The sequence below is a fragment of the Adiantum capillus-veneris genome, chromosome 16 (assembly GCF_014529385.1).
Source record: "Adiantum capillus-veneris isolate H3 chromosome 16, ASM1452938v2, whole genome shotgun sequence".
NCBI lineage: Eukaryota > Viridiplantae > Streptophyta > Polypodiopsida > Polypodiales > Pteridaceae > Adiantum > Adiantum capillus-veneris.
The window spans coordinates 48,423,378-48,711,735 of record NC_140946.1 but is presented as its reverse complement, the minus strand read 5'-3'; the positions used below and the strand labels follow the sequence as shown (position 1 = coordinate 48,711,735).

The following is a 288,358-nucleotide window of genomic DNA, read 5'->3' as shown; positions in this document are numbered from 1 at the left end:
TGTGTGACCATAAAATGATACTTATTCAGGTTGAGTTTCAAATTTACCTCTCTACAGCGAGAAAAAATGAGCATCTTGGAGGAAGTTCCTCTAGAGGCAAGTCATCTCTAGTTTTCTTTGAGCTGGTCTATGGACTCTTGGGTGGGGTGGGGCCAGTTGAACCTTGGCCAATGGGCAGGGAAGAATCACATGTGTCAACTTCATGTTGTAGCTTTGATTCTTCTCCTTTGTTGCCCTTGTAGGGGAGTCTTCTTACCACGCCTGTGGTGAATGATGGGCTCTCCAAGACTAAGAGACTCAACTTCTTGAATACATGTGTCTTCCTCAATTCCAGTGAAGACTACAAAACAATGAGGGTTGGGTGTTGCTTCTAACCATTCTAGGAGCTCATTTTCTTCACTGGGAATGTTAGGTAAGACCTCTTCCTCCTCGGGCGCTTTAGCTTCTACCTTTGGTTATCATGTTGTGCAATGTTGAGGGAAGACTTTCTATTGGATGGGTCAACTCCACTTTCTAGTTGGATCTGTCTATGCCATATACTTGGTGTAGTGATCGACATTGTATCATTGCCCCAATCATGAAGTGCACGAATATGTCATAGCTAAGGCCTACCAATCAACAAAAGAAAACCCCCATCCACTTTTGGTAGTTGGACTACCACAAAGTCAAGCCAAAAAGTGAAGTCTTCTACTACCAGTGGAACTTGTTCCACCACCCTGACCGGGCGGACTATGCGTTGGTCGGCTAAGGTGACAGTGAAAGTGGCGCTCTTCGTGGGCACCAAGCCAAGTTGTCGCATTGTGAACTCCGGCATGAGACTGATCCCTGATCCATCATCCACTATGACATCTGTAAATGGATGGCCATAATTGGACACTGTGAGACGAGGGCTGTTATAGTCAGTGAGGGGTGTTGGTGGGTAGGAAATCGTGTATGACTCTTCAGAGGAAATTGTGGGCAAGTGACCGCCATTGTTTGGGCATGAGGGGTAGAGATCTTGGATTTCCTTCAGAAGGTCACCCCTAAAAGTAGAGTCTATTTGGAGAAGTTCATACAATGAGACACTTTTGTAGGCGGTCTTCAGAATCTCCTCAGCTAGCAATGATGTTAACCTGTGAAGCCTTCCTTGTGGCAGAGCTTGGGCCTCCATGTCATGTAGGGCTTCTTTGTATGCCTGTTCCAATGCCGATGGCATGATTGTATTCTATGGCGTTGTTTCTTCTTCTTCCACTATTGGACACAACTTAGTTGACTCCTTAGGTTGTCTTGTAAGCAGAGTCTTTTCTATGGGCAAGGATAGGTTTTGGGCTATTCTTTGAGCTCTTGTGAGTACTCCATTAGTGCCTAAGATTTCTTGAGCCAATGAGCAGGTGAAGGTGAAGGGAGTGAGGACATGAGTGGATGGTGAGGGCAAAGTGTACATGGTGGGATCTTGTGAAGTAAGCAGAGAACTTACAAAGATCATGTTTAGATAAGAAGATGGGTGTTGCCTGGGGTAGTCTCTCACGGACAATATTTGCATGGTGCAGCTCCTTCTCGTAGAGAACATCTAGTTTGGTAGTGACCATAGTCGTCACACCTGTAGCACATCACTGGGCGGTTGGCCGCCCTAGGGTAGGTAGGACATGGAGGGCGCGGTGTTGTTGGGGTGGAGACTTGGTATGGGCTAGGGGCAGTATAGAAGCTCTGGATTACAGGGCTACCATAAGGGGTCATACTAGGTACAATGGGAGATGGTAGCAACGTTAGGGATGTACTAGGGCCGAAGTGAGTAGCCCAAGATGAGCTAGTAGGAGGGCCCATGGGGGTTGCGCTCATGTGCATGGCCAAGGCCAAGTTTTGGTGCAGATGATGGACACCCTTTAGATGGTAGCAATCCTTAGCTTCATGACTGCCTTTATCATAGAACTGAAAATGGACCATCATGGGACATTCCTGAGGCGGGTGGTCGGGGTTGTTGCAATTTCTGCACCATACTTGGGCCATGGCCTCTTGTTGTGCTTTCAATTCCTCTAGATCCCTTTTGAGTTGTGCCACCACATCTGGCAATTGAGACGACCGAGTTCAATTCTGGTGGTAGCCACAACAAAATTATCCATGGTAGCTTCAGCCCGCAAGGTTTTGTGAAGCTTCTGTTGAGTTGAAGCGGGCAAGGCCTTCTCCACCCACTTCTTGATCATGAAATCTCCTGGTTGTTGAGGTAAGCTGGCTACCAAGGATCTACGTCGAGTCAACAATTCTACAAAAGTTTCCCCAAGACCCAACTCCAAGCTTTCCAGTTGGTCCAAGGCCTTCTCCCTATAGTCGCCCGGTTGAAACTCAGCAGTGAAAGCCGCCTTGAGGGCATTCTAGGTGGTGAAGTGGCCCTCTGCAAACTCACTATACCACTTTTCGGCCAATCCCTCTAGGGTGGAAGGAAAAAGCACCACGTAAGCATCCTCTTGGTTTAGACCACAATTGTGACAAAGTGACAAGAACCACCTCACATGGTCGACAACATCCTCAGGAGATAGTCCCTTAAAAGTAGGAAACTTGGTGTTGACCCTCGAGAGAAGGTTTGTCAATTCCTCCACCATGGCAGGCTTGATGAGAGGGGTGGAAGGTGATTCGGAGAAGAAGTTGAAGAGGGTGATGATGGTGGAGACTTTGAAGGTGACCTCGGTCGCTCCGGACAAGGTTGGGACGAAGGTAGAGGCAATGGTGCAGGCGAGTTGGCGAAAGGCGAGTATAAGTGACGATGAGGCTGAATCTTCACAAGACTTCTTAGACGTGCTCCACTTGACTTAGAGTGAGTAATAGGCATGCATAGATGCAAAAACCGAGTTTCCTAAATTTTAGGCTAAAATATAGGGTAGGTGGTCAGAGCGACTACAAATGCCTATGACACCCTAGAATGTGGCCACACTATTGGCTTGCCTCAATCTTCCCAGGTGACTGGCTAGCTTGCAAGGTGATATAGCGGTTCCATCGGGCGTGCCAAAAATGAGAGCAGCTAGAGACAAAAATGGTACACATGGTGCTCTCTAGTGGTGGGGTGCTCTGGATGCAATATGCATGTGGACTCACAAGCTAGCTCAAATCTACATACAATAGTGCAAGAACACGAAAATATAACTAAATTGGACAATGAACAAAAACTGACAATAGCCACAAGCCCTCCAAGGCAGCACCATGTACATAACCAAAAAGACCATACAAAGACTAGTCTGGTTGCAGCCAACTCTGCCCAGTCCACGACTACCAACAAGGTACAATGGGGATGTAGAGGCTGAGGTGCAATGGAGAGTGTTGTGGTGCAAGTGCAACTAAAAACCACAATGTAACTAGGCAACCCACAATATGACAACAAGAACCGCAATATGACTAGACAACAAGACTACAAGGCTCATAGGCATGACTACAGACCACCAACGTGAAGTGCTCCAAGACCAATACCCAAGAGTGTACAAGACTAGGTCTAAAATCTAGAACTCTGGCTAGAATCTCTCAAGATTTTCTCTCTATGTTGTCCACATGCTCTGTATATATCCACAAGCTAGGGGTGTCATTTAGACCACCGCACATATCTGATCCCACTGGAAATATCTAGCCAAGGTGACCCTGACAACTACAAGTATCCACTAGTGGTGGCCTAGTAAAGCCACTGGTGCGTCGGGCCACTGGACAACCTAGCCCAACCCTAGTCCACTATTGCCGCGGCTACTAAAGAAGTATTTTCTGGTAGCTCATGTATGCTCTGAAAGAAGTGATCACAGACTGGCCACACTCTGGATGATCAACGTTACCTCTCTGGCCAAGGTGGTCTCAGCCCCACCCAAACCGACTGGTGCGTCCTCATTGGGCGCCTGCTGTCGATCAACGGTCCAAAAGTTCTCGGGCGCTCAGACTAAGGAAGGTCCCGAAGATTTCCTCTAGGGCACGTCCACCAAGGTGGCCATGCAAGCTGAGTTATGTGTAGCCCTGCTACAATGTAGACTTAGTTTGGTACAATAAGAGGAGGCTATTAAAAGAAGCCAAGAACTTCTCATAAAAAGGGAAGGCAAGGGCGTTTTTGCATTCAGAGGCTCTATGGATCAAAGAAATAGGTTTTTGTGGATAAAAGATAGCCCTTCACAAAAAACAATCATAACTTGAGCTCTATTTGTCAAAATTGTGCAACCCCCTAGGACTCAAAGAAAGCTCTTTTTGATATCTACATATCTATGGCATTAGCTTCATGTTTTAATAATGTGAACTCTTTTTTAAACAACATATTTTCTTGCCAATTATTTTCACCAATCTCAAAGAAGACAACGAAGAAGGTATGTGCCATGTGTGAGTTGTCATCTCGCCTATGCACTACATATAGAACTAGACACCTTGTAGATAACCACAACTCCCAAGATGAGTTCTCAAATCAAATCATTAAAACCCTTGTACATTTATACAAAGACCAGAGATCCCATGATAAAATAACACACACATAACTCACCATACCTTGCATAAAAACACTCAAACTTTATGCATAGGAAGGATTCCCAATGCGCTCACATCTTTGCATCAACAAGAACCCAACTAAAATGAAATCAGAATCCCACTTCACTTCAAGAACAAGAAAATGAGAAGAAATGAACTTTAAAACCCTAGCTTCTTCATACACACAAAACAAGGTTTCTATGCACAAACCTTACATTCCATTAGGAATGCTATACATAGCACTACACACCATAGCTTCTAACAAACCAACCCTTGCATGAAGAGAGGTTCATTTTTATAACCACTTACCCATCAGCTCATAGGGGATAGACATGCCCTCAAAAAACTCTATAAGGATTATATTATGGTTGCTCTGCCTTTGAATTATTCACCATTCACTGTACCCTTCTTCTTAAAACCCACAACAATGACAACCAAAGAATAATAAAATACTCACTTTCACTCAGTTTTCTAAATGGTCCTATTTACTATTTTGAACCCACTTACTCATTTGTACAAAAATAGCACAAAAATAGAAACTAACACAATTGCCACCCATGCATAATGACACATGTATATAATCACATATGTACACTTTGGACAAGCATGGTTTATGTACATCTTTGGAACTCAAAATCTCATGTATGCATCTTAAACTTCTTTTGGAGTGGCTTATGTCATCATCAAATAACGCCACCTTGGTGTAGCTCATGAGCGTAAATTGTAGCATACAAGGGCTGATTTAATAAGTATCTCCTCACCAAGTTAGAAAAGCCTACATTCCTAGTGGAAATTTGCACATGAAGAGAGCACTATTTAGGGACGGGTCTTGCAAGAGGTTGCCTATCCTTACAAATTTGTAATTGGTTGATTGGAACGACTTCGGGGAAATGCCCTGTATAGATCTTTCTTGTTTTGCATATATTTGCTAGTATTATAATTTTGCATCATGATTGGGACAAACGATTCTAGGTCAATCGGAATCTGGCCTATACCACATATTCTAGGGCTATGGGATATTAATATATGTAGTATGTGGGCAAATCAAGGCATAAAATTATATTTTTAATTATTAGTTTTTGTAATTCTTACATTATCTCTTTAATGAAATTCTTACCATGGCCTTCGCAAGGCTTTGATTTACATATTGCTAACTCTACACTTTGTAATAAGGACAATTGATTTCTCAACTAGGGAGTATATTATGGTATCTAAAAAATATTTACTATACATGAGTATTTGTATGTCACTGATGGCAAAGGATGTGTATCATTGAGCCATCGGACAAATTGAACCACCTATGTTTGATAAAGAATCCAAGAGCTGTTTGTTTTGAAAATCAAAAGCATCCCTACTTATAACCAAGCTCTCTCTATTTTTGTAGCCACTTTGAAACTGATAAATAGGACCCACATGGGTGAATTAAGGTGAAGGGAATCAAAAGGATGGAGTCAGATACACATGGGTGAATTAAGGTGAAGGGAATCGAAAGGATGGAGTCAGATACATGCAAGCTACACACACACACAACACAAGACACACAAATATGGTGAGGGAGATCTAGTCCTCTTCTTTTCAGTAGCACATGATAGTGCATGAATTTGTGTGTGGCTCATAAATTGTATATCTATACAATTAAAGGTCAATGTACATAAGTTAGTGATGGACGATGAGCACTCGGCCTACATGGTCAGCAATCCAACATTTGTCCACCTGATGGACAATGTGGGAGGCCATAAAACTATACAACCACTACATTTAGTGAAGAATATTGCTCGATGCCCAACTGACAATAGTGTTGTAATTGATTACTAGCAAGATTCTTAGTGAGTGCATCCATTGCATTCTTTGATATATGTATCTTCACCAAAGTCAAGCCTCTTGTTTGCGAAGCAATCACCATTGAAGTGATAACACACATCAATGTGTTTTTTCCTTGCATGAAACCCCTAATTCTTAGCCAAGACTCTGACTATATCACAATGAAAAACTGGTATTTTTTTCTCTAGTCAAAGATCTCCCTCTAGACAAGTAAGCCATGCTTCACTCAAAGCAACATACTTTGCCTTTGTAGTGGACATTGGTGTATAGTCTTGAAGGACAAATTGCAGACCTAGCAAAAGTGTAAATCCAACTAGTTGTTTACGATTGTCAACACAACTCGCATAATCACTTTCAACATATCCCTTGATGTATAACTCTCCACAACCATAGCATAATTGTCTGTCCGTTGTGCCACTCAAGTATTTGAGAATTTTTTGTCAATATCTCAATGCTTCTTTCTAAAATTAAGCATATACCTTCTCAACTCCGTTGTGCCACTCAAGTATTTGAGAATTGTTTTGAAAGTATCTCAATGCTTCTTTCTAGGATTGGACATATAACTTCTCAACTCCCACTGCATACGCAATGTCAAGTCTCATAGTCACCATGGCATACATGAGACGCCCACAAGTTGAAGCATACGGAACCTTAGACATTGCGGATTTTTCCTCAACAAATTTGGGAAAATCATTCTTGTTGAGTTTCAATTTCTGCATATTGACACGCTCAAGCATTTTCTAGGCATACTGTTTTTGAGACATGCATACCCAAAATATTGTTGGCATTACCCAAATCTTTCTTGTCAAATTGACTATGTAGATTTTGCTTTATATCAAAAATTTCCTTTTAAGAATGACTACCAATGAGTTTCTCATCCACATAAAGAATAAGCACAATAGCTTGTCCATTCCGTGATCTTTTCACATAAAGACATGGATACTCAGTACAACATGTAATTCCTTGGGACTTCATGAAAGTATCAAAATTATGATACAATTGCCTGAGTGCTTGCTTTAGAACATAAAGACTCTTCTTTAATCTACACAACAAATGTTCCTTTCCTTTCTGCACAAGCCCTTTAGGCTGCTGCATATAAATATCCTCATCAAGATCATTGTTAAAGAAATCTGTTATTACATCCATTTGAATTAGCTCCAGGTCCTTTGAATGAACTAATCCAAGCAATAATATCAGTTTCTCCATCTTGACCATTGAAGAAAAGATTTTCTCAAAATCTATGTCATACTCTTGCTTGAATCCCTTAGCTATTAGTCAAGCTTTATATGTCCCAACATTGGATGCAAACTTCTATTTGTAGAATCGGTTACAAGGCAATGCTTTCTTACCTTTTGGAAATGGATTCAAATCCAAGTTTTGTTCTTTTTTATGCTAGATGACTCATTTCTCATCGGAAGTTCCCATTGAGTCTTATCCTTGGCTAGCATAGCCTCCTTGTAATAAGAAGGCTCACCAGTATCTGCTAGCAACACAAAATCCATGCTAGGAACGAACCGCTTTGGTGGATGCAAGGCTCTCTAAGATCTCCTCAGCTAACTAGTACTAGACTGCTCAATAGCTCTATCATCTAGAGCATTCACTTGTGGAACAATAAGCTCCTGAGCGGTCTTCACAAAAGGTGATATATCAGAGGATGCGACCTTCTAGAATTTAATCTCTTTTATTGGCCATCTATGCAACTTAGTCTCATTGAAGACCATCACTACTACGGATAACATATCAACACTCTAGATCCCACAAACGATAACCAAACTAACCATCCAATCCATACCCAATAGAGATACATTTCCAAGATTTTGGATCTAGCTTAGCACAAAGCTCCTTATGTAAACGTGCATAAGATTCATAGCCAAATGTCCCGAGTTTTTCATATGGCAACTTATGTCCTAACCATAACTCCTCAGGCACACAAAACGCAATGATGCATGTGGTGATTATTGACCAAATAAAGCACTGTGTAAAGCACTTCTACCCAAAAACCTTGTGTTAGGCTTGCCTGTGTGATAACATGGACATGATCGCCTTACACAATGGTATAATAAGCAATGAGCTCATTCTTAATTCCCCTTCTTACATAGGGGTCGAGAAACTCTTTGAAGATGTATTCTCCAATGTTGGGGTAAAGGCGACCTGCCTTTGCCTAGGGCCGGACATGCGGTGTCACTGGCCACTACCTTCCTTATTCATGTACATATATACTAGATAAGGAGCTCCTCATTTTGAGGGTTGCTTCACCCACACAACAGTTCTCCTTCTCCCCTTCCCTCTCCCACATTGCATCGTGCACACACGCATCCACACACCACACACTCTTTCAACTGGTATCAGAGTCGTGGTGGCGATCGGCGATGGTGCATCCCCCTTCTTCAGCAATCTCTCGACAACGATCAAGCTTCATGCTTTGTGGTGGTATCTCTGGTAAGGAGAAGGCGTATTGGGAGGAGGTACAACGGATCTCGGTTCTCGAAGCATCCCCGCATATGCAGCCTCCATTTGAAGCTCAAGCTTGAATTTGGGATCTCTTCAGGGAATCTAGCAAAGCCTGTGAGTTTGAGGAAAGCTTGAGGGAGGCAAAATTGGGCATGTATGAGAAACGAGAAGAGTTTTGCATGTGAAATTGGGAAACCAATTGCAAATCTGCAAGCAAATTGTGCAAAGCTCTACAAGCTAAGTCGAGTAGGCTTTGTAGATCTTGGGAGTGTGTGTATGATCACACACACACACACACACACACACACACACACACACACACACACATACACACACACACACACACACACACACACACAAATAGAGCAGTGACAATTACTTTGTAGGAAATTGCAGGCACCGAGCAGGTGAGAGCGAGCAAGCAAGCAATTCAGTAGCGCAACTTGCAGTAAAATAATGGGTCCAACATCATGCAATTGAAAGTCTGCAAATCAAGAGCGTTGGAGAGCACCAAGCTCATAGCATAATTGAATAGGCCAAGCAAGTCTTGTAGTAGGAATCTCAAATAGTTTGCATCTCAGAATCAAAGACCTACAAAAAAATCAAATTTTAGCAGAGCATCGAGCATCAGGGGATGTTGAGAAAGTTCGAGCAAAGTTTGGGTATCTGCAAAAAATCAAGAACGAATTGAGCTTGAGAGAGCAAGCATCAAAAGTTTTTGGAGCTCATGAGCAGCATTTTGTGTGGTGGTGTGTGCATACATATGCACATGCATGCACAAGCACACACGCATCGTGTTGAAATCAGCTTGCTACAAAGAAGAGCAAAAAAAATAATTCTTCTCTAAAGGTGTGTTCACACACACACACACACACACACACACACACACACACACACACACAATTCTTGGATGTAAAGTAGAGAAGCCAAAAAGCGGAGAGGACGCTACAGAGAGAAAAAGAGAGAGAGCTTGGGAGCTCCTCACTCTCGCAGAGAAAAGACATAGGGTGCGTGCGCTCTCAAAGAATTTTGCTCACAATTGCATACTTTTTAGTGCAGACTATGTGGCATAGATAGTGCTCATGGATAACTGTGTGGGTCATTCCATAGAGTATTTTTAGCATTGTCTTGTGAAGTTTTATGCTATGTATGCATATGCGGATACAATGTGAGCTAGGTGTAGCTTGCAAGTGGTAGATTTGCAGGTTTACAGGGTTTTTGGATAGGTATGTCATCCATAGAGCCACTTGTCCAAGCGCAAGCTTCATTGCCAGGGTTTTGGAAGTTCATGTATATGATATGTGGATTTGTTTATCGAGACACTGAGTGTTTGTTCATGTTTTCTGCGGCTTTGGTGAGACTTTTGAGATTTTGCTCGAATTTCAGGGAAAACTCTACCATATTTTTTCCATATTCTTGCCATGCTTTGTGTGTATCTGCAGTTTACACTACGTAGACTCTATCAACAAATTAATTTCCTTCTCATCATCATAATCAATGACCAGATTAATCTCTTGGAACTTTATTGAACTTTTATTCTTTTTCTCTCTCTTTCACACCATTGTCACTGCTTTTGCTTTTGCATTTTTCATGTTTCCATGCATGACAATCTTTCTTCATATGGCCATACTTCTCACAAAAATGACGTTGAATGCCCTTTTTACCACGATACTTTTATCTATCAAGAGATGCATCTCTCTTGCCATCTTTGTCAGATTCATGTTGCCAAGAGCGACTTTTCCTTTGTTCGATTTCTTCTTGTACATAGTGATCTTCGCTTTGCCATGATGCAATCTACCCATAGTCTTACGACACACTCTTATAAAAGAAGAGAACTAGTGATATCAATGTACACTAAAGTACCATTTGGTGTAGAACTACTAACAATAGTACAAAATGTATCCCACGACTGTGGCAATGAGTAAAGCAAGTGAATAGCTTTCATCTCATCATCTATCTTCATTTGTTGAGCATGAATCTGGGCAAACAAAGAGTCAAAATCATTGATATGGCTAGCAACACTAGATGATCTCTTTTATACAAAGATTGTACAACTTTTGCATCAAGAACACCTTGTTGCTAGTAGCAGAGTTTCTCTCATACGTATTTCATAACTTCAATCATACTTGATGCGTCGTAGCACACTCCAAAACAATGAAATAAATTGGCACAACAAGATGCAATCTAATTGTAGGTTTGCAAAGTGCATCTAATTCTTCCCATTGAAACCGAGTCATGTTCATCTCTTCAGACCTTATAGCATACATAATGGGAAGTTTGCACTAAGACATCCTGCATCTGCTCTTTCCAAAGCTCAAAGTTTGTCCCATCAAACTTCTTGATGTCATAAACATCCCTGTCCTTAGAATACGCCATAAGAGTAAAAATTATAGCACATAATTTTGGGCATTTTGGTAAATTCCTGTTTGAATTTGGGAGAAAATCTCAACCAAAATGTCTGTCAAAGTGCAATATGCATATACCAAAAACGCATAGAAATGCTCTCTGAGCAATAGGCATAAACTGGAAAGTAGCAATCTCTTTGTGCACACTGTCAAACTAACAAATGACTACCAACACGACGTCAAAGAACGAATCCTCTCTATACATGGCCTATGAGGAGGATATGATAGTGGGGATCTCCAACAACCTAATCCACCTTGCATTGGGTAACCCGACCCCGAGTGTTCGGCTTCAAAAAGCCTCATGCACAACCCTCACAAAAGGCTAAGCAATGACTCGACTATAGTCAAGCCTCATAAGTGACTATCTTTTGGACCAAGTCTTAGAAATGGCCGTGACTATCGTACTAACCAAGATGGCTTGACAAATGCATAGAAAGGGAGTATCCCCATCAAGCATACATATGATAATCTCTACAATAATCAGGATGTGTGCTCAAACAAGCGCCAATCAGAGTGCAAGCAATAATTGTAACTCCCATTAGAAATGCAATCCGGGAGTAGACCAAAAGCTGGTCAACAACTACTACTTGCTCTCAATGATAGAGCTAATCACACTGTAAACATAGATACCAAACGTATATGGCATATCACAAAAAGATCTCAAGGAAAATTCTCTCTAGAACTTGTACATGTATCCAACTACTTGCAATGGTATCCAACTACTTGTAGTGGGCAAGTAACACTTATATCTGTAACCTGTTGTGTTGTAGTCAAAAACCAGACCACTCTCACATAGAGCATGTATAACCCACATTACATACATTGAGCCATTGTTCAAAAACACTTGTGTTGTGTCACGACCTGTGTGCACAAAACTCACAAAATCTGTGTTTGTGTGTGAGGATGCTGATGCCATCCACATTGTTGCAAATTTTGTAATCAAAATTAGGTAAAATGGAGACCACCAGAACATTCCAAAACCCTAAAAAAGACTCGGGTTGTGTAGATTTGAGTCCATATGAGGAAGATATGGCCAAAAATGTGTTTTTCAAGCCAAAAAATGCACGTAAGGAAACTTGTTTATGCTAATATGCCACACATTGGGCTGAATAACCATAGTAAAATAATCCCAAATCTCAACAAAATTAACTCCTAAAAAAGCTAAATAGAAACCGAAGGTCTCAGCTCCACACTCCCATATATGGCTGCTGCAAAGTTCTTGCTCCAAATCCTATTGTAAGCACACTTGAATGCACTTCGATGTGTGTGCAACCAAAGGATAACACTCCAACTGAATACTCTCCTTCATAAGCACTCAAGGGCGGCTGCAAATCAGCTCCAAACAATGTATGAAGCACTCATGATGATGAAGCTCTCTCACTAGCCACCAATTGACTTTAATGCTAGACTCAAGGGAAGAGAAAGGGTGGAGTTAGATACGTGCAAGCCAGAGAGAGAGAGAGAGAGAGAGAGAGAGAGAGAGAGAGAGAGAGAGAGAGAGAGAGAGAGAGAGAGAGAGAGAGAGAGAGAGAGAGAGATCATATGACACATAGGGAGAGCAACCCTCTTCTTCTTAGTAGCACACGATAGTGCATTAGTTTGTATGTGGATCATAAATTGTATATATATACAATTAAAGGTCAGCGGAGATAAGTTAGTGATGTGCGACAGGCGTCTGTCCTACATGGTCAACAACCTAACATGATGCACCATGTGGGGGGAGTAGAGTTTGCATTAGTACTGGATTGTCTCTCATCTCTTGCTTCACCTCTCTTCTTGTCTCTTGCTTGCATGTATAGCACTCTAGTCTATGACGTGTGCATGTCTCTCTCTCTCTCTCTCTCTCTCTCTCTCTCTCTCTCTCTCTCTCTCTCTCTCTGTGCCTCCGCTCATGTCCTCGAGTGTTAGCTTATAGCACATGACTATCAAGGTATATGAATTTGATTGCTTATTTGTATGTAACTGCAAATGCTTTGTAGGTTTTCCTTGCTCTTGGTTGTTGCATAGACTCTGATATTAGTTTAACTTCCAACGTACCGACTTTCTATATTATTGAGCACTAAAAAGGAAGTAATACTAGAAATCAAGGAGGTTTATTATCAAGAAAGTAGAAATCTAACATATTTACTTAGTATTGGGGGCCAAATCTCATGAGGCACACCCCCCCTCAAATTGCTCATAGAAAGCTTAAAAGCATACAACATGTAGAGCTCCCATGAGAAATGTGGCTAAGAACTGCATGGTCAATTTTGAAGCTCAAAATATGTTGCTTCAAAGCACTATAAAGTGCCTCCTCAAAAGGACTCAAGGCTATGAAATTTTGGAGCCGTGCAAGGAGTGGAAATGGGAGATAGATAAAAGATAGAGAATTCTTTATTCTATCTGGGGCAATGCAAAAAGTTACTTGTTAGCTTCCATTAAGCCTGGTTGCCATCATAACTAGAGTAGAATGCAATTGTTGTGCATAAAAGGTAGCCGTAGGCGAAAAGAGCTTTGAGAGAGAAGACCAGCCGCGTAGGCACCCGTGTACATGAGAAGGGAAGAGAGATGGCCCATTTTTATGTCCATAAGCAAATCCCATCCCCTTCTCTAGTTTGAAATAAGGCAGCATTTGTGTCTATTTGCTTCCTTTCACCACTTTCCATGACCAAGAAAAAGATTATTTCTAGGCGCTTTTGGTATGGAGAAAGTAAGTTGAAATCTAAAGATATATCCTAGCAATTATTGAATGCTTTGAAACTCTTTTGGCATTTTCAAAGCTCCGCATTGCCATTCCCCCCAATATCATAGCTTAAGCTTCGAAAGGGAGAATTACATCTCAACCCTCAAACTTGCATTTTCACCACATAACTTTGTTTGGGGATAGGTTTGATAACAATTTTTGGCTCATCGACATTTCTTTTTTATGATATCATCCTTCTAGATAAACAACTAAATTACTAAATATAAGCATAAAGACATATATGTGCATGGATTCATGGAAGCAAAAATTTAAAGATTCGATACTTGTTTGGTCCAAATTATCATGTTTGGTGTTCTCTCCATATATGTGCAACACTTGACTTATTTTTATCTCTCCCACACATACATACACACTCTCTCTCTTTCTCCCACACATATACACACACAACACACATGAAATAGTGAGCATTATTTTACAAGTATCAATACGATAAGTCAAATTGGATGCAATAGGAAAGGTGAAACGTGAAATCCAAATAGATGAAAAGTCCATTCACTCAACCAATCAGTAGGTGTGAACGGACCTTGACTTGGAAGTGCTATCAACCGGACCGGGATCGGACCCGCCGAGCGGGAAGGTGTGAAAGCCCAACAAAATTTTTGGTTTGAAGGTTTGGAGATCAAAATGGAGAGTGAGCAGCATTTTTGACTGTGAGCGCAAGCCTCCTCGTCCCTCGTTGCAGCTCGATCTCTGCGATTTCGTCAAATGGTGCCTCTCTGCCCGCTCGGAAACTCGCGGAATTAACGCTTCCTCTTCTTCTTATCTCATGTTCTCTTGCTCAAATACCTCTGCTTTGCAGAGCCTTGGCGTTTTCTGCCGAAGTCATAATGGTGCTCCTCCATTGTCGCCAGTCCCTTAACGGTCTCCACGGTACATTACCTGATGCCTGGCTATGAAAGCTTCAGTCTGATGTAGTGGATTCTAGTTTTCTGTTCTTCCCCCTCGCTTTGTCCCGTCGGATGTCCGACATCTCTCTATTTTTGCGGAAAGCCTCCACAGTGTCCACACCTGCAAATTTTTTGCAATGGAAGCTTGGTTTTGAATTGCGTTAGCCTTTCTTCAGCGGGACCTTACTCGATGGTTCTTGGATGTCGGCCTAATCGAACCAGCATTTTTGCATAGAAGGTATGGCGCTCTATATCATTTCACAGAGTTGTCGATCCCATTGCAAACCAACACTTTATGCACCACATTGTCTGTTTTTTACTTGTCATCTGTCGGATACCATTTTGTATCTGAAATGGTGAAACTTTATGTAAGTCTTTCCCTTTCTTGTTTGCAGAAGAGAATTCAAGGACAGTCGTGGAAGCTGCTTGGTGTGTTGATCTAAAAGAAATATCAGTTAATCTAAGCTTCGTGGGAAGGAATGATTTCACTCAGGAGGAGTTTGTCACCGTCAGTTCATGATCCGTCTCTGCCGAATGGAAGTGCTCTTCCCATCTCCAATCATGTACCTACAGTGGCTGTTCCAGTCACGAATACAGCCTTCCCAGCTACAACCTCACCCGTTGCCACGACAGATCTGTCCACTACAAATGACAAGAACTGCTCGCCTTGGTCGTGGTTAAAGCTATTGCACAAAAGGGAAGCATATGACAGATCAAAGCTCAAGGGCAGTATATGGAAAAAGCCCTTTCTTCCGGTCATGCTATGCTTCTTTTTGGGGTTCCTGGTTGGTTTAATGCCTTTCTCTTCACCAAGCTCATCACGATATAAATCAGAGATGGGAGAGCAAGAGTTTTCTCTTGAACTGAGCAACATACCAGACAGAGAAAGTCAAGTGGGAGCTATAAAGGCAGATGTTGTTACAGTGAATGGTACTGAACATGCAAAGTTTGCTTCTACATTGCCCTCACAGGTTGTAGCTGGCAGCCAATTGTCGGATCCTACTTTTGGCAAGCTTTTGATAGTGGTTACTCCAACGTACAACAGACCTCTTCAGGCCTTATATTTGACCAGGCTATCCCACACCTTGAAGCTCGTTCCACCTCCACTGTTGTGGCTTGTAGTAGAGATGTCAACTCAGTCTATTGAAACTGCCACTCTTCTTCGAAAAACTGGAGTAATGTATCGGCATCTCGTGTGCAAGAAGAATATGACGGATGTCAAAGATCGTGGAGTTCATCAAAGAAATACTGCTCTAGAACACATTGAACAGCATCAACTTGATGGTATTGTCTATTTTGCTGATGATGACAATGTATACACATTGGAACTGTTCGAGCAAATGAGGCTGATCAAGTACGTTAATAGGAAGCATTATCCTCTTCAAATAAGAATGCTTTCATTTTTTTAAATCTTGAATATTATTCTACCTCACCTTAAGATTGATCCTTAGATTTAATGCCTCACAAATGCCTCCTGTTAATGTTAGTGCCTGCTTGCATCATTGAGTTATTTGGCTGCCAAGTTTGTAGAGTTTTAGGAATGATCTTTGATTTGGAGGGCATGAATTCATTAGCAGACCTAGCATTTTGAATCTGAGGATATCGTTTGCCTTGAGTCTTGACCAGCCTTTAGCTTTAATTGCAAAGTGTTCTTGCACCAGAGACATAAGGAAGAAGGTTTTCAGGAGAAGAGTGTGGGAATATGGCATTACATCTTCTCTGCATTCTGGCACGGAAATGTGCTCTTGAAAAGGGGCACAGTAATCTTGTCATTTAGATAGCATTCAGTAGACTGTCCTGACGATTATAAGAGATTATAACACTCAGGTTTTTTTGATCAGTTTCTCTAGCCTATTTCGAGTAAGAAAAGATTTAGTTAAGAGGTGTATGTATGAGAGAATAGGGTAGGTAACATGATTTTCAAGACTTGGTTGCTTTAAGTCTCACGTATGCAGCTGGGATTGATTGAGGAACTTGTAACTTGGCAGTCATTTAGGAATTTTCCTACATAATATAATATTGTTTCAAAGAACAAGTCATATGCTTTGCTGATAACTTTTCTGATTTGATTAGTTTGTGTCTAACCTAGAACATATTTGAAGAAGGCTAGCTAATTGCGTATGGTTGCCTAATCATTGTAGGCGATTTGGGACTTGGCCAGTAGCTATGCTAACAGCTGGCAAATCAAAAACAATATTGGAAGGCCCCGTTTGTGATGGGCATACTGTTATTGGTTGGCACACAAATGAAAAGAGCAAAAGGTTGAGGAGATTTCATGTTGACATGTCTGGTTTTGCATTCAACAGCACAATTACTTGGGATCCAGCACGTTGGCGGAGGCCAACAGTAGAGCCTATCCGGCAACTTGACACTATCAAGGAAGGGTTTCAGGTTTGTAGTATTTTGTTCTATGATTTTCTATTACCAACCTCTTTTATACCAAATGCTTTTTCGTTTACCGAATGTGTAGTTTGTTGTCTGTATAGAAGAGTATGAACAATTATTCGGAAGTCTGTTTAATATCCTTTATTGGGATCTCAAGAAGGCAAATGAGTTTTGGCATTGTTTTGGGCTATGGATTCCACCTTCAACACTATGCTTTGAAAAGATTTTCAAACACACACTATGTCAAGAAATGGGTGCTGTTTTTTGCCAATTTTCTCAAACTTGCAATTTGTATCACCTTAGAAGTCGTGTGTTGTGCTTCATAGCGCTAAATATTCGGGTCTACTGGTTTTAGAGACGTGCTTACGCTTTTAAGCAATAGTAAATGTCAATATGCAGGTCATGGAGTTTTTTAAGAAGTCTGATTGGATAGTCTTTAGGGTTTTGTACATTTTGGTCTTGCAGATTATTAGACACACTAGGTTCAATGACACATGTGATAAAAAGAATTGAGTACCACTATCCCGCGTTCTAGAAAGTACCAATAGATAGATGCATGCACATTTTCTGAAGCTCACGGATATAGCTCTCTTTTCTCTACCTTCATGTTTTGTTCTATTCTAGGCTTTGATGTTTTTCAAGTCTCTTGGGGAATTTTAGATTAGGGGTTTTTCTTCACATTAGGAGCGTAATTCAGCCCTAGGTCTACCCCTTGGCGGCCATCTGCAATCCCACATCGAGCAGGATTAAAAGGTGCATCAAATTTGTCCTGAGGTGCCTCGTCTTGAGGAGTTGCTGCGGCAACATTTTCCATTCGAATCAGTAAAGTCTGCACTTGAGGTATTGCATGCTCACTACTATGATGGATAGAAATGACATGCAGTTGTCAGTATATCAGCCAGCACTTTAAGTTTTCAGCCTTTTTGTCGCCGGAAGTGCACGGTATCGCCCATTGCTAGCATCTTCTTTGCGGTCCGGTACTTCGGCAGCCCATCGAGCCTCACCTTTGCCATTTTCTCGCCGTCATCAAGTGATCCCATTGCTGTCCGCCATCAGCATCGTCGAGATCTGCGTTTTCAGCCCTGCTTTACGTGATAAATCTGCTGCGTTTTGCTTGCCAGATCTGCGTTTTTGCAGCCAGCTTCAGCCCTTCATTCCTCTCACATTGGGAGCGCAATTCAGCCCCAAATCTACCCCTTGGTGGCCATCCACAATCCCACATTGAGAAATATCCAAAGGTGCGCGACATTCCCCATTCGAGTCAGTGGAGTTTGCACTTGAGGTATTGCATGTGTGTACATTCCATTCCCCATCGGCAACGGTGTGGGGGGGCCTTGAGAGGGTTGGTTTGGATCCATTGGGTATCATTATCCTCTCTCTCTCTCTCTCTCTCTCTCTACACATCTGTACCGTACTCTCTCATTCCCTCTCTTGAGGGAAACGTAAAGAATCACCATTCAAGTTAAAAGGAATCATTAACGTAAGGAAAAAAAGCAAAGGATTTGTGGAAGTGTGAAATTTAAATCTTCACCATTTCAATTCGGCTGCACCTGACACTAGATTACCTTTGAAGTTGCTTAGAGGTTTTGTGTGGTGTGCCTCCAAATGCCAAAATACATAGATCTACTAGTTTTGGATATTTTCTCACAATGTAAACAGATAGAGAAAGTCCAGTATACAAGTTATGGATGTTCAAAGAAGTTTGTTTTGGTAGACTTGGGGTTTTGTACATTTTAGTCCTGCAAATTATGAGACACAGTAGGTCAAAAGACACATGTGATGAAAGGAATGTGTACTGCCATCACACATTTGATGAAGTGCAGAATCGCAAGTAGATAGGTGTACATCCGAAGCGCATGGATTTAGTTCTCTTTTTTCTACATCTATGCTTTTCTCGTTCTTTAGGCTTTGGCATTTTTCAAGTCCCTTGGGAGCTTTCAAATTAGGGTTTTTTCCTCTACCTGCCTTAGGTTATTGTAGTTTTGTTTTTGTGTCTCATGGAGATTATGGCAGCCCTACTCATATAACACGGACATCCGTATTGTCCTTTTTGAAATGAAACAAAGCGGAAAACACTTGAAACGTCTCTAAATAAAGACGAAACAAGATGAAGAAACAACTATTTAGGGTTTTATTGAAAAAACCGTCCCCCTAGATCAAGTTAGAAAACTAAGGAGATGGATTTTAAAACTTTAACACGTTCTCTCAAATCTTGAGTACTGAACAAGTCCAGGGGATTTGGGAGCTTCAAAGAATGACGAAGGGATCTACCAAGTTTAGTCACCAATAACAAAGTCTATTGGAGAGATGCCAAGCATTCTAGGTTGCATCTCATGGTTGTAGGCCAAATTTGCCTTGCATATGCATTTAAGCCTTAATTTAGTCAACTGGTCCGTTTATTGGTCCAGTTGCCCCATTTTTAGATGAGTGACACGTTTATTAGCTTTTATGCCACTTCTTATTATTTTGATTATGTGGTAGCTTTATTATGACCTCCCTATTTGTAGAGCTCTAGGTCACTTTATTAGTATAATGATGACTCCCTTCCCCCTCACAAAAAAAAAGACTTGCATGCTGCTCTCCACACTATGCACTTTTGATTAGTCTCTCTCTCTCTCTCTCTCTCTCTCTCTCTCTCTCTCTCTCTCTCTCTCTCATGGTGGACAACAAAGGAGGCTGATTTCTATTACTTGAAAAGATGCCAGAACGCCCAAATGGTGCCAATTCTGAGGGCAAGTACATCACTGATTACAAAACAGGTCCGAAGGCAATAACATGGAAATTGTAAAAAATGGAAATAACTAGCCACATGGAATCTGTAAATATTGAAAGCCATGGTAAAAACCTCTCCTAATGAGGGTAAAAGGTGCCCTGGCAAGCTAAGTGGAGAGAGGATGACAGTAGCCTCTGAAAGATAGGTACTTCCACCTAGAGCGAACTCCTCTAATGCAAATAAAAAACCTACTGTGAAAAGGACAAGGAACATTTGCAATGGCAAGGGCTAGCCCGTCGGGCGTTACTAGGGCCTTGTGCTTGCAGAGTTCGCTACAGGCGTGGCTGATGCAGGACCGGGGAGCCCCTCCAAGTGGTTTCCTACATTGCGCGGGGTAGGCCGAGGATGCAACCTAATGCTCACATGTTTGGGCAGCAAATAGGAGCATGTGTTGAGGGGTAAAGGTTTTCAATCAAGACTGAAGACATCTGGAGAAGCAGGCCAAGTAAAACTCTGTAAACGTTAAGCGGCCACCGCAGCCGGAAGTGCGGTGGTTGCTTAAGGTGGGGACCTTTTCATCACAGTGAAAATCAATCCATTTGTGTTGAGGGCCCACCACGTGGAGGTCGCTCCCCCTAGGACCCTACTCTCTCTCTCTCCCCCCCCCCCTCGTCGGCTAGATCTTTAAGGTCTCTTGGGATAGTTTTCTACGACGTTAAAACTCTCTTCTTCTTCTTCTTCTTCTTCTTCTCTCTCTCTCTCTCTCTCTCTCTCAATGTTTTGTCTTTGCTCTCCCCTCTTCATTCCTAATGGTATTGGAGCAAGGATGTCGACAACCACTTAGAGATCTTACGATGATCATATGGAAGATGCCATTGATGAGGATTAGAGGCTCATATATGCATGATTTTTTTATACATCAAATTCTTGAAGAATATTTATTTTAAGCAAATAGATATTCTAATATTGGTAACCCAATAGACTTCAAGTAGCTCAATCAGTAGCCCAATAAGCTTGGAATGTCTCAAAAGGGTGCACAACTTTTAATAGCAAGTTGCAACTGAGGGCATTGTCTTCTTTATTGTTGCTTGAAGATAGAGGGGTTGTTTTTGCCGTCCGGGTCTTTAGAGAGGCTTGGGGTAGCTCAAGGAGCATACAAAAGAAACTATCATGTTTAAACATGAAACCTGGTAGAAAAAGGGATTGCACTTTGGGAGGCTACGGTGAGAGAGTTTATCCTGGTAACTTGTTCCAATTTGCTACATTTTTGCATTTACCCTCAGTTTTGAGGGCTGTTGTCGCGAAAAAACTGTGTTTTTTGCACCTGTCTACGTGTGATCTCACTTCTACTTGCAGCTTTTTTATCGGAGCCACGAGAAATGGCACCAAATCTGCTGTTTAATAAAAACAGCGTCAAATATGCGGTTTTGCATAGCCATTGTGCAGTTGGGTGTTTCAGCCCATCAGCAACTTTCGCTTGCGTTTTTTTGCAAGGCTATACTTGTTTGCTCTGCCCTAGCTGGATTTGCAATATGTCATCATCAAGGCCACCCCTACAGGTGCTGGCTTGCTGCATTTTGTTGCAGATCCTCACTGTGGTTGTATTGCTGACTGCCAATGGTGATATTCAGCGTCTCCTCATCTTCCTGCAGCGGTGGTTGCTATCTGACTACAACCGATCTCGTTGGATCTCTTACCGGGGGCGCTCATCGAGGTGTACTCAGATTTTTAGCCAATATACAATTTGTGTTTTTGTCAACCCTTTGTTGCACTTCCACTCACAGAAAGCCCTTTTGGCCTCATGGTCAAGCCATGTTTCCCATTCTTGGGGGGTGGTCTTGAGCTCAAAGCCCAAACTAGTTTCTGTGTGGATAGTCGGTCCCTTGGCCACTTGGGCAACTCGGGTGGACTTGGGTTCCTTGGGTTTGCTGGCCAACTGGAATTGAGGACGATTTCGGTTCTGCTCTTGGTCGGAGCTCACGCTGGCTCAAGGCATTGGTCAAATTTTGGGGGTGGAAAATTTTTCAATTTGCTTCATTGTCAGAGGCGTGTCCAGAGGAGCTGATTCTTGCGGGCCTTTTTCTTCTCTCTCAATTGGGCAGGAGTGCTGAAGCACCAAAGGAGCCTTTCCACCAGCTGCTTGAGGGATTCCAATTTCTAAGAGGAGGGATAGACAGAGACAACAGTGCCTTGCTTTGCAGAGAGGATGTTTCCACCCAGAGATAGCAGAATCACTTGCATCTCAAGGAGCTTTCTTCTTGCAGAAAAAAAACTATTCAAAGGGAATTCTTCACTCTTTCCCGCTCCCATAAGAACAAAAGATTGCAACCAAGCACAACACCTTATTGCTATGTATTTCATACTTGTCATATATGCAGATGACCTTGTGATTGTGCATTTGCGATCTGGCATTGGAGATCTCCAATTGCTAAGACCTCTCCAAAGCACAAAATGGGGGACATTGTGAGGTTTTCGTCCAAATTACGACCAATTATATCGTGTTATTCTTTCTATCTTTTGTGGTGCACATGCCCGCATCAACTAACTTATGTTTGTGCTAATTTTTTCTAATTAATGCTTCTTTTAGTGCTGGACTTTATTATGGCCGAGTGTGCCCCTTATCTTTAGAGTTATGATAGAAACTCGGTAGACAGATCTTTGTATTGATGTATGCTCGTGTTTTTGCGTGGTATGAATGTGTGGGAGCATATTATAGTACCTAGTTCTACACCCCCTATTGGGCGCTGACGATGTTAGTGGGGATGTCTTAGTATATAGTCAATACTGTGCATAATGGACCGATGGTTATATTGACTTGTGGATGACTCCCACAAGTTGATACCTTGCACTTTCTTTGAAGGAGAATTGGGGCTTATCCTGGATTCATCTAGGTATAGATGAATAGTGTATAGTGTTTAGTTGTATAGCGGACTTGTAGACTTCACATTGTGAATTTTCGTCTACAACCAATTGGTATTGTGTGAGTTCTTTCTATCTTCTGTGTTGCCCTATCAACTAATTTTATGCGATTTTTTCCTGTTTAAGGCTTCTTTAAGCGGTAGGCTTCTGAGTCCACGGTGCATCCCTAGGGGAATGACAAAAATCCCATGAATTAGGAAAAATGCTGTGGGAAAGGAGCAACGACTTTTTGAAATCCTTTACTGTGTTTTGCCTAAATGAAACTTGATGTTCTGGTGTCCTAAACTGTGGTGCGTACGCTTGCCTAAGTATTCCATGGATGCTTTTGGTTGTTATGCGTTTAGTTATGCGGATGCTTTCTAATCCTTATATCATTGTATTAATCATTTCTATCTGATATTTAGTGCTAGCTTCATAATGTCTTAGTCTGCCCCTCATTTCAATATTAACGACAGAAACCGAGTACGCAGGTCTTTGTGTCGATGAGAGAGAGAGAGAGAAAGAAAGAAAGAAAGAAAGAAAGAAAGAAAGAAAGATTTTTAACGTCTATGTCAGGCCGAAATCGGCCTATGAGACAAATCAAATGTACATGGTGTGTATGTCATCCGTCTATCGGAAAGACAAATGAAACAAAACTGAACTGAATGTAGGAAGTGGAGTATCTGAGGAGGGATGGAGCTCTATCTCTAGGGGTATATGCATGTCTATATGCTCAAGGTAGTACAATCATGAGAATGCATCAAGCTATCTAGCTCCATCCTGTACAAATGGGGGGATGTAAGATGTGGTACATGGGCGGGGCTGGTGCCAAGGCTACCCGGATGAAAGCTGTCGGGTCGGCCCTCATCTGAGCTACTCGCTCCTCAGTGGCACGGCGCTCCCGGGCTCGGATCTCCTCGATCTGTCGGTGGTGGGAGCTCGCGCCCCTGTAGCCTGTGACCGGGCGTCGTGTATGTGGGGCCAAAGTGATCCGAATCCTCTGATGCAGCCTCCGTCAATGCCGTGTAGTCCTCCGTAGTGGTGGGCGTCTAGATCTCCCTAGCTCGGTCGGTCGATCGATCAACGTGCCTTTGGTGTGAGGAGAATGTGAGCTCTGCTGTGGTAGCTGCTCCTCTGGCTGCCCAGTGTCCACTCTAAAGAAGTTTGAGAGAGAGAGAGAGAGAGAGAGAGAGAGAGAGAGAGAGAGAAGAGGAGAATTTTTAACGTTGTGGGAAACTATCCCAAGAGACCTCAAAGATCTATCCGCGACGAGAGTTGAACTCAAGACTTGTTAGTCAAGAGGGAAATGGCATAACCAATCTACCACACTTGAGAGAGAGAGAGAGAGAGAGAGAGAGAGAGAGAGAGAGAGAGTGTTCTTCTACATCCACTATTGGGGCACTGATGTTGTTAAGAGGGGAGGCCATAGTAGTCGGTATATAACATTATTTTCTGGATGATTACTGTGAGTATATAAGGTGCACTTCCCTTTATCAATGAATTTGGGCTTTTTGTGGATTCGTCCAGGTATGTATACTACACTTATCTATGACTGTGCTTTTTGTGGATTTATCTAGATATGTATGCTACACTTTCTAGTAATGGAAATCACCTTGATAGTTTTCAAGATCCACAACCCTAATTCTATAAAAAGAAATCACAAACATGGTCAGACGAATAACAAGTACGATTCTGTGAGGCGTGTATATAATTTGATATCATATAAATAATAGTCTGTCTGGGCAGTTTCAGCACGCCTCTGGTTTTCTGTTTCAAATGTTGTGCAGCTTCAAAATGCAATCCTCAATTATCAATTTATGTGTGACTTTTGGCCATGTACATTTTTGGTTTGTGATTGCTGATAAACTGGATGCGACTCTGCAGGAAACGACCTTTATTGAGCAAGTGGTTGAGGATGAGAGTCAAATGGAAGGACTCCCTAGCGGTTGCTCAAAGGTCATGGTATGGCATCTTCATTTCGAGGCACCGGAAGTGGTGTACCCTCCAGGATGGAGGCTGGAACAAGATTTGAATGCCACAATCCTTTTGTAGATAATTATCTGCATTTGACACACTGCTTGTTAGCAGCGACAAGAAGAGCAGGACAGGATTCTCGAGAACGACGTGAGGTGCATACATCAATGAGAAGCTGCTGTGGTTCTTGTATCATCTCACACACACATTCACAAATTGATCCTCCTGTATGGTGTCTGAATGACTGCCACAATCCCTTCCATTGTAGTCAGCCTTAAAGGGAGCATTTTATGTAAATTTATTCAAAGAGAATTTTTTTTCCACGGAGAAAAAAAACATTTGCTTGAGGTCGTGACGTTCAAGTGGTTTTATTCCCATACTTATAATAGAGTTAATCGATGAGGGGCCTTGATGTTGTAACCAAAAAAGTTCAATTGGTTAAAGTACACTTTTGAATTTTTCGAACCATTAATGGCCTCAAGATCTTGGCTGATGTACAAATTTTGAAGGAGTCACTAATTCAATAGCAGATGATCTCTAGAGCTGTGTATGATCGCATTTCATGATCAATAATTCTCCCTGGTATGGAAGCTCAATGCATCAAAATTTCTAGAGTCTCTAATGAGAACCTGTCAAGTTGTGTGTGAATGAAAATTTAAAATCATAAAAAATGCAGGTGGTTATTTTTGTGCAAAAACTTACTATTTGGGCAGCTCCCTTAGAAGGCCGTTTTGGTTTTGAACTTGATGATGAGTATGGACTCTCAAGGTGTTTGGGAAAGGACACTGGGTTCCTCCCTCCATCAAGGTCGCAGGTTGGGGCACTACAGATCTCAACCCTCTGTTTACTATCAATTCTGTGCTGGAATGGCCCCCTCTCCCCACGGCCTTGAAACTAGTTCCACCATGGCCCCCGGCCTCTGCCATCTAGCCAATTTTATGGGGTAGGGAATGGTCCGTCAGTGACCATTCCCCGCAATCACTGTGACCGCATGGCGACCGGCGGGGAGCTGGGAGCCATGGCGGGAGCAGTGATTACGAGGGAATGGTCACTGACAGACCATTCCCGGCCGTCAAGTGTCGGGGGGAAGGGGGCCAGCAATGAAAAACCGAGTGCACTGATCAGAGCAGACTTTCACGGGGAGGTCTCTGAAGCGATGACAAGGACATCAAGGTAGGTAGTCAGGGGGCCACTTCATCATTCGTTGACTTGGCTGTAGATGAACCTGCCTGCTTGCAGGGAACCAGAGAGGCTCGTCGCAAGATGGATCCTTCACAAGATAGTTTGTCACCAGCTCTTCCGCGAAGCTTCTCAAGCACCTTATCTAAACAACATAAGAACTTACAAGGAATTTGTCTGCACAAAATGATGACGTCACACCTACCACAACTCAGTGGCCTGCAGAGCACACGGATTCCGAATGCTGAGTTGGCTGAGTTTCATTGCAGGACACTGGAGAAATTCTGTGCATTGATATTCTGATCGTTGATGTGTCAAAAGCAGCTGACATTCCGTGTGCTGATTGGGGAGGCCTTGATTGGTCAATATCATGCAGATTATTACGCATGCTGATTTGGCAAGCATCTAATGATTGCACAATACATTATGGTTGATAAAGTCAACTAGATAGACGGCCAGGATCAGCAGCCCCTTGACTGCTGACCTTGACGGTGTAGGGAATGGCTGTTTAACGACCATTCCCTGTGTTAATCAAGGCGACCGGCGGAGGCCGGGAGCCTCATTTAAACTGGGAATGGTCACTGAACGACCATTCCTGGCCATCACAGTCCAAGGGAGGGGGCCCAGCGACAGCAACCTGTGTGAGCATTACGGGCAGAGAAAGCGACCCCAGGCAGATTACGCGATGTTGACAGCGACTGCAGGCAGATTTCGGAAGTTGACAGTGACCTTCCACGTAACGCGGTGTTGATGTGTGCGCCAATGATTGGCCTTTGAAAAGAACGTGTTCCATCTGTTGATGTGTCAGTCATCGAGCTGCTTTAGGTAGGAAGTTACGGATTTTAATCGCCTGTAGATGGAGGGCCACGATCTGCAGCCCCCCTCCCCTGGACTGTGACGGACAGGGGATGGAAGGCTGCGATCAGTTGCCCCCCTCCCCACGACCTTGACGAGTGACCATTCCTTGTAATATGGGTGACCATGTGGAGACCAGCAGCCATGGTGGGAGCAGCTTCTGCAGGAATGGTCCACTATACAACCATTCTTGGTCGTCACAATTGGAGGAGGGGGCCTAGGACAATAAACGTGGCAGAAGTTGACACATCAGCAACTTGAATAGCAAGATTGTGAGATTCCTTACGTGCAACGAGTAGCAAATAGAGTAGGAGGTGGCATAGAACAAGTAGTTGGAGTGGGCACATTTTGGCACAGAAAACCAACTAAATGAAGGGTGTAGATTACTTAGCCCTAACTCTCGACCTTGACGGTAAAGTTCAAGCTAAGTAGAAGACAAGTACGTATGGCGATTCACAACCATTCTATTTTGGATCCACCAAGCTCATGGAGGCACCTCCCCCTTGGACCGGTGTTGGTCCACGTCCTTTAGAGGGAAGTGCAAGAGGACTTGCACAGTAGGCAAGGAAAGTGATCGTTGCATGCCATTGGTGGATATGCTTGTTGTTTAATTTCGAGTTTCTTACACTTTCGGAAAGGGAAGGAGGTAGCAGTGATGCAAACTCGCTTGGCATACAGTCTTAATGCAACCTAAGTTTGAAATTGGAGAGAGAGAGAGAAAGAAGAAATCTTTTTAACGTCTATGTGAGGCTGAAGTTAGCCTATGAGACAAATCAAGTATACACGTGTATGTCCTCTGTCTATCGAAAAAGGCAAAATAGTTCAGATTGGTACAAAATATAAGAGAGAAGGATGTCTAGTGGGTGATGAGATCTATGGGGATGACTCGAGCTCTAGTATTAGGGATATGTGCATGTCTATATGCTAAGGGTAGTACAACCATGCAAATGCATCAGTCTAACTAGCTAGAGAGAGAGAGAGAGAGAGAGAGAGAGAGAGAGAGAGAGAGGGAGGTGCAAACACCTTATTTGCCATCTGCTTTCCCATCAATTGCTCTTTCGTTGAAAATGAATAAACATAGGGTAAGTCTAAGAAATGAGAGAGAGAGAGAGAGAGAGAGAGAGAGAGAGAGAGAGAGAGAGAGATGCAAACACCTTATTTGCCATTTGCTGTTTCCCATCAGTTGCTCTTTTGTTGAAAATGAATAAACATAGGGTAAGGCTAAAAAAATTAAAAGGTATTCCTAATTCAAAGATTCCCTCAACAACAAAAACGATGCGCTAGTCTATAGCACGTAGCAGCATGCAATGACGACGCACGTAGATTTGCAACAATATTAGTTGGAAATGATGGATACAACATTGAGAGAGAGAGAGAGAGAGAGAGAGAGAGAGAGAGAGAGAGAGAGGGGGAGGGAGGATACTTTAAAGAGGAGAAAACATTAAAGGAAAAATAAAGCAGAAGAGAAACACCTCTTTATATGGACACAAAAGGCCTTTTGACTTTCCACCTTCATCTGTCTTTTCATTTCCTAAACTCACCTTTAACTTATGCACAGAGTTTTAATTTTTCTGAGATTGGGGAGACATAATGGGATGTTTTCAAAAAGGGTAGTGCGAGTCCTTAGGATCTATGTATTGTAAATGTAGAGGTTGGTGGAATAAAGAATTTTGTGCGGGTTATTGTGTTCAAAATGTTTTTGTCTATATGAAATTTGTGGGAAGTTCTATGAATTGGAATCCATCGATGTAAAATATTGTTATTGTAGTTGTCGTGCTACTCGTATCTAGTGCACTTCTCAATTTTTGTGTTGTTAAGTTGTATTCATAAAATTGTTTGATCATTATTTTTTGTATGTTTCATAAATTTTGTCCATACCATACAAAAGACCATTTATAATGTTCAAGTGTTTGACGCATGGTTTTACAATCATGTTGTTTTAGAAATGTAGCATCTAAAATGAGTAGTCTTTACGATTTTTGCTGCAAGTTTTAAATTTAGTGTGTATGGAATTGTAAGTTTGTGGAGCTCTGTTTGTTTCTAATATCATAGTATTGTAATCGTTTTTTCTTTCGTTCTCGTAAAAAAAAGAAACAAGTAGATGTGCAGTTAGGGACGGGTTTGTGATATGTTTCGTGTAAATAATTTATATCGTCCATTGAATGTTTGCTCTAATGGATCCCATTTGAAATGTTGATGTAAGTTACGTTTTGTTGGTGCATTGTTAGCATCAATTCAAAGCATCTCGTATATGTTTTTGAGTATGTGGATTGTAATGATTTCAAAAGTTTTATTTCTTACTGAAAAATCTAATTGTCACATACTAAGTTTGTTTGACATAAGTCACCACAAAATATTACATCTATGTCATTATAATATTTTATTATATATACGTCACATAGGTAAGAATTAACCAAGCAAAATGTATTTGTCCAACTAATGATATCTAGTCAATGATGATTTGAAGGTTTTTATCAAGCAATGATAGTTTGTCAAGTTTCTCAAGATGTAAAGAAGTAGGAGTGGTTGCGATTAAAGATAAGTATAGTGCGGGGTGTAAAATTATACCACTTATGTTGAATGCAACTTTTTGTATGTAGCTTGTCAATAAGATTTTGCGTTACTAATATCATTTGTATTACGATTGTAGTGCAACAACAAGCCTTGTGCTATTCAAAGTAGTAGGTACTAATATGTGACCCGCGCGTTCCTGCGGCCAAAGAAACATCACCTCTATTCTCATGGGGCTATCTTCTCTTCCAAGTGGAACACTATTAATATTGCCTTCCTATGTGTATAGTCTATTGCACTTTTAAAAGTCATGCATGACACAACCTCTTGCAGAGAGATTCTAACAAAGATGAATATATGTAAGCAAAGCATGCTTTGATAACAAGCTTGGGAGCTTCTCATAGAAATTATTTTTCATGAGGTGCTAGTCCTTGTTGGGGGTTTCCAATCAACGAGCAAAGAAAACCAAGCAAAGCTAATTTTCGAGCAAATATGAGAAACACCCTTGAAAAATTGATGCAAGTGCAAGCTATATTGCAGAAAATAATCATGGCTTGTTGGATTCCACCACGCAACACATCAACTCAAAAGGCAATTACCCAACATCTATTAAAGCGTACCACACCTTTAAATAAGTCACTACTGCAAGTCACATATTTTGTCCAAGAGTTCCCATCAAATTGTTGTTCCTTACCATACATGCTTGAGTTGTCACATTGTGGTGGCATCTCAAAAGCAATACATTCATCATATTGTAATGAAAGCTCACGAACATGCTTTATTTCTTCAGCTTGACTAAGCACGATGGTAATGTTGGTATGCAATGGTAGGCATCTAATGATATTAACTAGACTTATCTAGTAGATCCTCTTTGATAAATACTGGTGAGATGTTGGAACAAACATTGCTCTATATTGGAGAAGTAGATAGAACAACCTTGTAGAACTAAGAAACCTAATGATAAATAGCATAAACATGCCCCCCCTTATTATTTTCTATGTGCCAAAGCTTTACATGCTCTCCCGACAAAGTGAGAGGACCTCGCAAAAATGTGTCTCTAGTCTTTGGCCCAAAGGATAGTGATACCATAGATAGCTAAGGTCTCCCGCCCTCTCATTTCAAATTCCTTTCCTCATCAACCAAAGCTTGACTACTCTTGAAATTCTTTCCTTGCATGTGACATGTAGGATTCTATAATCTCTCATGCTTTCTCGTTGAATTTTTCTATGATGGCATAGATAAGTCATCCCAACAGTCATGTTACCTTTCTACTAACAAGCTACCAAAGAAAGGAGACTCTGAAGCCCAACTAATTGCATTATTTACTCTAGTATCCAATCTTCCACATCCTTTTCAATATTTTGACTTTCCTGAACCACCACTTTTTTTTTTGGACAAAATTGTCAATATGAACTGGTACACCGTTGAATGGATGGCCGAGGCCTCTTTGAGAAATTTCGACTATATTCCTACAATGGGAATCAAGAGAGATAGGTTTTTCTCTATTTTCCTAGATTTGCTTTGGAGTTGAGCCAACATAGCGACAAAGATGAGCACAATGAACACTCCAATGCAGATTTCAATCATTACCCAAAGCTTGACCTGATAGCTATGTGTCCATTAGAAAAGCTTTGCTCATGCAATCGATCATTGGGCGAAGAATACAATGCTAGTGATGAGGGTGGAAGCAGAATGCATTGGGTAGTTGGGGACATGCAGCTCAAGCTTGAGCTATGCATGACAGGAATGATGCATTGTGAAGGAGAGCTACTTCCATGGAGCAAGGGTGACCAGCGTCATCATCACGCCAAACCCAAAATTTGGGACACAAAAGGCGCATATACCACATGCCTTTTGGAGCAGATGGTCAAAGAAAGTGAGCAACTAGATGGGGCCGAAATGGAGTAACAATATTAGTGATCAATACTTGAATGTGGAGTAACGAGACATCACGTGCTACTTGACTGCAAAGTAATGAGAGACACGCGATATTATTGCTTCCAAGTTATCCTCTACTATGTAGCATGGGATATGGCCACCCCCTTCCCGTGTCTCCACCATTGTGAAACGTGCCAAAACTCGTCCCGCCTGCCCGGATCACTGGTTCCAGCATGCATCCTCCCATCCTAATCATGGGCTACGCCCATTAAGTAAAAGGCTAATGGCATATCGTGGGTATAGATTCTCTCTCTCTCTCTAGATTCTCTCTCTCTCTCTCTCTCTCTCTCTCTCTCTCTCTCTCTGTGTGATTCTGCAAGTTCGGGAAAAATGTGTCTCAGGTTAATATCGTGCCATTTTCAATTTCAAAAATTCCAGTTGAGGGCACGAGAAAAAGGAGAAATGCCACCCCAGAATAGACAAAACAAATTTAACAAATTTATTGAAATTTCCTCTTGAAATTAACAAGGAATGAATTTTGTATGTTTGAAAAAATGTTTTTTCTCAAACACTGCGAGTCTCTCATGACCTTGTGGTCCTTGCAAGGGGAAGCCGCTAGCGGTAACAATTGTAGGCCACTGCTTACATTTGTATAATGCGTTGTGGCTCACTTTCTCAATAGTGTCCGCCCTTGCGAAACATTTAGAACCAGTATGTGCCGGCGTGGATTGGTTTTAGCATGCACCCTCTTGATAATGGGCTGCGCCTCTACCTACCATGTCGACGCTCATCACGTCTCTCTCTCTCTCTCTCTCTCTCTCTCTCTCTCTCTCTCTCTCTCTCTCTCTCTCTCTCAATCGAAAACTTTAAAAAAAAAAAAAACTGTTGAAACCAGTTCGCGAGGCCAATGCGGATTGGTTTCAACAGCTTTTTTAAAAAGTTTTCGATAGAGGCCAATGCGGACTGGTTTCAACAGTTTTTTTTTAATAAAAGTTTTCGATTGAGACTCTATTGAAAACTTTTAAAAAAAGCTGTTGAAACCAATCCGCATTGGCCTCGCGGACCGGTTTCAACAGTTCTTTTTTTTTAAGTTTTCGATTGAGAGAGAGAGAGAGAGAGAGAGAGAGAGAGAGAGAGAGAGAGAGAGAGAGAGAGAGAGAGAGAGAGAGAGGTGAAGAGAGAGGAAAGCAAAGTAAGTTAGAGAGAGAGTGAGTTTGGTAGTGCTGTCAGCCAGATAGTGCGTGTGTGTCCACGAGGGCAAAGTAAGACAAGCGTTATCATGGAAGGCAACAGAAGCATCAGTTCCAGGGTGGTGGCCCCACTAGTGGTGGTGATCATGGTGGCAGACAGTCTTGCCAAGAAGGGGGAGGCGGCAATCTCGTGCGGGACAATGCGAGGGTTGAAGTCACTGTACTCCGTCACCAAGGGGGTGAGGGCGGACCGCGTCACTGCTAATGCTGCATCAAGCAGTTGTTCGCATCTTTGGGGTCTGCACTCAAGAGCTCCAGTGTGTCCACCCTTCCTGGCCTATGTGGCGTCAATCTCGGCTATGCGATCAGCACCTCCACCAATTGTGCACGGTTCCTTGAATGAATAGCCCTTGCGACTAATAACGTCGTCCTATAACGCCCACGGGGCCCATCATTATCTTATAATGCCTACTTACGCCAATCCCCGCCCTCCATGATGAGTACATTAGCCCCCCAGATGTCGTGATATTGACCCCCTACCAACCAAGCTGCAAGCAGGGTGTCAGCAACTAGCTTTCCTCCCCTCTGTGGTTGTAGTTTTTCCCCTACTCTTACACTCCTGTACTTGCTTTTTGGTGAATAAAATCCACCCACTCATTACAAGTTCAAAGAAAAAAAAAAGAAGAGAGAGAGAGAGAGAGAGAGAGAGAGAGAGAGAGAGAGAGAGAGAGAGAGAGAGAGAGAGAGAGAGAGAGAGAGAGAGAGAGAGACGCTTCTCAACTCACCGAGTCACCTGTAGAGTCTAGACAAAAGTGAGAGAGAGAAAAAAAAACCTACTAAAAACAGTCCGTGTAGGCGCATACTTTTTTCAATAGTTTTTGTTTTTGGTTGAGAGAGAGAGAGAGAGAGAGAGAGAGAGAGAGAGAGAGAGAGAGAGAGAGAGAGAGAGACTTGTGGAGCTTGCAATGGCTGCCGATATTTCAAAGAACATGGTAGATCTCAAAGTTCTGCTTGACCAAGCTACATGATGTCGTCTCACGACCTCATGTGCAGAGTCTTATCTCCTGGGATATAGACATTGGAAATGGCAGCAGCCTTGTCTGCGCAATATCAAGGGAAGGCCACATTACTTCATACCTCAAAAGTCAAAGATTAACAACTCATTATAAAGCTTGTCTAGTTTTAGCTGGGATCAGGATGTTGAAAAGTAAAAGATCTAGATATCTCTCTTCAAGGGGCCTCCAAGGAGAAAATTGACGTTGATGTGGATTTTAAGGCAAGATCCTTGGAGTTGAAGGTCCATGATATTGATGGCAAGAACTATCGTCTGGGTGATTATTGTCTGGGTGTGTTGTGTCTGTGTAAAGCTATTGTACCTGAGAAATGTAGTGTCATTGTTAGGCCTACTTGGATTAACATTATTTTGAAGAAGCGGGAGAAGGGCACCTGGCAATATCTTCATGGGAATGAAAACAAGCCAGAGCTGTGGAGTGATGATAAAGAACCCATGTTTGGGCTCATGCAAATAATGAGGAATTTTTTACTTTGTTGCGACTTTGTACTATAGAAAGCCAAGAGCTTCATGGTAGGATAGGTAGTTTGGGGTCATTATGAGAGTCCATGGTAGTTCTAACTTCTTTTGGAGATGTCGCTAATGGTATAAGGTTTTATATTCTGGTATGGAAGTAGATCCATCCACTTGATTGTTGATATAGCGGTAATGATTGGTCCAAAGAACTATTTTGGTATGGAAGTAGATCCATCCACTTGATTGGTCTAGAGAGTTAGCATCAATATTCCAAGGGAAAATCATACAAATTCCCCTTTATGGTAGATTAAAACCAAGGAAAGTTTTTCCACTAATCGGCATTTTTTACAATTTAACTCTATTTTATGTTTCTCCAAGCGGATTTTCTCCCTCTCCATCTATTCTGTTTTTTCAACATCCAGTGCTCAACCAAAACATTTGTGAGAGAAAATAATGAAAAAATCCGCTCAAGGCTAAGCTAGTCTACCAAGCTACCAAAGAAAGTAGCTCGGTTTTTTCTTTGCTCGAGAATGTTTACTTGCCGTCTGGTAACACTCGTCCTTGTTCAACAAACTTTGGAGTGCTCTATTTGTATTGAGAGAGAGAGAGTGAGCGAGAGAGAGAGACTGAGAGAGAGTGAGAGTTCTCCTTTTGGTCTACCTCGATTTAGCAATGCTACCAAGCTTGTTATACAGATAAAATATGTAACATGGTGTGAAGAGATGAAAGATAAGAGAACTCAATGTAATCATAAAATATTGTTTGAAAATGGAGTGGGTTCCACACACACACACACACACACACACACACACACACACACACACACACACACACACACACACACACACACACACACACACACACACAGTGGTACTTACCTATATTAAGATTCTTTAGCATAATTGACATCCTGGATTCTGCTAAGCACGCTTCCTAGTTTCACTATATAGGGTATCCACCGTGGGATAGTGCCCTTATAAATCGTAAGTGGTACTAAAAATTCAATAAAGTGGTATACCACCTTTTGTAAACCTAGCCGTGAAGGCGCTATGGTGGTTTTCGCCCTAGCAAACCGCGTCACAGGCGGCCTAGCATTCGCGGATCCCCATGAGGGGCTTGTTCCACTCAACACTCTCTGCACGCTACACAGTGATGACGGCCTTCCTCCTTCTTCTCTTTAAGAGGTGAAGGCGCACTCTATCCCTCACTTAGCCTTGAGTTTCTGCTTGCATTAATTACTGTGTGTCTATTCTCTACTGCACCAAAATATGGAGCTTGCAACACAAACAACACAGGTTGGCTACTTTGCTTGTTATCATGAGTTTCACTGCAATCTTATTTTTTTAGGGCAATGTAACTGTTATGGTGTTGCTCTATCAGTTAAATGGTATGGACCATTGTGTGGGTTGACTCAACATAGTAGAACTTGTTAAAAGATGGATGGTTGGTAAGTACCACGGTGTGGGGTAGCATTGCATTAACAGATGGGCCTTCCTCACTGCCTATAATTGGTTGAGCCAAGTATGTTGTCTATGCGTGACATTGCATGGTTAATAATATTGAGGTGTAAACATGCTTTGGGCATGGCTTGTATCGTACTACTGGGTTTTTTTTTTGCTACGATGTGTAGACTATTCATTAACTTAAAAAATAGGGCTACTGTGCAATGGTTTTTGTCGGCAAAGCTTTGACCCCACTATTGGGTTTTGGTTATGCTTTGCGTAATACAGTTAAGGAAGGGTTTGGGCGAGCTGGCTTGACTCTGCATACGGTGTCCTCTTAGCTTGATGATGCGATGGCCCCCTGACGGCATCTACCATACAACACATCTCTTGTTGTGTGTGTGTGTGTGTAAGAGGTGGCGTTGATGCTTTTCCCCCCTCTTGAAGAAGGACCCGCCTTGCTGCTATGACTAGAATGTAGCTACTAGCTCCAAAGCCTATAAAAGGTGAGCTTCCATGCTCACTTAGCATTGGTACTGGTGTACGTCTGTGGTATGTGTGTGTACTAGTGAAAGGTGTCTATACCTTGAGATTGTGAGGATTTAGCCCGGATGGGGGTGTGTTTTGTTGGCTCTATGGCAAAAGGCAAAGACAAGCAAGCTATTGTGGAGCTAGCTGCTCCCACTCAACCTCACGTGACTTTGAAATCAATATGGATTGACGGCTACAGAAACAATGCGAGGGAAGGGTTCGGACAATACCATTGCAAGTTGTGCCATAACTCCATACACAAATCTTTCAACTTTCTTATAAGATGATGGTTGCAACAAAATGAAATACTTTGCAAGATTTTTGGTACAAAAGTAATTCGACTTTGATGCATTCAGAAAATACATTTGGATTGCTTCTATTCATCGGGAAAAGTTACAAAATAATCTAGCTTCTTGCCCTTGCCCAAAAAGCCCTCCTCCTCGTGCCTTGGTCTTTTTGAGCAACATGTTTCTTCATCATCATCTGTCGCATGCACGTTGAGGTCCGGAAATCTAGTCTCCTCATTTGCCTCAGGTTGCATGGCCTCTTCTATAAGTTGAAGGACTAACTGCTTATTTTTTAGCAAATCATGTTTTTTGTATTGCCAACTGGCGTGGGTCTTTGATTCCACAATCTAAACCATATGTAGCATGTGTCAAAAAGTAGCGGCTGCGCATGCCATAGATGATAGGCCCAACACCAAACATTGAAACCACTACTTGCTTCTTTAGGAGCATGACCCTGTCTGCATTCCATCTAATAGCCACGCCTCCTAGATTTCTTGAGAGTGTCTTCAATACAAAAGACAAAATTCTACCTTGTCCTTAGAGAAGCTGGAATGAAAGCAAAGGAAACTTGGAGCGCTCAAATTCTCCAAGTACTCTCCAAGGGAGGAATTATTTCGCAAATCTCCCTTGCCTCATCCACGAGTACGAGGAATGAACTCATCATCATGGACCACGAGCTATGACCAATAAATCCAAGTGTTGGTACATACACATGAAACTCTTCATCTATGAAAATCACTTACATAAAATTATAACTTCTGATTTTCACCTTCTTTGATTAATGCACAGTTCCATAAGTCCTGAAGTGCTCTCAGTTGCAGAGGATGATGATGGCATAGGTGTCGTTGATGGAGTAGCTCTCCCCATCCTGTGATTCCAAGCCTTTTCAATATTTCCTTGAACTCTGACTCCAATGGGAACGGCGGCACATGTAGCTACATGCATGTAGACCATTGGTAGTGTCTCTGCTTGTTTGACAAACCAACTGATGTTACATGAGCATCCATAACCGTGTACTTGTCATAGTTGGGTCAATTATACTAGCATCCTCCAGTAGATTCTAAGAAATTAGTGCAAGGCAATAGTCCACTCTCAAGTCAAAATAGTTCCATGATGTCATCAAGCATTACATAGTGATGATCACCTATGGGGACAGTAGGGAGGCCATTTGTTGGCAAAGCTCCCTCTGGCAGTTGAGCACCTTATGATACACAAAAAGTAGCACTTGCTGTTTGTACCAACTTGTTGCCAGTGACCCCACACTAACTACTCTCTGCCTCCTCCGCTATGTCCCAATGGTCATCTAGAGTCACATTCAAAAACAATAAGAACCCAACATAATATTCTGCCACACGATGCATGATTGGTAAATCATAAAATTATGAGCCTTTGTACACTTTCCTAGGTTTGGTTCAATTTGCTGGCTACAACTATAACTTCTATTTTAGCTATTGTAGACCCTCTGAAACTGTTTTGTGCTAGAAATAGATGCTACTAATTGTTCTTCATGGCCTCAAAATATCCTTCTTGATTGTAGCCATAAATGTACTCCACTTGTCAAAAATTGAATGTTTTGGGCTTTCAAGAGCTAACTACTGCATCATCTCTTGCTTCTAGCTTCTCATCAAACTCCCCTTTTCCCTTTGCTAACTCTGATAATTTAAATTTTTTTGTTGCATCCTACTCTTCAAATTCACCTAATTAATGTATTGTAAATTGATTCGCTTCTCAATTCTTGATTTGCAAACTTGCATCACAATTTTGATTCACTAATTTCACGTGATTTGCATGCTATAATTGCAAATAGTAACATTATTGCCATAATTTGCTACATTTTGCTCTCTTTTGGCTTGTGGAGATGGCTAATTTCATCCACCCGATCACATTTAGGTCGCGTTCACCAAAAATGTCAGACTGCGCTAAGTTCCAGGGGAAACTGGGAAGGTACCATGCTTTTGGCTGGAGACAAAAATTAGTGTTTGCTAGAACCAAGTGAAACTAGTGTAGACAATCTAGTGCTAATAGCAGTAAGAAATGAGAAAGTGACAAATTTTATGATGGCAACCAACAGAAGCTTCCAATTTTGATAAGTGATATCCTTGTTAGAATTCAATTACACATGCCGCTATGGTACACATCTCAATTTGTAAACCCCTGACTCAAAAATCCCCAACCCGTTCGAAGAAACTTGTTTGCCAAGCACAAATCCCACCCTGTACAGTTGCCTTTCTCTTAAGTCCCCAAGATATTGATGAACACCATGAAATTCCACACAGTGGTGCACCCTTGCTAATCAATACCACCTACTCCCTTGCTCTTGGATCACACAATGAGGAAGAGAAAGGAAACTTCTCCCACCCTCTTCTTGGATTGAAAAACCTCCCAAGCTCTTCCTTTCTCTCCTTTTGTAAAAACTAATCTCGAAAGAGAGAAACATGTGGGAGGTGAAATCCTCCTCTTCATCCTTCTCCTTCTTGTTCTTCTCAACTCCAAACAATTCCTTCTCTCTAATTGATCCATGAAACCCAAAAACAAAGGCCAACCCCCCCCCCCCTTCACCTTCCTCAAATGCTTCTCCCTCTTCACCAAGCACAAGAGAGAGGGAGTCAAGGTTTCTCCATGCTTCCCTCCCTTGCTTTCTTTTTAACCTCCTTCCTTCCTCATTGCCTTTCAATAATCTCCCTCCTTATTTTTTCTTCTCCTCAACATGCAAATTCCATTTCCACTCTTCACCATTAAGGTTGAGAGCAAGAGAGAGTCGATGAGTTCCCACCAAAAATCCCTACTCCATGAAATAAAAAAGCCCCTCCACACAGTTATGCAACCGTGATTGACATGGCGTGCGAAAGTTCTCGATGATGTGGTGGGTCAATTTTTCACCTGCACCAAAATTGTCCCATGGGATCCCAAAAAGATTTGCCTAGGCCTGCTCTCTTTTTCTCAACTTTTTGCCAGCTCCAAATCGACGCTCCACACCCCTTCTCATACACCCCAAAACTCTAGCTGTGAGTACTACTATTTTTTTTTTAAAAGCTCAAGGGGAAAGGTTGTCTACCTCCCACTTTCGATCTTGGGAAAAGAAAAAGAAAAGGTAAAGCTTGGAGGGATTCCTCTATAGAAATCTCTCTAGCTCTCGCTGTCTACATTGGGTGAGTGCAAGCTATTGAAGATGTTTGGAGGAGCAAGGGAAGGTGAAGAAGAAGGGTAAGTGCAGAAGCAAAGGGGAAGAGCAAGGCAAGAACAAGAAGAGTACGCCCTCTGTCTTGCTCTCGTTTTTCAAAGGCATCACTTCTCTCTCTTAGGCTCTCGGTTATGAAGAAGAAAGCAAAGCCCAGTGTCGTGTTTGCAATTAATTTTTTTACTCACTTTCATAATTCATTAGCGATATAAATTTTAGGTCCACAACATCAATCTGCATAGTTTCTTGATTTGTGCATTGTTGCTCTTTCTTTTCCTGCAGAGCCAAAGGCCGTGTTCCTTCTTGGCTCATTTCTCGAACCCTTATCGTCCAACAATGGCCACTTAGGCCATCGGCACCTTTGAACCTAATCATGGCCAGCCAGTATAATATTAAGGGTATTGAAAATGTGAATAGGGAAAGAGAAATAAATGCATGGCGAGTAGGAGATAATGAGCAGAGTTGTAGATATATTAGATAGCAAACAAAAAAAACAAGGATAGCCATGCCCAACAAGAGCCATGACATCAAAGAGACCTGACCAACCAACCATCACATCCAAACCATAACCAACGAACAAAATAGCATCCCGGTTGCGTGCACATGTGTGTGTTAACCTACTACACAACGAATCAGGGCCGGCATGTATGTATTAAATCATAATGAGTGGGTGAACAAATTAATCCCACATGAGATTCAAGCATACGAGCTGAAAATAGAGCATGTGGATTGTAACCACTTGCCATAGGGTTTAATCCAGTCAATAGTAGTTAACAATGTGTGTGTGTGTGTGTGTGTGTGGTGTGCAAAATACTCCATTTGTAAAGATGCCGTGAGCCAGAGCGAGCGAGGGGGAAGTCTCCAAGGATGCTGTGAGCCATCCTCTTCAAGTATCTCTATGAGTATATATGGTGGGGGGTAGGGAAATGTTATTATCTGCCATATGGATAATGTGTGTGTGTGTGTGTGTGTGTGTATGAAACCTACCCTATGTTTAGGGCATTCTCTTGCAAGGTTCCTCCCTCTCTTCACTTATGCTAAGCAATGTGTAGAAATTGTGTCACCATCTTCTTCTCTTACAGGCTATCATCATTATATCTATTTCTTGTGTGTGTGTGTGTGTGTGTGTGTGTGTGTGTGTGGTGTCCTTGTCTATTTGTGTGTACTTGGCTAAGGGGACAGATGGGTGAGAGGATTGATGGGTGGTATCAGAAGTGAAGGTTTGCAACATTCAAAAACTTGATTTTTGACTTTTTGAAGGAGAATTTTAAATTGAAAACAACAGATTTTCAATGTGAGGTTCAATTCGACATATAATCCACAAATTTTTCATCACATCGTGCTTACCAATAGTCGTGAATGGGTATGTCAAGCTTGCACTCAATTCAAAAAAGTTGCTAAATTTTGTGGATTTGTGAAGACGGACGTGCAAGGAAACAAGAAGAAGGATCTTATGAAGAAATTGTGCTAAACGGAGATCTTAATTTGGAAATTGGAATGCCTCTTGAAATAATTTTTCAAGGTTGATCTCAGCTATGGTAGAGAAAAGAAGGGGAAAAACATTCAAAATTGGCTGAGAAAGGCAATCGGCAAACTCTTAGAAGGGGTCACAAGGTTTAAAGAAAGCAAGGGGCAATGTTTAACTATTCAAGACTTCAAAGACTCACTTGAACAAGTTGATTCAAATCCGAAATAATTGAACCACTTATTCAAGTGGTCTTTATTTCAAATTTGAGCCTTGGATTTGAACTCCCAAGAGGGAGAAACTAGAGACATGAATTGAATTCACCGCCACGACATCCGCCTTCCATGTAAAGGAAGTGAATTAAACTCAATACTCTAACTTTGAGCTCGGCAACATTGTGGGAAATGCTGCTTGCACATAAGTATGCTTTCTCCATCAGGCAATTGTTCTCTGCATCAGGCAATTGTTCTCTGCATGTCAGCTCGTTACCACCAACTCCTTACACACTTTTAGTTAAAAAGTGTGGCTTTATTTTATTCAAGCTCTGGCCACCCACCCACCATTGCCCCATGGCCAGCGAAATAAAATAAAGATAGCAAATTATTAATCATTACACGCTATCTATCCCAATTATAATGCTAACCGCATGCAATAGAAGGGTACCCAATATCGTAACATGTGAATATCCATACAACTTAAAATATAATGAGTGGTGTTTTTATATAAAAATTGCAAAATATGTAGGTAATTATACCATTTCTATGTTTCAAAGAAACAAAAGATGCACCTTCAATGTTATAGATGAGGCCTTCAATTCTCCTACAACATTATCTTTACCTTAGTGAATGGTAAACCGAAAACTTTAAATCAAAGCAGCTCACTTAGCGTGTTTATCATTGATAAGAGCTTTGTTGATTAACTTTTATGATCAAATAGATGCCCATCAAATCATATTGGTCATTACGTACTGTATTTAGATTTGAATATTTTTGCCTTCAAATACCATTCGTTGATGGTTATCTTATAGAAGAGCTGCTTCGATACCCTTGCCACTTGCATTGGTGATAATGACAAAGAATAGCTTATTAAAGTGAAGTAATCTAGAGAGGGGTACATTGATCAAAGCTTTTTTTTAGTACATTGAATGAGTTTTCATGCAAATTGTCCCAAAAACATATCGTAAATTTTTCTATAATCGTAGTCAAATAATGGGCTTTATACACATAAATGTGAACAAATTTTGGTAGTAACTATAAGGACCTAGAAAGGAATGCATTTGACACCAATCTTGAGGTCTTATTTAGGATTGAATTGCTTCTATTTTCTTTGGGTCAATATGATTTTTTTTTTTTTTTGAAACAATGTCCTAAGTACCCAATTTCAAATTGAGGAAAATCATTTTTAATGATTTAAGTACAATTGATTTTGTTTAAAAAAATTCATTTTAAATGTTTTTTACATTCTTGTTTGGACTTACTAAGCACCGGTATCACATCAAAAAAGACAATAACAAAATCCTCGTGATCAATGAAAATCCTATTTATTATACGTGTAAAAGTGGTAGGTGTATTGGTATGACCAAACGATATAATAAAAAATTCATAGTGCATTGTTTGTGTCCTAAATATCGATTTGTAAACATCCAATTATAGCATTTAGACTTGAATGTATCCCAATTTAAGGTCAATTTTATTGAAATTATAGCTCCTTTCAATCTCAACATATGCACTTTCTAAAGTTAATGTTGTATCTGCAACATGGAATATCTATTTTTGTGTCATATCTATTAACATTGAAGGATGGATTTCTTGTTTATCGTAACAGATGATGTGTGACACAAGTTTTATATGAGGAAGAAATGCAAGAGCCACATGCTCCTCCTTATGCTGAGTACCATGGAATTGAAGTAATCACTCATGCTATAGAGACATATTTTTAATGAGCCGTCAATGAAAAAAGACATTCAAGAATATGTTACACAATGCATAATGTGGCGCCAAAAAGTAAAGTACGATTGAGACAAGCAACAAGGTTAATTGCTACCGCTACCAATATTTGAGACTCCATATGGCCATCAATTTTATCTTTGGTCTATCCAAGTCTCTCGACAATAAACATGTATTTAGATAGTAATACATAAGTTTAGCAAGCAAGCACATCAAGAAGACTAGCAAGACTCATTATATGGCTAATCTTTGTGTCTCTTGGATACTCAAGTAGCATGGCTTGCCAAAGTCAAAAGTCTCTGATAGAGGCCCATGCATGCCAAGTCTCTTTTAGATAGAATTGTTTGAAACTTTAGGTACAAAGCTAAACTTTTCCTCTATTTATCACCCATAGACGTTAGTGGGAGAAGTACCTACCCTAGTAGAATATGTGTATAATAACATAGTGCATACTTCTACCGGGAAGTCTCCAATTGAGATTAGTGAAGGATGATCTAAGGTTCCCCCTATCTTGAGACCACAAAATAAAATCTTCCTTGCTCATGAGTATGTGCATGGCTTGAAGACTGCATTTTAAAAGATTAAAGATCCCATAAGTTACTCTCAGCATAAAGAAAGGTTAGCTACACATAAGCACTACCCTGATCTCACATTCAATTGATGATGATAGGGTTTTGCTCAAATTTTCAAAGGCTCAATTGTAACACATACTAGGAAAGAATTGGCAAGGTGAGGAAATTGGACTTTAAAAATTCTATACAAATCTAGGTCTTCATCTTTAATCGTATGGTATATAAGGTTAAGCATCCATACCAATAAATGATACATAACTCTTTTCATGCTAGCTTATAAAAGGCTTAGAAAGGGTCTCCTCTTACATAGCCAATTTTGAAAGATCCTCCAGAATTTGATGAGGTAGATGAAACACTCCAAACAAAAGTCCTTTTGTGACACGAATGCTAGCTTATAAAAGCCTTAGAAAGTGTCTCCTCTTACATAGCCAAGTTTGGAAGATCCTCCAAAATTTGATGAGGTAGATGAAACACTCCAAACAAAAGTCCTTTTGTGACACGAGGATAACAACCTCTGATGCAGTAAGGTCTTGCATAAGTATTTAATCAAATTTGATAATGGAAAATGGATGATGAGACCTCAACTTAAAGACGCTCTCCCTTTAGTTGAAGATTATACTATGGATTGGGTAATGAACAAGACATTGATTATGAAAATGTGTAATGAACTCAAATTTTTGTCTCTTTTTTTGTTGTTGTATTTTTTTTGTGTAAAATGAAAATCTTCCGCATACAACGCTTACACGATTATGGCAAGTCCTTACTTTGCAAGCACTGGGGATAGTGTAACATAATATTGTAGAATGGTGTATGATCTTTTGTCTTTATAACATGCTTGCAACAAATATGTTCTCTAAGCAATAATTAGTTTGGGTAACTACTTTGGAATAGCATTAAGTGTAGTAAGTGTTTTTAATGCAATATGTAGTGTTTCTCCCTTCATATAGCTTCATAGCCGAGGACGACTATGACGTAAAGGTAGGGTAATGTCACAAAATTTAATTTTTGGTAATTCTAAAACTACTTTAAAAGTAATAAAAATTCATTTTGATCACTTAAAGATGTTTTAGAGTGACCAAAATGAAAAGCTAAGGCTGCATGAAGAATTTTCTCTCTAGCCTAGAGAGAGAAAAATGTTTGTATCTAACATAAAATGGGCTACGATGTGAGCAAGAATGGAAAGACTAAGGTTAGTGCATTAAATCTCTCTCTTTTCTCTTCTTATGATCACTTAGTAGTTAATCTATCATGACATAGCAAAGAAGAGGGAGTTTCTTAATCCCGATAGTTCTTGCTTAAGTCACATAATAGTGATTATGTACTCATCTTCCAAATTTGACCTCTCTCTCTCTCTCTCTCTCTCTTTACAGAGCTATTTGATTTTCATAATCACATGCCTTTGAGAGGGGGCCAGTATTATAGGTGCTAAGTGGGTAAAATAGAGCTATTAATTACTTGATTTGTAAGGTTCATAGAGTGTGGTAATTAAAGGGCTCAATAGATTTGCATTTCTTGTTGTATGTACTTGTAATTCTCATCATAATGGAAAAGTGTTTTTGAAGGGGCGTTAGTTTCAAAAATTTGATCTTCTGCTGTGTTAATGTCTAATTTGCTTGTCTTGAATGTTTATATCGAATAATTATCATAATTGTTTAGTGCAATAGTAATGAGATTTATTATTTGCAACTTAGAGTTTAGTTCCAAGAATAGTGCCTAAACCATCTACATTTGGAAACCATAGACATGATGATCAACTCCCTTTTTTCCTAGCTCCTCTCTCCTCTATGCCCGTTGTATTTAACACAATTGGAATAATTTCCTTCTTGTAGGCTCATAACACCTGTTGTACCTTCCCCATCAATTGACATTAAATCCCTTAATGCAATTAGGACCTTGCATTGATTATAAAAAGTTCCTTCGCTATTGAAACCCCTCTCCACATTAGCTTATCCGCTTTAAGGATCTATGTTTTTTTGCTCAATGTACAATATTTAAAATTTGACATGATACGAAGAAGAAAATTGTCACATACTTAATTTATGAACGAAAGTGGCCATTTGTGTCCTTAACGACAAGAAGAAGCACCAAAAATTTTACTAGTTTTAGATTCAATTGGCTTAAAAGCATCCATTTCAAAGATATGTGGGTCAATTCAAGTGGCCTCCATTTTAAAGAAACCTCTTTCCTAGCACTATCACACAAGACTTGTCAAAAAGACCTTCAACAATTCTATCAAGAAAGGCACAAAACACTTTTGTCACCATAGGGATAAAATGAGAGCTAAAGTATCCTAAAAATTCATCACTTCTGCAGCGCCATTTATTCCTTGTTCATTTGAGAGAGAGAGAGAGAGAGAGAGAGAGAGAGAGAGAGAGAGATTATAAAATATTTTTCCTTGAAAGATATGTGTAGGTGCTCTCCTTGACTTCTCTAATTTCTTTATGAGAAATGTTAATCCTCTTACTTAATAGATATACATCTCTCTTTGTGATCATACACTTCACTAAGCACATGACTAAGCACATGCTTTGTTGTAAACACCTTTGCTTTGTTTTTTTAGATTTGAGATAGAACGAGAATATATTTATCCATGAACCCATTTTACAGGGGTTGAAATATTTGCTATACTATGTCGTTCTCAGACATACCCAAACATAATAGTAGAATCCACTTCATGTTAAGTGTGGGTATGATTTATGCCAAGCAAACTTTATGTATGTGAAGCTTATGTATTGCTTCAATTTAGATGATTGTCTTCTCTTGTGTACGATTCCTTGTAATCAAACCTTAAGTATCAAATACTTATGTATCATTGAAACATGTTGCTTAAATTTGTTTTGCTTATGTACATATAAATGATTGTACTAAGGCTCGATGTCCAATTATGTCTATTATTATTTACTTTTATGTACAACACCTCTCTTCTCTGAGTGGCCGATGTGTGTGTGTGTGTGTGTGTGTGTGTGTGTGTGTGTGTGAGAGAGAGAGAGAGAGAGAGAGAGAGAGAGAGAGAGGTATGATTGTATTTATTTATGATACATTGATATGTATTTTTTTTTCGTTTGGTTCATAGGTAAGGATTAATCTCTATCATTTGATTCTCTCAAGATCCAACATTGGATATCAGATGCCCATGGATAAGGCTCTGTTATTATTAACACATATCTCTCTATTTTATAATCTCTCTCTCTCTCTCTCTCTCTCTCTCTCTCTCTCTCAATTTTGTAACCTATTATGTAATTTAGAAATAAGATTACATGGGTACATTTAGGGACCCATGTGGGGGGAGTAGATTTTGCCCCTTTCCATTCTCTCTCTCTCTCTCTCTCTCTCTCTCTCTCTCTCTTACACACACACACACACACACACACACACACACACACACACATCATGTGTAGCACTCCACTCTAGGATGTGCTCATGCATAGGCTCTGTGTTCTTGTCAAAGGTATTCATGCTTAGATCCATTGATTATATCATTCAATTTTTAACGTATGTAGCACATTCCCTATACTTTTGGTTATCTCAGTGTCATAAATATTAATTTCTAACCTTCTACAAGTTTTTTCCAACTTAAATTGGCCACTTAAGTCTTGGGAAACTAAAAAGAGAACAAGTGAAATTGATTAAGTGCTAATGGACCAACCGGTCAAAGCTTGGGACCAAAAGCGCAAAGTCCATAAAAGAGCAAGGGTAATTGTTAATTAATTATCATAGTCATAGATTTAGGTCAAGGGAGGATAAATGCATCTCGGGCGGCCTTGGTAAAAGGTATAGGACAAAGGAGATGATCGAGAGCAATCATCGTAGTCTAAAAATAGAAAGTGACTGGGCTAGCTCAAGTCATTAGAATAACTCTTTAAACTCTACGTATGAAGTTTAAAAAGCCTTGGGGTGAAATTCTAACTTGCCACAAAATGTTTAAATTTAGCAGGTTTTAGGAGCAACTTGGTGGCACCGCCAAAGCACTCTGTAAGGTATTGCATATGAGGTGAAAGTTTATAAGCCCAAAGGGCGAGTTATATTTTTGCCAAAGATTATCCTTATTTAGCAAGCCCTAAATTAGCAGGTAGGCTATAGCACTGGGTCAGCTTCATAAGCCTCCAAGGTTTGTGCAAAGGTCGTGGACCCGACTTAATTAAGTAAAGGTAAGCTTATGGTTTTTATTAAATGAAAGGGAAAAGCTAAATACTAAGGTTAGATTAGTCCTTTTCTATTTAGTAAGTTGAATCTAGTGTTTGTTTATTAAGCTGAACTAAGCCACATGTCCAAAGTAGCCTACACTTGCTTTGAGTGAACTTAACAAGTATGTGTGAGTGTGTCTGGTGTTTCCACTTTCCAAGATGAGTCTCAAGAAGGGTGGGGCGCGTTCTAGCATGCAAGGCAAGAGGAGACAAGTATTGTTCATGCTTGAGTTAGATTAGGAGGTGTTCTCACCTCATTGGTCAAGTGTGAAGCATTCTAATTCAAGTTTAGTTGCACACTTGCATAGCTATATAAGGGAGGGCTCATTGAAGCTCTTGCTCCTCTCACACTCTCTCTCAAGTGCCAAAGATTGGAAAATAACTCTCTCTCTCTCTCTCTCTCTCTCTCTCTCTCTCTCTCTCTCTCTCTCGCTAATGGGAGATCTAGAGATGGACTCTATGCTCAAGCTCTTGGCTATGGATGCAAATCCAAGCCAATGAAAGTTTCTTCTTCTCCATCTCTATTAATGCATTAATAAGCTATGCTAAGAGCTTTCCCATGAGCAAGTGTACATGGAAGATCAGTTCTCTTGCTTGAAAAATACTTCTCTCTACGTTCATATTCCTCTTTCCCCGCAGTTCCTATACCCCACCTTTCTCCCTGTTCGGGTGTTCAGGGTTTGGGAAGTAGGTTTATACCATGGAATCTTGAAGATACCATATTCTTGATTCAAGCAAGGCTCTGCAAGATCACAAATATGTATGCAACAAAGCTTTCTCTTGAGAGGATTATATGACAAGTCCTTTTGAGGGGGACTGGCTCTAAGAAAATCCCATCCTCATCTAGTTGTCAATCTTTAATGGGTTATTCTCTTTGAATTAAGTGCATGGTTGAAGTGTTTTTAATGTGTGTTTGTTTAAAGAATTCAGCCCGACACAACCTATGTTCTCCTTGCTATCTCTCTCTTAAAGGAAAACTCTCTCCTTTCTTGGTTAAATTCCGTTGAATCTTAAATTAATTGTTAGATTCTTTGACATTGCTATGAGAGCTGAGGTTTCTCTTTTCTTGCCTAAGAAGAGAGGTCCTTGAGTAATCTATGAAAGGTTGGAGTTGGTCATTGTAATAGGGTAAGTGAACTGGGATTTATTAACTTGGTTGGTATGCTTATTTACATGGTACGGGGGACACCATTGGAAACTATGGTCTTAATAATGGAGTCTTTTGGGACTTGCACTGCTCTTTGCACTTAAGAATATTCTAAACCACTCGAGTGCTGATTTTCAAGGGATGAGAGGAGTGGTAGCTAAAGTTTTGGAAGTGCCAAGGAAAGAGTTAGCATACACATATAAGAAAATTTAACCATGGACCAACATAATCAAGAGAATTTAATTATTATTTACAACTTAGATTTCATGCATGGTATAGCTTCTGATGATGGTTGCAGAGTTGTCAATTAACTTGTTGAAAAGTTATAAGAAGCAATGGGAAACCCTATTTTGTAAGAAAAGGTTAAAGTCAAATTCAAGCTCTTCAAGCCCAAGTTCCCTCAAATGCCGAAGAAGACAGAATTCTTGCAAGGCCTCTCTGTGAGACCTCCAAAATCAGAATTTATTTGGGTAGCGAGGAGGAGATATCGAAGGAACCTCCAAGGCAAACAATTCGAGAAGAATAACTTCACCGTGAACTTTCAAGGAAGAGGTATAAAAGTGACACTCCACCTACCTCTGAAAGTGATGCTGTCCCAAGTAGACGGCGGGCACGATTGTCACCTACTCCTCCTAAAAAGAAGATGAAGTCTTCAAGAATTCCCTCCCATGCTAATTCCAAGAAGGGAGAAATAAATCCAAGCAAGAGGAAGCGAAGAAAGCGGTCACCATCTTTGCCTTCATCCTCCTCTTCCTCTTCAATATCATCACCATCTTTAGACACAAAGAACAACACCTTGCCACCCACGAGAGAGAAGAGAAGGGATAAATGGAGTAGCTATGCAACATGGAAGAGGTCACAAAAGCTGAAGAAATTTAAAGAGGAAGGAAAGAACATCAACTTTGTTACCTATGATGGAACCTTCGGAGCAACTGACAAAGTACTGGCCTCTATCAAACAATTTGACGTAGATTTTGGAGATTAATATTTCTCGAAATCTTCAAAGCTCTCAAATGTTTCTATGCATTTCCAAAAGTCAATCCATAAATGGTGGGCAAGCCTATGTAGTCAAGGTGAAGCTCCAACTTTGAGGATTGCTATTACAAAGCAATTCCTTCCAAGTGATGCCAAAGACAAAGTTCTCATGGAATGGAAAAGCTTGAAGATGGCCCCAAATGAGTCTGTCCAAAAGTATGTGGATAAGTTTTGGGAGCTACATATCAAATCCACAATCTACAAAAAGATAGACTCTAAGGAACAAAAGCAACAATTTTGTGTTGGCCTATCAGAGACGATGAGTATATATGTCAACTCACAAAGACCTAAAACCATGACGGAGGTCATACATCATACTATGGTTGCTTTGAGGATTTATTTCCAACAAGGGACCAAGAAGGGCTCCAAGCCAACAAAATCCAAGGAATCAATTGAGCCAAACGGGAGGAATAATGCGACGCAAAACTCTCTCAAGGCTAAGAACAAAGGAAAGGCAAAATAAAAGGGCTACAAAGGTAAACATAAACTTTCTTCTGAAGAGGTTGAACGTTGTTGTAAAGATAACAAGTGTTTCAAGTGTGGAGAGCAAGGTAATATTTCCCATGCATGTCCCAAGGGAAGTGTATGTAATGAACCTCCTAGAGCCACCATGGTGGAAGCTCTAAAAGTGGAAGGCCATTGCAAAGGAGCAGCACTCTCTAATGCTTGGGGAATAGTAAGAGAGCATGATGCTTTCATATTGTTTGACCCTAGCTCTACCCACAAATTCATTTCTGTTGAGCTAGCTACTAAGCTAGGAATTCATGACTTTGAGATGGGAGATATGGTACAAGCAGATGGAGCCTTCAAAGGGCAAGAGGTCCGAGTCACTCTGCTGATTGGGAATCTAAAGGCTCCATGTGAAAATCTATGTCGACAAGGAAGGCACCATGGTTTGATTGCATGGATGTCACTCTGAAGCTTCTAGTAGAGAGAAAAGACTTCTTTTCCTATTGAGGCAAGGATGTTGCACTGGATGTTAATAGTGCGGGCACCACTATACCTCTTGTATGAAGGCCATGTAGCCCGTGCGCGTGCGTGCAAGGAAGGGGGAAGGAGAAGAGGAGGAGAGTCAAGATTGGGGGAAACACACAGTTACAACCCTTGCTTGTGTGTGTCTCTTTATTTCTTTTGTACAAAGGAACAATGAGGGGTTAGTGTATATGAGATTTAATAGGTTAGGTTCACATGGGCAATACCCAAATGGCCTTACCCCAACAATCTCTCACTTAAAGGCCAATGTGGTTGTAAGTGGCGACTATATCTAGTATGTACAACCGTGAAGCATGATAGCTTAACCCTTCTACAAAAAAATTCTCAACCTAAAGCCATTCAATCAATGCAATGTGCAAACCGCTTTGTAGCTAGGTGATTTGTAAGAGCATCTCCTAGGTTGTCATTAGTCTGGACCTTGACAAGCTCCAAGTGCGTATCCGTCAACGCATCCTGAATGAGATGATACCTCATCTCAATATGTTTAGACTTGGAATGAAACACGAGATTCCTTTCCAAAACAATGGCACTTTGACTATCACAATGCAAAGTTGAACGTGCTGAATGTCTAGATCTCCCACTAAATGTGCCAACCATATAGATTCTTTTTTGGCATTTGAAGCTGCAACATACTTAGCCTTTGTAGTGGAAGAAGAGGTATAACCTTGGAGCGACGTCTCCAAGAAATGGCTCCTCCTGCAAATATGAAAATGTAGCCAAATGTAGATCTCCTACTATCTCTGCAACCCGCATAATCTGCATCCGTGTAACCAACAATAGATGCATCATATTATCGAAGTGTAAACACCTGCTTGTTGTACCCTTCAAATATATGAGGATGTGTTTCACCGCTATCCAATGCTCCTTGCCAGGATTAGCCATATATCAACTAACCACTCCTACTACAAATGCAATGCCTGGCCTCGTAGCTACCATAGCATACATAAGACTGCTTATATGGCACACTTGCCATTTCTGCTCTCTCAGCATCTGACTTGGGAGAATCTTCCTTGCTAAGTTTCAAATATGACGGTAGTGGGGTACTCATTGCTTTCCCCCCCTGCATATTGAAACGCTGTAAGGCTTTATGGATATAGGATTCCTAAGATAACTCAAGAATGCCTCTTTTCCGGTCTCTCTTAATACACATACTAAGAAAATGACTTGCTTAAAACAAATCTTTCATAGCAAAGTTTTTACTCAACATTTTCTTCAATTGAGCAATCTCCTCAGTGGACTTTCCTACAATGAGCATGCCATCTACATATAGAATGAGAATGAACAAAGAACCATCATTGAGCAGTGATCCTCTTGACTCCTTCTAAAACCCTGGGACCGCATAAAAGTGTAAAAATTTTGGTACCATTGCCTTGAATTGTGTTTCAAGCCATAAAGTGCTATTTTGAGTTTGAATACAAGCTCCTCCCTGCTAGGCTGCTCAAACCTTTAGGTTGCTTCATGTAGACATCCTCTTCTAGATCCCCATGAAGAAAAGTTGTCTTCACATACATTTGACAAGCTCCATGTCCTTTATGACTACTAAGCCAAGCACTGTATGCAATGTAGTCATCTTGACCACTGGCGAGAAGATTTCGTCAAAATTAGCTCCCTTTTGTTTCTTGAATCCCTTAGCAACCAATTTAGCCTTGTATTTAGGTTTAGGATCATCAAATGTAAACTTCTTCTTGTAAACCCATTTGCAAGGTAAAGCGTGTTTGCCTTCTAGCAATTCAACCAAGTCCCATGTCTCATTGTTCACATTTGAGTTGTACTCAGATTGCATGGCCTTCTCACACTTGACTTTGTCATCCATTTGGATGGATTCTTGATAACAAGATGGCTCCCCGTAGTCAGTCAACATAGCATTGTCCAACCTGGGTTGAACTAGCTCAGGTGGAGGTGAGGATCGAGTAGATCGTCTCAAAGCCTGACTACTGCTCTCTGGCTTGTCAATTGGAGCAATGATAGTGGAAGTTACATCACTAGGCTTCTGAGTTGTCACAAATTTTGAGGCAATGTCCTCAAATGTGACCTTTATGTATTCAACCTCTTAAATAGGTTTCTGTCCTCAAATGTGACCTTTTTGTATTCAACCACTTTAATAGGTTTCTTATGCATTTTTGATTCATTAAAGATAACATGTGAACTACAAATTACTTTGCATGATTTCAGGTGCCATAGACGATAGCCCATCTCTCCATTTGCACCATAATCAAGGAAAATGCACTTATGTGACTTTGGGTCTAGCCTTTTCTGAAGCTCTTTGGACACATGTGCATATGCCTCACACCCAAAGACACGCAAGTGATCATAATGTGGCTTCTAGCCAGACCACAACTCTTCAAGAATCTTGTAATCCAATGGTGTGTTAGGTGACCTATTAATAATGTGTATCACTGTGAGTACTGCTTTTGCCCAAAAACCTTGAGTCAGATTTGCCATAGAAAACATGGTTGTGACTCACTCCTAAATCATTAGATTCATCCTTTTTGAAATTCCATTTTGATTAGGTGTGTAAGTTGTAGTAATCTGCCACTTAATACCTCTCTTATTGCAAAAATTCTCAAACTCCTTGGAGATGTATTCTCCACCATTATCAGTCCTCAGGCATTTGATCTTCTTGCTATACTGATTCTCTACCAATGCTAAGAATCTGGAAAGTAGAGAAGACCTACTCCTTATGCCGCAAAGGATAAGCCCACACCTTCCTAGTGGAATTGTCTATAAAAGTCATGAAATAGCTAGCTCCTGTTAGAGACTTGGTCGGCATAGGACCACACATGTCACTATGGACAAGCTCTACTTGTTGCAAACACTTCCTATTTAGTGGCAATGAGGTTGTCCTAGTTAGCTTACGATAGATGAAATGTTTACACATAGAAAAATCAGAATAATTCAACACATGCAAGTACCCAAAACGGGCCAGTTTACTCTATCACATTGAGCTCCTCAATCTTAGCTTTGCCCTTGCTATCATTGTCAGACTTCTTGTGATCTTGAGACTTTTTCTTCTCTCTCTGCCATGTGCGACAATCTTTCTTTACACGTCCTTTCTTATGGCAATGGTAGCACTCGACATTGCACAGAGAACCTCTAGATTTCTTCAAGAATTCCCACGTTCTTTACGTTTGGCACGGTTGTGAGTGCGACCTCTCTGACCTTTGCTACTAGCAATATACGCATCACCTAGCTTTGCAGGCTCCATTGACTTCGTGCATGTTTCTTCACTAAGTAAACTAGAAATTACCAACTTGCCTCAAGTGCAGAGTTGTTAATTGTTGTGCAAAATATGTCCCATGAGGAAGGTAGAGAGCATAATAAGAATTTGAACGTGTAGAGTTACATTAAAAGCATTCAAGTGCTCGGACATTGTTTCACCTTCTTTTATACGAAGCTCAAATAGCTTCTTCATCAAGTACACTTTGTTACTTGCGCTCTTGCTCTCATACGTGTTACACAGCTTTTTCCACAAGGATTTTTTGGTAGGTTCATCGACTATGGTAAAATAGACCGACTCGGCTAACTGCAAGCAGATAGCGGACCTTGCTTTTGCATCCAACATTTTCCACTATACTTTAGTATAGCCATCTCCATCTGCATATTCAAAGATGGGCTCTAATTGACCTTTTTGGATTAGCACATCTTGGATTTTTTGTTTCCATATAGAAAAATTATTGCCCTCGAATTTTTTGATATTATAAATATATTTCTCAGCATAAGAGGCCATGTTTGCAAGACTTTGAGCGCTATGGTTAGGATGCCAAAATTTATGGCGAGAAAGCCTGGCAAAATTTTGACAAAGTCTCCTTCTTACAACCTGGATAAAATATCAAGCTAAAAGAGTGCTCAAAGATGCATGAAAGCATAAACGGCCTTGCAGAAATTTTTCGGCAGAGTCTTTTGAGGGTACTGTAATGGGGAACTGTAGCAACTTGTATCACCAAAGGTATCTCAACATTCGAGAATCCCGCAGCTCAATAAAACCTCACACACGGACCTCCAAAGGCTAAAGCAGACACAAAAGGACTCCACAATCTCAGAAAGGGCTCTGTCAGTTCGAGTCTGAAAAACAGTCGAGAAAATTGCCAAAAATGCCAAAAAATGGCTCCACACAGTATACAATGGACGGTAACTGAGGCTCAACGTACATAAGATATCGTGCACAAACAGGTGCCAAAAAACTACTGCATGTAGTAAACAAATCCTTGCAAGGATATCTGATCTCAAAAGAGCTCAATAGCATTGTGTGTGCTCAAGAAGGTATGCATATGTCAACGCATAGCCGTCTGCTGAAAAACTGCCGCCAAAAAATCTGCCAAGAATGCGTGAAAGGCGATGTACCTGTGTGCATATATGAAAACCTGTAAACTGGGTGTATGTGGACTCTAACGGCCCCCTCTAAACCTATGTCGATGTAGACCAGAAAGTTGATGTCGATTTCCACCGCCAGATGGAAATATGCTAGTCGAGTAGCCGCCAAATTGGTTGAAACCAAAACTATGCCGAAAAGTGCAATCGTTGTGCTCGCTGTCGATGTCGGGTGTCACTCCTCTATGATAGAGATACCTCACCGTGCTGTCATGAGTGCTCTCATCCGTGCGAAATTTCTCCTGAGTAGGAATGCTAGTGTAAAAAAAAAATGCTTGAGAAAATCGCCGATGTCGAGGCTAGATGTTGAAATCCATCGCGTAAATGTGAGATGTCAGGAAGAAACGCCAATGGCGAAGCTGATGCAAATGCCGATGCGTCGAGAAGAAGGTGTCGCCGAATCCATAGCCATTGGTGCTATGTCGTGGCCACCGATGGAGAGCCTAAAGTGCTCTCTCTCGCTGCTCTCATGTCGATGATGAGCCGCCAAAGGTAATCTTTGAAAAACAATTCTTTGCTCTCTCGCTCGCTACCAAGTATGTAAATACACTCTCACAAAAATTCAAAAAAAAAACAATGGTTTTTTTCTGTGCTTGTCCGATTCCTCTGCAGTGGCTGAAAGCTTCGATAACCGTCTAGTCCTAGTGAACTTGTGCTCGCCCAAGTCGTGTGTGTAGCTCAATTTATTCTGCCTTTGCATTTCCAAGCATGCAACGCTACTACAATGCCTTTCCGAGTGGCTATTTTTTTAAAAAAGGCTTTAGATTTGCTTTGCCTATTTGATTCCTTTTATCGCTACTCTATTGCAATTGCCAAGCTTTGAATGCTTAGGGCTGCAATATCCCCCCCCCCGCCTTTGGTGAGTTGCTCACCTTCGAGATCTACAGCCAGTGCTTGAGTGGGTGTGTATAAGCGCACACACGGTGCCTTCTCAATTTGAGCTTCAAAACTCTGATGCCTAACCCCAATTTTGGAACCTTCTCGTTGCCCCTTGCTCATGAGCTGCTCAAACCTTGCTCATGAACCTGCTCGCTGCCCCTTGCTCATTAGCTGCTCGAATCTACAGAAATTTACCTACTTCAAGTGAAAAACTTGCTCACTTTGTAGCTGCTTGCTGTTGCTTGCTTCAACACCCAGGTACACACACCTTGCCTTGCTTCAAGATGGACACAGTGCAAAGCTTAATTGCTTGCTGGATTTTTTATGTTGCCGATTCGTATTGGCTCGACTTGCTCGATTGTCTGCACAAGCTTACACGCACGATACCTTGGAGAGATTCTCCAAGCCTCTCAAGATTCCCTCTCTCGCTTGGGAGGGCTGCACACGCGATGAGGGAAGTAGGGAGCGCCGATCCTCGCTCTGATACCAAATGAAGGACACATAGCCCATGTGCGTGCGTGCAAGGAAGGGGAAGGAGAAGAGTCAAGATTGGGGGAAACACACAGCTACAAGCCCTGCTTGTGTGTGTCTCTTTATTTCTTTTGTATAAAGGAACAATGAAGGGTTCATGTATATGAGAGTCAAAAAGGCTAGGTTCACATGGACATGCAGCCATATGGCCTTTACCCGACATTTTACAAACTTAAACTGACAAAGTAATGAAAATCTCTCTTTCTTGTTAAATGGTTTTTGTCAAGGAGTCTGAGAGCAAGCAAGCACATTTTGTACCAATCAAAACGATTATTAAAGCACACCATATGGCAACACTCTTTATCTCATAGGTCTTCAAGTACCATGGCTTACCAACGTCTATAGTGTTCGATAAAGATCCAAGAATGACCAACAATTTTTCGAAGTGTCTCTTTGAGAATTTGGGCTATGTGTAATTTCTCCTCCATCTATCACCCACAAACGGATGGCCAAAGTGAGATAGAAAATTCAAATATCATTGATCTACTTAAAGACTATGTTATGGAAGTAGATCAAAAGATCAATGGGAAAAGTATTTACCCTTAGTAGAGTACGTGTACAATAACAATGTCCATACTTCTACAGGAAAGGCACCCTTCGAGCTAATTGAAGGAAGACCCAAGCTCCCATTGATAGTCAAGACACTTGTGAACATATTTGCTATTGATGAGTATAGAAGAGATTTTAAAAAATCTTTTTGAAAGATCAAAGAAGCTATATCCATCACACAACAGAAGCAAAAGGGTACTACTGATGCTTAAGCATCAAAGGTAAGAATCAAGTATGAAAAAAGTATATTTTATAAAGAATTTTTTCTTTTTTTTAAACTTTAAGATTTCTTTTAAAAGTTCATAAGTTTTAAGTGTATGTATACCATGAATCAAGCTTGCAGCATCTCAGTGTCTCAAGCATCTAGTAGACCTTGTCAATCTACTATGAAAAATGATTAGGGGTGAAAAAAGACATGCTTGCAGCAGCTAAGCCTTCCTGTAAGAACATGGGTCCTATGGGCAAGGCCACCCGCACGGCCGGACAATGTGTACGCTAGGGGGAGGCTATAAGATAGCACGGTTGGGTGGAGACTAGCACACGCATTACCACCGCCCTTTCACTGGTATCAGAGCTATTTTTGGAAGGAGGCGAAAAGCGGGTTGCATGTGCGTGCGACACTCTACTTCTCTCCCACATTTCGCAAACAACGACGACTCCGTTGTGTAGCAAAAAAGAAGGCAGACACAATTTTCTGTGCGAGCAGTGCATGGACAGACAACGACAATGGCCGACCCATCTACGCACGACCAAGGCAAACTCGACCCTCAACTCAATGGCACCGAGGCTCCGAAAGCTTCCGTTGGCTACGCGCATAGGAAGGCCCGCTTAACCCTTGCATGAGGAAGGGTTGAACCCAACCCATGAGAGTGGCCCACACTTTACCATTAAGCTATAGGCCCTTGTTGAGTACGAGGAAAGATAGTCTATTTGTGTTGAAAGGAAAACTAGAAGAAAAGGGAAAGCTTCAAAATTCAAGGAAGTAGCTTTACCCTTCGTTTTCACTTCTTGGAGGAAGGCAAGTTTTCCTCCAAAAATTCTTTTTTCCTCAAGAAGGTAGCTTCAAAGTGAAGAAAAGCCTTCACAAAAACGACGAGTTTTTGTCAAGAATCATCAAAGGTGTTCTTACAACGAACGACAAGTGAAGCGCTTAGATTCCTGCAAGGCGAGGTTCGCATGCAACGCAAATCACGGAGCATATAAAACACAAAGACTTCAGTTTCTCAAGGTACAAGTTGTCGTTTTTTCCTCTCTTTGTATTAGTGTGTGTTTACCATGGCCAGTGAGGATATCCCACCTACACACACGTTTGATTTTGAGCACATAGATCAAAATCAGGGCACCATGAGTGCTGCTGACACTAATATGCATGATGATGATCATCTAGGAGATCATGGGCTTGTAGATATGGCTTCTTTCAACACTTTGGAACATCGCCAAAGCGTACTTGAAAGCAACCTCTCTGCAGTCAATGCAAATGTTACCAATCTTACGGAGTTACTTGTGAAATTTATGAATTCACATACGACTCAAGGAGCCACAAGTGGCACGGTTCAAGGGAACTAAGCTCGCACGACTCAAGGAGTCTAAGAGACAAGTGTTGCAGAAGATGCAGAAGCTAGCAATGAATTACTTAGGAATATCACCATTCTTGAGTTTCACGGCGAAGAGCGTGATCGCAACAAGGATGCGGTCAATACGTTCTTACACGCATGGAGTGATATTCATAGATTGAGACACACCCCGGATATAAAGATGGTTGTGGAAACAAGTCTATCTCTTGAAGGCAAGGCCTATAAGTGGTGGATGCCATTTCCAATAGATGCTCGTCCTCCATCTTGGGCTGCGTTTCAAGCTTCTTTCTCCAAAGAGTTTTTGGACTCCAATGAAGAAGATAAGAATTGGTTAGCATGGGATGCATGCCGCATGTCTGGCCTCTCTCTCACACAATACCTTTCGCGTATCGGGAAATCATAATAAAACAAGAAGGTCTAGATGAATTCCAAAAGATACGGGTTTTAATAGGGGTCTTGACAAAGACTATCGTCTTCATGTCAAGACCCAACATCCAAAAACTTTGGAAGAAGCCATCGGTCATGCACAAAGATATGATGATGACCAAGAGAGAAAAGGAAATGTTCCCTACTCTAAGAATACTTTTGCTAAGAGCAATGTGGCTAAGGGCCAATGGCGAGGTAGATCTCCCATACGTTCGAAGAGGAATAAGAGACAATCTACCTTTCCACGCCCACAAGAGGCTAAGAAGCCTAAGCAATCACGAGATACTCCGCATGGGTCTCTTAGCACTGTTGATTTTGAGCGTGCAAAGAAACACAATTTGTGTTTTAGATGCCTTTCGGACCAACATAACAAGAAAGATTGTCCTCTTTTGCAAGGCAAAGAAAAGGCCATGCACACAGTGCAACACCTCACATTAGATTCATCTCCTAAATATTGTGCTGTACAGGTTCTTTATATGGAAGAAAAGCACAAGTGTTGTGTGCCTGTTTCAATGTGGCAGCCCACATTTTGGCCCCATGATTTGATTTGCATGCATGGCACTATTAACAGACAACGTGTTCGTATTTTAGTGGATGATGGTGCAACTCATAACTTCTTGAACTATAAGCTAGTCAAGAGATTGAAGCTTACACAGACTCCTTGCTCTCACAAGTATGTGGTGGAGCAGATGTTTGGGAATGATAAAGAAATATGGGACACAGTAGTTCAAGGGGTTGAGCTTATTGTTCAAGATCATACGATGACCCTTGACTTCCAAGTTATGAACATGGACCGTGCTGATGTAGTTTGAGGACGGGAGTGGCTGCATGGTATAGGAAACACATTGCACACTAGTTATGAACAGAACTCGTTATCCTTTATGGCCAATGGTAAACATGTGCTTTTTCTTGGTGGAAAAAACATACCATCTGCACCTCTTATATGTACAACCGAGCTTTCTATTCTCCAGAAAGCAGATTTAATAGATGAAGTCTTTTTGTGTTGTTGCTTGTCTCCAAGTCTTGTGAATTCTCAAGAGCAAAGTGCAGTGAATTCTAGTAATGGTATGCAAAGTGCAATGAATTCTTATGGTATGCAAAGTGCAATGAATTCTATTGATAAACAAAGTGTTAACAAATCTAACGAGCAAAATGCTCTCAATTTTAATTCTATAGAGCAACATATAACTGTTGTAAAACAAACATTGCAAGAATTACAAGATTCTCCATCCTAGCATAACTCTAGTTTACTTTCTCCTTTTGCACGGCAAAAGCTGACTCACTTACTCACGGAGTATAGTGATGTGTTCTCAAGTGATTTACCACCGGGTTTACCCCCTACACGTGATGTGCAGCATGGCATAGATGTCTTAACACACAGATGTATACCGACAAACCTAGCTAGTATAATCTGGAGCTCTGATACCACTTGATGGGAATGGGATCGTGCTAGCTAGGGTGGATGAAAGAGAAACATCGTGCACACAAGTGAGTGGGTTGTTTAGATTATCACTCAAGCGAATTAGGTTCCAAGATCAATTAACTTGGACTCATAAACACTATCTTAGTATTTGCTAAGCCATCACAAGCTCACCATAAACAAGGGAGATGTAATGCAAAATAAACTTGTGTTTATTCATTCAGGAAATGAGCTTAAGGTAGCTCTATAGCTGCATGTGGGATAATTCCTTCTCTTCACTCCTTGACTTATATTCTAGGACAAAGCTCACAGCCTCCAAGGTTTGTGCAAAGGTCTTGCACCCGACTTAACTAACTAAAAGGTAAGCTTATGGTTTTTATTAAATGAAAGGGAAAAGCTAAATACATCTTCTTGATTCAAGCAAGGCTCCACAAGAGCATAAACATGTATTATAACAAAGATCTCTTTTGAGAGGATTATCTTACAAGTCCTTTTGGAGGGGACGACGAGCTCCAAGCAAATATGGTCTTCATCTAGTTGTCAATCTTAATGGGTTATTCTCTTTGAATTATGTGCATGGTTAAAGTGCTTTTAATGTGTGTCTTTGTAAAGAGTTCAACCCGACACAACCTATGTTCTCCTTGCTATGTCTCTCTTAAAGGAAAAATCTCTCTTTTCATAGTTAAAATCCATTGAATCTAAAAGTAATTGTAAATTTTTTACATGCAGAAGGTATTTGTGCGTGCAATTTCACATTAGCGAGCGAAGAGAATCTTCTTGGAATGTGCTCTTCAAGACTCCAAAAGGTACTCACCAAAAAATATAACCCCTGAACTAATCACACACATTTGTGTAAAAGCACTCGCCAAAAAATATAACCCCTTAACTAATCACACACATTTGTGCACCTCCATTGATATCATAGTCTCCCTTGCTGGGCTTCTTATGCCATCCATCAATAGCAAGACACCTATCAACAAGTAACCAAGCAGAGACAACACTCTCATAGATTCCCTTGTAGGCTCCTTGTTTGTTGAGTTGAGTACATGCTTGTTTTGTCTTCTTAGTTTGGGACAAAGCTCCATATGATTTTTGGGCCAATGGTAAAATCAACTTTTGTACTCACCACACAACACTCAAACTCTAATTTGGTTATCCATGTCAGAATGTTGACTCATTGTAGGGTCGCTTGGCTTCTGTTTCTTTTTATTTCTTCTTGCTAGAACATTAACCAAAATGATGACCATAAACACAAGTCAATAATAACCATAACTATAACAATAACGAGAATCATATACATGCATTGACAACATACCTAGCCTACTCTAACTCCAAGCTAGCCTTCTTACTCAACGATATTGAGGAAAGCATTTAGATTAGATGTGTATTGCTTAAACTAATCATACTAATTTCCTTAGTTTTATCCTTCTCTATAGTTCCTCAATGAGAACCATGTGTGAAGTTATCATATTGAGAGTTTCGATTTGAGTGATAGATCCCTCATTTTTATTTATATTGCACAACATAGAGTATGAACTTACATCTATCCTTAAGTGATTCTAGGAACCCACTCTTCAATGTTGTGATGAAGCTTTGACATATGATTGAGTACATCAACAACTTCATGATATCATCCTCAAGAATATCATAGTTGAGAATCATTCTCTTGAATAATCTCTACCCATTTGGCCTTTCAATCCCTCAACTCCATTTGAATCATACTGATCTCGTTGTCAAACACTATCTCAAACTGTTATTGTCACATAAACACTCCTTTTGGACTAGTGGTTCACGTGTACTTGCTTGTGATGGACCCACATGATGAACAAGTGTCCTTCAGTTTCCATAATCCCTAAGCCCTCACATACCATCTCTCCAAGTTCTAGCATTCATGTAAATGTTTCCTCAAAAGTGTCTGTACTTTGCAAGGTGGTGTATTTGAAAGAAGGGAAAATTACCAATATACCCCTGTAATTTTTGAAAATTCCCAAAATACCCTTGAAATTTATAAAATTCTCAATGTACCCCTCATATTTAGCCACACCAATTTTGCCAAAATTCCCAAAATACCCCTAATTAACCTCACAAACATCTCTAACAACAAATTTTTTGGCAACTTTTCATAAGAAGATTTGTTCTCCTCAATGGAAGATGATAGAACGAAGATTTTATATGGTATTGAGGGCTCTTCAGGTGAAATTGTTCATCATTTTTAAACACAAACGCCTCTATTTGTGAGCAAACTGGTGAATAATTTTGTCTGTGATGCTAAAAGATAGATCTCCATTGTCATAAACATTAGACTATGCAAAAATTGGGGCATATCCATCCCAAAATGATGCAAGGGTATGACATAATGGGAATTTTTGAAATTTGAGGGGGAAGGGGAATTTCCACGGTATTTTGAAACAATAAAGCATTGGGGCCACTGAAAGAGAAAGAAAGCGTAAGTGGGTCCAAATGCGCCACATGGCATAATGGCAAATATTGTCTATCTCACAGGGAGTGTCTAGTGATGGCCTTCTGCTCTCGCCTCAATGCATCAAACTCTTCCGCCATCGCCTTCCCCTCCTCTCCTGCTCGCCACCGTCATCCATTGGCTGCTGCAAGAGCTTCTAACAGCAGGTAACGGATTTGAGCTGCGGAATTCTTCAGCTCTTGTCGCAATAAAGGAGGTTTATCACTCATACAATTATTGGAATACTAAGTTCCACTTCTCTCAATCTGCAAAAAATTGGGTGCGCTTTCCTGTTGTCCAATCCATGCGATTTGCATGGTTGTTCAAGTACTGGAGAGATGTTGGGGTTTTCTTGTTCAAGTAATGCAGTTGTATTGAACACGATGAGCTCTTCATGTTTTTATGAAGGTCTTTGTTTAAATTTTCTTCTGGTTGTTGCAATACAGTTGTACTCGAGATGGTGGATTGTCCATATTTATATTAAATTTTTGAATAAATCTATACATTTTTGGAAACATAATTTTTTTTAACACATCTAAAGAATAAAAAATGAAGGGTGGCTAGAATTTCTACAGAAAATGCGGTCGAATGTGTGAAGTTACATGGAATTTGACCCCTATATAGTAAAGCTTCCTCACCTTTCTCGTTTGAAAACAATGTTTGTAATAATCTACTTTTGGTGTTCTATATCTCTTTTCCAAATTTCTGTCCTTGGTTTGATGTTTACAACCTAATAGGGCCCCTAAAATTTTTTGATATGCAAAAATCATTAAAAGTTGGAGAAAGTATGATTTGGCGGGTGAAAGAATTTCAGAAGATGGGATTGAAAGAGATACGAGAGAGTTGAAAGGTGGAAAGTCCTTTCCATTAGCTATATATAGCGTTTAAGTTTTCATTTTTCATTCCTTTCCTCTATAGGAATCTCTCCAAGTAATGATTGTTTCAAGAGTAGAGTGAGTAGGCTAATTGCTAATCTATATTTTCCATAGTCTTTTTAGTGGTTTCCTTACATTGTATTGAATTTACTTTTTGTGCAGCCAATAGGATATATAAGGGTTACATGACTTTGATGCCACCAAGGGTCATGACTCATTATCTAAAAGCCATACTGACTTCTTGAAGAAATCCTACACTTAGTAGTGGATGGAACTTTCTAAGCATACATACTTATGCTTACATGATGTATCAGGATCATTATGAGATAACCTAATGCACTAGGGTTGTGACGTGGTGTCATCTGATGCTTCCGTATGCACAAGCACTTCTCATACCTGTAGACAATCACATTTTTAGGCACCCGTTTCCACATGATTTCTTGTCCGTTCCACATTTTAAATTTGGAGACCTGAATGATAGGTTTAACCATCTTGCACATCACACCGAGACTTGAAAAGTGCATATATTATTTTTATGCTGAAATGACAATAGACTTTGTTCTTTGGATTCTCAGGGTCAATGGTGAAGGGAATATTGCAGATTCTTCTTCTTCATATTACCTTAAGTATTTTCTTTTCCCCTGCCAATATTTATTGAATCTCTATATGTATGTACACACACCCACACATCTAAAACACACACACACACTTCTATATGTATGTACACACACCCACACATCTAAAACACACACACACACACACACTTTTTTTGTAAATCTTTTTTGATTAATTTACAAGTGGGAAACCTCAAAGTGAGGAAAAACCGTCAGAAAGATCAGATACAAAATGAAGAACACAGGAGTGTTTTGTAATGTGAAGGCTCTAAAAGCATACATATGAGACTGAAGGATATCCGGGGATACGTCCCCAACATCAATGGAAAAATGTTAGGATTGCCTAAGTGGAAAGGGATCTGCATCATGCTGATGGAACGTGCGAAAATTGTGTTGGCGCCACAAAGACCGTAGAGACCAAAATCTGACTTATGTGTAAGACTGCAAATCGTTGGAGGGAAGTTGGGAGAATGCCAAAAGCCTAGAACTGTTTGTGGAAAACTGCCGAAGGAAAGCGGAGGCGGATAGAGGCTGATATGTGGTCAAGGAAGGCCCTGGTAAAGCGACAATCCCAATGCAAGTGTCTGACAGTCCCAAAGCAACAATCCCAAAGCAGTTGAGTGATATGGGGTCAAGGAAGGCCTTGGTAAAGCGACAATGCCAAAGTAGGTGTCTGACAGTCTCATCACAGGCTGAACATCGGACACAACGAGAAGAGCTGATGTGAGGCGCACTAAGGAGAGTTCCAATAGGGAGAACTCCCAACAAGTAGCACCATAGAAACGAACGTTTCTTAAGAGGCAAATGGATCTGCAGCCGTCTCCGAAGCACCTGTTGTAGCCCTCATCCACAATGTTGACTAAAGAGCAGGTAGTCGCAGCTCTGCGCTCGCGTGTGTGGGTGTGAGTGCGAGTGCGTGCGTGCGTGTATGTGTAAGAGGTCTTTCAACAGTGCGTCCGCGCTTCCTGTGCCTATGTCTGCGTCTATTTTCAGTAGTCTTTTTTCCACCTATAGAGTTCTAGTAGCTCGTTTTCAATGTGTGTGTGTACTGCGTGTACGTACATGTGTGCGTATAGCGGAGAGAGTGTGTGTGTGTGTGTGTTTCAACACCAGAACTTTGGAAATTTAACAGGCAAAATTCAGATTTCTGACAAAGGTGTGGAAGCACTTACTGCTTCGAATTCTAGAAAGAAGACCAAGAGCCGTTGTTACAACTGTGGAAAGCATGGCCATTTGTCTAAAGATTGCCGATCCAAAGGCAAAGACAGTTTCTACAAAGGACAAAGGCAAAAGCAAGCATCATGAGGAAAGCTTTGATAGTGACTCAGGGAAGGAAAGTAAGGAATCTGCTCGTGTAGTGGAGACAACATTGGCAAGGACCTCCGCCTTCTAGTCACGTGGAGACTGGAGCTGCCACTAGCTTTAGCCAGAGAGAGGCTTGTGAGTGGCAGAGAAGGGCAAGTAGTGCTCCCTATAATTAATTTGGACCCTTTTATTGGAGTTCAAGTTATCGGTGTTTAAACCCGTGGGTCGGACTTCAAGGCACATGCATCTGGCAACGAACCAATCAGACGTATCTAAAACACCATGGATGAGTGTACCAATCCATTGTTGTTGGCTGGATTACGGAGAGAATGTGTTCCAAAGTTCATTATTTTGAAGTATTTTGGACATGATGTGTTGACAATTCATGAATGGGGATTCTTGGACGTAGTGTGGTCTACACTTCAATTTTCTGAAAGGCAACCGATGCTCAAGCTGGAATTCTTTTAAGGTACAAAGTTGAGGGTAGCCAATCCGAGGTGTATCCAACATGACCGGCGTTGCTAGGGTGCATGGTAGTTCTTGATCGCCTTGGTCTCACCATTTATGTCCACTAAGCTGCAGAGAGGGTGTTAATGGCATCTCAAGTGAATTGCCCAATGCGATCCCATTATTTATTTTGGCTTCTAGGTATTTATTTTACTTATTTGTCAAAGTTTGGGTAGGGCAATTTACTTAGATGGGTATATATGCAACCCATTGCTCTCATTGTAATCGTAGTTATTCATTGCCAAGGTTGATTTGTCACAAACTGTTGACATGTCAAGTCGGTAAAGAGTAGAGCCAACCTTCAGATCACGGCCGAGGGGCTTAAACCCTAACAAGAACGAGCAACAGAAGAAGAAGTCCTACCAACTTATGGGATCCCGTCCGATGGGGCCCAAGTGACATAAAGGATTAAAATAAAGCAGGACCCACACACACATTGAAAGACTTGCGTAGCAGTTGATGACGTGGTAGTTGTACGGAAAAACCTTGAAATTGCGTTGGCACGATGACGTGGTAGAATATGGATTTTTGCGTTTTGCATTAACTGCTGACGTGGTAGTTGTACGGAATTTCGTGATTTACACCGACAGCTTTTTGGCATTGCTTTTGGACCAGAAGCTTTTGAGCTTGAAGGCTTTTCATGTAAACTGCTTTTGGGGCCTAGGGCCTTTAAATATGAGGCCATGGGCTCATTCTCTGGCATGCTTCCTAGAGAAGGTGCATAGTCTGGAGTACTGGCTTGTACTCTGTGTCGCATGTCGTCTCTCTCTCTCAGTTCAGTTGTTATTGAAGTGCTAAAAGTTTGTTCAGTTTGTTCTTTTCTATTGGCACATGGTGCTCGTCTTGTGACAGTGGTAATAGAGCATCAGGCGTGTGTTTTTATGAAAGCATACCGGTCCTACAAAAGAGCAGACAGAGCAAACCAGAGACTACTGGAAATTGTTAGTTGAAGTATCTTCGGGCACCGACCCCGGACTCACTAGTCACTCCCACCCTTACTTCATCGCGCATCGGGCGTGCTCCCATCGTTATCGCTCTGTCTTACAAGAAGGCATAAGCCGTAAAGAACCCAAGACATGGAATTCATGGATTCAACAGAATATTTGCAGTTTCTGCTCGACGAGCTTCACGACATCCTTTCGCGGCATCCTCAGCAGAATCTTCCGATGCTGCAAAGTTTTCAACAATTTTTGAACTACATGTTACCCCCTTTGATGCCCATGCAGGTGGTACCTCCTCCTTCGACACAGAAAGTACGAGAGCTTCCAATGGCCAACCTTCTCAGCCGTCTGTTCCGATCGGGGGAGTCTTCAAGAATATGGTGTAGCCATTTGACCCTGCTCCAGTGCAACCGCCTTTGCCACCGCCGCCACCACCACCATCACCACCACCACCACCAGGCTACAATGGTTGGAGCACGTATGGATACCCTTATTATCCATACCCGGGATATGCGCCTAACAAGATGGCGGCACGACAGTCAAATTTTTCAATTTTTCCGGGGTGAAATATAGCAAGAAACCATTGCAGTTCCTACAGCAATTCGACAACATCTATGCTTTGGGGAACTATACAAAAGAATCCAAGATTTCTCGAGCAGCGGGATTTCTTAACGATAATGCTATGCAATGGTGGAGTTCAATCGCGACACAGCCGCATGCTCCAAGGACCTGGCAAGCTTTCAAGACAGTTTCTGCATGTAGTTACATGACTTCGATGTTTGAAGTCCGGATTTTGGCAGAGTGGGCAACTTGAAAATGCTTGCCACCGAAACCATGGACGACTATAACCAAAGGTTTCTCGACGTGTACTTTCCGGTGTCCTTCTTTAAGTTCATTTCCTTGGAGGACCAGTGCGAGCGCTACACCATTGGACTACCATCACCATTGCAGGAATATTGTCTCTCGAGGCAAGTCTCTACCATGCAAGAGCTTATGGACCATGCTGCGGTCAACTACAAGCTCATGAAGGGAAAGTTGGAGTTTACCACAGAAGAATCTCCGGCCACTAACCAGAACTCCCGGCAACAACGAACAAATTCTCGAGAATCCCGTGAAAACCAACCTCAACGGCCTCATCCGACACACCGTCAATGAGACGCCTTGTTACAAGAGGGCCGATGCTTTGAATGTTTCCAAACAGGGCATACGTTCAATACATGTCTTGAGCGAGCCTTGACGTCCTCAGTGCAACCTTCTGCTCCCAGGTCAGACAGATCCGCGGGGCCACCTCCGGCCAAGAGGGCTAGACCTGCTATTGGACTAGTACCCGATATTTATGGTTTACACCTCGAGAGTTTTAATGAATTATGCAGAGAATGGAAACGTCAACGGCTTGAAAGCCCTTATTTTCTTTGACCCTGGAGCTATGGAGAACTTCATCCATCCAGAATTCTTGAAGCAGATGCACTTTGATTATGATGCAGAGGGTGGATAAATTGAAGCTAAGCCAGCCACGGGGCAAACTCAGAAAGTGGTACCGCTCATTGGTGCTCTTCCAGTGACAATACAAGATTATCATGGAAAAGCCGATTTCCACATTATGAAGTTGGGCAATTGCGACGTTCTCTTGGGCATGTCCTCACACGACAAGAATGATGCAACTCTCTAGGTTCGGAACCAAATCATCACCGTGATGCAGAAGGGAAAGCCACTTGTCTTCAAAGTTCGGTTGTCCGAACAAAGCCCTGAATGACCTCTCTAGTTGTTTTCTAGTTAGATACTTTTTAACATTGTTTGAGAAAGTATTGTTTGAAATTTGTTTGAAATGGATGCTATCTGTTTTAAACTTGTCTTCGTGCCGATTTGAATTGTTTGACTCTGGTCTTAAATACTGGTTTCAATGATTGGTGATTCTACTCCCGGGTGGAGAAGTGAGAAATACTGTTTTGGTATTGTTTGAACCTCGGAACGACGCATGCCGATGCCTGGGGAGCGTTTCGTTGTATGTTTGAAAACCTCGGAACAACGCAGGACGATGTCTAGGGAGCGTTCCGTTGTATGCTAGAAAACCGCCGAATGACGCATGCCGATGCCTGTGGAGTGTTTGGTTGTATGCTGGAATCTCGAAGTGATGCATACTGCGGTCTTGGGAGCGTTTGGTTGTACAGTCCTCTGAGCTCATGGCCCGGACCTTTTTAGGTTATTTGCTGGGGGAGTGACGAGGTAGTTGTTGAGTAGCTTCATACCGTGGATCGTTTGTCTCTGGGGAGTGCTTAGTGGCGCTGTTTGTTGTGTCTTGTAACATGCATATGTAAGCATTTGTGTTGCATTGTGATGTGCCAACTATTGAATATTCCTAACTGGATGAGATTGCCTGGGTATGTAATTTTAGTAAATCAAGACACGTGTGGAAGATCAGTGCGGTCTGGGTGTGATGGCTAATTTTACTACGCCAGCATATCAAGAGTTCCGAATTGGACGAAAGGAGAAGCCAACTCTTTGATCAAAAGAGCCGAAAGGAGAAGCCAACTCCTTAACAAAAAAAATAGCAAATTGATTGTCCCTCGGAATTTTTTTTAAAAGCTAACTCGAGTTGTTTTGCAGATTTGTTGTAATCGCGGACGACTACTCTCTTTCAAGAAGGGGGGATGTCACAAACTGCTGACGTGTCAGGTCAGTAAAGAGTAGAGCAAACCTTCAGATCACAGCCAAGGGGCCTAAACCCTCAGAAGAACAAGCAACAAAAGAAGAAGTCCTACCAACTTATGGGACCCAGTCCGATGGGGCCCAAGTGACAAAGGATTAAAAAAAAGCAGGACCCACACACACATTGAAAAGACTTGCGTAGTAGCTGATGACGTGGCAGTTGTACGGAAAAACCCAGAAATTGCACTAACATGATGACAGGAAGACTGTACGGATTTCCGCGTTTTGCGCTAACTGCTGACGTGGCAGTTGTACGGAATTCCGTGATTTATGTTGGCAGCTTTTTGGCATTGCTTTTGTACCAGAAGCTTTCGAGTTTGAAGGCTTTTCATGTAAATTGCTTTTGGGGCTTAGGGCCTTGAAATATGAGGCCATGGGCTCATTCTCTGGCATGCTTCCTGGAGAAGGTGCAGAGTCTGGAGTACCGACTTGTACTGTGTTGATGCAATATAAAGAAATACCGAAAAGGGCGCCAAGGTTTGGGGCCAATACTCTCTGGGTGGAATTCCGCCACTCCATGTCGCGTGTCGTCTCTCTCTCTCTCTCTCTCTCTCTCTCTCTCTCTCTCTCTCAGTTCAGTTGTTATTGAAGTGCTATAAGTGTGTTCAGTCTGTTCTTTTCTATTGGCACATGGTGGACGTCTTGTGACAGATTGGTTCAGGAAACTCTCTCTTTCTCTCTCGTGCTTACTCTCCTTGGTCTCTATGCTTCCACATCGTCGACTTTGACAGGCCCATTGCCGGCCAGGGTGCCTTGGAGTTGCTGTGGAGCTAGCAGTCGCAAAGTTTGTGGAACTTTTTTTAAATTTACGGATGGATGTCGCTTGTAGCTTGACGTGTTGGCTCATGTGGTTACAAGAGTGACCTAAAGGTTGTGCACGCTCAGGGATTGAGTTCAAATCTACTCCAAGACTTACCGCAAGGAGCGCCTAATTGAGGGGCCAATGCTTATAAGAGTGGAACTCCGCTCTATATCTCTTGTCTACTAAGTGGTTCTCCTTTTTCAAGTTCAAGTGTTTGCGGTTTCAGTTCAGTTTTGTATTTTTGCAACGTTTCTATTGCCTTATCAAGGTGACTCGCCTGGTTACATTGGTATCGGAGCTGAGGTGATTGTTCTTCACAAAGTAATCCGGTCCACAACTGTAGCAATGGATGGTGGAAGCAACATCTCATCTTCAAGAAGAGCATTGAAGAGGAGAAGGATGCGCAATATGAGGCTGGAGAGATTGTGGCAACAAAGAGTTAAAAGCTGTAGAAGGAGAGGGGGGGGGGGGGGGGGGGGGGGGGGGTTTCTAGACTTAGCAAGGTCTACTGTGAGAGTCAGAGTAAGGTAAAAAAGAAGTGGTTGATATGCTTTTGGGAGTTTGTAGAGTGTTTGACCAAGGGGGCGCACAAGAAGGAGAGGATAGAAAAGCAAGTAAAGCCAAGGCATGAATAGATTCGGTGTCTTGAAATACACGTTAAAGGGGTTGGCAGAATTTCCTGGTTTGTGCAAGTAGAAAAGTTGCAGTTGGTAAGAACTTTTGAAAAGGTAGAGATCAAAAATTCTACACAGAACATCTGTTGATGTGAGCAACGGATGTAAGTGAAAGATGAGTCTGGTAGTGAGCGACTTGATTTCATAGATTCAAAAAGGGACTCATAGAATCTCTTGAAAAGTTGCAGTGTTGCAAGAACTTTCGAAAAGATCAAAGAGGGATCTTATAGAGATCTATTTGGGACGAGCTGTCGAGTTCCAAGAAGTTTAGATTGGAGGAGGACGACTTGGCAGATAGTCCTCGGTGGGGGAAGATCTTGTCTTGCAATGTACAGATGTGAGGAGCTACTCTGTGTAGAGCTCTCAGGTATTCAGGAATTGATTTTGATGCAGTGCATGCTGCATAAGGGGAGTGAGTTCACTCCTTAAAACAGATCAACACAGATTGGAAAGGGTTTATGATGTCTTTTTAGAAGAAATATAGATAATGTGGCTGAAGCATTCTGCCTAGAAACTTCTATGTATGGTTGCAAACAAAGGGCGTTTACCCTTGCAGACGTGTGTTTGTTCAAGTATGTGAGGTAAAGTGTCTAGCATTTTGTCTCTATTCACCAGTAGAGTTGATACTAACCCCACCGTCAATTGACATGAGAAATTTAGTGCATCTCGACATCTGTTAGAGGTCCGTGAGGTTTGGATGTGATGGTTAAATGCTTCATTGGGATTACAGCTTGTGTCTCAGGTATTGACAGGGACAAAGAAGTGAATGTGATTTGTGACAGTGATCGTAGGGCTGTTTCTCCGAAGTATTCTCTTCATGAGTGGCGCGGAGGCACTTGCTACCTCTACATACATCTACCAACCCCAATTGCTGGTATATGTGATAATGCATGCTCACATGGTAGATGATCAACTTATATTCCATTGATCATCACACGGATCATCGCACATGCTATTGATCATGCACACAATCCTAAATTGTGCTTGAAAATGAAGCTCAGCAGCTGCTTACAGCTCAATCTGCCAGCATATTTGCACGATACTGAAAATTTTGATTCCTATGGATAGTTGAGGTGCTTTCATAGCTTCCACACACCATTCTAACACGCATGTCAAGAAGAGGAAGGTTTCCCACATACAGGTCCCTTCTGTAGAGGGTGGGCATGGGCAAGTTGTAGGCATGCAGGTCACTTCTGAACTGACTTGTTTGCGCAAGATGTCACTTCCATGGATTGGGGGGAAGGGGTGTAGATGGGTTCTTGAAAAGCTCTTTTTGACCTAAGTGTACTCCTTACATTTGGAACATCAACCTAAAATTTCCTCCCTAACGCTAGTACTTGTACCTTGGACTATCTCAAAAACTGACCACCTTTCCATGCTATCAGTCCAATGAACACCCCAACTCATACTTGATGGCATGGGCACATGGCCTTAGAAATTTCAAATGGTTCCATGTACTCTCATGCTTAGAGATATAAAGCTTAATATAAGTAAAGAAATTCGGTTCTCTGTATTGTAACATATTTTGGACTGAATCTTGGTCGATTTTGATGCAGTAACCAAGCAAATGGTGTTGATACTTTCAAATCACAAGAAGGGGCGGTAAGGTGGTTTTTTTCATTGTCCTTCTTTCTACATAGTGGTTATCTAATCCTGCAAATATTATTCTCAGGGGAGCAAATCAACAAGTTCGTGTGACGTGATGAAGCTTTTTAATGATGTTCAACAAAGCAAGTACCTTATTGGCTAAATATCTCATTTGATTAATAGAAAATGACTTGTATATGAATTTGGACCAGAAAAGGCATCCAACAACCTCTGTGGGCGAGGTTCATATAATGTTTATGCTTGAACAGAGGGAGTTTTTTTTCCTTCAACTTCAATACTGCCAGACACTGCTACTTTTTGTCTCCCCTTTTACAAATTCAGCCTTTTATTTATCTGTAGTAAGGTACTCTTAAATACAGACAAGAGAGGTGAGCTTCCAAATTTGAAGCGGCAGTTGTATTTTATTATCACTTTTCATGTCGAAGATGTGTTTTTTTTTCCCCAGAAAAAGATCCTCCCATTAGTTACTAAAACTGCCCATAGGGCTACAACCACCTGTACTCGAGAGGGCTACATCAAAGACAAGGGAGACTCTCCCAGTGAGAAAACAAAATATGTACAATGGGGTCTAAATCACAAGATGGGAGGGGGGAAAGCCACACAGGTGGACGGTAGTGCCTGTCACCAGCGTGTGACTACTATCTATCCTTTTGTTGATTTCTTTCTTATTATTTATTTACTTTCACTTTTTGGAAACACCCCTCGGGAAATCTAACTACCTTGAATTGCATAGCTAGTGTGGAACTGTCCAGAGGGAGTCCAGGCCTGAGAGCAAGAGAGCACTAAGGTTGGACAAGGACTATGGTTAGCCAAAGTGGGGTATTGACTAGCCAAAGTGGAATCCTTTGCTATAGAGGCTACATTTCAGTTCTGGGTGTGGCTGCAGTGTACAAAGGGGGTTAGATGACCTAGAAAGATACAATGGTAACATCTCCTAAAATTTAGGGAACTGCTATTTTGGGACCTGAAAATGTGTTTGCGTCATTACCTCCGGAATGACAAGGGGAACATTTTCTTACTCTGCTGTTAAGTCAACTGGGCAACCGGTTGGGAGATTTTTAGGTGGCAACCCCGAAACGGGAAAATGCTTGTAGATGTGCCAGGTGGCACCTTCTGGTGCACTTTCCTCATGCAACAAGAAGTGGCGCTGAATTTTAAGCTGGGAGAGGCTCATTTTCAGATTTTGTCAGAGGTTAAGAGCTATGGAGTGCTTGCTTTCCCTCCTATGTACAATGCGGTGCCAGGAGTGATGCCCTGCACGCTACGCATTGCCCTCTCTCTCTCCTATGGCAGTATGTTATGCCCCACTAGTGGGCTTTTCAATTGACCAATGTACAGTTGTGTGGGTTCATGCGCGATTACCGAGGCAAAAGCCTCTTGCACAGGTACTGGATTAGCTAGCGGCTAATCCCACGCAGGTACAGGTGAATTCGGAGAGGTTTCACACCAAAAATCTCGTCCGATTCAAAGGGCAAGTAGCCCTACAGGTGCGGGAGCTTGAGGACTTGCTACGGATGCGACCGGCACGCGAAACGGAGCCCGAAACAGTAAATTACAGCCTGCTGTGTATTTTTGCAGGTTTAGGGTTTTGGCCCTAAACGGTCCCTAATACCCCCAGGAGGTTCGGGGACGCGAGGGGACCGCTGTACAGGTGATCTGGCGCATTTTCGGGGCTGAAAACAGAGAATTCAGCGTGCTGCAGATTCTCGCCAGGTTTTGCAAAGTGCCCGTATGCGTCGGGAAAGTCATTCAATGCGTGGGAATACTGACTGTGAAGGGTCCTCGTACAGTTATGCTGCCGAAATCGGGCCGGAACAGTTGAAATTCAGCCAAGCTTGTGCGGGGCAGCTTGTAGGGAATCACAACGTTTATTCCCTCTGTTAAACAATAAAGAAATACCGAAAGGGGCGCCTAAGTTAGGGGCCAATCTGGTGTCGGTCTTCTCATACAGGTGCAATCTAGCAGCCTGTATCCCTTTCCCCTTTGTTGTGTCTTGAAAGTACAGGTAGAAAAGACGATTAATAATGGGTGAAAGCTAAATTAAGGTTTGAAGTAAAGTCTACCGCCCTTTTTGGATTCAACAGGCCGGTTACATGGTGCCATCGACGGGATTAAATCACTTTTTCCCATAGAAGTGAGCCTTGGTCAGTTTGGGCTTGAAGACACAGGGGATCATAGACCAAACACAGGGAATTGCAATTATGGCTGACAGACCAGATGATGTGACTGAAGAGGTTTCCTCTTCACAGGGTCAACAGACACATGAAGTGGGTGAGTCTTCAAGACCACCACAGACGGATGATGATATATTCAGGACCCAGTTGGCTACTGCTGTGGCTATGTTCACACAAGTAATGCAGAAACCGAGGTTTTTAGCCTTTCTGCATTCTTCTCTTTCGTCTGAGCAAGTTGGGTCACTGGATCATATTCAAAAGCCTATTAAGGGTCGAGCACAGGTGATTCATACTGCACAGTCAATGGAAACACCTGTACACTTGACGGAGAACATGCAGTCTCCACAACCTATGCCTAAGGTGCAAGAACAGGTGGCTGAGATGCCAGTCTTTCAAGCTGTACGGCCAGCCACTTTTCAACAGCCTATAGCTGGTTCTAATGGGCAGGGCAGCAACCTACAGGCTATGCAACAGGTCTTCCCACCACCTTCAGTACACCCTGGCTATTTTGGAGGTGGATCGGTGTTCCAGAGCATGGCTGGTCATGCACCTGGAAATCAGTTTTACATGCCAGGAACAGTGTTTGGGGGTGCTCAAACGATGATGCCTAACCCCATGTATGGTGTTACGGGCATGCTACCAAGGTTTCAAAGCACTCAGGGCCAATTTGGGATGCCACAAGCATATTTTGGTATGGCTGGAATTACAAATCAGCAGCCAAATATGGCATTTCCAGGTCAACTTAATTGCGGTCAGGGAACACAAATGAACCCTAACAGTGTTCCCATGTTTCAGTCACTTCCATATGACAACTTAACGCCGCTGGAGAGGCCAACTCCGTACAAAGAAGGTGGCAAAGGTGTGACTTTCACGACCTTTACAGGGTTTGATGACAGGAAGAAGGCTCTCTCATTCCTCCAGCAGTTTGACAAGGCCTATGTAGGGGGAAACTTTACAGAGGCTTCAAAGGTCCGCAAGGTAGCCACTTTCTTGACAGGGAATGCGGGACAATGGTGGACAACTTTATTGCTTCAAGGGCAAGCTCCGTCCACATGGATTTACTTCAAGCAGATTTTTGCAGCAGCATGGTTATCTGATGACTTTGAAGCAGATGTCATGACAGAATGGCACCAGCTTAATGCTGCCACTTGCAAGAATCTGGATGACTACAATCGGAAGTTTTGGAAAGCTCTACTTCCAGTAACTTCCTATAGGTTTGTGTCACTGACAGAACAGATTGAAAAATACTGTTGTGGCCTACCCAAAGGATTGAGAAAGTACTGTACGAAGACCAAAGTCACTACTTTGACGCAGCTCATCGAGGTAGCAAACACTGGCAATGGTTTGCTCAAGGGAGAAGATTGTGAATTCAATACTGGCGTCAAGGAAGGATTAGCCAAGAAAAATTCAGCGAAGAAGTATGTTCCCAAGGAGGCTCCGAAAGTGACTTAGGAGCCGGCCAACGAAGGGAAAGACAAAGCTACGGCTGAATCAGAAAAGGGACCAGCGAAGAAATGGAAAAGACTCGGGCAAAGCAAAAGAAAACAGCTGATCGTCACCGTCGTGAAGTAGTATATTCACTTGGTGATTGGGTGCTTTTACGCTTTGAAAAGGCAAGGTTAAAGAAGATGAAGGGCAAGGAAAGACTGTTTCCAAAGCTCAGGATGCCTTACTATGGGCCTTTTCAAGTGTGCGACATAATCAGTGATGTTGCATATAGGCTAAAATTGCCTGACAGTTGGAAGATTCACAATACGTTTCATGTGAGTCTTCTCAGACCCTATGTGGGTGATGTGCCAGAAGATATGCCAGCTGAAGATCAGCCGGAAGTCGAGGAACTTGACGAGATCTTGGTCCCGGAACAGATTTTGGCACATAAGGAAAGAGAAGTGAAAGGCAAGGTTGCTAGGCGTTACTTGGTAAAGTTCAGAAACTATCCACCAATGGATGCTAAGTGGATGGAAGAAGGTGAACTTGCAGAGTCACCAACTGTGTTATCACTTTACCTTGAAGCCTTCGATTTGCAACCTACATTGACCCCTTGAGTTTCAAAGCTACATGGATTGTCAGTGTGACAATGGCTTTTGAAACAAATAATGTACATGGTATTTAAAGTGAGCTCAAATGAAATACCTGTTACATGAATGTTAGAGCTGTACAGATTGTCAGTTTGGCAATTGCTCTTATGGAATGTCCAAAAGTATGGTTAGTGCTATAGAAGTGAGTATTTCTTGTCAGTTTGTCAAGGATATAGTAATGGCTTCTATTAAAGGGTACATGTGTAACTGCATTCTTAAACTGTCGGTTTGGGTATGCTCGAAAGTGTTACTGGGCCCAACGTGTACTATAAGACAGTGGCAAAATGTGTAGCTATCATTTTGTCATTGGAAAGTTAGTGACTCAAAGCAATGGCAGAGTGCGAAGCTACCACTATGTCATTGGGACAGGTTCACACGTAGGCAATACATGTGTCGACGAGGTGTTGAATACACCAGGGTTGACAATGAGCATGTATGTGCCGTACATGTGTTGACAGGTGTTGAATACATCAGTGTTGACTATGAGCATGTACGACATAGATGCAAACGAGAACGTTTGAGATTTCAAGAGGGGGGTATGTCACCAGCGTGTGACTACTATCTATCCTTTTTGTTGATTTCTTTCTTATTATTTATTTACTTTCACTTTTTGGAAACACCCCTCGGGAAATCTAACTGCCCTGCATTGCATAGCTAGTGTGGAACTGTCAAGAGGGAGTCCATGCCTGAGGGCAAGAGAGCACTAAGGTTGGACAAGGACTATGGTTAGCCAAAGTGGGGTATTGACTAGCCAAAGTGGAATCCTTTGCTACAGAGGCTACATTTCAGTTCTGGGTGTGGCTGCAGTGTACAAAGGGGGTCAGATGACCTAGGAAGATACAATGGCAACATCTCCTAAAATTTAGGGAATTGCTATTTTGGGACTTGAAAATGTGTTTGCGTCATTACCTCCGGAATGACAAGGGGAACATTTTCTTACTCTGCCGTGAAGTCAACTGTGCAACCGGTCGGGAGATTTTTAGGCGGCAACCCCGGAACGGGAAAATGCTTGTAGATGTGCCAAGTGGCACCTTCTGGTGCACTTTCCTCATGCAACAAGAAGTGGCGCTGAATTTTAAGCTGGGAGAGGCTCATTTTCAGATTTTGTCAGAGGTTAAGAGCTATGGAGTGCTTGCTTTCCCTCCTATGTACAGTGCGGTGCCAGGAGTGATGCCCTGCACGCTACGCACTACCCTCTCTCTCCCTATGGCAGTATGTTATGCCCCACTAGTGGGCTTTTCAATTGACCAATGTACAGTTGTGTGGGTTCATGCGCGATTGCCGAGGCAAGAGCCTCTTGCACAGGTACTTGATTAGCTAGCGGCTAATCCCCCGCAGGTACAAGTGAATTCAGAGAGGTTTCATGCCAGAAATCTCGTCCGATTCAAAGGGCAAGTAGCCCTACAGGTGCGGGAGCTCAAGGACTTGCTACGGATGTGACCGGCACGCGAAACGGAGCCCGAAACAGTAAATTACAGCCTGCTGTGTATTTTTGCAGGTTTAGGGTTTTGGCCCTAAACGGTCCCTAATACCCCCAGGAGGTTCGGGGACGCGAGGGGACCGCTGTACAGGTGATCTGGCGCATTTTCGGGGCTGAAAACAGAGAATTCAGCGTGCTGCAGATTCTCGCCAGGTTTTGCAAAGTGCCCGTATGCGTCGGGAAAGTCATTCAATGCGTGGGAATACTGACTGTGAAGGGTCCTAGTACAGTTATGCTGCCGAAATCGGGCCGGAACAATTGAAATTAAGCCAAGCTTGTGCGGGGCAGCTTGTAGAGAACCACAGCGTTTATTCCCTCTGTTAAACAATAAAGAAATACCGAAAGGGGTGCCTAAGTTAGGGGCCAATCTGGTGTCGGTCTTCTCATACAGGTGCAATCTAGTAGCCTGTATCCCTTTCCCCTTTGTTGTGTCTTGAAAGTACAGGTAGAAAAGACGACTAATAATGGGTGAAAGCTAAATCAAGGTTTGAAATAAAGTCTACCGCCCTTTTTGGATTGAACAGGCCAGTTTCAGTGCCTTCTGGGTGCACCCTGGACCATGGTGAAGAAAGGGCCAAGACGCCAGAGTCGTAGGAAAGCCTCCCTGCGCTCTTGCATGCGGTCGGAGCTGCCTTAAAGTCTCTCGAATGGGCCCCTGAGAGTATGGACCAACTCCAGCCAAAAGTCGCGCACAGTCTCCGCCGGTGGGACAGGCGAGCCTTGAAGATGCGGAAACAACGGGCCCGCCAGATGAACCAGTGTCAGGCCACAAACGAGCTCCCAACACACCTCTCTCTCACTGCTCCACTCCTGGGGGGCAAGCTCTGTAGCAGGCTGAAGTGTAGGTTGACCCCCTTGATCAGTATCATCCTACTGGTGGATGATAGCTCAAACTCTAGCGTCGAGCCCCTGAGGGTGGACTAGGCAACAACACCCCAAGTGTACTGTCGCATTGTGGAAAGAGCTGGCATCAGCCAAAGAACCCAAAGCCAAACCTGCTGTGCCATGGGGGTAGGCCCATAGATAGTGACGCTGACTCTCCAAAGGATGGTCACAAGCTGCCGAAAGCCACTATGTACTAGCCAGCTCCCCACTGCCGTAGCTCTGTGTGCAACTAGCCACTAAAACAAAGTGACTCGCCGCGGCTGTCTGGAGTCCCACAACCGCGCCCAAAAGCCTGACAAGAACTCAGCTGTGAGACCCTCCTCCTGCCAATGAAGTGCTGCAGCAGGACGAGCCTCTCTCCGTGCTCCTAGTATCTGACGCGCCAGTCGAACAATGTACTAAGAGATGGGGTCTCTCCAAAACCACTCTCCAAGGTCCCACTGCACTCGTGACACAGGGTAGCTCTCCCACGCCCAAAGCCTCCAGTGGCTTGTCTCAAGATCTGCTGGGTCAGAATCTGACACAAGTGCTCCCACAGATGCCCACTACTCGTATCCTCTGAAAACAGCACTCTGCAACCTGTGGAGCCTCTACCGAGACTCTGTGTAGTCGATCGTCGCCCTAGATCTCGAAGAACATGGGGATACGGACTGTGAGCAAGCACGAATTGTAGTGAGGACCTCCAGTCGCGTGAAGGCCTCCATCCATCTGGGAGTTGTAGTCATTAGAGGAGTGAGCCACTCAACTGGTAAAGCCTCTGTGATGTCCTGGCACATGCTCTGCACCCCTCTCATGCCCTGTAGTAGCTGGATGCTCTGTACCTCCTCTGGCAAACCTGAAAACTGAAGCCAGTCGCCTAGAGTGCGTCTTGGACCCTCTGCCATGGGACCCCAAGAAACATGAGGCCTACTACCAACCAAGTGGCCTCTTTGAGTGCTGACCATGGGGTTCCAAACAAGGGGCTGTCTCAAGCGCTCCTTCGGCAAGTGGGTTGGTGTCGCTTCAGGCCGCTTCGCAATTGCTCCCAAGAGCGAAGCAGGCTCGCAGCAAATCGATCCTCCAAGCTCCTGCTCAAGACCAACTCTGCGTATCTCTGCAAAGATCCACCTTGTGGAAGGGCTCCAAGGGCCTCCTGCATGAGGCACTCCAGCTCTAAGCGGCTGAAGCAACAACTCCTTCCAGGGCTCCTCCTCTGGAAGCAGTCCTTTGACAACAAACTTCCCAAGAAGGGCTCTGCTATGCTGTGCTGGGTCTATGATCCCCAAACCCCCCCGAGAACATGGTAGAGTGATGACCTGCCAGGCTTCTTTCGCCCGGGCTAACTGAGTGTCGTGCCTTCACCAAAGAAAATTCTTGATCAGCCTCTCTAATTGGCTGATACAGGAGCTCGAGAAGATCCAGCAAGATGTAATGTACCACATAGTAGCCAACAACACCTGGTTGGCCACTACAACTCTGCCTGCCAAAGAAAGCCGTGCCGAACTCCAATGTAGCAACTACCTCCTGATGGACAGGAGGAGGGGAGCAGTTTGCTGCTCAGGAGACAAGTTCAGGCCAACTTGACAACCCAAGTAGTGAATTGTAGTCTCTGGGGGAATCCATCTGAAACCCTCACTTGGCGACCAAGCAGGTGTAGGAGCAGTGCCAACCCAGAAAGCAACTGTCTCTCTCTAGGTGATCAGTGTGCCTGATGCACAACAAAACACCTCAAGGGCCTTCTCACACCTGTGCAGATTGGCATCTTGGCCCTCCAATACAAGGCTGAGTCGTTGGCAAATTCAGCATCAAGTGGCTCATCTGCCCTAATAGGGAGCTCAGGACCATGTAGGCCAACTTGCTGAGAAGTCAAGAATCTTCTCATCGCCTCAACATAGAACAGAAAGAGGAAGGGGGCAAGAGGGCAGCCCTGTCTGATTGAACGCGTGAGCAAGAAGCGCTCCCCACGTCCCCCTGCCAAGAGCACCTTACTGTGCGCACGCCTAAAGAGAGCTGACACACCTCTGATCCAAGCATCTGTGAAACCCATCCTACGTAGTGCTCTCTAGGAAATCCTAGCCTTGGGAAAAACAGAGAATTACAGCACGCTGAATTTTTGTGACAGCTCACCAGAAAGCTCCTAAATTGCGAGGGAATCCGTCCTGGACAGGTGTTTTTGACCTACAGGGGTTTTTGCGCCGTTGTGCTACCGAAATCAGGTCAGCAACCTGCGTTTTCAGCCCTTGCCAGGTTTGGACAGCTTTGTGAGAGTTTAGACTAAGTGTTCGGATCATCTACTTTCAATTGAATAAAGAAATACCAAAAGGGGCGCCAGTCTTTGGGGCCTACAGGGTCCGGCTCGTTTGCGCAGTGAGATTCTAGTCGCTGGACGCAACTGTGTTCTTCTGGACGCAATTGTGTTCTCCTTTCTTCAGAGTGCCCTGTGTAAAGTTAACAGGTAATTGAAATAGTACCGCCCTCTACGTTGTACATGCCGGTTACAGGTTCCATCGACGGGATAGTCACTTTTTCTTCAAAAAGTGCAGCGTGGATTGTTGTGGGTGAAAGCAACACAGAGCTTGTCGTTATGGCAGAGAAGAGAGACCAAGTACCTGAAGAGGGATTTTCCTCACATGGCACAAAGAAAGTTCCTTCAACTCTTCAAGAAGAGGACAGGTTGTTTACAGCTTAATTGCGTTGCTGCATGGACATGTTTCAGCAGTTGGCTAGCAACCCAAGGATGCAGGAGTTCTTACAGGCTCCTACACAAGAATTTCAAGCTCTGACACAGGGTTTACAGCCTCCTACACAGTGCATGATTGAGCTGCAGGAAAATGAGATTTCCAATGCACAGGACTCGTGATGCTCGAGGGAAAGCCCATGGGGTTGAGCAACCAACGGTGTCCAATGATCCAAAGCAACTTGCTTTAGCTGGACAAGAACCGTTGGTGAATGGTCAAGGGAGTTATGAACAGGCTATGTGTTAGACCCTTCCATTACCTATTACGTATTCTGGTTATTTTGGAGGTGGTTCAGTATTTCAAGCTATGGCAGGGCCTTTCACAGGTTTTATACCGGGGAACGTGTTCGGGACAATGCAAACAGGCATGGGTAACCCTATGTACGGGAACATGGGTGTCCAACCAGGTTTTCAGGGTGCCTATGGTCAGTTTCGAATGTCTGGAACACAATTTGGTATGGCTGGTTTTTCGCAGCCATATGCCCAAAATGGAGATATCACCAGTAAACCAGGTGATGCGTGTGCTAGAATGAACAACCATGGAGCACCACTTTTAGGGGCACCTGTTTATGATAATGTGACTCCTTTGAGTCAGCCTAAGGATTACAAGGAAGGTGGGCAGGAAGTGAAGTTTGAAACTTTCCGAGGAACTGAATATCAAGTGAAGGCTTTGATTTTCATATAGCAGTTTGATGTAGCTTATGCTAAGCTTATGCAGGAGGAAACTTCACAAGAGTCTTTGAAGATACGCAAGGCTGCCACTTTCTTGAAAGGGATTGCGCTTCAATGGTGGACCGCACTGTTGAATCAGGGTCAAGCCCCAACAACGTGGGTCCAATTCAAACAGCTTTCTGCGCCTATATGGCTGACAAACACTTTTGAAGTGGATGTGATGACAGAATGGCACGAGTTGAATGCTAAATAGTGTGCGAATCTAGAAGCTTACAATAAACAGTTTTGGGCCACACTGTTGCCAGTCACCTCTTACAGATTTGTGCCATTGTCAGAACAGATTGAGAAGTACTGTTGCGGATTGCCCAAGAAAATCAGGGACTACTGCACAAAGACTACTGTCATGAATATGTTCTAGTTGATTGAGAATGCAAGAGCGGCCAACAATCTGTCGAAGGGAGATTCCGATGGATTTAATAGCCACAAGAAAGGGTCCCAGGGCAAACAGTTTTCATCCAAGGGCAATGTTGTAGCAAAGCCTTCTGTGCCTCCCACAAAGAAGCCCTCCATTGAAGAAGCTGATACGTCCAAGAAGTAGTCTAAATCTTCTTCGGGACGAGGACAAGGACAAAAAAGACATTTTTTTGGCAAAACCTTTGAAGAAAGGAAAGTTCTTAGAGAGGCCAAGAAATGTTACATTTGTGAAGAGGAAGGACATTTTGCAAATGAATGCCCACAAAAGAAGTCACAGGTTAAGGATGACAAGTCGGAGCATAAAGGGAAGAAGCCAAAGCCAAGTGGAGGACTTGTCCCAGATTTGGTTGGTGACTAGCCAACCATAGATGCCACGGAACTGTGGAGAGCTTGGGACAAAGTTAGAGACCAGACAGTGTTGGTTTTCTTTGATCCAAAAGCTCGTCCAAATTTTATATCACGAGAATTTGCATCAAAGTTGGGTATTCGTGCAGAGGAGATGGGTATGACAGGTGAAGCAGGTTTTGCATGCCCATGTCATTCAGAGCCTGTTGCTCCCATTTTGGGGAAGCTTTGTCTGCACATTCAGAGCTATGTGGATGTGGAAGAATTTCATATTCTGCCACTTGAGGGCTGTGATGTGTTATTGGGTATCCCATGGTGTTACAAGTTGCTTGCTATGGTGGATACTTACAACAAAATTTTTTTTCTTGTATATAGAGGAAAGACTCATGTCCTTGATATAAAGCTTAAAGGCAAGTCTGTTCCAGTTGTTTCTGCTTCTGCTATTTCATCTGTGATAAAGTATCATCTTTCTACGTACTTGATCTTTGCAAAAGAAGTACCTGAATTTGTATCTAATTTGTCTACATTAGATAAAGACAGGTCAACTTTTTTGAGTGGTTTCAGTGATTGTTTTTCAGACTCTTTGCCAGGGGAGTTACCTCCTGAAGACCTGAGAATCATACCATAGATCTTGTGCCAGGCTCTAGTCCACCGAATAGACCACCATACAGGGTTAGTGCAGCCTAGCAGAAAGAGATTATGAGTCAAGTTAACGAGCTCTTAGAGAAGGGGCTGATTCAGCCCAGTTCATCTCCTTTTTGTTCGCCTGTACTCCTAGTGTAGAAGAAGGATGGTTCATGGCGCATGTGCATTGACTATCGCGCCTTGAATACAAATACCATCAAGAACAGGTTCCCCATACCGAGGATAGATGACATTCTTGATTGGCTTGAGGGAGCGTCATTGTTTACAAGGATAGACCTAAAGAGTGGGTACCATCAGATACGCATTAGGCCAGAAGATGTCCATAAGATTGTGTTCAGGACAACATTTGGTCTCTATGAGTTTCTTGTCATGCCATTTGGTCTCACGAATGCTCCTACCACGTTAAACAGAATGATGGTCAAAATTTTTAGACCACATAGAAACTTCGTGGGTACCTTCTTTGATGACATGATTGTCTAAAGTCCGAAGAGGAGCATAGGGATCACTTGACCGCAGTTAGGGTGGTCTTGTACGGTCACGTACGAAGACGTATGGTACTCATCGAACTAGAAAATTTTATGTTGTACGACATGGTTACGTACCTTGAAAAATAAAAACACGCAATCTTAGGCCTAGATTTTACACGTGAGACAATTAGACAATTGATTCTCACATTGGATAAGAAGCCAACTTGCAAGTGCCAAGTGCCGACACTCGAGAGTCGACTACGGGTCCAGTTTTGACTTTGCCAGATTTGCAGAAATCATTCGAAGTATATTGTGATGCTTGTGGTCGTAGTTTGGGTGCGGTCTTAATGCAAGAAGGCCATGTCATTGCCTATGAGAGCCGATTGTTTTCAAGGCCGGAATTGACAGCACAGATTTATGAGAAAGAGCTTTTGGTGGTTATCCATGCTCTTACTCAGTGGCGACATTACCTACTCGGAGCCGATTTTACGGTCTTCATAGATCATCAAAGTTTACGCTACTTCTTGTCACAGAAGTAGCTATCGGAAAAGCAGATGCGGTGGGCGAACATCTTGTCACAGTTTTCACTTCTAGATTGTCCATGTGCAAGGATAGAAGAACTTGGTGGCAAATGGTTTGTCCTCGAAGCCGTTGGTCTTGGCTATTTCCGCAATACATCATAGAAGTTTTGAGGACATGGTCGATTAGTACGCCATGGATCCAGATTTTGCAGATGTATTCGGTCGAATACAGAATGGGGAGGTAGTAGCGGGATATTCCATTTGGGATGGCTACTTGATGAAGAAAACGATGTTGTGCGTTACACAGCCGTTAAGGGAAAAGGTTCTAACCGAATGCCATTGTCCACCATTTACTGGTTACTGCGGCATTGATACCACCTTGAAAGGTGTGGAGAGATACTTCTTTTGGCCGAGACTTAAGAAGGACGTGGACGATTTTGTACACAGTTGCTTGGTATGCGAGAAGGTCAACTTTGACAGGCATAAAGCACAGGGATTGTTATAGCCTTTACCCGTTCCCACCCGCCCCTGGGAAAGTATTGCTATGGATTTCATTTTTGATCTTTCGAAGACACAGAGTGGGCACGATGGTATCTGGACTGTTATTGACAGATTTAGCAAGCAAGTTGATTTCATTCCAGTGAAAACAGTCAAGCTGGATCACTTAGCGAGAGTGTTCATTGCCCAGATATTCAGATTACATGGCATGCCTGTGACAATAGTCTCTGACAGAGATGCCCGATTCATGAGTTTGTTTTGGAAGGTTATTTGGGAGAACATTGGCACGCGGTTGCAGTTCTCGTCATCTTTCCACCCGCAGACAGATTGGCAATCTGAGATTGCAAATTCAGTCGTACTGGATTTATTGAAGTCTTACATTTCGGATCAGAAGACTCAATGGGAAATTTTTTTGCCTTTGGTGGAATTTGCCTACAATAAAGGATCCACTCTTCGACAGGGAAGGCGCCATTTGAGATTATTGAAGGTGCTCCGAAGGCTCCACCCTTCTTAAGCATGAAAGATAAGATTTTTGAAGCACGAGGGACTTGGACACTGCTTTTGCCACGGCCAGAGAGGCTTTAGAGAAATCTCAGGAAAGACACAAAAAGGCAGCAGATCGACATGGTCGCGATTTGAAATTAAAGGAGAACGATTGGGTGCTCTTACATTTTGAGAAGGCGCGTACGCTTGAGAGAAAAAGGGAAAGGAGCGGCTTTTTCCAAAACTTAGCATGAGATACTATGGACCTTTCCAAATAAAAGAAAAGATAAATGATGTCTCCTTTAGACTGAAGCTGCCTGATACTTGGAGAATTCACAATGCTTTTCATGTGAGTCTCTTGAATCCTTTTAAAGGCGATGCGCTCGATGATGGGGAGCCAAATGAGCAACCCAAAGTGGAGGAAAGCGAGGAGATACTCGTTCCAGAACAGATACTGACACATAAAGATAGAAAGATAAAAGGTAAAGTGATAAGGCGGTTCTTGGTTAAATTCAAGAACTATCTCGCATTGGATGCGAAGTGGATGGAGGAGGAGGACCTGGCAGATACTCCCCAGATTTGAAACTTTACCTTTTAGCATAGTCTACTCCGATAGAACGCCGATTTCAGCATGGGCGGAATTTGGTGCAACGGGCTTGCACAAGAGGGGAGTCACTCCGCTCCTTTGTCAACAGATTGCCCCGATTTTTGATAATAGAGTCATTGATGTCCCTATTGGGTTTCAGGGATACTGTGAGTTGATAGTATTCTGCTGTAATGACTCTAAGATTTTGAATTCCCGATAATATGATATTGATTTGTACTTGACTTGTTTAAGTGCAGAAACTGATAGACGAAATGACTGCAGCATTTCGGTCTGATAAATCCTATAGACATCGTTGCAATAAGGATTAGTTAATCGGGCATGTGAGAGGTCCCAATTGGATCTAGATGCGATTGCTAAATATGTTGCCGATTAATCATGGTTTGAGATTGGAATGATTTTGAATGTGATTTGTTATGTGATGTCCTGTGATGTGACTGTCGATTGGTACATGTGCTAAATTTGTTGTTTATAGTGCGTTGGTACTAAGAGTCAGTGTCTGCTAAGACAGTTTATGCCCTCTATCTGTTTTGTAGCGTAATCGAGGGCGATTACAATGCTTTCAAGAGGGGGTATGTCACAAATGGGTGCTGTGGCATGGAAGCAGACTCTGGGACACACACAGCCAAGCTGACGTGGCCATAGTACGGATCTCCGCATTTTACGGCCCAGAATGCGCTGACATGTTGACGTGGCAGGCCGTACGGGCAACTGTACGGATTTCCGCTTTTCAAGATGACTACTGTACGGATTTTCTGCTTTTGCGCTGGCTGATTTTAGCAAAGCTTTTGGAACTTGATACTTTATTTTAGAAGGCTTTTCACTTACTCCTTTTGGGGATCTGCTTTTGGGCGTCCCTTGTAACCTATAAATAAGTGGGCAAGGCCTTCACTTCTCAGAGCATCTGGACGCAAAGTTTGAGAGTGAGAACCCTCCCACTCTCTTGTACTTTGAACACAGATTAATACAAAAAGAAATACCAAAAGGGGCGCCAATCTTTGGGGCCAATATCTCTAGGCACGGAACTCCGCCGGGCCGTGTCGAATCAATTGTGAATTGTGAATTGTTTTGAAGTGAATCTCTGCTGTGTCGCGGTAGAATCTTGACTTCGAGTGTCCAAGTTTGTTACAATTTGGCCGCCCGAGTTTGGGGCAGGCCGCCCACTCTTTCTGGGCGTCCTCATATATTTCCATATATCATTTTTCTGTTGGGTCGTGGGGATTTTTATCAGGCCTTGCCCTACCTCCCCTTGGGCACCTATTTATAGGGCCAGGGGGGTACCCACTTCCACATCTCACAGAGATCACACATCTGATTGTATTGGGTCTCTTGCTCATTGGTAGTCATGGGGCGCTGATCGCCCCCTCTTCACCATCTCTGGCGTTTGTGTTTTCTGTCTCTCTTTCTCTCCTCTCTCACGCTTCCGTACACGCGCACTCTCACACGAGCATGGGAAGCTCTTGCACCTCTACCTCTTGTAGCCGAAGGCGTAGGGACTCCACGTACAATGACCCTCTTGCGTGATCATGTGCGAGAAACCCGTTGGTCAATCTCCTCTAGCTCCAAGTAGAGCTCACGGAAAATTTTCTCCTCCGTCATATCATGCTCTTTGTTGACACTTTTGAGAGTCTCAATTGAGAGCTTGCAATCATCAACATTGACCTATTTGACAAGTTATAGAAAAGAGTCAAGACAAAGTTAGCACATGTGAATTGGAATGCAAAGCCATAGCTCATATGAGTCAAGAAGCAAGTGTGTAGAAAGAGGGGTTACTTGTCTAGCCATAGGCATCTCATGCATGGAGCGCAACATTCGGAGATTGGAGCGATAATAGATGAGCCGCTCCAATTGCTTTGTTGATAGTTTGTTGCGAATTTTGGTGTGGATAAGCGAGTATGCGGACCAATTTCGCTCACATGCACCGGATGAGCAATCCTATATTATATTCAAGAGATAGTGAGTATCTAATATAGTTCATGAATTATGAGTAAGAGAGATTCGAGAAAAGAGAGAGAGAGAGAGAGAGAGAGAGAGAGAGAGAGAGAGCGCCAAGGCCCGAGGCTTAAGAGGGTTTACTTATCCAAGAATCCTTAATGCAACTCTTTGAAGGTTAGGCAATTGGTACCCGAAGCTCTTCCACCGAGAAAGAGGCTTCACCAAGGACTCCCTCTTTCAACATATGGTGGAAGTAAAAGCCGTGCCTCTTTGGTCTCCATAGTTGATTAGCTTTTGAAGGAATGCGCCATGATGATCTTTGGAGAGGGCCTTGGGAAGGAAGTTGCGGCTCTCTTCTTGTAGCATTTGGCTTGTGAAAAGATCCGGCTTCTTGTAAGCCGGATGCAAGAGAGCCGCAAAGTGATGAATGGGCCTCTTCATAAAATCCCTCCTCTTTTGGAAAAGAAAGAGGATGACTCTCTTGGGGGAATCTTCAAAGACATTACTACAGAGGTGAGGCATAGTGCAAATTAGCAAAAAACATATTGTCGACTTGAGAATGGAGAGCAAAGGAGATACAGCCCATCGGTGGACCATCAAGAATGGTTGATGCCCCTATTGCCTTGTATGCCTCGTCCATGAAGTGGTGAAGAAGGCCTATGGTAGATCCCTCCATGCCGATCATTCGGAGCACTTTGTAGATGGGCAAGATGGCTACCACAAGACCCTTCACCTCTTCCCAAAATTCTTCTTTGAGGGAAAGCCATTGGATGGCCATTGCCTCTTGTGAGGTTGCTTGGTTCTCTCCTTCACACCATTGCTTGAACTCATCGGACACCATGGTTTTTTGCACTTTGTTTTAGACTTTGTAGAGGCGCTCAAGAAGAAGCCACATAGAGGCAAATCGTGTTACCGAGGGTTTCTTCAACTCCTTGTCGGAGTACGTGCGAAAAATTGCAAGTAGTTTCACCTTGGCATTGATGAAGTTGACGATAGTGAGGACTTGGGTGAGAATGGCTTTCATCCATTCTAGTTCTCATATGTCTTCCATGAGAAGATCGAGGCAATGGGAGGCACAAGGGGTCCATACAATGTTCTTGTATTCGACCTCAAGTAGTTGGCTCATGCTAGTGTAATTGGATGCATCATCGGTGATCACTTGCACCACATTTTCGGGCCCCGACCTACATTAAAGATAGAAAAATTTAGAACACTTATCAAGAGGGCGAAAAGTAGTAAGTACATACTACACAATGCACATTGCACAAGAAGAGGGGACAACTTAAACTCTCACCTCTGCTATTGCCGCCTTGATGTGCTTGTAGATGAATTTTCCCGTGACCTTGCCTCTTGCTCCCGCATCAACCGCTCGCAAGAAGTAGGTGCCAAGAGGGCATGACACGAGTATGTTAATGATGCCCCTCTTCTTACGATCACTCCACCCATCAGAGAGAATGGAGCACCCATATTTTGCCCATCCGGCTCGCACGGGCTCAAGGGAATTGTCGATTCTTGTCCGCTCTTCGTCGAGCTTCTTGGTGTGCATGTCTGCATAGGATGGACCCGTCCACCCCTCACATGGACCGACGGCCGCAATAGTTTTCACCATCCTCTTCCACCGCTCTAGTTGAAGAATCTTGAAATCAAGATTCACTCAATGATGGTGTGTGCAATCTCAATGTCCGCAAGCCTTTGTCTCTCTTTGAGGAAAGACAATGGACCGGAGCTCAAACCCACCGATTGCGAGAGAGAGGCTTGCCTTGCTTGCTTTGGAGAACGGCCACTAGCACTTGCCGATGCCTTCTTCTTCGTGGTAGCCATTGAGCTTGCCGTCGTGTCACAGGTTGCAATGGAGGTAGAGGGAGAAGGGCCGCTCGTATCCTCCTCCGAGTCGGTAACATCAATGTCAGGTGCCACTATCTCCTCTTCGGCTCTCTTCATCCCCACTTTGCGCGTTTTCAAAGGGAGATACTTCTTCTTGCACTCTTCCAAAATGTCGTTGGGTATGTTGGGACATAGACCGGCTTCACCTCCCATCTTCGTCAAGTGGATGATGAGTCGAGTGGAGGAGGAGGTCATGATCTTGGGACAATACTTGCAAGTCCATCTACAAACGTTTCGTTTGTCCCTCACCCTCTCTGTAACTAAGTCAGACTTTGTAAATAATTAATTTATTTACGAGAAAAGAATTATCTAATTAGTTGTGTGCACACCAGAATAGACCTAGCAGTTCTAAGGCCTCAGGTGAGCCTAAATGCGGGCTGGAACACCTCAGAGGGACCTTAGCAGAAATTACCCTGAAGCCCTAGTGATTGGGAAATCGGGTCTTCAGAAAGGGGTAAGCAGTAGCCTCAGACTTTAGGCTCAGAAAAATACGCGCGTCAGTACAAGCACATGAATGAGATGGGGTCCTTAGAACAGTGACCCTAAGGCTAATAAAGCTAATAAAGCCTTAGGGTAAATTTCGTGAAATTAAATTTAACGGTCCGTGCCCGGGCGGGCGGGCGGACAAGTGTGAACAGGTAAAGGCGGTGCAGTGCCGGTGCGGCATTGCGCCGACAGACCTTTGGTGTTCTCATAAAAGAATCATTGGTAGCAGTTGTTAGTTAGTTGCACATTTTTAATTAATGAGCTAAAAGTTTTTAAAGTCAAAAGTTGAATGGTTTTTAAGTTTTTAAAGTAAGTGTGCCACACTTACCAATGCAAACTAACTCTCTCACTCTCACTCTCACCCTCTCTCTGTTCCTAGCGTCCCCTCTCCCTGATGGCTATTTAGGAGCCCCCCCTCCTCCATTTTCAGGGTTGGTAGTGCACCTACCCCCCCTAATGTGAGCGTGCTCTACGGGGTGGAGCCCTCCATTGAAGCTTGAGAGCAGCCCTTTGCGACATATGTGGTAGCCTTGTGCTCCCATTGTCAAGAACAAGGGATCTCACAGTCATAGACACCTTCTGGTGAAGTTTCATCGCGAGAAGCTGCCGTAGACGCTCTCTTAGCAGAGTGCGGCTGCTGTAATTCTCTGTTTTCAGCCCCTAATCACCTCGATTAGGGCTGTTTTCAGCAAATCAGCCATAGAAATTCTCTTCTCTTTCCTTATCCTAAGTCTACACCAAGTTTGGCGCGATTCCATCGCGAAGAAGACCTCTGTTTCGGCGTAGGGGTGTGTACAGGTAAGAATTTCAGGTTATGTACAGAAAATTACAGCAAGCATGTGCGTGAGCATTTTGCTTGTTTTCTCTTTTGTGTTCGATGCATGAATGAATGAGCATGTAGGCAATACATAACGGAAGATGGACTCTCCTCTGTGAGAGCTTCCGATGAGCTGTTTTGGAAGATAGACTCTCTTTTCGAGAGCTTCCAACCAGTCTCGCAGAAGATGGGAAATCCCCTAAGCAGAAAGAAAGTGGAAACACTTTCTCAGTCAGTAGTCAGAACAGAACAGAAGAAAGAATAGAGGACGGGCGTATGCCCCGTTCCTGTGCTTGTAAAGATTCTCCCTTAGTAATAAAGATATTCTCTTTATGGGGGGGGACCAGCCCATCTTCTGGTCCCCAATGAAGTGTCAAGTTTTCTCGCTCCCTCTAATTCTCTTGAGTATTTGAAGTGCAATTAAACGTCAGTTTACGCTTCCGTATTTCTGTGACAGTGGTATCAGAGCAAGGTCCTCTCTCTCTTCCTGAAGGGATTGACGACTCTTGGCAGACTGCAGAAATGGAAGGACGCGAGATAGAGTTCTCTCTCCTTCAACAGCAGGTGGAAGAGTTGCAGAAAGCTCTCTCCCATCCAGAAGTCCAAAAGATTCTCCATACTCTTGAAAAAGGGAAGGAGAAAATGTCGATGGGGTCGGGAGAAATCCCGCAGAACCCAAAGGCGCCACAACCAAGAAAAGATCTTTTGATTGGAACTTCCCGCATGCACGAGAGGCAGAAGAAATCTCCAGAACGTCATGTGCGGTTTAATCCAAAAGTTCAAGAGCAGGATCCCCCTGATTCCCCTCAGTTCTCTTTTATGAAGGATCTGGAAGACATAGTTTCTCCGGAAGACTTGTTTCTCGACGAAGTACATTCAAGGGAAAGGACTCCTGTCCCCAAGGAGGCTAAGCATAGAAAGAAGGAGTACCATAAGAAGAAGCACCACAGGCAGAAAACATTCAGAAAGGGAGATATCTCTCTCTTGCTGAGTTGCGAACCTACATTAGTGAAGGAAGATGCTTCAAGTGCGGACAAGTTGGTCATATGAAGGGTGACTGTCCTACCAAACCTCCACAACCACCCTCTTCCAATGCAGTCCCAGATGTACAAGGAAATACAACCAAGGATGGAAAAGAAAGAGCTCTTCTCAAAGCATGGGGTAGTATCAACAACCAGCGGGCTCTTATTTTGTTTGACCCTGGTAGCACAGACAACTTCATCTCTACCAAGCTAGCTGACGACCTGAACTTGCAGCCCAATCGTTTCGGAGTCTCTATTCAAGCGCAATCTGCTTTCAAAGGGCAAAACTCAAACTCTACTCCAATCATAGGGAAGTTGAATCTAAAGGTCGACGACTACAAGGATCAAGAGTCTTTCTTACTAGCTTCACTTGAAGGATGCGATGTTATCTTGGGAATGCCTTGGCACTACAAGATGCATCCCATTCCTGACTATGTTCAGAAAACCTTATCTTTTGCTCATAAAGGAAAGGAGTATCTTGTACTTGCAGATACAGGTGATTGGTGCATTCCTATCGCCAACCACATTGCCATCAAGAAAGAAATGAAAAAGTATGTTTCAGCGTACTTGATTTTTGCAAGAGAGAGAGATGTGTCTGTTTCACAACTTTCTTCCTCTTTAGAGCAAAAAAGACTTAAGTTAATAGAAAGATATAAAGATTGTTTTGCAGATGAACTTCCAAATGAACTCCCACCTTCGCGACCCGAGGATCATACCATTGATTTGATCCCAGGAAGTTCTCCTCCAAATCAGCCCCCTTATCGAGTTAGTCTAATGCAGCAAGAGGAAATTCTCAAGCAGGTTAACGAACTTTTGGAGAAGGGCTTAATAAGGCCTAGTACTTCTCCATATTGTTCACCTGTCTTGCTAGTACAGAAAAAGGATGGCACATTTCGCATGTGCATAGACTATAGATCTCTAAACAAGATCACAATCAAGAATCGATTTCCAATCCCTCGGATTGACGACATTCTTGATAAGTTACAAGGAGCCAGAGTCTTTAGTCGTATAGACTTGAAGAGCGGTTATCATCAAATCCGCATAGCTCCTCAGGATGTGCATAAGACTTCATTTAGAACAACCTTCGGGTTGTATGAATTCTTAGTGATGCCTTTTGGACTCACTAATGCACCAGCTACATTCAACAGAATGATGGATAGAATCTTCCACTCATACAAAAGCTTTACAGGCGTTTTCTTTGATGACGTCTTAATCTTCTCAGAGACGGAAGACGAACACTATAAGCATCTCGCCTTAGTGTTTGAAGAATTACGCAAACACAAATGAATGCTAAGAAGAGTGAGTTCTTTCTAAAAGAAATCCACTATTTGGGCCATATAGTATCTCACAACCAGGTGAGAGTGGACCCTGATAAGATTCAAGCAGTTGTAGAATGGCCTACGCCAACTACAGTACATGATGTACGAAGTTTCCTCGGCCTTCGTTCTTATTATCGGCGTTTCATTCGAGCTTTTGCCGCGATAGCAGGTCCCCTCCATGACCTGACAAAGAAGCGGATTCCATTCCATTGGGGGTCTGGACAAAAACAAGCTTTTGACAAGCTTAAGTATCTACTCAGTCACGGACCTGTTCTCACCGTCCCTGATCTTTGCAAACCTTTCGAGGTATACTGCGATGCATCTGGAGATTGTGTAGGAGCAGTTTTGAACCAAGAGGGTCACGCGATAGCCTATGAAAGTCGGCGCCTTAAAGATGCAGAGTTGCATGTCTCCATATACGAGAAAGAGCTAATGGCAGTAATTCAAGCTCTTTCCATTTGGAAACACTATCTATTAGGAGCTGATTTTATTATCAAGACAGATCATCAAAGTCTTCGCTACTTTCTCACACAGAGAAAGTTATCAGAAAAGCAGATGAGAGGGGCCAACTTTCTTTCAATGTTTCATTTTCAGATTTTACACACTTCTGGAACAAAGAATGCAGTTGCAGATGCTCTCTCCAGGTGTCCAAAGATCAATGCACTAACAACAATTTACCATGAGGAACTAGAATCTCTCAGCGAGATGTATCCTCAAGATCCAGACTTCGCCACAATTTGGGCAGATCTTCAAGCTGGTCATTCAAAGCCACCTTATTGTATCAGGGATAATACACTCTATCGTCAACAAGCAATATGCATAGCTCAGCCCTTACGACAAAAGGTGATGGATGAAGCACATAATTCTCCTTATGCCGGGCATCGGGGAATTGCTTCCACCACTAGTGCCCTCGAAAGGTATTTCTTTTGGCCAACACTCCGTGCAGACATTGAAAAACATGTATGTGAGTGTTTAGTATGCCAAAAAGTGAAATATGACAGACATAAAGTTTATGGCAAGCTTCAGCCGCTCCCTGTGCCTAACACGCCATGGGAAAGTATTGCCATGGATTTTATTACGGATCTTCCTCGATCCAAGAATGGAAATGATGCAATCTGGACTATCGTAGACAGATTCAGTAAGCAAGCCCATTTTCTTCCAGTAAAGAAGACGATCAAAGCTGATCACATGGCTAGAATATTTCTAGCTCAGATTTTTAAACACCATGGATTGCCAAAGACTATTGTCAGCGATAGAGATCCCCGCATGACTAGTCTATTTTGGTAGGCATTGTTTGAAAACTTGGGAACTAAGCTTGATTTTTCATCAGCTTATCATCCTCAAACAGATGGTCAAAGCGAAATCGCTAATGCCACTGTTTTAGATCTCCTCAAGTGCTATGTTTCGGAACGACAATCCGAATGGGAACAGTACTTACCAATAGTTGAGTTTGCGTATAATAATACCATACATTCCTCAACTGGTAAAGCCCCCTTCGAAATTATTTACGAGAAGCCACTCTTACTTCCTATTATGGTGACCAAAGAAAACATCTTCGCCGCAGATGAATTTGTGCGCAATATTGATATTGCCCATCAACAAGTAAAGCAAGCGATTCTTCGAACTCAAGAGCAACAGAAGAGAAAAGCAGACAAGCACAGAAGGAATCTCAATCTTGAAAAAGGACAATATGTCCTGCTTCGGTTTGAGAAAGCTAGATTGAAAAAGCGGGTCGGCAAAGGGAAAGTTGTCAAACTTTCCCATAGATTTTACGGCCCTTTCAAAATTACAGATAAAGTCAATGATGTGACTTTCAGATTGGATTTGCCTTCTAACTGGCGCATCCACAATGCTTTTCATGTCAGTCTCCTCCGACCATATGTTGGACCTCGTCCAGTGGCGCCCGTACAAGAAGATCCTCCAGAAGTCGAAGAGACTGAGGAAATTCTTCAACCTGAACAGATAATACACCACTCGGAGAGACAACTCAAGTCGGGGAGTCTACATCGAAAGTATTTAGTCAAGTTCAAGAATTACACTCCTTTAGATGCAAAGTGGATAACCGAGTCCGATCTTAAGGACTACCCTGACATCTTGCACAGTTATGTTGACACTCTACAGTTGAGGTCAATTGTTTAGAACCAAGAGGGATGTAACTAAGTCAGACTTTGTAAATAATTAATTTATTTACGAGAAAAGAATTATCTAATTAGTTGTGTGCACACCAGAATAGACCTAGCAGTTCTAAGGCCTCAGGTGAGCCTAAATGCGGGCTGGAACACCTCAGAGGGACCTTAGCAGAAATTACCCTGAAGCCCTAGTGATTGGGAAATCGGGTCTTCAGAAAGGGGTAAGCAGTAGCCTCAGACTTTAGGCTCAGAAAAATACGCGCGTCAGTACAAGCACATGAATGAGATGGGGTCCTTAGAACAGTGACCCTAAGGCTAATAAAGCTAATAAAGCCTTAGGGTAAATTTCGTGAAATTAAATTTAACGGTCCGTGCCTGGGCGGGCGGGCGGACAAGTGTGAACAGGTAAAGGCGGTGCAGTGCCGGGGCGGCATTGCGCCGACAGACCTTTGGTGTTCTCATAAAAGAATCATTGGTAGCAGTTGTTAGTTAGTTGCACATTTTTAATTAATGAGCTAAAAGTTTTTAAAGTCAAAAGTTGAATGGTTTTTAAGTTTTTAAAGTAAGTGTGCCACACTTACCAATGCAAACTAACTCTCTCACTCTCACTCTCACCCTCTCTCTGTTCCTAGCGTCCCCTCTCCCTGATGGCTATTTAGGAGCCCCCCCTCCTCCATTTTCAGGGTTGGTAGTGCACCTACCCCCCCTAATGTGAGCGTGCTCTACGGGGTGGAGCCCTCCATTGAAGCTTGAGAGCAGCCCTTTGCGACATATGTGGTAGCCTTGTGCTCCCATTGTCAAGAACAAGGGATCTCACAGTCATAGACACCTTCTGGTGAAGTTTCATCGCGAGAAGCTGCCGTAGACGCTCTCTTAGCAGAGTGCGGCTGCTGTAATTCTCTGTTTTCAGCCCCTAATCACCTCGATTAGGGCTGTTTTCAGCAAATCAGCCATAGAAATTCTCTTCTCTTTCCTTATCCTAAGTCTACACCAAGTTTGGCGCGATTCCATCGCGAAGAAGACCTCTGTTTCGGCGTAGGGGTGTGCACAGGTAAGAATTTCAGGTTATGTACAGAAAATTACAGCAAGCATGTGCGTGAGCATTTTGCTTGTTTTCTCTTTTGTGTTCGATGCATGAATGAATGAGCATGAAGGCAATACATAACGGAAGATGGACTCTCCTCTGTGAGAGGTTCCGATGAGCTGTTTTGGAAGATAGACTCTCTTTTCGAGAGCTTCCAACCAGTCTCGCAGAAGATGGGAAATCCCCTAAGCAGAAAGAAGGTGGAAACACTTTCTCAGTCAGTAGTCAGAACAGAACAGAAGAAAGAATAGAGGACGGGCGTATGCCCCGTTCTTGTGCTTGTAAAGATTCTCCCTTAGTAATAAAGATATTCTCTTTATGGGGGGGGACCAGCCCATCTACTGGTCCCCAATGAAGTGTCAAGTTTTCTCGCTCCCTCTAATTCTCTTGAGTATTTGAAGTGCAATTAAACGTCAGTTTACACTTCCGTATTTCTGTGACACTCTCATAGGAATGGCAATGCTTTTCAAAAGCTTCATGAAGAGGGTGAGGCATGATAGAACACTTGAAAGTTGAGAGACGTAGAGCTTGAAAGTTGAGAGGTTTACGCAATGGAGAGCTTGAGATTTTTTGGTAATGCAGAGAGGAGGTTGGAGAGAGGAAGACTCGGGAGGCAAGCTTCATGGAGGAATGGAGAGCTATGAGGGAGGAATGGAGAGCTTGAGAGGCTAGAGAAAATTGCAATCTCTCATGACTCATGAGAGAGCTTGAGAATGATTCATAAGCTTGAGCCTTGAGTTGGAACTTAATGGTGAGCTATGAGGGAGGAATGGAGAGCTTGAGAGGCTAGAGAAAATTGCAATCTCTCATGACTCATGAGAGAGCTTGAGTATGACTCATGAGCCTTGAGTTGGAACTTAATGGAGAAGAAGAGAACGAGGGCATCCTTATATAGATTTAGAGTGTAGACACTTGCCCTTGAACGAGAGAGAGAGAGAGAGAGAGAGAGAGAGAGAGAGAGAGAGAGATGAGGCTCAAGGCATGTGGGAGGTGAGGGGGGGGGATCTTAGGCTAGGTGGAAGGGATCCTATGCCAAAAGGCAACCCAAAAACCTCCCAAAAAAAAAGGCACAGTCAAACTGACTGTTGATTGGTCAAACGGGCAAAAAAAACCATCGGACGAATCGGACGCCATCACCAGACGAGACGGAAACGGACGCCACTGGACGGGACGATACGTTGGTCGGACGAGAATAACCCTGCTCGCAGTTTTCAATATGCTACGCAAGAACAAGCTACTCATTAATGCGAAAAAGAGTGAATTCTTTCTGAAAGAGATTCACTTCCTTGGGCACATTGTTTCAAATGATGGGGTACGCATGGATTGTGAAGGAATGGATCGTAGGCGTGCATGTGTGCAGCGAAGATGGAGAGAGAAGAGAGGGAGAGAGAGAGAGCACGACAGAGGGATGTGGGGTAGAGCTCCCAATTCTTTGTATGTATATGTATAAAGAATAAGGAGATAAATGTGGGCGGCCGGACAGTGTCCGGCAGTCACTGACAAAGCACGGTGAGGCACACTGCCTTTACCTAATATTCTCTCACTAATGACTGTGTGCCGATAAGACTAGCCTACAACTAGTATATACAAGAGGTGAGAGAAGACGGCTCTCAACCTATGCCCACTGGCTCACTCCAAACACGTGAGTGCATTTGTAACCGCTCTAGTGTAGATACAACATGCATACCACTAGGGCTAGATCCACGTTGACACTCATGATGCAGGTATCGAGTGACGACCTGCATGGCTCCACAATGCACAATGCCAGTGTCAGTCATCGCACAAATGACAACTCCCATTGCAAATGCACCAACCGCATAAGCAAGATTAGGTCTCGAGACCAAAAGGTGAGACATGAGAGACCCGAAAGCTGATGAAACATGCACTATGTGTGCCAACCTGTCAGCAACCTTAGTGCCATATGCATCCTCATCAGGAACAACCTGACTATTCATCACCATGTCAGCATCATCTGGCAAAGGCATATCTGCTGAGAATGACTGCAAAACCGAAAAATCAGCACCACTGCAATCACACAGCTGTCTGAAGGACACAGTCGCCCTCAAACGTATCAGACGCATCATAGAACAATGCATCGGTCTCTGGCTCAACTTATGTCACCTCAACTGATGACATATCAAACTGTGCATCCCCAGAGATACCACTGTCTGCGTGAAAGTCACCACAAGACAAATGCACAACCTGCTCTCCATGCAACACATCCTCAAAAGACACGCCTCGTCTCTCGCTCCAAACAATGCTCGAGATCACAAGACTCTCCCACCCAAGAGCAAACCACTGTCTCAAGCAAAGAAGGTGAGCAAATGGTCAAGCTCACTAGCCTCTGCAATAGGCATACATATCTGGCAAAATTTCGGCGCTCCTGTACTCGATCCAACAATTGGTATCAGAGCTTTGGCTTCGCAACAGATGGAATGCTACAGAGAAGTGAGCTTTCGGCTACGGTGAGCTCGTTTTCGGTGGAAGCTTGAGATTGGTGAGCAACCACCAGATCTGTGCTCATGGAAGCTTGAGGGACATTTCCAAGGTTGAGAGGAGGGTGTATTGCAAGTGTGTATCCTTTTTTGCAGCCATACTTGCAGGAAGAATGCATATTTTTATTTCCGCAGGTCATTTTTCGGGTTCCAAAACAGTGCTTTTTGCGTAACTTTTGCATATGGAAAGGAATGCAATTTATGCAAGGTTAAGGTGTAACCTGGGGTTCTGGCATGCTCTTGATGCAATGGTGATGTCTATTTGGACTGATTTTGACCTCTGAAATTTTTGCAGCAGCAGCTATTTATTGTGTGTCGAGGATTCTACACATGGTTTGCTCTCGGATGTGAGAGTGGTATTGTTTGCAAGTTTGCTCATAGGTAGGAGGATACGATGCATAATCTGTTTGGTTTGATGCTCAGGGAGACTCATGTTATTGCAATTTGAGCTCGGTAATGTATGCCTCGAGCATGTTTTTGGGCAGTCACAGGTAGAGCAGGTATTTGTGTGCTAGATTTGCAGGTGTTTGCAATGATGTATGCAAAGTGTGGAGATTGGTGCATGCATTTGGAGTGCGGTTTGATGCGCTTTGGCTGCTCATGGTTTTGAGTGTGCAATCACTTTGGTTACTGGTTTTGTAGCGGTTTTGCTGACGAAACTCTTGCGACATTTTTCCAACAGTTTTATGCGCATCATTGGTGCGATCGAGATTGTGATTGCTTGTAGCACTCAAGCTTTGCGTGCAGTGTTTTCCCTTTTGGGTGGTGCATTGCGAGCATGTTTCGCTCTGCATTTTTGGTCTTGAGTTGTGAGTGCTCGGCCATTTGGAGCTTCCAGTTTTGACTCCCAGCTACAAGTTGAGTCTAGTACTTCCACAGGTGTTTCCATTTGTAGTTGACGACATCTTCTTTAGTGTTTTGGCTTGCATACCGGTCACGACATAGTAGGTGTCTTGAGTTTTTGCATTGTGTATTTTTTGGGATAGTGGCTGGAGTTTACTCGCCATAGTTTGTGATCGAGCTTAGCTCTCACATTGACAGGTCGTTGAGTGATACTCGGGCTAGAGCGGTTTGGCTCTGTGTATGAATTTGTGAGGTGATTCCGGATGAGTACATTCCCGGATTGGCCATTTGGGCATTTGTAGTTGTCTCCAATGCGATTATACCAATTGTGAAGGAATGGATCGGAGGCGTGCGTGTGTGCAGCGAAGAGAGAGAGAGAGAGAGAGAGAGAGAGAGAGAGAGAGAGGGAGAGGGAAAGAGAGCACGTTAGAGGGATGTGGGGTGGAGCTCCCAAATCTCACTGTATGAGAATTGTAAGAATGTGAGTGAGAGCTCCCTATTCTTTGTATGTATAAAGAATAAGGAGATAAATGTGGGCGGTTGGACACTGGCCGGCGGTCACTTGCAAAGCACGGTGAGGCACACCGCCTTTACCTAACATGGATCCCGCCAAAGTGGAAGCAATTATGTCATGGCCAGACTTGAAGTCCGTACAAGACATTCGAAGCTTTCTAAGCTTATGCTCCTACTATAGGAGGTTCATCCGAAATTTTGCTGAGATTGCTTTTCCACTCCATGCACTGCAAGGAAAAGGAGTTACTTTCAAGTGGACAACCAAGCCTTCAAACACTTGGAAGAGAAGCAGACTTCAGATCCGGTAATTATTTTGCCAGATCTTCCGAAACCTTTTGTGGTTCATTGTGATGCATGTGGCCATAGTCTTGGTGCAGTTCTAATGCAGAATGGCCGAGTAGTCGCATATGAGAGCATAATACTTTTGAAGACCGAAAGGAATTTACAAGTTTATGAAAAAGGATTGCTGGCAATAATTCATGCTCTCACTAGTTGGAAACACTATTTGCTAGGGGCTGATTTTGTTGTCCAAATAGATCATCAAACCTTGTGATATTTTCTCACACAAGCGAAGCTGTCTGAGAGACACATGCAATGGGCAAACATCTTGTCAATGTTCCATTTTCAGATTGTGCACGTGCAAGGGAAAAAGAACGTGGTGGCTGATGCGTTGTCACGAAAGTCCCAAATTTCAGCAATGTCAATTCCGTACCATGGTGAACTTGACGATATGAAGACACAATATGCTGAAGATTCAGATTTTGCAAGGATCTATGATCAGCTTGTTGATGGGCAACATCATGAGCACTATATGCTTGAGAATGACTTTCTCATGATGCATGTGTAAGGTGCAATGGAAGTGAATGTTAAACATTGCTCAAGATGAGTGCTCCCAACTGTGCTCAAGGGTTCCTTTTACTTACGGAAGGGAGAGCCTTCCGTTCCTGTAGTGAGAGAATGCAAATGATCACAACCAAAGTGAATGACACTGTGAATGAAGGTGCTGAGAGAGAGAGAGAGAGAGAGAGAGAGAGAGAGAGAGAGAGAGATGAAATGAAATGAAATGTTATATTAACGTCTTCAAAAGGCCAAAATGACCTATGAGACCAAAAAGTTACAATTGGTGAATCTGATATCATGTCTGAGTACGAAACTAACTAAGAACTAAACACTAGAACACTGAGGAAGGAAAAGGAAATAAATCTTAAGCTGATTCGGGATTGAGACGAGATACAGGGGGAGGGGATTGGAGGGTTCAGATGAAATCCCTCATCGGTCGTTGTCCAATCTCATCAACCTCCTCCATGGTTAGTGCTCTAGTTGGGCGTCTTGCATGTCGAGCTAGAGTGATCTGTATCTTCTGTTGCAACCTTCGTCGATGGTGGGAGACCCCCCCAGGTCGTGGGCGTCTCAATTTGCCTAGCTTAGTGGCTCCATCAAGCAGCGTACCTCTGGTATGGGTGGGCTTTGAGATCTGCTGTACTGATTGCTCCTCTGGCTCTCCCCTGGCCGGTGTAAAGAAATCTGTGATCCGTCTCTGAGACTGTCTTTCCCCTGATGTCCTCAGCAAGCTCTCCCTAAGTCTGCGCAGCTCTAGTAGGAACAATCCGAGACACCTTTGATGCTTGTATCTCAGGACTCTAGAAAAAGGTCCGAAGCCTTCTCTGAACAAGCAGTGGAAGCAACTGCGTATCTCATAGTACGTTGGGCAATGACATGTGTAGTGTAGCTCTGTCTCTTGCTCTAAGTTACATAGGTGACATATCCTGGCCCCTGCCGGCACCCCTCGAAATCCAGTCTCGATCTGGAGTTGTGTGAGGATGTGCGTATCTGCGCAATAGCGCATCTTATCCCATGAGATAAGTGCGTATCCATTTATGCAGGTCTAGTCACAAAACCGTCCTCCGCGAGTTGGAGAAGATGCTCTCTGTAGAAGGCCATCTTCGTGCCCCACTCCTGTGTCGGCTATATCCATGTGCTCTTGGTATCTAGCTGAATCAGATCTAGGCGTATGAGTTTGGTGATCTCTGTCCGTGTGAGAGACAAGGAGGGTGCATCCAGGGAGTATTGAAACGGAGGCAATCTATCCATGTTGAAACCATGCGACTGAAACCATGCTGTCAACTGTCCATATCAACATGCTGTATCGCCTTGTAGAGCTAGTTGTCGAGATGACTCCAGGGTGAGCCGAGCGTATCTGTCCCTGGGGAGATCCTATAGACCTTGCATAAAGTATACTTCTCTAGTCAATGCCTCCACCACGAGGGGGGGGGGGGGGGGGGGGAGCTCGGCTCGGATAATCTCACACGGCACTGAGGCCTTAGCCCGGATCATCCGAGCGATCATAGAGACCAGAGGCCTCTCCATACACTTCCATCCATTTGTGTTGCCAGATCTCCCATGGTGGTCTACTGAGGGTTCCCATACCTGAACTCCATAGAGCATAGCTGGAGTCGCTAGAGTGTCAAAAAGCCAGAGCTTTGTTCGCAATTCCTGAAACTGAATCTGCGAACACATCCTCTCCAGTCCTCCCAAAGCTGCATATTCTCTCGTCAGTCTGGTCTCTGATGCTCTTCTTAGTGAAAACACCGGTCCAACGAAGACTACCCCCAGATAAGTATACGCATCTGTGTACTCCACAGTCTCCTCGCCATACGTAAAAATGGGCGTTGACCTCCTGACCCACTGTGGTGTGGTGTTGAATACCATAACCTTGGTTTTCCCCAGGTCGACAGACAATCCACTATCACGAGCAAATGCATGCAAAGCATCCAAATGACGTTGCATCCCCTCTGGAGAGTCAGAAATCAGTGCAATATCATCAACATATAGTAACAACAAAGTCCATTTCCCTGCTAGCTGAGCCCCCCTGTCTCCTTGACGCTCTACATAGTCCGAAAACCCATCCACATACATCCCAAAAAGAGTTGGGGATAGGGGGCATCCCTGCTTTACTCCAATAGTGGAGAGGACCATGTCAGACATTCCCTCAGTGGTGCGCACCCGCCCCATCACTGTCTTGTAGAGAGCCAAAATCCCTCATATCAGCTCTATAGGCACACCCATGTCCTGTAATCTGCGTATAAGTCTGGCTCTCGGCACTGTGTCAAAAGCTTTGCGGAAATCCACAAAGCTACAATGGATCCTCTTGCCATGGTGTCTACCCTCCTCAATAATAGCTATGAGTGTCAAAATCTGGTCAAGAGTTGAGAAACCTCTCCTGAAACCTGCTTGCCCTGGTGCTCTTATGCCTTCTCGTTCTACCCATCTACTCAGTTCCTGCTCAAGAATGGATGCATACAGCCTAGCTAATGTGTGACCAACCATGATGGTGCGATAATTCCCGGGAATCATGGGATCTCCTGACTTGAAAACAGGCACAATCGTGGACATACTCTAAGTCTCAGGGAAGCCTTCATACATGGCTCGATTAAACATCATAGCCAAGAGCTCTGCAAGCATATCTTTGGCATGGATGAAGTGCTCTGCTACCAGACCATCATGATCATGTGCTCTCCTTGTCTTCATCCTGTCAATAGCTTTCCTTACCCTCTTGGCAGTAAAGAAAGAATGCGTCTCCGGGCATGTCTCTAGTGGGTCCGGCAGAGGTGGTTGTCCTGAAGCTGTGTAGAGAGATGTGGCATATTCCCCCCATGTCTCAGTGGAGGTGACCGCTGGTGGTGGTGAATGTTCGTGGAATAGCCTCCATGCTTCGCCTGAGTCCTGACTTATAAATAGCTGATACAGATCCTTCTCTAGCTGAGATAGATAAGCCCTTTTCTTTCGTCGCACTAGGCGGTGAAAGATAATATGTGACTGTCTATGTGTGGTAATACCCATGAGCACTTCCCTTGGTAACTTGATCCTCATCTCTCTACACTCCTCATCGTACCAACTGTTCTTGGGCATGCTCCCACGTCGTCTCCGTGTAGGCTGGCTGTGGGGGTATACTTCTGATGCTGCATCATGGAGCGTCTCTGTTAGTATCTGAGTGAGTTCATCTAGTGGCCGTCCTGGCTTTTGGGTGCATAGTTTCCTGTATATCTCATCCATATACACAGAGTCCGTCTCCCTAATGAAGGTATACCGGATGTGTGTGGGGACCTCTCCTAATGGAGTTGTGCTGAACTGAAATGTCAGGGTGAAGGACAAGATAGCATGATCAACTGCTACATTAACTGGCCTAGTGCCCACCATGAAATCCTGAAAGAATGGAATGAGACCTGGCTGGACCATAACATAATCCATTGTGTTGGCACCATGTCGGTGTGGAAAGCAAGTAAAACCTCCAGCTATCGAAAATCTTTGTAGGCCATTCAAAATGGCCAATCTATGTGCGGTTCCCATATGTATCAAGTATCTGCCATACTGAGTGTATTCCTCATCTTGTGATAATCTGGATAGACCCATCTCTGTAGCATCCAGCTCCCTAAGCATCTCCTTGGAAGTATCATAAAATATTGTCTGGTGGTGGGCAGTCCTAGCATTGAAATCCCCTAGTATGATAATGTCACCGTCCTTAGAAAACTCCCATATGTCATTATCCAAAATAGCAAAGGGGGATTGTCCTCTAGGTGATGCATATAGTGACATACTAGGAGGAAAGTAACAGATAGCAATGTAGAGGTATCTGCCCGTCTCTGCCCTGAGCCTCACCCACATGTACCTAGCATGCTCATCCTTGCGCGCTATATATATCAATGGCTGCAACTCCTCCCTGAATAGAACTGCCACTCCCCTTGAGCCTCGTCCTCCATGCTCCGATTTGGTCTCCTGTCTGCAGGCTGTCTCCCATCTATATCCGCTCACCTGTGGCATGGATTGCCCAAGGGCTTGATGCGTCTTAGAGTAGAAGATGATGTCTCTCCCTGTGAAGCTATCCTCAAAGGCCCCTACATCTAAGACGAAGTGATCCGTTACAATTCCAGGTTGCCATCTTTAGTGTGGTCCCATAGGTCTCATACGTCATGCGGGACGTCGCTCCAATATCACCACCTTTCCATCCCTGTAAAAAGCAATCTTCCCCTTTTCCCTTGCTGCTCTGATTTCCGGCATTACTTCTTGCATATGAGCAATCTGCGAGAGGGTGAGGTCATCTCCAAGAAAGATGCCAGTCTTCTTTAGAGTTAGTCTCTTCTTCGCTTCCATGGAGGGGAGCGGAGAATGAGTGCCCTTTCCTTCGAGGTTTCTCCGTTGCTCCCGCTTTTCTTAGTGCCCACTCTCCAGGCCCTTGTATGCGTCTGCTCGTTGACCCCCACCAGAGTCATGAGTTCTTTCACCTCTTCATCCGCATTATCTTGGTCTTTCATGCCACATATCCTTACGTGTAAGGCCCGCACACGTCTCCTTTGCTCATCTTCTAGTGTCAAGTTGATGATGGTTGGTGTGGGGGTGGAGGTTATTTCCTTGCCTTTCCCTTTCTTGACAATCTCGATCCATTTTTCTGCCTTTTCTGCTTTTTGTTGGGTCTTTGTGATGACATCTACCCACGAGGTCGTCATTTCTTTTTGTTGCTCCCCACCTTCTTTGATGGCCCGCACTTGTTCCTTAATCGTGTTAAGCTCTTCAATTACTGAAGGTTGAAGCTCTCCCTCTTCGAGGACATTCTGCGATCGCACCTCTGCGAGCTCTTTCTTGAGTAGTGCAATTTCTTCATCTTGGGCCTTCACGCGATTCTCGAGTGTATGTATTGTGGTTTCCTGTGCTGTCACGCGTGTGTCGAGAATGTTGATAGTACCTAAGAGGTGGCGGTTGATCTGGCTGATGGACTCGCTCAGCTCTTCTTTGAATTTTTGGATGGCATCCTACACCGGGTCATCTTTGCCATTCTGCTTCCTCATGGTCGAAGGGCCGCCACAGGGGAGAGAGAGAGAGAGAGAGAGAGAGAGAGAGAGAGAGAGAGAGAGAGAGAGAGAGGAGTGAAGAAGGGAGGCACATGAGTTTTTTTTTTTTCAAAAATAAAAATAAAATAAATTTAAAACTCTCTCTCTTTACCCGGCTAGGCTTTCTCTCTCTATGCGCGGAGTTTTTTTTTCCCTTAACCCTCTCTCTCTACGCTCGGTTAGCAGAGAGAGAGAGAGAGAGAGAGAGAGAGAGAGAGAGAGAGAGAGAGAGAGAGAGAGAGAGAGAGAGAGAGAGAGAGAGAGAGGGAGGCACAGGAGGTTTTTTTTCAAAAATAAAAATAAAATAAATTTAAAACTCTCTCTCTACGCGGCTAGGCTTTCTCTCTCTATGCGTGGAGTTTTTTTTTCACTTAACCCTCTTTCTCTCTCTACGCGCGGAGTTTTTTTTCTCCCTTAACCCTCTTTCTGTCTCTACGCTCAGCTCTTCTTTGCATTTTTGGATGGCATCCTCCACCGGGTCATCTTTGCCATTCTGCTTCCTCATGGTCGAAGGGCCGCCACAGGAGAGAGAGAGAGAGAGAGAGAGAGAGAGAGAGAGAGAGAGAGAGAGAGAGAGAGAGAGAGGGAGGCATAGGAGAGGTTTGTTTTCAAAAATAAAAATAAAATAAATTTAAAACTCTCTCTACGCGGCTAGGCTCTCTCTCTACGTGTGGAGTTTTTTCTTTCTCGCAACCCTCTTTCTCTCTCTACACTTCTCACCTCTCTCTCTCTCTCTCTGCGCTTGAAAAGACCAACTTTCTCTCTCTGCCCTCTTTCTCTCTCTACGCAACATTTTCTCTCTTTCTCTCTCTACGCTCTTTTTGCTTTTCTCTCTACGCCTCTTTCTTTCTTTCCTTCCAATCTCTCTCTACGCTCGGATAGAAAAGGGGGGGGGGGGGGGGGGGGGGGGGAGCGCAACAGCAAGGGCAACGGGGCGGAGCAGCAAGGCGAGAGTGGCAACAAGGGCTGCGGTAGGAGCAGGGGTGGCGGACAGCGCGAGGCGACATAAGAAAAGGGGGGGGGGGGGGGGGGGGGGGGAGCGCGTGGGAGCAGGGGCGGCAGAGCGAGCAGGACAGAGACGCGAGGAGAGAGAGATGATGATGATGTTGTATTACGTCCTCGGGGGGCCAAAATGACCCATGGGACCACAAAAAAAATAAAATCTACAAGAGGCTCCCCTCATGTGTGTAGAGGGGGTAGTGGGCTAGTAGCTTTCTTGTGTGTTAGTGTTGTGTGATGATCCAATACTTTGGCAAAGTAGATGCCTAAAGCTACTGGGGAGGGGTGTGTCCGAGAGAGAAGCTCCTCAAAGGTGACATCTCCTTGCAATAGCAATGGGAAATCAGCATGGATGTGTGCGTATGCTGGGCACTCGATGGTGACATGGGCCTCGCTTTCCACTTTGTTTAAATTGCATTGTGTGCATGGCCTTCTATTTTCCTTAATATTCAGCCGCCCTCCCGTTTCAATCTTGAGCATGTGTGATCGCGTCCGCATCAAAGTAATGGCCCGTCTTGCCCGGTGGGACATAGGTGTCCTGATATGCATCTGGGTGTCCCCAGTCTTGTAGGTCTCCCAATATGGTGTATTGATGTGTTTGCCGTAGTATTCAAATTTGGACCTGTGTACTGCTGTACTCCATCTAGTGTGTAGGGCTTCAAGTATGCTTCTCTCAAAATTCAGCCCATGCTCATGTTCAGTGCCTTTCTCTATGTGCATGTCCACATGGTCTCCCACATTCCATCTAGAGAACCATTTCCGTATGTCTTCTACGAGACTGGATGTGAGAAATTTACTCTTGTAATTCTTTTGCGGTTTGCATCCAGCTTGCCATGCCATGTGGGGTAGACGGCTCTCCGGCATCATCTTAACTTTCATGAGGTATCTGTGTACCCTTTGTAAGGCTTGCATTTCCAAGGGTCTCTTTCCTGTCTCCAAAAGCATCACTGAGTATGGGGTGGTAGTTTTGATCCCCATGTGTCTACATAGGAATTTTTTCTGTATCTTTTCAATGTCATTCCAAGTGCTAGCGGGGATACTCCCCCCCCATACCTCTACACCGTAAAGTATTGTTTGGACCACGCATACATCAAATGCTAGAGACTTTATTTCCCATCGCCTTGTGACACTTTGCTTGCACATGTTCTCAAATTCATAGTATTTCGCTTGTCCTGCATCAATTCTGTTTTGCGCGCAACTTCCCCATGCATGGTTTGAAGGTACATAGATGCCCAAGTACTTGAACCTCTCAACCGCTTGGAGTGCTTGCCCGTCATACGTGATGATGGGCTGATTCTCATTTCTACATGTGTGGACTGACATAACCTTTGTTTTGGCTACATTGACTGACAAGCCCGTTGCATTGCAAAATGCATGTACTGCATCCAAAAGTTTATGTAGAAGGAGTGCCTTGTAGGCAAAGAGAACCACATCGTCGGCATATATGAGGAGCAGAAGCGTGAAAGTACCAATGCTAGGGTGATCTCCCCCCTCTCCCATAGCCTTGTTAATGAAATCATCAAGCTCATCTATGCATAGTCCAAAAAGCGTAGGTGACAAAGGGCATCCTTGTTTAACTCCCATAGTGCTCCTGAACTCTTGTGAGAAACTTGTGTTTGTCTTGAGTTTACATCTGACCTCTTGGTAGAGACGTCCCACTGCTGCCCTGAGATGCATAGGAACTCCCAGAGTTTCCATACGTGACCATAGCCCTTGATGGGGTACTGTGTCAAACGCTTTCGTGAAGTCCACAAAACAACAATACAGGGTTTTGCCTTTTAGCCTGGTTTCATCCATCAAGACCCGGAGTGTGATAAGGTGGTCTATCGTGCTGTGGCGGGCTCTAAATCCTGCTTGTCCAATGGCACGTTTCCCGTTATTTTCAGCCCATGTGCTAAGATCTTTCTCAATAATGCTTCCAAATAGTTTTGCCATACATGAGCTCACCATGATGGTGCGATAATTAGTGAGCAAATTGCGGTCACCTCCTTTAAAGAGCGCTTTCACCCAGTATTCTTGCCAATCTCCTCCTTGTCCTCGCATTTTGGTACCATTCCACCATACGGAGTGCTTGATATATCCACTAATGTCCGGCAGCCTGCATGTGTTTTGTTCCCATGTTTCCAATAGGAAGAGTATGTCAGCTTGTGGTAGAATATCCACCAGCCCTTCTCCCTTATGCCATGGGAAACCTCTACAATTCCAGCTTGTTACCTGTATGGTCGTGATCCCATGGGTCGCGTGCCCCTATGCATTTTTAGGCGGTGATGCTGGTTTTTTCTCCTTGAGACGTTCTTCATATGTTTTCCTTCTTGCTGCCTGTTGTGTCGGTGTTCTATCTTCACTTACATAGTACTGAGTGCCTTTCAAGTAGAAGCGCGTAGTTTCCAAAATTATGGCCCTTTTGCGAGCATCCAACATTGTGCATACAACTGCCCTATGAGCATCAACATTGTGCATACAACTGCCCTATGAGCATCAGTCTTCTTCTGACCCACTCTATGTGCCCCATATACCCTTGCATCTTGCATATCAAGCTTTTCTGCTAACAGGGTGGTAACGTCTACATTCAATGACATGACTGTTTCCTCCTCAGGTTCTGGCATGCCTCGTATCACAATGTTTTGGGATCTTTTCTCCCTTTCCTTGTATTTGGTAGAATCCTCATGCGTATACATACTCTCATACGTATACATCTCTCCTGTCTTGTGTCCCATTGTCCTCTCTTGTTTCACTATTTGTGCCCAAGATGGAGGAGACCCCTCTGGTGCATCGGTTACATTATTGGTGACGTGTGTTATGTGACTGCCTTGTTCCAGCACTTGAGTTTGTAGTGTTTTCAGGGTGTCTTCTTGTTGTTGAAGCTTCAGAGCTTTCAGTGCAATGGTATGATCCAACTCTTGGTTGCGTAGTGTCAGGTTCTTGAGGTCTTCATTTTGGCGTGAAATAACCTCATTCTGTTGTCGTACCTGTTCATGGATAGACAGTAGCAGTCCCCAAATGTCCTGTGTAGTACATGTGATCGTCGTGTCCCTTGAATCCTTGGGGGGCGTGTCCTTCGGCATTGATTTAAAAGGCGATGAGCTCACTGTTCAACCGCTTCTGGATACCCTTTGATTAATGTGCGCTGATTGCATAGGTGGGGAAACATGCGGCAGTGGCTACATGCAGCAGTGAGACAACGGGCCTGGTGCAGTGAGGCAGCGGCAGGTACTACACTCTTGACACTGTGCAATCGCAGCAGGGCAGCCACAGCGGGTGCAGCAAAAGCCGCAGCAGTAGCGTGTGCAGGGGATGAAACAGCAGCAGCGGGTGAGAGCAGCAGTAGCGCGTAGGCAGCCACAGGGGTGGCGCGTGGGCAGCTAAAGGGGGTGTAGGGGCTGCGCGGTGGGGTGGCGCTGGCGAGGAAGGTGGCGGGTAGGCATGGCTAGAGAGAGAGAGAGAGAGAGAGAGAGAGAGAGAGAGAGAGAGAGAGAGAGAGAGAGAGAGAGAGAGAGAGAGAGAGAGAGAGAAATGAAATGAAATCTTATGTTATATTAACGTCTTCAAAAGGCCAAAATGACCTATGAGACCAAAATGTTACAATTGGTGAATCTGATACCATGTGTGAGTACGGAAATTACAAACTTACAAAGAACTAACACTAAGACGCTAAGGAGAAGGAAATAGGGGGAGGGGGGTTTGTGGGTTCAGATGAAATCTCTCATCAGTCGCTGTTGGATCTCATCGACCTCCTCCATGGTCAATACTCTGGTTGGGCGTCTTGCATGTCGAGCTAGAGTGATTTGTATCTTCTGTTTTTGCAGCCTTCGTTGGTAGTGGGAGACCCCCCGAGGTCGTGGACGTCTGGATCTGCCAAGTTCCGTGGCTCGATCAAGTAGTGTACCTCTAGTATGAGTAGACTCTGAGATCTGTTGTAATGACTACTCCGTTGGCTCTCCTCTGGCTGGTGTAAAGAAATCTGTGATTCGTCTATGAGACTGTCTTTCCTTTGATGTTCTCAGCAAGCTCTCCCTGAGTTTGTGCAGCTCTAGCAGGAACAATCCGAGACACCTTTGATCCTTGTATCTCATGACTCTAGAAAAAGGTCTGAACCCTTCTCTGAACAGGCAGTGGAAGCGGCCGCGTATCTCCTAGTATGTTCGGCAGTGACATGTGTAGTGCAGCTTTGTCTCTGGCTCTAAGTTGCATAGGTGACATATCCTAGCTCCTGCCGGCACCCCTCGAAATCGGCCAGTCTCGATTTGGAGCTGATGTGAGGATGTGCGTATCTGTCCAATAGCGCATCTTATCCCATGAGATAAGTGTGTGTCCATGTATGCAGGCCTAGTCACAAAGCAGTCCTCCGTGAGTTGGAGAAGATGCTCTCTGTAGAAGGCCATCTTCGTGCCTAACTCCTTTGTTGGTTGTATCCATGTGCTCTTGGTATTTAGCTGAATCAGATGACGTATGAGTCTGGTGATCTCTGTCTGTGTGAGAGACAGGGAGGGTGCATCCAGGGAGTACTGAAGCAGAGGTAATCTATCCATCTTGAGACCATGCGATTGAAACCATGCTTGTAGAGCTAGTTGTAGAGATGACTCCAAGACAAGCCTTGTAGAGCTAGTTGTCGAGATGACTCCAAGACAAGCCGAGTGTATCTGTCCCTGGGGAGATCCCATAGACCGTGCATAAAGGAAATTGATCTCGTCAATGCCTCCACCACGAGGGGGGGCGGCTAGCTTGGCTCGGATAATCTCATGTGGTACTGAGGCCTTAGCCCAAATCATCCGAGCGATCATAGAGACCAGAGGCCTCTCCATACATCTCCATCCATCTGTGTTGCCAGATCTCCCATGGTGGTCTACTGAGGGTCCCCATACCTGAACTCCATAGAGCATAGCTGGAGTCACTAGAGTGTCAAAAAGCCAAAGCTTTGTTCGCGGTTCCTGGAACTGAACGTGTGAACACATCCTCTCCAATCCTTCCAAAGCTTTATATGCTCTCGTCAGTCTAGTCTTTGATGCTCTCCTTAGTGAAAACACCGGTCCACCGAAGACTACCCCAAGATAAGTATATGCATCTGTGTACTCCACAGTCTCCTGGCCATACATAAATGTGGGTGCCGACTCCTGACCCACTGTGGTGTGGTGTTGAACACCATAACCTTGGTTTTCCCCAGATTGAAAGACAATCCACTGTCACGAGCAAATGTATGCAGAGCGTCCAAGTGACGTTGCATCCCCTCTGGAGTGTTAGAAATCAGCACAATATCATCAGCATATAGTAACATCGGAATCCATGTCCCTGCTAGCTGAGCCCCCCTTCCCCCCTGACGCTCTACACAGTCCAAAAACGAGAGAGAGAGAGAGAGAGAGAGAGAGAGAGAGAGAGAGAAATGAAATGAAATGTAATGTTATATTAACGTCTTCAAAAGGCCAGAATGACCTATGAGACCAAACTGATACAAAAGTGGTGAATCTGTTACAATGTCTGGGTACCTTAGTACTAAAGTACTAAGTGTCAAAGTGTGAAAATAAATGTGAAAAACTAAATACAAAGTATTAAATAAACTTCTTAGGAGCATTCTAGGTGTCTGGCTAGAATGCTTCTAATCCTTTGTTGTAGTCTCCTCCGGTGAAGTGTGCTTCTGCATCTTGGTCGTGGTAGAGAGAGAGAGAGAGAGAGAGAGAGAGAGAGAGAGAGAGAGAGAGAGAGAGAGAGAGAGAGATTTTATTTACGTCTTCAAAAGGCCAAAGAAAACTGGCCTATGAGACAGATCCATGTACAAAAATGTGAATATCCTCTGGATATCTGGTATGTGCAGAATGACCGGGTAATAATGGCATCCGGTGTACAAAGTGTAGTGTGGTAAGTGATCGGGTAATAACAAAGCATCCGGTGTGCAGATGTGGGGGTGACCGGGTAATAACAAAACATCCGGTGTACATAAAGAGGCATGTATGTGTGTAGTGAGAGTGAGGGGAGGAGGGAGGGGGGTGGTGTGGTACATCAGCTCCATCCATTAGTGATGGCAGGGTGTAGTATCTGGTACATCCGTGAGCCTGATGTGAGGACTTTGGCTATGCCCGCCATGTCTAGTGTCTGCTCTGCCCTCCTCTGAATATATGCTGTATGTTGATCCCTGATGGCCTAGACCTCTCGTCTGTGTCTCTGAGAGGCCCTGGAGCGATATCCTGGTAGTCGTGGTCTTCGCCTAGCTCTGGCCTCCTCAGTTCGTATCAAAGTCATCCCTTGATGTGTGGATGGCTGTGGCTGCTAGCCTGGAAGTAGTCTGTAAGGTGTGTCTGCCTATCCGATCCTCCACCTTCCCCCGTCTAGAGGGCTCTCTCTCTATGCTGGTGCATCTCCACCAAGAGTCTCCCAAGTAGTCTCTGATCTAATGATGTCATCACTGTTTGTAATGAGACCTCTGGCCTGTCAAATAGAGTGGGGTACCGTGATCCGATCCCCGCATTGTGAAGGCATTTGCATAAGAAGTGGCCCTCACACTCCACCTCCTGTCTGCATAATCTGCATATCCTGGCCTCGCGTGGGACCCGTGCTGCTCTGCCGCTCTCAATCTCAAGCTGATGGGATGATACTCTGAGTTGTCGGATGACTACCCTCATGCCATGTGGTAGATATATATCCATGTAGTGGGGCCTCTGAATGAACCTGTCCTCTGTGAGCATAAGGAAATGATCTCTGTAATATGCCATCTTCGTGGCCAATGGCCGCGAAGGTGTGAGCCAAGTCTGCTCTACGTGCTTTTGTATGAGCTCATATCTGACAACTGTGTTCCTCTCAGTGTGTGAGAGGGCCTGGCGTGGTGCATCTGGATCATACTGTGAGGGAGGCAATCTGTCCATAGAGTAGCCGTATGTCTGAAGCCATCTAGTCACACTTGCATACCATGATCTCTCATCCCTAGAGTCTGCTAGCCCGCAGGAGGCCTCAAGAGCAAGGCGAGGTAGTCTATCTGCCCTCATGTCTCGCAGCCTGTGGAGGTATCCCACTGTCTGAAATAGAGCCTCCACTACCATGGGTGGGGCACCGAACTCTGCTCTCATAATATCATGTGGGATTGATGGCTTGCTCCGAATCATCCGGGCAAGCAGCAATATCTGTGGCCTCTCGAGTCCGCTCCAAGCTTGCTTTGATAATCCTGGGGTCCACACTGGGGCAGCGTATAGAAGTTCTGGTGTCACCAAAGTGTCAAATAGCCAGCTGTTCGTGCAGGGCTCTTGGAAATGTGTCTGATGGCATCGTCTCTCAAGCATGGCTAGAGCTGCATACTCTCACGTGGTGCGATCTCGGGCTGCCTGTGCCATAGAGAAGCGTCCAGTCCTGACTGCCCTCAAAAGGAAAAACTGATCTCCTCCGAACAATGCCTGATGTGTGGAATATCAAAACCTTGGTCTTGCCAAGGTTCACTGTCACTCCTCTTTGTGTACAAAATAAGTCTAGAGCCTGTATGTGGAGCTGGAGATCCTCTGCAAGTAAAATAATGTCATCAACATATAGCATAATATGTACGTGAGTGCTTGATAGGTCAGCGCCTGCTCCTCCTCTCTGTCGGATGTAGGTCTCCATCTCATCTATGTACAGACCAAATAGAGTAGGGGAAAGTGGACACCCCTATGTCACCCAGATGGTGCTAGTGATGCTATCTGATAGTCCTCCTGGGCATCTGACCATGCGTGACACTCTCTCATACAAAGCATATATGGCCCATATCATGTCCGGGGGTATCCCAAGAAATATGAGTCGCTGTAGTAGTCTCTCTCTCGGGACTGTGTCAAAGGCTTTGCGGAAGTCCACAAAGCAACAGTAGAGGCGTCTCCCTCGGCTCTGTGACTGCTCTATCAGGCATCTGAGAGTGAAGATGTGGTCCACAATAGAGAATGTGCGTCTGCAGCCCGCCTGTCTGGAGGCGCGTAGTCCCTCGGTCTCTGCATATCTGCTCAACTCTGACTCTAAAACTGCTCCATAGATCTTGGCCATCGTATGACCAATCATGATAGTCCTGTAGTTGGTTGGATCCATGCGGTCTCCAGCCTTATGTAAAGGCACAATAGTATGCATAGTCCAGCTCTCTGGAAATCCCTCTGCCAATGCCCTGTTGAAAGGTGTGCAATCAATGGAGCTAGAGTGTGTGTAGCGTATATAAAATGCTCACCTTGAAGCTCGGTGTGGTCCGCGGCTCGGCGGTGCTGTAGACTCTGAATGCCTCGTCTCACCATATCTATGGTAAAGAGAGTGGGAGCTGTAGGTCGGGGAGCCACCGGGTGTGGAAGGGGGGGCTGAGCCGGCACCTGATAGAGTGTCTCTGCATATGCATGCCATACCGCTGGGTCCTCTATAGGCGTGGGTGGGGTCCGTTGTCTCATCTCTCTCCAAGAGATCGCTGCCTCTCGACTTGGAAGTGTATGGTACACATCCCACCACTGTGTCTCCTCAAAGGCTCTCCTCTTACGTCTAGCAAGAGTATCCATCTGTCGGTGCATCTGTCTCTCAGATATCTGCCCAGTAATATGCTGTGCCCTAAGCCTCTGATATAGCTGTCTGCACTCATCATCATACCATCTATTCTGGGGCATCGTCCCAGATCGTGATGTGTCGCTGGAGTGCATGGTCGAGGGAAAGCTCTCAAGCGCTGCTGAGTGTAGTATGGAGGTGAGCTCAGTGGTGAGTGTGGAGAGTGGGGCGTCAGGGTCTAGCTGGCTGATCCCTGTGTACACATGGTATCTGTAAATCTCAAAAAGCTCCTCACTGAAGTGTATAGTGGTATGCTGCATGGGGGACTGGGGAGGTGGTGTCGGTAAACTGGTACTGAGAGAGAGGCTGAGATATGTATGATCCGCGCCGATGGGCCGTGGTGGTATGGTAAAAGAACGTACAATATCCATGGCCCCTGTGGAGCCTAAGATGTAGTCCACTGTGCTCTGGCCTTTCTTGCCTCCCTGTCCTGTCTTGCCTCCCTTCTGGAAGCAAGTGTATCCACCTGACATCAGCCAACGGGACATCCCGTTGTAGATCAGGAGGTGGTGCGCTGATCCTAGTGCCAGTAAGTGTGATCCGTATCTAGTAGGGTCACTCCCTCTATCCTCTGATGTCTTCCCTAGTCCCACATCCTCTGCCGTTATGGTACGGAGTAGGATGGAATCATCAACGTCATACATCTCGCACTGTCGGCTCTGTGTGCGGGCATTGAAATCACCTACAAGTAGGATCTCTCTCAATGCCGCGTAGTGTAGGAGGTCCTCTGAGAGAATCGAAAAGGGTGGTTGTGACTGTGGTCCCTCCTCCTCCTCCTCTACCATACTCTCATCGGCATCCTCCGCTGGTGGCTCCTCCTCTGTCGTAGATGCTCGTTGTATCTCTGTATGGTCTGTGAAATGTGACCCGCGTGGGGGGAAGTAGCACAGTGCAACATGTATGGCTTTGTCTAGGGCTAGCTGTATCCTCACCCACATGAAGCGGGCCTCTACATCTCTGCTCACTACTGTGACCCTGTCCTGTAGCTCTCTCCTCACTAAAAGAGCAATCCCCCCTGATCCTCGTGATGTCCCCTGCCTCCCTGTGGATCGCCTGTATGTGGACTCCCAGTGGTAGCCCGGGACATGTGGTAGACCTCTCTCCTTGCTCTCATATGTCTGTGTCGGGGCATCACAATGTCTCTCCCCTTCATCACCTCCTCGAGTCTGCCTGGCTGAGTCCATACGCATCCGTCGCAATTCCATACTCCGAGTGTGATCTCATGTCATGTCGCCTCCGTAGTCTCATAGGTCGCGAATCCCTATGCCATGGGTTTTCCATCTATGAAGATTCGCCCATCTCTATAGAAAGCCTTCTTGCCCTCTTTCCTTGCTTGCATGATTTTGGGCATACAAAGCTTTCGATGCTCCACTTGTGTCTTGGTGAGATCCTCATCAATGTAAATGGGGGACGACTCCTAATCCTCTCAATGCAATCCTCTTCTTTAGGAAGGTGATTTTGTCCATGAGGTCTTTGAATTGTAGCATGAGCACCCTCTTTTGAGGGTCTTTCCCTACCCTCCATGCTTTGGTGAAAGGGGTGTTGGTGTACCCAAGTTTGGCACACAATGTTCTCCCGTCACTTTCCGGTGATGATCCATGCTCCTCTTTGATACCACTTACCCTAAGCTGCTAGGTGTGACCGGGCGTCGTGCATGTCGGGCCAAAGTGATCCGAATCCTCTGATGCAGCCTCCGTCGATGCTGTGTAGTCCTCCGCAGTCATGGGCGTCTGGATCTCCCCAGCTCAATCGCTCGGTCGATCAGTGTGCCTCTGGTGTGAGGCGACGAGCTCTGCTATGGTAGTAACTCCTCCGGTTGTCCAGTGGCAGCTCTAAAGAAGTCTGTGATCTGTCTCTGAGACTGGCTAGCCTCTCCTCTCATCAGGCTCTCTCTGTGTCTGCGCAGCTCGAGCAAAAACAAACCCAGGCATCTCTGATCCTCGTATCGCATGACTCCGGAGAATGGTCGAAAGCCCTCTTTGAACAAGCAATGTAAGCGGCCTTGTATCTCCTAGTAGACGGGACAGTGGCATGTGTATTGCAACTCTGTCTCAGGCTCGATGTCACACAGGGGCCATGTCCTGGCCTCTGCTAGTACTCCGCTGTATCTCCCAGTCTCGATCCGCAGCTGGTGTGAAGATGTGCGTATTTGGCCAATAGCACATCGTATCCCATGAGACAAGTGGGTGTCCATGTATCTGGGCCTCGTAAACCATCCTCCGTAAGCTAAAGGAGATGCTCTCTGCAGAAAGCCATCTTCGTGCCCAACTCCTGTGCTGGCTGTGTCCATGACCTCCCGGTGTCTAGCTGAGTCAAGCCCTGGCGGATGAGCCTGGTGATCTCGGACTGTGTAAGAGTCAGAGAGGGTGCATCCAGTGAGTAATGGAAGGGAGGCAATCTGTCTATGCTGAACCCATGCGCCTGAAACCATGATCTTATCTCCCCATACCAGCATGCTATATCTCCTTGCATGGCTAACTGTTGAGAGGACTCAAGTGCAAGGTGGGCATATCTATCTCTAAGAAGTTCCCACATGCGGTGTATGAAGGAGACAGATCTGGTGAGCGTCTCAACCACTAGTGGGGGGGCAGCTAGCTCTGCTCGGACAATAGCACGTGGTACTGAAGCCTTGGCTCTAATGAGCCGCGAGATCATAGAGATCAGAGGCTTCTCCATGTACCCCCATCCATCACTGCGGCCTGTCCTCCCGTGATGATCCAATGAAGGTACCCAAATCTCAGCTCCATAAAGCAATGCAGAAGCCACCAAAGTGTCAAAGAGCAAGAGCTTCATCCGAGGCTCCTGAAACTGAACATGTGAACACATCCTTTCCAATCTACCCAATGCTGCATGGGCTCTGGTCAATCTAGTCTCTGCTGCCCTACTCAATGAAAATGCTGGCCCACTAAAAACCACTCCAAGGTAAGTGTAAGCATCTGTATACTCCACTATCTCCTGGCTGTATGTGAATGCGGGCGCTGACGTCCTGATCCACTGTGGGGTGGTATTAAATACCATGACCTTGGTTTTACCAAGGTTGGCGGACAAACCACTTTCTTGGGCAAACCTATGCAAAGCATCCAAGTGACGTTGCATCCCCTCCGGAGAGAGAGAGAGAGAGAGAGAGAGAGAGAGAGAGAGAGAGAGAGAGAGAGAAGAATACGACACCAGACGGTTGTCAAACCCTCCTCCAAGGCCCCCCCTCGCTATGGCGAGAGAGGTCTATGCTAATGATTGCACAAATCTGGTACAATGGACTAGTTGCAATGGACTTGCCGACACTGTCGACGACAATGATGATGACGATAAGACGGGCTGAAATTTAAAAACGCTAGGGGCTGAAATCTGCAAATCTGCTAACTGCTGAATTCTGACACTGTGTCGGTGAGGATTTGCAGTGGGTAGGTGAGATCTGCAAAGCTAGGGGCTGGTTCTGTGGAGTCTAAGTGCTGAAAATTGCAAACGCTGATGCTAGGGCTGATCCGTCGCTGGGAATTTGCAAAGTGCTAGAGCAATCTGCAATCTACGAAAACGCTGGAGCAATCTGCAAAAACGTTAGACCTGAATTTGGAATCTGCTAACGCCAGGTGATCTGTGGCGAAAATGCCAAGGCTGATATGGTAACTGCTGAAAACGCTAGGGTGCATCTGTAGTAGAAAACGCTAGGTTGATCTGTAGCCAAAACGCTATCTGCTTCTTGTTGGCTGGAAACGCTAGGCCTCCTGCCGGTCTTCTTGCTGAGAAGGTGTACTGCAAGTTCCTGGAACTTCTGCTGCCTCTTCTGTCAGAAAGTGCTAGCGCTAGGTTTCTTATATACTAACTTAGCAAATTTGCCCTACCCAGTTTTCCAACAAAGTCACTTATTGAATAATAAGTGAAAAATGGATAAATAGGGAAAATGGGTTCTGTGCACTGTGAAATGCTCATGATGCGTACTGACTGTCATGCTGATGATCATGTTGTGTGCAACCAGAGGATATGCAACTACTCTAAGTGCCTGGACATGCACGGCTTGTGTACAGGCTCACAAAGATGCCAGAACACTTCCTAAGCTGACCTGAACCCTAGACCTAAAGTAGCTTGTCCACATTCACGTAGGGTTAGATGTGCACATGACAGCATGGAAAGTTATGCGTCACTAAACAGTTATGGCCAAAGGTTTTGATGGAAAGTCATGCTCCAACTTATGCTGGGCATCATGGAATTGATGCGACAGTGAAAGTGGTTGAGGCATTCTTCTATTGGCCAGCTTTGCGTCAAGATGTCACATTTGTAAGATCATGCTTAGTTTGCCAAAAAGTCAAGTTTGATAGGCAAAAGCAACTAGGATTGTTGCAACCATTGCCGATCCCTTCCATGGGAAAGCATAGAAATGAACTTTATCTTCGATCTTCCAAGAACGCAAACATGCAATGATGGGATTTGAACTATCATTTGTAGGTTTAGCAAGCAGGTCCATTTCATTCCTGTTAGGAAGAAGATAAAGCCAGAACACATGGTCAAGATATTCGTGAGCAATATCTTTAAGTATCACAGGATGCCTCAGTCAATTGTTAGTGACAGGGATCATGTATGACGAGTCTTTTCTGGAAGGCATTGTTTGAGAACATGGGCACTACGCTAAATTTCTTATCTTTGTTTCATCCGCAAACTGATGGACAGTTAGAAGAGGCAAATTCTACTGTCCTGGATCTGCTCAAATGTTATGTGTCTGAGCACAAGGCAACTAGGGAACATTATCTCCCATTGGTTGAATATGCTTAGAATAACACAATGCATATGTCAACACGTAAAGCACGATTTGAGATAGTGGAAGGAGGGAAGAAAATCCCCCCCATTTTTTAAACTAAGGACAAGATATTTGAGGCAGACAAGTATGTGCAAGATATGGATGAAACATACAGGAAGATAAAGATTGCTCTTGAGAAGACTCAAGCTAAGCAAAAGAAAGTTGCTGATCGTCACCGTCGTGAACTTGTATTCTTACTTGGTGATTGGGTACTTTTGCACTTTGAAAAGGGCAGGTTAAGGAAAAGGAAATGAAAGGAATGCTTTTTTCCTAAGCTCAGTATGCGATATTATGGTCCTTTTTAGTTTTCAGAATAGATCAACGATGTAGCTTATAGGTTGAAGCTACTAAAAGGCTGGAAAATACATAATGCTTTTCATGTCAGCCTTCTAAGACCTTTTGTTAGTGATGTGCCACAGTATATGCTCGATGAGGACAGCGTAACCACGAAACGTTTCAAGGCCGAAACGTTTCACCCTGAAACGCGGCGTTTCACCACGAAACGTTTCAATCCAAAATTAGAGCATAGTGAAGCGCGAGACCAAAACGTGAGTTTAGCGACTTTGAAACTAAAACTATGGTAACTTATTGTTAGTGAAACAGCTTGTGTTTCACTTGGTGAGCGAAACGTTTCAAGGCCCGAAACGTTTCACCTGTCCCGACCTATCGAAACGCGTTTCATGGTGACGCTGGATGAGGAACAACCCGAAGTGGAAGAACTGGATGAGATTCTTGTTCCCGAATAGGAAAGGTTGCAAGACGCTATTGGGTGAAGTTCAAGAACTATCCATCGTTGGATGCCAAATGGATGGAAGAGTCTGAATTGGTTGATTCACCTTAACTATTGCAATTGTATCTTGAAGCCTTTCAAATGGAACCCACAGTGACTTGATATAGTCTTTTGGATCCAGGTGAGAGCATGGTTCATGATGCTCAATGGAATAGTTAAGCAATTGTATCTACTCTTTTCATACAGAATTTGGCTAGAGAAGTTTGTGCTTGAGAGTACACCAGAAGACTTCTATGCTTGATATATGTGTAGTAGCCAGGTTGGTGGGATTGTTTAATCGTCCAACGCTACATTTCCGGAAGCATGTATATCTTGGATTCCCATCATAGAATATATGTGATATCAAGAGATATCCGCATGTATTATTGGCATGCAAGTGAGGTCGCTTGCAGTATTTCAAGGGTGGGGTGTGTCACCAGGAGGTGTATTTTTCTTTTTGCCTTCTCTAAATATGTACAACATATTTTTATTTATTTTATTTTGACTTGTTTTCCTCGGAACCCTTGAAAAGGTGCAAGTTGACATTGCATGGCCAGTGTGAAACGGCTACGGCCGAACAGGTTTCTCACATTGGGAGTCTAGGTCGGTTAGGGACTGGTGGGGCTAGTTAGCACTGAATTCTAATGAGCATGGAAGCCTGTGCGCGCCAAATGAAATCTGGGCCACTCGGAAAGTCACTTAGAACTTTATAAGTGAGTGGGAACTAGAGAATTAACTCAAAAGGGGCAAACTGGACACATGGTGGCTCGAGGGGGATTTTCCACTTCCATCAACAAGAGGGGGCGGGGCGCCCAATTTGAGAGTTGAGACTGATTTTTGGAATTAGTAAACTTACATCGTGTGTGTGAGTAGTGGGTGCAGGTTGACAGCTTTAATGGAAAGCTTGCCTTCTCCTCTGTCTCATGTAGCGCGATGATTGCTCTCGTGCATCTCTCCCCCCCCCTTTGGCAAATATGGTAATGCCCCACTAGTTGGGCTACTCAGATGAATATGTACAGTTCCAAGGAATTATGCGCGTTTGCGAAGGCAAGAGCCTTGTGAACCGGAACCGGATTAGCTAACTGCTAATCCCCCACAGGTACGCACAGTTCCATCGCGGAAGATTGCGAGTTTGGAGAGTTTTCTTGTGTGAAAACTTGTCCAATTCACAGGGGAACTGTCCCATTGCGTGCGGGAGCCCTTGGCGCACGCGTAGGCGTGTTCGCTCTGCTAAAAATGATCCGAAACAGAGAATTACAGCCTGCTGTGTCTTTTTTGCAGGTTTAGGGTTTCGCACCTAAACCACAAGGGAACACCAGGGGAGCTCCGTGAGAGCCTTGGGATGCGTGTACAGGGTTTTGGGCACCGGATAGCAGAAAAACAGAGAATTACAGCACGCTGAATTTTTGTGACAGCTCACCAGAAAGCTCCTAAATTGTGAGGGAATCCGTCCTAGTCAGGTGTTTTTGACCTACAGGGGTTTTTGCGCCGCGTGTTGCCGAAATCAGCTTATGTTTTCAGCCCTCGCCAGGTTTGGACAGCTTTGTGAGAGTTTAGACTAAGTGTTCGGATCATCTACTTTCAATTGAATAAAGAAATACCGAAAGAGGCGCCAGTCTTTGGGGCCTACAGGGTGTTGGTCTCGTGTGCGAGGTGACATTCTAGTCGCTGGAGGCAACTGTGTTCTCTTTTCTTCACAGTGCTCTATGTAAAGTTAACAAGTAATTGAAATAGTTCCGCCCTCTACGTTGTACAGGCCGGTTACAGAATCACTAGCGCGTGATCGGAAAAAGAGGTCCCTGCCAGGATGCAAACAGATCCCCCCATGTCACGAAAGTGGTTACTGGCGTAGAAGCTACCTATCATAGATAGATTCACTCCTCCATCATACATCGCCGTTCCCAAGCTGCGAACCCATCCACGTGCACTGCAGCATGGCCACCTCCAATCCTATGAGAGGGGTCCTCCAACATGTTGAACCCCCCCCCCAACACACCGCTGCTCTGCATGTGGCAAAGACTCAACAACATGAGACCAAAACTCTGCTCGTGCACTGCCATGTTGGGCACATATATGTTCAGGAAACCCATGAGGCAACCCTGAACCTGCATAGTAATCCACTGAGCTCTGCCTGACACAATAATACCTCTACCCAGGGCCTGCTGCCAAGAATTTACAATAGTCATACATACCCCTCCCTGAATACCTCCAGGTCCAAATGCAGCTGACCAAAACGTCTCATAGTGACCACGCAAAATCTGACCACATCGTTTAATGTGGCTCTCACTCTGATGATGCTCGTGTAGCATAAGAATATCAATTTCACCACCCACAAGGCAACGCTGAAGCTCCGGAGGCAACCGACCCTTCTGACACTGAAATTGGGGCCCTCCTAATCCGTGCACATTCCATGAGACGATCCTCATGGAGTCAGTGAGGAAAAACAGATGTTGCAACAACAGCCATCCTCGCTATCTTTGAGGTTGGTTTAGATGGGGAGTAATCTGCATCCGAGCGACCTCTAGACAAGCGCGTCTAAAGTGACTGTCCATCTAAGCCCAGGCTGCGCATGCAACCCGTAGGGCCACATTCTCTGTCCAAGAATTCTCATGTACAAATACATAGCAAGGGAGGCTCTGAGTGTCAGCAAACAAATGCACCACAATGTGCGTGCAACCTAGTGCATCCGGCGACGTCACACTGAACTTGGCTAGAGGCCAAAGTGTCTGTACTAGATCTGTCACCCCAAGGTCCCTTGTATGATGTGAGAACTCAGTGGCCTGGACTTGGAGCCTTTAAGAACTGTGTGCAGGGTCCACTCTGTAGGATCCCTGTCGCACAACGGAAAGGAGAAACCTACCGTTGTGTCGAGAGCCTCAGTGCCTCTAGCTGCTAGAAAGAGGACGTGGACTCGAAAGCAAGCCTCCTCCAAGTCGGGAGAAGAATCTCCTAGAAATCGAGTGAAGCTGTAGTCGAAGAAGTCCCATCGTCTGCGGATGTCAAAGCTAGTCAAACCCCGAGGGATTGCTGTAGAAGGAGAAGTCTGAACCAAAAGAGGCGGCCTCAAATAGGGTTGTGCCTCTCGAGCCATGCGGCTCATAGCGAAAGCACTACCTAAAGAACGCCTCGCTGCAGATGTATGTTCAGACCCCTGCGCCTGAGGAGTGTGGGATGGCTCGAGAGATGAGGCTGAGAGCCCACCGGGGAGAGAGGGGGAGCGGGATGTGGGGGTGGACGTGGAGGAGGAGGCGGGGTAGGTAGAACAGAGGCGTCTGAGGGTGGGGGAGGGGGAGGTGGTGGAGACGGCGGAGCTGAGGTGGAGGGAGCCTCCTTAGGGGGGGTCTTGTTGAGAGGGTCAAAACTGTTCCCTGTCGGAACCCAGTGCTGCTGAGCTGCAGGAGGTTGGCCACCAGGGGGAGCGGTGTGACGAGCCCTTCCCTGTCTACGGCGGCCAGGCACCTGCTGCCAACCGTCAGCTGTCTGATCGCTGGCCTCTGTCGAGGCACCAGCTTGTGTGTCCTAGGTATCTGTTTGCGGAGCATGCTTAGCCTTGGGAGGCTGTGCATGCACTGTGGGTCGAGATCTCTTGCGAGGAGAGGCCTTTGCTAAGTGGCCCATCTGCCTGCAAATGAAGCATTGATTCAGCATACCCGAATACTCCACACTCTGTCTGATTTAACCCCCGCTCTCACGAGGCAACAGAATCACCTTCGGGAGGGAGTGTGTCTCTCGAACAAGAACCCGCAGAGTAGGTAAACCTGCGGCCTCGGCCACAACTGAAGTTGAAGTGCACGTTGACTCCAGAATTGTTCCAAACATGGAACCGATCCTAGGAAGAAGAGGGAGGTACTCCCTCCTCAGGCATGGGAAGCAGACCGAGATAGGCAAGGCGGCCTCCTCCTCAAGCACATCTGTAGTAGGGTCGAAACCATGGTGCCCTCGTCGTAAGTAAGCCCGAGCTGCTCGGATACCAGTGTGACATGAAACGTTTCGGGGTTTCGAGGTTTTGAAACGTTTCGTTTCATAGCGTCAAAAACATGAAACAGGTTTCATAAACGACATTAAATTATATATTAATAAAATATGATAAATATGTATACAATGTAGCACACATGACTCTAGACTTTAATGTCCAAGAGAAAGAGAGAGAGAGAGAGAGAGAGAGAGAGAGAGAGAGAGAGAGAGAGAGAGAGAGAGAGAGAGAGAAATGAAATGAAATGTTATATTAACGTCTTCAAAAGGCCAAAGTGACCTATGAGACCAGAAAGTTACAATGCGGTGTATCTGATACAAAGTCAGATTAACAAAATAAATTAAGCTAGGATAACAAGATATAAATACTGCGGAATCCTAAACTAAGCTGATAGGTGTGAAAGGTGAAAGGCGTGAAATGTGTGAACTAAGCAGAACAATGTGTAGACAATATGGGAGGGAAGTAGAGATCCATCTTCATAGAGATCCATCTTCATCTGCACTCTGGACGACGAGAAAGTGTGGCTCGAATCCTTTGCTGTAGCCTCCTTCGAAACTGTGTAGCTCCTCTTCTCCATCGGGGTCATCTAGATCTCCCTAGCTCCAATGCTTGGTCTATGAGAATGCCAGTGGTGCAGGCAGTCCTCTCCACTGTTGGCTGCTCCTCTGTCTGTTCTTTTGGGTGTACAATATCTAGTGGAAAGAAATCTGTGATCTGTCTCTGGGGTTGTCTCTCTTCAGCTCTCCTCAGTAAAGTTCCTCTATGCATGTGTAACTCAATTAGATATAGCCCAAGACATCTCTGATCCTCATAACTCATGACCCTAGATAGAGGCCCAAAACCTTCTCTGAATAGACAATGAAAACGGCCTCGTATCTTATAGTACATTGTGCAATGACATATGTAATGTACCTCTGTCTCTGAATCTAGATGGCATAAGCTGCATATCCTGCTATCTGCCGGTGTCCCTCTGAATCTGCCAGTCTCAATCTCGAGCTGATGTGAGGACGTGCGTATCTGGCCAATGGCACAACGCAAACCATGAGAAAGATGCGTGTCCATATAGCTAGGTTGAATCACAAACCCATCCTCCGTGAGGTGGAGAAGATGCTCTCTATAGAAAGCCATCTTTGTGCCCAACTCCTGTATCGGCTCTATCCATGTCCTCCTCGTGTCCAGTTGGATCAGATCCTGACGAATGAGTCTATTAATCTCTACCCGCGTGAAAGACCTCAAGGGTGCCTGTAGAGAGTATTGAAAAGGAGGCAACCTGTCCATGGTGAAACCATGTGTCTGAAACCATGATGCCATCTGTGCATACCAACATGATGTATCCCCATTAAGAGCTAATTGTCTGGAGGACTCTAGAGCCACCCTGGCTTATCTGTCTCTGGTAGTATCCCACAGACTGTGTACAAAGGAGACTGATCTGGTAAGCGCCTCAATCTCCATAGGGGGGGCAGCTAATTCCGCTTGAATGATATCATGCAGTACGGAAGCCTTGGCTCTAATCAGCCGAGAGATCATAGATACCAGGGGCTTCTCCATATGCCTCCAACCATCCTGGCCTACAGAAGGTCCCCAAACCTGCACCCCATATAACATAGTAGAGGCAACCAAAGTATCAAAGAGCCATAACTTTGTCCTAGGTTCTTGGAACTGAACCTGCGAACACATCCTCTCCATTCCTCCCAGAGCCGCACCAGCTCTAGTTAGTCTAGTCTCTGCTGCTCTTCTCAAAGAAAATCTCGGCCTAGTAAAGACTACCCCCAGGTAAGTGTATGCATCTGTATACTCCACAATCTCCTGACCATATTTGAAAGTAGGTACTGATCTCTTGACCCATTGCGGTGTGGTGTTAAACACCATAACCTTGGTTTTACTTAGGTTTACACACAATCCACTATCCTCTGCAAAACTGCGTAGTGCATCCAAATGTCGTTGCATACCTTCTGGTGAGTCAGATATCAGCACAATATCATCAGCATATAGCAACAATGGGATCCACGTCCCTGCCAGCTGGGCACCCCTGTCACCCTCTCTGTCAATGTAATCAGACACCTCATCAACATACATACCAAATAGAGTGGGAGACAATGGGCAGCCCTGTTTCACTCCAATAGTAGAGTGAACTAAATCAGATACCCCTTCTGGAGTGTGTACATGTTCCATCACTGATCTGTACAAAGCCATAATCCCCCAAATCAACTCTATGGGCATCCCCATCTCCTGTAGTCTGTGCATCAATCGAGCTCTTGGTACCATGTCAAATGCTTTGCGAAAATCCACAAAGCTACAATAGATCCGTCTCCCATGTGCTCTGCCCCCCTCAATGATGGCCCTGAGTGTCAGAATAAAATCAGGAGTGGAGAAACCCCTCCTGAAGCCGGCCTGACCCTTTGCTCGTACACCCTCGTCCTCTGCCCAATTACTCAAGTGTTGCTCCAGAATAGATGCGTACAACCGTGCCAATGTGTGTCCAACCATAATAGTGCGGTAGTTCCCAGGCTTTGTAGGGTCACCAGCCTTGAAGATGGGCACAATATTAGACAACCTCCAAGTCTCAGGTAATCCCTCACATGGCACAATTGAACAACACTGCGAGAACCTCCATCAGCATATCCCTGGCAGAGAGAGAGAGAGAGAGAGAGAGAGAGAGAGAGAGAGAGAGAGAGAGAGAGAGAGAGAGAGAGAGAGAGAGAGACGTGCTCACTGCTCAGTGCTCACTGCTTAGAAGCGACTTCAAGCGAGCACGATCAAAGAGATGTTCAGTATTGATGAAAGTTAAAACACAGCCACTGGTTTCATGAATCGTAAGTGATGCATCATTGATTCATTTAGCGAAGTACTTCTATTGAACAAAGTTCAAACTTAATTCAATGTCACAAACCATAAGTTTTAGGGACCACAATCATCTGTTAACTGGAGCGTTGGGTTTCTGGAAAAAAGCCCCAATTTTAAACGTTTCATAAAAAATGCTCGTCTGTTTCATGCGTTTCGGCAAAATGTTTCATAGGTTTCGGAGTTTCGGGGTTTCATCTGCATTTTTATGTCACACTGTCGGATACCAAGCGGGCTCATCGAAATCACCTTGGCCGTCCTCTCTGGAGACTCGAAGTCTATCTGATAATACCCTCCCCCGAGGATCTGGACACCAGTGATCTTGCCCACACATCGGAGAGGAGTCGGGCCTGGGGTAAGTCCGCGAACCTCACTTCGGCTGGGTCGAGTGCCAATAATCTTGCAAATAACCGAGGAGGCTTGCAAACATTCCACCTCGGCCATCACGCTCGCTTGTTCTTCTGGTGAAAGAGCAAGTCGAAGGGTCAGCTCCGTGGGGTCGGGCGAGGGGGCTTCTGAAGAGTCCCTTTGTGGTGGAGCAGAGGCCGCCATTCTGTGTCTGCTGCTGTCGAGGCGGGGCCGAGTACATTGGGACCGTTGCCAGTAGGCTGTAAACAGCCCAACAACGGGCGGGCAATGAGGTGAAGCGGGTACGGCAATAAGCAAGACGGTCAGAGAGCAGGGGGCAGCGGGCAGGGGATGGGGTGTGTGTGTTCAGTGGATGGGCTGGAGGTAGCGCGCTGGCAGTCTTGGCGGGCAGGGAGCAGCGGGCAGGAGGGGGGGGGGGGGGGGGGGAGAAGGCAAGAACAGCGATGGCAAGGGGGAAGCGGGCAGCAGCAGCGAACGTCCCAGAGGAGACAATTTCCTTCTTCTCCACAAATTGTTACGTGGAATCATGTCGAAGATGTGTTCTTGCTGGAAATTATATAAACCAGGATAGTATAACATATAGGACCAGTAGTTGGCCTTTAAAAGCGCATTGTCCTTCCGGGATGACAGAGAGAAGAGGTCTAAGTGATATACAACCTGGCAGAGATTCCGTTTCCTTAATAGAGTTACCAGGATGTGGTCTCATTCTGAATCCTCTTTAACAACCCTTGGTGATGCTGAAGATTTCACCTCAGTGTGGCTCTGACATTGTATGTCTAATGTGTTTTAACTGATGATTAGGTTTGGTTAATTTAGTTCTGTACATGAAGTCTTAGGTTCTTTGTCAAATCTTCATCTTTGAATCGTGGCCCTATCATGTTTTAGCTTCAATTATGTTAAATTCTGCTTAATATCACCAAAAAATCTCTTATCTTAGAAATTAGTAATGTCTCCAAAGCTTAGGGCATGGATTGTTGCTAGCAATTCAAGGTCATGCATGGCTTAATTTCCGATTCCAGCTATATTCTGGGAATGCGATAAACTTTTTTTAATAAATTTCCTTACTTTCTCATGTTTTTTAGATATGCTATTCCTCAACAAGCAACGTATAGATGCTCTTGATGGTCTTCAAAGGGTGGAGAGAGAGAAAGAAATTTTAGCGGCGAAATTGAGTTTGCTTGAAGCAGAAGTTGAGGCAACAGTATCTGAACGTGATATGTTAAAACAAGAACTCCAAGATATCAAAGCAATAGCTGGTGAAGGTAAGCATTTAGTGTACTCTTAAGACTCCCGTGAGAAGGTCAGCAGAGCTGACTGGCTTCTTTCTAAAGAGTGTCCATCTGAAATAGATCTATATATTTCTGAATGGTTGTTTCAAATAAAGCTTCCTCTGAAGTTGTTGATGTCTACCAGAAGCTTTTAACGTATTTATGTTACTCTTTTTGAAATGCGACATATCAGGAAGGGGAATGCAAAATGGAAAAGGAAACACAGGCATTGAGGGATATGCTATGCCTTCGCCGGTTTTTAGTGAGCTGCTTCTTCGAATAGATTCGATGGTTTTAACCGGGGCCATAAACATAGAGCAAGCAAGCCGACTTAAGAGTTTGGTCTCAAAACAAGATGCTCAGGCAGCAAAGACTTTTTTATCTCTTGAGCCACAGGGAGACAAAGAGCTAGCATTTGGCCTTCTTCCTCTGCTGGACCCAAATAGGAGGTAACCATGAATCAAGCCATGGAGTGTCTTGAGTTTACTCTCTTCATAGCTGTTTTCCATGGGAAAGATGGTTTCCTGTGTTGTGGCTTGTACTTTTATGTTGATTGTGAGAAAATAATCTATTACCAAAATTTACGTAATGATATTCATTAACAAGGTGCCCCGCCAAGGAGATCATTATTATCAGTAAAAGAATGAATATAGTTATAAACGAGGTGTCCCTCAATTTAAATATTGAAGAATAATTCTAGTCATTAACGAGTGCCCTTCCATGTAAATCGTAGTCATCAATAAAAAGAATGGTATTGCACCAATTGATACCTAAACTTGTAATCCATATACATCTTGAGATGTTGTTTGCTAAGTGTGTTCTCTCAAGAAAGCTGAGAAGTAATTTCAACATTTTTGTCCTGGTAATTCATGCGAAAGAATTTTTGTTACAAGCAATAGCCCTCCTGCTTTTATTTAAAAATCCGTAAACCCAAAAACACCGACCCAAAGATAATAACTAGGACCTACATGGAGGGACAACTTGTTGACGCTGAGTCTGAACCTTTTCAACAAGGATGGAATATCATAGACCTTCAGAAAAGTTTATTCTTGTATGTGTCTGAAAGCAAGATATATTTTAGTAGCAGTTCTGAACTTTTTATTGCACACTGGTACTCTGCAGGATGGAGAAGATTTAATCATGTCGATGATTTCCTGGAGTTTTTTTTTTCCCCACAACTTACATTATAGTAAAAACTGCCTAGAAGGCTGCAATAACCCCTGTTTACAGGCTGGAACACAACGGGGGGATTCCCCCATTGAAATAACAACTATAGAAAGACAATATCAGATAGTGAAAGGAGGGAGATCCAAATAGAGGCCTTGGAACTCCGCAGAATAGAGCCTTTTATTCTTATAGGGATGTAGGCAGGAGTAAAAGTATAGTGGATGGCAGGTGGTACTGGCTAATTGAGTGCTGCTTTGCAGGCCCCGGTTATGGTCCAAAGGAAGGGTTTTTCGGGGGGCTGGGATTAGTTTGTTTGCTGGGTAGGGGATGGGACAGGTGCAGACAGGGGCGGAAAGTGGGGCCGTGTGGGGTGGGGTGGTGGATCTGGGGATTACTGGGCTGTAGAGGTATGTGGATTTTATTGATAGCATTGGTCTTAAGTTGCAACTTGCATGAGCTGTAATGTCATAGCGAAGGCGAAATCTGGGCAAGATTTGATGTGTGCTTTGTTTATTAGGGAAGATAAAAGATAAATAACCTATTCGAGTGCTTCTTAGGTGTACGCCTCCTGAGAACTTTTTGAAGGAGTGTCAGCTATTACCATTTGCACTTCTAGAAATGTTTTGAGTCTAGATACTGGTTTCAAAAAAAATAAATTCACTATCTACATAGTGCAAGGAAACTCTAAAGAGAAGAAAACGCTAAAGGAAAAGTAAGGAAGAAGACAAATACAAATGTATCAATGCACACTGGACCACCTCTTTATATGGACATGAAAAGTCTTTTGACTTTCCACTTTCATGGGCCTTTTTATTTCCTAAACTCACCCTTCACTTATGCAATTGAGATGTTTTGACAGGAGTTTTATTCCTGAGAATGGGGAGACCTAATGGCTTATTTTACTCATGGTTAACTCTGAATGGAATTCCTCAGGTTTGGCTTGCACATTACACATATTTGCACAGAGCTGGATCCAATAGCAATATCTGGTGCAATTGGAAACTTTGTGCTCAACTTGAGCAGGGCTTTGCAAAGAAAAGGCAACCTAGTTGAGGTTATCCTTCCAAAGTATGAAAAGTCTACCTTTTCTTGCTGTTTACTTTCAACACTGAAACAATGCTTATTAAGACTCCAGATGATATAGGTATGCAACCATGAATATGGATGCTGTGCAAAATTTAAGGGATATGCAAGTGGATTTTCGTTCTTTTTTTGGTGGGCAATGGCATAGAAACAAAATATGGACTGGGTATGTCATGACGCTTGCGAAGATGGATTATATGACTTTTCTGATCCCCTTCTTGGAATTTCAGATCAGATTGATAGGTGCTTATGGTTGCTTGTCATGGTGACAGTGTTGTTCATGGAATTGCTGTTACATTTATCGAGTCCTTACATCCTGGTGGCTTTTTTCTTCGAGATCATTTTTACAATTATAGTGATGATTTTGAAAGGTGGATTCAAAACCTGTGTGCATGCATTCACACTGTAATTTCTGTGAAGCGTTAATTCTCTTTGACAAGACATTCGATTTGTTAAGGTCTTTGGTTTTAGTGTCAACTAGAAATATAGGAACTATGAGTTTGTTCTTTTAGTTAAGCCCTTCCCTAAATATGTGCGTGTCATTGCATAATGAGTATTTTGAAGAAGGATAGGTTATACCAAAATGGCCTCAAGTCTAAAATTTACAACAGATCGATCAGGTATATTGTGGTTGTGAGTAAAGCCAAGATTGCAACTACAATTCGGCAATGATATTTGACATATTTATTGTGCGTACAATGAAGCAAGCACTATACAAAGAAAGTAATCAATCAGGAGAGGAGCTCTTGAATGGGGGCTGCAATGTAAGATTTGAACTCCTTGACTGCTGCTGACAAGTGCTCTACTCACAATAGTACTGATACTGAGGGATAATGGCATTAAATCTCCAGTGCCAGTGAGAGTAATATTGTACGAGCTGTGTTGCTTGCTGTAGGGTGACACCTGTGAAGTCGGTGCTTGACGTTTCTCTGTAGGAGTCTCCTGACCAAATATGTTTGTGAAGTTGTTATGTCATTCTGTTCTGTAGTCTGTCAGAAGAGACTCTTTGGGACGCCAATTGGAATGCTTGTAGAAGTCTCAAGAAATATGTTCTTTTTACACACTTCTCGGATATGTACAAATTGCATACATTGTCTTCTGTGGAACCTTGAAGTCTATGTCTCATTTTTGCAGGTTTTCTTATTTCTGCCGAGCAGCTTTGGATTACATATTGAAGTCTGGAAAGCAGCCAGACATACTTCATTTGCATAATTGGCAGACTGCTTTGGTAGCACCCATGTTCTGGGAGTTATTTGCAAGCCAAGTGAGTTTTAGAGTCAAACTCTCTGTTGTCTCACAGTTCTCACTTGGGAACGGAACTCTGATGGTGATTGATTTGCAAGGACTTCAATTTCACTTTTTAGGCATGTCAAGAATGATCCAAGTACTTTGTGTGTTTTAAAAAAAAAGGTTGTTTGAAAAAGTGTCAGGTTCTGAAATGATGAGGGAAGTTATCGCTTTCACATTGTGGTGCATTTTTTTCATTTTGTAAAGAACATTGCAAAGTTTTTCTCGAAGGGAAGTTTGCTTCAGTCTTCTTATCTTTAAGATATTGGGTTCCACTACTGACTATTCAATGATATGTTTGTTTGAGAGCAGGGCTCAGGAGACACCCGGATTGTTTTTACATGTAACACTTTCAAGTATCAGGTCTTTTTGAAATCAATTAGCAGGCTAATTCTTTTACTTAAGCATTAAGTCAGCATCAAATTTCAGCGGTGGGAATGTGTAGTGTTTACAAGAGCCTGCAAAATTGGGCCTTTGTGGTCTGGATCCAGTGCGGCTTCATCGTGCTGATCGCTTGCAAGACATTGTGCAGCCAAATTTTGTCAACATATTGAAGGCAAGAGAGTTCTCATTTTGCTAATGATGTATTTAAAAAAAAAATAAAAAATCAGCTGTTTAGAGTAGATTGAGATTGCCTTTTAATAATAGACACCAACACTGTTGAATTCACTAACAAAGTAACAGCAATGTCCTGTTTCGTTGTTTGGGCACAGGGTGGTATCGTATTTTCCAACAAAGTGACAACAATGTCTTCTGCTTATGCATATGATCTGGACCATGGCCATGGGCTCCAATCTACTTTTATGGCGCACAAGTAAGCATATCGAGCTAATGAAATGTGGGATCTGGATTTGTCTGTCACGAGATGGAAGTTTTGAAGGGGTTCAGTATATAGGTGAACTTCCTGCATGGGACTTGACTGCAAAATAAAATTTTTCAAGGAGTTAATGTATGGGCTAGCAACTAGCTGGATAGCCAGTCACATACGGTAATAGAATGTTTGTAATAGCATCAAATGCTATAGAGTCGGAGGTGACCCAATCCATATGCATTAGAAGCCTGAGAAACGTCAATACATAACCCTCTAGCATTAACGAAATTATTTACATGAAGGATGTTCTTGATTTTCTTATTGGATGACATAATTTTCTTATAGACACTGCTATCTCTAGCTTTACAAAACTACATTATGCCTGCAAAACGTTTAGTGCACTGACGGAGACATCGAGTCAATTGAGATACAGAATAATATGGCAAATTCAGAGAAGCACACCTTAATTTTCCTTCTGATAAGTGTGCATGAAGATAAATTGCACTCGTCTAGGAGATTTCTTGTTAAGAATTAGTGGAAGACAAAATGAACCGCACAAAAGTCATAAACAAATGTCGAGCACACATCTGGAGTACATTGAATGGAGCCGGCAGAGTGATGGTTTTTAATGATCCACCAAAGAGTGTGCAAGCTGCAATTCAGTTGTAATCCACCCCCCCAAGACAAGTTGTGGTTTTTGGCTAGTTTTTATGTATGAGATTGGGGAAAGCCTAGAATTAGATTATTTGATGAGCAAGTCTTATCAACAAACGTCAATTGTCGAGCTCTAGTCTTTAATGTCATCAACAAATTGTTCATCCAAAAGCTCATCGCCCCCCATGCAAACCAACCGCTTGTGAAGTAAAAAATCTGCTCATTGCCTCAACATAGAAAAGGAACAAGAAAGGGGCAAGAGCACATCCCTGTCATACTAACCGTGTGAGCATGAAATGTCCCCCTCTTTCCCTCGCTAGCAGCACCTGACTGTACGCAAACTTGTAGAGAGCTGACACCCCTCTAATCCAAGCATCTGAAAAGACCATCCGACGCATAGTGCCCTTGAGGAAGCCACAATCAACTGTGTTATAGGCCTTCCCAAAATCGAGAAGGAGCACTTTCCTCAGAGACAAACTAGAGCAGTTGCCTCTCAGAAGGTGAAAATGTTGTCAAGGATGCTACGCTCCTTGACAAAACCCATCTGTTTTTCATGTATGATGCTCTCAAGTAGCGGCTGAATCCTTGAACTCACAGCCTTTGCTAGAATTTTGTAGGCTGAGGTGAGGATAGTGATGGGCCACCATTGCCGCTAAAGAGCCCGGTTCCTTAGGGATAAGATAAATCAAGACCTCACTCATGGTATCTGACATCTCCCCAATGTGCAGAATGTGCTGATATGCACTACATAGGTCTTGACCAAGCAGCTCTCAACACTCCAAAAAGAAACATGGAGTTAGACCACCCTACCCTCGGCAACTATCATGGGGGAATGCTGTGAGAGCCTCTTGGAGCTCCTTTGGCTGGAGTGGGCTCTCAAGCCTCTGGAGAAACTCCTCACTAAACAAGGCTTCTCTGCCCACACGTGCTGTCTGCATGCATTCCGATGCTTTGAGAGTGGCTCTGTTGAGAGAAACTCACGGCAAAAGTGAGTAGCAACTGCACGCATATCATCGAGCTCTATGGCAATAGTCCCATCCGGTTCCGTCAATTGGCGAGCATTGGTCTGCGCATGGCGAGGACTTATCATGTCAAAAAACTCATTACTAACTCTGTCTTCCAATTGGGTCTGAGATGCTTGGCGGTGGAAGGCAAACTCATGGTGCTGCTTCTCAATGGTGATCAGCTCATGCCGAGCTTGGTGCATCTATCCTCCAGCCAAGGGCTACCTGGGTGACGCTATTGCATCCGCTGTAAAGAAGCAATGCCCTGTCGGAACTGCTTCTCCTATAGCGGCACCCAAATCAATGAAATCTAATCTTTTTGTTTGCTCAATCATGTGAATGAACTCGATGAGAGTAAGAAGTCAAATTTTTCAGACTTAAAAGAAGAACGACAAGAATTTTTGCAAGCTCAAGCCGACTCTATCTTAACAAAGGAACAAAGGAGCAGGCTGAGGAAAAACCAAAGAATTCCAAAGCAGCAATCGAGCGTGCAAAGAAAGGGAAGATGAAGGCAGGATTGGTTCTAGATTTTATGGGGGCGAGCCCAGACCAGATAGATAAGAGTACGGAGCTCTGTAGAGCGTGGGGCAACGTACGCGATCAAGAAGTCCTTATCTTCTTTGATGGAGGAGCCAAGGCCAACTTCATCTCACTAGAAATGATGGCTTGACTCGGAATAACGCCTGAAGAAATGGGACGACTGATGGAGACGGTTTTAGTGGCACCAGGGAGAGATGTCGCCATTACACCTGTCTCATAGGCAAAATTTGGTTGCATTGTCAGGGGTATCTAGGGCACGAGGACTGCTACATCATGCCTCTGGAGCGGCGTAACGTCCTTTTAGGGATCCCTTGGTACCACAAGAACCACGTTGTGGTTGACTATCGAGCAGAAAAAGCCACGTTAAAGAATGAAAAAGGCAAAGAAATTACTATTGATGTAAAATTAAAGGGCGAGTCCGTCCCACTTGTATCCGCTTTGGCTGTTTCCAAATTAATGAAATGTTATCTTTTTGTTTGCTCGATCATGTGAATGAACTCGATGAGAGTAAGAAGTCAAATTTTTCAGACTTGAAAGAAGAACGACAAGAAGTTTTGCAAGCTCAAGCTGACTCTACCTTAACAAAGCAACAAAGGAGCAAGCTGAGGAAAAACCAAAGAATTTCAAAGCAGCAATTGAGCGTGCAAAGAATGTTACCATATACAAGTGGTAGTGATGTGTGTGAACACACTAGGACCGTCGGGGCATTTTTTCCCTCTTTAGGAGGTTTTTTCCCCCGTGCATTGTATATACGCCCATCACTCTAGGGCTATCTATCTTTCCATTGCACACTAACACACTCTCTATTGTGTGCCTTGAGCTTCCTTCGTCTTCTTCAAGCTGTGTGTGTTTCTCTGCAACCCTAATTCCAACAATTGGTATTAGAGCAGGTCACGTCCTCTCCGGCTTAGTCGCCAGCTGCTCCAGCACACGCTTGCTCACTTTCTCCGATTTCAGTGAGCTTTGGCAAGCGTTCACAGGTCGTTCGTTTCCACTACAGGCAGTACTGCGCAGGCTATTTCGTCATTTTGTGCAGAATTTCTGTCCGTGCCGTTTTCTGCATAATAGGTGCCTTATAGTCTTCTACGGTTTGTGCTATATAGCACAGGTTGTTCCCGCTCTATTTCTCCTATTTTCGGGTAGTTTTCACTTCAGGTGCAGCATTTACCATGGCTGACAACAACAACACAGATGTGTTCAAGATGTTTGCTGCTGAGGACAGGTTGGATGGGGACAACTACCCTATGTGGGCTTATATCATGCAACATGTTCTTGTGTCAAAGGGTGTCTGGAACATTGTGCAGGGCATTGATGTACGTCCTGGTTCTGAGGATGTAGGCGATGTTGAGGATGTTGCAGGTCTTGCTGCAAGGATTGCAGCTGTTAGAGTTGTTTTGCCTATGGCAAAACAAGCTCGTTGGGATGTTAAGGATGCGCAGGCTTATGCATTGATTTCACTGTCTGTGAAGTGCACCATTGTTCCTCACATCCGTTCAGCAAAATCTGCAAAACAGGCTTGGGATATTTTAGCAGGTCTTTATGCAAGCCGCAATGAGGCTAAAATTGCTTTGCTGCGTAAGGAGCTGGAGTCGAAGATTATGCATGAGGAAGATGATATGGACACTTTCCTTGCTAGTGTCAAGGATATCAATGAGCAGCTTATTTCTGCAGGTGAAGTCATTTCAGACAGTTCCCTTGTGCAGACTGTTCTTGATGCCTTACCAGATTCCTACTAGACTTTTGCTAGTACTTGGAGACTGATGACCCAAGGAAATCCTGAAGTTGTCAAGTTTGATGCATTATGCACATTGCTGTTGTAAGAGTCACTTTCTAGAAAAAACAGGACTAGGCAGCGTGCAGTTGAACAGGCTTTTATTGCTTCTCAAAGAAAGGGTGGTAACAGTAATGCAGCCACTTCTTATGGTTCTGCTGCGAGTGGCAAAAATTCTGTTCCTTATGCTTCTGCTGGCAGCAATTCGTATGGAAATTCTGGTGATAAGGGCAAAAAGAAGATGCGTTGCCATTATTGTAAAGCCAATGATCACTTGATCAAGTCGTGTCCTAAGTTGAAGGCCAAAGAGGCTAAGAAGAAAGAGGGTGGTTCCACTGCAAATGCTGGTTCCACTACAAATGCAGCCATTGTTGAGTCTTTTGTGAAAGGAGACTGTAATGCTGATGTTGATGCAGAATGGGCTTTTAGCGCAGAGTGCACTTACAATCCTGCTGTCCATGATGCATGCTTGTCAGTTGCTGCAGATTCACATGTGTGGTATTTCGACAGTAGTGCTACAAAGCACATTACTTCACATCGTGAATTGTTTACCTCTCTCGAGTCTGTCCCTCATGGGAATTCAGTCACTTGTGCCAACAATGCCTCTTATCCAGTTCAGGGAGTTGGAAAGATTGTGCTTACTGCTGCAAATGGCAGTTTCTTCACACTTGTTGATGCGCTTTATGTACCTGGGATCAAGAAGAATCTCTTGTCTGTATCCGCACTTGCTAGACTTGGACTTGTAGTCAAATTTGTGGATGACAGATGTACAGTTCATGATCTCAGTTTTGGTGATGAAATTGTTGCATCTGGGATTTTGTGCCGTGGGCTGTATAAGCTCACTTTGTATGACAAGTGTGGACAAAATTTTGCAAATGCTGTTGCAGATTCAAGGGCTATTTCAGATGCAAAACTTTGGCATGCACGTTTTGGTGATCTGAATTTTGCAAGTTTGTTGCGTTTGTAGAAATCTGATATGGTTGCTTCTTTGCCGCCTCTTGAAGCACCTGTCAAACATGTTTGTGAAGGCTGTATTTTGGGTAAGATGCAGCGTTCTAAATTTCCAAAGGATGGTTCAATTTGGGCCACATGTAGGTTGCAGCTTGTGCATAGTGATGTTTGTGGGTCCATGCAAACTCCGTCCTTGGGCAATTACCTGTACTTTGTGACTTTCATTGATGATTACTCCAGGCATGCATGGGTATTTCCGCTTAAAGCGAAGTCCGAAGTTTTTATGTGCTTCAAACAATTTCTGGCTATGGCAGAAAATGTCTCGAAATGTACTATGGGCACCCTCCATTCCGATCGAGGGGGGGAGTATATGTCTCATGAATTTAATGCATTTCTGGCTAGTCGTGGGATAAAACACCAATGTACAGTGCCTTATACACCTCAGCAAAATGGTGTTGCTGAGAGGTAAAACTGGTCACTGTGACGGAAATGGCACGATGTATGGTCAAAAGTCAAGCTTTGCCGCATTCTTTTTGGCTTGAGGCCATCATGTGTGCCACTTATGTACTTAACAGGTGTCTTACGAAAGCTTTGCAGTCTATTACTCCATATGAAGCATGGCATGATAGAAAGCCTTCTAATGTGCACATGTGTGTTTTTGGCTGTTTGGCATATGCTTTGGTGCCACAAGTGCAGCGCTGAAAATTGGATGATAAGGCTGTCAAATGTATTTTTGTTGGTTATAGTCCTGAAAGCAAAGGTTACAGGTTGTATCATCTGCAAACAAAACGTATTCTGGTTTCTCGGGATGTAGTGTTTGTGGAAGATTCTGTTCAGCCCTTGCTGTCATGTACTAGAGACAGTAATGTAAGTTCACAGGACATTTATGACAGTTTGTTGCCTCTTTTCAGTGGTGGAAATACGAATGTAAGTTCCAATGAGGCAAATGTACAGCCTATGGGGGTTTCTGAAAATGTTTTAGATCAGCCTATTACTCATGCAGATGTACATGATGTACTTGATGAGGAAAGGGCTGAAAATGAGCAGGCTAGAGGTATGCCAAAATGGCTGGTGCAGACTTTGCGTGACGGTAAATTGGATGCACCTTTGTCTAGTCGTACTCATTCAGGCTCTCGCCATGCATCTTATGCATCAGATTGTTATGCTTTGCCTGTGTCTAGCTTACATGATGTTGAGGAGCCTCTGTCTTTTGATGAAGCACAGAATTCAGAAAATTGGATGGCTGCCATGCAATCAAAATATGATGCACTTATAGAAAATGACACATGGACTTTATGTGATTTGCCTTCTGGCAAAAAGGCCATTGGTACAAAGTGGGTTTACAAGTTGAAACGCAAGCTGGATGGTGAGATCGATCGCCATAAGGCTCGACTTGTTGCAAAGGGTTATGCACAACAAAAAGGCATTGATTATGAAGAGACTTTTGCTTCCACTTGTCGTATGACGATTGTGCATTTTCTATGTGCATTGGCAGCTCATGTTGGTTGGGATGTACATCAATCAGACATTGTTACTGCTTTCTTGAATGGTGATATATTTGAGGAAGTTTATGTAACGCAGCCTCGCGGTTGTGTCATAAAAGGACAAGAAGACAAAGTGTGCAAATGTAACAAGGCTTTGTATGGGTTGAAGCAATCTCCTCTTGCTTGGTATAAGCTGACACTCATTTGGTTAAACAAGGCTTTCGTAACAGTCCAACAGAAAGCACATTGTATGTAAAGCGTGAGGGTGATGTACTTCTCATTGTGGTTCTTTATGTTGATGACTTGCTGATCACTGGACCAAATGAGAGACATATTTCTGAATTTAAGGCTGATTTGAATGCTACTTTCAAGATGAAAGATTTGGGGCTGTTGCATCATTACTTGGGTATACAGTTTAAGCAGTGTGATGGTGGTATTGCCTTGTGTCAGAAAAGTTACATAGAGACATTGCTATGTAAGTTTGGACTTGAGGATTGCAAACCTATTGCCACTCCCATGGAAACAGGTTTGAAGTTAAGTCTACATGATGCTGGCGATCCTGCTGATGTCACTCTTTACCAAACTGCTGTTGGCTGCCTCATTTATGTATGCAACACGAGGCCATATATTCAGTTTGCAGTCTCACAGGTCAGCAGATTTATGCATAGCGCAAGGTATAAGCATTGGCAGGTTGTCAAGAGGATTTTCCGCTACCTTAGTGGAACTTTACATCTTGGCTTGTTTTATCCCAAGGGGGGATCATTGCCGCCAAACTTACATGCTTTTTCGGACTTAGATTGGGCTGGTTGTTTTGACACGCGAGTGTCCACAAGTGGTTTTTGTTTCATGCTTGGAAGCTCATGTATATCATGGTTGAGCAAGAAGCAACCTACTGTGGCCACTTCGAGTTGTGAGGCTGAGTACAGGGCAGTCTTCACAGCTACGGTTGAGTGTGTATGGCTCAGACGCCTTATGGCTGATTTGGGTGTTGGACAAGACACTGCCAACACTATCTACACTGACAGTCAGAGCGCATTGGCAGTTGCGAGGAACCCAGTTTTTCATCCTCGCACAAAGCACATTGAGGTGCATTACCACTATGTCAGGGAGAGGCTCTTAGCAGGAGAGATCAGCTTGGCTTATGTGCCAACACAGGACAACCTTGCAGATCTTTTCACAAAGGCATTGTCTCGTGAGAAGCTTGAAGCTTTCCGCAAAGCTTTGGGCTTACTCCCCTTTGTGGACTGATCCTTTCCTCAGAGCCTGGCACTTCCCTTTACTCATGTGCCAGCTCTCGTTCACCGCATCACTCTAGGGGGGATTTGTTACCATATACATGTGGTAGTGATGTGTGTGAACACACTAGGACCGCCGGGGCATTTTTTCCCTCTTTAGGAGGTTTTTTCCCCCGTGCATTGTATATAACTCTATGGCTATCTATCTTTCCATTGCACAGTAAGTAACACACTCTCTATTGTGTGCCTTGAGCTTCCTTCGTCTTCTCCAAGCTGTGTGTGTTTCTCTGCAACCCTAATTCCAACAAAGAAAGGGAAGACGAAGGCAGGATTGGTTCTAGATTTTATGGGGGCGAGCCCAAACAAGATAGATGAGAGTACGGAGCTTTGTGGAGCGTGGGGCAACGTACGCGATCAGGAAGTCCTTGTCTTCTTTGATGGAGGAGCCAAGGCCAATTTCATCTCTCTAGAATCGGTGGCTTGACTTGGAATAACGGCTGAAGAAATGGGAGGACCGATGGAGGCGGTTTAGTGGCACCAGGGAGAGATGTCGCCATTACACCTGTCATGGGCAAAATTTGGTTGCATTGTCAGGGGTATCTAGGGCACAAGGACTTCTACATCATGCCTCTGAAGAGGTGTGACGTCCTATTAGGGATCCCTTGGTACCACAAGAACCACGTCGTGGTCGACTATTGAGCATAAAAGGCCACATTAAAGAATGAAAAAGGCAAAGAAAGCACTATTGATGTAAAATTAAAGGGCAAGTCCGTCCCACTTGTATCCGCTTCGGCTGTTTCCAAATTAATGAAATCTAATCTTTTTGTTTGCTTGATCATGTGAATGAACTCATTGAGAGTAAGAAGTCAAATTTTTCAGACTTAGCAGAAGAATGACAACAAATTTTGCAAGTTCAAGCCGACTCTATGTAGCATGTTTTTTTGTGAGTTGCAAACTCTCTAAAACTCGATTTCCAGCTTGTAATACCCATCCATCTATAGGGGTCTTTGCATTTGTGATGTGCAGTGGTTTGGGTAATGCTTATATACTTGACTTTTAGTGGAAATTAACAAAATACAGGGTTGATATGCTGTTTTGCACCTATCTCCATTTTCAACGTGCACTTTATGAAGCTCAAGGGAATGGTGCAGAACTTTATGAAGCTCAAGGGGCTGATGCAACACAAAATTCTGCATCAGCCCGATTTATTTTCCCCGTGATTGCTTGTCGTAAAGTTGTCAAGTTGAGGTTCTATTTTCTGCTTTGTTTTTAGGGTTTGATAGTATGAATTGAAACAAGATAGGGGGAGGTTCCATGGTGGTATACTGGCCATTAGATTTCCTCTTTGAGTGGCATGGAGTCGTCAGGTGACAGCTGGTTCGCTGATTCTATGAGGGGATTGCTGGGACTTGATGGTGCTTATCCAATTCATCCTCTACTTTGGTAGCTCTCCGACGTAGTAGTTTGTTGTAGGTACAAAAAAAAAGAAAAAAAAAAACCCGATTTAAGTCTTTCTTATCTGATGGTGGTAAAGTTGAAGATTTATGAACTTGATGCGTGCTTGCTGCTGCTGCCCGCACCCCCCTTTCGCCATCGCTGCCTTCCCCCCTGCCCTCGCGCTGCACCCTCGCCCTCTCCTCCTCGCGTTGCCCACCCTTCCCGCTGCCTACGCGCCCAGCCCGCCCGCTGCCACTCTCGCTACCCAGCCCCCTTCAGCCCCCCCACCCTCGCGCCGTTGCCCCTCACGCTATCCCTGCTGCTGCCTTCTGCCAAACCAGCCCGCAGCCAACTGCCCGCCGTCCATCTCTGCCCGTCCATCCCTCGTTGTCCGCCCCGCGCCTGCACTTTGCTTTTAGCCCTCTCCCTCTCCCTTCTTGCTTGACGGGCTTCGCCAGCACCATCGACGTGCTCGGTCCAGCAGGAGTCTCCCCTTTCCTCGATGCTCCTTCGCTTCTTCTCCACAGCTGTAGACACAGATGGAGGCTCATTCTCCACCGTAGAGGAACTCCAATGAAGCCCCCTCGCCCGACCCCGTTGAGCCCACCGTTCAACTTGCTCTCACCGACAGAGCAAGCGAGCCTAGCCGCAGAGGTAGAACGCCTGCAGGCAACTTTTGTCATCCGCAAGATTCTCGGCACCAGACCTAACAGAGGAGAGCTGATCTTCTCCAGGCCCGCCTTCTCGCAGAGGTGAGCAAGATCTTGGACGTTCAGTTCCTCGGACGAGGCTACTATGAGATCGAGTTTGAGACCTCCGAGATGGCGTCCAAGGTCATATCCATGCGTCCCTTGACCATCTGAGCAGTTCGAGCCCACTTTCGACAGTGGAGACACGGTTTTGACCCAGCTTCAGATGTTCTAGTAGAGGAGGTAGACCTGCCCATCTCCGTCTGCTTTCCTGGTTTGAGGAGGGAGTACCTACCACTTTTGTCCAGGATAGGCTGAGCGATTGGGACTGTCCTGGAGACACCTCGCACGGCAGCCTTAGTAGCTGCCAAGGCGATCGGCATTCCGTCGGTACGCGTTTTGGTTAGGGACACCCACCCTCTCTCGAAGGTCATCTTACTTTCTCGGGTGAGTGGGGGTTGGTTCCGACAGAGCGTGGAGTATTCGGGCCTCCCGAACCAGTGTTTCATTTGTCGACAGAGATGGGCCATCTCGCGAAGGCCGGTCCACGGAGGAGACCCCGACCTACACCAAAGGCCCAACCCCAGCCCCCAAAGGTTGGTCAACAACAGCTGGCAAAGCCACAGAGTACACAGGCAGAGCCACCCTCCGAGCCTGGGACTCAAGCAGAGTAGGGTTGGCAGCAGGTTCGTGGTCGACGTCGGCAGGGGCCACCGCGCCAGCCTGGCACTGAGAGTGGTCCTCAGGCTCCTACCCTGCAGCAGTGGGTTCCTACGGGGAACCAATTTGACCCTCTTCAGTAGGACGCGGTCCTTGCTCCAGCCTCCATCTCAGCCTCACCCTCGATAGCCCCCCCGAGTTCCCCCCTTCTTCCGCTTTCCCCCCTCCCCCTTCTCCCTCTGCCTCTACACCTCACCCTCCTTCCTCTGCCGATCCCCCTCGCCCTCCCTCGCCCCCTTCTCCCCCTGCTCCCCCACCTCCTCACGCTCCAGTCCCACAGCCGTCCCGGGGGGGCAGGGCCCTCTTCAGCTTCTAGGAGTTCTCTTGGTAGTGCCTTTGCCACGAGTCATTTGGCGAGAGAGGGACAACCTTTCTTGCGACCTCCTCTTCAGGTGCAGATGTCTCCTTTTGCAGCAGTTCCTCGTGGTCTGATGAGCTTCGACATTCATCGTCGTTGGGATTTCTTTGCCTACGACTCTACGCGGTTTCTCGGCGACCCCTCACCAGACCTTGAGGCAGCCTGCTTCAGAGTTCATGTACTATTCCTTGCAGCTAGGGGGATAGAGGCCTTGGACTCAGGGGTTGGCTTCTCTTTTCCCCTCTGCGGCAGGGACCACGCTGAGTGGACTTTAGACTCAGTGTTGGAGTGGCTCTAGACACAAGCCCTAGAGTTCTCTCATCACATGGGAGACTTAGGAGTTACAACTTGCTTTAGACTCTCTGACCATTGGCCAAGTTTGTTGTGACACCTCCAGACGCAGCAGGATGTAGACACATTGTGGTTCACTTTTTTGCTGACACGCAGAGCCCGCCATGCTATGTACACATACATGAGGACTCTTGGACAGAGGAGGTTGCTTTACGCACGGCTCGGTCTACTTGGGCTTGGGCTGGACACTCTTTGCAGTCATGTCTATCTCGAGGACGCTCCGATGCGGATTACTCCCCATCCAAGCCGGCCTCGAAGCTATCACGGTTAGCTGCTACGGAAGCATCAGTTCGTACTCGCTTCCCATGAGGATCGTCTCATGGAATGTACAGGGACTAGGTGGGCCCCAATTTCAGCGTCAGAGGGGCCAATTGCGTCAAGAGCTTCAACGATGCCTCGTGGGAGGAGAGATTGACCTTCTTATGCTAGAGGAACATCACCTGTGTGAGAGCCGGATCAGACGTTGTGGTCAGCTTTTGTGTGGATGTTATGAGACTTTTTGGTCAGCTGCTTTTGGACCTGGAGGCATCCAGGGTGGGGTATGTATGACTATTGCGGATTCTTTGCAGCAGACCATTGTGGGTGGAGGGATTATCGTGCCAGGCAGGGCTAAGTGGATCACTATGCAGGTTCAGGGTTGTCTTGTGGGCTTCCTGAACATCTATGCGCCCAATGTGGTGAGTGCACGTGCAGAGTTTTGGTCTCAGATTGTTGAGTCTCTGCTGCAGACAGAGCAATGGTGCATAGGGGGTGACTTCAACATGTTGGAGGAACCCTGAGACGGGATTGGTGGTAGCCATACTACCGTGCATGGAGTTGAGCTGGCAGCTTGGGAGAGGTTTTGTATGACTTTGCGGGTTACAGATGTGTGGCAGCATTCTAGTTTTGTGAGGCCCCCAGACAGCCCGGCCTTCTCTCGTTCGGACCGCAGAGTAGGAGGCGTGAATCTATCTCGGATAGATCGCTTCTACACTAGTGACCACTTCTATGACTTGGGTGGGTCAGTTGGCATTCTGGCAGGGACTTCCTTTTCGGACCATGCTCCAGTGATCCTTACAGTGACTGATAGACAGAGGAGGGGGAGCACGATGCTCCGCATCCCAGAGAGGGTCTTGCTAGACTCGGCGCTTAGAGAGCGAGTGGAGGCTCTTTGGACAGAGAGCTTAGACATGCAGGACTCTCCTGATGACAGAGTGGCCTCAGGACTTGCTCAGCTTAGTCGACTCTTTCTCCAGGAGTCTTCAGCTCGCCTGGCTGTAGCGAGAGAGGAGGAGCAGAGTCTCCGACGGGGCGTTGCTTCCTTGCAGAGGATGCAGGAGCAGCATCCAGACAGTCCTTGGTTGGAGGAGCACTTACAGCAGGCTCGCCAGGAGCTCGTCAGCACAGAGGAGAGGCTCCATGAGTTTGCCTTCCATCGACAGACATCTCAATGGACCCAGGTGGGTGACAGAGTGATAGGCGCTTTGTTTGAGGCAGTGGGACCTAGGCATTCGCATGCCAAGGTCAGTCAGTTGAGGAGGCCCGACGGGTCAGTTGCTGCCGAGCCAGAGACATGCGTGCAATTGCCACTGATTTCTACCGTGATCTACTGCTTGCAGAGCCTCAGTCAGAGCGTCAGGATGCATGCAGAGAGCAGGTGTGGGCACAGATGCCTTGTCTTGTGACTGAGGAGATGCGCCAGAGGCTTGAGCTGCCTCTTCAGTTAGAGGAGCCGCACACGGCTCTTAGCGCAGTCCTCCGTGGTAGCTGTCCATATGAGGATGGCTTGACTCCCAGTCTTTTCTTGGAGTACTGGGACTTGCTTGGCTCAGATCTGTGTAGTGCTTTCCAGTACATCCTGCACACATGAGAGATGCCTGACAGCATGAGTGAGGGCCTGATCTACCTCATCCCCAAGGAGGGTGGCTCCTTGCATGAGATTCGACAGTGGCGCCCCATCACCATCCTCAACTCAGCCTAGAAAATTCTTGCCAAGGCTCTGAGTTTGAGGATTCAGCCACTTTTAGAGAGCATTATAAATGGGACTCAGATAGGTTTTGTCAAGGAGCGTAGTATCCTTGACAACATCTTTACTTTTTGGGAGGCTTCTGTCCTACCACGGCTCCGTGGTGAGGATCTGGTGATTCTTCTTCTCGATTTTGAGAAGGCATACGACAGAGTTGACTGGGACTTTCTGGAGCGCACTCTACGCAGGATGGGCTTCTCATATGCTTGGATGAGAGGGGTGTCAGCTTTATACAGATGGGCACACGGTCCGGTACTTTTGTAGGAGGTAGAAGTGATCGTTTCATGCTCACACGTTCAGTCAGACAGGGATGCCCTCTTGCCCCCTTCCTCTTTCTGTTCTATGCTAAGGCGATGAGCAGGTTTTTTGTTTCACAGCAGGCTGGTTTACGTGGCTTAGCACTTCCTATTCGGGGGGATGAGCTACTGGACGCTGAGTTTGCAGACGACTCAGCCTTGTACTTGGATGGCCAGGAGGCCAACCTTCACAACTGTGAGCAGGCTCTTGAGACTTTCTGTTGTGCATCTGGCGCATTGATCAACTGGAGAAAGACAGTGGCTTTCTCGGTTGGTAGTGCTTCTATGCCCGATTGGATGCAAGGTGAGGGTTTCAGGTGGATTCCCCCATGGACTGCAGTTCGGTACTTGGTTGTCAGGTTGGTTTGGACTTGTCTCCCGAGCAGCAGATTGCTCCCCTCCTCCTGTCTATCAGGAGGAAGTTGCTACATTGGAGCTCCGCACGTCTTTCTCTGGCAGGCAGAGTTGTAGTGGCCAACCAGGTGTTGTTGGCTACTATGTGGTACATCACTTCTTGCTGGATCTTCTCGAGTTCTTGTATCAGCCAGGTAGAGAGGTTGATGAGGAACTTCCTTTGGTTAGGGCATGACACTCAGATAGTCTGGGCCAAAGTGGCATGGCAGGTCATCACTCTTCCTTGTTCTCAGGGAGGGCTAGGGGTCATAGACCCAACACAGCAAAGCAGAGCCCTTCTTGGGAAGTTCATCGTCAGGACTTCCTCCAAGTGAGGAGCCCTGGAAGGAGTCCTTGCTTCAACGGCTTAGTGCTAGGGTGCCTCAGGTGGGAGGCCCCTGGCGACCCTCGACTAGATGGATTTTCACGGAGATGCGCAGAGTTGGCTTGAGCAGGAGACTCGAGGACCCTTTCGCTGTGAGTTTGCTCCAATCTTGGGAGCAATTGCGGCGAGGCCTGGAGCAGCGTCAGCCCACGTGCACGGAGGAGCGCCTGAGACAGCCCCTTGTTTGGAACCCCATGGTTAGCACTCAGAGAGGCCACTTGGTTGGTAGTCGGCCTCATGTATTTTGGGGTCCCATGGCAGAGGGTCCAGCACGCTCTCTAGGTGACTGGTTATAGTTTTCAGGCTTGTTAGAGGAGCTCGAGGGCTTTCAGCTACAGGGCATGAGAGGGGGTACAGAGCATGTGTCAGGACCATAGTAACAGGGAATGGCCGTTTTCAGGTCTCCGTTCCCCGTTCCCATTCTAAGTTCCCGTTCCGAATCCCTGTTCCGTGTTTCAAACGTGAGTACTTGTAACAGGGAATGGCATTTTGTGGCAGTTTCCGTTGCGCGTTCCCCGTTCCGGTTTCCCGTTCCTGGTAACTATGGTCAGGACATCTTAGAGGCAATACCAGCTGAGTGGCTCACACCTCTTGAGTCAGCAGCACCCAGATCGATCGGAGCCTTCACGCGACTGGAGGTTCTCATCTCAGTTCGGGCTTGCTCATAGACTATACCCTCCCTGTTTTTCGAGCTACAAGGTGAGGGACGCTTACACCGAGTTGTAGTAGAGGCCCCACAGGTGGCAGTGTGCTGTTTTCAGAGGATCCGAGTGGTGGGCATCTGTGGGAGGACTTGTGTCAGAGATCCCGACCTAGCAGCTCTTGAGTCTGGCCACTGGAGACTGTGGGCTTGGGAGAGCTGTCCACTGGCACGAGTACAATGGGATCCTGGAGAGTGGCTCTGGAGGGAACCTTTCTCCTCTGCAGACCACCCAGGTGTCCCTTTCTTTCAGTACACTGTTCGACTGGGACGTCACAAACTGGCAACACAGAGAGGCTCGTCCTACTGCAGCAGCTCATTGGGGAGGAGGGTCTCACAGCTGAGTTCTTGGCAGCCTTTTGGGAGAGGTTGTGGGACTCCAGACAGCGGAGACGAGTCACTTTGTTCCAGTGGCTGGTTGCACACAGAGCTATAGCAGTTGGGAGCTAACTTGTACATAGTGGTCTCTCGCCCGCATGGGCAGCTTGTGACCATCTTGTGGAGAGTCGGCGTCACTGTCTTTGGGATTGTCCTTTGGCACAACAGGTGTGGCTTCGTGTTTTTCGGCTGATGCCAGCTCCGCCCACAACTCGGCAGTACACTTGGGGGGCAACTGCTTGGTCCACTCTCACGGGCCCAGCACTTCAGTTTGAGCTATCTTCCACCTTCAGGATGATAGTGATGGAGGGGGGTCGACCTACACTCCAGCTTGCCACAGAGCTTACTCCATAGGAATGGTGCAGTGAAGTGAGAGAGAGGAGTGTTGGAAGCTCATCAGTGGCTTGACACTCTTGGTTCATTTGGCGGGCTCGCTGCTTCTGCATGTTCGAGGCTCGCCCTGTACCACCAGCAGAGACTTCGCAATCTTTGGCTAGAGCTGATCCATACTCAGAGGATAGCTAGAGAGACTTCAGGGCAGCTCCGGTCGCATGCGGTAAAGAGGCTTTCCTTCGACTTTGGCGTCCTGGGCCTTTTTTCACCATGGTCCAGGGTGTACTCAGATGGCATTACCGTCCACCTGTGTGGCTTTTCCCTCCTGCCATTTCTTGATTTAGCCTCATTGTACATATGCTGTTTTTTCATTGGGAGAGTCTCCCCATCATGATTGTTGTAGCCCTCTCTTGTAGAGGTGGTTGTAGCCCCATGGATAGTTTCATTAACTAATAGCAGAATCTTTTTCTCGGAAAATAAATAAATAAAAATATACCAAAAGGGGTGCCAATATTTGGGGCCACTCTCTCTCTCTCTCTCTCTCTCTCTCTCTCTCTGTGTGTGTGTGTGTGTGTGTGTAACAGACTTGGACACTCCAAGTCGAGAATCTACTACGACACCATAAATAATCACTTCAAAACAGTTCACAGTTCACAATTGATTTCACACTGGCTCGCGGAGTTCTGTGCTTAGAGATATTGGCCCCAAAGACTAGCGCCCCTTTCGGTATTTCTTTTTGTATTAATCCGCAACTCAAAGTACAAGCGAGTAGTCAGGCGCTTACTCTCAGACTCTACGTCTAGATGCTCTGAGAAGTGAGTGGCCAAGCCACTAATTCATAGATCTTACAAGGTATGCTAAATGCAGAGCCCCAAAAGCTGAAAATCAAAAGCTTGGTAAAATAAAGCATGTACAATCTTTCTCTCTCAAGCCTTACTTGGCAAGATAAAGCAAGCTTTTAAATGTTAAAGCTCTCTCTCTCTGTGTGTGTGTGTGTGTGTGTGTGTGTGCTATTGGCCAGTTACGCACATCTTCTCACCAGTTGCGGATTGAGACTGGGAGATACAGCGGAGTACCAATAGAGGACAGGACATGCCCCTTGTGTAACATGGAACCTGAGACAAAGCTACACGATACATGCCGCTGCCCCGTCTACTACGAGATACGAGGCCGCTTCCATTGCTTGTTCAGAGAGGGTTTTGGACCACTCTCAAGAGTCACGGGATACGAAGATCAGAGATGTCTGGGTTTGTTCTTGCCGAGCTGCGCAGACATAGAGATAGCCTGATGAATGGCGAGGCTAGCCAGTCTCAAAGACGGATCACAGACTTCTTCAGAGCAGACACGGGACAGCCGCAAGAGCCACTCCCACAGCAGAGCCCCCCCTCGTCTCACACCAGAGGCACACTGATTGACCGAGCGATTGAACTGGGGAAATCCAGGCGCCCGCGACTGTGAAGAACTACATAGCATCGACGGAGGCTACGACAGAAAATTCGGAGCACGCTGGCCAGGCATGCACGACGCCCGGTCAGACTATTAACCATGGAGGAAATTGATGAGATTCGCCAACGACCGATGCTAGATCTCTTGTGATTTAGCTATCCCAACAAGCCGCCCATTTTTGTGCTTAGTTTTTGCTTGACTCACATCGACCAACTTAGGACCCCATAGTATATATCTTTGTTTTGTACTGTTGTTAGGTTATTTTGTTACTCTGACTTTGTATGAGATCCACCACTTTGTAACTTTCGGGTCTCATAGGTCATTATGGCCTTTTGAAGACGTTAATATAACATTTCATTTCTCTCTCTATCTCCTTGCATCAAATAAAGCAAGGCCAAAAAGCTGCGTCAGTTGCCGTAAATCCTGCTGGCGTCTGTAGAGCCTGTCACGTGGCGTTTTCCGCATATTGCGCCGCAATTTTGGGGCAGCCAGTCACATCAGCAATTCAACGCATTTTCCGGGGTTGCTGCCAGTAGATGCCATTTTCTAGGGCTGCCCATGCGGGGACTGTCCATGCCTAGGGGTAATGTGTGTGTACATAGGCCACGTCACCAGTTTGTGACATACCCCCCTCTTGAAAGCATTGTAATCGGCCTCGATTACGCCTGAAAAACAGACAGAAGCCATAAACTTGTCTTAGTAGACATTGACTGTTAGTACTGACGCACTAGGAACATACATCTAGCACAAGTACCAATCGACAGTCACATCACACGACATAACAGGACATCACTTGACATCACAGGACAAATCACATTCAACATTCATTTGGATCTCAGACCATGATTTATCGGCAATGCAATTAGCAATCACATCTAGATCCACTTAAGACCTCATAGATGCCCGATTGACTAATCCCTATTGCAACCATGTCTATCGAGATCATTCAGACCAAAATGCTGTAGTCATTTTGTCTATCAGTCCCCACGCTTAAACAAGTCAAGAACAAATCAGTTTCATATTATCCGGAATTCCATTTCATAAAGTCATACAGTAGATACTGTCAGCTCTCAGTATCCCTGAAGCTCAAAGAGACATCACTGACTCTAGTATTCAAAAAAATCGAGGCATCTATTGACAAAGGAGCGGAGTAACTCCCCTCTTGTGCAAACCCATTGCACCAAATCTCTGGCCAAGCTGAATTTGGGGTACCATTTGGAGTAGACTATGGTAAACCAAAAGCTTCAAGGTAAAGTTTCACAATCTGAGGAGAATTTGCGAGGTCCTCCCACTTCGCATCCAATGCAGTATAAATCTTGAATTTAACCAAGAACCGCCTTATCACTTTACCCTTAATCTTTCTGTCTTTATGTGCCAATATCTGTCGGGAATAATGATCTCCTCGTTTTCTTCCACTTCGGATTGCTCATCAGGCTCCCCATCTTCGGGCACATCACCTTTAAAAGGCTTCAAGAGACTCACATGAAAAGCATTGTGAATCCTCCAAGTGTCGGGCAGCTTCAGTCTAAAGGAGACATCATTTATCTTTCGGAGATTTTGAAAGGTCCGTAATATTGCATACTAAGCTTTGGAAAAAGCCTCTCCTTTCCCTTTCTCTTTCTCAGGCGTGCCTTCTCAAAACGTAAGAGCACCCAATAGTTCTCTTTCAATTTCAAATCGCGACGATGGCGATCTGTTGCCTTTTTTTTTTCTTTCTTGAGAGTTTTGCAAAGCCTCGCGGACCTTGGCAAAAGTCGTGTCCAAGTCACGCGTGTACTCATCGGCTTCAAAATGCTTAGGAAGGGTGGAAGCTTCGTAGCACCTTCAATAATCTCAAATGGCGCCTTCCCTGTCGAAGAGTGTATCGTATTATTGTAGGCAAATTCTACCAAAGGTAAATACTTTTCCCATTGAGTCTTCTGATCCGAGATGTAAGACTTCAATAAACCAAGTACCACTGATTTGGCAATCTTAGATTGCCCGTCAGTCTGCGGGTGGAACGATGACGAGAACTGCAACCGCGTGCCAATGTTCTCCCAAATAGCCTTTCAAAACAAACTCGTGAATCTGGGGTCCCTGTTGGAGACAATCGTCTCAGGCATGCCATGTAATCTGAAGATCCGGGCCACAAACAGTCTTGCTAAGTGATCCGGCTTGACTGTTTTCTTCACTTGAATGAAATGAGCTTGCTTGCTAAATCTTTCAATAACAATCAAGATACCATCGTGACCACTCTGTGTTCTCGGGAGATCAAAAATGAAATCCATTGCAATACTTTCCCAGGGGCATGTGGGTATGGGCAAAGGCTGTAACAATCCCTGTGCTTTATGCCTATCAAACTTGACCTTCTGGCATACCAAGCAACTGCGCACAAACTCGTCCACATCCTTCTTGAGTCTCGGCCAAAAGAAGTATCTCTCTACCCCTTTCAAGGTGATAGCAATGCCGCGGTGACCTGTAAAAGGTGGAGAGTGGCATTCGGTCATAACCTTTTCCCTCAATGGGTGTGTAACGCACAACATGGTTTTCCTCATCAAGTAGCCATCCCGAATGGAATATCCCACTATTGTCTCCCCACCCCGTATTCGTGTGAATATGTCTGCAGAATCTGTATCCGTGGCATACAGATCGACCATATCCTTGAAGCTCCTATAATGTATCGCGGAAATAGCCAAAACCAACGGCTTCTGAGACAAAGCATCTCCCACCAAATTCTTCTGTCCTTGCACATGGACAATCTGGAAGTAAAACTGTGACAAGATGTTTGCCCATCGCATCTGCTTTTCCGATAGCTGCTTCTGTGACAAGAAGTAGCGTAAACTCTGATGGTCTGTGAAGACAGTAAAATCCGCTCCGAGTAGGTAATGCCTCCACTGAGTAAGAGCATGGATAACCGCCAAAAGCTGTTTCTCATAAATCTGTGCTGTCAATTCCGGCCAGAAGTAGTGTAAACTCTGATGGTCTGTAAAGACAGTAAAATCCGCTCCAAGTAGGTAATGCCTCCACTGAGTAAGAGCATGGATAACCGCCAAAAGCTGTTTCTCATAAATCTGTGCTGTCAATTCCGGCCTTGAGAACCATCGGCTCTCGTAGGCAATGACATGGCGTTCTTGCATTGAGACTGCACCCAAACTACGACCACAAGCATCACAATATACTTCAAATGACTTCTGCAAGTCCGACAAAGTCAAAACTGGTCCCATAGTCAATTTCTCTTTCAATATCTGAAAGCCAGTCACCTCTGTGGGTCCCCATAAGAAAGGGACCCCTTTCTGTGTCAAGATATGCAAAGGGGAAGCAACCTCTGTAAACTTCCCAATGAACCGCCTGTAGTACGAACACAATCCGAAGAAGCTTCTAACTTCATGGACATTCTTCAAATTAGGCCAATCACGGATAGTCTCTATCTTGGCCGGATCCATCTACACTCTTGTTGCTGACACAATGTGTCCCAAAAGTGTATCTCTGGTAGGAAAAATTCACTTTTCTTCGTAGTAATCACTAACTTGTGATCTCGTAATGCCTGAAAGACCTGAAGCAAATGGTCTCTATGTTTTGCCTCATCCTTGGAGAAAACAATGATGTTGTCAAAGAAAGTGCCAACAAATGGTCTGTACTCTCGAAAAATCCTGTCCATCATCCGGTTAAATGTCGCAGGAGCATTGGTTAAGCTAAAAGGCATCACCAAAAACTTAAATAACCCAAACGTCATCCGAAAGGTTGTCTTGTAGACATCTCTTGGCGTGATTCGGATCTGATGATATCCACTTTTCAAGTCGATCCTGCTAAAGCACGAGGATCCCTGAAGTCGGTCAAGTATATCATCGATTCTAGGAATCGGAAATATATTCTTGATGGTGATTTTTTTGAGAGCTCTATAATCGATGCGCATTCTCCAAGATCCGTCTTTCTTCAAAATCAACAACACAGGAGAGCAATACGGTGAAGTACTAGGCTGGACAAGACCCTTTTAAGAGGTCTTTTATTTGGTTCATAATTTCTTCATTCTGGGCTCGGCTCACACGGTAGGGTGGCCGGTTCGGTGGTGTGCTTCCAGGTATCAGATGAATGGTATGATCTTCAGGACGAGCGGGTGGCAACTCGCGTGGCAGGCCCTTTGAGAAGCAATCGGTGTGAGCGTGGAGAAAATCTTGGCGTTCTTTATTGCTAGTCGACCACTGCGTTGTTCTTGTGGTACCAGGGAATTCCCAAGAGGACATCACAACCTTCCAAAGGCATTATATAGAAGTCCTCATGCCCCAAATACCCCTGACAATGCAACCGAAGTTTGCCAATGACAGGTGTAATGTGTACGTCGCTGCCGGGTGTCGCTAAAACTGCCTTTGCAAGTGGCCCCATCCTATCGGGAGGGATCTCGAGCCGTGCCGCCAGTTCCAGTGAAATGAAGTTGGCCTTGACTCCTCCATCAAAGTAGATCTGGCTTCTTGGTCTTTTACTTTGCCCCACGCTCGGCATAGTTCTGTATTCTCGTCCATCATGCTGGGATCAATACCCACGCAATCTGGAACCAGTCCTGCTTTCATCTTGCCTTTTCTTCCACGATCCTTAGTTGCTTTCGAACTCTCAGACCTTTCGTCGTCCTTGTCGTTCTGTTCTTTCTGTGCCTTTTTAGGGCACTTTGCGGAGATATGTCCAGTTTCCCCGCATCCAAAGCACTTCCCCTCCTTGATGTAGCGAGCCCTCTCTTGAGGAGTAGGTTTGGGTCGTGCATCCTTTTCTTTCTTTTCCGGATTGCTCTTCCTCTTTCTACTTTGATTTGTTGAAGTCTATTCGGCTCTTTGTGTCATGATTTCATGGGGTAGGTCAAACTGCCCGAGTGAATGGCAAAACCCCGTTTCGCATGACTCATCAACTCCTAAATGGAAGCTGACTTTTGTTCTAGGCAGTGATCTTGGATCTCTGTAGGAAGACCCAAGGTAAACCACTCAATCTGTTCCTTGAACGAGATCTTCTTAAATGAAGAGGCGGGTAGAAGAGAGCTCTAGAATCTCTCGCAATAACCGTCCACTGTGTCCTTCTTGGTCATCCGAAGATGGTTCCAAGCAGTTCGTATGTTGCGTTCATACTCTCGAGTCAGCCAAGAAGAAATAAAAAGACTTTTGAATTTCAATCATTAACTGGCGTTGTCTTGTTTAAGAGAAGCATGGACCACCAAGTTCGAGCATCCCCCTTAAAGTAAGAGGCAGCCCTCCGAATCTTAGAGTGCTCTCAGTAACGCCCTCCTGAGAAAGCTATGTCAAACTGCTGTATAAAAGACAAAGCCTTCGAAGCATCTCTTTAACCAGAAAACGTGGCAAATTTAATTGATTGTCCACCTTCCTTAAACTCTCGGACTTTCTTGCTTTTATCTTCCAGAAAGTCATACTGGTTGGCTTTATAAAAATTCTTCTTCTTTGCATAAAAACTGCTATCATCAGAGTCCGAACTACTTGAAGACGAGTCCTCTGTAGAACTGTCAACCACGGGGTGAGATTTAGGCTTCTTTGCCTTTTTTCTTGCCCTTTCCGAAGCTTTTTGCGTCGCTTTTTGCCTTTTCTGTCTTCTTCGCTCGAGTCAGAGGAGCTAGAAGAAATGCCAGAAGAAGAAGAAGAAGAAGAAGTGGGTACTCCTTCAAATCGACCACACTTCTTCTGCTTTCTTGCCGATTCAAATGTAGACTGACGACCCAAATAATCCGGGAAGGCAGCGCTTTTCTTCTACTTTTTGTCGTGCTTTTTTAGCTTTGTTTTGCACGTCAAAAAGCTGAGCAATTTGTGCATCAACCACCTCTTCTAATTCTTGCTCTGTGTACATATTGGGAGTAGGAGGTTTCTTGAGAGCCGGTTTGAGGGGTAGCTCTGTGGTCTGCCGCCACTGTGAGTGCACCTCATCGAAAGAGGTCTCGCTCATATATTTTGCAAATTTTGGGTCCTTCGTAAAATTAAGCATCATCTTTGTTTCATCGCCAATCAATTGTCGACGCTCCATCTCTTCGATCTCCGCCTGAGTAGGCCGAGGCGGGCCGTACTTCTCGCGTGAATCTTCGTTGTGATCTCTTCCTTCATCTCCGGATGCAGAGGAAGTCGACTGATCTCTGCCTAAAGCTTAAGTGCCGCGTAAAAAAAAGATCGGATTTCGCGTAGGAGAGAAATCGGCCGTGGTCTGATACCACTGTAACAGACTTGGACACCCCAAGTGGAGAATCTACCGCGACACCACAAATAATTACTTCAAAACAGTTCACAGTTCACAATTGATTCGACATTGGCCCGGCGGAGTTCTGTGCCTAGAGATATTGGCCCCAAAGACTGGTGCCCCTTTCGGTATTTCTTTTTGTATTAATCTGCAACTCAAAGTACAAGCGAGTAGTCAGGCGCTCACTCTCAGACTCTGCGTCCAGATGCACTGAGAAGTGAGTGGCCAAACCACTAATTTATAGATCTTACAAGGGATGCTAAAAGCAGAGCCCCAAAAGTTGAAAATCAAAAGCTTGGTAAAATAAAGCATGTACAATGTTTCACTCTCTCAAGCCTTACTTGGCTGTGACTCTCTCTCTCTCTCTCTCTCTCTCTCTCTCTCTCTCTCTCTCTCTCTCTATCAGCATATATAGTTATGTCACCATACACTGACAATGTTTGCCTTGCATGCTGTTTCACAGTGCCAACTGGGCTTCAACGTGTCATGGTTGCACAACTCTCACACATTATTATGTAGGGCACATCAGCATCAATGATAATGTTACAAACTTGGACACCCCAAGTCTAGATTCTGTCGCGACACAACAGAGATTCACTTCGAAACAATTCACAATTCAAGAGTCGACATGGCCCGGCGTAGTTCCGTGCCAAGAGAGATTGGCCCCAAAGACTGGCGCCCCTATCTGTATTCCTACTATATTAATCTTTGAGCAAAGTACAACTCCCGCGGGTGCTTGCTCTCAAGCTCTCAGACTCTGCGTCCAGATGCGCTGAGAAGTGAGCTCGCTTGGGTCAGTTATAAACATTACAAGGGGTGCTAAAAGCAGAGCCCCAGAAGAAAGTAATCTCAAAAGCAATTCAATCCCAAAAGTTGCCAGTAAAAACAGCAGCACCAATAGCGGAAATTTCTGTACAGGCTGCCATGTCAGCACTGGCAGCGAAAAAAGCGGGCATCCGTATTGTGCCATGTCAGCATGTACCATATGCTTCTACGTCAGCAGGTCAGCGCAGTAAACAGACGTTTGTACAGTGCCACGTCCGCAATTTCGTACGCTGCCATGTCAACATGTCGTGTTTCGAGGGTCATGCCACGTCATCAGTTTGTGACATAACCCCCTCTTGAAAGAATTGTAATTGCTCTCGATTACGCCTGCTAAACAGACAGAGGCTATAAACCGTTTCAATAGACACTGACTCTAAGTACCGATGCACTAGACAGGACACATTTAGCACTTGTATAAAGACGACAGTCACATCACAGGAGATCACACGACATCATAGGACATCACATGACATCACATGACAAATCAATCACAGAAAAATTCATTCCAAATCTTAGACCATGACTGCCAGCTACGTATTTAGTAACCGTATCTAGATCCATCCCGGACCTTAGTGATGCCGGATTAACTAATCCTTATTGCGATCATGTCTATAGAGATTTACGAGACCAGAATGCTACAGTCATTTCGTCTTTCAGCTCCTGCACTCAAACAAGTTACATGAGAGAGTACACATCATTCATATTCAATTTTCGGGAAGTCCGTTTCATAAAGTCATACAACACAATACTGTCAGCCCAGCAGTATCCCTGAAACCCAAAGGGGACATCAACGACCTTATTCAATCGAGGTAATCTGTTGACAATGGAGCGGAGTGACTCCCCTCTTGTGCAATACCTCTGCACTAGATTCAACCTTGTTGATCTGTGAGATCTATCGGAGTAGACGATGCTAAACCAAATGCTTCAAGGTAAAGTTCCAAAATCTGAGGAGTATTTGCTAGGTGGTCCTCCTCCATCTTCACATCTAATGCTAGATAGTTCTTGATTTTAACCAAGAACTGACAAATCACTTTACCTTTCATCTTTCTTTCCTTGTGTGCCAAAATCTGTTCAGGAACGAGTATCTACTTGCTCTCTTCCACTTGGGGTTGCTCATCAGGCTCCCCATCAACTGGTACATCTTTAAAAAGTTTCAAGAGACTCATATGGAATGCACTGTGAATCTTTCAAGTATCGGGCAACTTGAGTCGAAAGGAGACATCATTTATCTTTTCTTTAATTTGGAAAGGGCCATAATACCTCATGCAAAGCTTTGGAAAAAGCCGTTCCTTGCCTTTCCATTTCCTTAGGCGTGGCTTCTCAAAACGTAAGAGCACCCAATTGTCTTCCTTTAGTTTCAAATCTTGTCGATGTCGATCTGCTGCCTTCTTATGTCGTTCTTGAGACTTCTCTAAAGCCTCGTGGACCTTGGCAAAAGCAGTGTCCAAGCCCCTCGTATCGGTCGGCTTCAAAAATCTTGTCTTTAGTGTTGAGAAAGGGTGGAACCTTCTGAGCACCTTCAATTATCTCGAATGGCGCCTTCCCCGTCGAAGAGTAAACCGTGTTGTTATAGGAAAATTTCACCAAAGGCAAATTTATTTCCCATTGAGTCTTCTGATGAGAGATGTAAGACTTTAATAAATCCAGAACAACTGAATTTGCAATTTCAAATTGCCCATCTGTCTGCGGGTGGAATGATGACGAGAACTGCAACCACGTGCCAATGTTCTCCCGAATAGCCCTCCAAAACAAACTCGTGAATCGGGGATCTTTGTCGGAGACTATTGTCTCAAGCTAGCCATGTAATCAAAGTATGTGTGCAATGAACAGTCTCGCTAAATGGTCCGGCTTGACTGTTTTCGTCACTGGAAGGAAGTGAGCTTGCTTGCTAAATCTATGAATGATAGTCCAAATGCCATCGTACCCACTCTATGTCTGCGGAAGATCAAAGATGAAATCCATTGCAATACTTTCCCAGGGGCGGGTGGGAATGGGTAAAGGTTGTAGTAATCCCTGTGCCTTATGTCCGTCAAACTTGACCTTCTGGCATATTAAACAATTGCGAACAAAGTCGTCCACATCCTTCTTGAGTCTCGGTCAAAAGAAATAACACTCCACTCCCTTCAAGATGGTGTCAATGCCGTGGTGACTCGTAAAAGGTGGACAATGGCACTCAATCAAAACCTTTTCCCTCAACGATTGTGAACACACAACATTGTTTTCTTCATCAAGTAGCCATCCCGTATGGAATACCCTGGCACTATCTCCCCATGCTGTATCCGAGTAAACACATCGGAAAAAACGGATTGGTGGCGTATTGGTCAACTATATCCTCGAAGTTTCTATGATGATGGATCGCGGAAGTAGTCAAGACGAGGGGCTTCCGAGACAATGCATCTGCCACTAAGTTTTTTTGTCCTTGAACATGGACATTGTGGAAGTGAAACTGTGACAAGATATTAGCCCACCGCATCTGTTTTTCTGAAAGCTGCTTCTGTGACAAGAAGTAGCGTAAACTCTGATGATCAGTAAAGATCGTGAAATCGGCTCCGAGTAGATAATGTCGCCATTGAGTAAGAGCATGGATCACTGCCAATAGCTCTTTCTCATAAATCTATGCTATCAATTCTGGCCTTGAAAACATTCTGCTTTCATAAGCAATCACATGGCCGTCTTGCATCAAGACCACTCCCAGACTACGACCACAAGCATCACAATAAACTTTTGCAAGTCTGGCAAAGCCAACACTGGTCCAGTAGTCAGTTTTTCCTTAAGCGTCTGAAAAGCGGTTACCTCTGTCAGTCCCCATGAGAAAGGGACTCCCTTCTGAGTCAATAAGTGCAAAGGTGAAGCTACCTCTGCAAACTTTCGAATGAACCGCCAGTAATAAGAACACAAGCCCAAAAAGATTCTAACTTCATGAACGTTCTTCAAGTCTGGCCAATCGTGGATAGTCTCAATTTTGGCCGGGTCCATCTGTACTCCTGCTGCTGAGACAATGTTTCACAAGAAGTGTATGTCCGGCAAGAAAAACTCGCTCTTTTTGGCATTGATGACTAATCTGTGATCACGCAATGCCTAAAAGACCTGCAACATATGGTGTCGATGCTCTGCTTCATCCTTGGAGGAAACAATAATATCATCAAAGAAAGTGACCACAAAAGATCGATGCTCTCGAAAAATCCTATCCATTATTTGGTTTAAAGTTGTTGGAGCATTCTCGGAGCTATTCTGATCTGATTATATCCGCGTTTCAAATCAATCCTACTGAAGCAAGAGGATTCCTGAAGTCTGTCAAGAATATCATCGATCCTGGGAATCGGAAATTTGTTCTTGATAGTGATTTTATTGAGAGCTCTATAATCAATGCACATCCTCCAAGATCTGTCTTTCTTTAGTACCAATAAAATCAAAGAACAGTAGGATGAAGTACTAGGCTGAATGAGACCCTTTTCAAGAAGGTCTTTCACTTGGTTCATGATTTCTTCATTCTGGGCTCGGCTAACTCGGTAAGGTGGCTGGTTCGGTGGTGTGGTTCCAGGAATCAGATCAATAGTATGGTCCTCAGGATGAGATGGGGGTAACTCGCCTGGCAGGCCTTCTAAGAAACAATCAGCATGTGTGTGTAGAAATTCTTGTTGTTCTTTGTCTAGTTCATACACGTTCGTTCGTTGTTCATCATTCAATTCTTTCAAATAGATCGAGTAAACAAAAAGGATTGGATTTCATTAATTTTGAAATGGTCGAAGCCGATACAATAGGGATGGACTCCCCCTTCAATTTTACATGAAGTACAATTTTCAGTCCTTCTCATTTGTCAAAGTCGCTTTCTTGGCCCGATAGTCGACCACGGCGTTGTTCTTATGGTACCAAGGGATTCCTAGGAGGATGTCACACCCTTCCAAAGGCATGATGTAAAAGTCCTCGTGCCCTAAATACCCCCGACAATGCAAACGAAGTTTGCCAATGACAAGCGTAATGGCTACATCCCGTCCGGGCGTTGCTAGAACCGCCTCCGCCAGTGGCCCATCCTGTCGAGCGTAATCTCGAGCTACGCTGCATATTCAGGTGAAATGAAGTTGGCCTTGGCTCCTCCATCAAAAAAGATAAGGGTTTCCTGATCTTTGACTTTGCCCCATGCGTGGAAAAGTTATGTACTTTCATCCATCTGGCTTGGGTCGGTTCCCATGCAATCTGGTACCAGTCTTGCTTTCATCTTGCCTTTTTTGCCACGTTCCTCCACTACTCTAGAACTCTCGGGCGTGTGTTCAGTTTGTCCTCGTTGTGCCTTTTTGAGGCACTTTGTGAAGATGTGTCCTTGTTCCCCGCAGCCAAAACACCTCCCCTCTTTGAGATAGTTATCTCTCTCTCTCTAATAGTCAATCGGGGTCGTGTATCTTTCTTTCCTTGGGGATTCTTTTTCTTTCTATTTTCAGTGGTCGAGTCTGTCTTGTCCAGTGAGTCAAAATTTCATCAGTGGGGTAGGTCAAATTCCTCTAATGTATTGAGAATCCCCGTTTCGCATGTCCATTAGTTGTTATATAGACTCAGACTTTTGTTCAAGGCAGTAATCTCGGGTCTTTGTAGGGAGTCCGCAACAAAACCGCTCAATCTGTTCTTTAAAAGTGACCTTCTTAAACGAAGAGGTCAGTAGAAAAGAATCCCAAAACCTCTCGCAATATGTGTCCAAAGAATCACCCTTGGTCATCCGAAGATGGTTCTTTTTCTTGTTCTTTTCAAAGCTTTTCTTTTTGCTTCGCTTCTTGCCCTTTCTGTCCTCCTCACACGAGTTGGAAGAGGAAGAGCTAGAAGAACTGTCGGAAGAAGAACTGGGTAGTCCTTCAAAACGAACACGCTTCTTCTGCTTTCTTACAGATGCAAAAGAAGATTGATGGCCCAAGTAACCGGAGTAGTTAGTCCCCTTCTTGCGCTTCTTCCATGGCCTCTTCGTGTCCACAAGCTGATTGATCTGAGTCTGGACCACATCTTGAAGTTCTTCTTCAGTAAACATCCTCGGAGTAGGAGGTTTCTTGATTGCCGGTTTGATTGGTGATTCGGTGGCTTTCTGCATTTGAGTATGCACTTCAGCCCCCATCAACTGCTGGGTCAAAAATTTTGCAAATTGGGGATCTTGAGCAAACTGAAGCATCTGTTTTGTGCATTCGTTAACCTGTTGTCGATGTTGTATCTCCAAGAGTTCATACTGTGTGGGCCGGGGGGCCCGTACTCATCTTCTGCTAAGTCGCTTGAATTTTCCGTGTTGCCTCCTCCTGCCTCAACGGTTGCAGAAGAGGTCGATTGATTCTTTTCAGAATCCATAGGTGTCGCGAGAAAAGGGATCGGATTTCCCGGTAGAAGAGAAATCGGCCGTGCTCTGATACTATGGTAACAAACTTGGACACCCCCAGTCTAGATTCTGTCGCGACACAACAGAGATTCACTTCAAAACAATTCTCAATTCAAGAGTCGACACGGCCCGGCGTAGTTCCGCGCCAAGAGAGATTGGCCCCAAAGACTGGCTCCCCTTTTGGGATTTCTTTTATATTAATCTTTGAGCAAAGTACAACTCCCGCGGGTGCTTGTTCTCAGACTCTATGTCTAGATGTCTGAGAAGTGAGCCCCCTTGGGTCACTTATAAACATTACAAGGGGTGCTAAAAGCAGAGCCCCAAAAGCAAGTAATCTCAAAAGCAATTCAATCCCAAAAGCTGCCAGTAGAAACAGCAGCACCAAAAGCGGAAATTTCCGCATATGCTGCCACGTCAGCACTGCCAGCTCAAAAAGCGGGTGCATGTACCGTACACTGCCACATCAGCAGGTCAGCGCAGTAAACAGACATTCGTACACTGCCACATCAGCAATTCTGTACGCTTCCATGGCAGCATGTCGTGTGTGCAAGGTCATGCCACATCATCAGTTTGTAAAAGATAACCTCATGTTTTACAGTCCTGCAATTGCAACTGAACCTAGGGCAAAGTAGGTACAATCAACTAGTGTGTCTTTGAAAGACGGAAGCATTTTCATACAAATCTGTGTAATATGTGCTTTATGTGGCTTGACTGTTGTAAGTTCTCTTTTGTGGCATTTCGTTTCACTTACGGCAAATGTTTGATGATTAATTTTGAAGTTTTTCATACGGCTTGGTTCAAACTAAATGGTTGCTATGGCACATGCACATTCAGACACACATGCTATAGGCACTATCTGTCTCATCTCTTCATTTCCAAATGGTCTTTTCAAATAAAAATTTGAGCTTTGAGATGAAACAGCTAAAATTCTGCTTTGGTGTGTTAATCTGTAGGAATAAGCTACTGAAAGTATTCAATGGGCTTGATGTTACGGTCTGGAATCCTGCCATTGATGCTAATCTTCCTTCAAGATATTCTTCAGAGGATCTATCGGGAAAAGTATCTTGCAAAAGGCACTTAAAGCAGCAGCTGGGCCTCAGTTCAAATGACTCCATACCTTTGGTAAGCCATTTGAGGTGTAAACCACACAATTTCTTCTTAAACCACAATGAGGCATGATTGAATTTTTCTGGTTCTGAGGTGCTTATTGTGGCCAACATTTTCATTATTTTGCCAGACCAAAGCATTGCCCTCACTGTGAAAAACACTTTAATACACGGGGATCTTTATGAATGGAAACTTGAGTAGTACACACTGAAAAATGGATGAAGGTGCCCTGACAGTCACAAAGCAATCGGACCATTTCCGCTGGCTGTGTGACATTGTGTACAGACCACCTTGTGATGGTGCACTGACTTTTGGCTTCTGGTGGTCATAGTAGCCTGTCGCCAACCTTCCCGTAGCATTTCCTGTTTCAGTAACCCTTAAGTAGCTTTTCCTTGTCAGGATAAAAAGAGAAGAGCAAAGTAGAGGAAGCGAAAAAGAATATCTGTTCAGTAACAGTAGCAGAAAAGTGGATAGGACATGGCGAAAACATCCTTCTCCTACTCATTGTCAAGTTTTTAGCAACTTCAATGACGAATATACAGAGCAAATGCAGTTTGAATGACTTCAAAGAGAAGTAGCATAGAACAATAAAAGCCTGTATTAAACATTCACAAGATGTAAGGCCTCTGAGCACCTTCCAAGACACAATTTGAGCACAAGCTCAATAAGGAGCAAAGAGAGTACAAGATGTTTCCTTATATGATGGGGCAGATGCAGTATTCTGCTGCATGAGGCCCAACATTTCTAGGTTCAGAGAGAGCACCTATGATCATGTACATTACATACCTTGCATGAGATTGGAGGCCGCCTCCCAAATTATTCACATCAATCTGGTGCAAATTCTCTTTATAGGGATTCAATCAACAGGTTGGCAACCACACGACCTACGGTGGGAGAAGGATAGGTGTCACGAGCTTGTAGCAACCACTAACCTTAGTTGTTGGTTTCTTTCCCTTGATTTTTATTTAATTTTTGGGACCCTCTTTTTGAAGTTACAAATGGACGGACATTGTGTGGCCAGTGTGAAACGGCCGATGGCTGAGAGTTTCACCCAGAGTCGGGAAGGGCAAGTCGCCACGAGTTGGTCGGGCCATTCGGCATTGAAATTCGAGCAGTAAAAGGGTGTCTAGGCTCAGTTCAAAGTCATTTAGGCCCCGCGCTACACTTTATAAGTTGGTGGGTACTAGGACTTTAAACAAAAAGAGGCTAAGTGGACACATGGTGGCACCAGATGAATTTGCCAGATCTGCATGAAGAGTGGGCGCCCAAATTCAGAGCGGGGGCTGATTTGACCTTATAAGTGAACCACAAATGTGTGTGAGTAGTGGGTGTAGGTGATCACAGCTTTAATGGACATTGGAAAGCTTGCCTTCTCCCTTGCTCTATGTAGCACAATGATTCCGCTCTCATGCATCTCTCTCCCCTTTGAATACAAAAACCTGATGCCCCGCTCGAGGGCTTTTCATTTGTATGTACAGTTCTATGGGTTCATGCGCGATTGCCGAGGCAACAGCCTCTTGCACAGGTACTGGATTAGCTAATTGCTAATCCCTCGCAGGTACAGGTGAATTCGGAGAGACTTCATGCCAGATTTCTGGTCCGATTCAAAGGGCAAGTAGCCCTACAAGTGCGGGGGCTCAAGGGCTTGCTACGGATGCGACAGGCACACGAAACGGAGCCCAAAATAGTAAAATACAGCCTGCTGTGTATTTTTGCAGGTTTAGGTTTTGACCCTAATTGGTCCCTAATACCCCTAGGAGCTTTGGGAAAGTGTTGGGATCATGGTTCAGGTAATCAGGTGCATTTTCGGGGGAGAAAACAGAGAATTTAGTGTGCTGCAGATTCTCGCCACGTTTGGGAAAGTGCCCATATGCTCCGAGAAAGCCATCTTTTGCATGGGGATTTTTTGTGTGAAGCCTCCTACTGCGGTTATGCCTCTGAAATTGGGCTAGAGTAGGCCATTTTCAGCCCAGTAAAAGCGGGACAGCTCGTAGGAACTTACATGTTTTCTCCCAAGTTTTATAAGAATAAAGAAATGCCGAAATGGGCACCGGTCTTTGGGACCTTCAGGTTGTTACTGTCTACTTGGTAGCACTCTAGCTGCCAAGCCGTGGAGTGTTTGAAGTGTTAATTCCAGTCACAAGTCTATTCGTGAAATTCTTTGTGTCATAAAGTTAAAAGTAAAGTTTTTCAAGTAAAGAGTCGGGTGAAAGCTAAAGTCTAATGCCCTACAGGCTGGTTTCATGGTTCCGCCGCCGAGATAGAATCACTTTTTCCTTAAAGAGTGAGCCTTGGTTGGTTTGCAACGATTACACAGAGCATAGGAATTTGGAATTACACTATGACTGACAGGACAAACGATGCAAGGGAAGTGGGTTCCTTTTCACAGGATAGATAGGCTATTCCTCCAGTGTTCGAGGTAGGTGAGAGTTCGAGGCCACCCCTGTTTGTACCTTTTGTTGATTTGAATGCTCCACAAGGTCGAGGGTATATGACTGGGCAACTAGACGAGGATGCATTCAGGACACAGTTGGTTGCCATTGTGAATGTGTTCTCTCGGTTGGTGCAGAATCCTAGGTTTATGGAATATCTGCAATCGCCGCCAGTGCCACAGAAGACAAGGAAACTCTCATGCAGTAGAGCCCGTTGAAGCTCAAGCCAAGGTCCCTTGTGCATCCCAACAGGGCGGGGAGCACTCACATGTTGCGGAGTCACGTGGGGCTCTAAGGCAAGTGCCTTCTGTCCACGAATAGGTGGTTAGGACGCCTATTCCACATGCTTTACCCATTCAACCAGCCACCTTTTAGAGTCCGCATGCTGCATTTAATGGACAGGGAACTAGTTTTCAGGCTATGCAACAGGTTTTTCCACCACCCACAGTACATCATGGGTATTTCAGGGGCGGATCAGTGAGCTCAAACTAGATTGCAGGGCCCGTAAGGGTAGACCAGGCAACAACGCCTCAAGTGTACTTTTGCGCTGTGGAAAGAGTTGGCATCAGCCAAAGAACTCAAAGCGAAACCTGTTGTGCCACAAGGTAGTCCCACAGACAGTGACACTGACTCTCCAAAGGATGGTCGCAAACTGCACAGGCTACCGAAAGGCCACTATGTACCAACCAACTTTCCACTGCTGGAGCTTTGTGTGCAACTAACCACTGGAACAAAGTAACTCGCCGCGGCTGTCTAGAGTCCCACAACCGCTCCCAAAAGCTCGACAAGAACTCAATTGTGAGACCCTCCTCCTGCCAATGAAGTGCTGTAGCAAGACGAGCCTCTCTCCGTGCTGCCAATTGTAACGCCTTACTCGAACACTGTAGTGAAAGAAAGGGATCCCAGGGTGGTTGGCCGAAAAGAAGGGGTCTCTCTAAAACCACTCTTCAGGGTCCCACTACACTCGTGCCAGAGGGCAGCTCTCCCAAGGCCAAAGCCTCCAGTGGCCTTTCTCAAGGTCAGCTGGGTCAGGATCTGTGACACAGGTCCTCCCACAAATGCCCACTACTCGTATCCTTTGAAAACAACACTCGGCAACCTGTGGAGCCTCTAATGAGATTGTATAGTGGACCCTCGCCATGGATCTCGAAGAACATGGGGGGTACTAACTCCGAGCATACCTGAATTGCAATGAGGACCTCTTGTCGCAAAAAGGCCCCCATCCATCTGGGAGTAGCGGACTCTAGAGGGGTGAGCCACTCAGCTGGTAGAGCCTCTGTAATGTCCTGGCACATGCTCTGGGTGCCTCTCATGCCCAGTAACTGGATGCTTTGTACCTCCTCTGGCAAACCTGAAAATCGAAGCTAGTCGCCTAGAGTGTGGGCTTGGCCCTTTGCCATGGGACCCCAAGAAACATGAGGCCTACTACCAACCAAGTGGCCTCTCTGTGTGCAAACCATGGGGTTCCAAACAAGGGGCTGTCTCAAGCGCTCCTCCGTGCAAGTGGGTTGATGCTGCTCCAAGCCACTACGTAGCTCCTCCCAAGAGTGGAGCAGGCTCGCAGCAAATCGATCCTCCAGTCTCCTGCTCAGACCAACTCTGCGCATCTCTGTAAAGATCCACATGATAGAAGGGCACCAATGGCCTCCTGCATGAGGCACTCTAGCTCTAAGCCGCTGAAGCAACAACTCCTTCCAAGGCTCCGCCCTTGGAAGCAGGCCTCTGGTAACAAACTTCCCTAGGAGGGCTATTGTGCTGGGTCTATGATCCCCAACCCCCCTTGAGAGCATGGTAGAGTGATGACCTGCCAGGTTACTTTGGCCCGCGCTAACTAAGTGTCGTGCCCTAACCAAAGAAAATTCTTGAATAGCCTCTCTAACTGGTTGATACAGGAGCTCGAGAAGATCCAGCAAGATGTAATGTACCACATAGTAGCCAACAACACCTAGTTGGCCACTACAACTCTGTCTGCCAAAGAGAGCCTTGCCGAACTCCAATGTAGCAACTTCCTCTTGATGGACAGGAGGAGGGGGGCAGTTTGTTGCTCAAGAGACCAGTCCAAGCCAACCTGGCAACTTGGCCTAGCAACCCAAGTAGCGAACTGCAGTCCTTGGGGGAAAATATCTGAAACCCTCACCTGGCGACCAATCAGGCGTAGGAGCACTGCCAACCGAGAAAGCAACTGTCTTCCTCCAGTTGATCAATGCACCTGATACACAACAGAACACCTCAAGAGCCTGCTCACATTTGTGCAGATTGGCCTCTTGGCCCTTTAAGTACAAGGCCGAGTCGTCTGCAAACTTGGCGTCAAGAAACTCATCTGCCCTAATAGGGAGCTCAAGACCACACAGGCCAACCTGCAAAGTAGTCAAGAATCTGCTAATTGCCTCATCATAGAACTGAAAGAGGAAGGGGGCAAGAGGGCAACCCTATCTGACGGAACGCGTGAACAAGAAGCGCTCTCACCTCGTCCCCTTGCCAAAAGCATCTGACTGTGTGTACGCTTATAGAGAGCTGACACACCTTTGATCCAAGCATCCGTGAAACCCATCTTGCGTAGAGTGCCCTCCAAGAAGTCCTAGTCAACTCTGTCGTAGGCCTTCTCAAAGTCGGGAAGGAGTATCACCAAGTCCTCTCCTTGGAGACGCGCGAGGGGAGACGAAGTGAAGATGTTGTCAAGGATACCACGCTCCTTGACAAAACGTGTTCGAGTCCCATGTATAATGCTCTCTAGTAGTGCTTGAATCCTCAAACTCAAAGCCTTTGCTAGAATTTTGTAGGATGAGTTGAGGATGGTAATGGGTCGCCACTGTCGAATCTCCTCCAAGGAGCCTCCCTCCTTGGGAATGAGGTAGATCAAGCCCTCACTCATACTGTCGGGCATCTTGCGGCTTGCCAGTGTGCAAAACGTATTGGAATGTGCTGCAAAGATCTGAACAAGCAAGTCCCAGTACTCCAAGAAAAAGCTTGTAGTCAAACCATCTTCCCCTGGACAACTACCACAGGGGAGTGCTTTGAGGGCCTCATCGAGCTCCTCTAGATGGAGGGGAAGCTCAGCATCTCCTCGGTAACAAGGCAAGGCATCTGTGCCCAAACTTGCTCTCTGCATGCATCCTGGCGCTTTGACTGTGGCTCAGCTGACAACTGATCGCAGTAGAAATCAGTAGCAATTGCACTCATATCCTGAGGCTCTAAAGCAACTGACCCATGAGGTCTCGTCAACTGACTATACTAGTGTGTGCATGGCGTGGCCCCACTATCTCAAAGAACTCCCCAATAACTTTGTCACCTACCTGGGTCCATTGAGATACCTGTTGGTGGAAGGCAAACTCATGGCGCCGCTCCTCAATGCTAGTCAACTCTTGCCTAGCCTGTTGCAACTGCTCCCCCAACCAAGGACTGTGTGGATGCTGCTCTGCATCCTCTGTAGGGAAACAATGCCTCGTCGAAGACGCTTCTCCTCCTCCTTGGTTGCAGCAAAGCGAGCTGCAGACTCTTGAAGAAAGAAGCGACTAAGCTCTGCCACGACAGAGGCCACTCTACCAACAGGGGTGTCCTGCGTGTCAAATACCCCACCCCCCCACCCCCCCCCCCCCCCACACACACACACACGTGTCTGCTACCGTGAGAGCCACTGGCGCGTGGTCGGAAAAAGTAGTCCCTTCCAGATGCAAACAGATCCCCCCATGTCACAAATGTGGTCATTGGCGTAGAAGCGATCTATCCTAGATAGATGCACTCCTCTTCCCCTGCGGTCAGAGCGAGAGAGAGACAAGCTGTCCCCGTGCACCGTAGCATGGCCACCTCCAATCTTGTCAGAGGGGTCCTCCAACATGTTGAAGTCCCCCCAACACACCACTGCTCTGCATCCGGCAAAGACTCAACAACATGAGACCAAAACTCTGCTCGTGCACTTGCCACATAGGGTGCATATATGTTCAAGAAACCCATAAGGCAACCTTGAACCTGCATAGTAATCCACTGAGTTGTGCGTGGCACAATAATACCTCTGCCCACAATGGCCTGTTGTGCCAAGAATGCGCAATAGTCATATATACCCCTCCCTGGATACCTCCAGGTCCAAATGCAGCTGACCAAAACGTCTCATAGCGACCACACAAAATTTGACCGCATCGTCTAATGCGGCTCTCACAGAGATGATGCACCTGTAGCATAAGAATATCACTCTCACCACCCATAAGGCATCGCTGAAACTCCTGACGCAACCGACCCCTCTGACACTGAAACTGGTGTCCTCCCAATCCCTGCACATTCTATGAGACAATCCTCATGAAGTCAGTGAGAAAAATAGATGCTGCAACAACAGCCAACCTCCCTATCTTTGAGGCCGGCTTGGATGGGGAGTAATCCGCATCCGAGCGACCTCTAGACAAGCATGTCTGAAGTGACTGTCCCACCTAGGCCCACGCCGAGCGTGCAGCCCGTAGGGCTACTTCCTCTGTCTAAGAGTCCTCATGTACAAATATATAGCAAGGGGGGCTCTTGAGTGTCAACAAACAAATGCACCTTGATGTGCTTGCAACTTGTTGCAGTTGGCGGCGTCGCACTGAACTTGGTTAAAGGCAAAGAGTCTGTACCAGATCTGTCTCCCCTAGGTCCCCTATGTGGTGTGAGAACTCAGTGGCTTGGGCCGGGAGCGAGGTTTGGACAGCTTTGTGAGAGTTTAGACTAAGTGTTCAGATCGTCTACTTTCAATTGAATAAAGAAATACCGAAAGGTGCGCTAGTCTTTGGGGCCTACAGGGTGTCGGTCTCGTGTGCGAGGTGACATTCTAGTCGCTGGACGCAACTGTGTTCTCTTTTCTTCACAGTGCTCTGTGTAAAGTTAACAGGTAATTGAAATAGTACCGCCCTCTACACTGTACAGGCCGGTTACAGAATCACTGGCGTGTGATCGGAAAAAGAGGTCCCTGCTAGGATGCCAACAGACCCCCGCATGTCACAAAAGTGGTTAGTGGCGTAGAAGTGACCTATCCTAGATAGATTCACTCCTCCTACCTTGTGGTGTGAGTTTGAAAAAGACAAGCTTTCTGGGGGTCTCACAAAACTTGAGTGCTGCCAAACATTAGAAACCCTCATAGTCATACATCGTCGTTCCCAAGCTGCCAACCCAGCCGCGTGCACCGTAGCATGCTTACCTCCAATCCTGTGAGAGGGGTCCTCCAACATGTTGAAGCCCCCCATGAGGCAACCCTGAACCTGCATAGTAATCCACTGAGCTCTGCTTGACACAATAATACCTCTGCCCACAATGGCCTGCTGCCAAGAATGTACAATAGTCATACATACCCCTCCCTAGATACCTCCAGGTCCAAATGCAACTAACCAAAACGTCTCATAGTGACCACGCAAAATCTGACCACATCGTCTAATGCGGCTCTCACATTGATGATGCTCCTATAGCATAAGAATATCAATCTTACCACCCACAAGGAAACGCTGAAGCTCCTAACGCAACCGACCCCTTTGACGTTGAAACTGGGGCCCTCCTAATCCCTGCACATTCCATGAGACGATCCTCATGGAGTCAGTGAGAAAAAACAGATGTTGCAACAACAACCATCCTCGCTATCTTTGAGCCTGGTTTGGATGGGGAGTAATCTGCATCCGAGTGACCTCTAGACAAGCGTGTCTGAAGTGACTATCCCACCTAACCCCAAGTTGAGTGTCAGCAAACAAATGCACAAGAATGTGCTTGCAACCTACTGCATCTGGCGACGTCACACTGAACTTGTCTAGAGGCCAGAGTGTCTTTACCAGATCTGTCACCCCAAGGTCTCTTGTATGATGTGAGAACTCAGTGGCCTAGTCTGGAGCTAGTCAAGAACTGTGCAGGGTCCACTCTATAGGATCCCTGCTTTACAGTGGAAAGGAAAATTGTACCGCTATGTCCAGAGCCTCAGTGCCTCGAGCTGCTAGAAAGAGGATGTGGACTTGAAAGCAAGCCTTCTCCATGTCGGGAGAAGGATCACCTAGAAAACGTGTGAAGCTATAGTGGAAGAAGTCCCATCCTCAGCGAATGTCAAAGCTGGTCAAACCCCGAGGAAGTACTGCAAAAGGAGAAGTGTGAACCCAAAGAGGCGGCCTCAGATGGGGCTGTGCCTCCCGAGCCATGCAGCTTGTTGCAAAAGCATCACCTAGAGATCGCCTCGCTGCAGAAGCCTGTCTAGGCCCGTGCGTCTGAGGAGGAGAGTGGGACGGATCGGGAGATGAGGCTGAGGGCCCCACTAGGGAAAGAGGAGCAGGAGGTGGGGGTGAAGGTTGAGGCGGGGGAGGCGGAACGGTGGCATCGGAGGGTGGTAGAGAGGGAGGCGGTGGAGGTGGCAGAGCTGAGGCGGAGGGAGCCTTCTCTGGAGGGTCCTCCTGAAGGAAGTCAAAACGGTTCCCTGTCGAAACCCAATGCTGCTGAACTGCAGGGGGTCGGCCATCAAGGAGAGCAGTGTCGTGAGCCTGTCCCTATTGGTAGGCACATCCTACCAACCGTCAGCTATCTGATCGTTGGCCTCTGTGGAGGTACCAGACTGTGTGTCTTGGGTAGCTGTCTGTTGGGCATACTGAGCCTTGGGAGGCTGCGCATGCGCTGTGGGTCGGGTTCTCGTGTGAGGACAGGCCTTTTCTAAGTGTCCGATCTGTTTGCAAATGAAGCACCGATTCGGGAGACTTGAATACTCCACACTCTGTTTGATCCAACCCCCGCTCACCTGAGGCAACAGTATCACCTTTATGAGGGAGTGTGTCTGGAACTAGAACCCGCACAGTAGGTAGACTTGCGGCCTTGGCCAGAACTGAAGCTGCAGTGTGCGGAGACTCCAGAACTGTCCCGAACATGGAACCATTCCTGGAGAAGCAGACTAAGACAGGCAAGTCAATTTCCTCCTCAAGCACATCTGTAGCAGGGTCGAAACCATGATGCCATTGTCTGAAGTATGCTCGAGCTGCGCGGATAACTAGCAAGCTCATCAAAATCACCTTGGCCGTCATCTCTGGAGACTTGAACTCTATCTGGTAGTACCCTCTCCCAAGGATCTGGACATCGGTGATCTTGCTCACATCGGAGAGGAGTGGGGCTTGAAGCAAATCACGAACCTCGCCACGGCTGGGTTGAGTACCAATGATCTTGCAGATAACCGAGGTGGTTGGCAAGTGCTCCACCTCGGTCATCAAGCTCGCTTGCTCTTCTGGCGATAGAGCAATTCGAAGGGTCGGCTCCACGGGGTCGGGCGAGGGGGGCTTCTGTAGAGTCCCTCTGAGGTGGAGCAAGGGCCGTCATTCTGTGTCTGCTGCTGGTAAAGAAGAGGGTGAAGGCGAAAGGCCAAGATGACGGCGCAAATGCAAGTGCGCTGAGAACAACTCACAAGCATAAAAAAGGGGGGGGGGGGGATCTGGCGAGCAGAGGGGTGTTGGGGCAGCACGTAGGTGGGAGCAGTGCGCAATAGAGGCTAGTACGCAGCACGAGGGAGGAGGGGGAGAGAGGAGAGCGGTGGCGAGGGGGGGAGGAAAGGGGGGGTGCGTGAGGAGCAGTGAGCTCGTTGTTCTTGCTGTGATAACATCTTCTTCAGGAACTTACAGGTTTTCTCCCAAGTTTTATAAGAATAAAGAAATACCAAAAGGGGCGCCTGTCTTTGGGGCCTACAGGGTGTCGTTGTCTGCATGGTAGCACTCTAGCTGCCAGGCCATGGAGTCTTTGAAGTGTTAATTCCAGTCACAGGCCTAATCGTGAAATTCCCATGTGTCGTAAAGTTAAAGTAAAGATTTTTAAGTAAAGAATCGGATGAAAGCTAAAATCTATTGCCCTATGGGCCTGTTTCATGGTTGCATCCCAGGATAGAATCACTTTTTCCTTAAAGAGTGGGCCTTGGTTGGTTTGCAGCGATGACACAGAGCACAAGAATTTGGAATTACACTATGGCTGATAGGAAAAACGATGCCAGGAAAGAGGGTTCCTCTTCACAGGACAGACAGGCTATTCCTTCAGTGTTTGAGCTAGGCGAGAGTTCACGGCCCCTGTCTGTACCTTTTGTTGATTAGAATGCTCCATGAGGTCAAGGGTATATGACTAGGCAACTAGACGAGGATGCATTCAGGACACAGTTGGTTGTCATTGTGAATGTGTTCTCTCGGTTGGTGCAGAATCCTAGGTTTATGGAATATCTGCAAGCGCCGCCAGTGCCACAGCGGACAAGGCAACCGTCTCATGCAGTAGAGCATGATGAGGCTCAAGCCCAAGTCCCTTGTGCGTCCCAGCAGGACAAGGATCACTCAGGCGGAGTCACGTGGGCTCCAAGACAAGTTTCTCTCCACGAACAGGTGGTTAGGACGCCTAAAACCGACCCGTAGGGCGGTAGAATTTGGCTTTCACCCGATAACTTTACTTTAAACTTCAGGACACGAAGGAACTTCACGAATAAGCTTGTGACTGGAATTCAACACTTCAAGACAAACCACGACCTGGCAGCTAGAGCGCTACCAAGCAGACAACGACACCGTGTTGGCCCCAAAGACTGGCGCCCCTTACGGAATTTCTTTATTCTTATTATACTTGAGAATAACCTGTAAACTTCTACAAGTTGTTCTACTTTTATCAGGTTGAAATTCCTTTACTCTAACCCGATTTTGGCAACATAACCAGGGTAGAAGTCTCCACAAACAAAATCCCAAGTAAACATTGACTTTCCACTCACTTTAGAGCACTTGGCAAAACCTAGGAAGAAATTACAACTCGCTGAATTCTCTGTTTTGTGCCCCGATTTGCGTGCCGATCACTTTTGTGGATAGCCCTCGAGCTCTCGCACCTGTAGGGTCACTTGCCCCTTGAACTAGACAAGATTCCTTGTGGAAAATATCTCTAAATTATCTTGTACAAGCACCCAATGATTTCCCGAGGCTCCCCTGGCAAATAAGCAATTCGAGCGCTTGCACCTAACCCTCACCAAGCTGTCCAAACCTGTCCATAGATGTAATTGCAAGTTTTTGACCCAATTTCGCGAGCAAAACGGCGCAAATATCCATGTAGGTCAAAAGTACATGTCAAGGACACTTTCCCTTGCGGTATGGAAGCTTTCCAGTGAGCTGCAAGTCAATTTTAGCATGCTGTAATTTTCTGTTTTGCCACTATTAGGTGCCTACTGCCCTGTACACGCATCCCAAGGGCTTTCGGAAGCTCCCCCGACGATTCCTTGCAGTTTAGGTGTGAAACCCTAAACTTGCAAAAAAACACAGCAGGCTGTAATTTTTTGTTTCGCATCATTTTGGGCAGAGCAAACACGTCTACGCGTGTCTCAGAGGCTCCCGCACACAACCGGACAGTTCCCTTTCAACTGACGAGTTTTCATGCGAGAAAACTCTCCGATTTCGCATTCCTTCGCGATAGAACTGTGCATCCCTGAAGAGGATCAGCAAGTAGCTAATTCGGTTCATGTACAGAAGGCTCTTTCCTTGGCAAACGTGCATAAAACCCCATAACTGTACATGGTCACCTGAGAAGCCCAACTAGAGGGGCATTACCATTTGTGCAAAGGGGAGAGAGAGATGCGCAAGAGAAAATCGTCGTGCTACGTAGAGCAAGGGAGAAGGCAAGCTTTCCATTAAAGCTGTGAGCACCTACACCCACTACTCACATACTCTGCAGCACTTCTGAGCTGAAATCAGCCCCCTCTCTTGAAATGGGTGCCTCCTCTTGCTGATGTTTCTGGAAAATGCATCTATGAACAAATAGATGCAAAAGGGGAAGAGTTCCATGGCTGCCAAAACTTGCGTATCGCTGAAAACGCAGCAAAACAGCCTTGCAAACACGCATCTGATGCCTTCCAATGCTGAAAATGAGCTCCTTGGTCCTAGGTAAAGAGATGGGAAGCTCAAAAATGCAGAGAAAGGGGTGAAAATCAGAGCTATTAGCCTCCAAAACTGCTCCAAAAAGTCAGTTATACGAGTTCTGTTCTCCCAGACTTGGTAAATTGGCCAAAAAGTTCCACTAGGCACTTATGCATGCAATCTCCCTGCATTGGGCTTCCTGCTTAAAAATCTCTCAATTGTTGCATCAATTGACTTTGCAGCAGAATAATAAAATGTTCCTCTTGTCATTCTGAAGCTATTGACGCAAACAGATTTTGTGGCCCAAAATAGCAGTTCCCTAAATTTTTGGAAATGCTTCCATTGGACTCTCACTGGTCATCTGACTCTCTTTCACCACTGGGACCACGTCCAAAAATGCAATGTAGCCCAGTTCTCGGGTGATTTTCTCTGGGTGACCCCACCTTGCCATTGTGCTTCTATGGAGTTAATTTTCTAGTATCCACCAACTTATTAAGTGCGGCGAAGGGACCTAGATGACTTTGAACTGAGCCTAGACACCCTTTTACTACTAGAATTGTAGCGGCGACCAACTTTCCATCTACGGGTGAAACTATTGTTTCACACTGGCCATACAATGTCCAACCATTTGCAACTTCAAAAAGAGGGTCTCAAAAATTAAACAAAAATCATCGGAAAGAAACCAATAACTCGAGTTAGCAATTGCCATGTCCTCGTGACAACGCCTATTCCATAGGCTTTACCAGTTCATCCAGCCACCTTTCAGAGTCCGCATGCTGCATTAATGGACAGGAACTAGTTTCCCGGGTATGCAACAGGTTTTTCCACCACCCACGGTACATCCTTGGTATTTCGGGGGTGGATTAGTGTTTGAGAGCATGGCTGGTTATGCGCCTAGAAACCAGCAATGTATGCTAGGAACAATGTTTGACGGTATGCAAGGCATGATGCCAAACCCCATGTATGGAAATATTGGCATGCAACAAGGGTTTCAGTGCAATCATGGTGAATTTGGGGTGCCGCAAACAGTTTTGGCATGACTGGTTTTTTCGACCAACCGTCAGATATGGCCCCAATGACAGAAAATGTCAATGGACAAGGGATGCCGATGATCCCTATTATAGGGGCCATGTTGCAGACAATTCTCTATGACAATTTGGGAGCATTGGGAAAGCCAAAAGCCTACAAAGAAGGTGGTGCAACTGTGAAGTTTGAAACTTTCAGCAGCTTTGAGGATAAGGCAAAGGCTCTTACTTTCCTCCAGAATTTGATACAGCTTATGCAGGGGGGGGATTTTACAGAGGCCTCTAAGGTCAGGAAAGCTGCCACTTTCTTAAAAGGCAATGTGCTTACATGGTGGATGACAGTGTTGATGCAAGGATAGGCACCCGCCACATGCATATACTTAAGGCAAATGTTTGCATTTGCATGGTTGTCAAATGAATTTGAAGCTGATGTTATGACGGATTAGCACCAACTCACTGCGGCTACTTGCAAGAGCCTACAGGAGTACAATAGGAGGTTTTGTAAAGCGTTGCTCTCAGTAACCTCCTACAGGTTTGTGCATTGACAGAGCAAATCGAGAAGTATTGCTGTGGCTGCCTAAAGGGCTTCGAGATTACTGTACAAAGAACAAAGTGGCTACCCTCACTCAGCTTATGGAAGTTGCCAACACTGGTCTTGCCTTGTTGAAGGGAGAGGAAAGTGGGTTTCAGGCAACGTGAAAGGGGGTCAGCAAAAGAAAAATTCAGCAAAGAAGCCCATTGTGAAAGTGGCTCCTGGAGCGTCATAGGGGTCAGAAAAGGCAAACAAAGGCAAGGACTCAGCCGAAACATCTGGTGCGCATGCTAAGAAACAAAAAAGGAAGCCTTTTGTGCCAAGTCGTTCGAGGAAAAGAAAGTTTTGATGGCTGAGAACAAATGTTTCATATGCGAGCACCCTGGTAACTTTGCTGGAGATTGTCCACAAAGAAGAAGACCAGCTGATTCGGATGATAAAGAGGACAAGAAAGGCAAGAAGCCTAAACCCACGGTAGGTTTAGTGACAGATATGGTGGGTGATAGGCAAGTTCAGATGCTAGTGAGTTATGCAGAGCGTGGGGTAAAGTAAGAGACCGGACATCACTTATCTTTTTTGATGCAGGTGCTAAAGTAAACTTTATCTCACCAGAGTTGGCCATTAATCTGGGCATCAAAGCTGAAGAGACAAGGTTGGCATGTCATGGCACTTAGAGTTTGTTACACATATCATTGGAAAGTTCTCTGCATATCCAGTCATATGTGGACACATAAGAATTTTACATCATGCTGCTGGAAGGGTGCGATGCGTTGTTGGGAATCCCATGGATGTTCCGTATGCATGGAGTGCTGGAAGTCTTCAACAAAAAGATCACCCTTCATCATAGGGGCAAAACTCACATCCTTGATGTAAAAGCTTAGAGGGGAGTCTGTCCCTATTGTATCTGTTTCGGCTATCACTTCTGTAATTTAGAATCATCTTGGCTAGTTGATTTTTGCATGTGATGTTTCAAATAATTGTCAGTCAAATTTATCTGTGTTAGATAAAGAAAGATCAGCATTTTTGCGAGAGTTTAGTGATTATATATATACCTAGATGAATCCAGGATATACCCAGATTAGTGATTGTTTTTTTGATTCATTACCGTCTAGGTTGCCGCCGGAGAGGCCTGAGGATCATGTGATGGATCTGGTGCCAGGTTGTAGCCCACCAAATAGGCCTCCCTACAGGGTTAGTGCAGCTCAACAGAAAGAGATCATGAGGCAAGTAGAGGAGCTGGTAGGGAAAGGACTGATTCAACCTAGTTCTTCACCCTTCTGCTCCCCAATGCTTCTAGTGTAGAAGAAGGATGGCTCTTGGCACATGTGTATTGATTACTATGTGTTGAATAAGAATACCATCAAGACCAGGTTTCTTGTTTTCCAAGGATTGATGATATTCTTGACCGACTAGAGGGTGCTTCAATTTTCAGCAAGATAGACCTCAAGAGTGGGTACCATCAGATTCGTATCAGGCCAGAGGATGTGCACAAGACTGCGTTTAGGAAGACATTTGGTTGTATGAGTTCTTAGTGATGCCGTTCGGTCTTACAAATGTTCCTGCTATGTTCAGTAGCATGATGGGTCGGATTTTCCACCCACATCAAAAGTTTGTCGGCACATTCTTTGACGACATGATAGTCTACTCAAAGAATGAAGAGGAGCATAGGTGTCACTTGACCATTGTCTTCGAAGAGTTACCCAGTCACAGGTTGTTTGTCAATCCTAAGAAAAGTGAGTTCTCCTTGAAAGAGATTCACTTTCTTGGCCACAAAGTGTCAAAAAATGGTGTCCGAATGGATCTTGCCAAGGTTGAAGCAATCAGGACATGGCCAGATCTGAAGACTGTGCATGATGTCCGTAGCTTCTTGGGCTTATGCTCTTACTACAGAAGGTCTATCAGGAACTTTGCCAAGATTGATTCACCCTTGCATGCTCTACAAAAGAAAGAGGTCACGTTCAAGTGGACACAAAAAGAGATTTCAACTTTTAATGTCTTAAAGGAAAAAACGACTTCTGATCCAGTAATTGTCTCACCAGATCTCAAGATGTCATTTGTGGTCCAGTGTGATGCGTGTGGAAATAGTATTGGGGTAGTGTTAATGCACGATGGTCGGGTAGTAGCTTATGAGAGCAGAATCTTGCAAGGGCCAGAAAAGACTATGCAAATCTATGAGAGAGAGCTATTGGCCATGATTTATGCGCTTTCTAGTTGAAAGCACTACCTGTTAGGAGCTGATTTTGTTATCCAGACAGATCATCAGACCTTGCGATACGTCTTGACGCAGTCAAAGTTATCCGAAAAGCACATGCGATGGGCAAACATTCTCTCTATGTTCCACTTTCAGATTCTGCATGTGGAAGGCAAGAAGAATGTTGTGGCTGATGCGTTATCAAGAAAGCCACAAATTTCAGCTGTGTCAATTCCTTATCATCATGGGCTTGATGACATGAAGGAAGAGTATGCTAATGATAAAGATTTTGCTAGGATCTTAGAACAGTTGCAAGATGTGCAACGCCATGAGCAGTATCTCCTCAAGGATGGTTTTATGATGATGAATGGCAGATTATGTGTCACTAGGCCATTGCGACATAAAGTTATGGTAGAAAGCCATGTCCCACCGTATGTAGGGCATCGGAGACAGTGAAAGTGGTCGAGACATTCTTTTATTGGTCTACTTTCAGGAGAGATGTAGATGCCTTTGTGTGAGCATGCATGATTTGCCAAAAGGCCAAGTTTGACAGGCAAAAGGCACCAGGGTTATTACAGCCACTGCCTATTCCATATAAGCCATGGGAAAGCATTGCTATGGATTTTATCTTTGATCTTCCAAGAACGCCGACAGGGCATGATGGTATATGGACCATTATTTGTAGGTTCAACAAGTATGCCCATTTTATTCAAGAGGGGGGTATGTCACGAGGTTGTGGCAACCACTAACCTTAGTTGTTCGTTTCTTTCTCTTGATTTTTCTTTAATTTTTGGAAGTCACAAATGGCCAGACATTGTGTCTCCAGTTTGAAATGGCCGACGGCCGAGAGTTTCACCAGCAGTTAGGAAGGGCAGGTCGCCATGAGATGGTCGGGCCAGTCGACACTGAAATCCGCACAGTAAAAGGGTGTCTAGGCTCAATTTAAAGTCATTTAGTCCCCGCGCTACACTTTATAAGTTGGTGGGTACTAGGAATTTAAACCAAAAGAGGCTAAATGGACACATGGCGGCACCATATGAATTTGCCAAATTTGCATGAAGAGGGGGCGTCCAAATTGAGAGAGGGGACTGATTTGACCTCGTAAGTGAACCACAAGTGTGTGTGAGTAGTGGGTGCAAGTGATCACAGCTTTAATGTACATTGGTTGCAAAAACCTGAGGCTGCCCATTAACGTGGTCCTGGGCGGAGTGTTGCATGAATTACACAAGCATATCAAACATTTTAGTGGCATTTGCATTCAATTGTGCAAAATTAGACTCTAAGACAGCCATGCGTGTTTCTAGTGCCCTAAACTCTTGGATGTCAAGCAATTCATAGCTATCATCCGACCCCATTGCCGCGCGGGTACCCTATGTGAGAGTATTTGACTGCGGGGCAGCAACAGGTGGAATTGGTGCAAAATTTTCAAAATCAAACATATGGTGCATTTCAATGTCCAAATACATGGCGGTGTCGTGTTGTGCTAGCAAGAGAAAAAAAGTATCTTAAAGATGCATTGCCGATCGAGAACTATTCGCAACCAGCGTACTTAGAGCTAATTAACCGTTCTAATTGGTTCACGCTGGACGGACTCTCGCCTGGGCAGTAACACGCGGTAGTGATACGGGTGGTGATCTAGTGGACACCGTGGCCAGATCACCACCACCACAGTTTGGATATAGACTTAGTTGGACTGGGATATTTTGCTAGCCGTTGGTTGATGGCTCTTTATGATTGTATATATGTGTGATTGGTTCTAATTGTCGTAGGCATCATCTACTTTCTATGGTCTAGCGTGATGCCTCTTGAGTCTAGTGTCCTTTGTCCAGCATTGCACATTTTGCACTCTCCCTGCACGTTGGAGCCTCGACACCGCCAACCAGAGTTTGAACTGGTTCCATGAATTAGTTGAGTTCATGGTGTTTTGAGTCTATTGTTGTGTCTTGATTTTCTCGTCCATTATGTGTGGTGTTTTCTTTCTGTTGGACTAAGGTTTCATGCATATTGCACTGAGGAGCACCTACTATAGAGAGCATGACACACTTTCCCTCTTACAGAGATGGAGGCTGCGATGAAGAGGGAGGGTTGCGATCAAGTGTGAGAGGGCTGGCAGGTGGCTGCGATGGACACACACACAAGAGAGAGAGAGAGAGAGAGAGAGAGAGAGAGAGAGAGAGAGAGAGAGAGAGAGAGAGAGAGAGAGAGAGAGATTGGATTATCGTCCATGGAGGTCATGTATGACCTATGGGACCAAAAACACAACATTACAACGATTCATTCTCAGTGTGGGTTGATACATATCAGTTACAGACTGAGGGTCCATCAAGAGGGTAGGGTAGGAAAAAAGGAGAAAACAAAAACCTAAGGGTCGATTGGGGGGAGAGCTGGTTTGGGATTTCGGAATTCCTGGATGATCGCTTTGCCACCTCGGTAGACTGCCCATTTACCTTGCTTACGCGCTTCATGCACGTTCTTAAGCTCGCTTGCTTTACTCTTGAGTTGATGACTCTAATAAGCCCCGAGATCATAGAGACTAGAGGCTCCTCCACGTCTCCCCATCCATCAATGCGACCCAACCTCCCATGATGGTCTAGTGAAGGCCCCCATATCTGAACTCCATAGAGCAATGCGGAAGCCACCATATTGTCAAAAAGCCAGAGCTTCGCCCGAGGTTCGTGAAACTGAATTTTTTAACACATCCTCTCCAATGCACCCAATGCTACATAGGCTCCGGTTAGTCTAGTCTCTGTTGCTCTCCTCAATGAAAATGCCGGCCCACTAGAGACCACCCCAAGGTAAGTGTAAGCATCTGTATACTCCACTGTCTCGTGGCCATATGTGAATGCGGGTGCTGATCTCCTAATCCACTATGGGGTGGTGTTCAAACACCATAAGCTTGGTTTTACCAAGGTTGACAGACCACTATCATAGGCAAACGTGTGTAGAGCATCCAAGTGAAGCTGCATCCCCTCCGGAGAGTTGAAGATCAACACAATATCATCAACATATAACAAGTGGAATCCATGTCCCTGCCAGTTGTGCACCTCTATCACCATCTCTCTCAATATAGTCTTAAATCTCATCCACATACACACCAAAACAGTAGGAGAGAGCGGGCAGCCCTGCTTCACCCTGATAGTGGAGTGAACCAATGTAGATAACCCATCTGGAGTGTGTACGTGCCCCGCTACTGACCTATATAATGCCATGATCCCCCAAATCATCTCTATGGGTACTCCTATCTCCTGCAGTCTGCGCATCAATCTAGCTCTGGGCACTGTGTGAAATGCTTTGTAGAAGTCCACAAAGCTACAGTATATCCGTCTCCCATGTGATCTGCCCTCCTCAATAATGGCTCTGAGTGTCCGAATGTGGTCAAGAGTAGAAAAACCTCTCCTGAATCCTGCCTACCCGGTTGCGTGTATACCCTCTGTCTCTCTGCCCATCTGCTCAACTGTTGCTCAAGAATGGATGCGTACAACCGTGCCAATGTGTGTCCAATCATTATAGTGCGATAATTCCAAGCTCCATAGGGTCTCCTGACTTGAAGATAGGTACAATAGTAGATAAACTCCAAGTAACAGGCAAGCACTAAGCCATCATGATCATATGCTCTCCCACTCTTCATCCTATCAATGGCCTTCTTCACCATGTCAACGGTGAAAAAAGCACATGTGCGTGGGCATGGCTCGGGGGGGGGGGGGGGTCGGGAAGAGGCGGCTGCCCAGGAACTGTGTACCGAGATGATGCATACTGGCCAGGCCTCTGTAGAAGTAATGGCAAGAGGGGGGGAGTGCTCAAGAAAGAGTCTCCATGCTTCACCTGAGTTCTGACTCAAGAAAAGCTGATATAGATCCTGCTCCTAGTCGAGCCAAAAATGCCTCTTCTTCCGTTGTACTAGGCATCGGAAGGCAATCCATGACTGTCTAAGTGATGCCTCCCAAAAGCACCTTCCTCCAAAGTCTGGCTCTCATCTCGCGGCACTCCTCATCATATGAGCTGCTCTAGGGCATGCTCCCAGAACGTGGCCTCTGCTCAGGCTGGGTGTGCCAGTATGCCTCTGCTGTTGCATCATGCAATATCTGTGTCAGTATAGAAGTAAGCTCCTCTAGAGGTCGCCCTGTCTCCTTAGTGCACATGTGTCTGTAGATCCCATCTATGTCCCAAGTAAAGGTGTAGCGAGTAGGGGCTGCTACCGGTGGCAGGTGTGCTACACTAAACTTGAAAGAGATGGTCATTGACACAAGGGCATGATCTACTGCCACACCAATAGGTCTGGGTCCAACTATGAGGTCCTGGATACTAGAGATAAATGTCTGTTGTGCCATGACATAATCCACTTGTCACCCAGTGGTGATATTTTTGCAGTTGCTTTCTCTATTTATATATATGAATATATCTTTTTTTTCTTCTTTTGCTGTTGTTGTTTTTCCCCAATTTTCTTGGATTAAGCTTGGACCATTGCATGGCCAAAGAAGACGGCCATTGGGACATTGGACTAATGGTTTGTCTGAGCCTTAGAATTAGCACTAAAGAATAAATGGCAGTGGATCAGGACCGTGTGCTTGGCCAGGATAGAGTGTCTGGCCGGAAATGAATGTGCACTCCTGTGAGTGGACACTGATTGAAAGTCACTGTATCTGTGCCACAATACATTTCTAGATGTGGTCACAATGTTGAAAGATGGTTAGAAGAATAGAGGCAATGCACAACAAGTGATGCCTAAAATTTAGGGAGTTACTATTTTTGGAAAGTGAAATGTGTTTGCGTCATTGTCTCCGGAATGACAAGAGGAACGTTTTATTTCTTTGCACTGAAGTCATCAAAAAAACCGGTTGAGATATTTTTAGACCGGAAGGTCTAAAGCGGAAAATGGACACGAGTGCCACTTGACACATTTCTGGAAACTTTTCAGCTTGAGAGAGAGGGAGGGTGTTGAAATCTAGCTGAGGGCTGCATTTTCAGCCGCAAGTAGATTGTTGCAGGTTAAGAGCTATTTTGTGATGCCCTCTCCTTGACTCTCATGCACTAGAGGTTGAGCTTGCTCCCTCTAGCCATTGTTTTCTCATATTTACATAGTGGTAATGACCCTCTAGTGGGCTTTGTAGTTGAAACTATGTACAGTTGTGTGGGTTTTATGCTGAAACGCTAACTCCTGAAAAGTGCACCTTTATGGGCAGACAAGGAAAACTTCTTGGATATATATGTGTCTAAAAATGGCATAGCAACCGATATGGATAAATCTCATGTTAATGTTGAATTGCCTAAGGTTGATTTTCCTATATCCTATGCTAGTAGACAGTTGAATGTGGCAGAGAAAAACTACACAACCACCGGAAGAGAAGGATTAGGGATGATCTATGACGTAAAAAAGTATAGACATTACCTGCTAGCCAACAAATTTTTGTTCTTTGTGGACCACCAAGCTTTTTTGTACTTGGTCAACAAGCCATGCAACACAGGAAGAATAGTGAGATGGTTCATCATTCTTTTGGAATTTGATTTCACTATAGTTGTAAAAAAGGGCACCACACACCAAAGAGCAGATCATTTATCAAGAATTATTTCAGGAGAACCACCAAAAGGGGTAGATGATGATCTACCAGATGCATACTAGAGCCTCTTTGTCCAAGAGCAGGAGTAGGTAATTGCTACTCCAAAGCAGGAACAAGGGAGGGTGATAACCTCTTTAAACAGGTGTTGATTTCAGCCCCAGTTCAGTGCTGTTTTTGGACCGTTTTGCGCCTGGAACATTGCCAGAATCAAGGGGGACATAGTCCAAGACATAGGGTGGAGGACAAGAATCAAATTGCACTGATTACAGGTGGAAAACAGGTCAAAACCAGAAAATACAGCAGTCTGAAATTTGTCTTCTTGAGCTTGGATTGAAGGGTTTTGAGCTTGAATTGAAGGGTTTTGGTTAGAGAAAGTGTTTCCCTACTTGAGTTTTTGTTCAGGCCATGTTATAGTGTCGTTCTGCTGCGTAGATTTTCTGGGAATGTGTGAAAATCAGTTGGAAACAGGTCTTGTATTCAGAAGCTCCCTATCTTTGTAATATCCGTCTCTTAATGATAAAGAAATACCGCAACAGGCGCCAAACTTCGGGGCCAATTTGGTGTTGAGTGAGGAAGTGAGCTTTAAGTGAGTGTGTGTGTGTGTGATTAAGTCGAGGTATTTTACTGATTGAATCACCGTTGTATGAGTCCATAGACCGGTTTTATGGTTCCATGGACAGGATTTGAACTCAGTTTGACACGGACAGTTTTGGGTGAAAAGGACACAGACACAGTTGCCTTACAGGTGAGAAAGATTACGATAATCTTTCTTTCGATTTTACAGATTTTGCTTGAGCCCGAAGTGGAACTATGGCAGACAAGGGCAAAGGAAAACTCGCTCTTGAAGAGAGTTCCTCTTCAACGCGCAGACACTATAGAGACACGGCAGGTGCACAAGTGTCAGCATCTGTCAGGACAAAGCGTGTGCCACAACCTAATATGACTCTTGAAGAGCAGGAACGGGAAGGTTTGTTTACTGCACAGCTCACGAGCATGGTTGGCACATTTGAACAGCTTGTCAAGAATTCCAGAATGAAGAAGTTTATGAAATCATGCAAAGAGGATTCACAAGCTGAATCGTCTCATCATGCCACAGACAGATTGAAGGAACATATTCCTCCTATTGTAGAGCATGTTGAGAAGACACCAGCAATAACGACTGGTCTAGTGCTACAAGCTACACAGCCACAGGATCCAGCAGTAAATGGTCAAGGGAGTAATGCACAGTTGCTTATGCCGACCGTTGTACCCAGATTAGTGCCCAACCTGGATATTCCAAGGTTTATTCCTAGAGGATCACGAGGAATGTTACCTGTTGAAGCAGTGAACCCTCTTTATGCCAATATAGGTGTGTAGCCAAGACATCAGACTTTGTTCAGTCCAGTTTTGAAGCCTACAGCACCTGTGAGTAAGGCTGAAATTCCTCAGCCCAGCGGGCATATGGCAGTCAGGACTCGTGATCTTAGTGCAGAGAAGATGCCAAAGGGTTTACCTTTCTTACAATCACCAGTCTATGATCACTTGATACCTGAGAGCGTAAAGGCTAAGGACTATAAGGAAGGTGGTCAAGCAATGAAGTTTGAAACTCTCAGTGGCATGCATGATAAGTTAAAAGCCCTGACTTTATATCCAGCAGTTTGATGCCGCATACACAGGAGGTAACTTAGATCCTTCGAAGGTGCGTGTCACGAGGACGTGGCAACTGCTAAGCTTAGTTGTTGGTTTCTTTTCGATGATTTGTATTTAAATTTGGGACCCTCTTTTTGAAGTCACAAATGGCCTGACATTGTGTGGCCAGTGTGAAATGGCCGACGATCGAGAGTTTCACGCGCAGATGGGAAGGCCATGTTGCCATGAGTGGCCGACCGGCAATGGAATCCGGAGAGAGATGTTGTCACAAACTGTTGACGTGTCAAAGCCTTGAAGAATGGAGCCAACTTACAGATGTCGGCCGAGGGGCCTAAAACCCTAAGAAGAACAAGTAACAGAAGAAGAAGTCCTACCAACTTATGGGGACCCCGTTCGATCGAGCCCCAAGTGACATAAAGGATTAAAATAAAGCAGGACCCACAATGAAAGACTTGCGCCAAAAATTGATGATGTGGCAGTTGTACGGGCAGTTTTCGGATTTTGCGTTGACAATGCTGACGTGGCAGATTTCCGCAAAACGTGTTGACAGTGCTGACGTGGCAATTGTACAGAATTCCGTGATTTACGTTGACAGCTTTTTTGTCATTGCTTTTGGACCAAAAGCTTTTGAGTTAAGGCTTTTCCATGCAGATGTTGATTTCTATAGCTACCAAGCCGCACACTCCAAGGACTTGGCAAGCTTTCAAAAAAAAAAAATTGCTCGAAGTTATATAGTTTCTGACATCTTCCTTCGGAGTGTAACTTCGGGCAGAGTGGGGTATCGTGAAATGCTTGCCATGGAAACCCTAGCAGGTTATAACTTGAAATTTCTCGACATCTCTCAATAGATGTCTCTTCACGAGTTGATGACCTTGGAGATCCGATGCGATTGCTATCTTGGGACTACCATTGCCGCCAGAGGAACATTGTCTATCCAAGAGCTGATGGACCATGCTGTGGTCGGCTACGACCTTAAGGAAGAAATCTAACCCTAATTTTTGGTGCAGGTTTGAGGATGGAAAGCCAATCGACTTTTCGAGCTCGACTGATGTCGAGATTGTTTTTTTTTAGTTCTGTTTGAGAACTTGTTTGGTGATCCTGTTTGAAATTTGTTTGAAATGGATGGTATCTGTTTTGAACCTGTTTTGGTGCCGATTTGAATTGTTTGACTCTGGTTTGAATATTGGTTTCAGTGATTGGTGATTTTACTCCCAAGTGGAGTAGTGAGAAACGATGTTTGAGACTGCTTGTTCATACTCATGGCCCAGACCTTTTTAGGTTATGCGGGAGGAGTGATGAGGGAGTCGTTGAATATCTCCCGGCCCGGACCTTTTTAGGTTATGCGGGAGGAGTGATGAGGGAGTCGTTGAATATCTCCCGGCCCGGACCTTAATAGGTTATGCAGGAGGAGTGTTCATCGGCGGCTTTATGTTTCTATGCCTTGTAACATGCATATGTGAGCATTTGTGTTGCATTGTGCTGTGCCAACCACTGAATATTCCTAATTGGATGAGATTGTCTGGGTATGTAATATTAGTGCATCAAGACACCCGTGGAAGATCAGTGCGGTTTGGGTGTGATGGCTAATTTTACTACGCCGAAATATTAAAGAGTTCCCGATCTGGACGAAAGGAGAAGCCAACTCCTTGATCAAAAGAGAGGAAAGGAGAAGCTAACTCCTTAAGACAAAGAGCAAACTGATTGTCCCTCGGAATGTTTCTCGGAATAACCCTCGGAAATTTTTGAGCTAACTTGAGTTGTTTTGCAGATATGCTGTAATCGCGAAGAAGGGGAGATGTCACAAACTGTTGACGTGTCAAAGCCCTGAAGAATGGAGCCAACTTATAGATGCCGGCCGAGGGGCTTTAACCCTAAGAAGAACAAGTAACAGAAGAAGAAGTCCTACCAACTTATGCGGACCCCATCCGATGGGTGCTTAGTGACATAAAGGATTAAAATAAAGCAGGATCCACAAAGAAAGACTTGCGCCAAAAACTGATGATGTGGCAGTTGTACGGGCAGTTTCCGGATTTTGCGTTGACAATGCTAACGTGGTAGATTTCCACAAAACGCGCTGACAGTGATGACGTGGCATTTGTACGGAATTTCGCGATTTACGTTGGCAGCTTTTTGGCATTGCTTTTGGACCAAAAGCGTTTAAGTTCGAAGGCTTTTTCATGTAAACTGCTTTTCATAGACCAAGGGCCTTTAAATATGTGCCAAGGGCTCATTCTTTGGCATGCTTCTGACCGAAGGTGCAGAGGATGGAGTACCGGCTTGTACTGTGTTGATGCAATATAAAGAAATACCGAAAGGGGCGCCAAGGTTTAGGGCCAATACTTTCTGGGGTGAAATTCGGCCACTCTGTGTCACGTGTCGTCTCTCTCTCTCTCTCTCAATTCAGTTGTTATTGAAGTGTTAAAAGTCTGTTCAGTCTGTGATGCTCGTCTTGTGACAGATGCACGAGCGGAATCATCACGCTACATAAGACAAGGGAGAAGGTAAGCTTTCCATTAAAGGTGTGAAACCTGCATCCACTACTCACCTACACTCTGTAGTCACTTAATGAAGAAGTGGCAGCCCCAAATCAGTAATTCTCTCTCAAAATGGACGCCCCCAAGTGATGTGGCTTGCAGAATGGCTCACAAGCCGATAAGTGTCCAGTTTGCCTCTATTGAGTTAATTTCCTAGTACCCATCAACTTATAAGTGTAGCGAGGGGGCCTAAATGACCTTTAGCTTAGCCTAGACACCCTTTTACTGCTCCCCTTTTAATACAAAAATGTGATGCCCCGCTTAAGGGCTTTTCATCTGTATGTACAGTTGTGTGGGTTCATGCACGATTGCTGAGGCAAGAGCCTCTTGCACAGGTTGCTAATCCCGCGCAGGTACAGGTGAATTCAAAGAGATTTTACGTCAGAAATCTCATCTGATTCAAAGAGCAAGTAGCCCTTTAAGTGCGGGAGCGCGAGGACTTGCTACGGATACGACCAACACGCGAAACGGAGCCCAAAACAGGGAATTACAGCCTGCTATGTAAATTTGCAGGTTTAGGGTTTTTGCCCTAGTCGATCCCTAATAACCTCGGGAGGTTTAGGGAAGCGAGGGGATCGCTGTACATGCGATCTGGTGCATTTCGGGGCAGAAAACAGAGAATTCAGCGTGCTGTAGATTCTCGCAAGGTTTGGAAAAGTGTCCGTTTGCAGGTTTAGGGTTTTTGCCCTAGCCGATCCCTAATAACCTCGGGAGGTTTAGGGAAGCGAGGGGATCGCTGTACATGCGATCTGGTGCATTTCGGGGCAGAAAACAGAGAATTCAGCGTGCTGTAGATTCTCGCGAGGTTTGGAAAAGTGTCCGTATGTGTTGGGAAAGTCATCCAATGCGTGGGGATTTTGTCTGTGAAGTTTCCTAGAACGGTTATGCTACCGAAATCGGGCCAGATCAGGTCTTTTTCGGCCCGGATTATGCGAGACAACTCGTAGGAAATCGCAAGTTTTATTCCCTTTTTGATTAGAATAAAGAAATACCGAAAGGGGAGCATGTCTTTGGGGCCAACAGGTTGTCGGTGTCTGCTTGGTAGTGCTCTAGCTTGCAAGCCGTGTGTGTTTGAGGTGTTGATTCCAGCAACAGGTTTTTATTTTCAAGCCGTGTGCGTTTGAGGTGTTAATTCCAGCAACAGTTTTTATTTGCAAAGTTTCCCTGTGTCCTAAAGTCTAAAGCAAAGCTTCGGGTGAAAGCCAAAGTCTACCGCCCTAGGGGCTGGTTTCATGGTTCCGTCGTCGGGACAGAATCACTTTTTCCTCAAGAAGTGAGCCTCAGTTGGTTTTTGGTGAAGACACAGAGTACAAGAACGTGGGATTACACTATGGCCGACAAAGGGAAAGGCATTATGGAAGAGAGTTCATCTTCGCAGGACAAACAGACAATTCCTACAGTGTTTGAGGTTGGCGAGAGTTCTAGGCCACCCCTGCCTGTACCTTTTGTTGATGTGAATGCTCCACCAGTGTAGAGCTTTATGACTCGGCAACTTGAAGATGATGCATTCAGGACTCAGTTGGTTGCCGTTGTGAATGTTTTCACTCTGATTGGCGCAGAACCCAAGGTTTATGGAGTTTTTGCAAGCGCCACCAGTGCCACAACAGACAAGGCAACTCACACATCTAGTAGATTCCGTTGAGGCTCAAGCTCAGGTACTTCATGTATCTTAGTAGGATAGGGAGCACTCGCACGTTGCAGGGTTAGGGGCTCCAAGACAGGTTCCTTTCGTCCATGAACAGGTGGTTAGGATGTCAAGTCCACAGGTTTTGCTAGCTCGGCCTGCCACCTTTTAGACTCCACATGTTGCATTAAATGGATAGGGAACCAGTTTCCATGCAATGCATCAGGTTTTTCCACTACCTGCGGTACATCCTTGGTATTTCGGGGGTGGATCTGTGTTCCAAAATATGGCTGTTTATGCACTTGGAAACCAGCAATATATGCCAGGAACAATGTTTGGGGGTATGCAAGGCACGATGCCAAACCCCACGTATGGTAATATTGGCATGCAGCAAGGATTTCAGAGAAACTAGGGCTAGTTTGGGGTGCCACATGGTAATTTTGGCATGGCTGGTTTTTCTGGTCAGCAGCCAGATATGGCACTTATGACGCAAAATGTCAATGGCCAAGGAATGCCGATGATCCCTACTACAATGCCCATGTTGCAGACAATTCCCTATGACAATTCGGGGGCACTGGAAAAGCCAAAAGCCTACAAAGAAGGTGGTGCAACTGTAAAGTTTGGCACTTTTAGCGGCTTTAAGGATAAGGCAAAGGCTCTTACTTTCCTCCAGCAATTTGATACAGCTTATTCAGGGGGGGATTTTATAGAGGCTTCTGAGGTCAGGAAAGCTGCCACTTTCTTGAAAGACAATGCGCTTACATGGTGGATGACACTATTGATGCAAGGACAGGCACCTGCCACATGGGTATACTTAAAGCAAATGCTTGCATCTGCGTGCGCCGTGGTTGTCAAATGAATTTGAAGCCGATGTCATGACGGATACTGCGGCTACTTGCAAGAGCCTATAGGAGTATAATCGGAGGTTTTGTAAAGCGTTGCTCTCAGTAGCCTCCTATAGGTTTGTGCCACTGACAGAGCAGATTGAGAAGTATTGTTGTGGGCTGCCTAAAGAGCTTCGAGGTTACTTTACAAAGAACAGAGTGGCTACCCTCACTCAACGTATGGAAGTTGCCAACACTAGTCTTGCCTTGTTTAGGGGAGAGGACAATGGGTTTCCAGGCAACGTGAAAGGGGGGCAGCAAAATAAAAATTCAGCAAAGAAGCCCTTTGTGAAAACGGTACGTCACATGGGTCAGAATTATGCGTAGGTCACTCAAGGAAGAGAAGGCCTTGATGGCTGAGAATAAATGCTTTATATGCGAGCAGCCTGGTCACTTTGCTCCAGATTGTCCACAAAGGAAAAGACCAGCTGACTTAGATGATAGAGGACAAGAAGGAAAGAAGCCCAAACCTAGGGCAGGTTTAATGCCAGACATGGTGGGTGACAGACAAAGCACGGATGCCAACTAGTTATGCCAAGCATGGGACTAGACGGCACTGTGGGACCATTTTGAGAGAAAAGGCTGATTTGGGGCTACCTCTTCTTTTAAGTGACTACAGAGTGTGGGTGAGTAGTGGGTGCGGGTTTCACAACTTTAATGGAAAGATTACCTTCTCCCTTGTCTGTAGTGCGATGATTCCGCTCTCGTGCATCTCTCTCCCCCTTTGAATACAGAAACGTGATGGCCCGCTTGAGGGCTTTTCATCCGTATGTACAGTTGTGTGAGTTCATGCGCGATTGTCGAGGCAAGAGCCTCTTGCACAGGTAGTGGATTAGCTAGTTGTTAATCCCCCGCAGGTACAGGTGAATTTGGAGAGATTTCACACGAGAAATCTCATCCGATTCAAAAGGCAAGTAGCCCCACAGGTGCGGGAGCTCGAGGGCTTGCTACAGATGCAACCGGCATGCGAAACGGAGCCCAAAATCGGGAGTTACAGCGTGCTATGTAAATTTGCAGGTTTAAGGTTTTGGCCCTAATGGATCCCTAATACCCCGAACATGCGATCTGGTGCATTTTTGGGGCAGAAAACAGAGAATTCAGCGTGCTGCAAATTCTCACCAGGTTTGGGAAAGTGTCCTTTTGCGCCGGGAAAGTCATCCAGTGCGTGGGGATTTTGTCTGTGAAGTTTCCTAGTACGGTTATGCTGCCCAAATCGAGCCAGATCAGGTCTTTTTCAGCCCGGATCATGCGGGACAGCTCTTAGGAAATCGCAGGTTTTATTCCCTTTTTTATAAGAGTAAAGAAATACCGAAAGGGGCGCTAGTCCTTGGGGCCAATAGGTGGTTGGCTTCTACTTGGTAGCGCTTTAGCTTCCAAGCCGTGTGTTTGAGGTGTTAAATCCAGCAACAGGTTTTTATTTGCAAATTTTCGGGTGAAAGCATAAGTATACCACCTTTAGTGTGGAAGGCAGCAACGTTTTTAAAGGGTAATGCTTTACAGTGGTGGACCTCACTGTTGGCTGACAAGCACATTCGAAGTAGATGTCATTACAGCATGGCACAAGCTGGATGCAGCAAGCTGTGCAAATCTGGAAGAGTATAACAAGAAATTTTGGGATGCACTCTTACCGGTTACTTCGCAGAGGACAGTGCCATTGTCAGAGCAGATTGAGAAATATTGTTGTGGTTTGCCCAAAGAAATCAGAGACTACTGCATTAAGACCAATGTTGCAAAGATGACTCAGATGATTGAGAATGCAAACATGGCTAATGCACTATTGCAAGGAGGTTCAGGTGGATTGAAGAGTATTGCCAAGAAGGAACCATAAGGCAAACAAGATACAGACTCAAAGAAGGATTTTCCAGCAAAGACCTTTTATGGAAAGAAGCCATTTGGAAAGAAGACCTTTCAGGAACAACCTCAGAAATCCTTTAGCAAGGCAACAGATAGAAGAGGCCTTTGTCTGGATAGTCATTTGAAGAAAGAAAGTCTTTAATGCAAGCTGGGAAATGCTTCATTTGCGAAGAAAAAGGGCATATTGCTTCAAAGTTTCCACAGCAACAACATAAGGATGCGGAGGATAAAGATGCACCGCCAAAGAAGAAGACAATGCCGAGTGTAGGTTTAGTGCCTTACATGGTTGGTGATCAGACATGTATTGATACTTTCGAGTTATGGAGATCTTGGGGCAAGATCAGAGATCCTACATTGCTTATTTTCTTTGATCCTGGAGCTCGTGCCAATTTTATTACACCGGCATTGGCAGCTAAGCTGGGAATACGTCCTAAAGAAATGGGACCAGTTGGACATGCTAATTTGGCATGCCCTGGGCATCTGAACTTGTCACCCCCATACTTGGCAAACACCATATACACATTCAAAGTTATGTGGGCACAGAGGAGTTTCATATTATGCCTTTGGAAGTTTCTGAGGTTCTGTTAGGCATACCTTTGTGCCACAAGAAGCATGCTGTTTTGGATGTCTTCAATAGAACAATCACTCTTGTACATAGGGGCAAGACTCAACACCCTGGATATAAAGCTAAAAGAGGAGTCTGTCCTAGTAGTTTCTGCTTATGCTATTACTTCAGTAATGAAAAGTCATCTTTCTACGTACTTGGTTTTTGCAAAGCAAGTTAATGAAGTTGAAAATGATTTGTCTGCACTAGATGAAAGTAGAAGGGGTTTCTTGGATAAATTCAGTGATTTTTTTTCAGGTTCTTTACTAGGAGAGTTACCCCCTAAGAGGTTTGAAGATCATACTATAGATCTCCTTCGGGGGTCTAGTCCGCCCAATAGGCCACCGTACAGGGTTAATGCATCACAACAGAAAGAGATTAGAGAAGGGTTTAATTCAGCCCAGTAGTTTACCGTTTTGTTCGCCTGTGTTATTAGTTCATAAGCAGGACGGTTCTTGGCGAATATGTATAGACTACAGAGCCTTGAACAAGAATACGATCAAGAATAGGTTTCCGATTCCTCGAATAGATGACATTCTTGATCGACTGCAGGGAGCAGGAACATTTAGCAGGATATATTTGAAAAGCGGATACCATCAGATTATAATAAGACCCAAGGATATTCACAGGACTGCTTTCAGAACTACATTTGGTCTCTATGAATTCTTAGTGATACCATTGTGTTTGACCAATGCTCCTGCCACCTCTAACAGAATGATGGACAAAATCTTTCATCCACACAAAACCTTTGTAGGCACATTCTTTGATGATATGATTATCTTTTCAAGGAATGAAAAGGAGCATAGAGATCATCTTACTACAGTCTTTAATGAGCTTAAACGCAATGGATTGCTCATTAATGGAAACAAAAATGAATTCTTTATGGAAGAGATTCACTTTCTTGGGCACATAGTTTCCAAAGATGGTGTCAGAATGGATTCTTCTAAGATAGAAGCAATCGTTTCATGGCCAGATTTGAAAACTATACGTGATGGTCGTAGTTTTCTTGGCCTATGCTCTTACTACAGAAGATTTGTGAGACACTTTACTGAGATTGCTTCTCCCTTACATGCGCTTGAAAAGAAGACCATCAATTGGCAGTGGACTGACAAAGAGAAATCAGCATTTAGATGCCTAAAAACCAAAATGACTAGAGATCCAGTGCTTGTTTTTCCTGATCTGTTTAAGTCATTTGTAGTGCAGTGTGATGCATGTGGAAACAGAATTGGTGCTGTCTTGATGCATAATGGTTGAGTTGTGGCATATGAGAGTAGAGTACTCTCTAACACTGAAAAGACTTATCAGGTTTATGAGAGAGAGTTGTTGGCTGTATTTCATGCACTTTTTAGTTGGAAGCACTATTTGCTTGGTGCTGATTTTGTAGTGCAAATGGATCACTAGACTCTCAGATACTTTCTCACTCAAGCAAAGTTGTCAGAGAAACACATGCACTGGACAAATTTTCTGTCAATGTTCCATTTTCAGATAGTGCATGTGAAAGGCAAGAAAAATGTGGTTGATGATGCCTTATCTCGCAAACCACAAGTGTCAGCTATTTCAATTTCTTATTATCAAGAACTTGATGATATGAAAGAGCAGGATGCAACTGATGAAGATTTTTCTGGAATCTATGAACAGCTAATCAACGGACAACATCATAATCATTACATTCTTAAAGATGGGCTTTATCATGATGCATGGCCGACTATGCATTACAAAGCCATCAAGGCCAAAAGTTTTGCTTGAAATTCATTCTCCACCATATGTTGGACATCGTGGCATTGATGCTATTGTCAAAACGGTAGAGTCTTTCTTTTATTGCCAGCTTTGAGATCAAATGTGGATGCATTGTCAGATCTTGCCTAATATGCCAAAAGGTTAAGTTTGACAGACAGAAGGCACCAGGGTTATTGCAACCATTGCCTATTCTAGAGAGCCATGGGAAAGTATTGCCATGGACTTCATTTTTTATCTCCCAAGAACAACAACAGGGAATGATGGGACAATCATTTGCAGATTCAGCAAGCAGACACATTTCATTCCCATCAGAAAGAAGATTAAGTTTGAACACATGATCGAGATATTCATGTAGAATATCTTTAAGTACCTGTAGCGCGGATAATGTGTCGTGCTCTCTACAGTGTGGGTGCCCCTCAGTGCAATGTGTGTGACAATCTCACTCAAACAAATGAAAACTCTCTCAAACAGAATGAAACCCAGAAACAATGGATAACAACAGAGACACAACCGTGGACCAGAACATGTGGACTCGACTAGCTCAAAGAACCATGTACAGACTCTGGCGTGGCAGCACACTCAGCTCCAGCCCAGGACTCACAGGTACAAATGGGGTGTCGAGGCTCAGATGTGCAGGGATGGTGAAGCAGTGCTCTGTGTAAGACTCGCTGCCCTCTCGACGATGCTGGACCAAAGGTGAAGAAAAAATGATAAGATAACCGACCGCTACTACTCATATGTACCACTGTAAAGAGCCACCAACAGCTCATAAATGTCAGCCATGTGGTGACCAAGCCACGAGGTCCACTAGGCCACTGTCGGTCGTCGGTAGGTACCCTGCCACGTGTCACTCCCAGACCAGACGTCCGTCCAGAGGGTCCGTCCAGTGTGAACCAGTCCCAGTGTAACCCACTGTCCAACTATATGTCCTGTGAAGTGACATTGTAGCCCTGCTACAGGTTGCCCGCCACAAGACCGCTCACCGTCTCGGTGAGAGGAATACTGAAAAAACTGTGAAAGAAAACCACTAGGTGCTGCATCCGTACATTTCGTGAAGCAGGTGCTAGGCCCAACCATGACCTTACATGCCTCAAAAGTGGAGTAAAACACTGTCCTGCTTGCAACGCCTTAAGCCTTTAAGTAGGCAAGAACCCAATATGATTGCATAGTCCAAGAATCCCAATCGGCAAAACAGACTGAGGCTCCTTAGCAAAGAGATATGCTCGGTTTGGATCCAACGCATCTTTATCCTCCATAACTATAGTGAGAAGAAAATGACCTGGTTAGCACTTGCAGATGAAATTGTCGAAAAGAGGGATGATCAGAAGCTCGAGTAATAATGCGATGCGGTTAAGCTCCATCTTAATGGAAAAACGAAAAGCATTAACGGCATTGTGATGGCAACCAGGTGAATGCTTGAAAGCCCCAAGGAAACAGCCAAAAAGGTTCATAAACTTGTTGCTGTGATAGGATTACACAAAATTTCTCTGCCCCTTTGTGCAGCATGCCATGTATTTACCATGACGAGGATCACATTTTGCCATCATTGACGATGGCTCAAATGCGTTGGTTATCTCTGCAACGGACAACTGCTCATGATAGGCCTTAGCTGCCGAAATCACTAGGGCATATGATGAAAGCATGAAGTGAATTCTGGGGTAAGTAACCAAGTTGGTTCATCAATCACAGTGGGCTCTAAATCAACAAACACAGCTCAAGGAACATGCTTTCCCGCTCCCATCTTGTCTCACTGAAGGTGTTAAAGGCATCATCACCGCCACCAACAGTCTTGTTACTAGGCATCTGTCCATCTGGATAGAGCTCCCACTAAGCATTTTGACCTGGATACCAGTCTGACCAGGGGCGAGGGGGACTGGTTAGGGCCGAGGCAAGGGAGGGGGTGGGTAGGGGCGAGGGGGGGTAGGTAGGGGCGAGGGTGGGGAGGGAGGGCTAGATAGGGGCGAGGGGGAAGGGGGAGTGGGTAGGGGCGATGGGAGGTGAGGGGCGAGGGGGGAGGGTGAAGGGGTGGGTAGGGGCGAGGGCAAGGGAGGGGAGGGTAGGGGCGAGAGGGGGTAGGTAGGGGCGAGGACTTAAGGGGGTGGGTAGGGGCGAGGGGTTAAGGGGGTGGGAGCCAATTGGATTGGGTAGGGGCCAACTCGAGAGGGTAAGGACCGATTGGATGGGGTAGGGGCCGATTGGAGAGGGTAGGGACCAATTCGAGAAGGTAGGGACCGATTGGATTGGGTAGGGGCCGATTGGAGAGGATAGGGACGAGGGGATTGGGATTGGGTATGGACCAATTGGAGAGGGTAGGGGCGATAGGGACCAACTCGAGGGGGTAGGGATCGATTGGATTGGGTAGGGGCCGATTGGAGAGGGTAGGGGCCAATTCGAGAGGGTAGGGACCGATTGGATTGGGTAGGGGCCGATTGGAGAGGGTAGGGGCGAGGGGATTGGGATTGGGTATGGACCAATTGGAGAGGGTAGGGGCGAGGGGGATTGGGTAGGGGCCAATTGGAGGTGGATTGGGAAGGGACTAGAGAGGAAGGGTAGGGTGAATGAAGGTTGGGTAGGGGCGAGTGGGCAAGGGGGAGGGACTTAGGGCGAGGGCGAGGGCGAGGGTAGTGATGGGGACTAGGCGAGGGGGAGAGGGGGAGGGAGGGTGAGGGATAGAGGGTAGATAGTGGCAAACAAAGAGCACCCAGCTATCAGGAGCAATACAGCTATCAAGATCTTGGAATTCATCTTGCAGGACGGGCTCTGAGAAGGGAGTTTGCTAGACACAGAGGAGAGCTTTCTTCTGGTCAAAGAAGCAGACACCAAAAGGGTTGATGTTTTAGGGGGGGTGAACTCCTGTAGAGGAGGTTTCCTACTGCTGCTATGCTTCTTCATAGGCTCAGGTGGCACATTAGATTTAGTTACTGTGGAATCATTTGAAGAGGGTGTTCTTTCAGACGAAGAGTGGATAGAGACCTATATAACAAGGCATAGATTTTGTGGCCTCCAACCACTCGAGCAGATCTTCATCTGACCCTTCAGGTGTAATAGGCTGTTCTTGTTTAGGTTTGGTTTCCATTGACAAAGAAACTTGCTGCACCACGGGATCCATACCACCTTCTAAGAGAATGGGTTGCATCGAGGAGCCAGAATTATGTATCCACATTGCATCATTTCCCCAATCGTGGAGTGCTTTAGTGTGTCGCAGCCAGGGTCTTCCAATAAGCAAGGGAAATCCGCCGTCAACCTGGGGAAGACGAACCACCACAAAATCCAAGTTAAAAGTGAAATCTTGTACCTTTAGAGGCACCTTGTCAACTATGCCCACTGGGTAGACTGTTCTCTGATCGGCCAATGTAACAGTGAAAGGAGCAGGTCGGGTAGGCTTTAGACCTAAGGCCATCATAGTGAATTCGGGCATCAAATTGATTCCAGATCCACCATCAACAATGACACCGGATAGCTGGTGCCCAAGAATAGATACAGTGAGACGAGGACTTTTATAATCGGTGAGGGGAGCAGATGGATAGGAAATCAAATAAGACTTTGAGGGCTGTACAGGGAGGTGCCCGCCACTAGGCCCAGCCCCCGAGTACAGAGACTGAATGACTGACAGGGTGTCACTTCTAAGTGTGGCGTCGAGCCTTAGCATATCGTATAGTGACACCTGCTGAAAAGTATTTTTCAAGATGGCTTCTGCTGTGGGCTTGGCGCCTTTGAACTGGGCTCCCTTTGGGGCCTTAATCTGTTCTAAGTCAGCCATTGCTTCCAAGAAGGCTCCATCAATGTCAGATAACAGTGAAGTTGGTTTGCTCTGAGCAATTTCGAAGGACTCGTCCTTTGTGTCAAATAGACCAGCTTGAGGAAGTGGGGACTGGCGAGGTGGACCTGTGGGCAGACTAAGACCAAGAGCTGCTCTTTGTGCCCGAGTAAGGACACCAGCAGGCTCCTCCACTTGCAGTGGCTTAACCACATGAGTAGCAGGTGATGGTTGAGGCACGGTGTTCACAGTAATCAAGTTTATCTTCGGGAAGGTGAATTCTTGTTGGTTCTGAGTCGAGCTTGAAGACGTGGATGCCCTTTGCGTGGGACAATCCTTACTGTAGTGATCCTTCGAATCAGAGCAATGACGACAAGGAGGGGACCCCTCAGGTAAAGGACACTTGCTCTGATAATGCCCATATTCTCCGCATCTGTAGCAGAGTATGGGCCGATTGGAAGGACGAAACGGGGGACGAGGTGGTTGCTGCATGGAGTTGGAGGCTGAAGTGTAGAAGCTCTGAGGGGTTGAGGTGGCATTAGCATTATAAAAACTTTGAGTCGGGAAAGTACTTGACATACCTTGGACAGCAGGGGTATTGAGCAAAGTTGGCATGTAGTTGGGATGGCTGTAGTGGGAAACCATGTTGGATGCTGGTGCTAACCCTTGTTGGAGAGTAGGACCAAGACTTTGCTGTATTTTGTGCAATCCCTTTATATAGTAGCAATCCTTATCTTCATGACCCGATTTTTCGCAGAAGTGGCAATAAGAGCGAAGGGGACAGTCCTGTGGAGGGTGTCCTGGAGAGCAACAAGAACTACACCATACCATAGCCTTAGTCTCCTGCTGAGACCTGAGCTCTTCTAACTCTCTTTTAAGTTGATCATAAGCCTCTTGATGTGGAGGCTTCTCCTGTCTGAGAGAGAAGGATCTCTCTTCATGAAGGGCCCGCTGTAACTTTAGGGCTTCCAGTTCCCTTCTTAAAGAAGTCAAAGGGTCTGATGGACTGTCCACGAGTAAAGGGGTAGTATCTAACTGAGGAGAGTCAGTGAACTGCCTTCTTGCTCCCTCTATTCTAGTAGCAGTAGCAACAAAGTCCTCCAGACTGGCTTCAGGACAGAGACTTTCTCTGAGCTTTTGTTGAGAAGTCTTAGGCAGAGCCTTCTCTACCCACTTCTTCACCATGAATTCCCCTGGTTGCTGAGGCAGCTTGGCGACCAGGGACTTTGTTCTGGTCATGAGCTCTGCAAATGTCTCCTTGGGCTGGAGCAACAGGTTGGCCAACTCATCTAGAATCTTCTCTTGATAATCCCATGGTCGGAAAGCTTCACAGAACTGCTGTCTTAACATGGTCCAAGTAGTAAAGTGGTTTTCAGCAAACTGACTGTACCATTTATCTGCAAGACCATCCAAGGTGGACGGGAAGAGCACCAGGTATGCGTCTTCTCTGTTGAGGCCACGACCTCTGCAAAGAGAGACAAACCTCCGAGCATGGTCGTCTGCATCTTCTGTCGAGAGACCTTTAAAGGTAGGGAACTTGATGTTCACCTTTGCCAGAACACTTGTGAGCTCCTCCATGGCCTCGTGCTCCTGAGTCTCTTGCTCCCTAGCTTGCTGTAACAAAATGGGGGAGAGCTTACCGGAGAAGGTGACTTGGAGGATGTAGAACCTGTCGAAGGAATGGAGGTAGCCGTATGAGTAGGTATGGCTGATGGGGTTAATATGCTTCTACTGGGCACCAAGGGTTGACGCCTTCTGTGGTAGTACTTCAGAGGACTCAGTAGTGCACTTTGACGCTCCAAAGACCTCCTTGTATGTGTCATGCAGTAACAGCCAACCCCACCAAGCTTTGGGCAAGAAGACCTTCACTTGGGCAAGACAACCTTCACTTGGTTGAATATTGGTCTAGACTCTACTAGACCAGGGCGATTGACTAGACCACCTAGTCTGGACCAGGAAGAGGAAGGACTAGACCAGGGACGAGAAGGACTAGACCAAGACGAGCACTGGGTAGACTAAGGCGAGAGAGGACCAGACCAACAAGGCGAGAGACTAGACCAGCTAGATTAAGCTGAACCAGACCAACAGGCTGCACAGGCGAGGCGAAGAAAGCAGCTACTCAACAGAGTGAGACTTCAGTTGAGGTCCCACCGTGATCGCCAAAATGAGAGCACCTGTAGCGCGGATAATGTGTCGTGCTCTCTACAGTGTGGATGCCCCTCAGTGCAATGTGCGTGACAATCTCACTCAAACAAATGAAAACTCTCTCAAACAAAATGAAACACAGAAACAATGGATAACAACAGAGACACAACAGTGGACCAGAACATGTGGACTCGACTAGCTCAAAGAACCATGTACAGACTCTGGCGTGGCAGCACACTCAGCTCCAGCCCAGGACTCACAGGTACAAATGGGGTGTCGAGGCTCAGATGTGCAGGGATGGTGAAGCAGTGCTCTGTGTAAGACTCGCTGCCCTCTCGACGATGCTAGACCAAAGGTGAAGAAAAAATGATAAGATAACCGACCGCTACTACTCATATGTACCACCGTAAAGAGCCACCAACGGCTCATAAATGTCAGCCATGTGGTGACCTGGCCACGAGGTCCACTAGGCCACCGTCGGTCGTCGGTAGGTACCCTGCCACGTGTCACTCCCAGACCATACGTCCGTCCAGAGGGTCCGTCCAGTGTGAACCAGTCCCAGTGTAACCCATTGTCCAACTGTATGTCCTGTGAAGTGACACTGTAGCCCTGCTACAGTACCATGGGATGCCACAGTCAATTGTCAGTGACAGAGACCCAATTGAATGACTAGTGTTTTTTGGAAAGCATTGTTTGAGAACATGGGCACTACTCTAAAGTTCTCATCTTCTTTTCATCCACAAACAGATGGACAGCCTGAAGAAGCAAATTCTAATGTCTTGGATCTTCTAAAGTGCTATGTTTCAGAGCATAAGGCATCTTGGGAGCATTATTTGCCACTGGTTGAGTATGCTTACAACTATACAGTGCATTCCTCTACTGGCAAAGCACCTTTTGAAATAGTTGAAGGTGGAAAGAAAGTGCCTCTTATTTTGCTACGTTTAAAGAGAACGATTGGGTCTTGCTACGTTTTGAAAAGGCACGACTGAGAAAGAGGAAGGGCAAGGAACTTCTGTTTCCTAAGCTTAGTATGCGTTACTATGGCCATTTTCAAGTCTCAAAGATGATCAGTAATGTGGCATACAAGCTGAAGTTGCCTGAGAATTGGAAGATTCATAACGCTTTCCATGTGAGCCTATTGAGGCCCTTTGTTGGAGTCTTGGAGAAGTGCCAGAAGAGATGGTTGAAGAAGAACAGCCTGAAGTCTAGCAATTAGATGAAATTCTGATTCTTGAGCAAATTTTGGCACACAAAGATAGGAGAGTCAAAGGTCAAGTTGCAAGAAGATTTTTGGTGAAGTTCAAGAACTACTCACCAATGGATGCTAAATAGATGGAAGAGGCTGAACTGGCTGATTCGCCTTAGTTGTTGCAACTATACAGAGAGGCTTTCCTAATGGAACCTACATCGACATGAAATGCTTTTTGAAGCAGTGTACATTATGTATTGAACAATTGTATAGTGCACCACCTCTGAATAATGTACAGAATTGACATATGTTGTCATTGAATGAAATTTCTGTGCTTTGAAGTTGTATTTGTACGCTTAAATCAAATGATTATACATGTTGTGACACTGTGTTGCATTCGGAAGCATGTATTTGAAAGCTTCCAAGTAAGCATATTTGACTACATTTATGTGAGGCTTGAACTTGCGATGGCACAAATGGTAGTGGGGAATTTCTATCATCGCCCAATGTCATCCGTTAGCAAGTGATACATGCGATGACACAAATAATTTGGGGAATCTTGTTATCGTCCAGTGTCATTCGTTAGCATGTGTGGCTTGCAATCGAGGTTGCTTGCTTCTTTCAAGAGGGGGGTATGTCACCAGGTGGTGATATTTTTACAGTTGCTTCTCTATTTATATATATAAATATATCTTTTTCTTCTTCTTTTGTTGCTGTTGTTTTCCCCCAATTTCTTGGATTAAGCTTGGACCATTGCATGGCAGAGAAGACGACGATTTGGACATTGGACTAATGGTTTGTCTGAGCCTTAGAATTAGCACTGAAGAATAAAATGGCAGTGGATCAGGACCGTGTGCCTGGTCACTAGAAAAGGTGCAGGACAGAGTGCCTGGCTGGAAATGAATATGCACTCCTATGAGTGGACACTGATTGAAAGTCACTGTATCAGTGCCACAATACATTTCTAGATGTGGTCACAGTGTTGAAAGATGGTCAAAAGACCAGAGGGAATGCAGAGGAAGTGATATCTAAAATTTAGGGAGTTACTATTTTTGGAGAGTGAAATGTGTTCGCGTCATTGTCTCCGGAACGATAAGAGGAACGTTTTATTTCTCTGCACTGAAGTCATCTGAAGAACCGGTTGAGATATTTTTAGATCGACACATGAGTGCCACTTGGCACAACCTTCCAGCTTGAGAGAGAGGGAGGGCGTTGAAATCTAGCTGAGGGCTGCATTTTCAGCTGTAGGTGGATTGTTGCAGGTTGAGAGAGAGGGAGGGCGTTGAAATCTAGCTGAGGTCTGCATTTTCAGCCGCAGGTGGATTGTTGCAGGTTAAGAGCTATTGCGTGACGCCATCTCCTTGACCCTCGTGCACTAGAGGTTGAGCTTGCTCCCCCTAGCCACTGTTTTCTCTTATCTACATAGTGGTAATGACCCTCTAGTGGGCTTTGTAATGAAACTATGTACAATTGTATGGGTTTTATTCTGAAATGCTGAGGCAAGAGCCTCTTTGTCTAGGAACAGGAGTAGCTAACTGCTACTGCAAAGCATAAAGAAGAGAGGGTGATAACCTCTCTAAACAGGTGCTGATTTCAGCCCCAGTTCAATGCTGTTTTTGGACCGTTTTGCGCTTGGAACCTTGCCAGAATCAAGGAGGACATAGTCCAAGACATAGAGAGCAGGACAGGAATCGATTTGCACAAACAGGTCAAAACCAGAAAAACAGCAGTCTGAAATTTTCTGTTTTGAGCTCGGATTGAAGGGTTTTGGTCAGAGAGAATGTTTCCCTCAAGATTTTGTTCAGGCCATGTTACAGTGTTGTTATGTTGCTGATATTTTCTTGGAAAAGGTGAAAATCAGCTGGAAACAGGTCCTGTATGCAGAAGCTCCCTATCTTTGTAAGATCCCTCTCTTAATGATAAAGAAATACCGCAAGGGGCATCCGACTTCGGGACCAATCTGGTGTTGAATGAGGAAGTGAGCTTTAAGTGAGTGTGTGTGTGTGTGTGTGATTAAGTCCGTGTATTTTACTGATTGAATCACCACTTTATGAGTCCATAGACCGGTTTTACCACCTTGCTGGCTCCATGTCTAACTTGATAGATGTGGGGATTGCACATGGATTGGCCATTTTGAATGGCCTTTAGAGATTTCCCATTGCAGGAGGCCTTACATGCTTTCCACAATAAAATACTGTTTGGTGATGGGCAATCCTACCATTTAAGTCCCCCAGGATGATAATGTCACCATCCCTAGAGAACTCCGATATTTCATCATCCAAAATAGAAAAGGGGGACTATCCTCTAGGTGGTGCATATACTGACGTACTAGGAGGAAGGTAAGAGAGAGAGAGAGAGAGAGAGAGAGAGAGAGAGAGAGAGAGAGAGATGAAATGAAATGTTATATTAACGTCTTCAAAAAGGTCAAAGTGACCTATGAGACCAGAAAGTTACAATGTGGTGGATCTGATACAAAGTCAGAGTAACAAGATGACAAAATGACAAAATAAAATACTATGGAATCCTAAACTGCTAGGTGTGAACTAAGCAGCTAGCTGGGATAGCTGAATCACAAGAGATCTAGCAGCGGTCGTTGGCGGATCTCATCAATCTCCTCCATGGTTAGTAGTCTGACCGGGCGTGGTGCATGCCTGGCCAGAGTGCTCCGAATCTTCTGACGTAGCCTCCGTCGATGCTTTGTAGTCCTCCGCAGTCGTGGGCGCCTGGATTTCCCCAATTCAATCGCTCGGTCGATCAGTGTTCCTCTGTTGTGAGACGAGGGGGAGCTCTGCTGTGGGAGTGGCTCTTGCAGCTGTCCCTTGTGTGTTCTGAAGAAGTCTGTGATCCGTCTTTGAGACTGGCTAGCCTTACCACTCATCAGGCTGTCTCTGTGTCTGTGCAGCTCGAGCAACAACAAACCCAGGCATCTCTGATCCTCATATCCCATGACTCTTGAGTGTGGTCCAAAACCCTCTCTGAACAAGCAATGGAAGCGGCCTCGTATCTCGTCCTAGACGGGGCAGCAGCATGTATAATGCAACTCTGTCTCAGGCTCCATGTCACACAAGGGGCATGTCCTGGCCTCTGCTGGTACTCCGCTGTATCTCCCAGTCTCAATCCGCAGCTGGTGAGAAGATGTGCGTAAGTGGCCAATAGCACATCGTATCCCATGAGACAAGTGGGTGTCCACATATCTGGGTCTCGTCACAAAACCATCCTCCGTAAGCTGGAGAAGGTGGTCTCTGTAGAAAGCCATCTTCGTGCCCAATTCCTGTGCTTGCTGTATCCATGTCCTCCTGGTGTCTAGCTGGGTCAGGTCTTGGCGGATGAGCATGGTGATCTCTGACTGTGTAAGAGTGAGAGATGGTGCATCCAATGAGTATTGGAATGGTGGCAGCCTGTCTATGCTGAACCCATGCGCCTGAAACCATGATGCCATCTCCCCATACCAGCATGTTGTATCTCCTTGCATGGCTAACTGTCAAGAGGACTCAAGTGCAATGCGAGCATATCTGTCTCTAGGAAGTTCCCATGTGCGGTTTATGAAGGAGACTAATCTGGTGAGCGCCTCAACTACTAGTGGGGGGGGCGCTAGCTCTGCTTGGATAATGGCCCGTGGTACTGATGCCTCGGCTCTAATGAGCCGCGAGATCATAGAGACGAGAGGTTTCTCCATGTTCCCCCATCCATTTGTGCGACCCGGTCTCCCGTGGTGATCTAATGAAGGTCCCCATGAAACCAGCCCGTAGGGCGGTAGGCATTGGCTTTCACCCGTAATTCTTTACTTTAGACACACACACAGAGCACTTCGCAAAGGAGACCTGCAGCGGGAATTAACACTTAATCACACACGGCTCGGAAGCTAGAATGCTCCGAGCAGACACCGACAACCTGTAGGCCCCAAAATTGGCGCCCCTTTCGGTATTTCTTTATTCTTTAAGAGGGTAAATTACAAGGTAAGATCTTGGGAATCCTTTACGTGTATCCACCTAGATACCATCTGATTTGGCCAAATTTCGGCAGCATAACAACCCCAAAACTTGCGCGAAACCACTTCCCCTGCTAGAACTCACTTGCACTGGCGTATACCCTCTGATTACCGCCCAAAAACAGTAAATTCAGCATGCTGTATTTACTGGTTTTTGCCCTGTTTTCAGCCCCAAACAGTCCCCTAACTGTCCTCTGCCAATGGGGCACGATTCCCAAAGGTTCTGGCGTCCGTATGGCTGAAAAACAGCAAAATTACAGTGCATACACAGCGCTGATTTTGCACCTGTATAGTGAGGTTATGACCCTCACCAGTGCCTGCTTTGGAGTAGCAGCTAGCTACCCCTGTTCCTGCTCAAGGAGGCTCTTGCCTCAGCACAAAAGCATGAACCCACACAACTGTACATCAGTCAAATGAGTAACCCTCTTGTGGGGCATCACATAACTGCACGTAGGGGAGAGAGAGAGCAGTGTGTAGTGTACAGGGCATCACTCCTAGCACCACACTGTACATGAGAGGGAAAGGAAGCACTCCATAGCTCTTAACCTATGACAAATTGCAAATGAAGCTTCTCCCTTCTCTAAATTCAAAGCCAATTCTTCTACAAGAGGAAAGTCCATGAAAATGTGACACTTGGCGCATTTACAAGCATTTTCCCGTTTCGGGTTCGCCGCTTAAAAATATCCTGACCGGTTGCCCAGTTGACTTCGCGGCAGAGTTGTAAAATGTTCCCCTAGTCATACCGGAGATAATGACGCGAAAACATTTCACGGCCCAAAATAGCAATTCCCTAAATTTTAGGAGATGCTTCCGTTGGGCTCCCACTGGTCATCTGACCATCTATCCTCATTGGGACCGCATCCAAAAGTGCAATGTGGCCCAATTGTCGGATGCTTTCTGTTGGTGATCCCACCTTGACTTTATGGCTTTATTGAGTTCACTTCCTAGTATCCACCAACTTGCTAAGTGCGACGGGGGGACCTATATGATCTTGCTCTGAGCCTAGACATCCTCTAACCATACGAATTCTAGTGCCGACCACTTCCCGTCTGCGGGTGAAACTATTGTTCACATTGGCCATACAATGTCCGACCGTTTGCTACTTCAAAAAGAGGGTCTCAAAACAAATAAAATAAACCCCATTGGAAAGAAACCAACAACCAAGGTTAGCAGTTGCCACATCTTTGTGACATGGTTAATAACTGCCATGTCCTCGTGACATACCTCCCTTTTGAAATCGCAAACGTCCTCGATTGCATACCATAAATACACGCCATTGATGATCTTGTGCTATCAACACGGTATTATCATCGCATGTATCCACAAGAAAGGTCGTAACCCCTCCTTTGCACACGTTGGGTTGGGGCATAAGTAGGTTGTAACCCAAAGGCTTCAAGGTAAAGCTGCAATACATTTGGTGACTCTGACAGTTTATGCTCTTCCATCCACTTTGCATCCATAGGCGGATAGTTCTTGAACTTCACCAAATAGCGTCTTGCAACTTGTCGTTTAACTTTTTTGTCCTTATGTGCCAAAACTTGCTCAGGTATCAGGATCTCATCAAGTTCCTCAACTTCTGGCTGATCCTCATCTGGCACATCACCCACGAAGGGTCTCAGAAGACTCACGTGAAACGCATTATGAATCTTCCACGCATCAGGCAATTTCAGCCTGTAAGCCACATCGCTGATCTTGTCAAGCACTTGAAAAGGCCCATAGTAACGTATGTTGAGCTTAGGAAATAGCCGTTCCTTGCCCTTCATCTTCTTTAACCTTGCCTTTTCGAACCTTAACAGAACCCAATCACCAGGTGATAGTAGCAATTCACGACGGTGACGATCAGCAGCCTTTTTCTGCTTTGCCTGAGTCTTCTCCAAGGCAACTTTAATCTTCTTATACATCTCATCCATGTTCTCAACATATCGATCTGCCTCAAAGATCTTGTCCTTTGTATGCAAAATAGGAGGAACCTTTTTACCACCTTCAACAATCTCAAAAGGTGCTTTGCCAGTAGACGAATGCACCGTATTATTGTACGCATACTCAAGCATAGGCAAATACTGTTCCCACTTGCCCTTATTATCTGACACATAGCATTTCAACAGATCTAAGACAGTAGAATTAGCCTCTTCTGACTGTCCATCAGTTTGTGGATGAAACGAAGACGAGAATTTGAGCATAGTGCCCATGTTCTCAAACAATCCTCTCCAGAACAAACTGGTCATGCGAGGATCACGATCACTGATAATCGATTGTGGCATACCATGGTATTTAAACACATTGTTCATGAACAAGCGTGCCATCTGATTAAATTTTATCTTGTTCCTGACAGGGATAAAATGGGTCTGCTTGCTGAACCTGCAGATAATGGTCCATATACCATCATTCCCTGTTGGCGTCCTTGGAAGATCAAAGATAAAGTCCATAGCAATGCTTTCCCATGGCTTATCCGGAATCGGGAGTGGTTGTAACAACCCTGGTGCCTTTTGCCTGTCAAATTTGACCTTTTGGTAAAGTATGCATGCTTGCAGAAAGGCATCCACATCTCTCCTCAAGGTAGGCCAATAGAAGAATGTGTCTACCGCTTTAACTGTCGCATCAATGCCACGATGCCCTGCATACGGTGGGACATGACTCTCTTCCATGACCTTATGTCGCAGTGGCCTAGTGACACAAAGTCTGCCATGCATCATCATAAAACCAACTCTAAGGAGGTAGTGCTCGTGATGTTGCCCCTCTTGTAACTGTTCAAAGATCCATGCAAAATCTTCATCAGCAGTATACTGTTCCTTCATGTCATCTAACTCATGATGATAAGGAATTGACACAGCTGAAATTTGTGGCTTTCTTGATAACGCATCAGCCACAACATTCTTCTTGCCTTCCACATGCATAATTTGGAAGTGGAACATGGAAAAGATGTTTGCCCATCGCATATGCTTTTCGGATAACTTTGACTGTGTCAAGAGGTATCGCAAGGTCTGATGATCTGTTTGGACAACAAAATCAGCACCTAAGAGGTAGTGCTTCCAGCTAGAAAGCGCATGAATCGGCCAAGAGCTCTTTCTCATAGACTTGCATAGTCCTCTCTGGCCCTTGCACTGCTCCGATGCTACTGCCACACGCGTCACACTGGACCACAAATGACTTCCTGAGATCTGGCAAAACAATAACTTGATCTGAAGTCAACTTTTCCTTTAAGAGACTAAAGGTTGAAATCTCTTTTTGGGTCCATCTGAAAGTGACCTCTTTCTTTTGCAATGCGTGAAGAGGCGATGCTATCTCTGCAAAATTTCTGATAAACCTTCTATAGTAGGAACACAATCCCAAGAAGCTTCTGACATCGTGCACAGTCTTCAAGTCTAGCCATGTCTTGATAGCTTCGACCTCTGCGGGATCCATTCTAACACCATCCTTTGAGACTATGTGGCCAGAAAGTGGATCTCTTCGAGAAAGAATTTACTTTTCTTAGGATTGACAAGTAACCTATGACTGCGCAATTCTTCGAACACAATGGTCAAGTGACGCCTATGCTCCTCTTCATTCTTCGAATACACTATCATGTCATCGAAGAACGTTCCAACAAACTGTTGATGCGAGCGGAAAATCCGGTCCATCATTCTGTGGAACGTGGCAGGAGCATTTGTTAGCCCAAACGGCATCACTAGAAACTCATAGAGAGCAAATGTCATTCTAAACGCAGTCTTGTGCACATCCTCTGGCCTTATACGAATCTGATGGTACCCACTCTTAAGGTCTATCCTGCTGAAAATTGCAGCACCCTCTAAACGATCGAGAATATCATCAATTCTAGGAATAGAGAACCTATTCTTGATGGTATTCTTATTCAACGCACGGTAATCAATACACATGCGCCATGAGCCATCCTTCTTCTGCACTAGGAGCACTGGGGAGCAAAAGGGTGAAGAACTAGGCTGAATCAGTCCCTTCTCTAATAACTCCTCAACCTGGCCCATAATCTCTTTCTGCTGCGCCGCACTAACCCTGTGGGGAGGTCTATTTGGTGGGCTACACCCTGGCACCAAATCTATCCGATGGTCCTCAGGTCTCTCTGGCGGCACTTGCGACGGTAATGAATCAGAAAAACAGTCACTAAACTTTTGCAAAAATGCTGACCTTTCTTTATCTAACACAGATAAATTTGATTAATCACTATCTTAGACATCACGTACAAAAATCAAGTACACAGAAAGATGATTCTTTATTACAGAAGTGATAGCAGAAGCAGATACAATAGGGACTGACTCTCCTTTAAGCTTTACATCCAAGATGTGAGTTTTGCTCCTATGCTGTACAATGATCTTTTTGTTGTAGGCATCCAAGACTCCATGCACTCGGAACATCCACGGGATCCCCAACAAGGCGTCACAATCTTCTAGCGGCATGATGTTAAACTCTTCAGTGTCCACATACGACTGAATATGCAGACGCAGTTTTCCAATAATGGGAGTAACACACTCTGAGTGGCTAGGACATGCCAACCCTGCCTCTGCTGTGTACCCCATCTCTTCAGCTCTGATGCCCAGCTTCATAGCCAACTCTGGTGAGATAAAGTTGGCTTTGGCACTTGGATCAAAGAAGATGAGTGCTGTCTGATCCCTAACTTTACCCCATGCCTTGCATAACTCACTGGCATCTGTGTTGGGCCTGTCACCCACCATGTCTGGCACTAAACCTGCCGTGGGTTTTGGCTTCTTGCCTGTCTGGTCTTCTTTATCCTCTGAGTCAGCTGGCCTTTTCCTTTGTGGACAATTGATAGAAAAGTGACCAGGCTACTCGCATATAAAGCATTTGTTCTCAGCCATTAGGACCTTCTTTTCCTTGAGCGACTTGCGCACAAAAGGCTTCCTTTTCTGTTTCTTTGCCTGCGCTCCAAAAGTCCCGGCTGAATCCTTGTCTTTGGTGTCCTTTTCTGACCCCTGTGACGCATCAGGAGCCGTTTTCACAAAGGGCTTCTTCGTTGAATTTTTCTTTTGCTGCCCTCCTTTGTCACTGCTCGGAAATCCACTGTCCTCTCCTTTCAACAAGGCAAGACCAGTGTTCGCAACTTCCATAAGCTGAGTAAGGGTAGCCACTCTGTTCTTTGTACAGTAATCGCGAAGCCCTTTAGGCAACCCACAACAGTACTTCTCTATCTGCTCTGTCAGTGGCACAAATCTGTAGGAGGTCACTGAGAGTAACGCTTTACAAAACCTCCTATTGTACTCCAGCAAGCTCTTGCACGAAGCCGAAGTAAGCTAGTGCCAATCTGTCAGGACGTCGGCTTCAAATTCATTTGACAGCCAAGCAGATGCAAACATTTTCTTGAAGTAAACCCAAGTAGCGGGTGCCTGTCCTTGCATTAACAATGTCGTCCACCATGTAAGCGCATTGTTCTTTAAGAAAGTGGCAGCTTTCTTGACCTTCGAGGCCTCTTTAAAATTCCCTCCCGCATAAGCTGTATCAAACTGCTCGAGGAAAGTGAGGGCCTTTGTCTTATCCTCGAAACCACTGAAGGTACTGAACTTTACCGTTGCACCACCTTCTTTGTAAGCCTTCGGCTTCTCTAGTGCCCCCAAGTTGTCATACGGAATGGTCTGCAACATGGGCACTGTAGTAGGCATGATCGGCACGTGTTGGCCATTCACATTTTGCGTCAGAGGTGCGATATCTGGCTGCTGTCCAGAAAAACCAGCCATGCCAAAATGACCCTGTGGCACCCCAAACTGGCCGTGGTTGCTCTGAAAACCCTGCTGCATGCCGATACTACCATACATGGGGTTTGGCATGATGTCTTGCATACCCCCGAACACTGTTCCTGGCATGTACGACTGACTTCCAGGCGCATAGCCAGCCATACTTTGGAACAATGATCCACCCCCGAAATACCCAGGATGTACCGTGGGTGGTGAAAAAACTGAGTGCATAGCTTGGTATCCAGCTCCCTGTCCATTCAAAACAGCATGCTGGCTCTGAAAGGTGGCGGGCTGAACTGGCATAACCTGTGGGATAGGCGTTCTAGCCACCTGTTCAAGCACGGGAGGAACCTGCTTTGGAGCCCCCGACTCCGCAACATGCGAGTGTTCCCTTTCCTCCTGCGCCACATGAAGTACTTGGGCTTGAGCATCAACAAGCTCCGTACGCGGCGTAGGTTGCCTATTTTGTTGTTGCACTGGTGGCGCTTGCAAGAATTCCATAAACCTCGGATTCTGCACCAGCTGCGAAAAGACATTCACCGCGGCAACTAACTGAGTCTTGAATGCATCATCCTCAAGTTGCCCTGTCATAAAGCCCTGTACTACTAGAGGGACATTCACGTTGACAGGAGGTATAGACTGACGTGGCCGTGAGCTCTCGCCAATCTCAAAAACCATAGGAATCTCCTGCCTGTCCTTTGAAGAGGAACCCTCTTCCATAATTCCCTTCCCCTTGTTGGCCATAGTGTAATCCCCGCGTTCCTGCACTCTGTGTCTTTATCCTAAACAATCCAGGCTCACTCTTTAAGGAAAAAGTGATTGATGTCCCGGCGATGGAACCATGAAACCGGCCCGTAGAGCGGTAGGAGTTGGCTTTCACCCGTAATTCTTTACTTTAGACACACACACAGAGCACTTCGCAAAGGAGACCTGTAGCGGGAATTAACACTTAATCACACACACGGCTCGGAAGCTAGAATGCTCCGAGCAGACACCGACAAACTGTAGGCCCCAAAATTGGCGCCCCTTTCGGTATTTCTTTATTCTTTAGGAGGGTAAATTACAAGGTAACATCCTAGGAATCCTTCACGTGTATCCACCTAGATACCATCTGATTTGGCCAAATTTCGGCAGCATAACAACCCCAAAACTTGCGCAAAACCAATTTCCCTGCTAGAACTCACTTGCACTGGCGTATACCCTCTAATTCCTGCCCAAAAACAGTAAATTCAGCACGCTGTATTTACTGGTTTTTGCCCTGTTTTCAGCCCCAAACAGTCCCCTAACTGTCCTCTGCCAGTGGGGCACGCTTCCCAAAGGTTCTTGCGTCCGTATGGCTGAAAAACAGTAAAATTACAGCGCATACACAGCGCTGATTTTGCACCTGTATGGTGAGGTTATGACCCTCACCAGTGCCTGCTTTGGAGTAGCAGCTAGCTACCCGTGTTCCTGCTCAAGGAGGCTCTTGCCTCAGCACAAAAGCATGAACCCACACAACTGTACATCAGTCAAATGAGTAGCCCTCTTGTGGGGCATCACATAACTGCACGTAGGGGAGAGAGAGAGCAGTGTGTAGTGTGCAGGGCATCACTCCTAGCACCACACTGTACATGAGAGGGAAAGGAAGCACTCCATAGCTCTTAACCTGTGACAAATTGCAAATGAAGCCTCTCCCTTCTCTAAATTCAGCGCCAATTCTTCTACAAGAGGAAAGTCCATGAAAATGTGACACTTGGCGCATTTACAAGCATTTTCCCATTTCGGATTCGCCGCTTAAAAATATCCTGACCGGTTGCCCAGTTGACTTCGCGGCAGAGTTGTAAAATGTTCCCCTAGTCATACCGGAGGTAATGACGCGAACACATTTCACGGCCCAAAATAGCAGTTCCCTAAATTTTAGGAGATGCTTCTGTTGGGCTCCCACTGGTCATCTGACCATCTATCCTCATTGGGACCGCATCCAAAAGTGCAATGTGGCCCAACTGTCGGATACTTTCTGTTGGTGATCCCACCTTGACTTTATGCCTTTATTGAGTTCACTTCCTAGTATCCACCAACTTGCTAAGTGCGACAGGGGGACCTATATGATCTTGCTCTGAGCCTAGACATCCTCTTACCATACTAATTCCAGTGCCGACCACTTCCCGTCTGCGGGTGAAACTACCGTTCACATTGGCCATACAATGTCCGACCGTTTGCTACTTCAAAAAGAGGGTCTCAAAACAAATAAAATAAACCCCATTGGAAAGAAACCAACAACCAAGGTTAGCAGTTGCCACATCTTTGTGACATGGTTAATAACCGCCACGTCCTCGTGACACCCCATATCTCAGCTCCATAGAGCAATGCTGAAGCCACCAAAGTGTCAAAGAGTCAGAGCTTCGTCCGTGGTTGCTGAAACTGAACCTGCGAACACATCTTCTCCAATCTACCCAATGTTGTGTGGGCTCGTGTCAGTCTGGTCTCTGCTGCTCTTCTGAGTGAGAATGGAGGTCCGCTAAAAACCACTCCAAGGTAAGTATAAGCATCTCTGTACTCCACAGTCTCCTGGCCGTATGTGAATGTAGGTGCTGACCTCCTGATCCATTGTGGGGTGGTATTAAACACCATAACCTTGGTTTTACCAAGGTTGACAGACAAACCACTTTCGTGGGCGAACCTATGCAAAGCATCAAATTGACGTTGCATTCCCTCTGGGGATTCGGAGATCAACACTATATCATCGGCATATAACAAAAGTGGAATCCATGTCCTTGCCAACTGTGCACCTCTATCACCATCGCTCTCAATGTAGTCAAAAATCTCATCCACATACATACCGAAAAGAGTAGGAGAGAGCGAGCAACCTTGCTTCACCCCAATAGTGGAGTGAACCGGTGTAGAAAGTCCCTCAGGGGTGCGTACATGCCCTACTACTGATCTATACAATGCCATGATCCCCCAAATGAGCTCTGTGGGTACTCCCATTTCCTGTAATCTGCGCATCAATCTAGCTCTGGGTACTGTGTCAAAAGCTTTGCGGAAATCCACAAAGCTACAATAGATCTGTCTCCCATGAGATCTGCCCTCCTCGATGATGGCCCTAAGTGTCAGGATATGGTCAAGAGTAGAGAAGCCTCTCCTGAACCCTGCCTGCCCAGCTGCACGCATTCCTTCCCTCTTTGCCCATCTACTCAGTTGTTGCTCAAGAATGGATGCATATAACCGTGTCAGTGTGTGTCCAATCATGATAGTGCGATAATTCCCAGGCTCCATGGGGTCTCCTGACTTGAAGATAGGTACAATCGCAGATAGGCTCCAAGTGTCCGGTAGACCCTCACACATGGCACGGTTAAACATAACTGCTAGAAGCTTTGCTAGAGCAGGTCTTTGGCATGCATGAAATGCTCAGTGACTAAGCTATCATGATCATATGCCCTTCCAGTTCTCATCTTGTCAATGGCTTTCTTCACCATCTCAGCGGTGAAAAAAGCACATGTGTGTGGGCATGGATCGGGGGGGGTTGGGAAGGGGCGATTGTCCAGGTACTGTGTACAAAGATGATGCGTACTGACCCCAAGTCTCTGTGGAGGAAATAGCAAGGGGGGGGGACTGCTCATGAAAGAGCCGCCACGCCTCACGCGAGTCCTGACTCAAGAATAGCTGGTATAGATCCTGCTCGAGTCGAGCCAAAAAAGCCCTCTTCTTCCGTCGCACCAAGCGTCGGAAGTCAATCTGTGACTGTCTGGGAGTGACGTCCCCCAAAAGAGCGCGCGCGCGCGCGAGAGAGAGAGAGAGAGAGAGAGAGAGAGAGAGAGAGAGAGAGAGAGAGAGAGAGAGAGAGAAATGAAATGAAATGAAATGTTATATTAACATCTTCAAAAGGCCAAAATGACCTATGAGACCAATCAGTTACAAAATAGTGAATCTAATACCATGTCTGGGTACAAAAGAACTAGAAAAGAACTAGAAGTGGAACAAAATACTACTACTACTACTACAATCTAAAACTACGTGGGTGTAGCAGCTGATACAATAGGTACCCGGTAAACTGGATGTAACAGTGTGTGAAACAAAGATGGAAGAAATGGTGAGGATCCATCCTCATCTGCACTCTGGATGTCGAGAGAGTATGGCTCGAATCTTCTGTTGTAGTCTCCGTCAATGCTGTGTAGCTCCTCTCCTCAGTCGCGGTCGTCTGTATCTCTGTAGCTCCAATGCTCGGTCGATGAGAGTGCCAGTAGTGGTCGAATGAGTGTGGGACGAGCTCTGCAGTGGTGGCTGCTCCTCTGGCTGTCCCATATCTAGTGAAAAGAAATCTGTAATGTGTCTCTGGGACTGCCTCTCTCTAGCTCTCCCCAGTAAAGTGTCTCTATACCTGTGTAACTCAAGTAGATATAGTCCAAGACATCTCTGATCCTCATAACTCATGACCCTAGATAGAGGACCAAAACCCTCTCTGAATAAGCAGTGGAAACGCCCCCGTATCTCATAGAACACTATGCAATGACATATGTAGTGCAACTCTGTCTCTGGCTCTCTCTGGCATAATCGGCATATCCTGCTGTCTGCTGGTATCCCTCTGAATCTACCAGTCTCAATCTCGAGCTGATGTGAGGATGTGCGTATCTGACCAATGGCACAACGCAAACCATGAGACATATGTGTGTCCATGTAGCTGGGTCGAATCACAAACCCATCTCCTGTGAGGTGGAGAAGATGCTCTCTATAGAAAGCCATCTTCGTGCTCAACTCCTGAGGCGGCTCTATCCATGTCCTCCTGGTGTCGAGCTGGATCAGGTCCTGACGAATGAGTCTAGTGATCTCCACCCGTGTAAGAGACAGCGAGGGTGCGTGAAGAGAATACTGGAAAGGGGGCAACCTGTCCATGGTGAAGCCATGCGTCTGAAACCATGAAGTCATCTGTGCATACCAGCATGAACTGTCCCCCTGTAGAGCTAACTGTCTGGAAGACTCAAGGGCCAGTCTAGCATATCTGTCTCTAGTAGTATCCCATAGGCTGTGCACAAAGGACACTGATCTGGTAAGCGCCTCAATCTCCATGGGGGGGGCAGCTAGCTCTGCTCGAATGATCGCGTGAGGTACGGAGGCCTTGGCTCTAATCAATCGGGAGATCATAGATACCAAGGGCCTCTCCATACGTCTCCAACCATCCTGGCCTACAGAAGGTCCCCATACCTGTACCCCATACATCATAGCTGAGGCTACTAAAGTATCAAAGAGCCATAACTTTGTCCGAGGTTCCTGGAACTGAACCTGCGAACACATCCTCTCCAAGCCTCCCAAGGCCGCATAAGCTCTGGTCAGTCTAGTCTCTGCTGCTCTCCCCAAAGAAAACCTCGGCCCAGTGAAGACTATCCCAAGGTAAGTGTATGCATCTGTATACTCCACAATCTCTTGACCATACGTGAAGGTCGGTGCCGATCTCCTGATCCACTGCGGTGTGGTGTTAAACACCATGACCTTGGTTTTACCAAGGTTTACAGACAATCCACTATCCTCTGCAAAACTGTGTAATGCATCCAACTGTCGCTGCATACCCTCTGGTGAGTCAGAGATCAAGACAATATCATCAGCATATAACAACAATGGGATCCACGTCCCTGCCAGCTGGGCACCTCTATCACCCTCTCTGTCAATGTAATCGCACATCGGTAGCAATTTTTTGTACAAAAATTACTCGAAATCATGTTGCAAGCCATGTTCCAACTTCGTCTCTGATATGAATCGTGCCATCTCTTCATTGCAAGTAATGTAAAGAAACGTTTTCTTAATTCCTGAATCCTAATCTTAAAATTTGTACAAAAAGCACCTGAATTCCATGTTGCAAGCCTTGTGCAATTTCCTCCTATATGAATCATGCCATCTCTTCATTACAAAGGATGTAAAGAACGACCTCATTGAATCCTATTCTTAATATTAAAGTGCACAAAGACATTCGTTATTCGCTCATTGCCCTTTGATATGATTTGGGAGCATGCACTCTCCTCTGCTCTACAAAGAGAGGAGAGTGGGTATGTTTGAGAGAGCAGTTGGCCTCAAGAGAGAGAGAAAGAAAGAAAGAGTCGTTTAACTTCTCTAAAGGCCATAACCAGTACATACAATGAAGGAAATCTCTCATCTAAGAGAAATAGAAAAGTAAGCCTAAAGCTAAAAGCTGAAAGGAGCTACCGATCAAAAAATTACGTCCGTAGTCTAAACATATAAGATATCACGGAAATATCTATGGAGTGTCTCCCACATGGGAAGATGTAGGTCTTCCATCAGATCTCAAAGATTAGAGAAGTGAAAACTTTGAGAGTGATACAAAGCTCCATCCTCTTCCACAATACATCAGTCTCTCTCAGCTATTGTATATTCTAGTCTGTCACCGCGCTGCACCCAGGTCCAGTTCTAGCTTTCACTCCAAATATAGCTAAAATATGGGTATCGGGAAATACGAGCATAATTGGAGCACAAGAGAGGATCCCTGCTTCATATTTTTTTAAAATAAAGAAGAGTGAAAGGAAGCCAAAAGAATTTGATTTTCCTACGTAAAATGTCTAGCTTGACAAAGTTTGACCACTTGAGCCTCTAGTTCTGGTCGTCAAATGATTGTGGAGTGAATAAATACTGGGGAGAGAAATTCAACACACTGATATTGCAACTTCTCCTCTAGAGGAAAAAGGTTTTGAATTCTAATAACGGCGGATGGTGTTATGACATACAGGGCTTGCTGAATTTTTCGTATCAAACTTTTTTTTGTCTGCAGTAGAAGTTCGTCTCTTATGCTAAAGTTTCTGACATGGACTGCAATACATGATAAGACTTGATCAACTTACTGGCACAAGAAAAAACACAAAGTTATGCACTAAGTTTCATGAATCAGGTTGGTTGCCTTGCTTCTCAAGTGTCAGATTCGGACTTGGAATTAATTAGAGCTACCCTAAACTGCTCTGTTATGAAGGGAGCCGAGGTATTCCCATCTGAGCTCTTTTAAATTCATGATTTTAGCTTTCTTGCTTTCTCAAGGTTTTATGGAGAAAAACATTCACTAGAATCGTCTCATGCAGTTTGTTGTAATGGGGGAAAGTAAGATCGCAGAATTACAGATTGAGTTTGAGGTAAGTGCTGATCTCATACATGAAAGCTTCGTGGATGTTACCATTGTATGTTTCCAAAGATATGTTTGGACCTCCTTTTTTGCACTTTTCTATTTACTCCTCTTTGAAGCTGCATGTGCATTCCTCTAAGTCTTGCTCGAAAAGTTGGCTGGATTTATTGTTCGATTTAATAACTGATGCGCAGGGTTTATCTTGCCTTTGGGTATGTTTGAAGTTCAGATATGCCCCTTTGCTTGATTTGGTTTTTTGGTGTGTAAGGTTCGTGATAGTAGTTCTATGGAGTATCTTGTTAGCAGTTTTGCCTTGTTAGGAGTAATATTTCATCTTGTTTAATAGCATCTTCTCCAACTTTCGGGAGATGGGTTTGTGATTCGTCCGAGCTACATGGACACTCATTTGTCTCATGGTCTGCGATGTGCTATTGGTCAGATTCGCACATCCTCACACCAGCTGGAGATTGAGACGGGTAGATTCAGAGGAATACCACCGGAGTATAGGATATGCCAACTATGCGATAGAGAGCCAAAGACAGAGCTACACTACATATGCCACTGCACTGTGTATTATGAGATACGAGGGCGTTTCCATTGCTTATTCAGGGAGGGTTTTGGACCCCTAGATAGAGTCATGAGGTATCAGGATCAGAGATGCCTTGGCTTATATCTACTTGAGCTACATCGACATAGAGATAGTCTGCTGAGGAGACATGGAGTACGACAGTCACAGAGACAGATCACAGGTTTCTCTGGATCGAGGGAGCCAGGAGACCAACCACCAGCACAGAGTTGTACCCACATTCATACCAGAGGCACCCTCTTGACAGGGCGACTGAGCTCGGGAGATCGAGACGACCACGACCGAGACACAAGAGCACACTCCATTGACGGAGACTCCAGCAGAGGATCAGAGGCATTCTAGCATGACACCCAGAGTGTCATTGAGGGCCTATTCTACATTTCACATTTCACATTTCACATCTCACACTTCATTTTTCATTTTTCACATTTTACATTCAGTACTTTTTATACTTGTACTTCGGACATTGTATTAGATTCACCACTTTGTATTTGATGGTCTCATAGGTCATTTTGGCCTTTTGAAGACGTTAATATATCATCATTTCATTTCTCTCTCTCTCTCTCTCTCTCTCTCTCTCTCTCTCTCTCTCTCTCTCTCTCTCTGTGTGTGTGTGACACGGGTGGAGATTACTAGTCATTCGTCAGGATCTGATCCAGCTGGACATGGATAGAGCCGGTACAGCAGTTGCGCACGAAGATGGCTTTCTATAGAGAGCATCTTCTCCACCTCACAGGGGATGGGTTTGTGATTCGACCTAGCTATATGGACACACATCTTTCTCATGGCTTGCGTTGTGCCATTAGCCAGATACGCACATCCTCACATCAGCTTGAGATTGAAACTGGCAGATTCAGAGGGATACCAGTAGATAGCAGGATATGCCGCTTATGTCATCTAGAGCCAGAGACAGAGTTACATTACATATGTCATTGCACAGTGCACTATGAGATACGAGGCCGTTTTCATTGTCTATTCAGAGAGGGTTTTGGGCCTCTATCTAGGGTCATGAGCTATGAGGATCAGAGATGTCTTGGACTGTATCTACTTGAGCTACACAGGCACAGAGACACTTTACTGATGAGAGCTGGAGAGAGACGACCCCAGAGACAGATTACAGTTTCTTTACACTAGATATTGGACCCCCAGAGAAGCAGCCAGAGGAGCAGACACCATCGCAGAGCTTTGCCCGCACTCATATTACCGCTACTGGCATTCTCATAGACCGAGCATTGGAGCTAGGGAGATCTAGACACCCGCGATTGAGGAGAGGAGCTACACAACATCGACGGAGACTATAGCAGAGGATTCGAGCCATACTCTCTTGACGTCCAGAGTGCAAATGAGGATGGATCTCCACCATATCTTCCCCCCTTCTTTCATTGTACTACACATTGTATTTTGTTTCAGTTCTTTTTGATTCCGGACATGGTATCAGATTCACTATGTTGGAACGGCTTGGTCTCATAGGTCATTTTGGCCTTTTGAAGACGTTAATATATCATTTCATTTCATTCTCTCTCTCTCTCATTTCATGTGTATTGAGAGCATCATTTGCAGAGCACTTGTGTTTTCTCTCGCTCTCTCTCTCTCATTTCATGTTTCATCTCTCTCTCTCTCTCTCTCTCTCTCTCTCTCTCTCTCTCTCTCTCTCTCTCTCTCTCTCTCTCTCTCTCTCTCTCTCTCTCTCTCTCTCTCTCTCTCGATAGCGCGCGTGCACACAGTACCTTAGGTCACGTGCAAACAGTCTACTGTAGGCAAAGCGTGTGCAAGCTTTGAGGTTCAGCAGGCCGCATGCTGGATTGAGCAGTGTTGATTGTGTGTTGGCCTGAGTAACACGCACAAGGAGCAGAGAGCAAGTGACGACCACGTGCTGAGCAGCAGATACGCAGCAAGGGAGTTTTCTCTCTGAGGATGGACCAACCAGATGAGTTGGATGATACAAGTAGCTTCGTCACTCCACAAAAAATGCAAGCGACTTTCAAGCGGAGGAACAGAGAAAGTATACTCTCGCTAGGTTCTTTACGGGCAGGGAAAACCATCAGAGTCAAGGATGATGTATTAATGAAAAGAATTGAAGTAATGATTAAATCAGAGCTCAGCTTTATAAGAGATGATATTAGGAAAGAGATGTATGCAAATGCGGATAACTATAAGAATTCTATGTATGCAGATATGAGGAAAGAATTGGATGAAGCGATGCTTGGTAAACATGATGAGATGTACGCATCCTTGAAAGGGGAGATGCAGAATTTAGTGCGGGCAGAAGTGAATGTTATGGAATGTATTATACAGAAAAAATTAGATGAGGCAATTGCAAGCTTTGATGCTTGGAAAACAAATGTGGAAAAGTGCATAAAGGAAAAGGATGCAGTGATTGAAGAGCTTAAAGGGGAGCTTGCAGCTTGCAAGATTATGCCCAAAATGGAGAGGGAAAATCAGCCTTCGATGTTGAAGGAGCTTGAGGAAATTAAGGAGCAAGTGGAAACTTTGCGCAAAGGGGAAGAGAAAAATTCGAAAGCGGCCTCTTCATGGGCGGAGCGCCTTTTTAAAACACAAGAGAAGGTTGATGAAGCAGAAAAATGGATTGCGGGTGCAAAGAAAGGGAAGGCCCAAATGCCAGAAGCCGTACAGACTTCTACCATCATCAATATGACCATTGAAGAGGAACAGAAGAGGAAGAATAGAGCCCTGCATGTGCGTATTACAGGTATCAAAGACACTGGAAATGTAGAGGATGAAGTGAAGGAACTCTTGCAACGCATGGGCATCCCGGAACCTACGCATACAGGTGCTTGGAGAGTAGGAAAGAAGGGAATTGATGGAAAGGGAAATGTCAAAGAGAAAGCACTTATTTTGCGATTCCCAACTATGGAATCAAGGAAGGAATTCCTAAAGAAGAGACTAGCACTTAAGAACACAGGGATATTTATGGGGGATGACCTTACTTTGGCGCAAATAACACATATGCAAGAGTTGATGGTAGAGATTAAGGCAGCAAGGGAGAAAGGAAAAATTGCATTTTATAGAGGAGGGAAAGTAGTGGTTTTGGAAAAGCGCACAGCATGACGGTGCGAGACCTATGGGACCACACTCCGATGGCGGCATGGAATTGTAATGGATCTTATAGGTTGGATGTGAGTGCTTTTGAGGATAGCTTCAAAGATAGAGACATTGTTTTTTACTCAGAAACGCATTTGATGTCTGGACAGTTGATGCCACGTGTGACTGGTTATTTATGGGAAACAGCTTGTAGACCAGATGCTAGATCCCAGCACGGGAGTCGGGGTTCAGGAGGTGTAGCTGTCTTATTCAAGGAGGAATTGCAGCCACTATTACACATAGTTCGGAGAGATGACCAGGCGAGATACATGTGGGTGAGACTAAGAGCTGAGACCGGCAGATTCTTATATATTGCTATATGTTACTTTCCCCCAAGTACTTCAGTCTCTGCCTCACCCAAAGGACAATCTCCTTTCTCTATACTTGATGATGACATATGGGAGTTTTCTAGAGATGTATCTCCTGGGAGACTTTAATGCAGGACGGCCAACTCCCAAACGGTATTCGATGATACCTCAGAGGAGATACTCAGAGAAGTGGATATTTCGGAGATGGGGCTTGACAGACACTCAACAGATAGGGAGCATACAGAGCATGGGAGATATCTCATGGAGATGACAACTATGCATGGTTTGGCCATACTTAATGGAATAGAGATTTTTCCTTCTTCTGGGGGATTTACATGCTTTCCGCACAGACATGGGGCTAGTACAGTGGATTATGTCATGACTTCACCGAGCTTCATTTCTAGTATTCAGGATCTTAGTGTGGGATCTAGACCTGTTGGAATAGCAGTGGACCATGCTCTTTTGACTTTTTCAGTCTCCTTCCAGTATAATGCTTCTCAGACACCACAAAGGATTGCACACACACGATATGCTTTTACACCAGAGACCGACTCGGTGTATGTAGAGGAGATATACAGACGGATGTGGGCAGCCGAGCCAGTTTATATTGTGGAGGAGATTACTACTCTATTGATTGAGATCTTGCATGGGACAGCAACAAAGGCATACCCACATACTCGACCAGATCAGAGAAGACGTTCTGGTAGCATACCTCAAAATAGTTGGTATGATGATGAGTGCAGAGAGATGAGAGCTCAGATTCAGCGCGAGCTTGTACTTGGGGTGATCACATATAAACAGTCTCGGATTGCTCTTCGGCGTCTAGTACGACGGAAGAAGCGGGCCTTTTTAGCCGAGTTGGAACATGATTTGTATCAGCTCTTTTTGAGTCGAGATTCAGGGGAGGCCTGGCGTTTCTTCCATGAGCACTCCCCCCCTCTAGTGATTACTTCTCCCGAAATTTGGGGTCAGTATGCAGCATCATTATATACAATACCGGGGCAACCGCCTCTACCAGACCCCCTAGAGCCATGCCCAGACACCAGTACCTTCTTTACCACTGAGATGGTGAAGAAGGCCATTGACAGGATGAAGACTAGGAGAGCATATGATCATGATGGTTTGTTGGTAGAGCACTTGATACATGCTAGAGATTTATTGTCAGAGGTTCTTGCGCGGTTGTTTAACCGGGTCATGTGTGAGGGACTGCCCAGGTCTTGGAGTTTATCTACTATTGTACCTCTCTTTAAAGCAGGGGATCCCAAGGTACCAGGGAATTACCGTACTATTATGGTAGGGCACACATTAGCACGGTTGTATGCATCCATCCTAGAGCAGCAACTGAGTAAATGGGCAGAAAATGAGGGCATACGAGCAACAGGACAGGCTAGATTCAAGAGGGGTTTCTCCACCTTGGACCATATTCTTACACTCAGAGCCATTATTGAGGAGGGTAGGGCACATGGGAGACGGATGTATTGTTGCTTTGTGGATTTCCGCAAAGCATTCGACACAGTACCGAGAGCCAGATTGATGCACAGGTTGCAGGAGTTGAGAGTGCCCACAGAGATCATTTGGGGGATCATGGCTTTATACGGCTCAGTGATTGGCCACGTACGCACTCCTGAGGGGATTTCTGACATTGTGCATTTCACTATTGGTGAGAAGCAGGGGTGTCCTCTGTCCCCTACACTATTTGGTATGTATGTAGATGAGGTTTCTGACTACATTGACAGAGAAGGCGACAGAGGTGCTCAGCTAGCAGGGACATAGATCCCTTTGTTACTATATGCTGATGATATTGTGTTGATATCAGAGTCACCAGAGGGCATGCAGAGACAGTTGGATGCATTACACAGCTTTGCGGAGGATAGTAGATTGTCTGTGAACCTTGGTAAAACCAAGGTTATGGTGTTTAACACTACTCCGCAGTGGGTCAGGAGATCGGCACCTACACTCGTATATGGTCAGGACACTGTGGAATACACAGATGCATATACATATCTTGGGGTGGTATTCTCGGGACAGAGGTTTGCTCTGAGGAGAGCAGCAGAGACTAGACTTTCTAGAGCATATGCAGCACTGGGAGGGCTAGAGAGGATGTGTTCGCAGGTTCAGTTTCAGGAACCACGAACAAAGCTATGGCTTTTTGATACTTTGGTTACTTCAGCTATGCTTTATGGGGTACAGGTGTGGGGACCATCTGTGGATCATGACAAGTGGAGGAACATGGAGAGGCCCTTGGTATCTATGATCTCTCGGATGAGTAGAGCCAAGTCCTCCGTACCACATGCGATTATTCGAGCGGAGCTAGCAGCCCCTCCTGTAGAGATTGAGGCTATTAACAGATCAGTGTCCTTTTTGCACAGCCTATGGGATACACGTGGATGCAGATACGCTAGATTGGCTCTGGACTCTTCTAGACAGTTAGCGACGCAGGGAGACACATCATGTTGGTATGCGCAAATGACCTCTTGGTTTCAGAGGCATGGTTTCAGCCTAGATAGACTGCCTCCTTTTCAGTATTCCCTGGATGCACCATCACTACCAGTCACATGGACAGAGATCACTAGACTTATTCGTCAGGATCTTATACAGTTGGACACCAAGAGGACATGGGTAGAGCCAGTGCAGGAGTTGGGCACGAAGATGGCTTTCTACAAGGAGCATCTTCTCCAACTCTCGGGAGATGGGTTTGTGATTCGTCCGAGCTACATGGACACTCATCTGTCTCATAGTTTGCGATGCGCTATAGGTCAGATCCGCACATCCTCACACCATTTGGAGAATGAGACGGGCAGATTCAGAGGGATACCACCGGAGAGCAGGATATGTAAATTATGCGGTACAGAGCCAGAGACAGAGTTACATTACATATGCCACTGCACTGTGTATTATGAGATACGAGGGCGCTTCCATTGCTTATTCAGGGAGGGCTTTGGACCCCTAGATAGAGTCATGAAGTATGAGGATCAGAGATGCCTTGGCTTATATCTACTTGAGTTACAGCGGCATAGGGATAGTCTGTTGAGGAAACATGGGACACGACAGTCACAGAGACCGATCACAGATTTCTTTGGATCGGGAAAGCCAGGAGAGCAGCCACCAGCGCAGAGTTGTGCCCGCGTGCATACCAGAGGCACCCTCATTGACAGGGCGATTGAGCTTGGGAGATCGAGGCGACCACGACCGAGACACAGGAGCACACTCCATCGACGGAGACTTCAGCAGAGGATGAGGGACATCCTAGCACGACATCCGGAGTGTCATTGAGAACTTACTCTACACTTCATTTTCACTATCACTACTCACTTCTCATTTTTATTTTTTGCATTCAGTACCTTTGTACTTTTGTATTCAGACATTGTACTAGTTTCACCACTTTGTATCAGCTGATCTCATAGGTCATTTTGGCCTTTTGAAGACGTTAATATATCATATCATATCATCTCTCTCTCTCTCTCTCTCTCTCTCTCTCTCTCTCTCTCTCTCTCTCTCTCTCTCTCTCTCTCTCTCTCTCTCTCTCTCTCTCTCTCTCTCTCTCCGCGTCATGGAAGAAAAACGTGACCTCAAGGCTCGCCTTAGCGAACTTGAGGCACGATTTGACTCTATGGTAGATCTCACCACCGACAAGGTAAAGCAAGCTGAAGCAAAGGTCACCCAAGCCCAATCGGCCACACAGGACATCACCAAGGAGATCAACACTAAGATACATGCAGTTTTACAAGAACGTCGGCTACAAGAATCCCTCGGCCTCAAGGTCAAGATTGGGGGAGTTCCCTCACCATGGTGCACCGATGAAGACACTCTCGAAGAAGCCATCTCCAAGCTCAATGATATTCTCCTGCTACAGAAGAAACGAGCTTACTTGGCCGAGAGGGAGCGAGACTTGTATTAGCTGTTCTTGAGTAGAGACTCAGGAGAGGTATGTCGATTCTTTCATGAGAACTCCCCTCCCCAAGTGATTACTTCTCATGTGTGGGGCCAGTATGCGACATCGTTATATATAGTTCCTAGACAGGACCCCTTCCAGATCCTACAGAGCCATGCCCACCTACCAGCACCTTCTTTACCACTGAGATGGTAAAGAGAGCCATTGACAGGATGAGGAGCAGCAGGGCATATGATCATGATGGTCTAGTAGCAGAGCACTTTATACATGCTAGAGATATGCTCGTAGAGGTTCTTGCAGTGTTGTTCAATCGTGCCATGTGTGAGGGGTTACCTGAGACTTGGAGGTTGTCTACTATTGTGCCTATCTTCAAGGCAGGTGATCCTACTACAGAGCTTGGGAATTACCGCACTATTATGGTTGGGCACACATTAGCACGGTTTAGGCATCCATTCTTGAGCAGCTGTTGATTAATTGGGCAGAGGGTGAGGGTGTACGGGCAAAGGGCCAGGCCGGTTTTAGGAGGACTTTCTCCACTCTTGATCATATTCTGACACTCAGAGCCTATCATTGAGAAGGGCATGTCACATGGGTGATGGATTTAGTGTAGCTTTGTGGATTTCATACTAGACTGACTAGAGCTTATGCGGCCTTGGGAGGGAGGCTTGGAGAGGATGTGTTCGCAGGTTCAGCTCCAGGAACCTCGGACAAAGTTATGGCTCTTTGATACTTTAGTAGCCTCACCTATGTTGTATGGGGTGCAGATATGGGGACCTTCTCTAGGCCAGGATGGTTGGAGATGTATGGAGAGGCCCTTGGTATCTATGATCTCTCGACTGAGCAGAGCCAAGGCCTCCGTACCCCACGCTATCATTCGAGCAAAGCTAGCTGCCCCTCCCATGGAGATTGAGGCTCTTACCAGATCAGTCTCCTTTGTGCACAGCTTGTGGGATACTACTAGAGACAGATATGCTAGACTGGCCCTTGAGTCTTCCAAACAATTAGCTCTTCAGGGGGACACTTCATGCTGGTATGCACAGATGACATCATGGTTTCAGATGCATGGCTTCACCATGGACAGGCTTCCCCCTCGATGTCTCTTACACGGGTGGAGATCACTACTCATTCATCAGGACATGATCCAGCTGGATACCAGGAGGACATGGATAGAGTCACCACAGGAATTGGGCAGCTTTCTATAGAGAGCATCTTCTCCGCCTCAAGGGAGATGGGTTTGTGATTCGACCCAGCTCTATGGATAACACATATGTCTCATGGTTTGCGGTGTGCCATTGGTCAGATACGCACATCCTCACATCAGCTGGAGATTGAGACTGGTAGATTCAGAGGGATACTAGCAGACAACAAGATATGCCGCTTATGCCAGCCAGAGCCAAAGACAAAGCTACATTACATATGTCATTGCAAAGTGTACTATAAGATTCGGGGCCGTTTCCACTGCTTATTCAAAGAGGGTTTTGGGTCCTTTCTCTAGGGTCATGAGTTATGAGGACCAGAGATGTCTTGGGCTATATCTACTTGAGTTACACAGATGTAGAGACACTTTACTGGGAAGAGCTAGAGAGAGACAGTCCCAGAGACAGATTACCGATTCCTTTTCACTAGATATGGGACAGCCAGAGGAGCAGCCATCACTGTAGAGCTCGGCCCACACTCATTCGACCACTACCGGCACTCTCATCGACCGAGCGCTGGAGCTACGGAGATCCAAACAACCACGATTGAGGAGAGGGGCTACACAGCATCGACGGAGACTACAGCAGAGGATTCGAGCTATAACGTCTCGACATCCAGAGTGCAGATGAGGATGGATTCTAGTAGTAGTAGTATTTTTGTTCTAGTCTTTTTGTACCCAGACATGGTATCAGATTCACTATTTTGTAACAGATTGGTCTCATAGGTCATTTTGTTCTTTTGAAGACGTGAATATAACATTTCATTTCATTTCTCTCTCTCACCATTATTAACTTGACACTAGAAGAGGAGCAAAGGAGATGGGTGCGTGCCTTACATGTGAGAATTTGTGGCCTTAAAGGCAAAGATAATATGGACGAAGACGGTTAATGAGCTGACGCATACAAGAGCTTGGAGAGTGGGCAATAAGAAAAATGGAAGCAATGGGGAAACCTCGAAGAAAAGGGCAGTTATCCTTAGTTTCCCCTCCATGGAAGCGAAGGACTTTTTGAAGAAGAGATCAACTCTTAAGAAGACGGACCTCACCCTCTCGCAGATTGCTCATATGCAAGAGATAATGCCGGATATTAGAGCGGCAAGGGAAAAAGGTAAGATTTCTTTTTACCGAGATGGAAGGGTGGTGATATTGGAACGACACTCTGCATGACGATGCGAGACCTGTGGGGCCACACTAAAGATGGCAGCATGGAACTGTAACTGGTCACTTCGTCTTGATGTAGGGGCCTTTGAGGTTAGCTATATGGGGAGAGACATTGTCTTTTACTCAGAGACACACCAGGCAACGGGACAACTTATGCTAAATGTGACTGGATATAGGTGGAGTAGAGAGGAGATCAGAGCACAGAGGCAGAGGGTCGGGAGGAGTAGGAGTCTTATTCATAGAGGAGTTATAGCCGCTTGTGCACATTGTTCGGAGAGATGATCACGCCAGATACATATGGGTGAGATTGAGAGCTGAGACAGGTAGATTCTTGTACATTGCTATATGTTACTTTTCCCCCAACACATCAGTGTATGCTGCACCTAGAGGATAGTCTCTCTTGGCGAACTTTAATGCCCGCTCGAGAAATCATCAGACATTTTTCTATGATATTTCATGTTAGATTCTTCATCTCTAGATGCTTCGCACCTTGCCTACAGGGTTCACACACATCACGTGCACTGGCCCTTGGTTGTGGGTTGGCGACCCGTACACCTGCTGGACAGGGATCTTCAGGCACATTTAGGGTTTTGCTCAGCATTTTGCCCGGCCGAACTTATTCTGGTCCTTTTCCATTTTTTCATATTCATGGGTGCTTTTGTGCTAGGTCATTAGGGTTTTTGGTCTGCTCTACCTTCCCCTATTCTCCTATATATAGGAGGGGGGGGCTGCACTCTCCCATTCACCTTGTCTTGTACACAACAATTTTGCCATATGGAGCTATTGGGGCTTGATAGCCTTTTCCATCTGTCTCCGTGTGTTGATCGCCATTGTCTCTCTCTGGACAGCCGGAGCCTCCTACTCCTTGCCCCTTGGTCTTCCCGCTTGGAAGTTGAACCAACATGTGAATTTGCCGGCGATTTTCTGACTTATCCATTGCTGATTTTTAGCCTGTTTTGGTGCATTTACAGCCCTCACCTTACCTTCTCGGCATCCGGTGTTCATCACCTGGCGTTTTGCTCAACCGGCGTTTCTCATGGAGTTTCCAGCTCCCTTTTGCTGCAATTTCAGGTTCAGACAGCACCTCGACTTTGCTTCATCGGCATCCCTTCGGGTCTCCCTTGCCCCTCCCGTCACTTGCCCTCTACTTCGCAGTCTTTTGGCATTCTATCCGGCATGGTTTTCTGATCCTATCCTCACCTTTGCTTTTGATTTCACATACGATACTTCTCTATTGATTTTTTTTTTGTACCTATGGCAACACTCCCAGCCATGCCCATCTTTCCTCCTGACAAAAAGCTTGACGGCTCCAGCTTTGTCGTCTGGAAGATGAAGATCATGGTGATGCTTATGCAATTTGACCTTTGGGACTGGCTTACCGATCCTTCCAATGCCGTGTGTCTCGGCCTTGCTCCTGCATGTGGCGGTTCTACATCAACATCATCCGCTATCACTTCTTCTGTTGGTACACGTGCTGGCTCCTCATCTACTTCTTCTCATGGTATTGCTTCTGGCGGATCAGGTACTGTGGTCACACAGGCTATGGTGGATCAGTGGAATTTGAACCATCGCAGAGTTTACTCTTTCTTACTCATCAATTGTGCGGATAGCGTGTTGACGTCTTTACGCTCTCACACCACTGCACATGAGGTATGGGGTTTCCTTCACAACATGTACGAGGCGAAGACACCCCGAAGGATCCTCGCCCTGGAAAAGACTTTGATGGACTTACAGGTCTCGTCATTTCCGACCATCCAAGACTTCATATCCCGCATGCTTCTGCTTCGTGATGAGCTCGTAGCTTGCGGTCACCAGATTTCTTCCGAGAGCATGGCAACTCGGTTGTTGCTCAAGCTTTTGGACACTTATGATTCCTTGTTCCAATCACTTACTACCTCTACACACCCTACTCCTACTACTACCTACTGGCTCCTCTGATATTATATTCATCGGATACTCCTCAGATTCCAGTTTTGAGTTGAGATCTCTCACTGTAAAAGGCGGATAAGGAGTTCGAACGCGCGACATAATTATGGTACGACTTCACCATGTTCTCGTAGCCAACCCAGCATGCAGCAGATGTTGCGTTGTTGAGCACAATTCCCTGTATATAAAAATAAGCCTGAACCTTCTGCAACCCCATAGCTGCCAATTCCCTGCGCGATAGGATGCAGAGCAGCTAGAGCATGTGGCTGGAGCATGAGTAGCCGAATCGCCTCGCATCTCCCCCCTCGCTCAGACGTTTGTCTGCAAACTTCGACACCTCCCATTCAGCTTCGAAACGGATCTCTCGTGATTCTATCGTTTTTTCGATTTTCCCTAGCTGGGTACCCCCTACTCCTATCACTAGGGAGGAGCTCTTACCCATTGTGCAACAGATAGCTTCGTGCATTCACAACAAAGCCACCTCTGCGGGTGCTACTGCATTGGTTTCTACATCCAGTGGGGCTGACAGTGCTCTCGGACAGTCCGGACCTGGTTGTACACCTTCTCGCCATGACATTACTTGTACCTATTGTGGAAAGAAAGGTCATTATGCAGAAAAATGTTATAAACGACGGCGGGACCGCAAGAAGGGTTCAGATCCCGAGGATGGGCGGGATTCTTGTTAGACATCTGTCGCCGCCATCTCCGGCCCTTCACAAGCCGATGGCATCCCCCTCTAGTTTCCTCCACCTCCTTCTTCCCTCTTATGATGGAGATCACATTTGGCTTGGAGTTTGCCGGTTTACCACCTTGGCCTTCTATCCTTTTGTGTCAGAGTGCTTTGCTTCAGGGGGGTTCTCTCTCTTCTGTCTCTCTCTCTCTCTCTCTCTCTCTTATGCTGACCTCCACCGATGAGCTCCCTTCTCGTCTTTCATCTTTCCCTTGTGTATATCCTCTTCAGCGACTTGTTATGTTGTTAGCCTCTCCATCAACTTCCTTGTGCGACTTGATCAGCTTGACCTCGCTTTGGTCATCATCACATTGGTGCTAGACGGTTCGTCGTTTTGTTTGGCTAGTGCTTTTTCTTTTCACTTTCCAGATTTGTGAGGCGTGCTGTATCCTCTTCCTCAGCGACTCCGCATCTGTCGTTGAGGGGGGTGTTAGATTCTTCATCTCCAGATGCTTTGCACCCTGCCTACAAGCTTCACACACATCATGTGCACTGGCCATTGGTTGTGGGTTGGCCAATTGTACACCTGCTGGACAGGGATCTTCAGACACATTTAGGGTTTTGCTTAGCATTTTTCCCGGGTCCTTTTCCATTTTTTCATATTCATGGGTGTTTTTGTGCTAGGTCGTTGAGATTTCTGGTCTGCCCTACCTTCCCCTATTCTCCTATATATAGGAGGGGGGGGCTGCACTCTCCCATTCATCTTGTCTTGTACACAACAGTTTTGCCATCTAGAGTTATTGGAGCTTGCCAGCCTTTTCCATGTGTCCCTGTGTGTTGTTTGCCATTGTCTCTCTCTTTTCTCTTTCCACCTTCCGCTGCTCACTCTGACACTTCAGACGAGATACTAAGAGAGCTAGATACCAGTGACACGGGGCTAGATAGACGTTCACAGGTTGAGGCATACACCGAGTACGGGACATATTTGATGGAAATGGGGGCCTCACATGGGTTAGCCATACTTAACAATTTCCTACTGCTGGTTTTACTTGCTTCCCACATAGGCATGGGGCCAGCACAGTGGACTATGTCATGGCACATCCGAGCTTCATCCCGTGCATTCAGGATTTCACAGTAGGACCCAAACTAGTGGGTGTAGCAGTGCATCATGCTTTTTTGACATTTTCAATCTCCTTTCAGTACAGTACAACCCATATCTGGATTCTATTCGTAGGGACTCTTTGGTGCAGTTTTCAGCTTCCTTGTCACAAGCGTATTTCTGATTCAGTTCTCTTTTACAATCTTACTTCACTCCTTTGTCCCTAGCCCTAGATTTATCACCCATGGTTTGTAACTCTCTATCAATGGTAGTTTTTCCCCCATGGTTTGTTGTTATTGTTATATCCTAGGGATTTTTTCACTACCAATTTATTATGATGCCTGTGGGCTTATGTGGTGCCTTCGGGCCTTGTGTTTTGCTTACGTAAAACAAAAGGGTCCAAGCCTCCTATTGTGCAGAGAGAGAGAGAGAGAGAGAGAGAGAGAGAGAGAGAGAGGTGTTTTGGACACTTAGCACCCTCTTGTCAGTTTTTGGTTCATGGCTGACACCATACCAGCACCGAGTGCCACGATGGCTGCTCCTGCACCTTTCACATGGGCGTACGATTTGATGACCGAGGGAGGACCTTACTACCATTGAGTCAGCCACTCGCCACTACTTGGGACGAACTCTGGTTGGTGCATCGTGGGCCTCTTACCCTCATGCGCCACAATTCATGGGTGGCTTCAGTCTACACTTGGCCGTTCTAAGGGCAGCATCCTGGAGCTCATCATGTTGGGTCGTGGCATCCTCTTGGTACAGCTTTCAGACGAGCGCTGTTGCGAGTCTCTCTTTCAGCGGCTCTCTTATTGTGGCTGGGACTCAGTTGTTGGTTTTAGAGTGCTGGACACCAGTCTTTGACCTTGAGGAGTTTGATCGCCAGCAACGGATTCCTCCATTCTCACTCACTCTCTCTCTCTCCTTTCCATCACCTCCAGTACATCTTTCGAGTTGTCCTACTAGCGCAGCCGCTCGGTGGGGCCTGGTTATACTATACTGATGGGCTACAAAGATTTGTTTGCCAGGATACAAGTGTACGCCCTTGGTAAAGGCGGTTTCGTCTACAATGCTTGGCGGTCACTACTCACTCGGATCAGTGCCTAAGGAACCATGCTTTGGGCACATGGTGAGAGACTGCCCTACCCTCGTGGTCAGCCGGAGCCCCAGCATCCCCCACCTCAGGGAGCCGTGGATGGTTGGTAGAGAGCTACTGGCCAACATAATTTTCCGCGGCCAGAGCCTCCTTTAGCACCATCTCTATCACCTCAGCAGACTCTGTCTCCGACTGTTTCTTAGCCATTACAGAACATACCCTCTACTTCTTCACTCCACACGTATCTAGGCCCACCACCAGAGTTTCTGCCTTACACTTTGCTATGGAAAATAACTTTTCACCTTTGCCATCCTTACCAGCACCTCCTCCTCTTTTTCCTTCTCCCACTGATGCTTCAGCACCACCACCCTCTATCACCCATCCTCACCCACCTCTCTCTACACATCTCGCCCCTACACACACCACCTCTTTTGTGTGCCCCACCACCTCCTCATGTTCCTCAATCCTTCATAGCTAGTACTCCAGTAGCTTGGCAGTTCTCACGAGCTGAGCATAGTGGTGATGGCACAATGCAGGAGCACGAGCTATGCATGGGCAGCCACCATGGATGTGGCAAGTTGTTGCATGGGGCTTCTCATACATTTTGGGGAATTGTGATCAGCCAACTGTAACGGGACGGCATCACGTGCCAACGGAACTGAACAAATTTTAGACGCTTCAAAACAACTGAACTGAAAGAGAGAGACTTCACGGGAGACACGGAGCGGCGTAGGTCCACCCCCAAAGTGCACTGGCCCCAAATTGTGGCGTCCCTGTCGGTATTTCTTTATATTGCATCAACGAGGTATAATGCTTGCGGCTCGGCTCTGCTCTGCACCTCCACGCGGTAGGATGCCAAAGAGAGAGCCCATGGTTCATATTTAAAGGCCCTTGGCCATTCAAAAGCTGATTACAGGACAAGCTTCAACTCTCAAGCCCAAAAGCATCTGGTCTCAAAAGCTAGCGGCCTTGCTAGCGCCCAAGGCCGCCAGTGCAATTCACCGAGATCCGCATCCGTACAACTGCCATGTCATCAGCTCTCTAGGCAAATTTGGAGTGCGATTGATGGCTCTTTGGTAGGTGTGATGTGTATTTATGCCCCCACTTCGGCTCAAGAGAAAGCTTAGTTTTTGCAATAGATTGTGGATGTATTGCTAGCTCGGGTCCATGTAGAGAGAAGTAGCATACTCACCCCATATGTTTGTAGATGGAATAGCTGGTGTTGGGGAGTGCTCACGAGTCACAAAACAATCTCCGAGCCTCACCCGAGTCCTAGCTCAAGAATAACTAACATAAATCTCTCAGCTGAGCTAGGTAAGCTCTCTTCTTTTGTCTCACAAGGCGCCGAAAGGTATTCCGTGATTGTGAGTGATGACGCCCATGAGCACCTCCCTCTGTAGTGTGACTCTCGTCTCTGTGCACTCCTTATCATACCAACTGCTCTAGGGCACCTTCCCAGAATGAAGAGTGCTATGTGGGAAGGCATGTGTTTCTACATCATGTAGTGTCTCTATCAAAACCTAAGTGAGCTCATGAAGAGGGAACCCTAGTTCCTCTACGGAGAGGCGCATGTATATCTAGACAGAGTCTGTCTCCCTCGTAGATGTATAGCGAGTGGCCTTGGGTTCTTGCGACGGTGGAGCTATATTGTAAGAGAACATAAGCGTAAAAGTCAGGAAAGCATGATCCACTACCACCCCAACTGGCCTACCACCACAAAATCATCAGTACATGTGGAATTAAATTGGGCGTAGTCATGACATAATCCATTGTACTAGCTCCATGACGATGGTGGAAACAAGTGAAACCGCTTGACTAAGGGAATCTCTCAATACCATTCAGGATGGCTAAACCATGTGCACTACCTATCTCAATAAGAAATCTACCACCCTCTATCTGCTCTCTATCATGTAAGACTCTCGCAATAAAATATAAATCTTAAAAATTTCGCCGAAGTCTCCTTTGTACGGAGACCTCTTTCTCAAAAAAAATCAATATACCCTTTTCTTGGGCTCTCACATGGGATTTTCATCACATAATTTCTTTTTCCAAAAAAACTATCCACCTCATCTTGGGCTCCCACGTGGGATTTAAGGATTATCTTACACATTAAAATCAAACACGTTTTCAATAGAGTCAAAGTAATCTAACTTCAAAGTGGTGGTATGACCTGCATATCATAGTACATAGGAGAAACCTCCAATCACATAGTCCCAAGGTATGCTAGACGTGTCTTGGCAAGAAACTCATGTCAATGGTATCAATCTCTCTTAACATCTCTCAGAGGTGTCATAGAAGAGTGATTTGCATTGCGTTGTCGTGGTATTGAAATCTCCCAAAATCATGATATCACCATCTCTAGAAAACTCCCATATATCCTCATTGAAAACAGTAAATGATAATTTTCCTTTCGGCCCAGCATAAGCTGACGTACTAGGTGCAAAATAGCATATAGCAATATATAGGTACCTCAATCTCACCCACACATACCTTGCATGATCATCTCTACAAGCAATGTGTATCATCGGTTGTAACTCCTCCTTGTAAAGTACAGCCACTTTGCCAGACCCTCGTCCCTTGAGCTTTGATCTCGTCTCCTGTCTACTGGCCGACTCCCATCGATATCCACTAACATGTGGTAAACTCTGTACAGGTGCTTGATGCATCTCCGAGTAAAATACAATGTCCCTCCCAATGAAACTGTCCTCAAAGGCTCCTACATCCAGTCTTAGAGACCCATTACAGCTCCAAGGAGCAATGTTGAGCTTGGTCCCATAAGCCGTGCACCATGTGGTACGCCTCTCTATAATCACAATGCGGCCGTCTCTGTAGAAAGGCACCTTTCCCTTCTCCCTTGCCGCCCCGATCTGTGGTATGACCTGTGTGCTAGCAATCCCAAGGTTATATCATCTCCTAAGAAGACACCTATCTTCTTTGAAGTTGGCCTCCTTTTCAAGTACTCCTTTGCTTCCATTGAGGGGAAGCGCCAAATTAGTGTTCTTTCTTTGACCGAGGATGTGCTTATATCTGCCTACCCCTCCCTCCATGGTTTGGTAAGTTTGGGTGCTATCACCCCCATCACTATCATAAGCTCCTTAGCATCCTCATCCACATTATCACGGTCTCTACTAACGGATGCATATATGGTGTCCTTTTTTGTTCTTCCTCTTAACGTCATATTAATGATAGTTGGGGTGGGCATAGTTTCTTGTCTTCTCTTTCTTTGGCCACTTCAATCCACTTCTCAGCCTCCTCTCTTGCCTCTTGCTTGAGGGTTTTCTTGACAACTTCGACCCATCCGTTCTTCTTTGCACCGAGCTTCTTCTCAATGCTCCCTGCAATCTCCTTGGTGATCTCTTCTTTGATGGCTTCCTTATCGATGAGTATCTCCCTCTCTTCTTTTGTCATAAGAGTACCAATAGTGCCTTCCAGAAGAGAGATTGTCTCTTGGAGATTTTCTTTCTCCTCTTTCCATCTTCTCTCCCTCTCCTCATGCTCATGGAGAAAAACTATTTTCTCTTTTCTTGGTTCTTATTATATCTGCTTGTTTGTGAGCATGAGTTTCACTTGGCTAGCCATTGTTGTGAGTGGATAAGACATTCTCCTCTCTCTCTCTCTCTCTCTCTCTCTCTCTCTCTCTCTCTCTAGGACCACACTCAAAGTTGCCACTTGGAATTGTAATGGATCTATGCGCCTTGATGTGGGTGCTTTTGAGGATAGTTTTACTGGAAGAGACATCATCTTCTACTCTGAGAAACATCAGGCCCCTGGGCAATTTATGCCTCACATCAGTGGATATAGATGGGACAGCAGATAGGAGACGCGATCAGAGCACAGAGGGTGGGGCTCAGGGGGGTGGCAGTGTTATTCAGAGAGGAGTTGCAGCCATTGATACATATAGACCGCAAGGATGAGCATGCTAGGTACATGTTTGCTAGGTACATGTGGGTGAGATTGAGAGGAGAGACAGGTAGATATCTTTACATTGCTATTTGCTACTTTCCCCCGAGTACGTCAGTCTATGCATCACCCAAGAGGACAGTCCCCCTTTTCTATTTTGGATGATGACATATGAGAGTTCTCTAGAGATGGTGACATTATCATTCTAGGGGACTTCAATGCTAGGATTGCCCATCACCAGACAGTATTTTATGATACTTCAGAGCAGATGCTGAGAGAGCTGGATGTCGTAGGGACGGGCCTGTCCAGACTATCACAGGATGTGGAACATACTGAGTATGGACGACACTTGATAGACATGGGAACTGCACATTGGCTGGCCATCTTGAATGGCCTACAGAGATTTCCCACTGCGGGAGGTTTTACATGCTTTCCACACAGACATGGAGCCAGCACAATGGATTATGTCATGGCACAGCCGAGCATCATCTCTAATATCCAGGATCTCACGGTTGGACCCAGATCTGTTGGGGTGGCAGTGGATCATGCCCTTCTGTCGATGACCATCTCTTTTCAGTTCAATGTAGCACACAATCCACGGGCAGCAGCACCTACTCGCTACACCTTCACGTGGGAGACTGACTTTGTATACATAGATGGGATCTACAGACGACTATGCAGTGAGGAGCCAAGGCGACCTCTGGAGGAGCTTACTACTATACTAACACGGACATTACATGATGCAGCAGCACAGGCATACCCACACACTCAGCCTGAGCAGAGATGTTGTTCTAGGAGCATGCCGCAGAACAGTTGGTATGATGCAGAATGCCGCGAGACTAGAGCCAGACTTCAGAGGGAGGTGCTTTTGGGGGACATCACTCACAGACAGTCACAGATTGACTTCCGACGCCTAGTGCGATGGAAGAAGATGGCTTTTTTGGCCGACTAGAGCAGGATCTATACCAGCTATTCTTGAGTCAGGACTCACATGAGGCATGGCGGCTCTTTCATGAGCACTCCTTTCCCCTGCCATTACCTCTACAGAGGCCTGGGGCAAGTACGCTTCATCTTTGTACACAGTTCTTGGACAGTCGCCCCTTGCCGACCCTCCTGATCCATGCCCACACGCATGTGCTTTTTTCACCGCTGAGATGGTGAAGAAGGCCATTTACAGGATGAGGGCTGGGAGAGCATATGATCATGATGGCTTAGTGGCTGAGCATTTCATGCATGCCAGAGATCTACTAGCAGAGCTTCTAGCAGTTATGTTTAACCGTGCCATGTGTGAAGGCTTGCCTGCTACTTGGAGCCTATCTACTATTGTACCTATCTTCACGTCAGAAGACCCTATGGAGCCTGGGAATTATCGCACTATCATGATTGGACACACATTGGCACGGTTGTACGCGTCCATTCTTGAGCAACAGCTCAGTAGATGGACAGAGAGAGGGAGAGGATACGCGCAGCCGAGCAGGCAGGGTTCAAGAGAGGCTTTTCTACTCTTGACCATATCTTGACACTCAGAGCCATCATTGAGGAGGGCAGATCGCATGGGAGACGGATCTATTGTAGCTTTGTGAACTTCCGCAAAGCATTTGACATAGTACTCAGAGCTAGATTGATGCGTAGACTATAGGAGATGGGAGTATCCACAGAGCTAATTTGGGGGATCATGGCATTATACAGGTCAATAGTGGGGCATGTACGAGGGTCTGTCTACATCGGTTCACTCCACTATTGGGGTGAAGCAGGGCCTACTCTATTCGGTATGTATGTGGATGAAGTTTCTGACTACATTGAGAGGGATGGTGATAGAGGCATAGTTACCCAGAACGCGGAACGGGAACGGCGACGGCGACGGGATCCCCGCGGAACGGGGGAACGGCTAGGGGTCCGGAACGGGAACGGCGCGGAACGGGAGGTATAAAAAACACCCAAATAGTGCATTTTTTAGCTCCTTGTGTTTAAATACGAGTATTAGAGTGCTTTGACTCTAATACTCACAAAAAACTCGTTTTGAAGACCATTCAACCTTGCTATGACTAGATGATGAGAGAGAGAGAGAGAGAGAGAGAGAGAGAGAGAGAGAGAGAGAGTGAAGAGGGAGAGACTCGAGAGAGTGAGAGGGAGAGGGAGAGATTTGAGAGAGTGGGAGGGAGAGGAAGAGAGCTTGAAGGCTTGAAGCCTTGAGCCTTGAGAGAGAGAGATCTTGAGAGTGTGAGAGGGAGAGAGCTTGAGCCTTGAGGATTAGCTTGTGGAGAGAAAGGGGGAGGGGGGTGCATTTTATGAGTCCTTGAGGCCTTGCACACTTCAAACAGAAGCCCAAACATTTACTTCAATTTTTTCAATTTTTGCCAAATTTGTTTGTAGCCGTTGGCCGTTCCAGGGGCATTCCGGAACGTTCCGGAACGGCCGTTCCGGTTTGCACTGGCCACCCGAAACGTCAGACGTTCCGGGACGTTTCGGAACGTTCGGGAAGGGAACTGCCCCCCGGAACGCCGGAACGGAGGCTAGGAGGCGTTCCCCGGTAACTCTGGATAGAGGTGCACAGCTGGCAGAGACATGGATTCCACTATTGTTATATGTTGTTGATATTGTGTTGATCTTCGACTCTCCGGAGGGGATGCAACGTCACTTGGATGCTTTGCATAGGTTTGCCCACGAAATTGGTTTGTCTGTCAACCTTGGTAAAACCAAGGTTATGGTGTTTAATACCACCCTAGAGTGGATCAGGAGGTCGGCACCTACATTCACATACGGCCAGGAGACAGTGGAGTATACAGATGCTTACACTTACCTTGGAGTGGTTTAGCGGACTAGCATTTTCATTGAGGAGAGCAGCAGAGACCAGATTGACTAGAGCCCATGCAACATTGGGTAGATTGAAGAGGATATGTTCGCAGGTTCAGTTTCAGGAGCCTCGGAAAAAGCTCTAGCTCTTTGACACTTTGGTGGCTTCTGCATTGCTCTATAGAGCTGAGATATGGGGACCTTCATTGGATCATCACGGGAGGCCGGGTCGCACTGATAAATGGGGGGACATGGAGATACCTCAAGTCTCTATGATCTTGCGGCTCATTATAGCTAAGGCTTCAGTACCACGTGCCATTATTCGAGCAAAGCTAGCGGCCCCCCCACTAGTGGTTGAGGCGCTCACCAGATAAGTCTCCTGCATACACCGCATGTGGGAACTTCCCAGAGACAGATATGCCCTCCTTGTACTTAAGTCCTCTCGACAGTTAGCCCTGCAAGGAGATACAACATGCTGGTATGGGGAGATGACATCATGGTTTCAGACGCATGGGTTCAGCATAGACAGATTGCCACCCTTCCAGTACTCACTAGATGCACCATCTCTCACTCTTACACAGTCCGAGATCACCAGGCCCATCTCGAGGACTTGACTCAGCTAGACACTAGGAGGACATGGATACAGCCAGCACAGGAGCTGGGCACGAAGATGGCTTTCTACAGAGAGCATCTTCTCCAGCTTACGGAGGACGGTTTTGTGACAAGATCGAGATACATGAACACCCACTTGTCTCATGGGATACGATGTGCTATTGGCCAGATACGCACATCTTCACACCAGTTGCAGATTGAGACTAGGAGATATAGCGCAGTACCAGTAAAGGCCAGGACATGCCCTTGTGTGACATGGAGCCTGAGACAGAGTTGCACTACACATGCTGCTGCCCTGTCTACTACGAGATACGAGGCCGCTTCCATTGCTTGTTCAGAGAGGGTTTTGGACCACTCTCCAGAGTCATGGAGTACGAGGATCAGAGATGCCTAGGTTTGTTTTTGCTCGAGCTACGCAGACACAGAGAGAGCTTGCTGAGAAGAGAGGCTAGCCAGTCTTAGAGACGGATCACAGATTTCACGGATCACAGATTTCTTTAGAGAAACCGGAGGAGCTACTACCACAGTAGAGCTCACATTCGTCTCGCACCAGAGGCATATTGATCGACCGAGTGATTGAGATGGGGAGATCCAGACGCCCACGACTGTGGAGGACTACACAGCATCGACGGAGGCTGCATCAGAGGATTCGGATCACTTTGGCCAGGCATGCACGACGCCTGGTCAGACTACTGACCATGGAGGAGATTGATGAGATCCGCCAGCGACCGATGTTGGATCTCCTGTGATTTAGCTATTTAGCTATCCCAGCCAGCTGCTTTCTTTGCTTAGTTCACATCGAGCAGCTTAGGATTCCATAGTATTTTTAGTTGTTATTTTGTTACTCTAACTTTGTATGAGATCCACCACATTGTAACTTTTTGGTCTCATAGGTCACTTTGGCCTTTTGAAGACGTTAATATAAAATTTCATTTCATTTTCATCTCTCTCTCTCTCTCTCTCTCTCTCTCTCTCTCTCTCTCTCTCTCTCTCTCTCTCTCTCTCTCTCTCTCTCTCTCTCTCTCTCTCTCTCTCTCTCTCTCTCTCTCTCTCTCTCAGGATGGGGAACACATTGAGTATGGACGACACTTAATAGACATGGGGACTACACATGGATTGGCCACTTGAATGGCCTACAGAGATTTCCCGTTGCGAGGGGTTTTACATGCTTTCCACACAGACATGGAGCCAGCACAGTGGATTATGTCATGGCACAGCCGAGCCTCATGACACAGCCGAGCCTCGTCTCTAGTATCCAGGATCTCACATTTGGACCTAGACGTGTTGGTGTGGCAGTGGATCATGCTCTTGTGTCATTGACCATCTCTTTTCAGTTTAGTGTAGCACACAGCACACAAGGCACGGGCAGCAGTCCCTACTCGCTACACCTTCACGCGGGAGACGGACTCTGTATACATAGATGGGATCTACAGACGTCTGTGCACAGAGGAGTCAGGGCCACCTATGGAGGAGCTTACTACTATAGTGACACAAACACTACATGATGCAATAGTAGAGGCATACCCACATACCCAGCCTGAGCAGAGACGCCGTTCGAGGAGCATGCCCCAGAACAGTTGGTATGATGAGGAATGCCGGGACACTAGAGCTAGACTTTAGAGAGAGGTGCTTTGGGGGGATATAACTTACAGAGTCACAGATTGACTTCCGACGCCTAGTGCGGCAGAAGAAGAGGGCATTTTTGGCTCGCCTAGAGCAGGATCTAGACCAGCTATTCTTGAGTCAAGACTCACCTGAGGCATGGCGGCTCTTTCATGAGCACTCCCCCCCCTGCCATCACTTCTATAGAGTCCTGGGGCCAGTACGCATCATCTTTGTACACAGTTCCTGAGCAGCCTCCCCTTCCCGACCCCCTCGGTCCATGCCCACACACATGTGCTTTTTTCACCGCTGAGATGGTGAGGAAGGCCATTGACAGGATGAGGACTGGGAGAGCATATGATCATGATGGCTTAGTGGCTGAGCATTTCACGCATGCCAGAGATCTACTAGCAGAGCTTCTAGCAGTTATGTTTAACCGTGCCATGTGTGAGGTCTTGCCTAATACTTGGAGCCTATCTACTATTGTACCTATCTTCAAGTCGGGAGACCCTATGGAGTCTGGGAATTATCGCACTATTGGACACACATTGGCACGGTTGTATGCATCTATTCTTGAGCAGCAGCCGAGTAGATGGGCAAAGAGGGAAGGGGTACGCGCAGCCGGGCAGGCAGGGTTCAGGAGGGTTTTTTCTACTCTTGACCATATCTTGACACTCAGAGCCATCATTGAGGAGGGCAGATCAAATGGGAGACGGATCTATTGTAGCTTTATGGATTTCCGCAAAGCATTTGACACAGTATCCAGAGCTAGATTGATGCGCAGATTACAGCAGATGGGAGTACCCACAGAGCTCATTTGGGGGGTCATGGCATTATACAGGTCAGTAGTGGGGCATGTACGCACCTCGGAGGGTCTATCCACACCGGTTCACTCAACTATTGGGGTGAACCCTGATTGGGGTGAAGCAGGGTTGCCCGCTCTCTCCTACTCTATTTGGTATGTATGTGGATGAGGTTTCTGACTACATTGAGAGAGATGGTGATAGAGGTGCACAACTGGCAGGGACATGGATTCCACTATTGTTATATGCTGATGATATTGTGTTGGCTCTCTGACTCTCCGGAGGGGATGCAATGTCACTTGGATGCTTTGCATAGGTTTGCCCAGGAAAGTGGTTTGTCCGTCAACCTTGGTAAAACCAAGGTCATGGTATTTAATACCACCCCACAGTGGATCGGGAGTTCAGCGCCCACATTCACATACGGCGAGGAGACAGTGGAGTATACAGATGCTTACACTTACCTTGGAGTGGTTTTTAGTGGGCCAGCATTTTCATTGAGGAGGGCAGCAAAGACTAGATTGACCAGAGCCCATGCAGCATTGGGTAGATTGGAAAGGATGTGTTCACAGGTTCAGTTTCAGGAGCCTCGGACGAAGTTCTGGCTCTTTGACACTTTGGTGGCTTCTGCCTTGCTTTATGGAGTTGAGATTTGGGGACCTTCATTGGATCATCACGGGAGGCCAAGCCGCACTGATGGATGGGGGGACATGGAGAAGCCTCTGGTCTTTATGATCTCGCGGCTCATTAGAGCTAAGGCTTCAGTACCACGTGCTATTGTCCGAGCAGAGCTAGCTGCCCCCCCACTAGTGGTTGAGGCGCTCACCAGATCTGTCTCCTTCATACACTGCATGTGGGAACTTCCCAGAGACAGATATGCCCGCTTTGCACTCGAGTCCTCTCGACAGTTAGCCATTCAGGGAGATACAGCATGCTGGTATGGGGAGATGACATCATGGTTTCAGGTGCATGGGTTCAGCATAGACAGATTACCTCCCTTTCAGTACTCACTCTCTGACTCTTACACGGTTTGAGATCACCAGGCTCATCCGCCAAGACCTGACTCAGCTAGACACCAGGAGGACATGGATACAGAGACCATCTTGTCCAGCTTATGGAGGATGGTTTTGTGACGAGGCCCAGATACATGGACACCCACTTGTCTCATGGGATACGATGTGCTATTGGCAGATACGTACATCTTTAGACCAGCTTTGCAGATTGAGACTAGGAGATACAGCGGAGTACCAGCAGAGGCCAGGACATGCCCCTTGTGTGACATCGAGCCTGAGACAGAGTTGCACTACACATGCCACTGCCCCGTCTACTACGAGATACGAGGCCGCTTTCATTGCTTGTTGAGAGAGGGCTTTGGACCACTCTCCAAAGTCATGTGGTATGAGGATCAGAGATGCCTGGGTTTGTTTTTGCTCGAGCTGCGCAGACACAGAGAGAGCCTGATGAGAGGACAGGCTAGCCAATCTCATAGACAGATCACAGACTTCTTTAGAGCTGCCATTGGACGCCCGGAGGAGCTACTACCACAAGAGAGCTCGTCGCCTCACACCAGAGGCACACTGATTGTCCGAGCGACCGAGTTGGGGAGATCCAGACGTTCATGACTACGGAGGACTACACAGCATCAGAGGATTCGGATCACTTTGGCCCAACATGCACGACGCCCGGTCAGACTACTGACCATGGAGGAGATTGATGAGATCCGCCAGCAACCGATGCTGGATCTCTTGTGATCTAGCTATCCCAGCTAGCTGCTTAGTTCACACCTAGCAGTTTAGGATTCCATAGTACTTTATTTTGTCTTTTTGTCATTTTGTCATCTTGTTACTCTGACTTTGTATCAGATCCACTATATTGTAACTTTTTGGTCTCATAGGTCACTTTGGCCTTTTGAAGACGTTAATATAACATTTCATTTCTCTCTCAACTCCTCGTCGGCTAGATCTTTAAGGTCTCTTGGAATTGTTTCCTACGACGTTAAAACTCTTCTCTTCTTCTTCTTCCTTCTCTCAGAGAGAGAAGCACGGTTTGTGCTTAAGCCCCCTGCTTCAAACAGCTGCCTTGCTTCCTTAAAAACCCAAGCAAGCCTCCCCCTTGCTCCCACAAGCAGCCCCCTACTTGCCACATGCAAGCCCTGGACTTAGAGGAGTGTTAATCATAAGGCTTAAGACCTTGATGAAATAGCCCATCAGTAGACATTGCGGGCATGAGAGGGGGTCAAGCTCTAGACGGGAGGTGCGGCCGAGTGTGGCAGAGAGGAAAAGCGTGAGCAACCAGAGAGAGAGAGAGAGAGAGAGAGAGAGAGAGAGAGAGAGAGAGAGAGAGAGAGCTTTATTAACGTCTTCTAGAAGTTGTTGTGTGAAGTTTGATTTCTAAGATTAAGTTTTTAAGATGGGTTATCGTTTTTTGTTTAAAGTTAGAGTGCTTGTTTTAAGCCAAGTAAGCTGCGTCAACTTATTTTGTGAATGCCTTTTCTAAAGACATTTTTAAGTTAATAATGTTTTGTTTTATCTAGTTCTGTTTCGTAGCAAATAAAGCGATTTAGTTTGTTTTTGTTTTTTGTTTTTTCATTTCTTTTCTTTTCTCGTGTCCCTTGCTTTTATAGTTTTATGAGTTCTTTATTCCCTCTTATAATTCGTGAGTTCGCTATTCCAAAGTTATGAAGGTATATATATATAAATCTTCTAGAGGCCGAAGTAAATTGAATCTAGAAGTGCTACTAGCTGGAACTAGAGAGAGAGAGAGAGAGAGAGAGAGAGAGAGAGAGAGAGAGAGAGAGAGAGAGAGAGAGAGAGAGAGAGAGAGAGAGAGAGAGAGAGAAATGTTATGAAATGTTATATTAACGTCTTCAAAAGGCCAAAGTGACCTATGAGACCAGAAAGTTACAATGTGGTGGATCTGATACAAAGTTAGAGAGAGAGAGAGAGAGAAATGAAATGAAATGAAATGTTATATTAACGTCTTCAAAAGGCCAAAATGACCTATGAGACCAGAAAGTTACAATGTGGTGGATCTGATACAAAGTCAGAGTAACAAAAGTAACAAAATGACAAAATAAAAATACTATGCTATGGAATAGAGAGAGAGAGAGAGAGAGAGAGAGAGAGAGAGAGAGAGAAAATGAAATGAAATGTTATATTAACGTCTTCAAAAAGGCCAGAATGACCTATGAGACCAAACTGATACAAAAGTGGTGAATCTGTTACAAAGTCTGGGTACCTTAGTACTAAAGTACTAAGTGTGAAAAGTGTGAAAGTGTGAAAATAAATGTGAAAAACTAAATACAAAGTATTAAATAAACTTCTTAGGAGCATTCTGGGTGTCTGGCTAGAATGCTTCTAATCCTTTGTTGTAGTCTCCTCCGGTGAAGTGTGCTTCTGCATCTCGGTCGTGGTCGTCTCGATTTCCTAAGCTCAATCGCCCTGTCAATGAGGGTGCCTTTGGTATGGATGTGGGTACTCCTTTGTGCTGGCTGCTGGTCTCTTGCTTCTCCTTCCCCTCCTGCTTCTCTCGATCCGAAGAAATCTATGATCTGCCTCTGAGGCTGTAGTGCTCTTTGTCTTCTCATTAGATTATCCCTGTGCCGATGTATTTCCAGTAGGTACAAGCCTAAGCATCTTTGATCTTGGTATTGCATGACTCTATCTAGAGGTCCAAAGCCTTCTTTAAATAGGCAATGGAAACGCCCACGTATCTCATAGTATATGGTGCAATGGCATATGTAGTGTAATTGTGTCTCCGACTCCATTCCGCATAACTTGCAAATTCTGCTCTCGGGTGGGATTCCCCTAAATCTGCCAAATTCAATTTCCAGCTGGTGTGAGGATGTACGAATCTGACCAATAGCACATCTCAAACCATGAGACGGGTGGGTATCCATGTAGCTCGGGCGAATCACAAATCCATCTTCAGATAGTTGTAGGAAGTTTTCTTTGTAGTCGGCCATCTTCGTGCCCAATTCTTGTGTAGGGTCTACCCATGTCCTCTTAGTATCCAACAGTATAAGATCCTGACGGATGATTTTATTAATCTCCGTTCGTGTAATTGCCAGTGATGGAGCCTCAAGAGAGTATTGGTAGGGGGGTAATCTTTCCATACTGAACACGTGTCTCTGAAACCACGAAGACAGTTGCGCATACCAGCATGATGTATCCCCTTTCATTGCTAATTGTCAAGAGGATTCGAGGGCCAATCTAGTATAGCGGCAATTATTTGTATCCCACAAACCATGTATAAAGGACACTGATCTGGTAAGAGCTTCAATTTCTATCGGAGAGGCAGCTAGTTCCGCTCGGATAATCGCGTGTGGTACGGAGGCCTTGGCTCTAATCATTCGGGAAATCATAGATACCAAAGGTCTCTCCATTGGCTTCCAATTATCCTAATCCACAGATGGTCCCCAAATCTGGACCCCATAAAGCATAGCCGAAGCCACCACAGTATCAAAGAGCCAAAGTTTTGTTCGTGGTTCTTGAAATTGCACTTGTGAACACATCCTCTCCAACCCTCCCAAGGCCGCAGAGGCTCTGGACAATCTAGCCTTCGCTGCTTTCTTAAGAGTAAACTTCGGTCCTGCAAATACCACACCAAGATATGTGTATGCATCTGTGTACTCTACTGTATCCTGGCCATATGCAAATGTAGGTGCCGATCTCCTAACCCACTGCGGTGTGGTGTTAAACACCATAACTTTGGTTTTACCCAAATTCACCAACAGTCCGCTGTCCTCCGCGAATTTATGTAATGCATCTAACTACCTCTGCATTCCCTCTGGGGATTCTGCTATCAATACAATATCATCTACATACAACAACAAAGGGATCCATGACCCTGCAAGTTGAGCACCTCTATCACCCTCTCTATCAATGTAATCTGATACCTCATCTATATACATACCAAATAAAGTAGGGGACAGTGGGCATCCCTGCTTTACTCCAACGGTGGAATGAACAATGTCGGAATCCCCTTCTGAAGTACGTACATAACCAGTTACTGACCCATATAAGGCCATGATCCCCCAGATAATCTCTTTGGGGACCCCTAACTCTTGCATTCTGCGCATCAATCTGGCCCTTGGTACTGTTTCAAACGCTTTCCGAAAATCCACAAAGCAACAATACATTCTTCTCCCGCTTGCTCTTCCTTCTTCAATAATGGCTCTGAGCGTAAGAATATGATCTAGAGTGGAATAACCCCTCCAGAATCCAGCTTGTCCTGTTGCCCTTATGCCCTCATTCTCTGCCCATCTACTCAGTTTTTGTTCCATAATGGATGCGTACAGTCGGGTCAATGTGTGACCCACCATAATGGTACGTTAGTTCCCGGGTATCATAGGATCCCCTGACTTGAAAATAGGTACGATAGTAGATAATTTCCAAGATTCAGGTAATCCTTCACACATGACCCGATTAAACAAACGAGCAAGTAGATCCCTTGCATGGATCAAATGTTCTGCTACTAGACCCTCATGATCATATGCTCTTCTTGTCTTCATTGTATCAATGGCTTTTTCCACCATTTCCGTAGTAAAGAAAGTACTAGTAGCAGGGCATGGCTCTAGTGGATCTGGTAGTGGAGGTTGTCCAGATACCATATATAATGATGTTACATATTGACCCCAAATCTCAAGAGAAGTAATTGTCGAAGGCGATGAGTGCTCGTGAAATAAACGCCAGGCCTCATGTGAGTCCTGACTCAAGAAGAGCTGATATAAATCCTTCTCCAGTTTGGCTAAAAATGCCCTTTTCTTGCGACGTACTATACGCCGAAGAGCAATCCGAGACTGCTTATATGTGAGGATCCCAAGTGTAAGCTCTTTCTGGACCTAGGTTCTCGTCTCTTTGCATTCCTTGTCGTACAGTCCCAAGAGGACGATGTCTCCTTCTCTAGAGAACTCCCATATGTCATTATTCGATATGGAGAAAGGGGACTGTCCTTTAGGTGAGGAGTAGACTGATGTACTTGGAGGGAAGTAGCATATAGCGATATATAGAAATCTACCTGTCTCGGCTTTCATTCTCACCCACATATACCTTGCTTGTTCATCTTTCCTGATAATCTGTAGTAGTGGTTTCAGCTCCTCTTTAAATAAGACTGCTACTCCTCCTGAACCCCAGCTACCTCGTAGAGATCTCTTGTCTGGTCGACCAGCTGTTTTCCATAAATACCCCTTCACATGTGGCATAAGCTGTCCCGGTATCTGGTGTGTCTCTGAGTAGAAAACTATGTCTCTGTCCCTGAAGCTGTCTTCAAAGGCACCTACATCTAGCCTATATGATCCATTACAATTCCACGTCGCTATCCGGAGTGTCGCCCCATAGGTCTCGCACCGTCATGATGAGCGCTTTTCCAGAACCACTACTTTCCCTCCTCTATAAAAGGCGATTTTCCCTTTTTCTCTTGCTGCCCTGATCTCTGGCATCAACTCTTGCATGTGTGCCACTTGTGCCAATGTAAGGTCATCTCCCAGGAAAATACCGGTTTTCTTAAGAGTTGGCCTCTTCTTTAGAAATTCTTTCCTTATTTCTATATTCGGGAAGCGGAGAATAAGTGCCCTATCCTTTACGTTTCCCTTCTCATCGACTCCTTTCTTGCCCACTCTCCATGCACTTGTGTGAGTAGGCTCTGTGATGCCCATGCGTTGTAGCAGTTCCCTCACCTCTTCATCTACATTCTCTTTGTCCTTGACTCCTGTGACCCGCACATGCAGAGCCCGAGTCTTCCTTTTCTACTCTTCATCAATGGTCATATGAATAATGGTGGAAGTAGGTGTGGTCTCAGGCATCTGGGCCTTCCCTTTCTTCGCATCCTCAATCCATTTCTCTACTTCATCAACCTTTTCTTGTGTCTTAACAAGACGTTCTGCCCACGAAGATGCCGTTTTCGATTTCTGTTCATCTCCTTCCTGTAGAGCTTTCATCTGATCCTTCATGTCCTCGAGCTCCTTCAGCACCGAAGGTTGGTCGTCTCCCTTCTCCTTAGTTGCAGATTTACAAGCCGCAAGTTCTCCTTTTAGCTCCTCGATTATTGCATCTTTTTCCTCCATGTGCTTTTCCATATTTGTTCTCCATGCTTCAAAACTTGTTACTGCCTCATCGAGTTTCTTTTGCATAACGCATTCTGTTACATTTACTTCGGCCTTGATTAGGTTTCGTAATTCCGTTTTCACGATCTGAATTTCCTCATTCTGTATCCCCCGGATCTCTCTCCTTAGTTCTCTCATCATGTCTCCATACATGGAGTTCTTGTAGCTCTCGGCGTTCGCGTGCATTTCTTTCCTGATGTCATCCCTCATATAGTTTAGCTCTGATTTGAGCATCACCTGGACCTTCTCCATCAGTAGCTCATCATGTATCCTGGAGGTTTTCCCAACGATTAAGGATCCTGGTGATAGTACAGTATCTCTGTTTCTTCGGTTGAAAGTAGCCGTTGTTTTTTTTGGGGTAGTGTAGCTATCTACACCCGGCCCTTCCCCTTCGGTAGGCGGGTCCATCGAACCCGAGCCCCAAATCTGGGATAGGGTACTAGGGTGAGGGACTAAGAGTATGGCAAAATTATTTCAGTTTTACCTTAAGGCCTTAAATCGCTTTAAACTTGGACGCAAAGAGAGGGCTTAAAATCTCTTTAGGCTTAAAATTTACCTTAGGGCTTAAAAATTGAAATAAGCTTAAACGTAGGGGATCTTGACTTCCTACGCGTAGAACAGCTAGGGCGACTGCTGGACTTGCTACGCGTAGAACAGCTTTGACGTGCTACGCGTAGGACTGCGCGGGACAAACGTGCAGCGTGAGCCTCAGGCAGTGTGAGCGCGAGCCTCAGGGCAGTGTGGACAGGGGCATCACCAGCCCGCCATGGTCTCCTTCTCGCGCTCTGCCATACGTGACCTCCGCCATGCTGCACAATAGCCCGAACTTAGCACAACAGCCTTGCGCGCATCCTGCTGCCCCTGGCCTCCGCGAAGCGCGATTGCTGCAGCCGCGTTGTGCTATCCCTGTTGCGCGACTTCTGGCCTCAGTCATGCGTGACTTCTGTGGCCCAGCCACACGCGCTCTGCTGCCCTGCTCTGCTGCTCAACTAGCGAGAGAGAGAGAGAGAGAGAGAGAGAGAGAGAGAGAGAGAGAGAGAGAGAAAGAAAGATTTTTAACGTCTATGTCAGGCCGAAATCGGCCTATGAGACAAATCAAATGTACATGGTGTGTATGTCATCCGTCTATCGGAAAGACAAATGAAACAAAACTGATACAAAACTGAACTGAATGTAGGTAGTGGAGTATCTGAGGAGGGATGGAGCTCTATCTCTAGGGGTATATGCATGTCTATATGCTCAAGGTAGTACAATCATGAGAATGCATCAAGCTATCTAGCTCCATCCCGTACTAATGGGGGGATGTAAGATGTGGTACATGGGCGGGTCTGGTGCCAAGGCTACTCGGATGAAAGCTGTCGGGTCGGCCCTCATCTGAGCCACTCGCTCCTCAGTGGCACGGCGCTCCCGGGCTCGGATCTCCTCGATCTGTCGGTGGTGGGAGCTCGCGCCCCTGTAGCCTGTGACTCGTGGTCGTCGTCTAGCTCGGCTCACCTCCGCCTGTGGGAGTGTCACTCCCCTCTGAGTGTCTGGTGAGGGAGGGGCGGCAATCCTCTGAAAGAAGTCTGTGAGTTGCGACTGTCTCCCCTCTGTCTGTGTAGCTGTGTGTGGCTGTAGTAGTGTGTCCCGATGGCTCTGTATCTCTAGTAAGAAACGTCCGAGCTGTCTCTGATCTCGAGAGTCCATGATCTCTCGGAGAGTGGGCTGTCCTCTGAATAAGGCCTCATACCTGCCTCTGATCTCAGTGTATGCTCTGCATCTACATACAAAGTGCTCCTCACTCTCCACCTCCTCTGTGCAGGCTCTGCAGATTCGCTCCTCCCTGGGAACACCAGTATGTCTCCCGATCTCAATCTCTAACCTGTGTGAAGCCACTCTCAGCTGACCAATCGCCACCCGTGAGCTATGTGGCATATATGTGTCCATGTAGCGTGGTCTCTGTATGAACCCCCCAGACAATATGGTAAGAAACTAGTCTCTGTAATCTGACATCCTCGTCCCCAAGCCAGGTGACTCCCAGACTCTCCTAGTGTATAGCTGCCACAGATCCTGTCTCAATACCAAGTTCCTCTCACTGCGAGAGAGGTGAACATATGGTGAGTGGGGGTCGTACTGGAATAGTGGTAGGCTCTCCATGTCAAGACCGTGTCCCTCAAACCATGCTCTGACCTGTGAGTACCATGCTCTCTCATGCCCACTCTCTGATAGCTGTATAGCTGCCTCAAATGCTCTACGAGTGAGTCTGTCAGGAGGTAGCTCTCTCATCCTCTGGATGAAGCAGACTTTCTGGAATAGTGCCTCTACAACCATAGGTGGTGTGGCGAGCTCGGCTCTAATAATGTCATGTGGCACTGTCTTCTTGCTGCGGAGCAAGCGTGAGATCATACATACCTGTGGCCTCTCAAGCTGTGTCCACTGGTCAGCTGTCAATCCTGGTGCCCATATTGCCGCCGAGTACAACAAGGCCGGGGTGACGAAGGTGTCGAAAAGCCACCCCTTCGTGCGGGGCTCCTGAAAGTGTGCCTGGTGGCATCTCCGCTCTAGCATGGCCAGAGCTGCATATCCTCGGGTGAGCCTGTCAGCAGCAGCCTGCCTCATAGTGAAGGGTCCTGGTAGGCTGGTGAATGTGATGCCAAGGTAGACATAGGAGGTGACTACATCAACCTGTCCTCCTGCTGCTGTGAAGGTGGCAACGCTCCTCACTGCACTGGATGTGTGAAAGATCATAACCTTGGTTTTGCCAAGGTTCACAGTCAACCCCCTGTGTGTGCTGAATTCGTCCAAGGCCTCAAGATGGCGTTGCAAGCCCTCGGGTGACTCTGAAATCAACACAATATCATCAGCATATAACATGATGTGGACCGGAGTACCTGCCAAGTCGCTCCCCTCTCCCCCTGCTCGCAGTATGTAGTCGGAGATCTCGTCGATGTAGAGCCCAAAGAGTGTCGGGGAGAGTGGGCATCCTTGCTTAACACCAATGGTGCTAGCAATGGTCTCTGAAAAACCGCCTGGGCAACGAACTCGACCCGTCACCCTCTCGTAGAGAGCATATATGGCCCAAATCATCTCTGTTGGTACCCCAATGCTGTGAAGGCGCTGGAAGAGTCTCTCGCGTGGGACTGTGTCAAAGGCCTTGCGGAAATCCACAAAGCAACAGTAAAGCCTCTTCTTCCGCGCCTTTGCCCCATCAATGAGGCAGCGCAGAACGAAGATGTGATCAGTGGTGGAGAAAGCTCGTCTGAAACCTGCCTGGCCTGGAGCTCGTAAACCCTCGATCTCTGCGTAGCAGCTGAGCTGTGCCTCAAGTACTGCTCCATATAGCTTGGCCATCGTGTGGCCAATCATGATAGTCCTGTAGTTCCCTGGGTCCAGGGTGTCGCCAGATTTGTGGATAGGCACTATGGTGTGCTGTGTCCACTCCTCTGGGAAGCCCTCCCCTATAGCCCGGTTGAAGACATGTGCAATCAACGGGGCTATAGTGGAGGCCGCATAAATGATGTGCTCACTCTGTAATCCAGTATGGTCAGCTGATCGTCTGTGCTGCATGCGGCGTATGGCCCTCTCTACCATCTCTGCTGTAAAGAAGGAGGAGCACGTGGGGCGTGGCTCGTGTGGCTGTGGGATAGGAGGCTGCCCTGGCACCTCATAAAGTCGCTCTGCATAATCATGCCATATCTGTGGATCCTCAATAGCTGTAGTCGGACGTGGCTCGCGCAGGGTGCGCCATGCCGTCGCGCTATCCATGCTCATGAATAGGCGGTATAGCTCAAGCTCCTGTGCCTCTTCGAATGCTCGCCGCTTTTGGCGTGTCAGCGTCTTCATATGCCGTCTGGCCTCTCTCTCTGTGATCTCTCCTAAGGCTCGCCGTGCACGGAGGCGTCGGTATAGCTCTCTGCACTCATCATCATACCAGCGGTTCTGAGACATAGTCCCGGGGGGGGGGAGTGCGTCCTGTGTGAGTGGTGTGTGGAAAAGAGCTAATAGCTGAAGTGTGGAGAACGGAAGAGATATGTGATGTGAGAACTGAGAGTGGTGTGGATCGGTGGAGGAGGCATAGGCCATGCTCGACCTCGGCCGAGTAAAGAGAGGCTAGCTCATGTGTGAAATGGATGGTGGTGTGTGGAGTGTGTGTTGTGGAGCTGTGTGGGATGGTATCTCCGGTGATGGAGAAAGAGAGGTATGTGTGGTCGGCTCCGATGGGTATGGGTGGAATGGTGAAGGATGTGATAAGGTGTGTAGCCTCCCTGGGTCCCAGAATATAGTCGACTGTACTCCCCCCTCCCTCTGCAACTCCATGTGGCATACAAGTCAGGCCCCCTGAGGTGGGCCACTGGACCGTCCCGTTATAAATAACGAGACGGTGCTGGGAGCCAATTCGAAGTAGATGTCGTCCGTAGGCTGTGACTGGAGCTCTGTCTGCTGTATCTCTCATAGTAGCCTCCTCATCTAGAGTGTGTAGTGCCTCTGGGTCCTCGTGGTCATATGCCTCACACTGCTCACTGCGCGTACGAGCATTGAAGTCTCCCATAAGGAAGACTTCACCCAGTGTGGAGTACTCCATAATCTCCTCCGTGAGGCATGCGTACTGTGACTCCTGCTCAATAGGGGCGAATCTGGAGCCTGTGGGAGCAAAGTAGCAAAGGGCAATGTAGACGATCCTGTCTCGTGAGAGCTCGAGGTGAATCCACATGTAGCGGGCCTATGGGTCCCGGGCAACAATCTGTAGTCTGCTGTGAAGCCCCTGTCTAAAGAGTATGGCCACTCCTCCTGAGCCGCGAGTGGTGTGCTGGCGCATACATCCCCAATGTAGAGACTCCCATTGGAATCCATGTATCCGTGGTAACCCTCTCTCTGGGCTCTCGTGTGTCTCTGTAAGTAGAATGATGTCTCGACCTCTCATCACCTCCTCAAGTCTCTCTGGGTGTGTCCATAGGTCTCCATTGCAATTCCAAACCGTGACCTGAATCTCCTCGTGTGTCCCATAGGCCGCGAGTCCCTATGCGATGGTCTTGCCATCAATGATAACCCTACCATCTCGATATACTGCCTTCTTCCCTTCTTTGCGGGCTTGGTGGACTCTAGGCATGCACGCGCGACGGTGATCTTGTTGCATCTTTGTGAGGTCATCATCAAGATAAATCGGGGGGCCTTCTAGCCCTCTCAAGATGACCCTCTTTCGGAGGAAAGAAGTTCGAGACTCCTCGGAGGCGAATTGGAGGATGAGAGCTCTCTTCTTTGGATCTTTGCCGGCTCTCCAAACTTTGGAGAAAGGGATCTCTTCTTCCTTGTATCCCACTTTCTTGCATAAAGCTTTCCCATCGCTCTCGGGTGTAGACCCTGCTTCTTCTTTGATGCCGGTCACTCGCACATTGAGACGGCGAGCTTGTCGCATCTTCTCCTCCTCGATGGTTGTGTGTACGATGAGTACCTCATCTTTTTGGGCTTCCTCTCTTGCTACCTTCTTGATGTTCTTGTTGACCACTTCGACCCATCCTTCTTTGGTGGCCTCTAATTTGTCCTCAATGCTTGCGGTGAGGGCTTTGGTGATCTCCTCCTTGAGGGCTTCCTTAGCCTCCTCTTTAATCTCTCCTTCCTCGGGGGTGAGGGATGTGATGGAAGCATGAAGGAGATCGATTTGTGCCTTCATCTCTTCTTGCTCTTTCCTCCATCTCTCCCTCTCCTTCTCGTTCTCCGGTTCCCTTCTCTCCTTCTCCTCTTTGAGATTTTGGATTTCCGCTCTCATGTCCTCCTCCTCTTCGTTCCATAGCTTGATGAAGGTGGCTTTCTCCTCCTCCCATATCTCTCTCTCCATCCGCCATTCTTTCATGTCCTCCTCCAATTGTGCAAGCCTCTTGTTCGTGAGCATGAAGGTTGTCTTCATTGTCGATGTCGGCGTCTTGATGATGGGGGAAGACATGGTTGTCTTCGTAACTACCCTCTCTTCATATTGTGAAGAAGAGGGGAGAAGGGGAAGAGAGGGAGTACGTGTGTGTATGCGTGTATGTGTGTAGTGTGTGTGTGGGTATGTATCCATGTGTGTGTGTGTGTGTGTGAGAGAGAGAGAGAGAGAGAGAGAGGCTGCGTGAGAGAGAGAGAGAGAGATGGCTGCGTGATGGGGAGCGAGGAGGGGCTGCGTGAGAGGGAGGGAGGGGCTGCGTGAGAGAGAGAGAGAGAGAGAGAGAGAGAGAGAGAGAGAGAGAGAGAGAGAGAGCAGTTACACTAAAACAAAAACAAAAAGTCTTCATTTTGTGCTTGAAAAGGAGAAAGGTGGGAAGATCATCAAAAGCAAGGATGATTCAATGGCTCATCTACTCATGGCTGCATCAGACATTGTGATCTGTATGTTGGTGGATGAGGAGGCAGCAGAGCTTCCGGTTAGTCTGCAATCACTCATGATGTTCCCTAACAACTTCTCTGCGCATGTGATCAAAACGGCACTTGTTTTTCAGCTTATTGCAATGCAATATGGAAGTGTTCCAATCATAAAACAGCAAGAGGCATCCGAGGGAAGGTAAACCAATTCTGTTCATTTGTAGTTTCTTCCATGCTAGTTTCACAAGCAACATAATATACTTGTAATTGATTTGTATCAGTGTGAAGGATGCGGATGATGTTTCACGCTGGATGGATGCAAATGCATTCATCTACAGATCTGGAACGCCGCAAGACTTGATGGTAGCAGTAATTAAGGCCATTGACTGCAGTGTAAGTGCTTGCACATTTCTTACTTTTTGGCAGTTGGTCAATGAGCCAAACCATGTATGGTGTTTCAAATTCTTGGATTGCAGGTTAATGACCCTGAAAGATGGAAACAGTTGATGAGGAATGGCATGTCAAAAGATTTTTCATGGGATGGGGAGTGCGTAGAGGCATACGTCAGTGCGTATATGTCAATGAAATAGTTGTAAGCTGCCAATCAAGGGTTTTTTCCTCTTTGAACTTTAAGGCTTGATAACAATGCCTCGAAGAACAGCTAAAGACAGATGATAGAAGGTCCCACGCTAACTAGTATTCTGAGTGGCCTTTTGTACACAAGGTAGCATCTGCATAATCTTAGTAGTATTAAAGTTCATCTCAAAATCAATCAATCGTGCCCCACTTACAGCATGTATCATTGTATATCCACACATCCTCTTGCCAAATCCTGTCTTCTTATCATGGTACAATGTAATTTGCTTCAAGAGTATCTCAGTTAAATATACCCTGAGTTGTCAAACTCGAGCAAGAGACTTGCATTAGAAGAGATTCTTCAAGGAGCTTTTGGATTGAGAGGGATATATACGTCTTGGGTTTTGTACTAATCACATTTATGAGGTGAATCCAAAGAGATGGCAAGACAAAGTGAGAGTATATCTTATTTTAGGAAGGTTCCAGATCAACACCCCTCTTGAGTGGCCTCTTAGTATATTCACAGTCAACAATGACTTTAAGTAGGCATTGGAATTCACGTTTGTGTTTTGATCATGTATTGCATGAAGTTTTGATAGATATACAAAGGGTGGTCATCTAGAACTTGATAAGCATATCTACATTTTGTATGTCATGATATTTAACATTGTATATGCTTTTGTGCACGTGTTCTTGAGCGTGGTTTTTTAATTGGCACATAAGTATGATGGAGAATTGGCACAATCCTAACATACATAACCTTAAAGGATCATGCCCTTCCTCCATTTCCATTAAACATCCCGACTGTTGAAACCAGCCAATTGCCAGTACTGAAAATAAGTCATTAAATACCACAACAACTAAAGTTTAATCATGCTGTTTGGTCTTCTCCAAGGGATTGAAGCTTGCCAGCCTATGTGCTGTACTTTGAATTGCATATTGATTTTTTGATCGGCGCATCAAAAATTGCTTCGGGTGATCCAAGTTGAGTGACCTGTCAATGTGCATGCTACGGAAAGTGATTAGTAACAGAGCCTTATCCCATATTGCTCGTGCATGGCACCTATTTTGCTTTTGAAATGCTACAAATGCTGCCAAGAAAGGAGCAAAAAAAAAAAAACTATAGCAGCGATAGGAGGTAGTCCACCAATCTCAAGCTGAAACTGGCTCAACGGGTCCCTAAACATGGACCCATCTTTTAACTGGCTCCTTCACCCTAGTGGACAAAACTATCTGGTAGAGTCATGTCGCAAAAGCTATGGCAAAATATATGTTTTAGTGGCACATCATGGTTGGTTTTTGTAATTGAATTAAAAGTCTTAGTAATTTGGTGGTTATGAACAAAGAATGGGACCTACTATAGGTGCTACCTTGTTAGTTTTGGTAGGACTATGTTTTGAGAATAAAGAAGGCATGAAAATTGCTTCTGAAATTGAAGAAGGCATTAAATTTTTCTTCGCAAGGATTTTTCTCGAGACGCCATCCCAAAGGAGTTGATCATCAAGTGCTAAAAAGCATTTCCATCTCTGTGTAAAATGAGCTGGAAAGTCTCTGGTACTAATCCTTCACTTTAAACGAGTAGCCATTGATTTAAATCCACCAATGTTGCCATTGCGAATATGTTCAATGCCTTGTTCACTTACTTTGTGGATTTACTAGAGAACACTTCCTCTATCTGCAAAGCCCTTGCTACTCGTAGATGTCACTTATCCGAAGAAAGAAGATAGCCTTAATCGTCTTTGTCCTAGGAAAAAGTTTGTGCCCGGGAGTAATTTCATAAACCAAGAAAAGAATTCATAGAAACCTACCTACAAAGGCTTTTTTAGTGCAACATTGAGTTGAAGATGCCTTGAAAATTCCTTGTACAACATAAGAAGGTTTGACAAGAATTCTAGTACGAAAACTTTGGAATCACGGATGATTCGTCTAGATCCCACACGTAAAAACTCTAGCAATAAAGACCCTAATTTGGAATTTAGATAATTGTTGATTCCATTGGATCTTGAACGAGGCATCTAACATTAATTTGTGCATAAAAATCCTACAAAGCCTTGAATATAAGGTAGACGTAATTATTTTTTTTGCTTTCAAATTGTATTAGCATAAGGAGGGGATCGTAATTACCTTATACAAGTCATGTATAAGAGGTTTTTAACACTTTGTCATACGTGACATATCCTTTTCTATAAAGAATAAATCCCATGAGCCTTCCTAAGGGCTTGGGACTAAGGACTAATTAATTGAGACATTCTAATAATCACACACAAAGTAGAAGTCACACAACAAAAAAATTGACTTCCTCCAACAAGGCTATCATGGTAAGCACCAAACTCAAAGGTTACCCTAGAAATGATTCTTGGAGAGATAGTGGGAACCACATAGTTTTTGGTGTATTTTATTGAACATCACTACCATTTTCATGTATATGGCTAATGAAACATTCTTCTTCCTCAACTACATGTGCTCTTTCTTTGCCTTGTTATTGCTCCTCCTCAATCCTTGGTCTTTAAAACAGAATTTTGTTGAAGGATGGCCTTTTCTTCCACGATATATGCATTTTTTGTCGATGAAGCAACCTTTTGGTGAGATTTGTTAACTTGCCACATTCATAACATTTCCTAATGTTATTTGGTGAGTATGCAATGTTGATAATCATGAAGTTGTGGTGAGTGGTACTTGATAGCATAGCTTTTCTTTGGTTCTTTTCTTCTTCCTAGAGTGAATTGACATTTTCTTTAAGTGTAGATGCTTTCTTTTCTTGAAGGATGGTAACATGTTTATTAGAACTTAAAGCGTGATGTTGCTTTGTCATCTTTAGCTACATCAAATTTTATACAGTAGGTTATGCGACCATTTTGTGTAGCCTATTGACGACTAGATGGGTAATATCCTCATCTATCCCATTTTTAGCTTGTAGAGTTTCATCTTCAAGCTCACTTTACTCCTCGTAGCTCTTGGCCACTAAAGTGGCTTATGCCAGATTTTAGTAGTTTGATCATAACTTTTGCATATGAGACCAAAACTTTATCAACATCAATTTTCAATGCAAACAAGGCTTTGAGAAAACTTGTTGACTCGAATATTCCAAAAATTAAAAAACCACCTGTATTATGAAAGTGCATTTTTTAATCCAATTTGGATGACTATCAACGTTGTCAGCCTCCATCCCAAAACTACATAGTTTTTATCGATCTAACACACATCGATGTATAAAATTTTCAATGAACTTTGTGCGTGCTTAAAAATTGTTTGACTTATCTTTGAGATATTTTAGTGAAGTTTTTGGCATTTAGCAACATTAGTCCTTTGAGATAGCTATAGAAGGCAACTTGGAAATTCTTAAATCTCCACAATTTTTTTATCAACTTGTACTATGTGCTGGGCAGATTTCCTTGAAAGGGTTTTTGTTTTGATCTTTTGAGATTATTGGTGAATTTTTAACAAGAGTCTCTCCAAGCCACAAAAGTACAAGACTAGTGCTAAGGCTTGTTTTATCTTTAGCCATAAGTTTATGCATTGATGGTAGAAGATGATGACCTAGTTTGTGTCCCCTCTAGCTCAGGTCATTATTCAATTGGTGCTTTGCCAATAGCTCATTAATTTTTTTCATGAAAAGCCCTCTTAACGTAATACATTGTGTAAGATACCTTTATCAAACCCTTTTTTTATCTTTATGCACTTAAGAGGGGTCTTAGTCTTGGAGACTATCCATACACCAATTTCCACCTCTTTATGCAAGCATAACTACGATTTTATACCCATATACGTTTCAAACATACATTTGCAAATGTACGCTTGATTGATGTGATTTATATGAGTTAAAGTACAAAGTTGTATTCTAGCCCTTTAGTTTCCTTTGATGTGGGAAGCTTACCCAAGAGATGATCGAACCTTCAATCACTTTTGTCTATTTATGGAAGGAACTCGAGAGTCGATAATAGAATTTAGCACTTGAAATTGATGGGATAAGCCCCTAAGAAAGGGTATTTTTTGAAAGTCTTTGAGACCTATAAATGTGGAGTTCTCCGTGACCCAAAAAATTTTGATTATATTTTATGGGGCACCAAGTTCGCTATCGAGTGAAGCTTTGTGTGTAATCCCAAGCTACTCATGCAATTCAAATTGTGAATTAAGCTTAGGTGCATCAGTGGCTTCCCCACAACAATATTAGGGGCTGACCCTTCAACCTTGAGGCACACCCAAAGAATAGTCAACACGACCCCTCCAAGTGGGCTAGAGAATATGGTTGCCTTGTGCTCAAAACATGTTTCAACCTCCCAAATCATCATTTGACGTTGTGAACTTCAAGTAGTCCACTATGGAGTAGCCTAGTGATTATATGAAGTAGGATAAGGGTTGAGATTTCGATGAAAAATCACTAAGAAAGTGGACTAGGGAAACTTTAGATGCACTTGCAATTACCTACACACTCCTTCTCTAATATATGGCAATGTGTTGAAGATTATTATGTGGCTAAATGGTTGGGATTTGATGAAAAATCACTTAGGGAGTGGATTAAGAAAATTCTAGATGCACTTGCAAATACCTACACACTCCCTCTTTAATCTATGGGAATGTGTTGAAGATTGTTGATGTGGAAAAATGGTTACCCGCCATCAGCCCTAATTTAGCAAGTCACACAGAGGGTATGAAGTCTCTACACTAATACCTAAATGAGCTAGTGGATTGATGTTGCAATCAGGGAATACTAATACCAATTAGCTCTTGTACCAATTTCTTAATTAGAGTGGAGAACACAACGAGGTATTCAAGACATAAGGGGGGAAAGGTATAAATTTGCATTATCTAAAATGAACGCAAGAGATGCTCCCTATATTGGACAAATTTGGGCATCTAAGGCTGACACACTATACGCCATCAACCTGCAACTTTCAAAACTACCCCATATTCTTATCTGGACTCTAGCATATAGTATGTGTGATACTCTTAATGATAGATGACTTATAATGTGTACATATGGCTCCTATTTAAAGTGTTTGAATATGGTTATTTGTTGTGCATCTTTTCATCTTGCGATGAAAGTGAGTGGCTATAAGAGATATTATGTTGTGGCAATGGTTCTCTACTTAAAACCAAGGGCTTGATGGTTACACTACCTCTTCACAGTTTTTTTCAAAAATCCACTGGGTGTTATGAGCATGTAGTTTAAATGATTTAATGGAAATTTTTTACTTATGATGGCAGAGAAACCCATCGCCTCATAGGTTTTATCTGGTACTCATGCCTTACCACATGTCGTGATTTTTTGCTGTAAACTCACCTAGTCTTTTATTTTTATTTTTTTTAAACTGATGGTTGCTATGGCTGGAACTCTGGGTATGATGGGTTTGTGGATTAATGCTTTATTGCATGGTTGTATCTTTTGCCTAGCAAAGAACTTTGGAGCACCTTCCATATTGGAGTGTACTATTGGGGTCAAAAATTCCTGGAAATATTGTTCTTGATCGTTTTTTAGGATGGTATATTCTCTCCATCGCTGGCCTGAGAACACCTAATATAAATCTGTATATACACTCTAGATGGCCTTTTTATGATGCTCTAATAAGACTTCTTAATAGCCTAAAATGTTGACTCTATGATGTTCAGATATATAGATGAGATTTCATTTTGAAAAGACCTATAATTGAGGCTAAGACTTCAAGTCTGCTTTATATAAATCCTCTGCCGTACTTTAATACTTGAAGCGCTACATCTATGATTCCGGTTATGGTTTTTGCCTTGATTAATACAATCATTATCTCATGTTTAACTTGGTATTGCTTGATCTACTACTATGCAATACCAATACTCAGTATGTAACTTACTACTACTATGCAATATCGATACTCATATGTAACTTGGTATCGCTTGATCTACTGCTATTCAATACTGATACTCAGTCTGGTTATTCAAAAAATATTGTGGTTTTGCATGTAGCAGGAGCTGATGATTTTTTTGGGGGCACATTAAGCTAAAAAGTACTGATGGTATCAATTTTTTACCAGTAGTAGATGATTGATACATGGGGGCTTTTTTAGCTTGAATGGTTAAAATGGGGTATGGTTCACTAATCTCCTTTGTCATGGATGACCAAAAGTATTGATCTAGTACATTTAAACCATGTACCTGGCCTTCATTGCTATACATTACTGTACCGATGACTATCACTTACTGTTAGAAACTCTCAGGGTGATGGCCTTCTGATCATAATGAAAACCACTTGGAAAAATATGGCTTTTAGGTTTTAAACCACCTACTTTTGCAAGGTTATTGATACTTGTGATTGTGTGACACTCTAATTTATTGGATAGTAGATTTAAGTTAAAAAGCTTTTAAGTAGGACATGGATAACAATTGATGGGTTCGTTGAAACCTATAATACGAATTCAAGTCTAACAAATATGTTGTCTTGTTTATATGGATGCAGTTGAGAATTCTATCTTAGGAATTTTTTGGCTTAGTTATTGTCCGCCACTAAAGAACCCGGCTTCCTCTACCTGGATGACCTCCACAACACAACAATTTTTTGTATAGGATCATTGGAATGATGCCTCATTCTTATTATATTGTACAAAAATGAATCTAAGAATGAGTCATTTTTGTTATGTTATTTTGTGTGTAGGTATTAAGTTTAATACTACAACAAACACGTCCCAAACACAAGGCCCTCCTACGTAACCGGGTGGACCGAGACACTGGCTTTAGATTATTATTTGACTATAGGCTTTGATTGACCCACTGTTTATAATTCCTTGTTAGGTTGACAGGTGTTAGGTGGTCTTTCTTAGTCTATAGATTAGTTTCCTGCTCAATCTATTGTAGTCTTTGACTCTGCTGATTTTAGGCTGCAGGTTAATCCAAAATTACTTACCCAGGTGATTATTTTGATTCTTTTGATTTCAAGAACATTTAACGTATAAACGGACTACTCTTGCGTGGATTATGCATGACTATGTGAGAGGCAAAATTTTGGAAAACATCCATGAAAGACTACGTATGACATCTACACTATTTTATATTGGCTAACAAAGCCTTAAAACTCCTATCGGAGTATAGTCTTCTTTGAAGACATTATCGGGTTGACAGGTGTTAGGTGGTCTTTCCTTGATGGTAAACTAGGTTCTTGGTCATGACCATTATAATTTTTTAGCTTTGGCCGTTTTAGGTTGCAAGTTAATCCAAATCTACTCACCTTTGTTTATTTAATTTAATTTTGTTATTTTTTAGGAACATACTACCTTTAGACGTACCATTAGGGAAAGTTTGGACTTAGTTTGGGCATTATATGAAATGGCATGTCAGTATAGAGAGAGATAATAGAAAGTCCATTTTTTCAATTTCCATATTTGTTCTCCAAATATCCTAAAATCACCCAGATTGCAGGAGACGATTAATAAAAAACTCAAAAGGTTGCTTGAGAAGCAATTATAGGCAACTTTGTATATGTAATAGCTACTTAAAATCTATTAGACATTTATTGTGGTTATTAATAACTAAGCAATTTGGCCACATAGTGAATGAGAAAGGTATGTACTACACACAATCAATAGCTATTGTGGAGCTACCTAACAAGCATCAGATAGCTATTACTAGCCGTGAGTGGTTCACTCAACAATATTTAGAATAGCACGTGAGTTCAATAGAAGGGGTTAATTTCTCTTACATTAGGATCAATTCAAAGAAAAAGTGGATTGTTTCTTCTCTCACTAGGATGCCTGAGGACATGTAATATGTAGCCATGTGTACAAGAATATGGCACATGTCACGTTTCTATTGGTTACTCTCTCTAGAACCTTATCACCTTTTTAGACATAACTTTCACAAAGAAGGTCTAAATTGGGTGCTCAATAGCTCATTGGGTGGTGCTTGATGAGATCTTGTCAAAGAGTACCCATGTTGGACACTTTTGATGAACTCTCCACCATGCTAGTTGGTGCTCTTTGTTTTGTGTCCTTAGACAATCCTTGTTTGCTTCAAATTGGTCCTAATGTGAATTGGTCGAAAATATACATATAAAAGGGTGTTTTAAATTGAAAAAGTGAAAATTTTGGTACATAAGGAGTCTTTATATTAAGAAACGTGGTACATAAAGGGTCTCTATATACCTCAAAAAATATAGAATAGGGGGTTTTATAAATACCTCTTAAACACATGTGCTATACAAGATCTCTATATAGTGAACCCCTCGAGTTACTAGCTAATTGCTCTCTATAGCTAGCGAATAGCTATCACCCACTAGCTATGGAAGACATGCCATTAGTTACCTAATAGTTGGTTAAGAGATGTCTATCAAGCAGCTATTAGTAATTGGTCAAAAGATGTCTGAGAAGCAGTTATAACCAACTTTGGATATGCAATAGCTACTTACAACCTATTAATAGCTATTGATTGTTGATAACTAGGCAAGACTAACCACATAGTGAATGAGAAAGTATATACTACACACAATCAATAGCTATTGTTGAGCTATTTAACAAGGATTAGGTAGTTATTACCAGCTAATAGCTCTCTATACCTAGCAAATAGCTATCACCCACTAGCCATGGGAGACAATCTACCTAATAGCTCGTTAAATGTTGTGTGTCAAGCAGGTATTAATAATTGGTCAAAAGTTGTGTGAGAAGTAGTTATAGCCAACTTTGGATATGTATTAGCTACTTGCAAGATATTAGGCAAGTATTGGTTGTTAATAAGTAGGCAAGACTAGCCACATAGTGAATGAAATATACTATACACAATCAATGACTACTCTGAAGCTATGTAACAAGCACCAGGTAGCTATTACCAGCTAATATTTGTTTCATACCTACCAAATTGCTATTAAGGAGTTTTTGTGCTACAAAATAGCTATATAATAGGTGGTCATAATTTTTCTATCTAGCTATAATAGCCATTATTACATCTATAATAGCTACCTAAAAACTATAGGAGACGGTGTGAGAAGTAGTTATAGCCAACTTTGGATATGTATTAGCTATATAATAGGTGGTCAAAAGTTTTCTGTCTAGCTATAATAGCCATTATTACATCTATAATAGCTACCTAAAAACTATAGGAGACGGTGTGAGAAGTAGTTATAGCCAACTTTGGATATGTATTAGCTACTTACAAGATATTAGGCAGGTATTGGTTGTTAATAACTAGGCAAGACTAGCCACATAGTGAATGAAATATACTGCACACAATCAATAACTATTGTGGAGCTATTTAACAAGCACCAAGTAGCTATTACCAACTAATAGTTGTTTCATACCTACCAAATTGCTATTAAGGAGTTTCTGTGCTACAAAATAGCTATATAATAGGTGGTCAAAAGTTTTACATCTATAATATCTACCTAAAAACTATAGGAGACGGATGTTATCTCTATTAATAACAATAATGGCCATATAGTGAAAAAGAAGTTCCTAGATTAAGCATAACACAAGCAACAACTACTATAAAGATATTAAACAAGCATAAGACAACTATCACCAGCTTATAACTTTTTGATAGCTAGCAAAGACTATTACATGTTTGTATGCTAGAGAGTAGCTATATAATAGCTAACCAGAAGCTGCTTGTCTAGCAGTTATATCCAAGCTTACATCTATGATAGCTATCTAATGCTTATTTAATAACTATACATTAGCTGATGATAAAGGTGTGAACAAGATTTTTTTCCTTGGAAGTTTGAGTAAGCAATATTTGCAACATATCTAATGGGTACCTTTTTCTTCAGCAGTGGACGTTGCCTTTGCAACAAGCATCATCTTCGTAGAAGCAGGAATCTCTACACCGCATCCCATAACTGAGAAAAAATCATTTAACATGCACAAAGTTGCAAAACAAAAATTGTGATAAGGGTGTTTGCATGGTAGCATGCAAACACCTACCACCATTTTAGCTTAAAGACCCATTCTACGGGATGCACAAGGCTTGTCAATGGTTATGGCTCCTTGAGATACATATGACATAGGAGGTGATGGAGAGAACATAGGTGCTTTGCGTTGTTGTAACTATAAAAGTGCATTGCCAACAAAATCCTCTTGGTCTTTAAGTCTCTCCAAAGTCATACTCTTTTGTTGTAGCCTCTCGTGGATTCCAAGGACATAAAAATTGTTCAAACACACAATACAAGGTACAATAATATCTATTAATAAGTGTTTGCAAAACAACCTAAAAGGCTACAACGTTGTTGTTTTCTAACATGCCATTGTCTACAACACCAAGAACATCAATTACTTGTAAGTTTGCATTGATCACAACTTGCAACTTCATCGACCTCTCCAATGACACATTTCCACTAACCTCAAGTGTGATTAATACTTTTCGTGCTTCTCATAACTAATGCAAAAAAGTGTCTACCTTTGATTGAATCTGGATTTCCACTTGTGCTTGATGCATTTATTTGAAAATTTGCCATATATCACTCTCAAGCTGTCTAACTTTAGCTTGCACATCAGACAACATGACCTATGCCAACTCTACATGCTAACTATTGTTGTCTCCACACTAGCCTTCAATGATTCACTTGCCAATACTGATTCCTCACAATGTTTGTCCCTGAAACATATGTGTCTTTACTCTAGACATCTTGTTGGAAAGCTCCTGCTTATGTGCTCCTGGCCGACTAACTGGGCTCTCAACCCCAATAGCCCAAGCAACCCGGTGTTTGGACTTGTCGAGAGACAACTCTACGCGTTGGCAATTTTCAAAAGCAAATGCTTTTGCAAACCAAGCAACACACTCACCATTTACAGGTAGCTCATGGTAAACCATATGATATAGTATCATGAATTTATTGTGAAACTCTTGCCGTATGGTGGTCCGAAGCTTCACCTTCGGGCCTTTTGCTCATACCATCGTGAACTTTTCTCTAAGACATCCATCAACTGTGGATTGTCAACCCCAACCAAGCCAAAGTTGTAGACTTCATGAAAGTCCTCTTTTGTCATTTAAAGGGTGCATGCCAAAGTCTAGTATTTGATGTAGTCTTTGAATCCACAACAGCATTTGCAAGATTTTTCCCACACTTGTCATACAAAGTGAGCTTATACAACCCACGACACAAAATACCAGATGCAACAATTTCATCACCAAAACTGAGATCATGAGTTGTACATCTGTCATCACTAATTTGATAACAAGACCAAATATTGCAAGTGAAGATATAGACAAAAGATTATTTTCATTCTTGGTACATAAAGTGCATCATTAAGTGTGAAAGAGCTACCATGCACAACATCTAGCACAATCTTTCGAACTCCCTTGATCGACAGCCTCGAGAGAGGCAAACAAATCACAATGCAAAGTAATGTGCATTGTAGCACCACTATCAAAGCACCAAACATGTGACTTTACAGCAACTAACATACATGCATCACAGGTAGAAGGATCATAAGTACACTCTGTAATAAATGACCACTTTACATCTATCAACATCACAATCTCCATTTATAGAAGATTCTACAATAGCTACACTGGTAGTAGATCCAATCTCTTTCTTCTTGGCTTCTTTTGCCTTCAACTTAGGACATTTCTTATCAAGTGATCATTAATCTTGCAATAATGGAAACACATCCTCTTCTCGTCTTTTTCATCACAATTACCAAATGAAATGCTGCCAGTAGAAGCACTAGACATAGGTGATCTGCTACTCCATAGAAGAAACACGAGAAGTGGCTGCATTGCTATTACCACCTCTTTGAACAACAATAAAATCTTGTTCAATTGTACATTGTTTAGCCTTGTCCTTTCTTGAAAATTTCCCTTGTAGCAGCAATGTGCATAATGCATCAAATGTGATAGCTTGAGGGTTTCCTTGGGTCCTAAGTCTCCAAGTACTAGCAAACATTTGGCAATGCATCAAGAACAATTTGTGCAAGCAAACTATAAAAAATAACTTCACCTATAGTTGAATGAGTTGTTCATTGATATCCTTGATACCGGCAAGAAAAGTGTACACATCATCTTCCTCTTGCATAATCTTCGACTCCAACTATTTACGCAACAACACCATTTTAGCCTCATTGCGACCTATATAAAGAGACCAGAGTATTCTAGCGTGTTTTACTATTTTTTTAAAGCAAATGTGAGGAGTAATAGTGCACTTCATAGATATTGCAATCAAAGCTTGAGCGTGCACATCTCTAACATCCCAACGAGATTGCTCAGTTGTAGGCAAAACAACTCTAGTAGCAAAAGAAAACCTATTAGAACTTGCGACATCCTCAATAGAGCCCTGCAGAACATCCCAAATGTCCTTTGACACAAGAACATGCATCATCATGTAAGCCCACATTGGGAAGTTATCCTCATCTAATTTGTCCTCAATAGAAAACATCTTGAAAAGATATGTGTTGTTGTTAGCCATGGTGAGTGACTGCACCCGATGTGAACATTGCCACGAAAGAGGAAAAAACAAAGTAGGGCTAACACATGCTATGAAGCACAACCCGGAGAGAACTAAGGAATCTATTTTGCAAAAAATTGCATTGATAAAAATTCGATACAAAAGGATGAAAGTGCCTACGCAATACTGCCTGTAGTAAAAATGGAGGTCGAAATAAGGCGGAATCAAAATTCTGACCACACCAAGTTGTACAACATGTCCTATAGTATTACTTGACCTGCTGACACAGTCACCAAAGCTCACCAATTTGCAAAAAGTGAGCTAGGGATGTTGGCAATGTTGGTGACTATGATCGGGAGGACGCAACTTGCTCTAACACAAATTGTTGAAATTAGGGTTGCAGGGATGCACGCATAAGCTGAAGGCACACAACAATGAGTGTATTGCTTAGTGCACAAATTAAAAGATAAGTTAGCCCTAGAGTTGATGGGAGTATATACAATGCACGGGAAAAAAACCTCCAAGTGAGGAAAAAAGTACCCGACGGTCCTAAGTGTGTTTACACACATCACTACCACATATATGGTAATATAGCTTTTTACTATAATGGTTCCTTTATTAACATGTTAGTGGTTGCCTTCTTAACATGATTGTTGGGTTTGAAGCCCTCAGTTTGAAGCCCATGGCAACAAGGTAACAACATGCTTTATTTGTATAGTGCAATTTCGTCCTATCTCCTCCTCCTCCTCCTCCTCTCTCTCTCTCTCTCTCTCTCTCTCTCTCTCTCTCTCTCTCTCTCTCTCTCTCTCTCTCTCTCTCTCTCTCAGGAAGAAGTAGAAGAGTTCTGGGGGGTTTTCTTGCCCTTGAAGAAGAAGGAGGGAGATGTGGGCTCTTGCTTGGCTCAAATCCTATGGCTAAGTTCGGTCCTACAGCTGAAGAAGAGACTTGTGCTCACTCTCATTGGAAGCTACACAATTTTTGGGAGAAATAGGTTTTGAGACAGCTGAAGAAGAGACTTGTGCTCACTCTCATTGGAAGCTACACAATTTTTGGGAGAAATAGGTTTTGAGACGTTCTCTTTCAAACAAAGAGAAGGGGAATAACCATGTACATGTCTAGGTGCTTGAAGGAAAAGTAGGGTGTATAACTTTGGTGTTTTTGGGTTGTTTTGTGTGTGGCTTGTGGATCTCTCTTAGGAAGGGTGTCATCAAGGAAGCAAAGGGTGAGCTTAGTTACAATTGGTTGGATGCCGATGGTTGGGGTCAGGACCATTTGTGATCATTAAGGGACTGAGTGTATGCCTCCAACAAGGGCTCAAGGATACATCAAGAAAGGGCTAGATTTATGATCAATTGGGAGACCAATTGACAATTATTAGGAATTCTACAGAACTTACCATGGTATACCTTTGGCTCAACCTCGGGAAACTATAAGCCATTGAATCGTAACAAAATTCCATTCAAGCAATGCATGCATCTTTTTTGGAATTTACACTGCATGTAGATTTCCTTCTCAGATTGTATTTCAAATGAGAGTTTGTGAGCCTAGGCCTACAAAGATGATTAAGTTTATATATCTAAAGCTTCATCCATTAATGTAACATTCATTATTTAAAGCCTACTGCCCTTGACACTTAGTTTGAGGGGGGGGAAAATCATAAAGCCATTACACCTTTGTGTAGGGAAATCTTATTTTCATCAACACCTTCATAAATCATTAAGGAGCCATTATGGGGATGAGTTGTTCCCTTGCCATTAGCTTCTTGCTTTAACTAAAAGTCTGCATTCTATGAGAAAGTGGAAACACATGCTCATTTAGACAACATGCTTTTTAGAGTGTTCTTCACGAGCTGATGGATGGCTTGGTATGCCTCTAACCTCATCACAAGTTCATCGGCCGACCCTTGCGTCCTCAGCCAACCCTTGCTGGCATATCCTCCTATATCAGACACTCCAAGAAACTTCATTTAGTGAGAAACCCCGACTCCCCAATCTAGTTAAAACAGCCGAAAGCTCCCTTGCCACAACCATGTTGGGTATATCCTGCAAACGACAACCTCCAAGAGACCACATCCATGTTGGGCATATCCTGCAAATAAAGACGTCCAAGAGACTACCTTTTCAAAAAGCTCATCAAGAACATTTTGTGCTTTCATAAGGGCACGACATTTGGCATACAAGTAGACCAAAATTTTGCCAAGCACATGGTGCTCCTACAGCCCTGACTAGCAATCTCATTGGGAATTCTCTCACCCATATGAAGGTCTTGCATTCAAGGTACAAGCATAGATGCTTGCATTTGGAGAAAGGCCTTCCCTTTGCATCTCAAGAAAGACAGCTCATGTTGAATTCTATCACCATGTCAGCATCTTGTATAAGGCCACAAGCCTTCAAGGTGCAAGCTTAGGTGATTGAATCTGGAGAGAGGTCTTCCCTTCACATGTTGGGGATATCCTGCAACTAAAGCGTACCAAGTGATGTCATTCCAGATAGGAAGCCTATCAAGAACTTCTCATTCTTTTGAGAGGGTGCAACATTTGGCATGCACTCACCAATGTGCTCCCAAAATGTGCTGAAGTAGCCCACTATTGTGGAGCTTTGGCACCAATTCTTCTTCTGAGCATAGGCTTTTAGTCCAACCAGAGGAAAAACTCATCATTTTGACCCGTCAACATGCCCTATGGACACTGCTCTATGGACACAAAAACAGCAAAGTTGAGAGAGAGAGAGAGAGAGAGAGAGAGATGTCGTTGCTTCTACTGAGCTTTCGAGAAGAAGAGTACATAAAGCAGGAGATGCTGGAACAGCAAGCAGCCATAAATGAAGCACTCACACGCTGGAGTCAAGCAAAAAAGAGCAGCTCCATGTGGTGAACTGAGAGAGCAAGGATTTGAATCTTATGTCATGTAAAAAGAGCTCAGTCTCTAACTACCAAATTGAGACTAATTAAGACCCTTTGAACCATGTGGACGTATTGTCGAGTACAAACACAAAGGCAGGCTGAGAGCCATGCATAGTTGGACTTATCAATGACGAGTCATAGCAACCTACCATTCACAATGCTCAACAAAGGAGAATAAATAGCTGAAAACCGCCTATAGATGGATTTTTATGTGAAAAAGTGCCCAAGCCACCTTTCTCCTTGCTTGACAAAGGAAAAGCAAACCCACTCCAATGCGCTTCGGAACACACACATTAAAAGATAGATGTGGCAGATATAAGGACCCTTATAACTAATAACTTGGTAATTTCAAATTCCCAAAAGCATTGCTAGATATAAAATACATACATATTGGTGCTTGCCTTTTTGCCAAGGCTAAAATGGCCGACACCAATGTCCACATGCCATCACCACACATAAGCCCAGATGCTACTGCTGGGATACACACTTCCGCGTTTCTTGGGTTCAATCTTCTCCAAGTATAAACTATGATACTACCTATGCACATGTCAATGGCGAAGTAAGATCCAATATAAAAAGGCAAAGCCATAGCCATGGGAATAGGTATAAACTGAGCAACCCTCTTTGGCACCCAGTTGCGAACGACATTGATAACTATAGCCAACACAAAAAACATAAATGACAATAGAAGGCAATGCCGTGGCAAGGTAGAGAAGCCTTCAACCCCGAGCATTGCCATCTCTCTAAATATGACAGCATAGGGAGCAGGGTACTCTCCGTCTACTTGTCCAATAGGAAAAGCTTTCCAAAACATCCAAAATGTAGCCGGCGCAACGATGCACCCAATAACTGTACCAAGCACCTGGCTTGCAAGCATCGATCGTGGTGATGCTAGTGTCAGATAGCCTGTCTTGAAGTCCTGCATTAAGTCAGCTGCTGACGAAACGATAACCATCATAAGTCCACAAGAGACAAGGCCAACAATGATTCCCCCTTCCCTCCCTGCCCAAGCTGAAAATATAAAGAGAAAAAGCTTGCCATAGCTTGAGATCAGGCTCCAATCAGTCAAGCCAGATCCATAGGCATTGCAAAACCCAAGGATTGGAGCAACACAATAGCTTATCACCACATAATACCACTTCATCTCATGGAAAATCTTCAGGATCACCGCCAAGGATACACCTGCCAGGACAATGTAGGCCACTCCAGCTACCTTGATAGGTATCCTGTCTTGCAAAAAAAAGCCAGTCCTTATCCGTTCATCATGCAAGAGGTCACCTTCACCTGTTAAACCAAAATCAGAAACATAAAGAAACCGGATGTAACAAGTGCACACAGGCACCATACCAAGTGTTGCAACTATCTCAAACAAAAACAATTCATAATCCTACTTTCCGATGGTACTCAAGATGCAAGGCAAAGAAAGAAACACCCATGACAAGGCTATGCTATATCAATGCAATGAAACAACAAAAACATACGCCCATCCTTCAAGACATCTTTGTAATGCACCAAAGACTTACCCTTATCAGTGTTAGAAAATGGCATGATTGCCTTCTTTGTGTGCTGTTGATACAAGGCTAAAATTGTCATAATGGTCACTCTAACAAAGTTGTAAACACCATCCCCTAGAATGAGAGCAATAGCAATGAATACCTGATAAGCACAAGTGCATAGTGTCAAATAGTATGCTTAAATCTTTCCAAACAACATCATTTGTGTTGCAAAACACGAAAATCTTGTAACCTTGTAACCATAAACACCCTGCAAGTTTGATCCGGTTGCACTAGCTGGATACCAGTCGCCAGCACGTCGATTGATAACTGGCCATAATATCCCCCAAGAGACAATACCTCCAAATAGCAAGGAAAAGTTCACAATATGAGGGCATATCATCCCAGCACCTATGTACGTCATATTGAAGTCAAAATAGAACCTGTTCAGTAGTTTACATAAGCACAAAATCAATGTTTGTGCAGAAGTCAACATAATATGCTAGTACAACCTATCAAACCAAGATAGGCCAATACAACTAGTGGTAGTAATACATACTTGCTGTCATAGGCCTTTATTCCCAAACTGGGGAATTTATCAAATCCACATCCCCCTTGAGGACCACTAAAATGCCATTTGAAGAGACTGAAAAAGAAGCTGAATGAAAAGAACTGGCCGAGACACTTTATCTGTTTCCTGGGCGATAACAAAAAACATGACATCAATTACTTTGAAAAATGAGAAATGGTGTTGTGAGTGTGTGCATATGTATATACATATACAGATACGTGGGTGTGTGTGTGTGTGCATATATGTGTATGTATATATATACATATACATATACACACACACATATGTACACACACGCACAAACAAAAAAGAGCCGAGCTCGTCTGTTATTGTCCTTAAGCTGGTCCGGGTACTTACTGGGCTCGTTTGTATCCTTGTGGTGTGAAAAAACTGTTTATAAGCACTGCCGTCGCGGTGCCACTAGGATACGTTAGCTTGTAGTCGATGATCAGAATCTGTACAAGCAGCAGTAGTAAGATCAAGATCAAGTCTCCTCACAACTTAAGCAAAATGGGGCTGAAACTTGAAAGGGATTGCTCAAGAGTGAATTGTGAAGCTTAAGGATGAGCATGGGCCAACTAAATTGATAGAGCCAGTGCCTATTAGCAAGGTGGGTGATTACTGTTCCTGTGATCAATATGAGCAGATAATATATACCTTACGAAGAGGAACAACTGCAACAAGGCCAAGAAAGCTAGCTGCAAACACATAGGCAATTATCCAACCCAAACCCGGGTTCTTAATGTCTGCCGGGTTATTTATGCCATCTTTCCGGGCAGCGTTCACAATGTCACTTGTTCTCTGATCCATTGCCAGAAGGTAAGTGCTAAACCCACCTGTATTTGTTGCAAACACAGGCTAATTGTGAGAAAAACAAATTCGTTCTTGAAAAAGGAGAACTTTCATGTCAATAAAATTGGTACTTACATCCTACACCATAATTGCTTACCAATATGTCTATTATTGCAAGATTGTTGATTAAAATTTGCACTAGAAAGCATGTTTTACGTGTATCCAGCGTGAACTGAGCGCCTCTACAGGTGCACTTGTTTGTAAGGCTCTCGTGGCTTAATAAGAGCTTCATCTTAACACATAGGGGAGCCCAAACATCTGCTAGCATACGGCTTAACTACAAAGGCACAGACTAAAACAGTGAAAGTTAAATTGTAACCTTGACATTTCACTGGATTAATCAAATAACAGAAAAACTTTAAAAGCAATGTGGAGGTCACAACCTATGTGCTTGACAATTTTAGCCAAAAATAACACATTGAAAATTACTTTTCAACTCATTAGCTTGCTGCAAGCTAGAGAAAGTCCCGGTAAGCCGCACCATGATTGCTACCTTTGTGCGCTGAGAACACAAAACTTCTCAGCACAACAAATTAAGTCTCTGCACAGCGGTACAAAGCCTTCTCCGACAAAGATATCGCTCTGGCTCTGGTATCCTTGTATTGGAGCCTTCCTTTGTTACAAAGGTTATGTACACAAATTAAAGTATGTGTGATTAATGCATTGTTTCTGCCAATGGATAACTATTAACCAAAAGCTCAGCCGCATGCATAAAAGCTTTTTTTTTTTTTAAGGGAATGCCTCGTGATCTACTAGTGGTATGCATGCTGGTATAATCCCACAAAAGTCTCCTTTGCGTGACTAATCATGCTATTGCAGCCCACTTGACGCTAATTTCTGGGCAAAGACAACCCAAACATACCGTATCAAAACTTGCAACCAATTTTCTGATTATCGAGAGCAAAATCCCAAGCTTGAATGAATAAATCCTGCAAATGCATTGTTGAAAATGCACTCCCGTGGAAACAAGTGTCTTAATATCTACTTCATACTTTAACTGGGCATGTGTTAGAAAAGAGAACCGATGCAATGAGAAACAAGGGAAGATGAGTACCGCTATAAGCAACCCCGTAGCAAGCGACGATGCAGGTCTGGATGACTGTGTTCTCCTGGCGGGTAAAGGGAGAGCCGTGAAGGCCAAGGCGTGTGAGGATGGCCAACCACGTTCTGATGCAGAAGAAGCTGAGCAAGCCGGCGGAAATGTGCAAGGAGGGGATAATGCCGGTAGTCAAGCTCAGTTTGTGAACCACCACGCAGAAGAGGCACCCGAGCAGCGCGCTCACCACTACTCCTCTGCATGATATCTGTGACCACCATGCCGGCACCTCCGAGCTCGCGAATATCTCCTCTACGCTCAGATCTTCTTCTTGTGTCCGCTCGCCATCGTCACGCCCGACTTGGGTCGCACTCGCTCTCTCTTGAGAGGGACTCGCTCGTACTCCCGTTGCATTGCTATGCATACACCCACACCCACATTCTATACAACATCTCTTCATTTTTCTCTTTGCAACTTTTTAGGGACTACCTCATTCACCCATCTCTCAACTAACCCAGCTTTGCCTTTGTACTCTGCTCGTTGTACTGCACAAATCTTGTACGTCCTTCTTTCCCAATAGTGTAGTTTGTGTTCCTTACCATCTCTACCTCATTCTACCTAAAGTCATACTTCCGTCCAGAACCTCACCTTGTTGAAACATGCAATATAGCTCAGCTCTTGTGCGTCCACATAGTGTTCTGGAAAGTCTCTTTTCCCAAGGGCCATGCTTTCTCTTCCTCAAGATCTAAACCGGAAGTCCTAATAAAATCTTCCAAAATTTACACAATTTTTGAACTATTTCCTTGAATTTTTTGTCAGTTTTTCTTCCCTTTTCCCTAGCTAATCTAGATTTTGAATCGGCTCTAGGCTAAGTTGAGGCAAACCTTTCCCAAACACAGGAACTTCCATGCCATTCTACCTCTTTCTAATGTCATATTTCCATCAAAGTTGACATATGTAATCATAGCTCTGTTCTAATGGTCTTTATGATAAGATGGAATAATCCCTTTACCTCAAATCTCCATAATGTATCTCAACAATCCATGGCATCAGGCTCTCTTGCCTCACAATGTGATTCCACTTGATGTTGTTCCAAGCTTACCTCCCTTATACTATAATGCGCAAGGGCAACGGCTCATGAGTTATGGCTTTGATAAAAAGTAAAAGCTGGCCTTTCATCACCTACTCTTGAATATCATATGTTATAGATTAGAAATCTTTTAACACATGTCGAGGCTTTATGGTCCCAAAAAGTGTGCATCTTCCTATCTTTTAGTAGGTAAAAATCAAAGCAAGTAAATATTCTTCTTCCTCATAGGTATGTCGAGCTTCTATGGAGAGTCACTGTGTTGTGTGCATGATCGTTAGCACCATACCTTATTTGCACCTTTATTCGTTCATCGACTCGAGCTTACACTCATCATGGAAGGAATTTTGGTCGGATGCACCTCTTTTCAAAGCATGGTCCCCCCATTCTTCCCTTTTCCTCCCAAAGAGTTTCCTTACACTTCACCTCCTTTCTCTTTTCAACCACTCAAATGCATAGCCTATCGTATATAAAATGTGAACCTTTTGCACTCAACTTTAGAGAGGAGCTTCCTCAATCATGCATCTTCTTTAAAGATTCAAGCAATCAAGCCTATGTACGACACACAAGCTATTCCAACACATTGATCTTAAGTCGTATTGAGGTTGGTTACATACTTGAGAAAGTGCCCCCTATTGAAAAGGGGGGCAATCCACCATGCAAGAAACTGGCAATGATCCTTTGCACACTTCCATTTTAGGTGCTAGAGAGAACCCTTGTTCGCTGGCGCATCAACAACAAACTCTATAGACTTTTGGACAAGACCTCAAAATTTGGCATCACTTGCTTCATCTATAAGCTAACAATGTATTCGAGAAGATTTGTCTATGTTGCTATGTGTGACCAAGTGTGGTCCAACGTTTCCTTACTCTGATTAATTGGTTATCATGTTTTACAAAACCAAATGCTATGTTTTAATCAACACACTTACCATTATTCATGCTTAAAGCTTTTGAAGGCTCTTTCTTTTCATACTCACAATTGTGAGTGGAGAAACTATATTGGGAGACATTACATGCTCCTCACAACCATTGTGCAAGAGCATCCATCACACCACAAAACGAATAACAAGCTTTGGTATCACATAAGGAAGCCACCGAGGGAGAACCATACAAAGGCCATAGATAACTTCCAGAGACCATAGGATGTCCACATGCTTACAAGAGGCATGAAAGGGGTAAGCAATATTTCCTTAAGTAGGATGGGCAACTTACAAGTTTGTTCTATTGTGACGGTTGTATTATGTTTTCAAACAAAAAACAAAAATAAACAAGGCTCTTTTGCCCATAATCCAAGATAAAATCCTAAAGACAAAAAAAATTGATTTCATTAAAACTACATCAACATCAAGATTCCCTCTAATTATAGTTCCTTATCAAGGCAAAGAGTATATGTTTGGATTTAGAATTGCACTTGTAAATGAAGGGCTTTCTTTGTCTTACAGGTTTTTGTTTTCATTCTCTCTCTCTCTCTCTCTCTCTCTCTCTCTCTCTCTCTCTCTCTCTCTCTATATATATATATATATATATATATATATATATATATATATATATATATGTGTGTGTGTGTGTGTGTGTGTGTGTGTGTGTGTGTGTGTGTATGTATGTATGTATGTGTGTGTGTGTGTGTGTTGTATTGATTTAGCATACACACACACACACACACGCTTTTGTTTAATGTGGCTTGTTTCTACACTAAAATAATCATTATCAGTATATTGTTGCATTGTAAGAGCCAATATATCTAGCATTTTCAACTAACTTAGAAATCGCTTGAATTAGTTTCACCAAAGGCCAAACAAGGTGAGGAAGCATGGAGGCTTGCTAAGTTAAGGGGGGATGAGGGAGAGTAAATTTAAATAAGTGTCTACAATCACATGAAATTTTTGTTGTGTTTTAATATAAATTTGTATTATCTAAGATACATACATGATCACAAATGGTTTATATATTACGAAGGGTCCCACTTAAATAATAAGATAAAAGGTGCACATTGCATATCAGTATTTTGAAACAAAGTAAAATAAATAGACACATTAAAAATTAAAACAAAAAAATATTGTAATATTTTTTATAAAAAATAAATTTAATAAATATAAAAAATTAATAAAATAAAATCTTTTAAATGAAAGGATCTTTTATCAATATCTCACATTATGGGATCAATCTTTTATGAATATATTGTTTAATTTTTTGTTCTCTAAAGCCTTTTTCAAACGTGCAAAAAAGTTAATACAACTTTTAGAAATGACATTTAAAAGAACATGATTTCTTTAGAAAGACTTTGAGAGACCTTCCTTAGGGACACTTGTCTAACAATGACGATTGAACGACCTTCATGTTACCACATACATGTGGTAGTGATGTGTGAACACACTAGGACCGTCGAGGCATTTTTTCCCTCTTTAGGAGGTTTTTTCCCCCGTGCATTGTATATATGCCCATCACTCTAGGGCTATCTATCTTTCCATTGCACACTAAGTAATACACTCTCAGTTGTGTGTCTTGAGCTTCCTTCATCTTCTCCAAGCTGTGTGTGTTTTTGTGCAACCCTAATTTCAACAATTGGTATCAGAGCAGGTTGTGTCCTCTTGGGCTTAGTCGCTAGCAGCTCCAGCACACGCTTGCTCACTTTCTCCAATTTCAGTGAGCTTTAGCAAGCGTTTGCAGGTCAATAAAAATTTTGGGAAAACTCATAGAGCTTAGTCTGCTCAAATTTCTGATTCGGGCTCATTTTGGCCTCCGTTTCCACTACAGGCAGGTCTGCATGGGCAATTTCGTCATCTAGTGTGCAGAATTTTTGTCAGTGTCGTTTTCTGCTTAGCAGGTCCTATAAAGTCTACTGCGGGTTGTGCTATATAGCACGTGCTGGTCTCACTGAGTTTCTCCCCTCATTTCGGGCAGTTTTCACATTAGGTGCAGACATTTTCCATGGCTGACAACAACACAGGTGTGTTCAAGATGTTTGCTGCTGAGGACAGGTTGGATGGGGACGATTGCCCTATGTGGGCTTACATGATGCAACATGTTCTTGTGTCAAAGGGCATCTGGAATATTGTGCAGGGTATTAATGTACGTCTTGGTTCTGAGGATGTAGGCGATGTTGAGAATGTTGCAAGTCTTGCTGCAAGGATTGTTGCTCTTAGAGTTGTTTTACCTATGGTAGAACAACCTCGTTGGGATGTAAAGGATGCGCAGGCTCATACGTTGTCTGTGAAGCGCCCCATTACTCCTCACATTCGTTCAGTGAAATCTGCTAAATAGGCTTGGGATATTCTGGCTGATCTTTATGCAAGCCGTAATGAGGCAAAAATTGCATTGTTGCGTAAAGAGTTGGAATCAAAGATTATGAATGAGGAAGATGATATGGACACTTTCCTTGCTGGTGTCAAGCATATCAATGAGCAACTTATTTCTGCAAGTGAAGTCATTTCTTACAGTTCCCTTGTGCGGACTGTTCTTGATGCCTTACCAGATTCTTACCGGACTTTTGCTAGTACTTGGAGACTTATGACCCAAGGAAATCCTGAAGTTGTCAAGTTTGATTCATTATGCACATTGCTGCTGCAAGAGTCACTTTCCAGAAAAAACAGGACTAGATAGCGTGCAGTTGAACAGGCTTTTATTTCTTCTGAATGCAGCCACTTCTTATGGTTCTTCTGCGAGTGGAAAATCACATGTTTCTAATGCTTCTGCTGACAGCAATTCGTTTGGAAATTCTGGTGATAAGGGCAAAAAGAAGATGCGTTGCCATTATGGTAAAGCTGATGATCACTTGATCAAGCAGTGTCCTAAGTTGAAAGCCAAAGAGGCTAAAAAGAAAGAGGGTGGTTCCACTGCAAATGTTGGTTCCACTACAAATGCAGCCATTGTTGAGTCTTCTGTGAAAGGAGACTGTGATGTTGATGTTGATACAGAATGGGCTTTTAGTGCAGAGTGCACTGACAAGCTTGTTGTCCATGATGCATGCATGTCAGTTGCTGCAAATTCACTTGTGTGGTATTTTGATAGTGGTGCTACAAAGCACATTACCTCACATCATGAATTGTTCACCTCTCTCGAGTCCGTCCCTCATGGGAATTCAGTCACTTGTGCCAACAAATGCCTCTTATCCGGTTCAGGGAGTTGGAAAGATTGTGCTTACTGTTGCAAATGGCAGTTCTTTCACACTTGTTGATGCACTTTATGTACCTACATCAAGAAGAATCTTTTGTCTGTATCTGCACTTGCTAGACTTGGACTTGTAGTCAAATTTGTGGATGACAAATGTATAGTTCACGATCTCAGTTTTGGTGATGAAATTGTTGCATCTGGCCTTTTGTGCCATGGGTTGTATAAGCTCACTTTGTATGACAAGTATGGACAAAATTTTGCAAATGCAACTGCAGATTCAAGGGTTGTCTCATATGCAAAACTGTGGCATGCACATTTTGGGCATCTGAATTTTGCTAGTTTGCTGCATTTGCAGAAATCTGGTATGGTTGCTTCTTTGCTGCCTCTTGAAGCACCTGTCAAACATGTTTGTGAAGGCTGTATTTTGGGTAAAATGGAGCATTCTAAGTTTCCAAAGGATGGTTCATTTAGGGCCATATGCAGGTTGCAGCTTGTGCATAGTAATGTTTGTGGGCCCATGCAAACTCTGTCCTTGGGCGATTACCTGTACTTTGTGACTTTCATTGATGATTACTCCAGGCATGCATGGGTATTTCCGCTTAAAGCGAAGTCCGAAGTTTTTATGTGCTTTAAACAATTTATGGCTATGGCTGAAAATGTATCAAAATGTACTATGGGCACCCTCCGTTCCGATCGAGGGAGGGAGTATATGTCTCATGAATTTAATGCATTTCTAGCTAGTCGTGGGATAAAACGCCAATGTACAGTGCCTTATATACCTCACCAAAATGGTGTTGCTGAGAGGAAAAACAGGTCACTTACAAAAATGGCACAATGTATGGTCAAAAGTCAAGCTTTGCCGCATTCTTTTTGGCTTGAGGCCATCATGTGTGCCACTTATGTACTTAACAGGTGTCCTACGAAAGCTTTGCAGTCTATTACTCCATATGAAGCATGGTATGATAGAAAGCCTTCTATTGAGCACATGTGTGTTTTTGGTTGTTTGGCATATGCTTTGGTGCCACAAACACATCGCGGAAAATTGGATGATAAGGCTGTCAAATGTATGTTTGTTGGTTATAGTGCTAAAATCAAAGGTTACAGGTTGTATCATCCGCAAACAAAGCGTATTTTGGTTTCACGGGATATAGTGTTTGTGGAAGATTATGTTCAGCCCTTTCTGTCATGTACTAGAGACAGTAATGTAAGCTCATAGGACATTTATGACACTTTGTTGCCTCTTTTCAGTGGTGGAAATTCGAATGTAAATTCCAATGAGGCAAATGTACAGCCTGTGGGGGTTTACAAAAATGTTACGGATTAGCCTATTACTGATGCAGATATACATGATGTACTTGATGAGGAAAGGGCTGAAAATAAGCAGGCTAGAGTATGCCAAAATGGCCGGTGCATACATTGCGTGACAGTAAATTGGATGCACCTTTGTCTACTCGTACTCGTTCAGGCTCTGGCCATGCATCTTATGCATCAGATTGTTATGCTTTGGCTATGTCTAGCTTACATGATGTTGAGAAACCTCTGTCTTTTGATAAAGCACAGAATTCAAAAAATTGGATGGCTGCCATGCAATCAGAATATGATGCACTTATGGAAAATGACACATGGACTTTATGTGATTTGCCTCCTGGAAAAAAGGCCATTGGTACGAAGTGGGTTTACAAGTTGAAATGCAAGCAAGCCGGATGGTGAGATCGATCGCCATAAGACTCGACTTGTTGCAAAGGGTTATGCACAGCAAAAAGGCATAGATTATGAAGAGACTTTTTCTCCCACTTGTGGTATGACTAGTGTGTATTTTCTATGTGCATTGGCAGCTCATTTTGGTTGGGATGTACATCAATCAGACATTGTTATTGCTTTTCTTGAATGGTGACATATTTGTGGAAGTTTATGTAACGCAACCTCGCGGTTTTGTCAAAAAAGGACAAGAGGACAAATTGTGCAGATGTAAGAAGGCTTTGTATGGGTTGAAGCAATTTCCTCGTGCTGGGTATGAGAAAGCTGACACTCATTTGGTCAAACGAGGCTTTCGTAACAGTCCAACAAAAATTACATTGTATGTAAAGCGTGAGGGTGATGTACTTCTCATTGTTGTTCTTTATGTGAATGATTTGCTGATCACTGGTCCCAATGAGGCACATATTATTGAATTTAAGGCTGATTTGAATGCTACTTTCAACATGAAAGATTTGGGGATGTTGCATCATTACTTGGGCATACAGTTTAAGCAGTGTGATGGTGGTATTGCCTTGTGTCAGAATAGTTACATAGAGACATTGCTATGTAAGTTTGGACTTGAGGATTGCAAACCTATTGCCACTCCCATGGAAACAGGTTTGAAGTTGAGTCTACATGATGTTGGCGATCCTACTAATGTCACTCTTTACCAAACGGCTGTTGGCTGCCTCATTTATGTATGCAAAACAAGGCCGGATATTCAGTTTGCAGTCTCACAGGTCAGCAGATTTATGCATAGCACAGGGTCTAAGTGTTGGGATTAAAGCCCAAGTGGCCTCTTATACGGATCGCCCGCCTGCCTAACTCGCTTATCACTAACTCTTTGTATATACTCACTTATACTTGTGTGAATAATAAGATTTGGGAGATAACCCTTCGACAAATTCTCTGCATACTATGTAAGCTCTCTGTCTGTGTATCTATGCGTGTGTGTGTGTGTGTGTGTGTGTGAGTCGATCTAAGCTCCGCTCCACGACTTCAATTGGTATCAGAGAAAGGTTTAGTGCGTTTTCGCGTATTCGCACGCGCACACACATTTCAGGCAAATTCTGGATCCGGAGCTTGGAAATTCACACTCGGCACTCCAGAGTATTTCCCATAGGTGACCTGAGGTTTTACCCCCCTTTTGAAGCTCTTTATGCCCTCAGAATTTTGTTCTGAGCACTACATCAAAAGATAGGTTTCAGCCGCAAAGAAACCCATCTTGTGTAGATTGGCAAGCAGGAGGTGATCGGCATCAATATCGACATCGACATACATCACTCATTAATCTTCAAAGCATCATATATAGACCAGGTACACATATATATCATCAGATATATATATTGCAGTCTGCAATGCTACTTCTTGTGCTTGCCAGGTTCC

General features: G+C 44.7%; 4 protein-coding genes and 1 pseudogene across 10 annotated transcripts; 3 read left to right on the top strand and 2 right to left on the bottom strand.

Annotated features, from left to right (window-relative positions):
• The first annotated feature begins 14,493 nt into the window (after nt 1–14,493).
• On the top strand, nt 14,494–25,272 carry IRX9-L (Nucleotide-diphospho-sugar transferases superfamily protein). Its single transcript, XM_086484949.1, has 4 exons — nt 14,494–15,000; nt 15,158–16,116; nt 16,904–17,153; nt 24,643–25,272. The coding sequence occupies exons 2-4, from the start codon at nt 15,242–15,244 to the stop codon at nt 24,808–24,810; spliced, it is 1,293 nt and encodes a 430-aa protein (XP_086341075.1). The 5' UTR covers nt 14,494–15,000; nt 15,158–15,241; the 3' UTR covers nt 24,811–25,272.
• A 37,597-nt stretch (nt 25,273–62,869) lies between these two features.
• Nucleotides 62,870–261,425, top strand: LOC147438998 (UDP-Glycosyltransferase superfamily protein). Of its 3 annotated transcripts, none has more exons than XM_086484947.1 (20): nt 62,870–63,025; nt 64,309–64,359; nt 72,839–72,884; nt 72,955–73,012; nt 130,684–130,863; nt 131,063–131,318; nt 132,970–133,104; nt 133,181–133,285; nt 133,392–133,490; nt 134,254–134,383; nt 134,719–134,769; nt 134,852–134,962; nt 135,120–135,220; nt 165,668–165,836; nt 221,896–221,982; nt 222,080–222,130; nt 260,225–260,335; nt 260,411–260,472; nt 260,555–260,666; nt 260,750–261,425. In XM_086484947.1, exons 1-20 carry the CDS (start codon nt 62,916–62,918, stop codon nt 260,861–260,863), a joined length of 2,139 nt encoding a protein of 712 aa, XP_086341073.1. In that variant the 5' UTR covers nt 62,870–62,915; the 3' UTR covers nt 260,864–261,425. The 3 variants fall into 3 exon arrangements, with proteins under 3 accessions (XP_086341073.1, XP_086341072.1, XP_086341074.1); XM_086484946.1 differs by having other exon boundaries at nt 62,871–63,025; nt 260,222–260,335; XM_086484948.1 differs by lacking the exon at nt 64,309–64,359 and having other exon boundaries at nt 62,878–63,025; nt 260,222–260,335.
• Nucleotides 110,734–111,405, bottom strand: LOC147439000 (uncharacterized). The gene has a single exon (XM_086484497.1). The coding sequence runs from the start codon at nt 111,403–111,405 to the stop codon at nt 110,734–110,736; it is 672 nt and encodes a 223-aa protein (XP_086340623.1).
• LOC147438999 (uncharacterized) lies at nt 188,717–205,570 on the top strand (annotated as a pseudogene).
• Nucleotides 261,426–276,391: 14,966 nt separating the features above from the next.
• On the bottom strand, nt 276,392–281,295 carry LOC147438997 (putative metal-nicotianamine transporter YSL6). 5 transcript variants are annotated; one of them, XM_086484942.1, is made up of 9 exons: nt 280,055–280,192; nt 279,863–279,929; nt 279,076–279,292; nt 278,806–278,984; nt 278,506–278,603; nt 278,137–278,274; nt 277,831–278,020; nt 277,608–277,740; nt 276,392–277,368 (listed from the first exon to the last, which is right to left on the bottom strand). In XM_086484942.1, exons 3-9 carry the CDS (start codon nt 279,266–279,268, stop codon nt 276,416–276,418), a joined length of 1,884 nt encoding a protein of 627 aa, XP_086341068.1. In that variant the 5' UTR covers nt 279,269–279,292; nt 279,863–279,929; nt 280,055–280,192; the 3' UTR covers nt 276,392–276,415. The 5 variants fall into 5 exon arrangements, with proteins under 5 accessions (XP_086341068.1, XP_086341067.1, XP_086341070.1 ...); XM_086484941.1 differs by lacking the exon at nt 279,863–279,929 and having other exon boundaries at nt 280,055–281,295; XM_086484944.1 differs by lacking the exon at nt 279,863–279,929 and having other exon boundaries at nt 279,098–279,292; nt 280,055–280,193.
• Between the last annotated feature and the right edge of the window lie 7,063 nt (nt 281,296–288,358).

What these genes read in the sequence shown, in the direction of transcription:
- IRX9-L (XM_086484949.1), top strand. Translation starts at nt 15,242, where the DNA reads ATGATTTCACTCAGGAGGAGTTTGTCACCGTCAGTTCATGATCCGTCT. An exon ending in GAGCAAATGAGGCTGATCAA is followed by an intron (nt 16,117 to 16,903) that starts GTACGTTAATAG and finishes TAATCATTGTAG; the next exon opens with GCGATTTGGGACTTGGCCAG. An exon ending in CTATCAAGGAAGGGTTTCAG is followed by an intron (nt 17,154 to 24,642) that starts GTTTGTAGTATT and finishes GCGACTCTGCAG; the next exon opens with GAAACGACCTTTATTGAGCA.
- LOC147438998 (XM_086484946.1), top strand. Translation starts at nt 62,916, where the DNA reads ATGGCCTTCTGCTCTCGCCTCAATGCATCAAACTCTTCCGCCATCGCC. An exon ending in TTTTAATGATGTTCAACAAA is followed by an intron (nt 73,013 to 130,683) that starts GCAAGTACCTTA and finishes CATGTTTTTTAG; the next exon opens with ATATGCTATTCCTCAACAAG. An exon ending in ATTTTGTCAACATATTGAAG is followed by an intron (nt 134,963 to 135,119) that starts GCAAGAGAGTTC and finishes GTTTGGGCACAG; the next exon opens with GGTGGTATCGTATTTTCCAA.
- LOC147439000 (XM_086484497.1), bottom strand. Translation starts at nt 111,405, where the DNA reads ATGCCGAAGGACACGCCCCCCAAGGATTCAAGGGACACGACGATCACA.
- LOC147438997 (XM_086484940.1), bottom strand. Translation starts at nt 280,496, where the DNA reads ATGAAGAGATGTTGTATAGAATGTGGGTGTGGGTGTATGCATAGCAAT. An exon ending in CTACGGGGTTGCTTATAGCG is followed by an intron (nt 278,985 to 280,054) that starts GTACTCATCTTC and finishes CAACAAATACAG; the next exon opens with GTGGGTTTAGCACTTACCTT. An exon ending in ATAAAGGCCTATGACAGCAA is followed by an intron (nt 278,021 to 278,136) that starts GTATGTATTACT and finishes ACTACTGAACAG; the next exon opens with GTTCTATTTTGACTTCAATA.